The sequence below is a fragment of the Barbatula barbatula genome (genome assembly GCF_947034865.1).
Source record: "Barbatula barbatula genome assembly, chromosome: 24".
Taxonomy (NCBI): domain Eukaryota; kingdom Metazoa; phylum Chordata; class Actinopteri; order Cypriniformes; family Nemacheilidae; genus Barbatula; species Barbatula barbatula.
In genome coordinates, this window is record NC_136787.1 from 11,346,956 (window position 1) to 11,550,532 (window position 203,577).

General features: G+C 39.0%; 11 protein-coding genes across 16 annotated transcripts; 5 read left to right on the plus strand and 6 right to left on the minus strand.

Annotated features, from left to right (window-relative positions):
- Window positions 1-34,755: 34,755 nt before the first annotated feature.
- Window positions 34,756-36,925, minus strand: LOC306889299 (uncharacterized protein). Of its 2 annotated transcripts, none has more exons than XM_079448094.1 (5): window positions 36,645-36,925; window positions 36,166-36,516; window positions 35,741-35,868; window positions 35,520-35,626; window positions 34,756-35,414 (listed from the first exon to the last, which is right to left on the minus strand). In XM_079448094.1, exons 1-5 carry the CDS (start codon window positions 36,802-36,804, stop codon window positions 35,261-35,263), a joined length of 900 nt encoding a protein of 299 aa, XP_079304220.1. In that variant the 5' UTR covers window positions 36,805-36,925; the 3' UTR covers window positions 34,756-35,260. The 2 variants fall into 2 exon arrangements, with proteins under 2 accessions (XP_079304220.1, XP_079304219.1); XM_079448093.1 differs by having other exon boundaries at window positions 36,145-36,516; window positions 36,645-36,922.
- A 22,494-nt stretch (window positions 36,926-59,419) lies between these two features.
- On the minus strand, window positions 59,420-77,012 carry mtnr1bb (melatonin receptor 1Bb). Its single transcript, XM_079447917.1, has 3 exons — window positions 76,699-77,012; window positions 76,393-76,617; window positions 59,420-61,413 (listed from the first exon to the last, which is right to left on the minus strand). The coding sequence occupies exons 2-3, from the start codon at window positions 76,586-76,588 to the stop codon at window positions 60,566-60,568; spliced, it is 1,044 nt and encodes a 347-aa protein (XP_079304043.1). The 5' UTR covers window positions 76,589-76,617; window positions 76,699-77,012; the 3' UTR covers window positions 59,420-60,565.
- Window positions 77,013-84,528: 7,516 nt separating this feature from the next.
- fat3b (FAT atypical cadherin 3b) lies at window positions 84,529-129,902 on the minus strand (the record flags this gene model as incomplete). The annotated part of the gene is made up of 30 exons (XM_079447892.1): window positions 84,529-85,121; window positions 85,748-85,813; window positions 86,262-86,300; window positions 86,489-86,548; window positions 88,210-88,311; window positions 89,415-90,172; window positions 92,367-92,520; window positions 93,007-93,472; window positions 94,194-94,351; window positions 95,403-95,534; window positions 95,663-96,204; window positions 97,102-97,379; window positions 97,509-97,706; window positions 98,177-98,320; window positions 98,635-98,772; window positions 99,031-99,245; window positions 100,801-101,193; window positions 101,824-102,057; window positions 102,685-102,838; window positions 103,009-103,205; window positions 103,723-107,817; window positions 108,033-108,243; window positions 109,890-110,165; window positions 110,541-110,677; window positions 111,194-111,265; window positions 111,933-112,143; window positions 112,767-113,081; window positions 115,325-115,386; window positions 119,841-120,158; window positions 126,617-129,902. 30 exons carry the CDS (start codon window positions 129,900-129,902, stop codon window positions 84,529-84,531), a joined length of 14,004 nt encoding a protein of 4,667 aa, XP_079304018.1.
- A 722-nt stretch (window positions 129,903-130,624) lies between these two features.
- Window positions 130,625-137,030, plus strand: chordc1b (cysteine and histidine-rich domain (CHORD) containing 1b). The gene is made up of 12 exons (XM_079448102.1): window positions 130,625-130,798; window positions 130,954-131,261; window positions 131,678-131,727; window positions 131,835-131,891; window positions 132,282-132,439; window positions 132,537-132,640; window positions 132,732-132,790; window positions 133,426-133,496; window positions 133,618-133,723; window positions 134,393-134,512; window positions 135,337-135,399; window positions 135,734-137,030. The coding sequence occupies exons 2-12, from the start codon at window positions 131,198-131,200 to the stop codon at window positions 135,899-135,901; spliced, it is 1,020 nt and encodes a 339-aa protein (XP_079304228.1). The 5' UTR covers window positions 130,625-130,798; window positions 130,954-131,197; the 3' UTR covers window positions 135,902-137,030.
- Window positions 137,031-137,669: 639 nt separating this feature from the next.
- On the minus strand, window positions 137,670-141,609 carry kpna7 (karyopherin alpha 7 (importin alpha 8)). The gene is made up of 10 exons (XM_079449458.1): window positions 141,216-141,609; window positions 141,002-141,142; window positions 140,848-140,933; window positions 140,424-140,692; window positions 139,679-139,761; window positions 139,336-139,599; window positions 138,894-139,127; window positions 138,454-138,636; window positions 138,211-138,357; window positions 137,670-138,060 (listed from the first exon to the last, which is right to left on the minus strand). Exons 1-10 carry the CDS (start codon window positions 141,279-141,281, stop codon window positions 137,971-137,973), a joined length of 1,563 nt encoding a protein of 520 aa, XP_079305584.1. The 5' UTR covers window positions 141,282-141,609; the 3' UTR covers window positions 137,670-137,970.
- A 2,428-nt stretch (window positions 141,610-144,037) lies between these two features.
- Window positions 144,038-160,424, plus strand: grm5a (glutamate receptor, metabotropic 5a; the record flags this gene model as incomplete). The annotated part of the gene is made up of 8 exons (XM_079448638.1): window positions 144,038-144,713; window positions 147,991-148,240; window positions 152,957-153,192; window positions 153,389-153,635; window positions 153,781-153,949; window positions 154,378-154,504; window positions 157,041-157,980; window positions 159,551-160,424. The coding sequence occupies 8 exons, from the start codon at window positions 144,038-144,040 to the stop codon at window positions 160,422-160,424; spliced, it is 3,519 nt and encodes a 1,172-aa protein (XP_079304764.1).
- Window positions 160,425-162,806: 2,382 nt separating this feature from the next.
- Window positions 162,807-168,815, plus strand: rab38b (RAB38b, member of RAS oncogene family). Its single transcript, XM_079448639.1, has 3 exons — window positions 162,807-163,390; window positions 165,509-165,789; window positions 167,184-168,815. The coding sequence occupies exons 1-3, from the start codon at window positions 163,105-163,107 to the stop codon at window positions 167,334-167,336; spliced, it is 720 nt and encodes a 239-aa protein (XP_079304765.1). The 5' UTR covers window positions 162,807-163,104; the 3' UTR covers window positions 167,337-168,815.
- A 7,944-nt stretch (window positions 168,816-176,759) lies between these two features.
- On the minus strand, window positions 176,760-183,930 carry tmem135 (transmembrane protein 135). The gene is made up of 15 exons (XM_079447864.1): window positions 183,714-183,930; window positions 182,094-182,221; window positions 181,645-181,737; window positions 181,393-181,426; window positions 181,153-181,218; window positions 180,950-180,996; window positions 180,808-180,849; window positions 180,483-180,650; window positions 180,315-180,384; window positions 179,986-180,153; window positions 179,824-179,887; window positions 179,668-179,744; window positions 179,397-179,495; window positions 178,275-178,342; window positions 176,760-178,185 (listed from the first exon to the last, which is right to left on the minus strand). Exons 1-15 carry the CDS (start codon window positions 183,852-183,854, stop codon window positions 178,062-178,064), a joined length of 1,389 nt encoding a protein of 462 aa, XP_079303990.1. The 5' UTR covers window positions 183,855-183,930; the 3' UTR covers window positions 176,760-178,061.
- A 583-nt stretch (window positions 183,931-184,513) lies between these two features.
- cct8 (chaperonin containing TCP1, subunit 8 (theta)) lies at window positions 184,514-189,313 on the minus strand. Of its 2 annotated transcripts, XM_079448272.1 has the most exons (16): window positions 189,078-189,313; window positions 188,365-188,455; window positions 188,201-188,280; window positions 187,932-188,081; window positions 187,581-187,761; window positions 187,353-187,414; window positions 187,135-187,272; window positions 186,738-186,916; window positions 186,358-186,424; window positions 186,179-186,266; window positions 185,969-186,084; window positions 185,792-185,863; window positions 185,547-185,711; window positions 185,346-185,465; window positions 185,112-185,239; window positions 184,514-184,758 (listed from the first exon to the last, which is right to left on the minus strand). In XM_079448272.1, the coding sequence occupies exons 1-15, from the start codon at window positions 189,135-189,137 to the stop codon at window positions 185,132-185,134; spliced, it is 1,677 nt and encodes a 558-aa protein (XP_079304398.1). In that variant the 5' UTR covers window positions 189,138-189,313; the 3' UTR covers window positions 184,514-184,758; window positions 185,112-185,131. The 2 variants fall into 2 exon arrangements, with proteins under 2 accessions (XP_079304398.1, XP_079304399.1); XM_079448273.1 differs by lacking the exon at window positions 185,112-185,239 and having other exon boundaries at window positions 189,078-189,226.
- A 564-nt stretch (window positions 189,314-189,877) lies between these two features.
- On the plus strand, window positions 189,878-195,778 carry map3k7cl (map3k7 C-terminal like). Its single transcript, XM_079448069.1, has 5 exons — window positions 189,878-190,150; window positions 190,545-190,626; window positions 192,006-192,064; window positions 193,790-193,905; window positions 194,711-195,778. The coding sequence occupies exons 2-5, from the start codon at window positions 190,551-190,553 to the stop codon at window positions 194,868-194,870; spliced, it is 411 nt and encodes a 136-aa protein (XP_079304195.1). The 5' UTR covers window positions 189,878-190,150; window positions 190,545-190,550; the 3' UTR covers window positions 194,871-195,778.
- A 119-nt stretch (window positions 195,779-195,897) lies between these two features.
- On the plus strand, window positions 195,898-201,721 carry bach1b (BTB and CNC homology 1, basic leucine zipper transcription factor 1 b). Of its 4 annotated transcripts, none has more exons than XM_079449468.1 (6): window positions 195,909-195,992; window positions 196,396-196,487; window positions 197,592-197,845; window positions 197,976-198,974; window positions 199,244-199,450; window positions 200,576-201,721. In XM_079449468.1, exons 3-6 carry the CDS (start codon window positions 197,603-197,605, stop codon window positions 201,011-201,013), a joined length of 1,887 nt encoding a protein of 628 aa, XP_079305594.1. In that variant the 5' UTR covers window positions 195,909-195,992; window positions 196,396-196,487; window positions 197,592-197,602; the 3' UTR covers window positions 201,014-201,721. The 4 variants fall into 4 exon arrangements, with proteins under 4 accessions (XP_079305592.1, XP_079305594.1, XP_079305593.1 ...); XM_079449467.1 differs by having other exon boundaries at window positions 195,917-195,992; window positions 196,387-196,487; XM_079449466.1 differs by lacking the exon at window positions 196,396-196,487 and having other exon boundaries at window positions 195,898-195,992.
- The last annotated feature ends 1,856 nt before the right edge of the window (window positions 201,722-203,577 follow it).

Here is a 203,577-nt window from a genome sequence, read left to right on the forward strand (position 1 = left end):
ACAGTTTCCTCTTCCTGTTGGTGACATTTAAAGAATTGTGCCCGGAGCTGGGCTACTGGTGTTATACGCCCATACAGCCTCTTTAACTCTCTTAACATGTCTATACTTGTTAATTGTCTGGTTGGATTCAGTAGCCACATCTCTTTTTGCGTCACCCTCAAGTGCCCCATATATGAAGTCAATTTTCTGTTCCTCATTTAACCCTTGTGCCCTCAGCATAGCCTCTACCTGCCCGCTCCATTCAGAAATAAATTTTGCTTGAGTCACCACTAAACCTTGGGATCCATGGGACCCCCATGAACCAAGGCATCATCATTGCATTTATCACAGGCTGACTACGTGGAACATTTTCCGGCCTGGCCCCAGTACCTTGCGACACACTACACTCTGGGCGTTCAGGCTGTCCTTCATTTTCATCTGCCATTCTACACTGTGGTGTGGAAAAGGAAATGACCCTGCCGACTACGCCACTTATGTAACAGATTAAAAGGCCTGTTAAATATAAATAAAATTTAGATTTCCGGCCACACCAACACAGCGAGAACGACACAAGAAATATATATAAAAATAGTGTTTTATTATTTCTATAAATTAACTTTAAAATGACAATATTAAAATGACATCTCTTCAAAGACCCAGGGATGTAGTAAAATCAGGGTTTGTCCAATGTTCTGTCCGAGGGTGAACAATGAGCTAAATCCAGACGGGACTGGATTTGGGTAGAGTTTCTTCTGTCAGCAGGACTTTGAGTAGATAACGTGTTGTTGCGCTGCTTCCTTGCACTTCACGTGGGTCCATCAACAATACTGCCGTATCTGCTGCTCCACCGCTGACCACCGGACCTGGCACCTTCACAAAAATAAGCAATAACTTGAACGGGTCTTCAGCTCAATACTAAACCAACACACGCATCAGTGTGGAAGAAAAGGACCACTTCCCTTTAGTCTGAGGTTTTGTGAGCGTTGACACAGATCTGTGCGTCAGCTCCACCAAAGCACAGGGTTTCCAGTCAGCCACAACGCTGAGGGAGAATAAAATTATCAAGCCAGTCCACAGCAGCACTCAGCATATCCGTCCATCCAGAGCCTTTTTTTTCTTTCTGGTAAGAGATCTTGCCTCCTATTTATTTGGGATGGTCTGATCAGCTGGCCAATGAAATAGTTGATTTGATCAGGGTGTGTCAATCAGTGTTTTTACAGGTGTGTCAATCAGTGTTTCTCATTACAGTTTGTGAAAGAGGGAAACCGTGCTATTAAGTGTCCAGCAATATCACAGCAAACAATATAATAAACCAATCCACCACAAACCAAAGAAAAACACAGCAAACTAATATAAAATCAGAGGAAAATCGCTATATATATATAAATCAGTAAAAATTTCCAAAATAAAGTAAGGTTACCCATCAATCACACTGCTCCACTTGTTGTATCACATGACATACACACACACACACACACACACACACACACGCACACTTTGAACCTTAGATCATGGGGTCAGACAGCGCTGATTCATAGGATCATTTGATATGCATGAGGAAGTTGATGCAGATAGAAAAATGCTGAAGTCAAAGTACTTTGGAAGGTCAAGAGCCAATCACAGTAATTTGTAATTGTCATACATCTAAAATGTGTATTTTGCCAGAGGATTAAAATAACCTCTTTCATTATAAAACTCAGTGAGCAAAGCATTTGAATAAATGTCTCTGATGTAATCCATAATATTTATAACCACATAAAAAGAAATGCTTGTGCCTATGAGGCAAAGACTTCACAGACGCTTAATATTATATTATTGCAGTCTGAACCGTTTTGATGAATAATTTGATGAAGAAATCAGGTAATCATGCAGTCATGCACAAAATATTCCTGCTTGTTGTTATCTGCAATAACTAAAAGACAGAATGTTTCTGAGCTTTTCAACAAACAGAAAATGTGTGCAGACAAAAAAAAGTTTTGACGGTACAGTGTATGAAACTTAGCGACATCTAGGGGTGAGGTTGCTAATTGCAACCAATGGCTCAATCCGCCCCCTCCCTTCCGAAGCACTACGACGGCTGACACAGAACGAGTCACATCGTCACATCGTCACATTTTCGCTTCTTTGCCGAAGGAGTTTACTTATTTATGAAGTGTGCTCTGTAGAACATTTTGTCAGTTTAGGGGTCCTGTAGAAACAACATGGTGAATTCCATGTAAGGGGTCCTGGGGTGTGTGTAGATAGAAATAGCTCATTCTAACGATATAAAAACATAAGGCTTCATTATGTAAGGTCATTCATTATGTAAGGTTTGTATACACCTCTGAAGACATTGTTATGTATATTATATTTCATTTCTTTCAGTAGATCCTCATAAATAGTACACACAGCACTTTTAGTTTATTCAATGTATATTTTTAGTAGTGTGTGTGTTCTTTGGAAATGTAAACCATAACCCTGAAGTCATCACTCTACAATTTGAGCAACATTAAGAGATGTTAAACACAATATTTCATTGCATACACTACAACACTATAGTATTTTATGTAATCATATTTTCAAACCTTGCAAGCTTGCCAAACACTGCAAGCTTGCTTTTTATTTGCATCAAGCCGTTTTTTTTTCGCTTTATGTAAAAATACAGCAAAAAATATTAAACCAGTTATAATGTACAATTTGTTACTTTTTATTTAGAGAAATGCTGTTATGCAACATGTTAATAGTATATGTAACATTGGCCGTAAGGCAAGACTTTGCATAAGAACTAATTTAATAACATCTGAATGGTTTGACTCATAATGTGATTCTTTCAGCACCTGAAGCAAATCTGTCAAAGGCACATAAGATTATCTTGTTTTTCAGAATAGATGGAGCAGTTATGCAGCATTCCTGTGTTTTTACAAAAAGGGACCCTGTTATAAAACTGTAGGAACAGTAGATTTATAATGACAACCCATACGTGACTCATGCCTGACATTTCAAGCTACATTACGTCTATTTTCCATAGTCTTTGTTGACTTCATTGTCAGTCTGTAATTTTTTAACCCGGCACACAATCAATAAACAAAGAACGTCAAATTCACATTTACATTTGGCAGACGCTTTTAACCAAAGCGACTTACATAGCATTATCCTATACATTTTACATAGGTGCAAACCCCTGGGATTGAACCCAAAACCTTACGTTGTTAACACAATGATCTTACCTCTGAGCTACAGGAAAGCTAATAATGACAGACGCGTGAAACGTGTTTTGGGACAGCTGAACTCACGTTGGTTAGTAACAGCACAGCAATTATAGAATAACGATACCGAAGACATACAACCACAAGTGGATAATATCTAGGCCAAAAATGCAGTCGTCTTGTTAACAGGACGTTGTGGTTTCTTTGGTGATCTTATCAAAGACGGAATGTATTTGCACATTTTGTCTGTGTTGTTTAGCACAGAATTTTGGAAATCACACAAAAATTGCGCAAACACACCTACAAATTAAACCTAAACCACATGCCACAGTTCTTCCTCAAAGTTTGTACTTTACCTCCTTAAACTGCATTTAAAGTGTTTAGTGAATGAGATCTGCATTAAAAGGACAACAGCTGTATCCCCTGTAGCAGAAACGTTTAAGCGAGTGGAGGACAAAAGGGATGTCGAGGAGATGTCACAGAACTAGCGTGCAGACAGCAGTGACCTTCCACACGACGGCCTCCTTCTTACTGCTCTTCCAAAGCGGGCTGACATTATCAAGCCAATACTCAGCAGAGAGCGGTGAAGTTTGGATGCCTCTTCAGATCTTCACACGCACTTTGATCACTACAGGTCATTCAGTAGAGTTATGAAGAGAGGCGAGGGACGTTTCCTCTCTTTGACTTTTCCGATCCCACCATCGGTGCTGACGCCACGATCTTCTTTGTGTCTTCTGAATTTCGCTCGAGATAAGAAATATTTCTCAACAATGAACAATGAAACGCAACAATGAAAATGCATATTTCTTTTTTAGTTGAAATGAAGAGTAATCTTTCTTTAATTTGACATATCTTTTAATTTCGAATACAATAAAGGTCAACAGTGTTCCACACCCAAAATTTAACAAATACGCGTTATGCTGGCTTCACACCAAAAGCTAGTTGATCGATTTGCGTGAGTAAATTACATACAAAGTCAATGCAAAGACGTGAATAGATGCCAACTCGAGTGAATTGCGTCTTCCGCACAAGTAAAAAAAATTTCAACTCGAGTAAGAAATTCGCGCGAGAGGTCGTTGACTCCTACTGCTTGATGGTTCGGACGCGTCAAGACACTTCCTGTCACGTGATGTTTTACACGTCACTCACGAAACAACTTTTCCCAGAAGTAATAAGGAGCGTGGAACGCAGTTATTGGTGTTTGATGTGAACGCAGCATTACATTCTTGGTTCGCACCAAACGTGAAGTTCATTGTGTCATTCGCGTCTTTGCATTGACTTTGCATGTTATTTCCTCGTGCAAATAATTGAATTCAATCTTGGTGTGAACACAGCATAAATCTTCCAAAGCCAAAAGGAACATTTATTTTTGCTAAAAATCAGTTAAATCTTGACATGAGGGTAAGTAATAAATGACAGAAGTTTCATTTGGGGGAACTACTCATTCAGTGCAGTTATCTGAAGGGCACTTTTTTACCTAAGGAGTTTTTTGTTACGTCATGTTCACATTTTGTTGATATAAAAGCTTTTTGTTGATATACAAGCATTTCAGTCTCAATACTGTTTTTCTCACATAGACAACTTTCAGGTGATGAGCTAAGCCGTGACCTACTTTCAGAAAGCCTTTTACTTTGACCTTCTAATTGCAACTGAATTACACTCTTGAATTGCCCACCGAGCTGTTATATTGTAATACCTTTGAGGTAAATAAACCCTGATAGATAACATGGTCACGTCTGTTAAGCCGTGACTCATCAAATACTCCCACATGGGTGTCTGTTAAGGACCTTTTCATAAGGTGGTATGAAGGGCTCTATTCAGTTTCTTAGACATCGCATGAACACTTTGCCTGACCTCTTGAAAGCATGATTTGATACAAGCTCAGAAAAATAAGAATAAAGATTTTTTTTTATGTAAGCCATATAAGTCATTCTGCTTTTTACAGTGTGCCCTTTCTGTTTTCTTCAAAAGGGTTTGTCTCTAGGGGGCACTAGCACCTCTCTGCTGTGATGGATTGCTGGGCTGTCAGAGACTCACCGGGTGCACACTCTGTCGGATCAAACATACAGCATCATGTGCAGATATCAGAGGTCCTTTCTTTAAACCACTTACCCTAAAAAATGGCCCCCTCATTCTGCTGCAAAAGCATCTCTGTTTAGATTCAAAGGGTTCAAACAACTCTGTGAAAACGCTGGTTTAATAGCTTAACGGTCAACATTTATTTATTGATTTTATGCTTGGGAAGTTTGTATATAAATATTGCCAATATGTGTTAGATGTGGCAATCCGAGTACCCCCGAAAAATAGAAAATTCTTGCACTCAACAATTGGATTGTATAAAAGCAGCTTTAAATACAGTAGAGGGAAGTTAAGCCATAAATAAATAATTAAATAAACCAAAGTGTTGGAAAAAAGCTGAATTTTCGGATGATGTAAACAACACTGTTCAACGCTTCATACTACACACACATTTGCACAAAATACAGCCAACATTACATACATAACCAAATCAAAATGTTAACATTTAAGATGTATTCGTTTAAGGTGTGTAAGATTTTAAAATAAAATAAATACAAATGAAACCGGAAGTGCCTCTGGACCTGTGTTACATTTTGCAAAGTGATCGGATAGGATATATAGTATCATTACAAAATAATAAAAAGAGTAGCCTACATTAGCTCTACCAAGCATGGAAAAAGTCAAAATATAAAATTAAGATATGAAATATAATAAATATATGCTAATAAGGTGTTATATTATAATTGCAAAATTTTCGAATGTCAAAAATGTTTCTGAACTATAAAGGATATATGACATAATTCAAAATACAAGTACATTGGTTGTACCACCACCGAAACATTTTAAATATCAAATCAAAATATAAATGATGTCGCATAAAAATATATATAATTTTACTCTCCTTCGTGATGTTTCTCAAACCTGTTACTTTTGATTAGAAGTTATTTTGTTTGAGTAAAGATTTTTCTGTAAATTTTGACGTTATGGAAACTTTTTCTACACAAAGGGTGAATATGGAATATCAAACTCTTTAAAAAACCAAACACGCATAACAAAGTTAATCACAATGACTTACGCTGCCATGTTTTAAAGGGACAGTTCACCCAAAAGGTAAATTCGGTCATTATTTAGGCCTACTCACCCTTAAATTGTTCCAAACCTCTGTAAATGTCTTTGTTTGGCTAAACACAAACAAAGACATTTGGAATGTATGAAACTTTTTGTTTATGCTAATATTAGGCTAAACATTATATTTATGTAAAATAAGTAAATGTGCCTGATGGAAATATATATCCTATTGTCCAGGTTAACGTACAGCTGAACTGAAGTCAGGCCTGTCTCGCAGCCATCTGTAGTTGGCAGACTAGGTGTGCAACAGTCAGAGGCAGATAGGACAAGCTGGTCTCCGGGGTGTCGGTGTGGCTTAGAACTCCCTTCTAACTGGCGTGTAAAGGAAGGATTCATTTAGCGCCCCTGTCTCTTTAGCAGCTGACAGCAGAGCTCAGGGGAGGATCAGAGTGAAGCGCTTGCTCTGCTTAGCGTCTTAATCACATCCGTAACTATAAAGGTCTGAACACGCATACACACACTTTTATCTGGAGCCAAGAACACTCGGCCACTCTTGAACATGGCCACGTCCACATGGGGTTCGTCCACAGTTTTACAGTGAAGTATTTGTTAGACACAGAGAGCGGGGCATGTTGTCACAAGGGGTTGGATGTCCAAATTTGATGTTTTTCAGGAAATGGAAAAAACTGGCCTTTTAAATGTAATACTATATTGTCAACCTTGACGATGACTTTTAATACCTTCCATTTGAAATAAAATAATCTTGTTTTTTATTATGTTATCATGTTTTTATTGTGTTAGTTAGCTGTATTGTTTTGAGTTATTATGGCTTAAATCAAAACAAATCAATTCACTGCAGTTTGATGTATATTAAATGGAATGCAGAATAAAAAAACATCTCAAAATATGAGGAGTGCTGGAATTTGCTAACATCTCCTTTGAGTTCTATGGAAAGTAAATATTACAGAGGTACATGATGAGGGAGCATAAATAATGACAGCGAGTCTTATGTTTGTATGAACTCTTGTTTTAATTGTATGAAACAAAAATTGCATTATAGAACATGATTTCATAGGTTATTGAGTTTGCCATGCCTCGTTCTCCCTTATAATTGGGTCATTTATATGCAGGATTTGTCATGGTTAAATCAGCAGAAGTTTGGAAATGAATTTCATTCTTAATTAAACCCCTGATGCCGCCTCCTGCTTGCTTTTGAGATTAAATGCACCCTCCCAGATGTGTAATTCTACCTTTGATGGACTTTTGGAAGGAGTATTGTTTACAATGTGGTTTCTGTAATTGAAAGTTAATGTGGGAGACCGTGACGCTTACTAACACGGCTTTCAGTCTTCTTAACAACTGGAGTGTGTAAATGTTCCCTATTCTTGGTTTTGTGAGCGGAAGGCGGGAAAGTTATGAACAAACACTGACTCAGGCCCCAAATGTTGTCAAATCAATACCAATACAGCTTTTTTTCTGTATATATCAGAGATGACGTAGAACGTACTGATTATATTTACATAATCTGCACACATAAACTGTACATTATCAGCTGGTATGCAGATTAAAGGTCCAGTGTACGAAATGTAGCAGCATCTACTGGTGAGGTTGGAAATTGCAACCAACAGCACACTTCACCCCTCCCTTTCGAAGAACTACATTGACTGACACATGACTAAGATGACGTCACGTTTTCTATTCTTTGCCTAAGAAGCTAGCGTATTTACGAAGCTAGCTATGTAGAGCAGTTTGTCTGTTTAGGGCTACTGTAGAACAGTATGGCCAATTCCATGGAAGAGGCAGTGTAGATATTAAATATATATACTGCATATATAATACAAATATTAGGGCTGAAAAAAAACAATTATTCGCGATTAATTGCATCCAGAATAAAAGTTTTTGTGTTTACTTAATACACTATATGTCTATGCACTGTGCATATTCAGTTTTTATTAATAAACACAAAAACATACACATGTATTTAGATATATTTGCCATTAAATAAAATAATAAATGTTTATTCGTTTTTATATTTTTCTTAAATATATGCATGCATGCATGTGTATGTGTTTATAAATACAAAATAAATATGCACAGGACACAGACATATATTATGAAAGCACAAACTTTTATTCTGGATGTGATTAATGACGATTAATCTTATGAGCGCCCTAAATGTAGGTAATTATAACACAATGCTTCCTTGTGTAAGATCTTTATACACCTCTGAACACATACAGTAGTTATGTATATAATATTGCATATCAATAGATCCTTCAAAAAAATCACACAATGCACCTTTATAAGCTTGAACTGTCATGATCCTGCCTCTCCTTGTCTTGGTTTTCGAGTCTTGTGGCAGGATCATGTCAGTCCCATGTGTTTTGTGTGGAGAAAGAGCATTGTTTTGGTTTGAGAAGCCATGCTCTCTCTCCGGTGTCACGTCCTTTAGCCCCGCCCCCTTGTTTCCCTGTTAGCAGTCCGTTAGTGTTAGTCTTGTCTCCAGCCCTGATCCATCCTTCCCTTAGTGTTTCAGTCCCCTCACCTGCCTCGTGCAATCCTCCTGTTAGCTTTCCCTTAGTGTTTCATCCTTGTCACCTGTGGCCACTCTCCCTGTGTCATCAGTCCTTGTTAGTGTTTTCCCTTTATTAAGCCCCAGTTTTCCCTCTGTCCCTTGTCGGTTCATTGTCATTTTGTCATCATCGTACCTCCTCACGTCACCTTGTTGGATTATTCCTGTCTATGGATTATCGTGTTTGTTCCTGTTCTAAGTTTGTGGATTTTGTTGATTTATTATTTCAAAGGACTTTGTTTGTTTTGTTCCCCTTGTGGAAAGTTTTAGTTTACATTTTTGTCTTGTTTTAGATCATGTTCTCCCCATCGAGGGTCTTTTGTTTAAATAAAGTTTTTGTTATCTAACTCTGCTGCCTGCGTTTGGGTTCTGTCCACACTCCGTAACAGAATGAACCGACCACAGAGAACCCAGCAGGCAGCCAGGGACCGTGAGCAGTCCTCTGCCAGCCAGGACCACCAGCATTGGTGGCAGTCGACTGCTGACTTAATTCAGCGGGGCGATGGTCCTTTCCAGCCTCAGGGAGATAGATCCCTTAGTGAGTATGCTCAAGCGTCTGTGGCAAGACGGGGTTTTCTGCCAGAGACGCTCATGAATGCCTACTTCCTGGCGGGCCTCGTTAAGCCTCCACCGTTGGAGGAACGGGAGAGGCTGATCCGGGGGTCCTTTCAGCAACTGGTCAGCAGTCTTGCCTCCAGCTGCCCCTCGGCTGCACGCTCTCTCCTGCCTTCGATCCCAGAGAGTCGTTCCCTGAGGATTGGGGTTTTGGGCGTCACCACACACTCTGCTCCACCACCAGCTAGCCTCCGTGGTAGGCGTGGACGGCGGGAGTCGTGGGACTCCCCGTCCGACTCATCCAGCACGGAGATAGTGGGGTCCCCCACCGCTACTCTGCAGCCGGCCACACGTCCTGTGAGCCGGTCAAAGAGGAAGAAGCAGAGGAGAGCTGCACCATCCTGCCCTGCCCAGCACCCGGTATCCAGCCCTGCCCAGCCGTCAAGTCCGGTGGTCCCAAGTCCGGTGGTCCCGGTGGTCCCAAGTCCGGTGGTCCCGGTGGTCCCAAGTCCGGTGGTCCCGGTGGTCCCAAGTCCGGTGGTCCCGGTGGTCCCAAGTCCGGTGGTCCCGGTGGTCCCAAGTCCGGTGGTCCCGGTGGTCCCAAGTCCGGTGGTCCCGGTGGTCCCAAGTCCGGTGGTCCCGGTGGTCCCAAGTCCGGTGGTCCCGGTGGTCCCAAGTCCGGTGGTCCCGGTGGTCCCAAGTCCGGTGGTCCCGGTGGTCCCAAGTCCGGTGGTCCCACCTGCACCGCCGGCCTTCCAGCCGGCGTCAAGTCCTGCCCAGCCGGCCCTCCAACCTACAACCCAGTCAGCCTTGCCCCAGCCGTTCCCTACTACGGCCGTCCTGTCATGCCCTACCCCTTCTAGTTCCTCCCACTCCGTGAAAGGTATCCCTACCATGCCCAGGCCTTCCTATCCCATCCCTCCGCCCAGCTCTAGGAAGCAGTGTCCTGTCCCTCCTATGTCCCCACCCAGTTATGTTCCCAAGTTTTTCCCACCTATTCCGCCTCCCCCCTTCCCATTGATGTTTATTTTATTGTCCAACCCCTTTCTAGTCATGTCAGCCCTGCCCCTAGTGTGTTCTGTTCTGTGTTTATGGTGTCTGTCCTCCTGTCTGTCAGTCTTGTCATGTTTAGTGTGATCTTGAAGAACTCCTGGAGGAGTTCTTTAAGGCGGGCGCTCTGTCATGATCCTGCCTCTCCTTGTCTTGGTTTTCGAGTCTTGTGGCAGGATCATGTCAGTCCCATGTGTTTTGTGTGGAGAAAGAGCATTGTTTTGGTTTGAGAAGCCATGCTCTCTCTCCGGTGTCACGTCCTTTAGCCCCGCCCCCTTGTTTCCCTGTTAGCAGTCCGTTAGTGTTAGTCTTGTCTCCAGCCCTGATCCATCCTTCCCTTAGTGTTTCAGTCCCCTCACCTGCCTCGTGCAATCCTCCTGTTAGCTTTCCCTTAGTGTTTCATCCTTGTCACCTGTGGCCACTCTCCCTGTGTCATCAGTCCTTGTTAGTGTTTTCCCTTTATTAAGCCCCAGTTTTCCCTCTGTCCCTTGTCGGTTCATTGTCATTTTGTCATCATCGTACCTCCTCACGTCACCTTGTTGGATTATTCCTGTCTATGGATTATCGTGTTTGTTCCTGTTCTAAGTTTGTGGATTTTGTTGATTTATTATTTCAAAGGACTTTGTTTGTTTTGTTCCCCTTGTGGAAAGTTTTAGTTTACATTTTTGTCTTGTTTTAGATCATGTTCTCCCCATCGAGGGTCTTTTGTTTAAATAAAGTTTTTGTTATCTAACTCTGCTGCCTGCGTTTGGGTTCTGTCCACACTCCGTGACATGAACTATAAAAGTTACTTTTTGAACTATATGAATATTTCATTAACTTAATCAAGACTAATGTCTATCCTTCTTGTTTCAACGACTACAATTCAAATAGGAGTCTCTGAAGCCACGAATCGGGTATCAGAATTGTTTGTGAAGAAGAAATCGTTCATTGAACCGGTTTGGTACATAAATAGTCATAGCATATCATTTACTAAGATTCATCCGGTTCTCGAGATAACATGTCACAGAGGGAATAACTCTCTATATTTCAATCTATTCCTCTCAAAACAATTATATGAATTTATAAGACTGAATACAACACATGGACTACAGATGTGCAGACTAAACTGTGAATGCATGCCTGAAGATCCTTTAAGATTTCTTTCAGTACCAGAATTTTTTGTCAACTGTTCCTTTAACACCAAATTGCATTGGTCATTTCAGGATATAAATAACTGCACAAATATGATTTGTCCATTATGGAGGAACAAATGTGCACAAGGGGCCTCTTACGCCATGTCAACAACACTGCTCGAGGACGAACAGACCACATCATAAAGAAGTGCCTGTTTTGATATCTTAGCTTGGCATGAAGGATCTCCAGGGATGTTCTCATTAATCTAATGACTGATACTGAGCCTCTAAATGTTTGAGGCGATCCAAGGTTACATAATCAGACTCCACGGAGGCACGGAGACAGTGCCTTTGGTCTGTAAAGACATTTGGTTAGAAAAGATGGGAGACATATTATATTATAAATTAAATAGTATATTAATTATTGGCTAAACTCAGATTTGCCAATTAATGAAGATTTTAAAATTAATGATTTCACCGAATCCAAAACAAGATTACATACAATCTACATCACTTTTATATTTCTATACTACAGTATGTACTTAAACAGTTGACTCATTTGTTTCAATAAAATAAACTAGAAGAACATGACGTGAGCAAATCACAGAATTTTTACTTTCGGGTGAACTATTGCTTTAATGCAAGACAGATCACAGACTTGGTAACTATGATTTTAAACTATTCCGACAGGATGAACAGTAGGCTACATTTCAGTCATTCATTTATTAATCTCTCCTGCTTCAAGCGTTTGTTTACAGATTCTTCCCAAGCTGCTTTACCTTCAGAAGTCTTCGCATCTAAGGATTCTGTATTGGCTGCTCTGCAGGTTGTCTCTGAACAGCAGTGCTCAAAGAAAGCCCAGGAGGAAGACCAAGGAAGACTGATCAAATCTCTGGACCACTTACTGTAGAGAAGTGCCAAAAGCTATTAGCCATGTCCTGACAGAGACGGACTGAGACACGGGGCCCTGCCATCACAAAGATGTCAATTAGTATCAAGAATGACAGGTGCCTGTAGCCTATGCAGCGTTTATCTTGATACGCTGTGTGTGGTGTTGAGAAAGAAAAAAACGAGATCTGTAGTGAACAGGTTACAGGTTTAGTGAACTTGTTAAAAATGACTACATTTTGTATAAATTTTGTACAAATAATATTAAATATCTATAAATCCAATTACAAAATTGTATTTGAAGTCACCGTGAAATTTAGATTGATTTAAATTTACTTCTTATTTTTGATTAAATATTGTTGTGTTTTGTTTTTATAAATGACTTATCTGTGCACTTCATTATTTTCTTTACAGTTAAAGGCGGGGTGTTTCTCTTAGCCGTTGTTGATATTCATTCACCAAAACAAAACCACCTCTACCCCATCTTTTACTTTCTTAGGCGCTCGGCTCGACTAATGTCTGTCATGTGCACTGTGCACCTTGCTGCCGATTGGCTACAAGGTTGTTTTGGTACTCGGTCCGACTTTGTCTAAAGAAGCGTAATTCAGAAATCGGGCATCCCGCCTTTAAGGTGTCATCATAATCCTCCAACATCAATTTATACAATTTATAGGTATGTGTTTAAGTAAAATGATCCTATCTCTGTGAACTACTGACAACATTTTTCAAAACAAACACATTTCAATAAACGCATTATCTGTATTTGCAGAAAAAATTTATGAGACAAACCGGGTCAAAAAAAAGGTGCAATGTTTTCAGATCTAGAATACTGCAACAAAGCACGTTCATATTCATTTTTCAACAGCACAATACTTATGTTTTACATGTATTTTAGGAATAGGTTATTTCAGTTCACTAAACTTAAAACTTTTAAAACGTTTCTGTTTGTTGAAATCAATTAAAATATTGGCCTAAAAATGATTGAAACTTAAACTGAATGAAAAACTGTAAATGCTGCATTAGAAATGAACTAAAATATGTTTAAGGCACAAACAATGTAAACTAAAATAAAAACAAATGAATCTTATATAGCAACATGAAAAATAAACAACTGAATAGTGGAATGACAAAAGCATATCACAAAACTGCTAAAAATGTAACTAATATAAAAAACGAAAGATCTAAAATAATAATTGTAATAAAACTAAAAACGAAACTATAATATAACTCAAAAATATATATATTTGATTGAATAACCTTGATTTATATGTTTCATGCAAATGTACAGTTTTTTACATTGCTGTAGGGTGTCATGTGAGTTTTTTGTTGAAATTCAACCGACTTGAAAAAAATTGAAAAAAATTCTAAGCCCTATACACACACTCACACATATACTGTATATAATCAAATATGAAAAACATTTTCACCAGAGGTCTCATTGGGCTATTGTGTGTGTTATTAATATATTTTATGCTTGGGTGTGAATGTGCAAATATAACATGGTAATAATGTTCTCATGCTCAGTCCCAAGTGGTAAAAGCACTCTTCTAGATAAGTATTTGGTGCAGCTTTCTCAGTAAACATCCAATCCCACAGAGCAAGCTAAAAAAAACCATAATAATAAAGCTCAAACAGCCTCTTGCAGCAGTGTGTGCTTTGGGAATCAATCCATGACTAATGAATAATGACTAATAATTTCCCAACTGAGGGACAGCTAGAATCCTGTCAGGAAAAAAACAAGAAACATGTTTGTATTTGGGCTTCACATCCATAACTTCTGCCGTCACGCAAATCCCAACCCACGGTTAAGCAGGCCGAGTCGACTGTCTCTCAAGCAGCAACAAGGCTAATACCCAGCACAACTGATCCTCAACTCAGGCTTTTCACACGACTGAACAGTGCTGTCAGAACTGTAAGATTGGAAACGGGGCCTCCGCTCAGATTTTTCCTCTGCTGGGTCATTTATTTCAGCGCGTTTAGCTGATGTCAGATCAGTATTAACAAAATTCAGAGCAGTGATGCATTACTAAAGCACCTCATGCAAATACTCCCACACCTAAAGAGATGGATCAAAAGCCTCTTTTGTCTGATTATTCGTTTATCAGGTATTGCTAATGCGGTTTCACCCAAGCAGCGATGAATGGTAATGTGGCATAATTGATCGATATAAGGGCATTGTAACTTGCACACGATGAGACGCATTGCGTTGAGTCATTAGGCAGGATAGACGAAATCAGGTGGAATGTTTTTATTTTCATTAGTCAGTTTTTATTCTTTGCACATCCCCTAGCATTGCATCTATTATTCAACCTCACATGAATATTCAGAATGCATCTTATTAAGATTCAGAACTTAGCGGTTTACACACAACCTCATGAGCTCAGTGATAAAGATTTATGTTGACTTATTTGATGCTTGGGAAATTGCTGACCACATTTCATCAGCAAACTCTGTCCTAGAGAATAAAGCGGACACATTTAATGAAGAACAAAGATAAATATAGACGGTTTCAGCGGCAACAACATAAATATAATGTGGCTCAAACGTAGCTTTTGGTTGACCTATGCAAATCTATAACTGTTGGGTAGTTTTAATTTAATATAGTGATAAAAAATAAAATATTAATATTCAATTAAATTTTTATATTATAACCAAACACAAACCGGAAGTTAACTCGGGCCAGGTGCGTTCGTCCGATGAAACCGGCTATAGCCCTATTCGGACAGGATTAGTTTTACAGGGGTAGATGGAGTAATATAATTTTACCACAGGACGTCAGTAATATTAATGGCCAATTCGCACAGGATTAGAAAAGTGGGAGGAGAAACTCTGTTAACGCACCGCCGTCACCTCCATGTTGTCACGTGTGAATAACATTGTATGTATATACAGTATATATAAATATAAACAAACACTTATGTCCGGTATTAGACACTTACCTACTACAAACGGAAGTTTGGTGCTGCTGACAAGTGCATTCGACCTTCTTTTCGATGATATGCATTGTCGTATTCGGGAAGCACTTGAGGTTTGGCACTGACTTGTCCCACAGAACCCAACTGAATACTTCTTCAAGGGCGTCCACATTTGAAAACAATGTATTCACGTATGTATTTTCACCTGGTCTATTAGCAAGGGATTAGTATTACATTTACATTAGTATTTTACATTTTTAGTAAAAGTCGATGTAATCTTTACTGACATTGTCTGTAATGATTACTGACATGGCGCATACGGACGGGACTAAAATCCCCAAGGAGCTCTGTTAATAATTACTTTACCCCATACCCCTGTAAAACTAATCCCGTCTGAATAGGGTTTATGACAGATGGTCTATTGGACAACTATAAAGTTAGATGTCAATTTCCTAACTCAAAGTCAACATTTCTGTTGTAGCTCAGTCCTTCCATCCTGAAAGTCAGATATGATGAGAATTATATTTTTTGTCAGTTAATGTTTAAAGATACTTTAAAGTTTAAAGCTTATTTTTTTGCATGTGAAATGAGCCCAGAGCGTCAGAGATGTCTCCATCTTGTTTTGTGCATGAAATCTACTTTCTTACTCCAGTAACTCAATTATAGTTGCTAAGTGCTTTCTGGCTTTGTCTCAGGCCAAAGGCCACACTACTAAACGTGACTTATGCAAGCGCAAGACAAGTTCATCGAGGAAAACATGAAGCTTTAAACTGGAGCATTTTCTAGACAACAAAACAGCCCAACCCTGTGAACTTTTGGATTTACATGTGATTTGACATTGTACGAATCGCAGGCATGTTTGTACTACATGCTTTTACATTTGCCAATGTATGTGTGTGCATGTACAGTGTTTTGGTGATGTAACATTTGAGAGAGAGGTTCTGCATTTTTTTGGATTGAATTCACGTCGTGTGCGAGAACAGAACAGGTTAATTTTCATTTGACCTGCTCTTCAATAAGTCATAATTTTCTGCATTTTACTTATTGAATCGCAAAAACAGTGGGAAAGCGGACACAACAGACATACAACAGGCTCCGGAAAAAAATATGCCTCCAAATCTCGAAGCAATGTCAGGAGAATAAACTTGTAGAGTATGACCATCGGTCTGTATTGGTTGCCCATCAGTAATAAAACTTCTGTGTACTTACGTGTGCTTCTGGCTTTCGGGTCAGTTTAAATGTTTTGAATACATTTTTCAGTATCTCTGTGTCTTTATCTTTGCTAATCAGAGACAGATTATAAGAAAGCATTCCATTTTGAATGGCCGGCACTCTTTGAATTGAGATCTTGTATGAACCATGCTTGATGATGACATCCAGTCAATAAAGTCGCTCAAACTGATCATCCCTCTTTATGTAAGGCCAAGTTATCTGTTGAACGCTTCTTGCAAGTGAAGTTGAGGAGCATCTGCAAAAGGTTCAAAGGGTGGAAGAGGGGAAAGTGATTCTATGCGTTTTTTACTCTGTCTCATCAAAGAGCTAATTTTTTCTTTAGGGAATGATCTGAATACATGAAATTTTAAATAAAGCCCATTGCAAATCCCCTTAGTTTGCATGGCCCCAGGTCAATGAACTACTGAGGTGAAGTAGCGTAAATGCTGCCAACCTTTATATTGAAGTATCCTCAGCTGTTCAAATGAATTCTATTATGTCATAATATGTAGTGTTGAAAAGTCTTGGATGGTCACAAAGTAAAACCCAAAGGTTTCTTTGGGACGGAACTACAGCCCGAGCACACAACAGCACGAGCAAACAAGTATGCATGTATGTGGATTGCCAACAAAACACAGACATATGACTCCGTTTAACTTACCGCGTGCAGTTCATGTCCGGCATCTTTTAGCACTGGGATCCCGCCATCTATCAGTTTCAAACGATCTCTAAATCCAGCATCCATGACTGAAATGCCGTGAACAAACAGAAACACCAAAACTTCACCTTCGCAAGGGTAACAAGCTGCATTGCAGCGCAGACAATCTTGATGGCAAGCGGGTCTGGATCGTCGCTTGCCTCGTGGGCGGGCTCTTTCTTTCGCCTTGCAGTGCTTTTCCCGGAGAATTGCTCAATAAAAGGAATAGGATCCCTGTTACAAAACCAAACTTTCCAAAAAGGGGGAGTGTAACAAGCACAAAAATACTACGTCATATGTCCAACTTTTAACAAGTTAAGCATGAGAAGCTAGCACGTTCAACAGTGTAAAGAAGTCATATTGCATTACAGTACCTCCACATTAATAGCTAAAAATAAATCCCTTCTACTCTCAGAATAAAAGAGCACAGAAAAACATCCCGTGAAGGTGATGTCGTATTTTTCTATCTTGGTTGCCCATCAAGATGCTGCAGGCCCCTTGATTTCACATATTAGTATAAATGAAAGGAATAGCACTGGGTGAGTTGTTAATAATCTACCAAAAAATCAATAAAAAGACAATTCCAAATGTTCATTTAACCAGCATTTCTAGATGTATTGTGTCCATTCCAGTCCAGTGTCTCTTGAATTTAAACATCCTGACAAGACAGGTGAAAAGTGTGAGAAAATTGAGGTCATCCCATTTTTTTACATTTTATAAATACATGTACCAATTTTACTGTTGAATGGCTTCAAAGGACTGCAATTTGAAGTCTGAAAAAATACAGCATCTTTTCTGTTATTTTGACCTGTTTCTCCAGTTTTCATTTTTTCAAGTGTTAGAAATTTGGAAATTTGGAAGAAATATTATTAATAATTCACAAAATTAAACAAAAACGATAATTTTACCTATAGTATAAACAGGAAATACAGAAAAACTGAAAATGGTCTTTGAAATGGTCTCTTAATATTTTTGGTGGCTGCTGCAAAAATAAACAGAAATTCAACTCAAATATCTCTCTTAAATCACATTTTCTTATAGCCTAATGCAAATTGTGCCTGGGAAAAAAACAAGAATATGGGGGAAGAATATGCAAGAATATGCCATCGGAGATATTGTTGAAGACATTTACAGAATATCCAGTCATTGTAGCTTCATCATTAATATCCAAATTACTAACCCATAAAAGTTTTTCACTAAACCAAGAATGATTGCAGTCATCGGATGAATTTAAGTGTCAAGTCAAGTCAGCTTTATTAAATAAGACTATCAAATTCTAGCAGCCCCCCGGCCAGGCAAACAGTGCAAAACAGTATGCAAACGATGGCGAGGAACCAGGGGCGATTCTAGGATTTTTTCAACAGAGGGGCACAAGAGGGGCCACAATTAATACAGAGGGGCCAATCTTGTGTTGTGTGAACTGTATATCAAAATCATTTTAAGAGTTTAGGAACCTTTAAATTCAGTAATAAACAGTGATACCCTATTATATTTTCATAGCAGTTATTCACTGCTCTAAATCAAAACAAAACAATTTGTGTTAACTTTTCACATTACAAAAGTGAAAGAAAAACTGTAATAAATAAACTTATGTGAAAACACAGTACACACTAAATTTGAGACTAATTGTATTTACTTTGACACAAAATTCAAGAAAACTACAATAAATTGTATAGCAAGATGGCAAGAAAAGTAAACATCAAGTTATAGAAATTAGATACAATTCATTTTAGCCAAACAACTGTAAATACTGACCAAACAAATAAACAAAGACTTAGTTCATAAATTGAAAAAGGTGGCTTATAATAGGTTTATGTATCTGGTTAATTTAAAAAAAGTGCAATTCAGCTTCTGAAGGTGGGGAAGTATCCAGCTCTTCCACATCACTTTCACTCTCATCTGTTTCATCCCTAGAGACAGCTATAACACAAAGGCATATTAGTAAAATACAAGGATTTTAACCACATAACTTTATGCATTAATAGAATAACACTCTTATTCTATTAGTGCACTTTTTCTGTATGATCCTGAAATGACCAATATACTAAAGTACCAATATATAAATATAGGGACTTATGTGATTTAAGCTAAATGTGCAGCCCTGATTATACCATACCACAACAACAATAACAATACAAACCAACTAAAACACTTTAAAACTTATAACTCGGCATTTATGGCCTTAAACTGAACAGAAAAACAGTCAAAAACACTGTGGAAATGTCAGAGCATGTCAAGTGATGCGTCTGAACGAATCACGTTGTCGGAAATTGGCATCAGCTATGAGATTCGCTTTTAGAGTTAAATGCCCCATTTTACTTTCACGATTGGTTGCTGATGAAAAGGAGAGGGAGAGAGAGAAAGAGAAAGAGCGAGATCCAACGGTTTATGATGACGAAATGACACAGTGCAGAAAGCGATGCAGCACCATGGTGGTGATTTAGAACGCCAACTTTTGTTGAATTTAGGAAAAATCTACAGACGCAAATAGCTTAAAGGTATAGCAAAATAAAGACGTGTGTATTGTGGACTTTTCTTTTCACCACAAGTCTGAAAGAAGACATGTTATTGAAGACAAATAACGTTAGCCCCAAATCTCAAAATTGACAAGTAAAAAATAATAGAAAACTGTGTTTTTTTCTGCCGTGTCTCACCTTAAAGTGTGTAGCGTTAGATAAACATCATAGATCATACGATTTGTTTCGTCACCTCGCTTGCAATATCACTTACGTTGTTGCGGCCAAAAAATAAGTAAATCCCATGTTACATTCAGCATCAGGTCAGGTGCATAGTAAATATAATGATTAGCATTATCTTAGTCTGCTCTAGGAGATAACATCGTCATCGAACCTGGTCTGTCCTAACACCGAAAGACGGTAGCTGCTAACGTTAGTAGTACCAAACCCTTCTTGCACTGCAACAACTCGCTAATCGAAAAAACATAAGCAATATAAAATAGTTCAACTTACCGTCTGGTTTTTTTTGTTGTTGTTGGAAAACAGCAGCTTCCTATTCTTGGTCCTCGTTGAGAAGCATCGCGACGCAATCATGAATTACTACAAACTAAACGATAATAATTTGAATTTGTGAGTGACAGACAAGTAGAAGGGTGGGGGCACAAAGGGGGGCCAATCAGTTTTCAAGAGGGCCCAGTGCCCCCATGGCCCCTCCCCTGGCTACGCCACTGCGAGGAACCCAAAACTCCATTGGAGGAGAAAAAAACCTCAGAGGGAAACCAGGCCTAACAAGGGGATTCCAGTTCCCCTACTGCCTCTGCACAAGCTCGACAGTGCTTGCACAACAAGACAAAATAAAAAAAGTTAGATTTAAAATTATCATTAATAATCTAATAGCGACTGAAGTTTTGTAGAGTTGCCACGTCCTTCGTCCAGCATTTGTCAGGTCTGGGAATGGATTGCGCCCTGCCCGCTCCAGTAACCTTGGACTGCATCCTGCCCACTCTGGTAACCTTGGAACAATTAGACAAGACTGGCTGAGAGTAGAGTACTGCTCTGCACTCTTTTTTGTTGCAACAAATGCATCAGTTGTTATTGGAAGTGTCCCTGGTTCCGGTTGATCTAACTAGTGGAGCCTAGATCTTTGAAATACATATATTATGATAGTGTAGTGTATGCAAGATTAAAAAGATGCGTCTTTAGTCTAGATTTAAACTGACAGAGTGTGTCTGCCTCCCGGACAGTGCAGGGAAAACTGTTCCAAAGTTTAGGCGCTAGATAGGAAAAGGATCTGCCGCCTGCACTTGATTTTGAAATTCTAGGTATTACCAACTGACCTGACACCTGAGAGCGTAGTGCACGTGATGGACTATAATACGTTAGAAGTTCTCTCAAGTAGTGAGGAGCTAAACCATGCAAGGCTTTATAGGTAATAAGCAAGATTTTAAAGTTTATGCAATGCTTTATAGGTAACCAGTGCAAGGTTGACAGAACCGGGATATATGCTCATACTTTTTTGTACGCGTAAGAACTCGAGCTGACGCATTTTGGACCAGTTGGAGTTTTTGTAATAGGCATGCAGGGCAACCACCTAATAGTGCATTACAGTAATCTAGTCTTGATGTCATAATGGCATGTATAAGCTTCTCTGCATCTGATTGTGACAGCATATGACGTAGTTTAGCTATATTTTTAAGATGGAAAAACGTAATTTTACAGGTGTTGGCGACCTGGTTCTCAAATGACAGAGTACTATCGAATATAAAGCCAAGATTCTTAGCTGAAGATGAGGGTTTTATGGAAGATCCATCAATAGTTAAGCAGTATTCTTGGTTGTTACGTAGGGCGGTTTTCGGTCCGATAAGTAACACTCAAGTTTTGTCCGAGTTCAGTAATAAAAAATTGCTACTCATCCACTTTTTTATATCGACTATGCATTCCACTATTTGATGGAATTGCTGTGTTTCATGAGGCTTCGAGGAAATATAGTTGCGTATCATCAGCATAACAGTGAAAGCTTACTCCGTGTCGCTTTATTATATCTCCTAGAGGTAGCATGCATAATGCGAAGAGCATAGGCCCTAAGACTGAGCCCTGTGGTACACCGTACTGGACTTGCGATTTGCGTGATACCTCATTGTTTATTGCTACATATTGAAAACGGTCGCATAAATAAGATCTAAGCCATTTCAAAGCTATTTCCTTAATACCAACATCATTTTCGAGTCTATGTAGGAGCATGCTGTGGTCAATGGTGTCGAATGCAGCACTAAGATCTAGCAGCACCAATAAGGAGATACAACCTCGGTCGGACGCCATAAATAGATCATTTGTAACTCTAATCAGAGCAGTCTCTGTACTGTGATGTGCTCTAAATCCAGACTGGAAATCTTCATTAATCTCATTCCTTTGGAGGAAGGAGCATATTTGAATTGAGACTACTTTTTCCAGAACTTTAGATAAGAAAGGTAGATTCGAAATAGGTGTAATACGGTCCAGGTGGCAATGGATTGCTCATCTGACTCCTCAATTCAGGTCAGGTTCACGTTGCAATACCATGCCTTCTAATTCAAGATAATCACATCTGTACAATAACAGCCTTTCTTCATTCCAACAAATCCCTTTGAGGCAGCTTGGTTTTATCATTTAATTATATTGAAAATACAGACAGCATGACGCATGTGGCAAGACAACTGACGCACTGTTGCTCGGGTGAATCATTAATGTGAAGCTGGGAATTCGCAAGGGTTCGGTGGTGTATCACAGCATTCTCGAACTCAGTGGGGTGAAATACGATTTTACTGAATATTGTTATCAACATTTGACTTTAAAACCACTTTGACTTTAAAGTTTTGTCTCATAAGTGCATATACTAGAAAGCACGAAGTTGGCTATGATCTGGTGCTTTTAGCAGAGTAACTGTAAAACATCAAAGGGTGACAAGGTCCAGTTTTATAGAGTGTGCTTGTCTTCACTCACACTCACGGTTGCTTTTCGCTTCTGTTTGTCAGAAATGTAACGCACTGCATTTATCACAACCTCTGGAGTGGTAGGTGAAATCATTTTGCATCAAAATAATGATACAAAAGGATCTTGCTGTGGTTAGATCAACCTGTATAATAGGGGAAAAAAATCATTAGGTAGTTTCAGAGCTTTCACATTTGTAAACCTTTTCAAGTGAGTTGCTGGGAAAACTTTCTCTCATGTGTGTGTGTGTTCAGATAGAACTACTGTGGCCATAAGTCAGTTTATTCACATTATATCAGACTCATTGGGGTGATATGTGTTTTTTTGGTGTTCTCCTGCACAGAGAAGCAGCGCAAAAGATCCCCACACATAAGTTACCCGGAGGGCAGACATGAAGAACGTTTACACTCTTTCTTTCTCTTCTCTTGCCCGTCCTTTCCTGGAATGTTCCACAGGGAATAGTGGGTATTCATCAGATGCGCTCTCCTAAAAGTGAAACATGATAGCAATAGATTTGGATATTGATCATGTGTTTAATACATCATACTATCATTAAATAAATGAAAAGTCAGTGCTTTAAAATATTTCTGATCACTAATCCAGCAACTTCTTGAGTCACCAGTGATTCCCATAGTAGCCTTTAAGACACGAATAATTTCACAATCCCTCAATATTTGGCTTCAAATATTCTACATTTTAAAGTCTCTCTTAACCTTTTTCTTTTGTTTATTTATATTTCTCACCAGCGGTGCTAACCTCACGCAAGCCTCCTGATGTGCAATACTGAAAGCTATTTGTTTTAAAAGGTTACCTCTGATTATGAATTGGTATTTATTTATTCCCTTTTGCCATTTCAGACACATTTTTGCAAGAAAATAATTACATTACTTCATATGCATATTCATTCAAATTGGTCAATTCAGACCTCAGAGGAGAGTTAAGGCTGTTGGCCTCTGGAAATTAGCATTTTTAAATATGCATTTTATGTACATCCATAGGAATTTGTATTAAAAAACCTTATTGCTATAGCTAGGTATTTAAACTTACTTTTCAAGGAGAGAGATTTTTACAAATTGACTTCAAATAAAACGTCCAAACATCTAATCGCCGAATCCCATGCATTTCTTGAACTCCTTTATATGAGAGAGTTCAACACAGCTAGAAACAAAGTGCATGGTCCTGACATTTGTCTTTCAGACCATTTTTAACTTGACTGTCAAAACATCTCTCTTAGAACACTGGCTGTAGCCAGTGCTTTAAAGTGGATGAATTTGACCCATCCATACTTCATTTAGACTGAATTCTCAATGCTCAGGTTCCCGTAGCTCCTCTAACTGACCCCACTGCACAGCTGAGTGAAAATAAAGAACTCTGTATTTATCTCTTCTATCATATTTCAAACATTGATATATTTTCCCTTTTCGTCTCCACCCTCTCTTTTTCGTTTCATCTTCTCTTTTCCCATCATATTCGTCTTCTCACTTAAGTAACCACTCTGTTGAAGAGAGTTGAGCTGAAGCTCTTCTGAAGGACAGGTGGAGAGGAGGAACATCTCCTTTGGGTTCAGAGCTCTGCAGGCATGGCTGGTTTGTTGGCTGGCTGAAGGGGTTTGAGATTGGCACTTCCAGGTCTTTGTTCAGGAACGCTACAATGGCACATTCAGACATTTAGTAGAGTTAGTCTCAATAGCATTGCAGCTCAGACTTACTATACATATATCTATATGTTTTGAACAGACACTGTCTTGCTAAAGCAACTTTTCATTTTCTCTCTCTGAAGAAATGTTTACTTAACTACAGTATCTAAAAGAGGACAGTTGACTTGTATTGTTCTCATATACAGATTTACCCTATATGGAAGAATGCCCAAAGCACACTACAAAAATGAATTTTGTAATGGTTTTGATAAAAAAGCTAATGATTCATTATGGTATTATAATGGAAACCTGTAATGGTTGTTAAAATAATTTGTATAATTTCAAATACAGCAAAAAATGCATTTAGCTCAATTGGAATCAGCAAAAAACTCCAACATTTGCTCTCTCCAAACAACTACCGAATGACACACTGCTTTTGGATCAATGCCCCTACTATCTAAGAGGCAATATTGATGCTTCTGGAGAATATGGGAGCCTTTCTGTGGGCTCTGACCCATTGGCCATTCTGGATGGACATGCTTTATAAATTGTAAGACCATATTTCTGACCATTGTCGAAACTGGGCTTTTCTTCTTTCTTCTCTCTTCTCCCTTTTTCTGTAATTCTGTAATTTTTGTATTTTTTCGTCTCTCTTTAATGCAGCACTATGACTGCTACTATTATTCCACTTTTCACTAACTGTATCTGTTTATCTGATTTAAAAAAAACTCCTTTATTTTATTTATACATTTTCTATACTGTATAATATATTGAAATTAAAAAATAATACAAATATAATAGAAAAAACAATTCTAAGTGTTACCATTTTTTCTTTTACATCTTTTACATGGCAAGTGTGTTACTTTGACATTTCTGTTCCTATCCCTTCTGAAATGATTGCTTAACGCTACTGGATCAAAAACAAACTATTTTCCTTACATTTTTAACCTTGTTATTGTTGGATGTGGATATGATGTCTATAGTTGTTGTGAATAGTTTTTTGAGCCTACATCAGTTGCTAAAGTAAATATTGGCTTGTACATCAAAGTGTTGGAGATTGAGGTGGCAGGTCAGAAAAGAACCCAGTGGAGCATCTGCCCAGCTCTGTTGATGCCCTTTAGAAGGCAAAACGCCATGTGCTAGGCAGTCCAACAAGAGATATCCCGGCAGACTCTTAAGATGCTTTTTTATAGAACAGTTTTATAGCACACACACTACTTGTGCTTACAACTATCCTTAGCCATCAAGTCTCACCACAGTTCAAAAGCTTCTTCTGCCAATGGAGGATTTTATTTGTTCTGGGTGCGTCTCCATTCTCCTCTACACCTCAAACTATAGCTACTCCTAATGGAACTTTTCAAGAAACAACAACTTGAAACGGCACTTTGATGTAGTGGATAAATGAAATGGTTGATAACTTCTGTATGCACAGAGGTAACTTGGGGAATTTGTGTAGCAGACCGGATGATGGAAACAAGCGAGTATAGTTGCTAAGTCAATTAAATGTAATATTCCGTCTGAAAGAGAGGCATGCTATTATGTGATAATGCACAATTTGTCATTATTGTGTCAGTATGGTCAATCCTCTATCCAGGCTGGTATTTTTGGATTATTACTGTCTGAGAGAGAGAATGGTTAAGGCTTTCATGACCTCAGTTTGACTCATCCTTCAAACGTTTTTCTTAGCAATCTGGCTGACAATAGGAAAATTGCTTTTGATGGTTACAGCATTTTTAGAGTCCTTTAAATTAAACCTTTAAATAGAAATTATGATTACATGCAAATGTTGTCTATTCTTAGACAATTACATACAGGAACAAAACAGTAAATAACAGACACACTTGCATGGATGAGTATTGCAGTTGGAAGATGTTACTGTAAAATCTTAAAGGAATATAGTTCACCCAAAAATGTAAATTTAGTCATAATTTGTTTATAAGCCTGTAAACGTTCCTTTGTTGTACTGAAAACATATGAAGATATCTTAATAAAAGTTATAATATAATATAAGCAAGTCGTTATGGATCAATATTGAAAAAAAATATTTTGCAAGTTTAATTTGAGATGTTCACACTGCTTTTGTATTAAGTTTAAAGTTGTACAGAGACAAAAAATAAGTACAAATTTCAACCACAAAATAAAGTGAAGTAACCTTCACTTTAAACAGCAATTTTTTTACAAGAGTGGGCTGAAATTGGATACCTTACTGATATAAATTGTACAACTAGACATATATCGGATCTGGGATGACGCAGAAAACAGATTAGCAAAATTATCCAGCAGATGAGCGGCTGTGTGGTAAATTCAATGGACTTGATCGCAGTGTTTGTGCCTTTGATTTCTTTCCCACCTACATTTCCCAGAGTTGCCGAATTTGATAAAATATTCCAACCCTAATCTTGTTTCAGTGTATGGTCCATCTGTGTTTTTTTTAAATGTTAGATAAAAATATGGGAAAAAGTATGATCTGATAAAATAGACGAGATCCAGAGATTTGGAGAAGGTGTGCATGGAGTGGAGATTGTTTAATGGAAATGACAAGACAGGTTTCGGCACCACTGGGCACGTCAAAGACTATCTGGATTTTAAACTGACAAAATGCAAAGGAGGAAAAACAACCCTGAATCCTTTGTGGTTGAACGATGTGACAAATATTAGCCTGTGATAACGTTTCACATCTCTGATGGGCAGGATTATAAAGTATACCAAAGACACAACTACGAAATCAGCAGTCAAAGCTAAAAGTTCACATGCTTGTATATCTGCGTCCAACCGCTGGATTTGAAAGATAAATCTTCCTTTTCTGAGTATTAATTTTCTATTTCACTGACTAATCGTTTACATCACACGTTGAGTTCAAGTCCATGACAGCAGACAACAGAAGGCCATAAAACACAGGGGACTGATATCGAAGTTTTTGCATCACTGTAATTCGACTGTACAACAAACATTTTTGACTGAAATAAATGCGATGTCCTTTAGACAATTGTCATAGAAAGGAAGAGATTTTCTTCTCAGTTGTAGCAAATTAGTGCTGCCACCTATATGTTATTTGTTGAAATACAGTACACTCCTTACAGCACTGGATTATATGCTGTCTGCAATCGTACATGCTTTTCATAAATGCATACATTTTCATTGATTTTTATATCATAAAAAAAGACGTGGCGGAAGGAAATTGTGAGTGTCTTGAAGTAAAGTAAAAAATCTGCAGATTTTTTGCGTTCAAGGCCATAGGAATTTAACAAAATTAATAACAGAAACAAACTATTACAAAGAACACAGCTGGGTCTGTCAAAACAGTGCTGGAAAAGTTTTTCTTACAGTGTGTGGAATTATTGAAAAGCAAAGTGGGCAGCAGGAGACATTGAAGAGGAGACTGAGAAGGGCGCTACAGGCAGAATCAGTGTGAGACTGGGAGAAGAAGATGGCTTTGGGCATGTGACTCTAAAGGACCGTCCTGTACAATGTCCAACTCTCTCTGTCTTCGCTGTTTTCATCTGTCTCTTGTTATAGGCCTCAGAGAAGAGTGCTAGGCTATTTTGGGCGAAGCTGGTTTTGTGATTCTAGTGACGTACAGAACCCTACCCTTCTTGTTTAGCCCGATCACATTTGATGAGCCTTTAGCACTTTCTGGATACACTGAACTTTCTGGCTCTGCAAGTTTCATGGACAAATCCTGCTCTGAAATAAATGTGCATGCGGAGAGAGAAGCATGAGGCTAAATACACAACTTATATTTTGTGGCTTGCCAAGTACAGTAGGGTTCAAAAGCATAAACAGATTCAAATGCAGAATATTTCTGCAATTTTTTTAATATTTCTTGCTTGGTCTCTTTGTCTTACATTTCTCACAATGTTTTTATATAATCCGATAATACATAACAACGTTTGAGGACTTTAAATCAGACTGGATTGCATATACCTCTCAGATTAAGCTCTTTAATGGCAAAGGATAGATTTAAAACAGCATCAAAATGAGTAATATATCTCTTTTGATAGCGACATATACCTTTTTAGATTTTTTGAGAAATCCTTGTTAACATGCAATGCTAAAGGGTCTATAAGATTAACAAGTGTGCATCACATCTAATCTTACACAGGATTTTTGTATTAATTATTATTAGTATTAGGAAATATTCATGTTAATAGAGGGCAAATAAAAGATTTTTGGGTTAACTTCGCTGCCTTTGTTCAATTTAAAAATATTAGTTAACTGATAAATTTCATGCAAACTCGTTGTGTAAGCTAATATTAATTAATAATTAATTTAAAATTTTACATTTTTAAATTGAACCAATATTATTTTTTACAGTAAATGAGCTCATTGACTCATGGCTGACACTAATCGATTTCTCTTGCTGTATACCACGGCATGCGTATTACTTTAGATTGAGTGTAGTTTCAGGCTATGCATATTTAATCGTCTGTCTTTTTGATCGCAGTAAAATTCACCGCAGTTGCATCTGTTGACATTTCAAGGTTGAATTCTTGTGCTTGACAAGCACTACGCTTGTTAATCGGCTTGCTGATTTCCATGCAAACGGCAGAGCATCTCTGACCTAACATCCACATCCGCAGGCTCTATGTGTCCTACTCTTCTATGTAAAGCATACATACTGCATACTGTCCTTGCTGTCACTGCATTGTGTTCATATTTTCTAATGGCTTTTAATATTCCTCAAAATAATGACACACAACCAACGCGTATTTTCCAACTTTTTCAGCCCATTTCACTGGTTCTCAAACTGGAGGTTGTTGTGGCAACAGAGCATATTTCTCTATACAAGAGATGGGAGTAGGAAAGTTGTCATGTTGTCAGAATAAAAACATCATCAATCCTACACTAAAATTAAGAATTATAGCTCATTTTAGTAATAAGTGGCTACAAGCTGCAAGTAGGCCTGCTTCAAAATGTGTAACAGACAAAATTATGGAGATACATTCTTGCCAAAAATATATTTATATATTGTGTGATTTGGACTTGCTTTTAAAATACTTATTTTATAAATTTTGTTCGTGCAAAATTGCAAACAAATGTACTGATGACACATTTTACCACTAATATCCTTGTGGTAGCAGCAAAAGCAACTCCATTTGAATATACATAGCACTGACACAAAAACATGATCACTAAGGTCGGGTAAATGCAAAACACACAAAAAGATAAAGAAGCTATTGCTTGTTTCTAGATTGAAAGTGTTGAATTTCTTTTAAATGCTAGTTATCATTCAATGCTCAGCCGGCCTGAGTGCTTGGCACTGCTGGAAAATAGTGTTAGGTGAATCAATAAACATACTCAAGTTTGTATCATCAAGGCAAGGCAAGGCAAGGCAAGTTTATTTGTATAGCACATTTCATACACAATGGCAATTCAAAGTGCTTTACATAGAAGAGTTTTACATAACAGTTAAGAAATAAGAAAAATAAAAGTAACCAGTTAAGAATAAAAAATAAAATAACATAGTTTAGAAGAAATAAGAAAAATAAAAATTAACCAGTTAAGAATAAAAATAAAATAAAATATAGTTTCTATTTCAAGGACAAAAATAGTGACCTTAAATGAAGAGAGCAAGACACTGACATAAAGAACTGCGCAAATACTTGTGAATCTTTAGTAGCATTAATGTTTAAGTGTATGTTTATCTCAAGTAAATTTTGAGCTTATATCAATAATTACAATATATCGGTATATTGCAAATAAACAAACACTGAACAAATTTTTAAAAATATTTTCCAATTTTTACTTTCATTGTTATGCCAGTACCTTGTTATTTCTGCGGACGAGTAATAGGCCTTATACAGAAATGTATAAATGTGTGAAAATATTTTTTTGTTTTTTTTGTGAGTAGTACCGGCGATGGTAAAATAATTATGTGATTTTTGTATTCAGCATGTCAAACTTCACAAAGAAGTAGTAAAAATTTAAGCGAAACACCACTTAAAAAAAGGAGAGTTATGTGGTGTGATCATTCTGTTTAAGGTTTAAACAGAAAGTGCCAAGCAACAAGTGAGAAACCAAAAGCTGAGAAAGAAAACAAAGTACACTAACAAATGGGTTTAAGTAATAAGATGAACAACGAACTGAAGCACTTTACATTTAGTGTGACCATAGCTGCCTGTCAGTTGTAGGAAACACAGAGAACTGGCGAATGTAAGTGTTCCGGGTCAAATGTGTCACCTTAACCAGTATTAATATTAACACAGAAAAACATAACTCCCTGAAATATCTCTCCTGAATCAGCCTCTCTTCAGTGGGCATCTTGGCTTCAAACAAAACCCAAAATAGTGATAGGATTTAGGCATTTAACCGTTTAGAATAAAATAATTAATGTGATAGATTGTTTCCATCATTAATTCTTCTTGCTAAAATGAAATGTGAGACACTAACTATCAGCAGACATGTAGCTTAGTTTGCCTAATGCCTACCTACCAAACAAATAGTAGCCTAGGCTGCTTGTCTGCAAGCTATCTGTCTTATTATGTAGGCTAAACGTGGCAAACTCAGCCTGGATTTATGAAGATTTGAATACATTTCATAAAACTTGATGATGATTATCATTTGTTTGGTATACATCACAAAATCACCTTTTCTGACAACGTAATAGTGGCCATTTCCATAACACAAAAAAAGGAGGACACTTTGCAGCATTAAGTGAGGCAAGAATAATAGCATAGGTGTACTCACAACTACAATACAATTGTGTGCATCATATCGATGGTCTCATGATACAGTGATTCTGAAACAGCCTACTCTGTTTTTTCAAAAATTGTCTGGCAATGTATATTTGACCTAAGCTTAAGGGAAGATGTACCTGCAGATCGTCGGTTACTTCTGTTTTTCTATGCTGGCATGTCGCATGTCCCTTGACTACTAACGTCCACTTCACAGCGACATTCATGAAAAGTGTCTCTACTGCCTTTTTATATAAAGTTGTGCTCTTTTGTCCATTCCGGACTAAATGATGTCTGACGTTTCAGCACATTACCGTTATGATGTGACGAATCCAGCACGTGGACTCCACTTCCACGTCGTGGAGGCTTGTTTACGTTTTTAACCAATGATATATCAGATATTTATTTGACACCTCTTTCAGCCAATCATTTGTTTGACCGGAGATCTTACGTCGTCAGACGCTATGCTGCTGCGTCCCAATAAATGTTCTAAAGCAGGTTTTGTTTAGGCCGATTCAGCACAAAAGAAGGACAAATGAGTGTCCGGTTTGAGGCTGCCGCGGACGCATGACAGGGGGCTTAAAATCCGGACTGTCCGGCCGAAATCCAGACGTATGTCGTTGAGTCGTATCACCCGATAACCGCGACAATCTCCTTCTAGGGCCGCTCATGCAGGCTCAGCTCAGGTGCCGGTCACGTGCAGCGCTGCAGCCATGTAAGCAGAGTTTGCCCTTCCCCTTCTGACTTTCACTTTCGTTGCCCGAATACGGAGGTGAATGAGGATTTTCGCGTGTTTTTATCGAGACGTATGTGAAATTCTGCATCCATTGTATGATTTATTTATTTATTTTCCACCTCGGGAGGGCAACGTGAGTCGAGAAGGGCATATGGGCAGTTGCCCGGGCAACCTGAGCAACCCCCCTGTGCACGTCCCTGTTTGCTGCACAAAGATATATGCAGGATGGTTAGAGAAGAAGTGGCTAAATTAAGGAAGCATGTACAAAGTGCACCACAATCTTCTCAAATGAGTTTAAGATATGCCAGCAAAGTGTCAACACAGCCGTTAATGCATTTTACTGCTGAAACTTGGGAGCTGTCAGTACAAGATGTCTTAAGCTTTTATATGATTATTATTATTATTACTTGTATATATTTGTGTTATTGTCCTCAGCCTATAGATTTATGATCGCAAAATCCTACTTCAATATTACTTGCTTTATTGCTACATTGTTTGTGTGGTCCCTACAGTGTGCAAAGATATTTTCAGTAATAATCTAAATGATGTGATTTGAAAATGTCAAAATGCTGAAGGCTTTCTGTGCTGATTAGGTTAAGGGGTTTACATTTAGTCATTTAGCAGACGCTTTTATCCAAAGCAAATTACAAATGAGGTAAACAACAGAAGCAAGTACAACACAAGGACAACAATCCATAAGTGCAATAAAATTGGTCTCAGTATGCCTATCAAAATTATGCAAAGCAAAGTACCAACATTGTTTAGGAAAGAAAAAGTATAAAAGAAATAGAAGTCTGTATTATTGGGACTGGTGATGGCTTCAGAATCCGCTGCTCTTGTGGCAACAGGCAGATCATTCCGTAATTGTGGAACAGACACAGAGGTGGTACGTGAAAGTGGTTTATACCCTTTTGGGGATGGCACCACAAGACCTTGTTCGTTAGCAGAGCGCAGAGATTAACTTTAAACTTGCTACTGAGGAGGGTTAAATAAATGAATAAAAAAACACATATCTATAATAGAATGTGTGGGAAATTGATCAGAAACAGACACAATGTCACAGGTGCGAATAAAGACTCAAGTGCAGGAGATGAGGTAACAAAGGGTTTATTCAATCACTGGTGAATAGTCCAGAAAACAGTGATACAGGGTACTCCTGGCTCGAAAGCACAATAAAAAAGAAAACAATAATCCAGAGAGGGCGAGTGAGCGCTGAGTCCGTCTGGTTCAAGCTGAATGGGAGAGAAAGATGATGCGTGGCGATGCGTGGCGATGCGTGGCGATGCGTGGCGATGCGTGGCGATGCGTGGCGATGCGTGGCGATGCGTGGCGATGCGTGGCGATGCGTGGCGATGCGTGGCGATGCGTGGCGATGCGTGGCGATGCGTGGCGATGCGTGGCGATGCGATGCCCGTAATCGACTGGGTGACACAAGCAAAGAATACAACACCGCAACCATTGAGGGAAACACTGTGGTATAAATAGGGAGATTGTTTATGGGGAACAGGTGTGAGTAATGAATGATAATTGGGAAAAACAGCGACCAGGCGGGAGAAGAGTTGGAAAAAAGAAAAGTAAACAATATATAAATAATAAAACAATAGAAAGAAAAGAGAAAAGAGTGCAACAAACATAACAAATAATGCGTCATGTCATGCTTCAGTTATGTGTTCATTTTAAATAAAAACGAACAAAACACCTCAGCACGAGCATGTGGTTTGATAAACTGTGTGGAAAAAGACAGACATCCTGAGGAGAGTTATTTCACCAGTGACCTTGGACACCGCTATTGTGAGCGCCCTGTCAAAAAGTGTGCCTTTCTCGGCATTACACGAGTCCGGTCCCGAGTCCGGAACCTCCGGCGGTGCTGCCGCAAACAGCCCCACAACATGACTGTCTGTGGACAATCCGGCGGTATCACAATCACCAACCGGGGTATTACGTGGCGGCGGCGTAGACGGTAGAGGTCCACCCGCGCATTATTCTTGTATTGTGCTCTTTTCTCATATGTCTGCTCAAGTCGCAAGCTGCAGGAGGACAATAATGTTTTGTTTGTATAATAATGTTGTGATGGGCCTATTAATTGATCACATATGCCGGTTTAATACAGTTTAAAGTTTTAATCCACGATTTGTTCATCTCTGTTTAAGATTAAGTGGTGCAACGCAATTTGAATGAAAATAAAACTAGGATCAACAAATACTAGATTAGCTCTAAACTCTGTTTACTTGACAATCCTTGTTGGTTCAACCCACCCTATAGGTCTAAGTGTTGTGAGGGTAATTTGCGCCATATGTGCATTTTTTATCAATTTCCCACACATTTTATACAAATACAGGACAAATTAGTCATTAAAAACTCTCTTTACTATCACTATCATAAGCATTTTTATATATATTTTTAAACCACAAAACTTTCAAAAATGAAAGTTGTTTATATTATAAGGGTTGACTTTGCATGGCAATCTTTAGACATTACAGATCCATTTGTAAGCTGTATTACATAGATAATCATACCACACTGATGTATAAGAAAGAATACTTCTCTGCTTTATGGCCATTGGGTCTGATAAAGCTAAGTGGTGTTTCAGTGTAGATCTGCATAAAGAGGGTCTTCTATTTGCAGTTTTCATAGAACTAAGCCACAAACAAGAAGTGTTTGGCCTGAGGTGTGAACTTGTGCCAGCTGTGTAGTTTAGCTCAAGTTAGCAAAGTTCACAGCTGTTTTTAAAGACAAGTGTTGCATTTAGTCATTTAGTCTGCTAAATGACTAAATGCAAATGTAAATGTTAATGTCCAGAAACCGTTATTAACATCAATGTTTTAGTAAATCCTCTTTAACTCCCATTTAAAATCTCAGAGACATCAAATATATTTCATGAGACTTCATATACAGTATAGAGACACAGATTTTTAGATATATCAATACTGTGATTGTTTACTGTGAATTTAATTATCATTAAAGCTTAACAAGTGAAATATCATCCATGCAAAACACCTTAATAGAAATACCAACAACAGGACGAATCCATAAAATGCATAAATAATTGCTTTATTATTACATATATTTAAGTTTAGGATTCATATTTGCATTACCTGTGTTTTTAATTCAGATAAAAAATGCTTGACAAGCCATAAACCATTCTAACTATCTTGCGTCTACAGTGGAAACTATGTGTGAGCATAACATTGACATGAAATGCAGACATTTAAACACAGGATAAAATAATAATTAAACACTAAAAATCATTTAAAAACATACTGTGTAAGAAACATATATGGCGCATAAGTATTTCCTCAATTAAATAAGGATTTAGAAAATACTTAAAATACATTTACATTTATTCATTTGGCAGACGCTTGTATCCAAAGCGACTTACAAGTAGTTTTTTTACAGTGGCACATTACTGCAGAGCAATCAGGGGTAAGGTGCCTTGCTCAAGGGCCCTTCAGCCATGACCTGCTGGCACTGAGATTAGAACCTTCTGATCAGAAGCCCAACACTCTAACCACTAGGCCACAGGTGAGTATATGACTTTACTGTATAAACAAATCGATAAAACATGTTAATGCCTTCTTTTCACAGACCCATTTGAAAGCTCTATTACATGGATAATCATACCACTCTGATGTATAAGAAATTACACAGTTCTCTGTGCTACGGCCGTTGGGTTCTCCAGACCTCCAGAAGCTGAAACAACAGATCATCATTAGATCTTCAGTGGTGTATTTTGTGTGATATGAAACGGACTGTGAGAATCATTTATTGATAATAATCAATTGAGTGATTTCTCACCCAGAGGTCAGTGTGCTGCCATCAACCCATTTCCATCTGCCCTCCTCATCACTGTCAATCAAACCAATCCAGCGAGATGAACCCCAAGACATATTCCGAATAAAACCCTGACAAAATGAAATAATCACACATATACAGTATAAAATAAAATGATCATTTTAATTGCTGTCCTTGTTTTGTAATCCCCAACCACACATGTACTGTACATGTTCTTTACTCACTTGTTCCTCTTTGTTGTTAATGATGATCAGATCTGCCCCTCTCTCTCTATAGTATCTTCTGCCCTCATCCCAGGTCTTCCTCTCAGAAGAAATGTAATAAAAACTGGATTTATAGTAAGTCCATCCATCTGTTTACACAAACAGTTCAGCTATTAGCTCTTTATCAATACATAGAATACTTTTAATAATGGATTTCAATGTCACAGACAAGATACATGTGCACAGTCTCTGATTGGTCAGAACGTTCATCTTAAATATTACAGAGTAACTTGTTTATAATTACTGTATTTTTAGTTAATTATTATATGTCATACTTCAGAATAGGCTGTAATATACAAACAAAATAATCAAAAACAAGATGTTCCTGTGAGACAGCAGTGTCTCTACTACTGATATTAAGTTACCGTGTAACTTGCTCTCTTTACCAAGATACATCTGAAGATTCTTCATTTTTAATTTCAGCTGGTGTTTATCAGAGGTCAAATTTATAATACTGAGTATTAATTCATGTATCTCTTCTGTGCGGTTGGTATCATTGGTTAATAGCTGGTCTCTCTCCACTGTGAGGTTGGTATCATTGGTTAGTCGACGATCTTCCTCTTCTGTAAGAGTGGTTTCCTTGCTTAATTGCTGGTCTCTGAGGTTTTTGTTGTGATACTGGTGATTGTTTGCATTGATCAGGACAAGCAGCGCTATGGTTGCTGCCATCAGAATACACAGAAGCCCCAAACACACTACAACTGATCTGTAGACTCTGATCCTCATAGACTCACTTCCTGAAGATGACAGACGTGTCATAATTTTATATTCCACCATTACGTTTATAAATATAACAGCACAGATGTACAATTTTCTTCTACTCTTGTTGTGCTTTGTATTAGAACACAGAAATGAACATCATTACCTTTACGCTGCACTGGCTGTTGTGGGTTTGTATCTGTCCAGAAGTCTTGATCTCTAACATAATCTCCACTGTCATAGATTTCCACAATCCTCTCCACTCTGTCTCTTTTCATTACCTCAGACTGAGTACACGGTACATCATTGTCATATATTACCTCCATCTTTTACACTAAAAAACGATGCAGATGCTAGATGCACCTCTGTGTGGTTTGCTTTAGTTTTTTCTTTTTGGTCTTCTCTGCTTTTTGACACTGAATGCAACTGGTCACATGATTGAGTGACAAAGAGGAAGCAAGAGATCAATGTGTGAGGTCCATGATCATGTGACAGTCAACGCTGTCTGTGTTGATTCTTTTTAAGGCTGCAAAGAATCACTATCAAAACTGTTGGTTCCATTGCCAAATAATAGACTTAAATATCTTTAATATAAGATACAAATATCAAAGATACAAAGCCGAGCTGTCTGCAGAACAACAAACGTTGTATGGTTGGGGGAAGACCTTCATAGGGGTCTTCTCACACATTTCAAACTGAGTTATTGGGGGGCATATTACCATTATAACTTGAAAACAGATGTTCTTCCTCGCCATGCCTAGTGAACCCCCAATGATAAAGACTATACTATGTACAATTAGAGAAAAACTTACAATGAGATGAAATTAAAAAATAACGTCAACATGATTCCTTTATATTTTGGTTGATAAAATCTTCAACATCTGCAAGCAAGAATTTAGGATGCTGTTTTAAAGCATAAAGCATTTCGAAAACGGTTGGTATCATTAAAAAAATTGGTATGGGCTAATGGGATGATGTCTTTGGATTGTGATCTTGGACTCTTTGCAAAAGTTTGCAACTTTTTGCATTGCCACAAAGGTACTTAAAGCTAATGACAGGGAGCTAATAATGTTTTATCATCCAGAATCGAGTACTGTCATGAGTCTACATGACTACTTTTACTTTAACTTAGTCTTGCTTTTTATATTTATATACTTCCTCCTATTTGACCAAGTTCCTTTCCATTACAGTATTACCAGTTTGCAAAGACACCCTTCACCTTCAGGCCATCTTGCTTAAAGTGCACACAGAGAAACCAAAGCTCTTGAGCTCCCTGAAAATTACATCATGGTAACTTTTACATTAAAGATTTTATGTACATGAAATAAGTAATAAACATTACCATAAACACACAATAGACAATTGTGTATAGACTGTTTGCCAAAAAGTAACCTAACCTTGTACTGTGCTCACAATATTTAGGTCTTCCTTACTATTTGTGTCATGAATAGTATGTGCAAAACCTCATGCAATAAACAAAAGGTAAGAAATAGCCGGATGGGCTACTTTTTTCGCAGAGATTTGTCTGTATGCATTGGATGGACACTATTCTAGCCCAAATGTAAATACCAAGAAACTTGCATGTATTTATGCTTCACTCACACATAGGCCTATGAAAATATAGACAATGTACTGTTTTAAAGGTCCAGTGTGTGACATTTTGCGGTGTGTAGTAGCGGTGGGGTTGCAAAATTGAAGCCAACGGCTCACTCCACACCTCTCTTTCGAAGCACTATGGTGGCTGACACAGGACTGAGTCAAAATAAATAAATAAATAAAATAAGTACAGTCAAGCCAATGGTGAGACTTTCTCAGAAAGTACACAGGACGTCACCTTAATTAAAAGTTCCATCTGCATCTGGATACTTTAAATGCAGTAACTCAGTGTGTCTATACAGAGTAATTACCCTTGTGCGCTGTGACTAAGATGAAATGTTTTGTTTGGAAACGGGAAGGGTTGAGTTTGTATTGCCTCTGATAATCGGTGTCATTTAAAATGCAGTCCACACTTCTAACAAGGTCTTGAAAGCAAGGTCTTTGGAGCCTTATAGAATTCTAATGTTATGAATCTCTCAAGGAGTGACCTATTTAGACTGTTTTAGAGAGTTTAATGTCCGCAAGATACACACACATTTTAGACTGCCTACTGTGAAACTCTGGTACCAAGCTGTGCTTAGACATGAATTACTGGCATTAATGACTATAGTGTACTTAAAACAAACAGCATAAATCTGTGTCATCAGTACTTCTCTTCTGGCCCTGGTATTCTAGTCCGTGGGAGATATAGGCCAATCATTGTTATTGATGAGTGTATGGTCGTGGTAAACCCTAACAAATTTCTCCACAAGATGGTAATATTATTTAAAAAAATTCTCTGAGAGTTGAATAATGGCGGATAGGGTGGGGGCTAGAGATACAATATACGGTTAGTGCTGTCACGATTATGAAATTTGGCGATTTAATTGTCTATTAAATCACTGCGAGAATGTTTTGGGGCTTTGACACATGGGCGTATATCACGATTGAGGGGAAGGAGGTAAGGAGGAACACGTCCCTCCCATCCGAGGGTGGTTCCCCCCAAAATCATAAAAAATTGCGTATATTTATGTATACCTTAAATAATTGTGTAAGTAGAAAAAAATACAAACTGACAAAATCAGTTTTAAGTTTAGAAACAGTTGAGTTCCCCCTCCCCTGCCTCACAGTGGTTTGGCCCAGCACCTGCTTTCCCTGTATATCTCACCTACGCTACATACATATGTCAGGTATGTGGCTCAGTTCATCAGTGGTTGTTGAACATTGCAAATAATCGTGACAGCCCTTTTACAGTTTGTACAGAATTAAAGTCCCTATAAAACATGGAAACCCATCATGGTGTGTGTGTGTATGTGTAGGGGAGAGAGCGGGAACTTAAAGTATACAACCCTTGTGCCCTTTATAGGTATAGTTCACCCAAAAACTCTCTACGGCTTTGTTTCTTCTGCAGAACTCTAAAGAAGATATTTAGAAGAATGTTGGTAACCAAACAACGGCGGTAACGATTGACTTGTATTGGTTTTGTGTCCATACAATAGAAGTGAATGGATGTCGACGTTGTTCGGTTAACAACACTCTTTAAAATGTCATCTTTTGAGTAATTTAAGTTTGAAACCAATGATCCTAAAGCTCAGCTTATGGAGTGAGGTGGAATGCCGTTGTTTTAAGTAGACATCAGATATCAAAATTAACTATATAGTATGTTTAAAAGTCATAAAATTTGATTGATATGTTTTCACATATATGTCTATGTTATATGATTGATCTTATGAGTTGTCTTTGCGTTCCATTCTATGAGAAGTAGATATGTGTATTTATTAGCACTACTGATTAAACACACACTACAAATAATCGGATAGAAATTTACATTTCACGTGAGTTACATGACATTTGAGAGATATCAAACACTGTCAACAGTCTTACTATATTGTATATATTCTTGAGAAACTAATAAATAGCAGAATTTTTTTTTTTTACATTTTTCTAAGATCAGGGATGACAATGGATGTATTACTTTTCTGCAACATCAGACTAAAGACTGCAATAAGCCGCATTCAGAACATCCAAGCAACCCCCAAGAAACACCATAGAAACCGCCAAAAAACCCCTAGCAACAAGTAGCAATGTTCTGAAAACACTCAGAATAGCTTTTGCACTATTCTACAACCCCTCAGCATCACATTTTACACTAAATTTTACTCTTCTTCAAAAAAATTATTGTGAATCAAGACTTTTTGTATTGTGGGATGTAAAACTTTCGGTTATAAGAACTTTCACATTTAGAATCGACCTTCTGCAGCTCTCACATTTCTTTCAGAGAAGGAAAGGGCCAAAAATAGAGTGTGACAGGCACGTTCTGATCAAGCTTTACTTCAAACTAGCTTGTAAGGGCAGGTAAGGTACAAAGTAAGGAAAATATAAAGGAGAAAAAGTATCAGGGGCCCTGGAGGGAAGAGGTAAAGGAGAGAACAACAACAGCTTATTTGCGCTGTTTAATGGATTTGGGGGAGCGGAATCAAAGAGACGAGGAACAGGCTAAACTTTTTTAGAGGGAGATAGAGTGCTTGTGAGAATAGCTGAATATACATCCCTTTTATTTCTTTTAGGACAATCAGCTGTATTATGCCGCTGGGTCCCAAGGACATTTAGCCTGAAAAATTCAACAACGTGTCATTAAATGAAGAATAAGACGCACACATCAGCGAAAGGCTTTAAAATGCATAAGTCATGAGAGGACTTGTTTCACAAGCAGGGCGCAACTAGACGCACTTAACTGCTGTATTCATCTCGCTGTAGTCCCCTTAACTATATTAGATGCAGGATTTGGTCCTCAGCATTGCTATTGATTTTGTTCGGCTCTTTCTGGGTATTACAAAGCAAGGAACATCACAGCAGCAGCATGTCGGCCTCATGAGGGAGTTACATCATTTTGATTCATGTTCTTTATCTTTTCTTTGGACTTGTCCAATCCTTTTTCCAATTTTTGGTTAAGCATGTTTTCTGGCTTTGTACATCCGAGCCGTGATAATCTGGGAGGTCATCGTTTTGTTAAAGTAGATTCTCTTTGATTGTTTGAACCTAGCATTAACATTTGCTTCACTTGTGTCAACACGGTCCAACGTGTTTCAGGATAAAATAACTTAAACCAGATTTGGAGGTCTTTAAAAACAGACTATATGCAAGGACTGTAGGGAATTGGACAGGAAGGCAGCTTTAAAAGTTCTCTTTTTAAAAGGATACTTCACTAAAATGTTAAAAAATCCTGTGTATTCAAAACCTGTATGACTCATATTTCTAAACACAAAAGAAGATATTTTGGGAAATGTGTCAGCCCTTTTGTGTCCATACAATGGACGTCAATGGGGGTCAAGGTTGTTTGATTACCAACCTTCTTCAATCTTCTTTTGTGTTCTGCAGAAGAAAGAAAAGCATACATGTTTGGCATGAGAGTAAATAAAATGTTTATTTTTGGATGACCAATCCCTTTAAATAAACACAGCAGGCTTGTACTTGTGTTCTTGAGTATTGGAACCAGACGGTTAATGATGACGTAGAGCGAAAACACGAGGACGCAAGATCGCTGGAGACGGGAGGCTCAGAGATGATATTTTTTTGTATGCAAGACCCGGAAGCGGGTTAGCATTTAAGGACTTCCGGTTCCATCGCTCAAACTCTATGGGTTTTTTGAATGGGTTATGTCACAGATAGCCTGTGACTTATGGCTAAAAGGACTTTTCTCAAGGCTTAATGTTTGTTGTGTTATATGATTTAACATTTACAGAAACCACACCAAACTCTTTTACAAATGTTAAGTTTATTTTCCCTGTAACAAACCAACATACATATACACATATACAATACTATTGTACTCACATTGTGGGTTACCTCTCTACTGGCAAACCCATGTGCAGCAACGGCTGCCATTTTGAAAGCTTCTAATTGCCCAGTAGGAAGGGCACTTTCATTGTCAGTGACATCACAGGGGTAAATCAGGGAAACTAACATTTTTCAGACATTTCTCTTTGCAATGTTTAGACATCCTGTTGTAATTAATAGTGTGATGCATAGGTTGCATATTAATAACATTTGATTAAACTATTTGGGTAATGTGATCCTTCTTTAAAATGATCAATTACTGCTACATGGTATGTTCCAGAAATGGGAGGAGCTTACTCCTATAAAAGAGCTCCTGGTAGCCATTTTAAAGGGGGGATTTTCCTAGTATGTTTAGGCCTGAATATTGGCATAGCCAGAATACACAAGTGAACCTCGTATAGACTGGTAATAATATTTATTTCGCTTTAATTTTTGTCTTTTTGCTTGGGAATCACTTTTTGTACCAAAATAAACTAAACCCTGGTTGTGAATTCTTCTCCATCGTCATTTTTTTTACACCTTCACCGACGGTACACCCTAACAAGTGGTGTCAGAAGTGGGATGTGCCGCACAAGTGACGTGTGGGGAGATTGCCTTTTCTGACATGCCTCCCAAACTAAGGAGCCAGCCTGTGGAAGGCACAGTTCAGGATGAGGACCAAGGTGCCAAGGTGCCATAGGAGGTGACCCAGAGGCAAGTGAGCAACCTGCTGAGGTTGCGTCTGCTGGAGGGGAGTCTGCAGTGACTTCTCTTTCAAGGATGTTTGAGTCCTTCATGCAGTATCAGCGAGATCGGGATGAAAGGCAGGAACGAGAAACAGCAAGACGAGACCAACACTATAAAGTTCTCAGTCATCAAGTCGCCCAAATGCAGCTGGATATGGAGCGTTCCCGAGTTCTGGGTACAGACAGAGATGGAGCAGCTGCCAGGGTTAAAAGCCAGGAGCCAAGACTGGCCAGGCTTGAGGACACGGAGGACATAGAACACTTTTTGACCACTTTTGAGAGACTGGCAGAAGTTTACCAGTGGCCAAGAGGAGACTGGGCCATACGCCTAATACCCCTGCTTACAGGCAAGGCCAGGAGTGCTTTTTGTGGCCATGAACTCTTCCCAGACACAGGATTATGACCAGCTGAAAGAAGCCATACTGAAAAAGTATGAGATCAGCACTGAGACCTATCGGCTAAGGTTCCGTTCTCTAAATATAACTATGCATGAGTCAGCCCAAGAACTCTACACTCGTATTAAAGATCTGTTTTGCAAGTGGGTCCAGTTCAACAAAAGCAGCAAAGACAACATTATGGAGACTATAGTGCTTGAACAGTTCCTTCGAGTATTACATCCAGAGGTGAGGACCTGGGTCAAGGAACGGAATCCAACTACGGCTGGCCAGGCTGCTAGCCTGGTGGAGGCTTATATTGCTGCAAGGAGGGGTCCATGAAACTTCCACTATGCTGGTGTCTTGCAAGCCTCCACTGGTAAGTCTGAGGGTTTGGGGGTGTGGTCAAGCTCTAAAAGCCAAGCTAAGATTCTGAAACCTACAACATCCGTTCCCCTACCTCAAACTGGAGTCAAAAATGAAGTTGTGTGTTTTAATTGTGGTGGGCCAGGGCATACTAGACCGCATTGCCCCTTGAAAAAACCTAAGACAGCTAGTCTCTGTTATGTTCCACGGCTAGCGCAGTATGCAACCCCTAAACATGACTTAGAGCCAGTTGTCACTGTTTTGTTGAATGGGAAACCACTGCCAGCTTTGGTTGATACAGGTTGTGCCCACACACTGGTAGAGGCCAAATATGTACCCCGAGATAGTTGGAGTGAGGAGACTGTGACCGTGTATTGTGTTCATGGGGACAGTACTAAGTTGCCACAAGCTGATGTCTACATTGAGGTACATAAACAGCCATATCTTATGAAAGTTGGAGTAGCTCAGAGGTTGCCATACCCCATTTTGCTAGGCACAGATTTGCCAGTGTTGATTGATTTGGTACAGGAGACGGCATGGTGTGGAATAGTAACAAGGGCTCAGGCTAAGAAGCAAGAACAAAATGCACCATTACCAAGTAAGGAGGAGGCACTGCAAGCCCTGCCTTTTTTTTCAGAGGTTATTGCCACAGAACCAAAACCAACAGTAGAGGACAGGCTGCAGGTACGTAGACAGTGTGTGGAAGGCTTAATGGAGACTGCAGAGGAAGCAGAAGTAGAGACAGAGGAACCTGACTTAAGTGATACAGACATTGTCATTTCAAATAATCTAGCTAAACTCCAGAATGAAGATTCAACTTTAGCTGACTGTTTTAAGCAGGTACAGGACAAAGAAGTGAATGATTGTTTGAGTGAGAGGTTTGTGTTGAATAATGGACTCTTGTACAGAGAAAGTAAGGAGGACGGCATGCAGTTGGTTGTACCCCAGACACAGAGAAGGGAGGTATTAGGTATAGGACACTCCATTCCATGGGCGGGTCACTTGGGATTTATGAAAACCTTAATGCGAATTGCGAAGAGGTTTTATTGGCCCAGAATGTACAGCGATGTGAAGGACTTCTGTAAGACATGCCCTGAGTGTCAGCTTGCTGTTGGTCGTACCCCCGCTTATGCCCCGCTTATTCCATTACCTGTTATTGATACGCCCTTTGAAAGAATAGGAGTGGATATAGTTGGCCCTCTGGAAAGAAGTCAGGCAGGGAACAGATTCGTTTTAGTTATTTGTGACTATGCTACAAGGTACCCTGAGGCTTATCCCCTTAGAGAGGTCACTGCCAAGCAGATATCCACAACACTTTTGAGATTCTTTTCACAAGTGGGCATACCACGAGAGGTTCTCACAGACCAAGGACCCAACTTCATGAGCCATACCCTACTCCATGTCTATCAACTGCTAGGGATTAAGAGAGTGCGAACCACCCCGTATCACCCTCAGACTGATGGGCTGGTTGAACGTTTCAACCAGACCCTAAAAGCTATGCTCAAAAAGTTTGTCTCCGAAACGGGCAAAGACTGGGACAAGTGGCTACCTTACCTTCTTTTTGCCTATCGTGAAGTACCCCAGGCCTCAACAGGATTTTCCCCTTTTGAGCTCCTCTATGCCCATCCTGTAAGAGGACCCTTGGATGTGCTGAAAGAAAGCTGGGAAGACACACACAAGTCCAGTAAGCAAAACATTCTGACTTATGTCCTCAAGATGAGAGAGCAACTCCAAAAGACCACAGCTCAAGCCCGGAAAAACCTGCTCCAGTCTCAAGCCCAGCAGAAAGAGTGGTATGACAAAGCAGCCCGAACGCGCAGTTTCAATCCTGGTGATAAGGTTCTCTTGCTGTTGCCAACATTGGAAAACAAGTTATTAGCGAAGTGGCAAGGTCCCTATGAAGTACAGCGGAAAGTGGGTCCAGTGACCTACGAAATCAAAATTCCTTCCAGAAGCCAGTCTCTACAGGTATTTCACATCAACATGCTAAAGAAATGGCATTCCCGTATACCAGATATGACCGAAAGCATAGCAGCCCCTGGGATGGATAACGCTATGTTTGTGAAAGCAGTAGCAGAGGAGGAGGAGGTTGAAGAGCAATACATCCCTGGACATCCAAGCAAGAGTGAGCTAAATCTCAATCACTTGACTGAGGAGCAGAAACAGCAGCTGATGGGATGCTTACCTGGCCAACTTTTCATGGAGTCACCTGGTAGGACAGACCTGATCAGTCACTCAATCATTCTGAACGACCCCAAACCCATCCGACAGCCTGTCTATCGTGTACCTGAAAGGCTGCTGCCAGTGATGAAAGAGGAGTTAAAGACCATGCAGAGTCTGGGGGTGATAGAACCATCCACCAGTGAGTGGAGCAGCCCTATTGTGCTGGTACCTAAGAAGGATGGTACTCTCCGGTTCTGCCTGGACTTCCGTAAACTGAATAGTGTCAGTAAATTTGACCCTTACCCCATGCCAAGAGTGGATGAACTGGTTGAAAGACTTGGAAGAGCAAAATACCTCAGTACGTTAGATCTCTGCAAGGGGTACTGGCAAGTTCCATTGAAGCCAGAATGCAGGGAGCTTACGGCATTTAAGACCCCCTTTGGACACTTTCATTTCCAGGTTCTTCCATTTGGGCTTCATGGGGCTCCAGCGACATTTCAGAGAATGATGGACCAGATTCTCCAAGGAACAGAAATGTTTGCTGCTGCCTACTTGGACGATATTATCATCTTTAGCCAGAGCTGGGAGGAACATCTAGGGCATCTCCAGGAGGTGCTAAAGAGGATAAAGACGGCTGGATTAACCATCCGCCCAGACAAGTGTGGCCTGGCCAAGGTTGAGACCCAATACCTGGGGTATGTGCTTGGACACGGGGTAGTTCGACCACAAGTTGGTAAAATTGAAGCCATTAAGAATGCTGAGAGGCCTATGACCAAAAAGCAGGTACGGTCCTTTTTGGGACTGGTTGGCTGGTACCGAAGGTTTATACCAAACTTTTCAGCAAGGGCAGTTGCACTGATTAACCTCACCAAAAAGTGCCAGCCAAATAAAGTGAATTGGACTAAGGACAGTGAAAAGGCCTTCCAGGATTTGAAGGACTCATTATGTAAAGAACCACTGCTTCAGAGTCCTGACTTTGAAGAGCTGTTTACCGTGCAGACTGATGCTTCAGAGCATGGCCTAGGAGCTGTGCTGTTGCAGGGCGAACAAGGACATCTAAAACCCATTGCCTATATTAGCAGGAAGCTCCTTCCCCGGGAGACTAAGTACTCAACGGTGGAGAAGGAATGCCTGGCAATTAAATGGGCATTAGACTCTCTGCGGTACTATTTGCTGGGACGCAAGTTTCGACTAGAGACTGACCATCATGCACTGGCCTGGTTGGGCAAAATGAGGGACACTAATGCCCGGATAACTAGGTGGTTTCTAGCCATTCAGCCCTTTGATTTTGAGGTGCTGTACAGGAAAGGAACACAGAACTGTACCGCTGATTTTCTCTCAAGGACACCTCAAGAGGTGTCAGGAGAGGGAGGGGGAAATGTCACAGATAGCCTGTGACTTATGGCTAAAAGGACTTTTCTCAAGGCTTAATGTTTGTTGTGTTAAATGATTTAACATTTACAGAAACCACACCAAACTCTTTTACAAATGTTAAGTTTATTTTCCCTGTAACAAACCAACATACATATACACATATACAATACTATTGTACTCACATTGTGGGTTACCTCTCTACTGGCAAACCCATGTGCAGCAACGGCTGCCATTTTGAAAGCTTCTAATTGCCCAGTAGGAAGGGCACTTTCATTGTCAGTGACATCACAGGGGTAAATCAGGGAAACTAACATTTTTCAGACATTTCTCTTTGCAATGTTTAGACATCCTGTTGTAATTAATAGTGTGATGCATAGGTTGCATATTAATAACATTTGATTAAACTATTTGGGTAATGTGATCCTTCTTTAAAATGATCAATTACTGCTACATGGTATGTTCCAGAAATGGGAGGAGCTTACTCCTATAAAAGAGCTCCTGGTAGCCATTTTAAAGGGGGGATTTTCCTAGTATGTTTGGGCCTGAATATTGGCATAGCCAGAATACACAAGTGAACCTCGTATAGACTGGTAATAATATTTATTTCGCTTTAATTTTTGTCTTTTTGCTTGGGAATCACTTTTTGTACCAAAATAAACACCCTGGTTGTGAATTCTTCTCCATCGTCATTTTTTTACACCTTCACCGACGGTACACCCTAACAGGTTAAATCGCCTGAAATAAGGTCTGAGCTAAATAAACCTCTAAATATTTTCATGTTTTATTCTATGACACAAAATAGTGTATTTGAAGGCAAGGTCGTCTCTCTCAATGAAGGGTACGTACATCAATGAACCTCTGAAACACATTTACAGTTCTGTCTTATGACTCTTACAAAGTGAATTTATTTTATGTTCCAGGAAAGCCAAGTGTTCAAAGGTTACACCTTATAGAAGGAATTCTTTCATCATTGCCGCATAGTGAGCTGCTTACCCTCTGGGTAACTCAATTATACTAAAATTATATTAAAGCCTGAAGAGACTTTTGTTGCTGAATTGCATTGTTTTTGTAAAAGGATGTTTTTGTTAATTCAATTCAATCTTGTTTGCAGGTCCAACGTATGCAGTGTGATTTTCTTCTAAAATAAGCCAATTTATACATTTTATTATATTAAATTGTATTATTATGCTGAATCATTTATACTGGATATTAAACTCAAATGATCAGTAATGAACTACACATATGTAAAGAGCTCCCGCTCCATCCTCTGTGGATACTTAATTTGCATAGCTAATAAAAAAATGACAGTAAATGAAAATACATACTTTGTTGTTAATAAATTCACTTCCTCACATAAATCCCTTTGCAAAAAAACTTTTACTCCCTATGAACATTGGCTTTCTGCAGTATTTTGGAAAACATGAAAAAACAGACATCAATTCCACACTGTTTAGTGCCTTGCAATAAACAAAAAAATAAATAAAACATCACGTATGCAACATCTACTAAAACATGACTACTTTTCCTTTTTGTTACTTGCAGAAAAGCATATTTTAACTGCTTCACCTGTCGCCAAAATAGAAACATGGTTTTTAACTTCCTGCTTCATATTTACAAAATTCATACGTTAAATTACACACCCCAAGAAAGAAATTGTGGACCAATCATCAAACATAAGCGTTTCAAAGTTTGATGCATAGACTGGTGTCTAAACTGTATGCTAAACATATCGCTGCATTAAACTATCTGTCACTGAGGAACAATGCAATGGGGAGCAGTGTTTGACAATTGCCCGAGTAAGATGACTAAATTATGACAATTAACAACGTAACTCAAGCATTCTAGCAAGATGAAATGGCTCAAAACCACACGGCACATTCGCAATGGGATTAAGGAGGGCACACCATATGTGCAAAATGGAAAGAAAAAATATATTTTGAATTATGTAAGAATAGGAAAGAGTGCAAGTTTTCCGCTGATGTTTCCAATTCTTCGTTATTATGCAACTCTCTGCAACTCTCTTAACTAATCTTAACGTTTTTTCGGGGGGATAAGGAACATTAAATGACAGCAAAATTCAGATAAGACATACATTTATATCAATGTGCAAAGTCAGTAGTTCAGCTTAGGATGAACATTGGGAATCTTACTACTCAGAAAAGTGCATTAGAATGGGTGAATAATAATCATGAGAGCTTTTGAAGTTGCCTTTGATTTTAAAGCTTGTACGGTTTTTACTCTAGAACCTCTTTCTATCTACACACAAGCTGCATACTAATTCACATATACAACTCACAAGTGCATCCTTCGCTGTAGATCTAGTATGTGCCCGAGCAACCAGGGTGGCTGATTAGCATTCAGCTCGGCGGCACCTGTTGTGCTTTTCCGCCTATATCTGCCCTGCAAATCTCCATACTCATTGTCAGATCGTTGTTCACTCATGGTTATCGTCATGCTAGTTTCTTGTCAGAGCTGGGCAGGAGTTGTCTAGGATTCTTATCTTGTGGAGGAATACCAAGTTGCCGTTTGGATCTATCTTTGGTGGTTGGACTGGTTCACTTTACCATTGGATCTCTGCATCTGGCATCTACTCACCTTAACAACATCCATCCATTGTCTTGCATTTGCTCACTTTATTATAATAAACTTTGTTACACTTGCTATTGGGTTTGTGTTCTCTTTGCTGTGAACGTAATCTGGTCAATTTGTTTATTTGAATATTTAATAAGTTTCATATTCTTAAAGGGACAGTTCACCCAAAAATGAAAATGTTGTCATTGACTCATCCTTAAAATGTTTCAAACCTGTATACGTTTCTAATATGAAAAAACAAATATTTAGTGTTTGTGACCAAACAGTCTGGGGCACCATTGACTACCATTGTAGGAAAAATATTTTCCTTTTATAATTGTTTTTCTTCTGTTGAACAAAGCAAACAGTTCAATGGTGACCCAGATTCTTCCAAAAATCTGTGTCTTCGGGAAACCAAGACATTTATACAGATGTGGAACAACTTGAGAATGAGTAAATGACAGAATCTTAAATTTTTTTAAGTTTTAATGTAACTTCGTAGTTTTAGATACTATGTTCTCATTATAATGAAAGACAATGGGCATGAAGGTTACAGTTACGGTGGAATGCCAAAGTCTGTTGTATCTGGTGTATGATCATTGCCATATGTCAAAAAGACCCAATCTGAGGATCCACAGTACTCAGGAGGAATCGCTGTATGAGAAGATAATGAGAGATAGATCAATCTCTCTCTTCATCTGCACGTCTCTTTTCTGCACACACGTACACACAGGTCACCCGTGCGTTCCGGCATCTGCTTGACCATTGACAAGCGCACTAAAGGTTGCGTTATGCATTCAGGCCCTGCCAGTGTCCATTTGTCAGCCGATGTAAGTAATGAGTTTAATCTCTCCCGGGACTGAGCATTAATATATCGTGATTAGACCCATGCCAAGTCAGCTACAGGATCCGTATCTGAAATTGGCCTTTAATGTTTAAACTAATTTATGGAACAGCATGGAGTGGGTTCCCATGCTATCCTCTCCTTTTTCTGTCTGCAGAGCGAGGATTTTATTAATTTAATAAATACATTTTCTCAATGCAAGTGGCTGGATAAGACAGAAAAAGACCATCTGAGGTGCACTATGGGTAATGTGTCAGCCAAAAAGCACCTGAAAGCTGGTTTTATGGATGTGTGTCGGGTCGATGATGTGTTGAGAAGTGTATACTGTACATACATAAACACACTTCTGTATCTGATTATCCTCCATCCATCCGGCTCAAAAGGAGAAACTTTACTAAGTAATGTTGCCAGTATCTTATCAGACTATTTCTAAGCTATTCCAACTTTCTAATTAAGCTTAGCTCTAAGATTCTTTTTCCAGAGTACAATCAGACGAGCGGTTATGCTTCTCATGAGCAACTGCAAGTGAGATAAATGTAAATTCTAATAGATAAATCCACATACTGCAGACTGGACAGAAATTGAGATGTAGTTGAACATTTGAATTATCCCTGAATTGCACACTATTATGGTGGTGTATCTGTGTTCAGCAAAGCTTCTGACATGCATAACACGGAGATCTTAGAACAAAAATAATGTCACTCAAATTAGCATAATAACCTTTGATTTTCTCCTTAAAATGATTGCAAATGCTCAGATTCCAGATGATGTAAGATCAAAGTATTATGTACTGTATCAAGGTTTCATATCTGTCCAAAAGTGAAAGAAAGACAAAAGAGAGACGGAAAGAGAGAGAGAACAACGTTTTCGGATTGAAGTCAAATTATAGTTTGATGATAACCATGTTAGGCTTGGAATGAATTGTTATTAATTCATGTAATTAAAACGGAAGAGACGCTGTCTCATTTCATTTCTTAGACGTTATTTCCAAGTAGGAGATGGAAAAAATTCAAATTCAGATTTGTGTCGGAAGCAACAGTATTCCAGTAGGATTAATGGTGTTCTACTGGTATTCATCAACCAGATACTGTCATAGGCCTATCTACTCATCAACAGAACACACATTACCTCTTGACATGATACACTAGATGATAGTTTTTATCAAATTCCCATTATTCCTATAATCATTACATCCATTAGAATTTCTGTGATGTTTCTGTTGTTTTTAACAGGGTGACGCATACTGCACAATGATGGTGGCAAATGGAAATATGACAGACCATGCATAGGTTATAGCTAAACATTCTTCAGAAAAATACCATGGACCTAACAAAATGATAAAGCCATGGTAGGCCTACGTTTTGACATTTGGGTAACACTTCACATTCAGGTACCCTTTATAAAGCATTTATAAATGTGTTCATTAATGATAAACAAGTCATTTAAAAATGCATTATGAAGCAGTTATAGCTGCATGAATAAAAAGAGGGATTCTAATGAAAAACCTGCCAAATAGTAAGCCATTTTAACTCATGTCTTATAAATGCTTAATAAATGTCTTTATTCATTATTTATTTGTCTCAAAAGCAAAATCATTATTATCTTGATGTTGTTTGCAATATAGGCTGTTTGACTGGACACTGTAGGGTGTTTTTCTTATAACTGCTCACTATTTGGCAGGTATTTCATTAGAATACCACTTTTTATTTATGCAGTTATAACTGCTTTATGATGCATTTGTAAATTACTTATTAATCATTAATGAACACATTTATAAATGCTTCAACTTGCGTGCCAACATATGAATGCTAAAATGTATGGTCAGATATATTTATGACACTACAACTCAAATAAAATTGCTCCACAACTGAAAAGTATACTCTGTAACTCTTGATTTTTTGTATTGATTTTTACATTTTGGCATCTGCTATTCAATACAGGACAGATGTAAAACAATTTAAATAACAAATGGATAATTCCTTAATAAACCTAGTAGCCTACTTTCCCATAACTTCATAGAAGGTACAAACAGGATCACAGCACTTGAACTCTGCTTTAAATTGAATCAACAAACTTTTAAACTGGAATTATCGCTGGTCCTCTTTGATTTGAGCAAATTTGCATTTAACAGTTTTTTGTATGAATTAAAAACCCACACTTGCTCAAGTTTTTTTATTACCCAGAACAATAGGTCTACACGAAAAGTAATTTGTTTGACTTTAGTTTAAACTATGTCCTACAAATTTTTTAGATACCTAAGTCCTTTCTTTCCCTCACCACAGAGCCTTTTCACCGTTTTTTGACACAAAGGACACACACAGACATGCACAGGGTTTGACAGAATGGTTCAGCTCAGGTGGAAGCATCATTTAGTATTTATAAAACGAGTCTGTCAGAATGTGTTTGTGTCTGCCTGGGCACACATTACATTTAAATGCATTGCAATGAGGGCAAGTGGCCCTTTGTTAGCAAGACATCAGCCCTGGACAGGAACAGAGAATAAGCTTCATTGGTGTGTAAATGACCCTCGTGACTTTCCAGCTGGTCATATTCTGGCAGAACGACAACAAACTCTCCATCTGGACACAGATCACCCCGAGCTTCACTGACTGAACTTTAACAACGATATAATTTAGATAATATTTAGAAATTAACACTTTTCCAAACAACGGTGGTGCCCATTGATGTGCATTTGATTTGGTCTGTACAATAGAAGTGAATGGGTGCTGCTGTTGTTCGGTTACCAATATTCTTTGATAACCGTCTTCTTTTGTATTCTGCAGAAGAAAGAAAGTCATGCAGGTTTAAAATGACAAGAGTGTGAGTAAATGATGACAGAATTATTATTTTGTGGAGAACTATCCCTTTAAGGCTCCTAACCATATCAACAGCAAAATATAAAAGTTACATAAAGTTTACAATATAAAGGGAACTTGCCTCTTGAAAAATTGTATTTCAAACTTTTGCTTTTAAAACATTGATATGAAGAGAATTTGCAATACAGAGAATTTATTCTAAAACAAAATTGAAATAAATGAGAGAAAACAGGCAAATTCATTTTTAGCAGCTTGCATTTTTTCTTTATTTTTCACGGCCAAAAGAGGTGTAACGTATAATGTGTGATGAATGATGCAATTCTCAAAAATGTATTCCTGCAATGCTCTAATGGCAGAAACACTGGAGAAGAAAATGAGGTGCGTGAATAATTATCATGTGGGCAACAATCTGCAGGGGCTTGTCACAACACTTCATCAGACATCAGACTCTATTGATTATAATAAATACAAATTGCAAGTATAATTGTGGTTACACAAGGCTTAAGGATAGCAGTAGCGAATTGAAAGATAAACCTCATTAAGAATGCTGAACTGAACCTTGCCCACTCCTTTACAGCATTGTCAAGACAAACTTTTTTGCTTAAAGGAACACAAGATTAAGACAGGAACCTTGGCCTACAGTTCATTTCTAAAGAAAAAAGTATCGGCTTTTTGTTGCAGTAGTTTAAAATGAACCCACTCATAAATAATGCAATCAAACCAAATAGCATTTTGAGGTCAGAACCTGCAATGTCAACTTTTGTTATTAATTCTTGTCAATGTGGACAGTTTTTGCTCAAATTAAAATCATCTGCACAGTGAACCACTTCACTTTCCGTGACTATGGAGTGCTCATAAGCGCTTATTAGTCTCACCCTCAGCACTGCCATGTAAAGCTCACTCTGTGCCACGCTGTCAAACCTCTGCATGACAAAGAGGATTTTGATGACAGAACAGGTGCTAAAAAACACAGGTAACACCAGAGAGTGTTTTATAATCTTGCAGCCGCTCTCTCTATCTTTAAACTGACAGCAGATTACTCTGAGCTGCCAGAAGCCTCTGGGGAATTCAAGTATGAGGAAGGAGAACAGGACCATCATCTCTCCAGTTTCAATTCCGCTGCGGTCTCCGCCTGGACCTTAATCGCCGCCCATTGCAGATTAACCTGCTTTAAAGAAGTGGTCCGGGTTCCAAGGTCTCTGTGTCTTATAATCGTTTGCCACTTCCACGTCGTGTGAAGTGTTTTGGAAATGTGCGGTGGGTAGAAAGTGACAAAGAGAAATATGCGTCCATTACAGTTTGTCATGAGGCCTGGCCGGAGTGTGTGACAGGGCGATTGCAGTTTGCAGGCGTCAGCGAGACCTTTCTATTGTGCTGCTCATGGGAAGAACACGGACGTGAATCTATTTTTTCAGATTTAACCAAGATTGACAAACCTGAGGTAACTTTCAGAACAAAAGAGGCCACTTTACTTCTACTGTAGACAGTCAATAGTGTATATGAAGTATCATAGCATCATGTAACTATTTCTTTCTCTTCAGTACTTTCTTTGAATGTGAGGAAAATGTACGGCCAGGATTATATATAACATTGTATTGTTGTGTTTGTGTGTACATGTAAATGAATGTGCGATCTCATTTATGCCTCGAGAATAGACACATTTATCTCGTTGTCACTCTCTCCATCTCTTGCACGGTTTAATTCCTCACATCTTGATTGTTACTGCTTTCGGTTTCCCCCGTGTCCTTTGTGCAATTACTCAAGCCAGTCAAAGGACAAACAATTGTGTTCCAAGGTCAACGTCAACTAGCTGACAGTTGCCAGCTCGCACAGATACACAGTAATTTACTCTTCAGAAGATTTGCCTTTCATGAACCTGCTATGCCATCAGAACAAATGCTCTGTCATTACAAGCAAAAGATCCCGGCTGAGTTCAGAAGTGTGTGCTTATTATTTTATAACAATTTTACAATCGTTTTAAAGCGTGCTTATAGGGGCTCTGACATGTTGGAGCTCCGGTCTTAAGTGATCTAAGGTCACTGGAGGAAAAGAGGTTTGTGAGAGTTCTCAGTGAGGTCGGTTTTATATGTTTGCTTATTGATGCTAATGTGTGCGTCTGCTTAGGTTTTGGGTTGGAGAAGTGGACTATGTTGCTCAAAGTTGGAAGGATTTGTGGGTTCATGTCTCGCAGTATTTTTTTTGCAGGTGCTACATAGAAGAGACGTTGTGAAAACTACAACACACTGGCAGACACCTGCACACACTTGAGTGTATTATGAGTATGTAGTGGTCATTTAGATGTTTATCCAAAGCAGATTATAAAACAGCTAAAACAGGTACAATGCCCTGGGCTATAAGGTGCCCAACTGAAGCACACACTTAAAAATAAACTGTACATTTATAAAATTGCACTGTTTTATTTGACAGAATTAACACATTTTCAAGTTTATTTATGGTATTTTTCTGGCTCCCAAGCTGCCGGAACATTGCAGGTTTCATATGGGTTTGTTTCAGTCTAGTACAAAACTGGATACAAATTTTACTGTTCTATTTACTATATTTTCGCATAGTTTGAAACTCAGTAAAAAAAGAAAATTACATTTAATCATTTAGCAGACACTTTTATCCAAAGCAAAATAAGGAATACACACCATGGCAAGAGAATAAAAATGTCAAGTGCATCCCAGCTGAGCAGAGTTTTCTAAAACACATTATACGTAGCTAGAATTATTTTTAATGGAGAGGATATAACAGAAAGTACTAGAGTTATTGTGTCAGATGTTGACGAAAATAAACCATAGACTGTTGTTATAAAATAACACGAAAAACATTTATTTTACGTTTGTAATTTTTCAGAAAGCTCCTTGCAGGTGTCATTGCAGGTTTCTCATGGGTATTTGTTACAGTGTAGTAAAAAAGTGAATGTTACGTCATTTTACTGTTTTATTTGACAGAATTTTCACATATCTTTTAAATTCAGTTAAAATAAATTAAATTACAGAAATAAATTGCTAATTTACACGTTTGGTGTAAAATAACATGAAAAACATTTACTTGTGTTATTTTCTGTATTTTTCTGGCACCCTAGCTGCCAGAACATTGCAGTTTACTTTTTTTTACCTATTACCGTTTTTGATGGATAGTTAGATAATAGTTGATGGTGTTTTAACCTTAGCCTTTTGGTTAGGAGACTGTTTCACTACCAAGCCACATCCATGTACCTGCAATAAGCTCCTCAAGACACTACAGAGGAAAACGACATTTTTGTCCTCTGAAATGAACGTGTACTACAGACAAGGAGGAAGCTTTTATTATGTCACACAAGATTCAGCATTTGATGGTGCTGGACCCAAAGCAATGTTGTGCATACTTGAGTGTTTTGCTTATTCATGCATGCATGTGACATTTTCACGAGACATCATTGCCCATCCAGCCCCACAAAGGATTTGCACACATCTGAGAGAGATCGAAGCAGCCTTTTCTGACTGCGGGTTGCCGATTTTATATCACAGCAAGATTTGGAAAAAGATGTGTTCATAAATTGTGATATCATAGCTCTGAGAGAGAAAGAGAGAGAGCACAAATGAATGTCATGATGTGTCATAATCACTTGCAGAACCATGTCACCATCACCACACACCCTCCTGAGAGCTGTGTGCAGCACAACATGTCCGTTTGTGTTTGTTTAACCCTGCACGGCATAGCATTGCCATGGGGCATCCCAACTGAGTGTTTTTTTTTCATTCTTGCACATCAACACAGAATATGAAAGGTTGTGCTCTAGAAAAAGTTTAAGCAGAATTAGAAAGTTAGCAGAATCAGAATGTTAGAAAGCATGTGTGGTAACATTATGGGATAACTTAACATGCTTTACGGTAAAAACTGTCCATGGAATTCAATGGGTGCTAGTGTTGGTTTGTTACCAATGGCAATGTTCTTAACGATGAATAATCCAGGCAAGAAGCGGATCCATGTGCAGTAAAGATTGTTTTAGTGAAATAAAACAAAGTAACATAACAACAGGGTAATACACAAAAGACACGACGCCAACACAAAAAACACAATGCCTCACAACCTGACTCGACCCTTCACAACCTGACATGTTGTCTAACAACATTCAACTGAAACACAAGGGCTTAAATACAGAGAACTTAAAAAGATAAAAGGACACATCTGGGGAAGTCTAATAAACCAGAAAAACTACAAAGGACTATGACACATGGAAGAACAGGAAATAACAAGTCCAAAAAGAAATTGGAAGACAAATGGTGAGTAAATGATGAAAGAACTTTTGGGTGAACTATCCCTTTAACAAAGTTTTCAAATGAGGACAAAGTGTGTATGTGTTCACATGTTATAGGCAGAATTGAAAAGTGCACTTGTCATTCTAAAGGGTTGAGTGTTGTAATATGTCGATTTTCTGTTTACCGGTAAGTGTCTCTCTCTCATTTTTTATGTGCATGTTTGTTTATTTATTGAAAAAGTTAGATTTTCCTTCAATTAGTATTGAGTTTTACAGATAAACATTATTTACAATACTATACTAAGCAATATTAAAAGTGTATGGGGTACAATATACTTTACACACACACTGTTACCATACCTGTGTCCGTATTTAAACTCCTTCATAAAGTATTCACTTAATTCAATTTAATCTAGGTTAAGTGTTTTCCTCAAAGGTCTTCAGTGATTTGTTCAGACAAGGGTCAGCAGACTTAAATGATTAAATACATTTTACGCGTGTTTTATTAAGTGGCCATGTCCATAAATTAAATGCAAGTGATCTAATAAAACTATGTGAAGTGTTTTTAAAGCAAATCAATGTGTCCCAGTTTCAAGTGACTGTTTCAGGTACTGGATGCTCATAAATGTTTTTGAATGAGATTTTTTCGGAATGCAGGTGGGTTGAACGTAAGTTGGTGTGTGTGTGTGTGTGTGTGTGTTTGAGAGATGAAAGAAAGAGGGAAATTAAAAGGGTTTTCTGAAAGATCGTTTTCCCAGAGGGGAGTTTCATCTACTGCTGGAACCTTTCAGCCCTCTAACTTCACACTGCACGTCACTGTTTAATTTTTTAAGTTAAGAAATAATAACTTGCTACAATATTTACTTTCATTATGAACATTTGCATTGGCGGAATAGCTTTCTGGATATGAGGCTAATTTTGGAAATTGGATGTTAAATTCCTTTCGGCACTTTAAACAAATCGGTTACAGAACAGGATCTGGAACTCTTCAAATGAAAGTTTCTTAACAATTGATGTGTGAGGCGCTTCCTGTAACCTTCAGAAGTTACCTGTAAACTGTAACATTCAGAAGGTCAAACGAAACATTCTGAGCTGTTCCTATGTTTTTCAAAAAAAAATTATTGTTGTCAACTCTGTTACTACAAAATATATGTAGCCTATGTCTCAATACAGTACATCATAAAACCCTGATTTGTCTTTTTGAGAAATACAAAAATAAACACAAACGCAAAGAAATATATTTGGAAAAAGGTTTGCAACTGACCTTTCTGGGACACCATTGACTACCATAGTAGGATCATTTCAAATGGCTGTCAAAGGTGCCCTAAAACTGTTTGCTGTCCTACATTTTTCGAAATATCTTCTTTTGTGTTCAACAGAACAAAATAATCCCTATGATTGTAGTCAATGATGTCCCAGAAATGTCAGTTGCAAACAAAAATCTTTGTAAGTTCTGACTTACATGAAAGCATAAACCATTTTCATATCAAACACTATATTCATGAAAAACATTCTTTATCTGAGACGTGTAAGATCTGCAGTATTTGTAAATGTATAATGTAGATCTATAATGTAAGACACCCATGAAAGCACCAGAATCCCGTGAGCTCTAACAAAGTGTTTCTGCTTTGCTGTAATGCAAGACTGTGGTCATGCGTTATGAAGTGAGCTTAGAATCTGTCAGCACGCACGCGACACTGCCGCCCAACCTAAATTGTCATCTGCTCCAAACATCCCTCTGCCTGAGAGGTGAATCTCACAGGTGCATCATTTTTGTTCAGTTTCCATGTGCTTATGTCTCCCTTTACCTTTATTTCCAGTATACCCGCCCTCCTCTTCCTCCGACAGCAAACTGATTTTAAGATCACTCTGAGCTCGTCCAAGTATTTGTGTTATCGTCCACCACAATCCGCACCATCTGCTGGGACTCCTGCCACACATCCCCCATAATTCCCCCTGCAGATGTGGCCGTAAGGAGCGGGCTCGCCGCAATCTCTCCATTTAATCCCTCCGCAGTCCATTCATACCACAGAGACGCTGTGCAGTCGCCAATAAACATCATACATTTGTTTATCTTTTTTATTGAGGTCAATGGAAAACATGTTCTCACACAGCACAATTTCACTGCGCGGAACGTTTTATGTCGGGCAGATTAAACAGCGCGCTGTCAAATCTAGTGAAAACAATCACAGATAACAATAATACATTCAAATCAGGTGCTAATAATGGCAAATACTAATACGTTCCCCTTGGCAGTAACCTTTATCTTAATCTGAATGGCTGATGCACTTTGCTCAAAACATGTTAAAGTATGATTTCAGAGCAAATATTTCTTTTCTCCAGGGAAAGTAATAAAGCTCAAATGAATGACATTTCATGTTTGAAAGATAAGAGGGGAATGCAGATTAAAACCGATCACTGACTGACCGCACACTGTCACTTTCAAAAGGCTACATTTGTCTTGGCAGAATCCGCGTGACGTGACTTTTTTAATCTTGCTGTGCTGCTCTTGACGAAAGCTCTTTGCTTATTAGAGTGCATCTGTTTTCAAAGTGTTGGTTTTAGAATTGCATCCGGTTTGACACGACAAACTGCATTCAGTGTTATAGACGTGGGAATGTTGGCACCTTAGTGTTTTTACCAAATGAAAACGTTTAAAGGCATAGTTCACCCCCAAAAAAGAAAATTGTAATTTGTCATTGATTCACCCTCATGTCATTCTGTGGATCACAAAAGAAGATATTTTGAGAAGTGTCTCAGTGCTTTGTGTTCATACAAAGGAAGACGATGGAAGTTGGTGTTGTTCGGTTACCAACATTCTTCAAAATATCTACTGTTGTGTTCTGCAGAAGAAAGTCACCCGGATTTGGAATTACATGAAGGAATTCAATTTTGGAGTGAACTGTCACTTTAAGTGAAAGGCAGGATTTCTGAGTTTGTAATGACTTACATATGCAAATAGATTTCACATATATGGATTAAAAAGGAACTTAATTTATATTTCACTACAAATGTTAAAGATAAATATTTGGTAATAAATATGCTTTGAAATGGACCACAACAGCAAGATAAAACAAACACCCTGAGTTGTGTGTCATGATATTATAGAGGTACAAAATGACACTTTACGTCAAATTTAAGTTCAGTATAAAGCTTCCCATAACTCCTCTCTGTGTCAGTGAACAGTTTTTGCTGACGGTCACTCGTTGTTATTAATGGCAGGTGACGGTTTGCTCTTCATTCCGTCTGTGGCTGCCCTGGAGGTCTCAGTCACAAATCTTCGGGGAATCCATACTGACGTCACAATCCGCTTATATTCCTTTCGAAAGTTTCTGTTCAGGAGTCCGTAAATAATGGCGTTGAGGCAACTGTTGAAATAGGCCATAAAGTAGCTTACCACAAATAGCCACTCGGGTACACGTGGAGCCATGACCTCTGGGTTGATGGCCACCACGAGACCGATCAGATTCAACGGAGCCCAGCATATGGCGAACAATACAAACACAACAAACATGGTGATGAAGTTGCGCATGTCATTCGGCCTTAGCCTCGAACGTTCCTCGCTCTTCACCTTTCGCCTCACTTGTATCACCAGAACGAAAATCCTCAGGTAGCAGAAGGTTACCACGGCAATGGGCACCAGGAAGTGAACCACCACCACAACCACAGTGTAAGAACTACTGACGGTCTGAGTAAAGGTGCAGGAGTAAACCCGCGGATCATAACTCAACGACCCCACAAAGAAGTTGGGAAGGATGGCCAGGATGGTGAGGGTCCAGATGAGGGCTACCAGCAGCAGCGTGTTACGGTAGCTGTAGAGTTGTCCGTAGGCGAAACTGTGACAGATGTAGCAGTAGCGGTTGATGGCGATCCCGGTGATGTTGAAAACGGAGCCGATGACGCTCAGACCCATCAGGAAGCCGCTGATCTTGCATTGAGTGTCTCCAAGAGACCAGCCATCGTGGAAGATGGCGTATAAAACCAGAGGGTAGGGATAGAAAGCCACCACTAGGTCAGCGAAGGCCAAGCTTACCACAAAAACATTGCCTGTGTAGTAGAAGATAAAAGAGAGATATTTAATTAAGATGATTAAAATAATTGAAGATTATTACATCAATATTAAAAAATACTACTAAATAAAATAATTGAAGATATGATTCCTTAAAACAAAAATTTGCTAACATCTCTATCACTTTTTACATTTTGACAACACACTTGTTTTTTGTAGTATGCACTACGGTATACAATATAGTGCATGGTATATATACCCCTTAAAGTTCCACTGCATTCGATCATTTTACCACTTAAAACTCATCTTTAAGAATTAAAATAACATATGTTATACTGTATGTATTAGCATTTGTTTTTTCCTGGGATGATCATTTCTCCATGCCTCAAAATGACTTATGAAGAGTAACTCTACATCCTTTCTTCATACAGTATACGTGGAATAATGAATATGCAAATGAGTGCATCTTGGTGCCATCCTGGCATACTATATCTAAGGCTCAAATCTGTTAACGTGATTGGTTACAGGGTAATGATGTCATAAACAGAGCCGGTTTCAAACTGCATTAATTTGGTACGCTGCAATGATGAATTTGCACATGGTTTATCTTAAATCATATTCAAAACACCATAAAGACATATAAAAAACACTAAAAACATTTTCACCACAGGAGAACTGTACATTTCTATTGTGTAATGAATGCAATTTATTGTAGCAAACTAGTAAACAAATTTGAAATAATATTTTGAGAACTAGAAAAAAAACTGGAAAAAAACGAGAATGAAAACACAACACAGAGACTAGGCAAGACTTGGAAGGATTCTGACTGACTTCAAACGCAGTGAAAAGCCTTAAATTACACTGTGACAGAAGAAAACACATAGCTCTATAAAACAATTCAAGACTTTGCCTTTTCAGATGAATGTCACACACAGTCTACTGCATTTAAAGTTTGCTTATGTCAGACAAATCCATTTTCTCACATTAAATAGTCAACATAGCTCCCTGTGTAGATCTGATGTGGAATCAGGCAACTGAATAATGCAATTTGCATGGATTTTCTTTCATTTGTAGCTCCTGGTTCTATATTTCTGCATAAAGGCATGGCTGCTTTGGAGGATGCATGATGCTAAAATGTAAAATAAATATATTTTTGTGATTTACTTTTTGTGATTTTACATCATCCTATGTAATACTAAGAATGTAAAGAAAATATAACCTTGATATATTAAATATTAAATATTGACTAAGACCATGTCCAAGATAGAAATCCTAGTGAAATAATGTTTCAAATCAAACTTTGATGCTCCTTTTCTCAAAATGTTCTTATGATCCTTTAGCCTGGTTTTCACAGACTGGGTCACTCATTTTATACACACTAACATTACGAAAAAGAAAATATTTTCTGCAAAATGGTAACATGAAAATCTGCATAGTGTATTTGTCATGAAATAAATCTTGTTAGAATATAGAGCTCTTCCGACCCAATGATTATGGATGAAATGTGAGTACTGTAGGACCCCTATTAATCCGATTTATCTGCTGAAAGTGATGAAAAACATTTCTTCTCATTTTCTGTCAGCACACAGATAAAAACATGCTCTCACTAAAAACACAAAGTAAGACAGAAAATAGCACATGTTTCCTTCCAATTTCAATATATCCATTCTCTCCATCATGTAATATTAGAGAGATCATTACCAAATTTGCTCTTCTGTTCTATACCGTGGCCTTCAACAACGATCCAATGTATCGTCTTTAACCTGACATGTTGAAATGACACTGACTTGATTTCCTTTTCTTACTCTAAGAGTCTGTGAAATGATAAACACAATTACCCTGACTTCCATGAACCTAACATTTCTTCTCCTGGCTTTCTTCTTTTTCTCTGGACTTTTATTCCAAGCGCCTATAATTCAACCTGAGATGTAGCATACAGTACTCACGTTGGAAAATGGTTTACATGGGACTCATGCTCAGCTGCAATTTGTTTTTGCTCACATATTTGAACAATCCAGTAAATAACATTAAAGCAAATTGATATGTAAAGTTCATAGATTTCCTATATAATCTTCTTACAGAGAATATTTTTGTATATTTGTTTTGTAGCTGATTAATAATACCGTTGGCCGTTCTATCAGCTTCTGTTAAAAACGTCTCGGTTACGTATGTAACCTCTGTTCCCTGATGGAGGGAACGAGATGTTGTGTCGAACCGACAGATGGGGTTCGCCCTTGAGAACCAATCATCTTCTGACTATTTTGAAAAGGCCAATGAAATTGGCGAATAAAATTTGCATGCCGGGCTCCGCCCCCGGATATCCGGGTATAAAAGGGGAGCCGGCGTGCTCATTCATTCACCTTTTGTGCTGAGGAGCCTGAGAGCATCTCGTGACTGCTGCAGCGGACGGCTATTGTTGTGGCATGAAGGACACAACGTCTCGTTCCCTCCATCAGGGAATAGAGGTTACATACGTAACCGAGACGTTCCCTTTCTGTCGGTCTCTCGACGTTGTGTCGAACCGACAGATGGGGTTCCTATTGAAAACGCCACAGCACTAGCCGCGTCACAATCTATCGCGAAGCGACGTTGACCGGCCTAGGCGAGTCAGACGTAAGCGCTGTCGCGAGATTGTAACCTTCCAGTAGGTAGGCAGGGGTCCCAGAGCTTTAGAAAAGATGAGTAGCCCCTGCCCTCGGCCACCTCAGACGGCTCCATTGGCGAGAGCCGTCCGGTACCGTAGGACCCCTGGGTAAGCGCTATTCCCTCAATGGGGAGGTGCGCTATGGAGACCACTTCCCACCCTCGGGGGGAATACAGTGGAAACATCAACATGGTCTTACCGGCAGGGAAGAGCTCATGGGAGGTATGTGCGGGATGCCGCAAGGTGGATGTCCACCTGGGGAAGGTCATGGGTTCCAGGAGGGGAACTAACTCATGACGGAATCTCAGACGGAACCACCCTGCTGGGGGGGTTACTACGTCTGGAGCACTAAGGTCGGTTAGAGCTACATGAGGGTAACTCAGCTTGGGCCCGCCAAAGGTGGCAGGCTGCTCTGCTCAGCCCGTTGCCTTGAGTGCTTAGGGATGGATGGAATGCCTATTCTTCGCCCGAGGGGAAAAAAGGGAGGCAGATGATAGCGCACTGACCCACCTAAAGAGGGGGATGGCGCTCTTCGCAGGCGTACACCCTACCGGCCGCCGGTCTCACCTGGTGTTACCCTGTAAGACTCGAGCTGACACCGGTTCCACGCGGAGGTTGTAGAACCTCGCAAAGGTATTGGGCGCAGCCCAACCCGCAGCTCTGCATATGTCTGCCAGAGAGGCACCCTGAGCCAGTGCCCACGAGGAGGCAACACCCCTAGTGGAGTGTGCCCTCACTGCCAGTCCTGAGATCGGTACGCCGTCGTGACTTTGGGCACGTAGCCGGGCCGGGGTCTCAGGATCACGTGAGAATCACAGGGCCCGAATTTGAGGCAATCCGTGGACACGGAAAATGCTTGCAGATCCCCCACCCTCTTGATGGATGCAAGCGCCACTGGGAGAGCCGTCTTCATCGTAAGATGAGAAAGAGCGGTCTCTCCAAGGGGCTCGAAGGGAGGCCTCTGAAGGCCCGCCAGGACCACATTGAGGTCCCAAGAGGGTATGGAGCGCGGAAGAGGTGGGTTAAGCCTCCTCACGCCCCTGAGGAACATGATGATCAGGTCACGCTGCCCTAGAGGTTTTCCAGCAACTGGCTCGTGATGAGCGGCGATAGCGGCTACATACACTTTCAGTGTGGAAGGGGAGAGATTACTCTCCAACCTCTCCTGCAGGAAGGACAGCACGTGCCTGACCGGGCAATTCCGTGGGTTTTCTCTGCGAGAAGAACACCAAGACGAGAAGAGGTGCCACTTAAAGGCATACAGCCGCCTTGTGGCAGGTGCACTTGCCTGAGTGACGGTCTCCACCACCGCGGGGGGTAGACCACTCAGGATCTCCTCGTCCCATCCAGGAGCTAGACATGGAGGTTCCAGAGTTCTGGTCTCGGGTGCCACAACGTGCCCTTCCCCTGCGAGAGAAGGTCCTTCATCAGGGGAACTGGCCAGGGGGAAGTTGTCATCAGAGCATTAGCTCTGAGGACCAAGTCCGGTTGGGCCAGTAAGGCGCAACTAGTATCACTTGATGCTCCTCTTCCCTGATCTTGCACAGGACCTGTGCAATGAGGCTCACTGGGGGGAAGGCGTACTTCCGCTTGTCCCGTGGCCAGCTGTGCGCTAGAGCATTCGTGCCGAGGGGGCCCTCGGACAGGGAGTACCATAGCGGGCAATGGGTGTTGTCCAGGGAGGCCAACAGGTCAACCTGTGCCCGCCCGAACTGCACCAAAATAAGCTGGACTGCACGGGGGTGGAGTCGCCACTCTCCACGGGGCGTCAACTGTCGAGCGAGCGCGTCGGCTGTCTGGTTCATTTTGCCCGGTATGTAAGTGGCATGCAGAGACTTCGTCACCTGCTGACTCCACAAGAGGAGGCGTCGAGCAAGTTGCGTTAACTGCCGTGAGCGAATGCCACCCTGATGGTTGATATACGCTATGGCAGTTGTGCTGCCTGATCGGACCAGTACGTGGTGGCCCTGCACGAGGGACCGTAGTCCCTTCAGTGCAAGCAGAACAGCTTGCAACTCCAGACAGTTGATATGCCGGCACAGGTGGGCCCCCGTCCAGCGGCCCGACACTGCGTGCCCTTTGCACACCGCACCCCAACCCTGTAGGGAGGCGTCGGTCGTTACCACGAAGCGCCTCGGGACCTGTCCCAGGGGGACGCCAGTCCGTAAGAAGGTCATTGATGACCACGGGGTTAGGATACGACGGCAGAGAGGCGTAATGACGATCCGCCGCCTGCCTGTGTGCCACGCTCTCCAGGGAACTCGTCTCTGTAGCCAGTGCTGAAGCGGTCTCATGTGCATCAACCCGAGGGGAATTACCCCAACTGAGGACGCCATGTGTCCCAGGAGCCTCTGAAAAAGTTTCAGGGGGACCGCTGGTTGCCGCCTGAAGAGGTTCAGGCAGTTCAGCACTGACTGTGCGCGCTCTTAAGTGAGCCGCGCCGTCATGGAGACAGAGTCGAGTTCCATACAGTTGACCCGTAACCCCAAACAGTCTAGGTGCTGGAGCACCATATCCCTGTGCGTATACAACAGATCTCGCCGAGATAGTTGAGTACCCGCACACCTCTCTCCCTGAGGGGAGTGAGGGCGGCTTCCACAACCTTCGTAAAGGCCCGTGGGGACAGGGACAGACCGAATGGGAGGACCCTGTACTGATATGCCCATCCCTTGAAAGCGAACCGTAGGTACGGTCGGTGACGAGGGAGAATCGAGACATGAAAGTACGCGTCCTTCAGGCCGATAGCCACGAACCAAACCTGACGGATGTCAAGATGCGCCTCTGCGTGAGCATCCTGAAAGGCAGCTTTTGAAGGTGCTTGTTCAGGGTACGCAGATCCAGAATGGGGCGCAACCCTCCACCTTTCTTGGGGACGATGAAGTACAGGCTGTAAAACCCGCTGGACATCTCGGCTGAGGGGACGGGCTCGATCGCCCTTCGCCAGAACTAGTATCACTTTGTACTTGCCATGTTTCACCAAGGCATCCGCCTCTGACTGAGGTGAAGAGGATACCTCGAAACTTGGGTGGAGGTCTGGCAAATTGGACCGAGTAGCCCAGACGGATCGTATTCTCCAGATACCTTGATGGTCTCGTGAGTGCTAACCAGGCACTCAAGACTGCGACAGGGGTACTAGAGGAACGATCTGCTTCACCGACCCTGTGGAGGGTGGTTCGCTGGCTAGCGGTGCCGGCTGCACCTCGGGGGTGGGCTGGCTCCGCTGACTTACCTGCGTGGCGGTGGCGCAGCTCAACGCACCGTCGAGGTGAGGGTGCTGAGGGCTGCGCAATTTTATACTCGGCTTTGCGTGTCGCCACGACGCAACGTCGAGTTGCCGAACACCGTCCTGTGGAGGAAGAAAGAAAAGACCCAGAGAGAGACTGCTGTTTTTGTGAGGAAGTGGGTGCTAGGCCCCAAAAGGGGCCCAGCAGATCTTGGGACGGGGCAGGGACCTTCCCTTTCCGACCGGCCAGCGATGGAATGGCTGGGATCGGGCCCGATCTCTTCTGCTTCCGGGGTGGCTGCTGACGAGACGGTGGTTGCTTCCTCGCTGTCTTCTTCCGGGGGGGCGCCTGGGAAGGGGGCACCGTAGCCGGAGTTGACGATGAGGAAGGCCGGGGCTGCTGGGAGGCAGACGTTCCCCGGGACCACAACGGCCGAAAGACGGCCGGGTCGCGGCGGGGCAGGATATGCCTGATGGCCTCCGTCTGCTTCTGCACTGCCGAAAACTGCTGAGAGAAGTCCTCGACAGCGTCACCAAACAGCCCTCCTTGCGAGAGGGGAGCATCAAGAAAGCGAACCTTCTCGGCTTCCCGCATCTGCGCAAGGTTTAGCCAGAGGTGCCTCTCGTGGACCACTAGTGTGGACATCGTCCGACCCAAAGCCTGCGCCGTCACCTTAGCCGCCCGGAGGGCGAGGTCGGTGGCAGTGCGGAGCTCCTGCATGACCTTTGGGTCGGTCTTACCCTCGTGGAGCTCTTTCAGTGCTTTGGCCTGATGGACCTGCAGGATGGCCATGGCATGAAGAGCTTGTCCAGTGGCGTTGTAGGATTTGTTGTCCAGCGGCGTTGTAGGATTTGTAGGACCGCGACTGCACGTTCCACCTGGGGGACATCGACATAGCCTCTAGCTGCCCCATCATCGAGGGAAGAGAGGCCGACAGAGTCAGCTAGACGGGAGCGAGCCGAAAAGGGGGCGCTCCAGGTCTTGCTGATCTCCTCATGGACCTCGGGAAAAAGTGCACCCTGCAGCCCGATGCTCGCGGCGGCCCGAGAGAGCATGGGTGACATCTCAACGTCTGCCTTTACCTGAGCTCTATCTCCCGGAGGAGACGGCTTGAAGGAATCGTCAGGGTCGGATACCAGTAGGTCGCCCTCCGATGCTGCGAGGGACATCTCATCGTCGTCACGCATCGTGTCCGATTGCGTGACGGAGGAGTAAGACGGTGTGGTACCACCTTCCCGGGAACGGCCAGACGAGCGAGATGGGGCGTGAGCCATCGGCTGACGGATTGACGCTCACGGTAATCCCCATGCCAGTCCTTTGTGTTTTGTTGTGTTATGTGTCGAGACCGGTTGCCTTTGTTGTTACTTGGCACCACGTGTCCTCCTGTCATGTCTCTCAGCCCTGCCCTTGTTTCTCCATTAGTTATGCCATTAGTGTTTAGTCTTGTCACCATCCCCGGTCAATCTTCCCTTTAGTGTTTCATTCCCCTCCCCTGCTCCGTTAAATTCTCCTGTTAGTTTTCCCTTAGTGTTCCATCCTTGTCACCTGCTACCCCTCTCCCTATGTAATCAGACTTCATTAGTGTCTCCCTTTTATATTGCTCCAGTTTCCCTCGGTCCTTTGTCGGGTCATTGTCTAAGGTTGTCTGAGATTTGTTCGTGACTGTGGATTACCCTGCTTCAAGTTTGTGGACTTATTTTTTTTCCTAAGGGCTTTGTTTCGTTTTGTCCCCCTCGTGGGAAGTGTTTGTTTGCTAGTGTTTTGTTCATGTTGTCCCCATTGTGGGTTTTTTCATTTAATAAAGTTTTCTAAGTTAACCCTTCGTTTGCCTGCATCTGGGTTCTGTCCTAACCATTTTCTGACAAATGGGATGTAAATGCTATTCAGGGATATATAAAGCTAGAATCAGAGAGTAGTAAAGAAACCCAGTCAAAGTGTGAAAACCTTGAGAACTGGGCATAAACATGTACTGAAAGGCCAAAGGTTAATATTTAATTTCCAAGTCTTATTATAGATAAATAAATAAAACGGGCATTCCCTGGTCACCGGTCAAACTCTATATGCTTAGAAAAAAGGAATACATCTGTAAAAGAAACAAACACTGCTGGTTCAAAATGACCACGTGACACGCAGCCTTTTGTCTTCCTTGTGGACAACATTCTCAAAAATACCCTCAAAGCTATGGCAGACACAATACACACTGACCCTATGGTTGAGGAAAATCTTTCATTGTGTCCACGCAGTTCATGATCCAGAGAATGTTTGGAATGGATAACCACACAAATCAATAAAATATAAGTCAGCAATGTATAGTGCATAGCCTTATACAAGAGACTATTTGAGCTTTTCTTCGCCAAAAGAGAAATCAATAGTGTGATTAATTCTTAATATTAAAAAATAGAAGTGTGGGGTTTTAACAAGTTATAAATAAATGGGGGAACCGGAAAGTCAGTAGGTATAAGCTACAACAGAGAAAAGTGAAGCGAAATAAACATCAGAAATTCATACAGTCCTTTCAGAGCGTCTCTACTGTGCAAATCCAGCTTGGTTTTTTTTTCAGAATGCTGCCCGAGTCTTTAGGCATTAATTCTAATGTGCCGCTCTCCATGGTGCTGAAATCAAATAGCAGTCATGTTACAATGTAAATGACTAAAATTCACATCCACAGAGCGGATGCCTTGGTGAAACATGGCAAGTACAAAATTGAAAATGGATTAATAAGATGTGTCAGTTATTGAATGGTATCCAGTGTGATTAAATTAAAGAATAAATGTTATTTCATGAGCACGGTTGGTGTTCCTGTACTCAACTGCTAGAGCAATGCATTAGAATTGCATAGGCAACATGGTTTGATTCCCATTGAAGACACAAATTAATACAAATTGTATACCGATAAGTGTATGATATTCGGCGGCATTTATCGGTGAGGTTGCGAATTGCATCCAAAGGATTACTTCACCTCTCGCTTTCAAAGCACTACGGGGGCTGACACAGAACTAAGATGTCGTCACGCTTTTGCTTCTTTACCGAAGGAGATAACGTGTTTATAAATCGCTTTCTGTAAAGCAGTTTGTTCGGCTATACTGTAGAAACAACATGATGAATTCCATGTATGTAGTTAGAAATAGCCGATTCTAAAGTACTAAAAACATAATGCTTAGTTATGTGAGGTCTTTATACACCTCTGAAGATGTTTATTATATTGCATTTCTGTCAATAGATCCTCCTAAAATTACACATTGGACATTTTACTTTTGGTGCTGGCCAAATGCATAAATGTCTGTTCCCGCATGTGGCAACGACTGCACCATGACAAATATTTATAAAAATCTGAAATGAGAGAAAATAAAACCCTGAATTTTCTTGCTCAAAGTAAACTTTTTTAAAGAGTGAAAGGTGATTCAAGTGTAATTGGCCTAAAATGTACTTTTGATGGACGCTTATAACCTCGCAGAGCTTGTCTTGCGGTTCACCTGGAGCTTGTTTCCGCAGTCTGAGAAGTATAATTACTAATGGAGGAGGATGACCTTGTGAAACTTCAAAGCCAAAAATACAGTATGTGCTCATTAGCACAGCATCTTCACTTCTAATCATAAGTGATAAAAGCTGATACTTCATGGAGACCCCTCTGCTACATGTGATTAAAAAAACCAAGAGAGAAAAATCTCGAATTCGGAAAATGAAGAAGTTTAAATGGAATCATGCTGAGGACTTGATTCATTATTTCACCAGTTCATTAGAAGGACAGCACACTTCTGTAATAAAAATTAGATTTATATGTGAATTCCAAATTTTATACAAAAAGAAAATTGAAGGGAAATTGATGGGGTGAAATTCAAAGGACAAGATAAAAACACGACGGAGTGACAGGAACACGAACTAAACTACACTGGACAAGACTAAAGATGAATATAGACATTAGGTACAAATTACTGGCCTAAACTACACAGAACATAAACAGGACCGCACCACATGAAACGAAATGAACCAGCAAAAGACAGAAGACACAGGGGCATCAAGAGGGACAGCTGGGGGGCATGAAATAACCAATGAGGAGACGAGAGGGCGGGAACAGAGACAAGACCGGAGAGAGTGTATGGCAAGCCATAAGGCCCATAAATGCCTCTCTCCACATTAAAGATTATGTCATGTTTATGCCTCTTCATATCATGTCTTTCTTGGTCTGGTGGCAAAACCACGACAGAGAAAATTGCGACAAGGCTCAGACAGTTTTTCTTCATTATATAATCATTTGGTTGTGCAAATCTGCATGTTAAAAAGGAGTTTGTAATGTAATTTTGTTAGGAAAAAAGTCTAACAAAACATATGGCAACAATTTCTAGCCTTGTCTCAAATCGTCCACACTAGGTTAAATTTTTAAGGTTGAATTATTAAAATAGATGAGGCTTACAATTATTGTATGTAACATAAACATAAACAAGCCATGTAAAGAACTGTTGCCCAAAACTCTTTTTTTTGCCACCGCTAAACAAATATACTTCACCTCAAACTACCACAATGTAAAACTAAGAATGAAGTTTTCTAGAAAGGCACACAGCATTTGCAAGAAGCTCTTCAATTATTAAAACAACTGATGAGGAAGAAAAGATAAGTCCAACTCAATGTAGGACAGATTCCAAGAGGCTCACTCTACATGTATAAACACATGAATACTTTAGGTTCATCTCAAACCACTGACACAAACAGAAGAATTTCAACCTTCAAACCACATTGCCATCTGTGCAGCCCACCCTTACCATCAGCCAACCCACTATGAGCCCGGTGTCCCTTCTAGCCAAAGACTATTACATCATTCTGTGCTCTGTGCAAAATGTCAACATTTCATTCCCAGAATGTAACTCAGAAAAGTCACGTAGAAATGTAAATAAACAATGGAAAACAACACGAACGATGCATCAAAAACGTTCAGCTCTGGCTGTGAAGTCATTCTTTACGGGACATACTGTGTAAGTTCCACAAAGCTGAGTTTGACCTGAAAAACTGTCATTTTTTTCTTCGCCTGATGAAAATGCTTTAGGCAGTCAATCTTTGATCAGATCAAAATTTTGCTTCATGAAATGCAAATTGTGCATCTCAGCCGGCAACTCCCAATGATCAAATGATTTTAGTCTGGAGCTTTACATTCTTCACTGGTTAAGACTGTAAAATGCTGGATTTCATTAAACAGAAGTGATCAAATCCTGCCCGTGTAAGCATGCATAAATGGATCTAGAAAATCTTGACATTCAGCAACTTTTTTGCCGGTTCTCTGGATTGTGAAATTAGGAGGGATGAGTATGAAGATCGTGGTGATGCCTCACACTTGCTGTCCGGGGTTTAGCCGTTTTATCTTCAGCCAAGGATATGTCAGCGCACAGAATTTAAAGAAGAACATTTGCCTAGATAGCAAAGTAAACTTTGCAAAGTAGAGCAACCGCTCGGCATGAAACAAAGATTCTGCAGTTCAATGATAGGGTTTGAAACACACAGGTTGCAGGTTCTCCTCTCAGTAAATGCACAACTGATAAACTTTTGTAAAAATGGGATCTGTCAAGTGCATAGACGTAAACCCTAATCCAAGACCTTTGGTTAAAAGTGTCTTCAATACGCTAAGTTCTGAGATGGTCCACTGGGAATCAGGGATGCTACTGTTAAACTGGACAGAAATAGAAAAGCTTGGACAATTTTTTTTTTTTATGCATTTCAAGCCAAGCATCTTTCAAAGACCTTAAAAGCGATAGCGCTCGCAGAGAACAGACAGTCTGAGACAAACAGTTACTGCTGTGAAACTATCATCAAGAAAACCTGAAAGTGACGCCAAACTATTTGAACCTGCGGCGGAGTAAAACTAGAACTGAATATGAAAGGACTTTTACATTTTCTTTCTCCATTTCAATTTCTTCCTGGGCGATGACATGTGCTGGCACATCAGTGAGGGCAAAACTAGTAAGAAAGTGTCAAATGAAATAAAAGATGCCAACAAAGTTCCATTACATTACTTGTGATAGACTTTCAGTGTGGAAATTTCACCCACTACCACTTTATGGTATGAAGGGACCGAACAGAACGAAATGATCTGTCTTTCCAAAACGAACCAAAATTCAACGAGGAAGATTCAAGAAGTGTTTTCCATAGGAAGCAGATAGGACAAGATCACATCAACGATTAACATTTACAATTGACAAGAGTTACATTTATCTGAGACCAGAGGTCTCTTAGTTATTGCTCTCAGGAATACACGAACAGACATACAGGCCTTGTATTCCAAATCCCTTGCATCAGACATCTTACATTAAGTAAAACACCTTGCCACTGATGTCTTGAAATGTGCCTCAAATCTGTTCGTCCCTTCAGAGCAGACTCAAGTGACGGTAAACTTTGATGTTTACCAAAACTACCCAAAGAGGATGTTTTTCAGGCGCTATAAAACAGCAGGTGGGCTGCTTGCTCCCTCTCAATATTCAGTGTGGCATAAATCCAGAGCTCTGTAACCCAAACCTTTCTCAAACTGCTTTTCTTCATTTAAATGATCACTGACGTTCATCACAAATATAAAAGGAATTAATATTCTATCGCTCAAGTGGGTCAGACGCATGTAATGAGGGAAATTATGAACTTGAAGTTTGTCTCTGGGATCTCTGGATAGATTGTGCTGTTGGCAATGTTTCTTTGATGGCTCAGCTCCGCCTCTATTTCCTCCTTCCTCGTGAGTTTCTAAGTCTCAGAGCCACCCATCCTCTATGCCGCTGATGTTAAGGTGTTCCACACTCCTGCGTAACATCCACACCCGGCTCTGTTTCAGAGACAGGTACTGAGGACGGAGTACAGATAGTTATACCACACCTCAAACCTCAAAAGATGAGACCGAAAATGAGAGCAAGACGCACACGGTCATTGAAAGGGAGAGAGAGAGAAACAGAAAACAGACGCACGCATTTAATTCGGAAAGGACTAAAGACGCTGAAAGGCTTTGACGGCTCTGCGAATGGACACTGACCTGATTTAAGTTAAGTCATGTACAGCCCTGTGGCCGACGACAAAGCAAAATGCACAAAATTTGCCTAATCACAAATGGAACAGAAATAAAACCACATCATTCTCGCCAACTTTCTTAAAGAGACAGTCCACTCATAAATGAATAACACTGACTGACCCTTGTCGTTCCAAAATTGCTTTAGTTTTTTTCTGCAGAAAACAGACAATGATTTTAGAGATGTTTCCCCCAAAAATGATTACATCATTTATTTATGTCATTCAAAACCTCTATGACTTTCTTCTTCAGAATAAAAAAGAATGCTGGGAAACTGTCAAAATATCAGATTTTTACTTGAAGGTAATTGTGGCCAAAATAATTAATTTTAACGGTACTATCACAATACCAATTTTTGTAAATTCATATTGCTATCGGTCAAATGTATCCTTCTCTTTCTTTAATTTTCTGTTTTCTCTTTTTTGGCCAATGCAGCATATACGGATACAAATGTAGTAAGGCAGAGAAAGTGAGTCTGTAACCATTTCGGGTGATCAGGGGAATCTGCACAAAGGAATATGGGAACATAAAATGTATATTCGTGTTTGAAGGAATCATCCTTTAGTTGATCTCATTCCCTCCCTGCTCCACTTTTCTGTACTTTAATGCCTCTCTGTGTCTTAGTGACATTGTTATTGCTGGCGCTAGTTGTCTGATTGGCTCCAGTAATGATAGAGCACTGACAGATGAAGGAATAAATTCTCCTCCTTCAGAAAGAAGATCCGCTCAGGCGAGATACGAGAAGAAAGCATCAGTTGCCACAGCTGTCACGGGGAAACCACGCACAAAATCTGACAGCATACCTGCTCGATCTAATGAGCCATTGATGCCCCCCAAAACCCTTCCCAACTGTTCGAATAGCTCTGGAAGGGGAGGCACAGAGTCAGGAGTGTCTATCAGATGGAGGATGATATGAGATTGTGTAGACATGCCTTTGAAGCAGACAGGTCCGGCTCTTGCTCGGTGTGAAAAAGCACTAGCTTTGAAGTCTCTTGTGTAGGCTTTCCACACACTTCGTCCCCCGCAGATGCACAAACTGTCAAGGGGGTCTAACTACAGCCCCCTCCCGGTCCACAGCATCAGCAGTTTGTGAAGCATAAACAAACACTAAGAAATGTGTATGAGACAGGTGCTACTTGAAGTGCCGAAATCTCTCATCTTCCCCTTCTTTCTCTTCTAAGTCACTCAATATTGAATATTTTAAGTTCAATAGTAGTTGGATTGTGACAGTAACGAAAGAAGGGAACATCACTCGGTTTTAAAACATGCAATTTGTTAATGAAGCAGGAGATCATTTGAGACCTCAGTTCAATTAAAGGTCAATTTAAAGATGGAAAATACATCCAATGCGTCCATTTTCAATTTAAGAAAGTCTCTAAAAAGGCTCAGGAGGGTGCCCAATTTTCACTGAAATCCAGGTCCAAATACTGCATCCCTAACCATGGCGGAAAGTCTTTGAAGCCGCACTGCTGAGACTGATAAGCTGCTGTAAATTTTTGATGACATGGTCAAGCCAAAGTGAATCTTTTCCTAACATTGGTCAAAGCTCTGACTACAAAATTCAGCAGTTTCTGCACAAAATCGAGCATGGAGTTGCCAAAGAATAGTTTACAGTTGACATGGTTGCTGAAATCATTCCTCCAAGTTTATAATGAGCTTTAACTCAAAAAAGTATACAGTAGAAAAGAAACATTCACGGATAACTTAATTTGTCTAAAATGCTTCATATGTTCAGAGGGTTTTGGTGGACTGGATGCATAAACTACGTTTTAGAAGATTTTGTTATTGCTGTGATGCTCAATGTCGGAATATTGTAAGCATTTTTAAGACTTTAGAAAATAATGTATTTATAAGTGTAAACGTTTACATTTACTGTAACTTCGTGGTCATGCACTCTTGAGAGTTAGTTGACTGAAGCTGAGTATGTAAGAGCACAGAGACATGCTTTTTTACCATGTATTATTTACACCTAAGGTAGCATGTCAAAGCAGATTATTCAAAGCAAAAAAACAGTTAGTTTATACAGTATTTATTCACCTGACTTTATCCCCATTCAACACCGGTTTCTAAACGAATTTTTTCTATACAGGGCATAAACCACAGAGAAATGACATCTCACCAGCATTCCTCAGTTTCCGATTCCTGAACACCGAAATGATGACTAACAAGTTCCCCAAAACATCCACCACTGTTGTGAAGATCAGCACGCTGGCCAGCACCGCGATCGCCCAAGCGGGACGCCCACTCGAACCCAACGCGCGACCAACGTGCCCCAATCCTGTGCTGTTATTCAGAAAGGCGATATTGTCTGGCATCCCGGTTTCTTTTAACGTATTTACACGACCTGTGGGGGAAAAGAGCACATCGGCTTTAGTCTTCAAATTTTAGAAATGATGCAAAATTATGTGTTAGGTTTGTTGCCTACTAGAAGCGGGTAATTCCGTCTGTCTTCAGCAGAAGTTGGAAACAGTTGGTGAACCACGATTCATTGTCATCTCCGCGCGCGCGGCATCACTACTCTGTCCAAAAACACGAGGTTGTATCTCAACATGTTATCAAACTCATTTCTGTGCGAATAGTTCATCCAACGCATCAATGTTCGCCTCGCCTCCTCTTCACCGTCAAACTACGGAACAGGAACAACCTGGCGCCGTGTCACCCCATGGCAACACTGTGGAAGTTATTTCTTTACGCAGATGCTCTGAATTGTAAATCCAGCGTGCTGTCGCAAGGGAATCTGGGAATGTGATTGGCTCGAGCTTCTAAGTGAGACAAATGACGGCGGGAGTCCACAACGGTGTGCGCCAAGAACGCGCGCTGGCGGGTGCGCAGAGGATAAATCAGGGTTAAACATTAACAAGGAATAATATTATGTTTTGAGGAAGCATCTTAGTTGGCCGTGCGTAAAAGTGCAAACCTGATGGTTTAGGTTGTTAAATTGTGACAAATGAATTTCCATTTACAAATGTAATGGTTACACTTTGATTACTGTAGTTAGTTTGTGGTTACTTTGGTTTTACTACAAATACCATTAAAACTGCGGTTGCTGTAGTAAAACCATGGTTAATTTAAGTAACAACACCGCAACATGCAAGTATAGCCTACTCTCCTTTACTTGTCCGTGCCGCTATCCAAACTCGGTCTCGTTAAAGGTAACCCGCGCGCAGCGTCAGTTTCCAATTGATCCCACGAGCTGCATCAACAACAGACCGAACACTATTTAAAGCAGCGGGGTTCCAACCGCAAGCTGGGCTTATCATCACGGAGCAACTCTGTTTGTTTCCCTTTTCCATCGATTTTACAATATTACTCAACTTTCCACACACTGTTAACATCCAGCGCAACCCGGGAAGCCAGAAGAAATTAATGGTGGTGCAGTAGTAACCAGTATGTGTTTTAACATTAAAATACGTTTTTTCCCCACTGGGTAGGAACCCACTGAAATGGAAATTGCGTTATATAAGATAAAGCCCACAGAACGCACTGCATCTCATTTGTTTAAAAAGTCTAAAAGGACTTGCTGAAAGTTGGATCTAAACGTTTAAAACCTCTACTTAAAACCGCACGATTAAGACAGAAAAACATAAAGGAAGAAATGACGACTAAACGACTAAAGTCTTTTGAACTGGGTGTTAATTTCGAATAAAAAACTTTCATTCATTGGCTATTTGATCATTTTGAATGAAAGATTGTACTACATTTAACACTGTAAATGAAAAAGCACCACTGCATGTATGGTCGAGTCACTTCATTTCCCAATGTGAGCACGTGTTTAAACCGTTTACACATTGACTGACAAGCACAACCGTCTGGCACCACAATGACTGTTATTTACCTCCACCTCCAGTTAAAGAGACTTCACCCAAAAAATGACAATTCTGTCATCATTTACTCTCCTTAGAGTTTTTCAAAAATCTGTGTACATTTCTTTGTTCTCGTGAACACAGAGAAATTTATTTGGAAGAATGCTTATAACCAGACAGATTTCCATTGACTAACATAGGAGGAATAAATACAATGCTCTAGTGCCCCAAAACGGATTTCATTTTTGAAATATTCTTCAAAAAGAACAAAAAAAATTATAAAGTAATTTTTCGTACTATAGGAGTCAATGGGGCCAAAATCTGTCTGGGTATAAGCAAATATCTTTCTCTTTTTCATCAGAACAACTAGAAGGTGAGAAAATGATGACAGAATTTTCCTTTTTGGGTGAAGTATCCCTTTAAATAATATTGGAGGGAAAAGTATGTAATTACTTCACGCTGATTTGAACCTTTCGCTCCAACTTAGGCCTGTTAAAAACATCCTCAGGGTATTTTTTTCATTCTCTACAAAACACTACAAAGCACCATAAACACTTCCAAATGTGACAGCTTGCCAAAGGGTAAATGCAAAGAAAATGTGGGAAGACGGAAAGAAACTGTATGTGATAGACCTCTGTTCAATCTATATCAGTATAAAAATATAAAAATCAGGCAGCCTCAATGCAACACTTCATGTAAGCTATATTTTTGAGGTTGCAGTTTCATGTCTTATTAATCTCACCACATATATCAATGTGAGTGTGTGTCATATATTGTATCCTTTGTATTCAAGAAGCATTTATGCCATACAGTTAGTTTATTCCAAAGGGAAGACTGCATTACATGAGAATAATTAGTTTGTCTAAGCACAACTAAAGAGACAGAGGGGCTTCATTGGATAATGTTAATGAATAGACTCTGTTCTTAACATGTTCATGCTGTTTTCCGTGTTTCTGTGTTTTCTCCAGTAGATCAGAGTAATGAGAGAAGACTGCTGTGGTGAACTAATACACAGGAACAGAAAACATGGATTGCAAATTCCATTTACTTTAATCAAAAAGGATCTTTTACAAAAAGGCATATTTTATTTTCAAGGCTTAAAGCCTATTTTAAAAGATACCTTGTTGAGACCAAATTAAAAAGCAACCCTTTGTGTCCTTGTGGAGAAGACAATCCCGTAATGCACTGCAAAAGCTTGGTGAAAAATGATTGTTGCGAATAAATATTGTTTCGTGAATTTAAAGAATTACTTTAAATGAGTTTCTTTTGTTTTGTGTTCGTAATGACCAAACTAACCAAAAAATGAAAATTCTGTCATTACTCGCTCTCTTGTCATTTTAAACCCTCATGACTTACTTTCTTCCGCAGAGCACAAAAGAAGATATTTTGAGGAAAGTTGGTAACCGAACAGCACTGGCACCCATTCACTTCTATTGTATGGACACTAAACCAATTCAAGTAAACGGCGTCAACAATCCATGTTGACAAAGTTCTTCAAAATATCTTCTTCTGTGTTCTGTGGATCTTAATCTGCAGCAGAAGAAAGAAAGTCATACACGTTTGAAATGAGAAGAGGGTGAGTAAACAGAATTTCTTCTTTTGGGTGAACTATCACTTTAAGACTGGAACATAAGGACCATTTTATGAGACCACCAACATTAAGACCTTTTTAACTGATTTCTAATATTATAATCTGTAGAATGCACACACTAGACCGTATGACCAGACGCCTTCTCACTGTAGTATGCCCGAGAAATTTGTGTGATCAAACGTTTAGAAGAAACACATGGAGGGCGATCAACATTACATATTATAAACATTGTGTTAATAGACACTTGGTACTGTTGCCATTGATGATCCTATTTTTCAATACTTTTTTGATATTCCCTCATCCTTCAAAATGCATCACAAGAACTTTTAATACAAGATCGCGAATGGAAGTCCCTTCCTTGAGGTGATTATCTTAATGTATGTGGAAGGGCTTTTTGTGACGGGACTTCATTTGGAAAAGCCCTACAAATGGCCTCTTCCCAAAGTGCCCTTCAAGGGTAAATTATTACTTATTAAATATAATCTATACAATTACTTTTTAAGCTTTATGTTATATAATATATAATATAATGCAATTGGTCAGCAACATGATATTGTCAAACCAATTATGTATTGAGTCTCTTGTTCTCTTCACATTAGGAGCTCAATCTGTATGACAGGTGAGCTGTAGGCTATGAGGAGCGATCCAAATTGGTCACTTAAGAGGTTTAATTTCATTTAGCGTGTTGGCAGGAGACAGTATTAAGCAACTCAGTGTGCTTTGGAGCAGAGTCAAAGAATTACAATACAATTTTGATCTTGACCCTCATGTTACGTGTGCTCAGAGTCGAGGTGCCTTTGATGCTAACTGCAGAATGCAAATTTATGAGTGACACTAATAACCTGCTTCAATAACTTTAAAAATAATAAATCATTTACAGATATGCTGACTGAATTTTAGTCTTTGATATGAAGTTGTATTTTCTTATGTGGTTCTGGAAACCCAAGCATCAAGACAGGAAAATTAAATTGAGAAAATTGTGAAAAAATTAATTTGTTATTTGGTTTTGCTCCACGAACTATCAAACGGAGGCTCTCAATACTTCATTTTTATGTCAACAAGCGAGTAAACGTGTGCATCTTGTCATAGAAAACAAAACACGTCTTGCTATTTTAGATTTGTGCACTGCTGGTACACGCACCAGTTCGACAAATGGAAACAAGCATTTCTTTACAATAAAAACATGTTTATTTAAAGAAATATAAGTACGCAAATTCCATGTAGTCTCTTTATAGCATTGTATTATTGAGTCTTTATAGCTTATTGAGTGGATTCATCTAGACAGTTATTTTCGAGCTAGAATACAGCTCTGAGCTAAAGCCTATAAGACAAGTTAAATTTCAACAGACAGCATTCAGCGCAGAACAACAACATCTAAGATAGCTTCAGGCGTGAGTTAATCCAGTTTACGTGTTATTTAAACCAGGTGCACTCACTCTTTTCAGCTTGTCTAGTTCTTTGTCTGTGTTCAAAGTATAATCAGATCATGAATAATTTTGCAGATGCACAAAGGGAAATTATATAACAGTGTTTATAGGTACCTCAAGAATTGATTGGACGATGAGAAGTGAAATAAAGAATGTAGCCAACGGGGGCTAGAAGGCAAGGATGGAGGGTTTGTGATGCTTTGGAGATTTTGCAGACTAAGTTACTAAATTCTTCTTCTTCTGAATGATCATGTAGAATAAGGATGAAATAGAGGGTCTCTTTTGATTCATATTTAACAATACAGTTGGCCAACAACGGTCTGCAGTTTTACATTAGTGTTCTGGAATTGTTTGGAAATTGTATCTAATTACCAAATTTCTCAAACTCGTCGTAAAACCTAGTTGTACTTCTTGAATTGAGAAGTCATGTCTATCTCAGCTTCACCTACCTGTAAAGAAAACAGGTAAAATAAAGGGAATTTGGTTCAACTGTTTCCGATTGGAGTGCCGTTTGTCTTTAAATGCGCCTGTTATTCAAAAGTTTCCACGTCTGTTTCATGGTATTATAACCCCCCCCCCCTTATATAACCAGCCATCTCTCTGTCAGACCGCTGGGTTGTCTCATTTGTTTTGAAAGTCACAGAAACTGGTGTGGAATCCCTTCAGCGACTGTATAGCCTTTAACATGTCACACCATTCGAATGAGTATTCATTTAAAGGGATTGCGAGTGGTTTCATTTCTGTTTAAATGATCCTCATTGCATTCAGGGCTGCACGTTTGATTCGCGGACTGCAAGATGACAGATTGACCCCACTGATCCAGTTCTGTTTTTTTCTTCTGGGCTTAGTCATCTATCAATCTTGCGAGGCGGAATGTGCATAAACGTGGGAGGAAATGAAACATTTTTACAAAGTAATGTCAATAGAAATTTTCAATACAAAATCATTTGAGACCAAATTTAAATTAAATAATTTAAGTTTTTTAAAATAAACGATGAGTTTAGGCGATTTTGGAGAAGATAACAACATGGCAACTTACATTGAGCATAAGATGCCACCTTTCCTTGAGAGCTCTTGGTGTGATGTCATATTACTGTATGTCCTGTATTAGAGTCAAAGCTGTAACTTTCTTTATAGGTTGAGTCATCTTCCCCAAAGCATCTGACAAACTTTACCAACAACAGGGAAGATCAGCATCTCCCCTTCAATCCCCTTTTTATTGAATGACTCACAGCAAAGACTGAACCTTCAAACCACTGATTTAGAAAAAAATATCTATAATACACACTTTCACATGAAACGTTAAAAAGGACAAGACGGCCATGCTTGTTGAAATATTGTACATTCACTGGATAAAAGCATATAAAGATATGACATTTACAAGAGCCTTCTTAGATATGGGCACCGAGAAAAGCGCAGAAATAAAAGCATCATTATGTTTCGATCACATACGCCGGATTTCTGTATCTTTTCCTGTAAACAAGATTTGGATTGCTAAATGGGATTGCGCCGTCTTGTGTATTGTTGTTTCAGCAGAGCACGGCAGAGTGATGTTTTCAGAATTGTACAATGTCTTAAATTGATTGTGTTTAACAGCGACGTCATTCGTGCATGGGAAGACAAACAATCTTGTAACTACTGTATAAAGACGTGGAACATTATGTATAATACAGACAAACTCCTGTGGTTTTATTTGAGTTCCTTCACGAGGGATCAGTCTGTGTGGGTTTGAGCAATGTTTAACAGTTGATGCGTAATAGTGTCTAGTTAATTTGCACTTTATTATTATAATACACTATACAATGTATTTTATTTATACACACAGTGAGTACACATTAAATGGACAACATCAACATTTGCTGTATAAGCATTAATGCAAGCCATCATTATCACCCCCCCCCCCCCCACCAAAGAATATGATTTATTGCTTTAATAAAATATATTCCATCAGACTTCTTTTAAGACATAAATACCTGCACACAAAACTAAGCTAAAACACCTAAACTTTTCATCTTAATTTACACAACAAAAATAAATAGCAGACGTTCACATACAGATGTCCTGTGACTTAAGAAACAATGTTTCTTCTAAACATGAAAACATATTTAAAACGGCAGATGTACAATGTGTTACTAACGTGATCTTGTCATGTAGACCACTTATTACTGACAGAACATAAACCAAGACCATGAATACATAAACAGGCCTTCATTTACATGTGTGATGCTCCTGTGTGTTTTCTATCACTGGAAACATTTTCATTATGTGTGCTTACTGTCGGTTACCGTGTTTTTTACCAAACCTTAAAGATTCATATTAAAGCAAATTCAATAGACATATTGTCATAATGCTTCAAACATGTGTATGTTTGTTTGACTCTTAGAAAGGAGATTTGGATGTGTTCCTCGCTGTAGAGGTCTTCACGGGTCCACGCTAACACCGAGGACCAGGTTTGTAGTTGACAAATGTCCAGAAACGTGTCCTATAGTGTGACAGAAAAATCTAACAATAAATCTCTCTCATGCGATTTTATAATATAGATATAAGTAATATATTATTGGTTTCACACCAAAAACCATTCAGGTTTATATTTAGTATCTTCAGCTCTTCAGTATTTTGCATACCCACATACAATGGATAAAATAGATAAAAATTGTCTAATTGATCAAAAAACCCTCTATTTGACAATATGAGATTATTCCATGTCATAAAGTGTTGGAATGGTGAAATGTATGTTCTTGGGAGTGAGAGGTTTATTTGATTAATGACTTATCCTTAGTTAGTGTGAAATAAACTGAATATTACTTGTACGATTACCGCTTCTGCAATAAAAACGGAGGTCTGGGTTCAACTTTAAAATAAAAGATGGGTCCGATTAGCACATTTCGAGGTCTTTGGGTTAGGGCACACATATTTGGACCCTATTTGGACCAAACCTCAGTGTGAATACATTTCTGTCCCTGACAATGAAGAACGCTAAAACTCCTCGATCAAAAGACGAGAGTGAGTGCTCAAACTACTCAAAAACACAGAGTAAAAATGTACATTATTTTCATAAAAAGAAGCAATAAGCCTTCTTGTGCATCTTCTTCACGCTTCAACGTTTTTGTCCTGCTGTTTTCCATGCATGAGGCACCCTGTAGGACTAACTGTGCGTTCACACCGCTGCCGTTGAGAGTGTCAAAAATCTCTCTGGCCGCCCTGCCAACAAGCTGTAGAAAGATTTGTGGACGCTCTGATGTAGACCAAAGTTTACAGGGCTGCGTTCTCTGGAATCCTCTCAAGCTGTGGACTCAACTCTCCTCGATGGCCTCAATGTCCAAGATGCACTCGCTGCCAGCTCACATTGAAAATGAATTGCTTCCGGCCACTTTGACGCTGTTGACGACGGTGGTGTGAATGCACAGTTAGGACTGAAACTGTCCAGTTATCGGTCAGTTACACTCTCTCATGCCAGACAAAGTTGACTTTGGGCTCTGTCCACGCGAACGTCGCGCCCGGAGCGAAATCCTGCCAAATCTGTTGATCTCCTGCTGGCTTCCGAAAGGATGATTGTCCACCAAAATGCGCGGACGTTCCTCCCAGGCTAGCAGAGGAGGTCGAGAGAGCAGGTACTGGCTGGAGTGAATGTACTCGGGTCTGGATTGTCCCTCGCTAAAGCGGACGACCGGTGGGTGAACGGTAGAGAGGGTGTCGTAATGAAAGTGATCACGGTACTCCTCGTAAACAGGTGAGTTGCTGTCATCCTGTGTTAAAGAGGAAGAGAAATTTCTTCGGCCCTGGTATCTTCGTAAAGGAAAGCTGTTCTGCAAGGAGAGAGTGCTTCCATCCATCCGAACACTGCCGCCCAGGCGGGTAGGGGTGCCGCCGAAGCGAGCAGGGGTGCCACCCTTTCGGGTAGGGGAAAAGGGTGGAGGGGGAGCAGGCAGGGGTGGAGGGGGTGGTGTGGGAGTCTGGTCTCGTGGTGGTGACTCCAAGCCCGGCAGACATGTGTCATGAAGCCACTCTGATGCCCTCCATTGGTAGGCTGAAACACAAACACGCAGGCCATTAAAAACAGCTGAGCATAAACTGTCATCTTACATTATTTATTAACATGAAGACAATAAAATATAACATGATATAACAATGCATTCAGTACATAAAAACTAAAACCACCCTATAGGTTACATAAAGCAATGTTTCTCCAAAACATTACAGGTGCTGTTTTGTAAGCCTGTTTCTGTATTACATTTCTAAATGATAAAAATAACTAAATGAATTAGCTAACTCTTTTAAAAACTAATTTAGATGATTTTAGATTAAGTGATTAATCTGAAGTGACCTTTGAACTCAAATGCAAATATTCTGAGACCTTAATAATGAATTAGATAAAATATGAATAGTTTGGGAACGGCTTATCAATTAATTTCTAAGTTTAGTACACTTAAAGGAATAGTTATAGGAAAACGAAACTTCTCGCATAATTTCCTCGCCCTAATGACATCCCAAATGCATATGACTTTCTTTCTTCAGCTAAGCACAAACAAACAAAATGTATACTTTTTTAAAATGCTGTCATGTTATCTACATGGCAAAGCAAGTGAAGTCTTATACATCTGAGATGGGGTAATCATGAGCATATTTAGGAAGTTTCATTTTCTGAGGTCTTACAATTCATGAAATATTCCTTGACGAATTCCACACAAATCTCATCATCACAGCGAAGGTGTTGGCTTGCTGTAAAAAGCAGGGGAAGCAAATTATTGTCTTATGACATGAAAAAAATTAAAAGCTCAAATAAATTGCGAAAATCACCGTCCAAACTACACATTTATGTAAACTTGCTGAAATACGCAATGTTAATCCATTACGAGACAATATCTATAATTTCTTCATATTTTTAATTAAATATTTTTTAAATTTTCATAATAAATGCATGTGCACACCAACGACAATAACTACTGCATGAATGAATTATATCATGTCATTGTTTCAATTTTCAGCACAAATACCGTGATCGTATTGTTATTATGAATTATTTTGACCAGGATAACCAAGTGACTGCTATTCTCTTCTCTTTAGAACAAGTTTTAAAAATGAGTTATCTGTATCGTCTTCGGTGTGAACCCTGACACAAGCACAGATGAAAAGTAACCATATAACAAAAGGTAAAATCTGGACTCACATGTGGCATGGTGAGGCTGTACGTCACCAAGCTCTGCAACTGTTCGAAAAGGACAAAAATAATGTTATGTATCACTGCACTGTTTATCTGACCTGACTCTTCTTAGTGCAAGATTCAAACGAATCAAACCATTTAGACAGTACAGACATCAAAATTGGATACAAACCGTATAAATGTAGGTCAGCAACATGGAAAGGATTAAAAACTAAGAACCATTCATTTTTTACCTTCATTCTCAATAGTGTCCACGGTGTTGTTTACCAGTCGAATCACAGTCACTATGGAGTCTGGTTACAAAAAGGAACATAGAATGGATGATAACCCCTATTACCATAACAAACACCATGTCAACCTTATATAAGATTTATATAAACCACTTTTCTTTGTATGTTATCCTATTGTCATAATATTGGGCACACAAAATCATGCAGACTTTTGATGTATCAATGTGATTCTGTTTTGCTATTATACTACACTATTGAGTCATAGGAGCGATTGTGTTTGGAGAGGACATCAAAGACAGATAGACTGTAATTACTGCTCTGACCTATTCAGACTGTCACTTGGTCGAAGCTGAGTAGGGTTATTATTACTAATCCTCATGATATACTTTTAGAAAGATCAGGCAAGACATCTTTATTGTGTGAAGTATCAGCTTCCGCTGTGTCAGATTAAAGTTATATTGCAGGTCGATGCCAGATTATGTTCATGTTTGTATGTGTGCATAATTCCTAAGGAAGTGTTTTTTCCACAATATACAGTCCATTCCAAATTCCAAATATTCATTTATTCAGCCTTTGTAGATGTATTGTGACCATTCTAGTCCAGTGTCTGTTAAACTTCGGCAAAATCAAACCTCAGGAGTGACAGTCATCCAACAGCAATGTGAATGACTTCCTCGCTTTTTTATTACTTTTGGTAAATACATGAACAAAAATGACTGCTGTATTGCTTAAAAGTGAATATGAACTTGTTTTCTTTGCAGTATTTCAGGTCTGAAGAAATACAGAGCACCTTTTCTGATATTTTGACCTGTTTCTCCAGTTTTCGTGTTCTGCAATTATATCCAAATAGAAACAATGTATTTCTTTATTTGGGAGTAATATTGTCAGTAGTTCACAAATGGTCTCTTAATTTGTAAAAGCATTAGTGTGAAAGCATTTACACATAATGCATTAACAAAGCTTAAGTCTTTATGATTAAAATAAATAGCAAATAGGTTGAAAAACTACACTCTTAAAAAGAAAGGTGCTTAAGAGGTTCTTTGTAGGGATGCCATAGAAGAACTATTTTCACATTCAGTCAAGGGTTCTTTAAAGAACTGTCTCTCTCCAACCTTTTTATAATCGTAATAACTTTTTTTCGCCACATAGAATCTTTGAAATGGTAAAGGTTCTTTATGGAACCATTTACACAAAAAAGGTTCTTCTATTTTATTTAAGAGTGTGTCGCTATCAAAACACTGCACTGTGTAATTGTGCATCCTGCCATACTGTGGCAAAAACTATCCAACCATGAGAATGAGTCCTGGGTAGAATTATTCCTTCAGCTGGCCAAAGGGTTGTAAAAATGTTTGTTGCGTAAAAAATCTGCCTAAAAAACTTCAGTCGTGCAGAAATTACACTCATCAAGCGTTTATCTACAAAGGGTCAGTTAGTTCAGAGAGGCTACGCTTATATAACCAGAAACGACATTTCTGCTGAAACAGAAGGAAGAAGCATAACAAAAAAAACATTAATGCAATAAGCTCCTACAGGGTATGTTGTTTATCAAAGTTGCAGCCTTTTCCCTAGTGAGGGAATTTTTACAGGACCATGAGAAGTTTGGATGTGAACCGCATCTTCCACTTTCATGTGTGAGGTTTATCGAAACTTTTTTGAGAAGTGGGTTTAAGTTTTTCTTGTAGGTTGTTTAGGGGGCATGTTGGACACACGTTGCTTTATCTCACCGTTGTCGTCGCAGGAATCTGACTGGACGGACCCGAGGGAGCGTCCCTCACTGGCGCTGCTGTCAGAGAAACAGGTGACCTCCTCTTCTGCTTTTTCATCTTCTGCAGAAGAGTAACAGCAGATATGTTTCGAAACAAACACGTGTGTGTGTGTGCCACTTCATGCATTCACCAACAATGAACACAAATACAAATCGACAAGTTGTTTGTTAATATTAGTAAATGCATTAGCTAAAATTAACTTTTAGATTTTAACAAGAATTGAAACAATTCTTAAAAACTAAATCTTCGCAAGAAAAAAGCAACAATATTCACACAAAGGTTCTCTATTTTAGAATTCAAGTGGAGGTAAAATGCTTCCACAACTACTGTAGGTGTAATCTACATATAAATATACATTGCTGTCTAACTGTACATGGCCAGACTCATGAAGTAGTTTCAGAGAAAATGTCTGTTGGCCTATTTCTAGAGCTATACACCATACATATGGCTGTGATTACTCTACTTTGTTATGAAACAATTTATTAGTCCCAAGTCAATTTTCTATTGGAGCCAATTTTCATGCCGGGAAAAACTGTGCAGAAAAACTTATTTGTAAAATGTATATGTACCACTTTTTTATTAATGATACTGATGTGTATTTTGCACAAATGCATAATTGTTTTAAAACATATTGGTAAAAATGTACAATAAGATGTATGTACAGTAACATGAACTAACAAAAGGGATAGTTCACCCAAAAATGAAACTTCTTCCATTGGTTCACCCTCTTGTCATTTCAAACCTGTATGACTTTCTTTCTTCTGCAGAACACAGAAGAAGATATTTTAAAGTCTGTTACTAAATTAAAATGAATTAAGATGATTAAATGCTGCAGAAGTATTGTTCATTGTTAGTGCAGCTAACGCATTAACTAACGTTAACAAATACAACCTCATTGTAAAGATTTACATATTTATCATTATGTGAATGGTTTTTAATAATTGGATGGTTTTAAAGTAATTACACCCCTTTATACATTATTGTACAACAGACTCTGCAAATTAAGACCAGGGTGCATTTACAGTATACGATCCCCTCCAAACGAAGGCTGATGTTTAATTGGAGAGTTTAAGAGGTCTGTGAGTAATGCAAAATCCCTCTAACTGCATTTTTAATCTGATATGGGGAAGAACGTGTGCGTGTCTACTGTATGACATGGTTACCCTCTGTTCTGTACACCTCCTCTTCATAACCTCCATGGACTCCATGCTCTGCACCCTCTTCCCGTTCTTCTTCCCATGGAGGTTTGCGGACAGGACTGCGTTCAGAGGGGTTGGGCGACATTGAGGTGGGAAGATTGGGGGCCACGCTGCAGACGGCCACACCTCTCCGCGGCATCCCCAGAATATGTGGCGGATCCGTCTGGAAGGTGCTCATCTGCAGAGGGCAGGATAGGGAACCCAAACCCCCCTCCATCTCCATCTTTTCCATCTCCCCGTGAGGGATTCCCAGGCAGTGAGGGAGGGTGAAAGCCGTAGGCCGCACCAGGACCTGAGGCGGCCCTCCCGAGCTGTCGTTTCTGTACAGGCTGGTGCGACGGTCGCTGCAAACACGAACGGCTTTGAACTCGATGCCCTCAGCTCCCATGCCTGTCTTCTGCAGCATGTAGTTGGTTTCCGTTGAAATTCCCACAGCCTCCCCTCGGTTCCAGTCCTTCCGGAGGACTTTTTTACGGAACGCAGCGAGTAGGGTCAGTAGGACCAACACCACGAAAAGCAACACACCAATGCCAATGATCTCTACTGGTCCAATGTAGGACAACGCCTCGGCTTGAGTGTCAGGACCATCTAGAGACGGCTGCCCACAGAACTGTCCTTCGAATCCCGGGGTGCAGTTGCAGTATAAGAAACCGAACATGTTCACACACTCTCCTCCGTTTTCACACTCTTCCCTTTCACACTCGTTTACATCTTGATCGCATCTGTGGATGAAAGGATTTGTTTGCATTCACAGTGTTTCAACAAGACTGTAAACAATTGATTAACATTACAATACATAGAAAAAAATAAATGTTATGTAATATACTAACAATAATATTAGTGTCCCTTTATTTTAATATATTAATGTATTCTTAATATATATATATTATTAACGTTAGTATACAATGTATTCATTTTTTTCATATTTTCTTTTTTTATACTTTTATATATTTAATATTTTACAGTTACATATATACATATATATACATTTCCCTATACATTACTTTAAATTCAACTTAAAGACCCATTAAACACATGTGTTTCAACTGCCTAAATAATTTAATCTGACATACGAATTTATACAAAACTACTGTATATACTGCAGGAACATTTTTATTATTTAGAATATTTGACTATACATTTATACTATTAGAAGTTAATAATAATTTTACCATATAGTATTATATTATTTGAATATATTTATATATTTTATTAATACATACATTATTAATGTTATTAGAAATTGTATACATTTTTTTATTTTTTATTTTGCATTTACATTACATACACCTTGTATTTTTTACAAGATATATATATATATATATATATATATATATATTTCTTTATACATTCATATACAATTCTATCTAAAAACACATTACCTAGTGTGTCAATTGCCCACACAAAGAAATCTAACATACTATATCCTGCAGGAATAGTAAGACTACTAAGAGATTAGTACATATTCTATAAGCAGCGCTGTATAACTGTGTATCTGTGCCGTATAGCAAATATATAGCCCTTCTTTAAAATGAAATGCTAATTGAAAATGTAAGAATTGTTTGTATCTTACTGAGTGCAAAGAAAGTTCAATGGGTCCCTCAAGTGTAAAAGCACATATTAAGAAATTTGTGTTTAATGACTCTGTTGGCAATGCAACTAGTTACATTAAGCAATTAGATGATCATTACTGACCCCCATTTTATAAAAAATAGTCACTTGTTTTCATGCTTCTCATGAGTACACGTCCCAATCGACCCATAAGAGTAACAACACCACCCTCTAGTGAAACATTTGCTCCAGTTCATCTCATATTGTGAGACTTACAGTACTTATCAAACACAACCAAGAGAACCTTTCGTTAAATGCTCCAAAACCTGCAATTTATCTAACAGACAATTATAGACATTAGAAATTTTGGTGAAATAACACAGACATGTCTCACGTATGTATTAAAGCAGTGGTTCAGACAGTTAAGGACTTTGATGGAAAACAGCAGGCACACACTTAATGACTCTCAGGATAGAGTGCTATATTTATAATGAAGCTGCTGGCTTCTTACTTGCTCTTGGCAACAAAATTCAGTTTAAAGAGTAAATGACAAAATGAGTAAAAGACCTCCCCACATGGTTTTTAAAGCAAAAACGCAAGACTTTTTTCTCTGGATTAATAAAAAATAGCAAACACAGTCCAGCTGCTACTAGTCGACACTGAAAACAATAGTAGATTCAACCAAACCCATACACAGATTGCGTCTTTCGTTTTAATGTAACAATTATTTGTAACATGTATTTTATTTTGTTTTAAATAAAATGTTTGAAAAAATAATGCATTATTGTTTGTGTATCTGAAGCGGGAATAAAACATTTATCTACTTAACAATAAATATTTATACATGTTTAGTTCTTGCATGTATTTTGTGTGTAAAATAACCAGTATATAGTGTAAATCTTTTCTGTTTCTTCTGTGTCATGTCAAACTAACATGCAATAATTCTCTAGCAGTGTGTAAACAAACTTAGTACAGCACATCCTCAAAATGTGTATTGTTCTTAAAGTGATGGATGTATTATTACAGTATTTTACATCTTGTCTGCGATAAAGAAGTTAAGAACACATGTTAAGAAACCATCCAAAATGATTGTAAGTCAGCTTGGAATGAATACCAATATATAGTGTTGGTAAATGTCTAAGCAATTCAAAATCTCACAGTAAAGAAAAAACAAGCCAAACTGTTTTTATTATCCTAACTTATATCTGATTACTTGTTTTGAAGTGCATTTAGGCACATGCATTCAAACAGTTTTGGGCACATATTACATACAACGCCATGGTTTCATGTGATTTGTAACACTTAGCATAGAATAACCCATATCCAAATACTACCTGCTGTTAGCAAGTGAAAGATTTGTCTTACATGAGACCCGTGAAGCCCTTGAGGCAGCCACAAAGGAAGCCGTTGCCCACTGCTTTACAGTCACCGCCGTTCTGGCACGGTGAGGGCATACAGGAGGTCACTTCCATCTCACAGCGAGAGCCTGTGAACTGTGGCAGGCAGCTGCACGAAAAGTCTGCGGTGAACACAACAGAGCAGAGACTTGTGAGAGACTGAGAAGCAGGGTTATTGTTAACTAAAACTATTAAAACATTTTTGAAATAAAAATATATCAGGCTAAATATTATTTATAAAACATTTTGCCTAAGCAATAAACTCAAGTTTAAGTTGAGGCACTAAAATGATTAAACACATTAAAACAAACTAAAACTAATTAAAAATATATTATATAAATGAAACCTAAAAATAAACAATAAAAGGACAAAAGTGGATAGGAAAATCTTTGCTTTAAATTAAAGTAAAATTTGCATGAAACCTATAAATATGTGCAAAAACTGATTTAAGATATTAATAAAACTACAATAACTCTGTTGGGAAGATGATGAAGAGAACATTAGATTTAGACACACTGTTAATAATCCTAAAAATCACTGTTTCTGATTTTTTTAGGTAATTTCAGGACCATATAGCTGACTGTTGGCATGCACAATTCATTACTCACCACCTGATGGCAGCTTTGTACAAGCGGCTCCGTTCTGACATGGTCCTCCGAGACACGGATCGGGATATAAAACGCATCCCAGCTTCACATGACTCAGCCCAGCCACCTCAGCATACTGACTCCTCTTATTCTGAAGAGGAAGTTCATTTCCATTGAGCACCACAGCATCCAGGCACCCCTGGAAGCCTTCTCGTGGTCTCTGGCCTCCTCCGCCTGCTGGCCTGTGCAGCACTTGAGCACCGAAGAACAGCAATCCATCCGCAGCCAGGGGCCAAAGGCGGACGGGGGCCCGAGCCGAGCGTCGGCGCTCTACATAGCTGTCGTCCAGGGAAAGGAGGGTGTAGTTACGGGTGAGCTCTAGGGTCACAGTATGCCAGGAACCGTCATTGATCGGACGACCCGAGATGCCAAGGACGTCCAGTCTGTTATCACAGTCCATCTGGAACCACAGACGCCCCTCCTCTATCTAAACAAACACAAAACCATTTATTATGGCAAACACAAATACACATCTTCATGATAAAACAATGAGAGATAACATAACCATAACAGCAAATATAAACACACAAGCAATGGAACAGGTCAGGAAATGAATGCCAATATACAACAGTATCAACACAGTACAGAAAATCTTCTGTGTATTCTTCTTATTTTTTTTAATACATATTTGCATTGTTACAAAGAGCTTTACTATTAGTATCATTATTATTATTATTATTGTACCTAACATTATGATTATTGTTGTTTATTACAAATTGTTACATTATTATTAATATGTAATAACAATTATAAATTAATGGGTTCTTTGCAATTATTAATACTTATTATCATTTTCATTATGAAAAGTTTATTTGGATATAATAACATTAGAAAATATTACTATACTATATTATAATACACTGTGTTATTGAAAAAAGCAATACTGAAAACAAATTTTAAACCGGTTTTACCTTCCGGTTTGTAAACCGACTATTATATTTTCGGATATTTCTTTTTAAATATGTAAAATTGTATGTAAGATTAAATAGGTTTAAAAATAGAAAGATTTTAATTAACAGCCCCATCCCCACCAAAAATACATTTTAGCATATTATTCTTTTTTTTGAGGATTGTCCTCATCCCATAATGCAGAAACATGTTTATATACAAACAGAATACTGTTGAATGTGTTGCTGTTTGCTCCTAACCTTCAGCATCGTGCAGGGATCAGCACGCGTGTGCATCATGACTCCTTGGCTCTGCATGGTTCTGATTCTCAAGCTCAGCTTCATGTCTCCGCTCTTGTTACCGCCAGTCACTCTGTATTTGATGTAACTGTTTCCTGCGAAGCTCAGAGACGTTTGACCTGCCAGCACAGGAACACGAGTTTTCACATTTTACATGTGCTATTTATACAAACTCTTGCAACACGACTTTTGTGTAAGTGTTTATCCTTTGACTCTGTAGTGTCATTTAAACATACAGCATTTCTGACACACCCTCAGGGTGTTCCACAACAGGGAAGACAGTTGAAAAGATGTTTTCTGAAGGAAAAGGATGTCTCTGTGGCTTTTCGCACGTAGAAGGAAACATGTATTCCAAAATAACCATGGACTGTATTTGCATATTGTATGTAATATACCTGTTTAAAACAGCCCGAGGGACATACATTATATTTCTGTAAGGTATCACTTATACATGGTATTTGAGCAAACCATCTAAAGTGAAAGGAATAGTTCACCCAAAATGTCAATGGGGGCCAGTGTTGTATGGTACCAACATTCTTCAAAATATCTTCTTTTGTGTTCTGCAGAAGAAAGTGAGTCATACAGGTTTGGAACGACATGAGGGTGAATAAATAATGATAGAATTCTATTTATGGGTGAACTTAAACCATACTGACAACACAAGTTTTTTAAACAATGACAATCAATATTTAAAATATTTAGTATAAGTATTTAAGTAGTATTTAATCCTGGGTTTTCAGTTTTAAAGTTTCTGTATGTTTGCAAACACTGGGTTAATATCTTCCTCGTCTGCTAGCACACAACAGAATGGTCCATCAGATAGAGAATTTCAGAGGTCAGCACTTTTAAGATTAGTTGACTGTTGCTAAACACCCCACTTTAACATTCTAGTACCCTGTATAGGTTAGCAGTGGTTCATAACCAACCCCTTTTAAAATTTAATCCTAGGTAAAGCAAAATGCCTAAATGAAAATTCTCATTATTTATTCACCCTCATGTCATTTCTTTCCTTCTGCAGGACCCAAAAGAAGATATTTTGAAGAATATCTTTGTATTACAAAGAATAATGTTTAACAGGTTTAGAATGAGTAAACAATGAACAAAATCTATCCCTTTAACCAAGAGTTTCTAAGGATGTAAACTCAGGAAAAAGCCCATTTAGAGTTTTACCTGCACACTGGTCCAGTGCGTCAGGCAGACACTGGCAAAGCGAGGGTGCTGTGGGGCCGCTACGCACACACTGCATGTCTGATGGGCATGTTTGACCGTCACAAAGCACCAGAGAAGATGGACATATTCCACCTGTGAGGGTACAAAAAGTCAGAAAGGAAAATTGAAATACCAAGCAACTGTTTGAATTGAATCATCCTGGATAAATAATGTATAGCACGCAATGCGTATTTATACCAGCTATATTGCACAGCGCTAACCTGGACAGATGCAGCTTTCTTTCCGGCTGAACAGTGGAGACACGAAGCTCACTCTGGATGTAGTGTAGGTCACCAGGCCGACGGTGTCCAGGCTCAGGGTGAGCTCGCAGACCCGTTCCCCACACTCGAGCTCACCTGAGCAGCTCTGATCCTGAATGTCGACCACCCGTAACATCCCTTCCAGGACACCTCTTAGCTCATCAAGTTTAAGAGCCAGCTCCCCTGGACCGATGAAGCCTCCTTCGGGAGCTTCAACGGCGAGGAGGACCTCTAGCTGACCGGATAGGCTCAGAGGCTGAACTCCAAGAATGTGGAGAGCATCAGGGCCTACAGTGACCCCTTCCGTATCTCCAATCAGCCTGTCGCGGAGCACCTTCTTGAGATCTTTCATGTACAAACCCACAAAGTCCTCAGGAGACAGATCTTGGAAACGCAGGGTTACCGTATTCTGCACCATCTCATCTGTGGCCTGTTCTACCTGAACGGTCACGCCTACCGCCATGGAAAATCGCCCGTCACTGACCGTAGCATTGAGAGTGTAACTAAAAAAGATGGGAGATAACATTTATTGAAAAGCATTATGAATGATGTATAAACATGCAGCATTATGTCAAAAGCAAATGTAAGCACGAAAGCATACAAAGATAGTAATTACACACCGACACAAAGAGATTTCGGAGAGAAGTACATATAGCAAAAAGGCACAGCTAACAGTTTTTTGCTATTATTAATAGTTGCTTTAATTCAGCAAAAGACTCACGAATCACAGCATGTCATGTGAAAGTCACAGAGACGCACCTGTAGTTTAACCCAGCTGAGCGCTTACTAAAAGACCAGCTCACTTACACATAATTTCAAATTCATTTCCACTCTGACTGGCCTAAAAGCCGTGATGCCCGAGTGGGTTACTATGTAATTAGTTCATCCATTTTCACCAATTTGATCCATTCAGTCTGATTTGACCAGTTGGGAACATGATAGGTGGGCTATCCACTTCAGATAGCCCACCTATCAGAAGCCTCCTTCTAAAATGTCAATGTTGAACTCTTACTTACTTAACATGACACAACTATTTACACACTATTTACTGAATATTGTCTGTTCATTTATGCATATTTTTGATGTTAAAATGTAAAGTTTGATACGTCTTTTTTTAAAGACGTTTTCATTGGACGCCTGCCCGGGAAAGAAAACTTTCGGTCTGTGTTTGTTGATCGGTCTGGCTTATTTCATTTATAATAATATTCATTTATACTAGGGGCTTATTTCCCGAAAACAGCCGGCTGCTTGTACATTATCCCTCTTATTACAAAACATGTTTTTGTTTTCCGACTAATATATTGCAATAACAAAAATTTACGAAGTAGGCATGTGATTTATTCTTATAAGCAAAACATTAATAATTTACTTAAGAATAATTACGAATGTATATGGTTTACCTTCCAGGTTCCAGGCCATTCAAAGCAACGATCTTCCCATCCTGCCTGTTAATCTTGAAAAGACTCTTTGTTTGCGGCCTCTGACTAAAAGACAGAACATCATTCTCGTCTCTGTCCGTGGCATAGATCTTCCCGATAATCCCACCAGGAAACACATCTGCCGCCATTACAATGTTGATTTCCAGAGGGAAGACCACGGGTTTAAAGAGGCTGTCTCCAATGACACGTACAAAGACGAAGGACGTGGATGACAGGGGAGGTGTGCCGGAGTCACGTGCCTTTTTGAGAAGAGCGAGAACATACAGATCTAACAATTCCTAAATTCAATGAAATGTCTATAAAATGAGAGTTCTTAAAAGTAAACGTTCATTGTTTCAAAACTTTTCTTATTTTTATGTTTTATTTACCTGTATCTCAAGCATATACTCCCGTGTTGCGTCTGGACCAAAGACTCTGTTGGATCTTAATTCTCCATTCTGATCCAAACTGAAGACATTGTCCTCATTTCCAGACACAATGCGGAACTCAAACGGCGCACCGTTTCTAGAAGAATCCTTATCTGAGACTGAAAGTGTGAGGATGAGGCATCCCGCCTCCTTGTTCAACTTCAATGAAAAACAGAAAAAGTATTGTATTATAATAAGTTTTTCATAAGAAAATGTGTCTTAGTTATGGTATGCACCTGACGGTGATATGTTTTCGTATTGTGGGTGAGTTTGCGGTTGCTAAGATGTTTCACGTTGCAATGTGGAGATGCCAGCTGGCCCTAACCAAAAAAGCCCACCCTCAAGTCTTAATGATATTTAAGTCCTTTGAAATGTATAATATAAGTCTACATCATATAAGCCTATTCAACATTCATCATCCACCAGGTGAAAATCACATTAGCAATCACTTAAAATGAATACCACACAAATCCTTTCAACAAGCTGCATGATTTGAGGTATCGTTCAGATCTGTGACGGAATAAGCCACATTGCCTTTAATACGCAGGGTTACAGAATTGACTTCATAAATCACATGTAGCACAGATTAATGTGACAGCCCCATTGAAGAAAATAATGAAGTCACATACCTGAATGACAGCGGAGGCATTAACAGGAGAGAAGATGGGCGGATTGTCATTCACGTCGGCAATCTCGATATTGACATTCACAGTGGTCGACTTGGCAGGTGAGCCGCAGTCAAACGCTTGCACAGACAATGAGTAGCGCGAGACCTTAAACAAGCGAGACGGTAGAATAAATGTCAACTAAAACAGTTCAGTGAGACTCTACACTTGATAAACATCTCTAAAAAAAGAATGAGATTCTGTGATCCACTGCGAAAAGCAAACCCTCGACCATCTGCTCGCTTGCAAGCGCTAAGAACCCATAGACAGAGTCGCTAAATCCCCTAATTGAGGCTTTTATGGCCGATTTGAAAATAATTGAGCAGAATCATGCAATGTCCCGGGAGAGCGTCAGTGGGAGGCGAGAGCAGAGGTGTCAAGATTCATTAGCCGAAGGAATCAGGCTCATTTCGGAGACTTACCATCTCTCTGTCCAGAGCCTTGTTAACCTTCAGGAGGCCGTTGATGGGGTCAATCCAAAACTGGTTTTCACGGTCGCCCTTTAGGATGGAATAAGTGATCCGGCCGTTCGCAGGACTGTCCAGGTCTTCCGCGAACAGCTGGGAATAAACACACATAACAAGTTGAATACGCCGAACGGGGAATGTAATTCCAGAGCAAAATTGCCTGAATTGATATGAATTACAAAGCAAATTGCAAGCAATTATATTACAGCTGATGTACGCGGTGGAAACGAAAAACCATTGTAAGCTCATTAAGAGGATTTATGTGAACAGTAAACTTAATTATTGCAAGCTGTGAAATTGAAGCTAATTCAAAGCCAATGATGCTGCCCCGCTAATGAAAGAGAACCCCACCCTCAGGACGGTTTCCCCCACGGAGGCGTCTTCACTGATCAGGACGTTGTAGATGTTCTCGCTGAACGATGGCGAGTTGTCGTTGACATCCAGGAGTTCGACAGTCACTACGGCGTTGGCTCTCAGGGGAGGCGTGCCGCCGTCGAAGGCCTCGACGTTAAGGTAGAAATCCTTGCAGAGCTCATAGTCGAGATCATCTGCCACAGAGATGACGCCTGGAATGATATGAGATGCAAAGCCAATTAATTTGTAATAATTAGACACTGCCATACATGATTAGACATACAAAGGCTCCTTGTAATATTTCGATCACGTATAACAAGTACTGCGGTAGTAATAATAAGAATGGTGTCTCGCACAAGACGTCGAAAGGCTTATAGGATTATTTCACTGAAAAATTATAAAACGTTGACTCGCTGAAATGAAATTGTGAACCTGTGAGTGATAGTCTTTTTTCCACAGAACACAATTGCGATGTTTAGCACAAAGTCCAGAAGGAAATGTCTCTTGATTTGTGTTCATAGAATGAAACTCAATGGGGGCCAGGGTTGTTCGGTAACCAACATTCTTCAACATATCTTCATTTGTGTTCTGTAGAAGAAAGAAAGTCATACCAGTGGAGCGAGATGGGGGTAAGGAAATTAATGATTTTTCGTCTTTGTGTAAACTGTCATTTAAAGGGATAGTTCACCCCAAAAATATATTGATAACTTGCCCCCATTCACTTTGGTTTTGTGTCCACACAATAGAAGAGAATGGGGGCCAGTGCTGTTCAGTTACCAACTTTCATCAAAATATTTTGTGTTCTGCCCGAAGAAAAAAGTCATAAAGGTTTGAAATGACATGAGGGTGAGTTAATGATGACAGAATTTTTTTTGGGGTGACCTATCCCTTCAAGTCATTCTATATTTCAAGTATTCTGAAGCCACCAGCATTTCATAGAGAAATATAGATATTTAATTTGCAATTTATTCAGAATCTCCACTATAGCTGTCGTCACACAAATCTAATACTTGTGCTTTACAACACTTTAGACATAATGTATTGCTTGAGTCATATACTTGAATTATGTTTTTGTCATTTTAACCTTGACAGCTCCAAGTTATCATTCACATCCACTGTAAGATAAAAGCAGCATGGATATAATAGTGTCAAGTATCTCAATTTGTATGAAAAAAATCCTTACAAAAAAAGAAGATTTCGCGTTTGGGTGCACTATCCCTTTAATTATTTCAAGTAGAGGATTAAACTAAAGCACTTAATCTTTTGTCAAGACGGAATCCGAGGGAAGGGATAAAACAAAAATGAAATGTTGAAATAAAAAGAAATGTTCAGATGCTTAATAGTGTTTCCATTGACTGGGCACATCTTTTTAAGACAAAGGTCTCTCTGACGTTCAATAATCTCACTCATGTGTTCTGTGTGTGAGCACCGTCATTAGTGTTATGGAGCATTCATAACTACATTTTACCGATCGCTGCACTTGTTTTATGCGGCTTCAACTTGCACAATTTGTCAAATTATACCATCCTGTCAGCATTCAATAGAGTTCTAACTTTTTTAATGATTCATGATGTAATGAAATAAAGAATGACCTGAAAATAAGCCTTGGTCTGTTTCATTTCCAAGTAATCTCTTGAAGAAGTTTTCGGTTCTGTGACAACCAAATATTTCATTTCAAATCCAATATGGAGTGTGCAAAACTATCACACCAGAACCCAACTCCAAAATTATTATTTAATAAACAGAAAACAAGTCCCACGACCATACCTGTAGAGTCATTAATAGAAAACTTCCCCAGTTCATTTCCAGACAAGAATCTATAGTAGATTTCTGCATTCGCTCCAATGTCTTGACTTGTGGCAAAGACACGCAGAACTTCTGTTCCTACAGCAACATCTTCAGGCACCGTGACAGCGTAATCTTGTTTCTGAAACACTGGTGGGTTGTCGTTCACATCCAGCACCATGATGGCGAGGTCCACTTGGGTAGAGAGCGAGCCAGAGGCTCCTGCTAGGTCAGTCGCATTGATTCTAATCTGATACGAGTCTTGCACCTCTCTGTCCAGAGACCTTTCCAGGATCACAACACCAGAGGACGGGTCAATGGAGAACATGCCACCGGCAGAGTCCACAAGCGAGTACACAATCTTCCTGTTAAGACCTAAAAGAGGACAAAAAGTGCTTAATAAATATTGAGGAATTGCAGTAGCCTCAAAAAGTATCTGAACACTTAAGTCTCTTGCTTTAAGAGAAATTTACACGCACTCATGTTATTCCAAAACTGTATGACTTTCTTTCTAATGCTTAACACAAAATCTGATATTTTGAAGAATGTTGGTATACAAACAACACTGGCCCCCATTGACTTCCATTGTATGGACAAAAACATTTTACAAAATATCTTCTTTTGTGTTTCACAGTCATATACAGGTTTTGAGTAACATGAGGGTGAATAAATGAGTTTTATCTATCTATTATTGGCATCTGGCAGAGCATGATATAAAAGTCTACAAATGTATTTATACAAAATGATTATCTTGACGTGCGTGTCATTGCTCTTAAAAATAAATTCATATTTGTCATCTGATGAAATTAAATTTAGACATTCTTATGTAAGGTTTGGGTGTACACATATTTTTAATGCCCTTTGCAAAATATAAAAACATAACAGTCTTTCATCATACAATGACAACCGTGAAAAAATCTAAAAACAAGAATTTCTTTGATCTTGTAAGATATTCAAGGACTTCATTCAGATTGGAAAAAGTGTATGAACTATTGTCTGAAATACCTTCATCTTGATCATTAGCTTGAAGGCGGGTGAGTAAGGCCTTGGGTGCCGCACTCTCAAATACACTCGCCATGAAGCGTATGAAGGCAAATGATGGTGCATTATCATTAACATCCAGAATGGTCAGAGAGATTTCAGAGCGACAGAATAGCCCTCCTCCATCCGTAGCCTGGGCAATCAGCTTATAACCTGCAATTCTTTCACGGTCCAGTAGAGAGGCGGTCTTCAGTTCACCTTTAACAAACAGAGACAAAGAAATGCAAAAACCACACATGCTGGATATCAAAACCTTGGTTCAGAGATTTGAAAGGACAATTTTCAGTGATATAAATAAATGACGATGCTAAATATTTTTGTTTAATAAATGTTTTATTCAATGAACCCAATCAAGGTATTCCACCCAAAAATTAAAATGCTTGCATCATTTACTCACGTTCATGTCATTCTAAACATGTACGAACTACTTTCTTTTGCAGAACACAGAAGAAGATATTTTAAAGAACGATGTAAACCAAATAACATTGGCCCCATATTGACTTCCATTGTATGGAAACATAACCACTGAGACATTTCTCAAAATTTCTTCTTTTGAGTAACACTGAAGAAAAAAACTGATTTTAACATGAGGTTGAAAGAATGATGACAAAATAAAAATAATTTGGTGAACTATCCCCTAAAACGTTCATGAAAATGCCAGATCACCAAGTCATTTATCAAAAGATACACTTCTCAAGTCATTCTGGGATAATATTAAAATTATATTTGAATTCCTGTAAATCAATGAAGGCAGACAGAATGCATTTAAAAAAGTGTCAAGCCTGTTTAAAATGCCAAAGAAATTTAACATTTATGTAAAAATACCTGTATTTGCATCCATGTAAAAGTCTTCCACACCAATGCCAAACAGAGAGTACTGAATTTCTGCATTGACACCAGTATCCAGATCTCTCGCTCCCACCACCAAAATCGCTGTATTAACAGCCACATCCTCCGGAAATGAAGCTTCATACCGAGCCTGCAACACACACATGACAAACATTCATTGCAATTATATAAAAACAACTGAATTCTTAATAAAAAGTTTTTGGCTTTCCTATCAGCATGCAAAGTGTGAAACATTGTAGCTATTAATTTAGTTAAGTTTTACGAGATGACAAATGCCAGCCTGAAATCAATCGCACAGACCTGATTGCAGATGGGGCTGTTGTCATTGGCATCCATGACAGTGACCTCAACGCCTATGCGGGTTACAAACAGGCCGTCATTTGCTGTGATATTGAGCAGATATCGATCCTGCTCCTCTCTGTCCAAGGGCCGCTTGACGAAGACCTTCCACTCCCCCTGAACGGGAGCAAGACCAAACACTCCCTTGGGGTTTCCTCCTGAGTTAAAATGATTGCCACAAAACTCAGATAAATGAGAGAACAATTTTTTTATCCCGCTGTGATCCCTGGCAAAGAGACCAAAAACTCTCAGAATGCATTGCTGTGCTAAGTAATAGTTATTTAAAATGTTGTTGTGCTGTGCTTTGAGTCAAACAAACATCGAACATTTTACAAACCGGTTCAAATAGAACATAAATTAAGATGTATGGTAACACGCTTAAAAATATCGCAGAGACGAAGTGTGCTTATTGAACTAGCCTACACTCAGGGACAAAAAAGTATGCCAAGTTACTGGCACTTGAAACTGAGTTTAATTCGAACAATGTGCTCAATCTGCTCGCATCCCTAGATGGCCTTTTAACAAAGTAATGTGACACATAAAGCAGATGGCTCCTTACTCATATAGCTTTTGCACGCTTAGTTCATTAAATTAAACCCTTTCAATGTGATTATCTTTCCCAGAGCGCCTCCACAAGCCATAAATCATCCTCCAGTGGCCCACTTTAATACATACCTGTTATATGGAAGCTGACAAGCCGATTCTGATCGGAACTGTCCCCATCACGGGTACTTAACACCGACACCACCTCTCCCAGCGGATCGCTCTCTCTCACAGCACCCCTGTAGTGTTCCCTCTCGAAGGTGGGGGGGTTGTCGTTGACGTCTGCTATTGCAACAGTTACCACAGCTGTGGAGGAAAGCGAAATACTCTCACCTAGATCCGAGGCCACAACGCTGAATGTGTAAGATGGACACATTTCATGGTCCAGATCACCAAGAGTGGTGATCCAACCCGTTTTGCTGTCAATAACAAACATGGCACCAGAGACAGATTGAGATGCACTAGTTTTTTCCAGCTCTTGGTTTAGGGTTGGGCCGAGCCTGTACATAACCTGTCCATTGGCACCCCAATCGGGATCAAGCGCCCGCACCTGGATAACCCGAGTCCCCCTTGGCATGCCCTCCATTACCATGGCGACATAAGAACTGGTTTCAAATGCTGGTTTGTTGTCATTTACATCAAGAACTTTTACTTCAACGTCTACTACAGACATGGACTCAACCAGCGCTTGCCTCATGGTGGCTGAAACTTTGAAGCGGTAGATGTTGATGAGTTCATAGTCCAAGGGGTGGACAAGTCGTAGTAGCCCACTTTCACTCTCCACCAAAAATGTTCCACCCTGGTTACTCTCGCCGGTTTCTCCACTGACCACAGAAAAAAAGCCAGTCTGACCAGGACTTAGGTACACCGATCCCAAGGCTGTTCCTACAGGTGTGTCTTCCGGGACTGTGTAAGAGTACTGGGGCTGGCTGAAGATGGGCACAGTAGCATCAGGTGGTAGCACATGGATAAAAGCAGACACAAGGGAATGTTTGGCCGGGGTCCCTCCATCAGTAGCTTTGACAAAAAAAGATAGCATCGTTCCTCGTAGATGAGCCATGCTTCCCTTCGTGACCATCCAGCCGCTGTCAGGTTCAATCTCCAACACATCCACTAAAGGTAGTCTTGCCTCACTGTACAAAGAGTAGCTGACTCTACCATTGTCACCGGCGTCTGGGTCCTGAGCCTGGATTTGAGTTAGCAATGATCCCATAGGCACATTAGCCTTGATGCTAACTCTGTACTCCACAGCCCTAAAACGTGGTGCATTATCATTTTCATCAGTCAAAATTACTCGAACAGTGCAGAAGGACACTCTTCCTCCTCCATCAAGTGCCATTATTGTTAGCACAATGTCTTTGTTTATGGGATTCTCCCTGTCTAGTTTCTGAGCCGTGGTGATGAGGCCATCAGCCCCAATGTTAAACTGAGTCTTTCCAAGGTCGTTAATAAACGAGTACACGATCTGGCCAAAAATCCCAGAGTCCTCATCTGTGGCACAAACCTGTATGACTTTGGTCCCTGCAGGGGCATTCTCATGGACCTCTGCCAAATAAAACCGTTGGCTAAAGACAGGGCTGTAAAGGTTGGTCCCCAAGACTCTAACGTTCACTTGTGCGGTGCTGGTAAACACCCCATCAGATACAGACACGTTAAGGGTGTACGCTGATCGCATGCCCTGTCTGCGCTGGATTGACAAGGAGATGATGCCTGTCTGGGAGTCCATGATGAAGTTCATTTTCTCATCCCCGGAGAGTATGCTATACCTCAACCTCTCAGCGTCAGAACTATCTGGATCGGAAGCTTGGACACATGTCACGATGTGCCCTTTGGGGGCTAGTTCACTAACAAAAGCTTCGTACAGAGGTTGACTGAAGGACGGTGGATTGTCATTGACGTCATTCAACAAGACAGTAACTGTGACCTCAGCGCTCTGGGGTGGCAAACCGTTATCTGTGGCCCTAACTTTAAAGCTGTGGCACTGAAAAAGTTCATAGTCTAAAAGACGAGCTGTTGACACTAGTCCACTAATGCTGTCAATTTGAAAGTAGTCTGTGCTGTTAGAAGCATCCGATAGGATCTGATATGTAATCACATTGTTATTTTCAGAGTCTAGATCCGTCGCCAAGATCTGTGTGACTGTGGTCCCAAGCATTGAGTTTTCTGCCAAAGTTGCTGTGTATGAGGCCTTTCGAAATACAGGGGCGTTGTCATTTACGTCCACCACCATTATGTCCACATCTACTTCAGATCTGGCTCCTGTGAGAGTGTCTACGGATCTGACAGTAAACCTGTAGTACTGTGTGGTCTCATAGTCTAAATTATAAATAACACTAATCACACCGCTGTCAAAACCAATGTCAAACTGAACGGAGGTGTCTCCGTCCAGAATTGTGTATATGATATTTTGACCCTGTGGGCTGGTGGCATTGATATTTAAAATGGGAGTGGGCACTGCAATATCCTCTCTTACTGATATCCCATAAAACAGTTTATCAAACACAGGCATGGCCTTGTTCACAACTCTAACAGGAAGCTCAACAGCTGTGAAGAGGGAGGAATAACCTCTGTCACGTGCAAAGACGACCAACGGGTATTCAACATTGGACACATTTCCATCAAATCCTCTTTTAAGTGTGAGCTCTCCGGTGAGCATGTTCACTTCAAAGTGCGGGTGTTCCTCCCTTAGCTCATAATACAGGGCTCCATTTATTCCTTTGTCCAAATCTGTCGCAGAAACTCTGAAAATGGATGACCCGGGCTCGGCATCAATCTGCACGGCGGCATAATACGGCAGGCCTACAAAATCAGGGGCGTTGTCATTTACGTCCTCAATCTCTACAGTCACGGTTACTCTGGCAACTCGCAGCTGATCATATTCTCTGCTTGCCTCCACCACCAGCTCATACAATTCCTGTTGCTCTCGATCAAAAGGGACCCCTGTCGTTTGAATGACCCCTGAGGTAGGCTGTATTGTAAAGCGTGTCCCTGCATTCAAAAGAGTGTACTTTACAGGCTCATTTAGCCGGTTTCCTACAGCATTTATGATACTAACCGTAGTAATATTCACACTATTCTCCCATACAGAAGAATAGTACAAAGACGGACTAAAAAGGAGACCGCTGTCCATAGCCTCCTTGACCAACACTGTAACAAGCGCTGTGCAGAAATAACGGCCATCTGATACTTTAATATTGAAACGATAGCGATCTTTAGACAATTTATTGTTCTTGACTGTAACAACGCCTGAAGAAGGATCCATTGCAAAGAGCTCCAGGTTGCCATCAGCTAAGGAATATATCAGATTAGTGGTCATGTCTGGATCGATGGCCTCTACTCTCAAAGCCTCAACCCCAATGTATGTTGGAAGAAGCACGATAGTTTCATAAGCTTCTTGTGAGAACTGTGGGGGAGAGTCATTGATGTTCACAATCTTGATTAAGACTTTGGCTGGCTTCTGTGCTGTTAGCTGAGGTTTACCGCTGTCCCTGACGTTAACAGAAAAATAAAAAACACTACATTTTTCATAGTCTAGATTAGCAATGGTTCTGACAGAACCCGTTCCTGAATCCACAGTAAATATGAATCTAGACGTGTCTTCCACAATCTGGAAAACCAGAAGGGCGTTTTGATTCTTATCAGCATCAGTTGCTTTAATTACCAACGGCTTGCCATCTTCACTCATAACCACACTATTAATGGGCGCTGCTTCACTAATAGTCCCTGTATATGTAAGCATCTGCAAAACCGGAGGATTATCGTTTTCATCCATCACCTGAATGCTAACATTGACACTGGATGAAACCCCAGCCATATTGACAGCCTGAACGTCCAGCATGTAGGAAGAGGTCATCTCAAAGTCAAAATCTCTTTGTGTCGTGATGACACCAGTGTAACGATTCACTTTAAACCTCTTCTCATCATTCCCTCGTGCAATGTCATAAATTAGCATGGATCGGCTAATCGCGCAAATCATTATGACGAAAGTTCCGACAGGCACGTTTTCTCTGATCTCAGCCTGGTACTCCCGCTGGGCAAACTTTGGGCTGGAGAAATCCGACATTGAGATGGAGATCCTCGCAGAGGTGGTGCTACTTAACGATGGAGTACCTCCATCTGTGGCTCTTACAGTGAGGGTATAGAAGCCGACAGTTGTGAGGTCAAGCTCTCTGGCCACGGAGATGATGCCGGATAGTGGATCTATTCCAAAAAAGCCTCCTGTGTTGCCTAGACACAGAAAATAAATTACATCAGTTTCTCAGTTTGTGAATAAAAAGGGCATTTAAGGTAACAAATAAATAAATCTTAAGATGGATGACATTTAAAGAGAATAAACTAATGCATTGTACTCTGAAGCAAAAACAAGATTTATTGAAAAAAGCTGAGTGATGGAAATGTTAGTACATTGGACTGTAATACACTTAAAAGCATACAATGTTTACCTGCATCAACTGAGTAAACAATCTCTCTGTTTCTGCCCGAGTCTCGGTCTAATGCCATCACCTGTAAAGCTGTTGTTCCAAGAGATGCCGATTCAAACACTGTACCATCATAAACGGTGCGAGTGAAGACGGGAGACTGGTCATTGGCATCCTCCAAAACCACAATAATTCGTGTCAAGTCTCTGTAATAGGGATATTCCTGATCTTTCACCTACAAAATAGGAGAAGAGAGAAAGCGACAGGCCTGAAGAAAAAAGTAAAAGCATGGCAAGTCTCGGGATGGAAAAGATCTGCTAGGAATCAAGCAAATTGTGAAAAAAGATTGAAAAAAGGAGGAAAGTAGGCATATATAAAGAAACAGTTAAACAAATTTAAAAAATCTGTAAGACTTCACAATAAGTTTCAATTTGTTAACATTTATTAAAGAATGTTAGCAACTGACAGTTCTGGGGCACCACTGACTAACAAAGTAGTATTTTCTTTCCCTTTCTGTTAAACACAAAAGGAGATATTTGGAAGGATTTAGAAAAGCAAACAGCTCAAGGGCACCTTTGACTACCAGGTAATGATGCCCCAGAACTATCAGTTGCTAACATTCTTCCAAATATCTCTCCTTGTTTTCAACCATACAAAGAAATCTATACAGGTTTGGGACAACTAGAGGGTGAGTAATTCATGACAGAATTTTCATTTTTGGGTGGAATATCCCTTTAACTACATTAGTTATGGTGCATTACAGTTTTCAAATCTGTCAACATTAGTAAATTAGTTATAGTTAATTACCTATAAACAATAAAGAACTTTGTTTACATCTTACACAAAATTATTTTCTATAGTGTTAACACAGTTGCGCTAACGACAATCTTATTTGTCTCACTCATGAAACTGTCCAGAGGTATGTTTATTGCTTCTGGGAGTTTGCTCTTTCACAGCTGAAGTGACTTACTGAGTTTCTTAATTCAAGTTTTATTTCAAGCCAACATAAAACAAAAAATGACCTTATTTACTTTATGCATGTGCCCGATCTTTTCGTGCATGATTCATAGGTGCATGTAATATCAAAAATTATGTTTGTCTTGGCAATCTTTAATCAAAAGTATTATCTCGCTCCGCCTCCGAACGACTTTTCTTTTTTTAGCTGACGTTTGCCAATTCATCTCAATTTTCGACCCCTCCCCTTTCAACCCTTCCCGGCTTCATATTGACATGCAAGACCCATTTTTCACAATCCAATTAATTCTCTTGGCAGAGTTTGTAACATTGTTGCGATCTTCTTAAACTCCAGAGGAGACATGTGAGATTACTGGGGTCTTTCTCTCAGGAGGCCAAAATTAGGAAGCATAAAACTTGCTCTTCATTTCATCTTATTGATGCAGTCAGGGAGAAACGTCAGAGATGAAGAGATCTCATTTCCATCCCTTCCATTTTACTAATCTATCAACGTATTACACCCTGAGTACAGATGCATGAAACAAACGTACTTATATTCACGTTGCTCTTTCTCTTTAAACTGACAGAAATATTTTTCATAATTTGCTCAGAGGATATTTTGATGGGTCAATCTGTGTATCTTATCTGTACTGTATCAACATCGACACAACGTTGCATCATACGCAAAATCACCTATCCTTGCGCATAATTAGGAATTTTACATTATTAGTCTATATATTTTTGTATATATTGTTTCTCAAACACACACTATATCACCCGCGTCTATTACTAAATGACTTTTTAACTTTTGTTTCTATACATCTTGTAAAACATTATGTATTATAAATCTTCCTGCACTTAACTTCAGTACACACACTGGAATGACACTGAAACCACTAGACTTGATAAATGTGTGCCGTTTCTCACCATGACGGTGAGGATGTGCTGAGCGTGTGTCTCATAGTCCAGTCGATCTGCGGTGTACAAAATGCCAGTGCCCGGATTGATCCTAAACATCCGCATGCTTGCCGGATCCACGCTGCTATGGATAGAGTAGCTCAGCTTTGCTCGTTCATCCGTGTCTTTTGCACGGACTCGCATGACCTCAGTGTCGGCAGGCGTATCCTCAGACACGGAGACTTGATATAGACGCTCGGAGAACACGGGAGCGTTGTCATTGCTGTCCAAAACCTTTATATAAATCTGGAGATAAGGGGAGTTTAGTTTTGCACAGTCAGATTAAGTATTTTATGTGTGAGAAATACAATGTGTCAGCATGCACTGTCAAAACGCTAGTATTGGTCGAAGCGACAATACAATGTGGGTTTCTAGGACAATTAATTAATAAGGACTCGAAGACACATTTAGTGCTAGATTATACAGATATCCAGTTTGTATAACAAACATATGTTGGTAAAATTAGATAAGGGTTGGCAGACTGCTTCAAATCCAGAGATATGCCATTTCCCCCTTGGATATTTCAGGCACAGCTGCCAAGAATATTCAAGAGAGAAAAGGCTCCTGCACACTCTGCAGTCTTATAACATCTGTTAGGGAAAGAGCTTCAACTGATGATACCTGTGTGGTTGCTGTGTTTGTCCCATCTGAAACCTGTACTGTCATGTTGTATAGGGACTGCGTCTCGGCATCCAAAGGTCTGGCTATTACAATAGCCCCCATCCCTCTCTGAATATCAAAAGGGCTATCATAGTGACCTATAACACCAAAAAAGATAGTTAGCATGAATTTGGCCTGTCAAGCGATTTGGCCTTTCTACAAGAGAATATTTCACGTTCTACTGTGATTCATCAAAGTTTCACAGCTTTAGAGACATCAACAGTTTATGTTGGGATCTTTCCCATCAGCCTCGGGTCTCTTATCTTTGACTCCCACAAACATCTGTGTCAGGTTTGAGCCTCTTCACGGCAGATTCGCAAATCATTAATTCAGGTCCATTCTGAAGGATAAGGGCAAACTTGCAGAGCATTTTTAGTATTCATTGCATGCATCTGTTCCAATTCCACCCAATTTCCACCGCACTTAGTCGAGATCAGAAGACCCACACTCCTGAAGGTATCTCAGCGCTCAAAAGCGTTTGCAGGATTGAGGATTTCACGTTTGCCCTGCAGCAAATGGGGTTCTTAAAACGAGTATATAGAAGTATCTGATAAAAAAGCCGACTCTTCGCGTTGCCACAAAAAATACAAAATACTGACAGACAGTGAACTTACCAGTGTCAGACGAACAGTTTCCAACACAGGAGCTCTGTGGGATATAAAACATCTCGCGCGACGTTCTTCCACCTTTATGGAGAACGATCCGGATGAACGTAGAGGAAAAAGGAAACAATTACATAATGAAATTTAAGAGCTCATATTGAGCCCAAGGAATAGACACATTCAAAGAAAACAAAAACTTGTGTTTATTCATTTTAGATTTTTGGGAAATATTCAATTAGGGATGCACAGATACCAAAGAACGATACCTCATGTGACATAACTGACAGAAATTTATTGTAAATGGATTCATAATGTGTTTGAAGTGGAGTATAGATAGCACAAAGAAAAGCACAAGTTTGTTTATAAAACTGATGTGAAAAATCTGCACATTTATTTGACTCATAAATCATCTGCTGCATAACTTGAATAGGCGAGTATTGGAGTAAATCAGTTGTCAGAACATCTTAGAAAATACGATCACTGGATATTACATTTATATTTATTTACTGTATCAGGTGCATTTCAACCCTACACCCATAGTGTCCAATAAAACAATGCATTTTAATTGAAAGAGAAATATGATATTAAATTATAGTAATATTGATAGATTTGGTGATAGATTAGTCAGAGAATGGCAAGCTCATGGGTCCATATCAACATGCAAACCGAATTAAAAAGTATACCCAGAATGCAATGTGAGATTCTTCGGGGTAAAAGTATCCAATGGAAATAACATTTTATTGATGCTCACCAATGATATCAAACCACAAAGGAGTTTCTGTTTGCCGAACGGGAACCACTCCAACTGACTCGTACACTTTGCCGTTTTCCGGCACTGTGAAGTTGTAAACTGGGGCAGTGAATCTCAGAGCCCGTGGCGAAGGCAAGGGCTTTCGAATCCATTCAACATGCAAACGTGCTGTCGACCACTTCTGGGGGGTGCCATTGTCAACTGCTTTTATCTGGGCAGGAAAGAGAGCATATGAAAAAATATATGTTATGTTGCTAACATTGTACATGAAAATAACCTTAGTGTGTAGTAAGGCAGGGGTTTCCAATCCAGCTCCTCGAGGGTCAATGTCACAAAGTTTAGCTACAACAAAAAGTCCAACTTCAAAAGGTTCTCCGAATTAAGACAATAAAGTAACTCGAACAAATACGCTTTGGTAGGAGTAAATTAATAATTTTGTGCATACTGAATAATATTAGCCTACACAAGAATATTTGGTTGACTAGACTCAGATACTTAAAGGGATACATTCAAACCTGTATGACTTTCTTTCTTCTCCAGAACACAAAAAAATATATTTCGAAAAATGTTGTGTGCCGTCACCCATTCACTTGCATTGGTTTTGTGTCCATATAAAAGAAGTGAATGGCTGCCGGCACCATGCAATTACCAACGTACTTCAAAATATCTTCTTTTGTGTCAAATAGGTTTGAAATTACGACAGAACTTTCATTTTTTAATGAAAATAAAAGTCATGTCAAACATGTTTTACAGTGTGCAGGACAGTTGCCCTCCACAAGCTGTTCTTAAGACCCCAAGTGATTAGTTTTTTGCATCTATTGGACAGTCTGTTACCATAAGAATATCATAACCGCCAGCGGTGACCATCTTCCTGGACGACACCATGCCTGTCTTGGCATCAATAAAGAATTTGCCATCATCATTTCCATCCACAATGCTGTAAGCGAGATCCGCATTGGACCCTTCATCGCGATCGTAGGCAAACACTCTGTATACAGGGTCGCCGCGTTTGTTCCGGTCCCGCTCCGGAAGGCTGATCCGGTATACGGAGTCTGAGAATTCAGGTTTATTGTCATTCTCGTCTTGGACGTGAACAATCACCCAAACAGTGGACTGCCTGAAGATACCACCTCCGTCCATAACAGTAACCTAGAAACGCACACATACATATAGACAACGATTATGAAGTATAAGACTTTTGTGTGTGACTGGCACAGTTTACGCTTCTTGCATGAATGATACCTCAGATCACGCAGCTTATTCAAAGACAGGCTTTTAGTGATCACACTTACATTACATTAACATTGAGTCATTTATCAGGCGCTGGATTCCAAGCAACGCACAAATGAGAAACATAACGTAAAGTAAGCACTTTCTTGAATAAGAACTACAGTGTATGTGTAGTACATCACACTGCCAAGTTTTAAGAGTAAATCAGAAGCAAAAGATTTCTGAGGAATGCTTAAACTAGATGAAAAGGGACAGTTGGAATGGATGAAATAGGAAGCGCTTTTATTTATTGCGATCTGGTTAAGTGCACGTAGACGTGATGAGTCTCAGTTGTTCCGTGAATGATGTAATAGTCTCGGCGGATGAGTCTGAGGTATGTAGCTCAGTGTAAACGAGAAACTAAATTATCTGAACAGCGCCTTTTATGTGACTCTCTGCAACCCTGTGAAAAAACATTTCACATAATATAAAATGTTGTCGCTTCTTTAAAATAAATGAACAAACAAATACATCAATACGCCTATTCGACCAAAAAGAAGCCCATGAGCAAACTCATCTGACTACCAAAAATGATGTCCGGTGAGAGCAGATGTCACTGATCAGAGAGTGACCACAAAAAGGGACCAGGGGCCATTAAACCACTGCACAGTCACAGGCAGCGGATCTTGAAAGCCTCAACGGACTAAATCTTTAATAGGGCGCTCGACCGTCACCGTGCTGGTGCACTGGAGGACTCTGATGTTGGGGCCGCTCTCAAAGGACGCTCCTCGAGGCAGTAGTTTGTAAGATGTGAACTTTGATACTGGAAGCTCTCTGTAAAGTGAATCATCACTTAGTGAGCACAAAATCAATGGCTTTCATTCCAACATGTGCATGTAGGGCAGTCAGGGGGAGGCACACCCATGTTATTGATCAGCTCTACTGTACCGCTGTCATCGACCAATCGGTCATTTAAGGGCTGCTCATCAGGCTATGTGAAAATTTGCGCATCTGCACGTGTTGTGAAGTTAAAGAGCGCTTTGCTATGGCTTTATCATTTTTGTCTCTTTTAATGCGCATACTGATGTACGACAGCTATTTTGACATTAATGCATTTGGCAGACGGTTTTACCCAAAGTGACTTACAGTGCATTGTGCAAAAATGTATTGGCAGTATATGTTAAAAAACAAACCAATGACATTAACACAATTTAGCTATACTTGCTATAGACCAATTTGCTACATATAGACACTGGTCCAGAAGAACTTCCAGTTTCAGGTTCAGTTTCAGTTTTTTTATTTGTATTTTTTATCTTACATACAGCCGCTTTAAAATTTACCATTTCAAAATGATTTTCAATTTTTGTAAATATTGTGTTGTATATATTTTGTTTAAACGTTTATGTAACTAGAACAGGTAGTTCTTCTAGACCGGCATTGAACTAGAATTTTTTATGTCACCTGAGTAGGTCTATGCATTATTTATATTCAACGTTAGAAATATTGTTCAATATAAAAAATATTATAATGATAAAAATAATAAAATGCACATTGGAACCTCTGACAAGTAAGGATTCTGTAGTTATTCATTTTATTTGTTATCGATAGACGAAGAAGTAGAAGCTTATTAAATATGATGTGATCAAAAAAATGCTTCGGGCTGTTGAAGTGTAGTCATTCCCATTTCAGTATTTCATAACATCAGCACTTGTCACCGTTACATAATTTTTTAACTTTTTGCTGTGGAAAGCACAAAGAAAAAAATGTAATAGTGCTTACATTGTCCCAAAAACAACTCACACTGACTAAGCTCTAAAAAGGACACAATAAACACACCACACTTGAATGCTGCCACTGTTTTTTGTGTGTGGTGTATTTAAACCAGGCACAGATTTTGTAGAAAAGCATTACAAAGGGGAATATTTTCAAAAACAAAAGATCTACATATCAGTTTGGTCATCATACAAAGTTAAAGTGAGGCTTCAGAAGACACAGTGGTTTGACCAACTTTTATAAAAACACATCTATAGCTGCGTTTAATGCAGCTTCTCCTTCCGTATTCCACAGAACAAACCAAAACATACCGGCTCAAAACGTCACAAGGCTGAATAATAACAAAATTATTAAAAATATGTTATTTTGGGGTGAACTAATATCAATCACTCAGATAAAAATGCAAGTACCTCAAGGAAGTGCTCAGCTTGTTGCTCTCTGTCCAGCTTCCTAGACGTGGTGGTGATAAGCCCTACAAAGACAAATAACAAAATGCAATAAGGAGTCAACTCACATGACAAAAATCTAGCGATGCTCAGATCCACCATTTTTGCTTCCGATACTGATTCCGATACCTGAGCAGCATTTGCCGAAACCGAGTACCAATCCGATACTATGGTCAAATTGCTGAATTACTTAAAAAACTGTATGCAACTGTATGCACTGTGCAAGGAATCAGGCTCAATTTAAACAATTATTTCCTAACCCTGTAAAACAAAATAACAAAATAATTATTTACAAGTTTAGTGAATTATTTCGAAAAACCGCAACAATTCCAAAACACAAGTTCACTAGTTTAAACTTGACATCCAAAAGAAAGTTAGCTAAATAAAAACAATTTCACAAGCTTGGTATACGTGTCCAAATAAATTAGGGATGTGCACTACGACAAATTTGACAGTCGTTTAAATGAAAGTTTTGTAACCGTGTAGTGGACTAGTCTAAAACTAAGAACGGCCCAGAAGGTGGTCCAAAAACCTTGTATAGGGCATATGAAATAGCCTATTATGTATTAGTCAAACTGTCAAATCCAATATTTAACGTAGCTAAAACAGGCATGTGTGTTCCACGTTCCTTACGTTATGATCAGTAATATTTCTGTATTTGCTGATGCGGCAACCCTGACATGATTGTTTAGCGGCTGCAAGAAGTGACTTGATTAATATTTGTTTGCTTCGGCGGTTCTCTGCCTGGGCTTAAAATACGAAGCCTATACGACCTTAAAAACTCCTAATAAAATCGTCCTAAAACAGAATTAAAGAAAAAGTATTTTTAATCATTTTAATAATACAAATTTAAACCCAAATCCCTTGAACTGTATGAATCGGGTGGAATAATCTATCGGTACGAAGAGACACAGATGGTATGTAGTGAAAGAACAGGGTTGTTTTTCAAGCTCCCGGTGGCTGTAAATAGTCTTTAAAAAAGCACTACTATGCAAAGAAGCTGTGAGCGCAGGAAGCTGTTCTACAATATAATTCTTTCCTTAAGGCCAAAGACATCTGGATCCTGCAAAGTGTGGATAAAGAAGTTTAAGTGGGTCTTGGTTTGACAACTATTTCAGCTGTGGACAAACTGCAGAAATGCTGTAGAAAATAAAAGTTTCAACAGATGTTGTGACTCCAGTTCATTTTATTTCCATATGTGCCCATTCAATTATTTATTTAAAGGGATAGTTCACCCAAAAATTAAAATGATGTTGTACCTAACGGTTTTTATTTTTGGTTTAAGGATATATGAACTAGTCTTATGCAAATCACTGTCAAAACTCACATTTATAAGACATAAGCTTTCAAAACGTACAGTCTCTCACTTCAACCAATATGATTTTTTTGACATCATTCTGCACTTTAGCTTCTCATCAAATTATTTTGACCAATCAAAATCTCTGGAGAATCTAGTGCCCTCCCCATGCTATTAGCCATTTTAAAAGGGCATGTGCCACTCAATAAGTCCCGCCCTAGGAAATTATGACAATGTATCAAACAAAGCTGCAGGTTTCACAGTATTTCAGTGGGTCTTGGGCGTTTACTGGTAAAAAACAACAAATTAAAGTCTTAGCCCAAATTTTAAATGTTTAAATACAGTTTAAGGGATTGTTTCAAAAAGCAACCCACCGGAGAATAAATCAAATAATTTATTCTGCTTAACCTCCTCAAGTACGTTGACCATTTCTTAAGCTGAGAAAAAAAGAGCTTCTGGACCCATTTTGCAGCCCCTTTGCGGAAATTGCCATTAACCTAATAGAAATGTATTTCATGCTTTCTGAGCCAATGATTGTCTGTGAGTACGAACCATAACCATGGCAACAAAGGACTCCTGATGCTTGAATTTGAACAGCACTGCTGGAATCCACAGCATTCCCCAATGCGTGTCATTTTCAGTCAGAGACTCAATTACAGAAATTAGAGGCGCTACAAGCTCACGGAGCTGACACACGACACAAACAAAATGTTTGTGAGGAAAGTGAGAGCACAGGATTACTACCCAAACAATGTGGAAGCCAATCAATAGCCTACAGAATAAAGATATTCTTGGGAAGGTGTGACTAAAGAAATTACTTTACAGGAGGGAGAATTGCAGCTGACGATGAAGTTCTCGAACCAGATTGTGTTTTCCAAGTATTTGCTATGCGTTATTAAGATTTAAAAAACCGCTAAAGGGTGTGCTGTGTGGTCGCTAAGATGTTCTGGATGGTTGCTAGGGTGTTACCACAAATTTGTCAATTGGATTATTTTAAATTGTTTTCTCACTCAAATAAGCAACACCATATTCACAGCACAAATAATCAAACATGCACTCTCTTTTTATCAGTTTAGTAATGCTTGCCTTCACAAACAGCTAATTTCGTTACATAAAACAGCTCAGGCACAATTTTGGAGACAACCACAAAAACAGATCTTAACTATTGGAGAGTGATTGCAATTTGTGCCTTTTCCCCAGCAGCGGTTAGAGCAAAAACACTGCAGTGTGATGTAATGACAGCCTAACAATACTGTTTATTTGTAGTCTAAGTAGTCTTCAAAGTAGTCTTAAAAAACAGTTTTTTATTGTATGCAAATTTTCACAAAAGTGCAAAAGCTAAAGACTAACATTTGCTTGTATTGGTTTAACCCAACGGATGTTCTGGATCTTTCCACTGGGTAGAGTTTTACTCAATTGCAATTTGTGCCTTTTTCCCAGCAGCGGTTAGAGCAAAACAAAGAATCTATAACTGCAGTGTGATGTAATTTCAGCCTAAAACTACATTTAATTCCTTTAGATTTTCATTCCCTTTCAGTGATGGTTGTTCATCTGTGCAACCCATTCACCAAAGGTTTTCACCATACTTATAGCTCAGATGTCAATATTTGGTAGTTTAAATGACATGTGAGGTCTCTCCTGAAGTTTTTAAAGCTTTTTGTTTTAAAATCATAGTTTTCCCTAGTACCATAGTTTTCCTTCTGGATTGTACTTCTGTTTTGTTGCTTGTTTGGGTCATTTTAGGTCTGACAAAAAGTGACAATAACTAAAATACAGTAATATAGATGCATATAGATTGCACATTTTAATTCTCAAAAAAATCTAACAAAGTATGTTGTCTTTCAAATTCATGCATCCTATATTGTTTTTGTGACATCCATGTATTTCTCCCTCCTTTGAAATAGAAAACTTGAGCTTAGACTGATATGATGTCTGTGGCCTGTATCACGAAGCGAGGTGAACAAACATTGAGTTGCAGAGTAAGTTTGGAGTTGACAAAACCAGACAAACCCAACCTGGTTTAGATCAGGTTCAATTGTAGCACATTGCTTGGAATAAAGGTTCTCTGTCAACTCCGGTTTAGATCCATAGCAAACAGCCAATCACATGGAACATGGAAAGCATCATCAGTTTGATTGACTTTCGCGAGTATTAGCGCAATTCACTTTGTTTATGTTGAAGATGAAGAGATCATCATTAAAAAAATGTCAAGAATTGCAACACATTTTGGTTTGCGGTCTCTAAACCAGAATAAAACTTGCTCTGGGGGAGGTTAGCCACGTAGCCTAAATTACCATGGCGACAAAACCCGCTCAAAACTAGTCCACCTTTTTGAGCCCGAAAACTGGGGGTGTGCTCACACTATATGCAAACTTACCCAGTTAAAACAAACTAAACCTGCTTTGTGATACAGGCCACTGGACTCCAACTTTAGGGGTTTAGTAAAATATAAACAGATGATTCAATTTATTCATAATAAATCTTTTCTCTAAGAATCTATGTTTCAAGTTTTGACTGAAAATGTTACATCCATAACGCTAGAATTGTACATCGGCAAGGACTTGCGTTTAAAACCTTTTTTCATCTTTGGGCTTCCTTGGGCTTTGGGCCATTCTAGAAATTATGTTAAGGAGTTTTCACTCGCTGGCGTTTTCAGCGTAACAGACTTTAAACCTACACACTCTCTTACTCCAATCTCATATATATTGAGATAGATTTATTGAGCATATACCTCTGTATTCCAGTGTAAATATGTAGCGGCACATGCTGCCTTTGAGGGATTTGCCAATAGTTGAATGAAAAGCTTTCCTGCTGGCACCAAAAACCTTTAATTCATTCACAGACTATAGCTGCATACACAAGCTCCCATGACTCACTTAAGTGACAGTGAAGCACGCTGGAGTAATCAGCAGTGCAGCATGCACCCAGCATGCTACGGGATCAGAGCTCGGCATGTGTGTTGACTCTTCACACGGACGAATATCCGGACGTGATGCGGATTACAGCCTGTATGGCTCAATTTATCAATAGCGCTTGTTATTCTCTGTAAGTATTCATGAAGTACAAGGATGGTGGACACTGGAGGACATCGGCCTTGACTTTGAAAGGAATAGGCTATACATGTAAAACAAAATGATGATTCCTTGAGAAATGCATGAACAACCAATATGTGATGTCTTTTACCTGTGTTGTAATCAATGGCAAAGAAGTTCTGAGGATTCCCGGCAGTGATGCGATATGTAAGACGGCTATCCGAGGCGGTGACGTCAGGATCTTGTGCTTGGATACGGACCACAGATACGTCTCTGGGCGAGTTCTCCATGATGTACGGGTGGTAGACGGGTTCAGAGGTCAACGGGGCATTATCGTTCACGTCCTCCACCTGGATAAACACCTCAACGGAAGCGGAAAGCGGCACCACGCCTCGGTCCGTCGCATATACTGTTAGCCAATAGGTATCTTGAGTCTCACAGTCCAGGGCGCCTGCCGTGTAAATTATCCCTGTAAGATAAAACAAAACTGAACTCCATATTGATTATGAATCTGATTAATAACCACTACTTTTCACAGCTTGTGGGTTAAAATGACACATTTATCTGAGAATTATCAAGCCCTATCAATACTTTGGTCAGACTCATTTTTCAAACTTTTCATTTCATAGCATGGTTGTGAATCAACTACATGTCAAAAGTGTCGAACTCTACCATTATTCAAACTAAATTAAATGTAAGGTGCACAACATTTTGAGAAGATAAGCGTCAGACAGAAAGATTAATGTTTATAGACACACATTCTCAGAAACCAAAGGCGGTTCAGCAGCTTTAATCCCTGGGTTGGTCTCGCTTGTGTTAAAGTGTCTTTGCTTCTGATTGTCTCTGGGGAATATTTTTAGCTTTCAATTGAATACCTGAGAAACACCTAAGCTATTGAGGAAGACAATTCCCCCTAACACAGTTTTGTTCTCATACAGAAGTCTATTACCTATAACTATGGAAGGAATTATAGGTACATAAATGTATCAGCAATCAATCATTTAATCAGATGGAGACACATAATTACAATAATAACATTAATAAGTGTGTTTGGGTCAATGACAATCTCAGATATATAATAGATATCCCACCTTTTTGTTCCAAATAACACTTAATTTTTATATTAACACTTGTATATCAATATTTTGACATTTGTGAATTGACTCGGAATTGTTTTGAATATGATTTGAATATCCCCCACCCCTAAATAACATTAAGTAAAAATAATTTAAGTGAAAAGTATTTTTTTTTCGTACACATCGAGTATTTTATTTTCATCACAATGTTTTTTTTTTAAACTAATAAAACATTTTTACTTTTCATCCATTTTTTATTAAATAACACTACAAACGTAGAAATGAACAAGTGTAGCCACAACATCCTGACAGGTGCAACCTCTATTCTTACAGTTACAAAACTAAAAATATTGAATCAGGTGAAGGTGAACAGAGTTCTTTCTTTCCTTTCACGCTTCTCTGGCTTTTTAAATAACCCCTGGAGCTCTTTTTGATTTGGGTCTCAGTCAACTATTGTTTTTTAAACCTTATTTCAACTTTGCTGTAAAACATAAAATACCCAGTTAAACATAACAGTTTTTACAAGCTATTATGTACTCTGGGCTGCCCAACGCACCTGGCTGCAACCATTCAAGTGTGAGGGAATACATTTGTCTGACAACTAGAAATATTTATACTAGTGCAAACCTAATGCGTTTTCGTGTTTCTAATGAACACGGACCTACGTTCACTTGCAGTTCATTAATATTTCAACGAAGAAATTTGTAAACGTTATTAACAGTATTTTACACAAAACTTATGTTAAATTCATCCATACCAAAAGAATTATGTTCCATCATTGACCCGTTTACACTTTAGGTGTATTGTGGTGACACTTTACAGGCGACATGTTTGCTGAGCAGACACATTTTTGGCTGTTGCTGCCCAATCCAACCTGACATCCAACCAACTTTAGATGGACCGGGCGTCTCACCGCAGGGCACGACGACAACCGCTCTGCTCAGAAAATGTATGACCTTCAGGTCTTCAGCAAAGCACATCTAATCATTCCTGACCAAAATGCTGCCTCTGCCATTCTGGGATTAAATCTGAATCGCGGGCACATGTAAATACGATCAGTGATGGAAAGAGGAGTCACCGACAGAATGACCCATTTCGGCAGCGCTATGCGATGTGGCGAGTCGATTGGCCAAGCGTGGTGAATGCATTCAGCCGAGGGGACTCTACGGCCACCAGAAGCAGAAAAAGGCTGCACACAGGATTTAGATTGCTACAAAACCTTAAAAGCACAGAGAAGTAGGAAGACAGCTGCAGGGACAAAGACAAGGGATGGTTATAAACTGAACAGGGACGTCGATCTAAACAAAGTGTGATAGGTAGCACTTTGTTGTGCAATGTCAGGTTGCAAGAGGAAAATCTAGTATATTCACCATAAAACCTCTGATACATTCACCATAATACCTCGAAAGACAATATAGAAAATCTGATTTATCACCTAAATGAACAGAGTAGTTGACAAAAAGGGCAATAAAAACATGATACAGATGGAGTTGAGAAGTATTGAATGAATAGCTTATGTGGTTCAAGTGCTCAAATGAAAAGAGTGCAGTTGATGGATGAAAAGAAAGTTCACTAATGCGTTTTCTCTTGTTTTTAAGCACGCTAGATTTTATATACTGCAGTAGGAGGAAACGCAGGTGTAATTCATCCTGAAAATTAATAATGTCATTTTATTACATGCGTCTTGTAACTCAGGGAGCCCGAAAACTTGACTTGCCAAGCTATCTGGCGTAAACAACCATAGAAGACATAAAACATTTATGCAATTGGCATTTTAGGAAGCATAAAACTTGAGAACTACATGTATTATATAATCTGCGGTGTTACAGGCAGTTAATTTATGTCACAGTTTAAGGCACGTCGCATTACACACTTGCATCGTATTCAACAACCTCCAAGCCAAACTGCTGTAAATTATTAGGTCAGGCAAGTTATTACGGCTCACACTGAGAGGTATGCAGTCTGCTTCTATACGTCCGTCACACATTGACCAGTCGAGTGTTAGCGTAAGCATCAAAAGTATGACAGATGCATAAAAACGGCATGCGGCTTCAACGTGGACTCTGTGGACTAGATTACGTTTTGATTCTAGGGATTCTGGCTTTGATGCTGAGGTTGTTTTGATGAAGGGATGAGCTTGGAATCCCTCAGGTATTGATGCTGAGACATTCTTCAAAACACGTGGCCTGTCCCAGCTTTAATGAAAGAGACTCAGATTCGTGCTAAGTGCCTGGTTTTGTCGAGCATTTGAACATGAAAAAACAAATTTAATGGGGCAATAAAGACTAAAGCAATGCAAATGACTGATACTTTTTGACATGCCGCATTTGCTTTCACTTAATTGTGAATCTTAAACCATTGATTGTGTCATTGAATTCAGAACGGGAAATGCATTTGCCACTTTGGTCTTTACAAGCCATTGGTTTACAGCATTATTCATGAATGTCAACCAACAGGTGTACTACAAACATCAAGGACCCCTTTTGATGCTAGAAAGCAGGAGATTGGTGTTGTGTCCTTTGCGATAAACTTAAAAGGAGGATTATGTGTTTTGTGGTAAGCAGGTCACAAGTATACTCTGAGAAAAAAACACAAATTGTTAAAATGATCCATTTCAAATGTAAGTTTCTTTCCATGTTTCTGGTTGTTTTGATGCAAATACAAACATAAGCCACCGTGTAATTTCATAGCATTCATATTTCATGCCTTTTCATAATATTCATAATTTCTCATACCCTACAAAATATAGTTCATATTTTAAGATAAACACTCAAATATTCATAGTTGGGCTGAATTTAGAACATAAACAGGCAACGTTAAAAAACATCATCCTTCATGTCTACCCAGACTATGAAGGGCAGTTCTTTTCATGCCAAGCTTCTTGAATTACCAGGATGAGTTCACAAGCTTTAGGCCAAAATATGCTGAAAAAGCATTTCTCCTCGACATAAATCTTTCCCCCGTCCCTTTCATACTGCCGCAAATCGACATCTGTGTTACAGCGACAGAGAGAACATTCCTTTGTATTCCGAGCAGGTGTCACAAGGAAAACCCTTGATATTTCCCCTGAATTACAATTTCAAGTTCAAGAAGCCTTTAGATGGAAGATCCTTTACTTCCATATCCTCCAAAAATATGTTATCTTTCAAAGCGCTAAAAGAAACACATCGATCTGTTACAGCGCGTGAGGGTGCGTTACACGAATTCCGTTTCTCCCAGGTGTCTGAGATGCACAGACATAAAGGACTTAACCTGACTCTGGAGAGAAAGAGGCCAAATCTCAGAGGCAAATTAGTGCTGAACTTGTTTCTCGACAGGCGTCTGAGTGAGAGTGCTCTCTGATTTATTTCCCAAAGTGTGAGCAGGAATACCAATGCCTGCTCGAAGCAGCAAAGCGCTCTGCCGATAAGGCCTTCATAAAACCCACAAGCTTTTTTAGTTCACTCTTGCATGTGAGCAAAGCGACTTCAGATATTCCGAAATTACTCAGCATACACCGATCTCCAACCCAACACGTCTCATCTGAGGCCTCGGATCAAGGGGCTTTGATTTCTGCTTGGATGAGAATAGTACATGAACTGCCCATATTTCAATCATCTCAAAAGTCCAGTTACAATGACAAGGACTCGACTTGGCAGCTAAATGGATGTTGGTAGATGAATACATCGTGGGCGTATAAAGCCACTGTCCTTAACTGTCCCAGAGATTTACTTTGAAGATGAAAGACAACTCTCATTCTCATTTCTGTTCCCCTATAACTTGTCTGTTAATGCTGGTAGTACATTCAAATCTCTAGAGAAAATCTCTACTCGCTTATTTCACAGGACTTCCATGAAAAGACTTGGTCTAATTAGCTGACATGTGAATGAAAAAGCACAGTTAAATCTCACTGCCTGTTGTAGTTCTCTAATCAATAGTCATTAGCTGTGACTAATTGTAAAGTTGGCACATGGCAACAAGTCGTGTAACCAAGCACTTTGTTTCACTGCGTTCCTGTTCGCTGAGCCCAAAGATCAGATCTCAAAAAAATCTAAACAGAGTGTGAAAATCCCAGAATGACTTCAAAGAAAACTGCTTCAGACCTCATAGAGGTTAAGTCCTGCTTTTCTAGGTCAGTGGTCTGCTCTGGTGGTGGCACATTCGGAGGCAATTGTGGACCCAGAGCACAAACTCATCGCCAAGACAAATAATGTCACGGTGACCTTTTAACGCCATTCAATCAGCACACTGCAGCAAAAATGTTGGGGCATAAACTCACATCAATTTCTGAATTTTTGTCTTACTGTGTGGGCATCAACTTGAGACTGGTTGTTTTTCAAAAGGAAAAGACACAACTTGGGGTGTGTTACAAAATATCAATTCATCAGGCAGCATCACAACCCACAATTTTATCACAATCTTTCTTGTTTTCACTTCAACTTTCCTTTCAAATTCAAATATTGCGCAGCTTTCTTTAAATTACTTTACATCACATCTCTTTCAGCTTTACATTTACGTGTTTCATCTTAATAAAGAGGCTATAACTCAGACAGTTTCTGCATATCTTATGTTAATCTTGAGTACTTGCAGCATAGTTTCGCTGTCTTAGTTTGATCACATTTATAAAAGACAGATACAGCTGTACAATTATTTCCCGAAATATATGACGAGTGCGCAGAACTAAAGCACATGCGCACCCATTGCCAACAAAACACAGACATATGACTCAGTTTCAGTTACTGCGTCCAGTTTATGTCCGGCATCTTTTAGCACTGGGACTGCTCCATCTATCAGTTTCATACAATCTTCCAAATTCACCCTTTATATAACATCCAACACTAAAATGCCGTGAAGAAACAAACACACCTCAACTTCTCTCACTATCTTAAGAAGCCCACAGGGCAGCCAATCTTGATAAGATTGGTAAGCGGGTCTTCCTATTTCTCATTGGTTGATGCGTTGGTGGGCTATTTCTTTCGCCTTGCCATGGGAGTACTTTTCAGGGAGAATTGTCCAATATGGGACTAAGAAAAGTTGTTTCGAAACAGATTTTCATGTTCAAAAAAACCTATACGAATGCTGGGGGAGTGTATCGAGCACAGAAATACTATGTAATACGTCCAACAAATTTTTTGGCAAGTTGTCAAGCAAGAGAAGACAGCACGTTTAACATTGTAAAGAAGTCAGAATGCACGAAACACCTTTGCACATCCCTTTTAAGCTTTTAAGTTGTCAAAAACATACACAGTAAACATAAATACATTTGTTTATGTCTTATCCAATTGTTCACATTTACTTGTGTATCAGTTTATAGGATCTGTGCATGCCATAATGTGACAGTACCCTATTCCATAAACTATTCCTTTAAATTGCTAGATGACACGTGGCTAAAATTCTCTGATTGAGAGTTTGTGTCATTTACAGTCTTAAAATAACACAGACAACAGCAATTTAATAGGGTACTGTCACTTTAAGACATGCACAGATCCAATATAGGGATACACAAGTAAATATAACAAACTATTAAACACATAAGCCAATGTATTTATGTGGACATTGAATGTTTTTTTACATACTGCCATACCGTTGTTGACAGTTTAAACTTAAAGGTATAGTCCACCCAAAATATTTAATTCTGTCATCATTTATTCACCCACAAAATATGTATACATTTATTTGTAATGTATAACACAAAAGAATGTTTTAAAGAACGTCTTACAGACATTTTCTTACAGAAAACTAAACCGTTTGGGGGCACCATTGACTACCATAGTAGAAATGTTCCTACTATAGACATCAATAGTGCACCAGAACTGTTTGGTTAAAAACATTCTTCCAAATATGTGCTCATAGACAACTACATAAACTTTACCTGTTTCTTCATCAATGGAGAATCTTCCAAGCCCGCTTCCAGCTTTAAGTGAGTATCTGATCACTCCATCTCTCCCTTTGTCATCATCTTTGGCAGTCACTTGGAGTACATTCGTTCCATGGCGGGAGTTTTCCTTGACCGTGCCCCTCAGAGCGAATTCTGTAAAATACGGCTCATTGAGGTTCTCATTAACGTCAACAACTTCCACTTCTAGATAGGACTCGGAGCAAAGATTTACTGGAAAACCAAGATCTTCTGCAACCACAGAGACATTGTAGAAATGTTGCTTCTCATAATCTAAGCCTTTAGCCAACTTGATGGCGCCGCTTTCTGGGTGGACCTTGAATGTTCCATTGAAGTCATTGGGAAGCGAGTATCTCGCCAATCCCCCAGATCCGATATCATTATCTTGTGTTTGCAGCCAGGCTATGATGGTGCCTACAGGTAGGTCCTCGAACACACGACAACTGTATGACCTGGGAATAAACATAGGAGCACAGTCATTTACATCTTCCAAGTAGACTCTTAGCGTCATCTCTGAAAACAGTTGATTCCCGCTTGCAGCTTTATCTCTTGCCTCAATTATGAGAGCAAAATCTGAGACGGACTCTCTGTCCAATTGGCCAGAAACATAAACAAAGCCGGTTTCACTGTTAATGGCAAATTGAGGGGTGTTTGTTAACAAGCTGTATGAGACTTCACCATTTTGACCAATATCATCATCTGAGGCTGTGACCCGGATTACTTCATTGCCAATGGCTGCGTTCTCCAGTACAACAGCTGTGTAGCTCTCCAGGGAAAATGTTGGGCTGTTATCATTTACATCCTCTACGTTAACAGTCAACAACCTCCAGCTAGATTTCTGTACAAGACCCTGGTCATACACAGTTATGTTAAGGAGGTACCGGTCTGTTTTCTCGCGGTCCAACGGCTGGTAGATGTAAATTAATCCGCTTTCCATTTCAATATTGAAACAGCTGTCAATATTCCCATTTGATATTGCATGCAGGACACGACCATTGAAGCCTGTGTCACCATCATTTGCGTTCACCTGAAGCACGCTGGCTCCCACGGGCATGTCTTCACGGACCGTGATATCAGACGGAAAGGAGTCAAACTGAGGTCTTTGTTTGTTGACTGAGAACAGATCCGTGTAGCCCTCCTTCACTTTGGATTTACTAATGACGGTGGCTTTTTTCAGAAGTTTCTCTGCTAATCTCTCTGCGACTTTTGTGTCTTGACAACTAAAGCTCTGCGATGGCATTCTACCACTCACTAGTGATATATTTACAAAGGTGGTTTCAGAGAGCAACTCACCATCCGACGCAACGATTTTCAAGTTATGTTCGTTCTTTACACTCATCCCAACCAGGGGTCTTCTCAAAGTCAACATCCCAGAGTCGGGGTGGAGATTAAAGACATCTAGTTCATTTCCAGACTGAATGGTATATTTAACCAAACCAAGCTCATCTATATCAATCGCAGACATAGTGATAATAGTCTGCCCCACAGGAAAATCTCGTCCTATCGTACCTCTACAGGACACGCGCTCGAAAAGTGGTCGGTTGTCATTGATGTTCATCACTTGCACTGTGACATTGACTTCGCTTTCTCGCCTATAAGGAGAACCCCAGTCGGAGGCCCGGACAGCGAACGTGTACGTCTCCAAAGATGTTTCAAAATCAAGTTCTTCGGATACCCTCAGCTCTCCGGTGTTTTGGTCGATGGTAAACGGGAGTGACTGAAGGCTGGCTATGCTGTATGTTATGCACCCGTTGTCACCTTTATCCTTATCCTCGGCAGATACGACGAGAATGACAGTGCCGATAGGAACGCTCTCATTGAAAAACACTTCGAATGATGAGCTGGTAAACACAGGCGCGTTGTCATTTGCATCCTCGGTGGTGATTTGCACCTTCGCTGTAATGCCAGTAACAGTCTCCATCACCTCTAATTCGAACAGCTCTTGTCTCAATGTGGTAAACGGTTGTATTGTTGAAATGACACCAGTTAGTGTATTAATATTAAAATAAACAGAATGTAAAGTCAGGGCTAGGCTGTAGCTGACGACAGGTGGATTTGGAGAGATCCTCACAGTCTCGATTATAGTCCCTGGTGGTGCGATTTCATTAACTGTGGTCTTGTAAATCTCCTTTTCAAAGCTCATTACCACAGGCTTTGTCTTTTTTACCAAGAGCTGCACCATCTGAGAGTTGGAGAGCCTTGGTGGTGTTCCTCTGTCTATTGCTTGAAATGTAAGATTACAGCCATATGGAAATGTATCCCAGTTGACCGGGTCAGACATCTTTAGCTTGTACTCATTTCCGAGCAGAGCTCTGTCAAGGACAAACTGCTCCTGTGGGTCACCTGCAATAATGGCAACCCAGTCAATCTCTCCATTAGCTCCCTCATCCAGATCCTCGACTGTGACAATGGCGTAAATCGGCTCTTTGTCAGATAATGAAGGAAAAAGCGCAACCGCAGTCAGCGTTGGTGCATATGCATTGATACGCACAATGTTGATCACAAGTTTGGCAGTACTGCTTAAGCCAGTGTTTCCATAAATTTGAATTTCACGATCAACTGCTAAAACCTCAATGTCATATCTGCTTTGCTTATCTGCATTGGGTCTGGCTATAACAGATACCACCCCGATGGTTGGGTGGACGGTAAATTCCTCCACATCTTCTCTGAAGAAATAGTAAAACTTGCCATTGGAGCCGATGTCTGCATCGGTGGCGGACACCTCAACAACGCTTGTTCCCAACGGAGTACTTTCTGGAACATCAATATAATAAGAAGTGGGAGAGAAAAGAGGTCTGAGGTCATTCATATCCATAATTTGCACATTGACCGTCACATAAGCCTCCAGCCCATCTTTACCAACAGCCTTCACTGATAATGTATAATTATCCAGCACTTCCCGGTTCAGGGTGGCTCCGCCGCCCCCATTAGTCCGTATGCGGAGAAAGCAAAAATCTCCCAGAGTGAATTCCTCAGCCTGAAACAGCCCCTCATCATCTCCAAATTCAATGAAATACTTTATATCCCAGGAATTCAACTTGGACAAAGCAATGCCCATTTTAACCTCGCTCCTAATGTATATCCGAGTTGCAGCGTTCTCATAAATGGTGGCATTATAGATGGAGCTGGTAAATTGAAAGAAGGAGGAACCCGGCACTGGCTCCTGGGGTTGCCCCCAACAATGAAGCAAGTGGAGGAGCAATAAGGAGAAACTGGTCAGATGGATCCTCATGCTCCCCTCAGGGCAGTTGTTTATAGCCATGCCATCATCCAGTCAGCCTGAAAATGAGAGAAATATGCAGTAAACCCATGCATGGGAGGGCATTCATCTTACAAAGATCAATCTCTCAAATAAACGGGATGGCATCTATTTATTCAGGAGCCCTTGGTTGGGATTTATTTAACCGGAAGCCCTTGGTTTGGATTAAATTGTCAAAAATAAATAAATACCTGACCCTGTGCTCAGTGGGCTCATGCCCATTCACAAAACAATGCGATTATAATTCTTTCACTGCAAGACTAAAAACAGCTTGAGGAGCACAAATACGGGTTAATAACCAAAGATTTTACCTTTTTTTAATATTGCAAAACACATTTAATACAAGTCACCTGTTACAAACAATAGTATTCAAATAGTCTTAAAAGTCAGCAACAAGCACAATGTTACTTCTACCGTTCACGAGTCATTGAGCTTGTTATAACGAAATCCTTTGATAATACTTTGATAAAAAAACTACTCTTTAACATATATACATGTGCATGAGTCCCGATTTATAATGCGATCTGAATTAAATCAAACTTTCAATGTCGCAATGATACTGTGGACTATGTTACGGACAACTAACAACCATTCGTTCTCCTACTATACATCAAACAGATAAAATTGAATGAGCTCTTACCTCTGGCTCAGAGAGAAATAAATCTCTGCTCTGTGTAGATCTAGGAACCCGCACTATGAAACTACATCCTTCACTTTGCAAACGGGACTACGCTGCCACTCACAGATGACTGTAATCAATGCAGCTCGCGCCGCCTACAGCGCGCACACGAGAGAACATGATCCCGTGAATGCGCAAACGAAACCGGTGTCACTACAGCGGTTATCGCTGTCCCATAACAACAGGCTCTGACGATTCAGATCTCAAATTCATGAGATAAGTATACAGCCTAAAACAAACACTGATGGAATTCCTAATATTGTTCATCGTGTGCTTATATTTACTTTAACGCTGAAAGGAATTAATTGTAACTAATGTGTGTTATCATATCAAATATTCAGCCTTTTGTGTGACGTGTTGCTACAATGTTTCAAGCCTTTCTGTTAAGAAGCTTGCGTTGCGTTATGTGGCGTCCAACTATTCCCGAGCACTGCCCGAGACATTGCGAAAAGACCCGATGAGAGCCGAGGCGGCGCACGACAACGCACGGAAATGAACGAACGATTGCGGAAGGGACCTCGCTACGGGAAGCACCGTTGAGCGGCTAGTGGAGTCTTCGTCAAATTCCCGAATCCTATTGTGCACGTTTGAGAATACTTTTGTATATTTGTCTGATATCATGTCTGTGTTGTGTTATAACAAAGGATGTGGACAACGTTTTGATCCCGAGAACAATGCAGATGGTAAGGCTATAGATAACACACGTGAGCCGGTTTGCTCTAGATAGCAGGGCGACGTTAACGTTACATTTAAACAAGCAAAACAGTTAACTATTTAAAATACATTGAGTGATGTACTATTATTAATAAAGAAACATTACCCGCATCTCATAAGACTACATTTATGTTATTGAAACGTTTGCATCTATCATGTTGGGGTAATGCATGTGTGATGACATCTATGTATCTCTGATTTTGAAACTTTTGGGTGTTTAGATGCCAGAGACACGCAATTTAAATAAAGTTCCTCTTGTTGACAAATTAATTATATTGTAAATGGCTGTTTATCTCAAATCTTACGCTTAATGTTGTTCGGATGTCTAAATCTAGTGCTGTACTATTTTGAAATGACATTGACTTCAGTTTCGTCTCATTCACAGATGCATGTCAGTACCACCCTGGAGTGCCAGTGTTTCATGATGCATTGAAGGTATAAAGATGTGGGAAGATTTCTTTACGTTATAATGTGAAATATAACCAATGTATTGTTACCTGTTAAATAAAATGTCCTATGAAGTGTTCTGTACGCTCTTTCAGGGATGGTCTTGCTGCAAACGACGAACAACTGACTTTTCTGATTTCCTCAGTATTGCTGTGAGTACTCATTTGTAATGGGACAGTTTGGATGTTGTCATTGGCCCTTTCACAAATGCAACCCATAATCAGTACACAGTTTCTAGTTAATGTATCCGGTCATCTATGCCTTAACACAATAGGTTTCCAAACCATCTCACATCACCGCCGAAATGCCATTAATCCTTGTGATGTCATTTGCTGAAAATTACCTTCGAAACCTATTAGTAGTACAAAGGATGTATGTGAACACATGCTGCCACAATGAACTTGAATGTTCAGAATCACTTCTAAAAAAATGCCTAATCAAAATGTTACCGTAACATTTCCAGAACGGATAGCACTACACAATACAATCTTGCATCATTTTAATGAAATTTGTCTACCACCGTAAATGCTCCTGTCTTTTAGGGTTGCACGAAAGGCCCTCATAATCAAGAGAAGCCCGTTGAGCCTGTCAAACCAGACGTGAAGTCCTCTGCAGACAAGACCACAAACAATCTGAAACCAAAGTTTGATGAATGCATCATCCAAGCACCAAAACCTCTGGAGTCAATCCAAAGACCAAGGTACACATTTGATGGGACCTGCCCCGTACAGAGCAATGCGTCCTTCTGACCAAAACCCTGAAAGACATCACAGCAGCTGTTGTTATTGTCTTTGTAGTCCAGACGAGCCTTTCTCGACACTTCAGCAGAAGATCTCCCCTTCACTTAAGCAGGCGTTGGAAAAGCTCAAATTAACAGAGGAAAACACCCATGATGTAATAGGTTAGGAGACACCATCACAACCTATTTGCTTCTTTCATGTTCTCTTCTTGTCTCTATATACACTGATCATTCTCTTTTTTTTTTATTCTAGAAGAGGAAAGTGATGAAGTTAAGATAGGGACATCTTGTAAGAATGGAGGCTGCAGTAAGGTAGTGTACTCTGGTGCCTTTCTGATTAGAAGCCATGGTTTGTCGAGTTAGGTCTCTTTAATCCATCATAAACAAATGGATTCTCATCAACAACTTTATAACACTCAAAATGACTGATTTTGCGTAATACAATCACATATTTGGATGTGTTGGTCTGTGTGTCATGCATCATGGGCCAGACAAGGACACACAATTTATTTGAGAATTTTTATTTTATTTATGAGCCAGTATCTAGCAGCTCTATCGCTTCTGAGGGAAATGCGAAAACAAATACTAGTTCATTTTTAATTGTGTTGATTGTCACAAATTGTTCGTGCACATCTCGCAAACACGATTGTGAACGGAGTGTGCGATCGTTTTGGATTTGGACTGTCACGCTCATCTGGATTCCCCGCCGCCACAGACCGTGTGCGAGATAATGTGCGTGCGCCATCAAACAAGAGCTGTTTACTGGCACAATATCATCTGTCAATGTTTAGCCTACATTAAAGGAGAATAAATCTGCATAATTTCCACTGCGTGCTGCTTTGTCTTCATGTCGAAGATGCCGATGTTAACGTAACAATTTCACTTCATATTTCCATGTTTACTCTATTGGTTGACATTTATGCACATCTGATTCTGTTGTTTTGCAGACGTTCAGCGGGCCAGCCAGTGATGATGAGACATGCTTGTATCATGCCGGTGTACCTATCTTCCATGAAGGGTAAACTAGCTACCGATCAAAAGTCAATACTTGTTGAAAAGTGTTGCTAGGGGAATCTCTGATAAATCATGTCTGTGGACTCTGCAATTAATAGCTTCTTTTGATCTTTTCCCAATCAAAGAATGAAATATTGGAGCTGCTGTAAGAAGAAAACTTCAGACTTCAACACTTTTCTGTCTCAGGAGGGCTGTACTCATGGAAAGCATCAATGGAAAAAGAAAGATACAGTGAGTGCTTTTTTCTCTCAGCTGTGATGTGAATTACTACAGTATGTTTACTATGGTAAATCCCCTTAGGCACTGCATTTAAATTAAATAAACAGTTTAACGGTGTAAAGGTCCGGTGTATAAAATTCGGCGGCATCTAGGGGTGAGGTTGTGAATTGCAACCAACCGCTCACTCCACCACCTTTCTAAGCACTACGGCTGACACGGGGGTAAGATAATGGACTCCAAACGGTTGAAGGTCAAAATTACAGTTTCAGCGCAAAGGGCTTTAAACGATACCAGACAATAAATAAGGGTCTTATCTAGCGTAACGATCTGTCATTTTCTAAAAAAAAGGTTTATGCTTTATAAACACAAATGCTGGCCTTGCTATACATTTTTTTTTAGAAAATGTACTGAAACTGTAATTTTGACCTTCAACCGTTTGGAGTCCATTGGAGTCCACTATATGGAGTATAATCCTGGAGTGTTTTCATCAAAATATCTTACTTTTTGACTAAAGAACAAAATACATATACATCCTGGATGACAACAGGGGTGAGTAAATTATCATGAAAATGTGTGTCGGAAGTGAACAATTCCTTTAAAGGCTTATATTACTATACAAGTCAATAAATAGTCTAATTAGTTTGTTTGTTAATTTTGGGTTGTTTTTATATGTCTGTACAGGGAAAGAAGGTTGTGCCTTGCAGGTTTGATTGGCACCAAACAGGAAGTCAGGTCATCATTTCCATTTATGCCAAAAATTCAGTACCAGAACTGAGCTTGGTGGAGGGGAACAGCACTTTGGTGAGTAGATGTTGATTAGATAAAATAGTGAGTTTCATATTTTTTGTTTTCTTTATTTTTGCTGTGGTGCATTTAAATGGATACAATTCTTAAGTACCTAAAACAAACAGTTGTATGCATCAATGCATGAAACATTAAAGTACGATTTTTTATGTATTTGTCAGACTTTTTCTGTTTTGAGCAATGTTTCCATCAGCATGAAGAATCCACAGGTTTATTCCTGCTGTGCTGTGGAATTAACCTAAAGGACTGTGCTTTTGCTGAAGCCTGTTGCTTATTCTTTGGCTCTTGATGTATGTAGAAAAAAAGCTTGGCGAACTGTTTGATGTCATGAGCTCAATGTTGCACGCACACAGTATTTCTTATCTAGCGCACAGTGAGGAGGATAACCCCATGAGCCCAGGTGCTCCGGTTACTTTGAAGCTTATCATTCTCCATCCAGGATGTGCTAGGTTTTATGTGGTTCGTATCAAATCTGTACTGTGCAATAATTGATTTTACTGCCCATTTAAATGTTAAATCTTTGTCAGTTCCCCCATTGAACGGCTGTGCTTGCTATTTATCTCTTGAGAAACGCAGTCTGATTAGCGGGTGGTGGACAATGAAATATAGGCTTTCATTGACGCGCATAAATGAAGAATCTTTTAAACTACCTACCAACTAGTCAATTATAAAAATGGGTGGTTTCGTAAGACAATAGTTATGTTTTTATTGTTCACTGCTGCCTTTGTGATATCATGTATACAGTCTCATTGGTTGGTGTTAATTTCTCCTGAACTTATTTAAGGTGTACTGTTCAAATATGTGTCTTTTTCTTGTTTCAGCTCAAAATCCACATTATTTTCGAAGGAGAAAAAGAATTTGAACAGCAGATAAGTTTATGGGGGGTGAGTATTTAGCTTAAAACTGGAAAAAACAACTATCAAACTTACAAAAAAAAAATTTACATTAAAGGTTAAGTAATTTCTTTGTCAAAAAACAGAATGATCGGTTTCATTTTTTTGTGAACACTTCTGCCATTGGTCAGACAAAAACAGATGGTCCTGCCTCCAAACTAATAATGCTCAGGGTTTTTTTGCCAGAGGAAGTAACCTATAAATGGTTTACTCGGTCTCCGTATATTGGGCTGGAATAGGAGAAAAGTATTTCAACATGACAAAATTACACACTTCAGCTTTTAATACACTTCTCAAAATGTGTCATTTGCTTTCCACTTTTTAGGTCATTGACACCAGCAAAAGTTTGGTCAGCATGATGGCTAACAAAATTGAGGTTGTGTTGAAAAAAGCAGAACCAATGTCTTGGGCCCGATTGGATCTTCCACCTGTTGCTCCTCCGAAGGAGGAGAAAAAGAAAGATGTTGACAGTGAAGATGAGTGTGATGATTAAAATAAGAGACTGTATGAAGACCACTATGTAGTATTGTGTGAGATTATTATAGCTCTGTATTGGATTGGGAATTTCATATTATCTCTGGTCTTAAAAACACTTCACAAGTAGACGCATGAATGCATTATGTATGTTTGAAAGCTGTTCATGTATGTCTAGATATTGAAATATATTTATTATACAGAGCGTGTTTGATGGTTTAAATAAATCCTCCTTTTACATGCAGTACACACAATAGGCTATTTTATTGACTAAAATGTTTCTTTTAACTGGAGCTTTTCACATTTCTGGGTTTTAGTCATTAGTCATAGTAATTTAGTCATCCCTTCTAAATATGGTTTTATTTTATTTAAAGCAACAACAATCCCACTGCAACAGAAATGTTTTGTTCAGTGCAGCTTATAAAGAAAAAAGCATTCAAACAATATTTCAACAGGAATGGATGCTTTGGAAAAAGATTGTTCTGCAAAAGAACATGAAATGCATGCCGCTCAGACAGTGATATCCTATGTATTTGCATACTGAATTGTGTTTTACCTCATGTATAGCTGTCATTACACTGAAAAGGTGACAATGAACCAGTAATTTAGTGCCATGCGTTAAGATGCTGGCCATGTCTTGTTTTCCTTCAGCTGTACACGAGTCTCATGACAATAGCAAAACTGAAGCAGACAATTACCAGCTTAAGTTTTTGATTCATTGTAAAATGAGGTTGAGACATAACCTTACTACATTATTTTTGCGTAGCTTTTACAGGATTGTTTATTTTGTATCTTAAATTACGTGTTACTCAGAGACTGAGATGCTTGCCTTGTCAAAAATATTACGTGTAGACTTGTAATATTCAAGTTCACTTTAACCAGGAGAGGAGTGGTTTTGCACAAGTTGTTTGTCTTAAAATCGTATATTCAATTTATGAACACATACACAGAATGCATGTTTGAATTGAATGTTTTCCCATTGGGTGAATTTCTGAAATTAATGACAAACTAAATGCAAACCATTGTGTTTTTAGAAAGATCGATACTGCCCCCTGCAGACCACATTTGATGGTCAAAGTGAGGTTTACTGTAATGCAAAGATGGTGACAAATGTTTAGTAAGCACTGCACAACAATAAACAGACATTCAAACATATATACGGATTAAAGACCATTTATGGATATGCAGTATTATAAATACTGTTGTATAATTGTTACACTGCAACAATAGATTTTTTCTTGAGGTTGACTACCAAAACAGTGATTAGATTTTTATATAGTTTCACTTTTTCTTTAAAGCAATATAGCTACTGTACAATAATGAAAGAATCAGTTGATGTTCTTGTACTAAAAGCAGACAATTAGTTAACGTTACCAAACTTAAGGGTGTGTGGACGGTTTCAGCATAAGTTGTGTGGCCCAATCTCCGGTAGACGTCCACAAAGTAAAACAAGTTTATATTATTCATGAATGCACATATTTATTAGTACGACTTTGAAGTACTAATATGTTAATATTCACTTTTGAGTGTTTGAACCTCGACACTATGCAGACAAGATCATGCAGATGATACAAGATGCAGTAGCACATCTTTAGTCACCCAAAAAAGCTCACTAATTGTTGGGCTCTATAGACGCTTGTTGCTAGGGTCTATAGGCCGGTTTCTAGGTCTAGCTGCCTTTCATCTGGGAGCTAGGCGTTGTTAGGCTTTGAGCTGGTTGCGAAAAATCTTTAACCACTTCAATCTCAAATGTTTAGAATAAAGTTAGTGGAATAAGAGAACATATGAAAAGCAGTGCAATCAAATAGTATTCATGACAAGCCAAGAAAGGCTGTACAATATAGACTCAATATTGTCCCTTTTACACATGGAAACCATAAAGTACGGTTAATCCCATACAACAATAATTTATAACCTTTTTCCTATCGTTTCACATTCACATAAATACTTCACTTTTTAACTATGGCTATAGATGTAGGCATTAAAGCCAGAATAGCATTGGCTCTTTTAACCTTAGACATTAAAAACAAGACTAGAACATACTGCAAAAATAGATTTTATTTACTTCATTTAATCATTTTAAAACGGTCAAAAATCAAATCTCTTCTGAACATCAGAGGCTCCAAAGACAAAGTTTGTGTCAGTGGCCTCAGTGGTCAAGCATTGATCCTCACCATCCTTAGTGCACAAAACAGACAAAAAAGGTGGTTCAAATGTAATTGCAGACAATCCTTAAACATTAAGAGGAAAGTGCATCACTTAGGTATAGAATATATTAGTATGCATGAATGTCGTAGTTATACAACCCAAAAACTAGGCAATACCAACCTCACTGAAATACTTGTCAATAAGAGCCTGAGCTGCTCTGTATACGGCGTTGTTCTCGTGGTTCTGGAGAAACTCGATTCGGTCCAACCCGCCCACTTCCTCCACCAGCAAACAGAGTTTTTCCACCTCCCCAAGTTTCTCAGCAGCCTGTGGAAGGCAAAGTTATTGCTTGCAAATTCCTCAATACGACGTACTTGCAACATGGTTGTCTTTCAAACCCACACAAACAAGCAGGTGACTCACCAAGAAGATATTATTAATGGCATCCAGGATCACCAGGATCGTCTTTGTGTCTTTAACTTGAAGTAAACCCAAGATGGCCTCTAGAGCACCACATTTGACCAGATGAACCACTTGGTCAATGGTTCCACCGCTTGTGTAGTTTGTCACCGCCCAGATGGCCTCTCGCTGTGTTTTAAAGTCACCCTGCAAACATTACAGACCAAAGGATCACGGTTGTTCGGTTACTAACACTTTCAAATATCTTCTCCAGAACAATGTCATACCGGTTTGAAATTACGAGTAAGTGACAGAATGTTCATGTTTGGGTGAACTGTCCCATAAAACTCCCATGCTACCCTCAGATTTACAAAGACTAGCATTTCATTTAAATGGAAGCATAAACGTATGAGAAATTATGCGGGGGCATAAGATTTACAACTTAGCAAGGGTTTAGCACTTACATTCCTTAAAAGATCCACTAGAGGCGGCAACAATCCACATGTGATAAGTTGTTGAATCTGTTGGCAGGGTCCAGCGGCGATGTTGGACACCGCCCAAGCAGCTTCCTTCTGAACACTGGATTTGGGATGTCGCATTAGTTGAGGCAGGGCGCTCAGTACACCTGCATCAATCGCGGATTGTGTCTGCAGGTCTGAGCCGCTCACAATGTTCCCGATCGAGCGCAGGGCTGGGGTCTGAAGTGTATCGTATGAGACAGGTGAGATTAACTTCAATCCTGACTTCCAAAGCATTAATCTCTAAAAATGGCTGGACTCCTTATGTAATTGTAAGTTAAACAAAGTAAAAAAAAATGCAATTTCAAATTATATAGGCAATCAATAACTCAAATTTGGCTGTGATCCGCAATCCAGCACAATGATCATAACATTAAAACTTATTTACCACCACAGCAAGTTCCTCAAAGCACATGAGCTCAATCAGTCGTGCAAGGATCCCGGTCTTAATCACAACATCAATACGCTCATTGGGTCCGTCGGTGAGGTAAGAGATTGCCCAGCATGCATCAGACAAGATGGATTTGTCACCGTGATGGAGCAGTTGAATGATGGATGGGAGCATTTGCTGGACGGCACTAAAACGAGGGAAGGGATTTTTATTCCTGCACAGGTTGGAAAGGGTCCACGTCAGGTTGCGGAGGTATCCCACCTGCAAAAGAGGTCCGCGTGAGATATTCTGTACGTTTATGTATAGGCCCATGTGCAAGGGATCTTTAGAAGGAACTCACTGGAGCATCTGGCGTGAGTCGGCCTAACAACGCAGGAATGACTCCACAATCAATCAGGGCGTCACGATATGACGGACCATCACCTATAAGGTGGGAGAAAAATGACTAGAAATACTTTCAATACTTCAAAAAGTTTAAAACGTCCTTTCTATTTGCTTTGAGATTGCCTTCAGTTTTTCCTGCTGAAATTCTTAAGGATTTACTGGTTATTGTCAATTTATTACTTTAAAAACAATATCTCCCAACATATTACCAGAGACCATTATCAGGTGAATTAAAACCAAGAAAAAAAACATTGAAAAGTCCCAAAACAATGCACAAAGTAATTTAGTAGCATTTAACAGTAACCATAATGGTATTTGTGGTGGAGACAATTAGAATGTAAATAGCAAATATATATTTGACATGGATTTAACAAATGTCTGCTATTGTCCCCCACAAATATTTTCTTTATTCATCATCGTCATACAAAACCTATATAAGACTTCTGTAGAGCACAAAATATTTTGAGAAACGTCTCTGTGGATTGCATCTATAAAATAGAAGTAAATGGGGGCCATTTTTTTGGTTACTGCCATTCTTCAAAATATCTTGTTGTGCAGAAGACTCCAAGCTTTAGAGAAGCTCTAGGGTAAGTGATCATCTTCATTTTTGTGTACACTATCCCTACTAGGGTTTTTTCTCTGATAAAGACGAACAAAAGTTTTGATGTGGATTCCCTCTCAAAAGCACAAAGTAATCTCACCAGCAATGTTTCCTAAAGCCCACACAGCCTGTTCACTGATGTTCAGCATTGGTGAAGCCAGCAGGGCGATGAAGGCTGGCACCGCCCCGTGCTCAACCACCTGCTGTGTGTGCCAGGAGGTGCCAGATGCCACATTAGTGAGAGACCAGGCAGCCTCGAACTGCAGTGTAGGGTCATCGTGCCTCCCCAAAAACTCCACAAAACGAGTCAGCAGTCCTGCTTCCACGATCTCTTTCAGAGGAGGATTCCTCTCCCGAGAGAGGAGCTTCCTGCAGAGATGACATGGCGTTAATGCATATCTTATGGCAGATGGTACTCCAAAGTGGTACAGGGCATTTATGCTTTCCCCTATTTTGATGCCCTGGGTTTGGATTGCAGTTATAAAAAAGTGGAGCTTGATAAACGTTTTGATTGGTTGCTGTACCTTGCTGCTTGACAACCCTGTCTTTGTTTCTCAGGACAATCACTGCTTACATTTGCAACGATGTCTTGAATCGTCGCAGAAATGACCTGAATGGATTTTAAAGAGTGAGTTGCAACAATTGCGAAAAATAAAGTTGTAAAAAAAAGTTAAACACCTGCTCGTTGTCAGTGTTGAACTCGGGGGAGAGAGGTTCCTCATCTCCGTGGCACGAAATGTTCCTCTTCTTCAAAATACTTTCAACCCTTTGAGCTTTTCGGAGCTCGACGCACTCCGCGATTCTGCGGTCGCGCATTTTCTGCAAACACAGACAATTCGTGGAGGAGCTCGAGACTTCAAAGTGAAAAGAGGAACAGAACGGAGGTACATACCGTTGGCTCCTTGCCCTTGTTCTTAAATTTACTCATGCGTTTATCAGACACATTTTCTGTCGGCATTATGATAACACTTTACGTTATAAATATAAACAAGCTTTACAAGACGCTTCGACAACAAACGATAAAGCGCACAATCGTTATCGGCAGATGTGTCTACTACGCCGTACGCGTGTGTTCTCAGACTCAACAATGAGATACACTTGCAAAGAGCGTTAAATAGATGAGCACAATTATAAACAGGTGATATTCATTTGGAGGCCCAAACGCCTCCGTTCAGGGTTCACTTATTAAGATGATGGTCCATGTTTTGGTTCATAAGTGAGAATAACATAAAACCAAGTGCTATCATTAAAACGTTGTTCTGAACAACTTGTTCACTAATGTTGCAAAATACGAATACAAAAATTGAATTCTTTAAATGTTGTGTTCTTGTGTCATAGAGGCCATCGATGGTCTTGCACGAGACGGATATGTATTTGCTATGCTTGAGCGACTTAGTTTAAGATATTTGGAAGAATGCTTGTAACTAAACAATTCTTGCCCATATAGAGAATGTGAAGCTGACGTCACGCCCTATGTTTCATGTTGCAGTGGCGCCGCCATCTTGGGAGGTTAATACGCAACTGCTATTATTGTTCTGATATGTACCGTTAATTGTTTTGTTTCACATATGGAGAAATCGAAAGTGAAAGAACCGGCTTTTCGTGAACTCTTTTTTGCTGGATTTTGCATAATGCCATTACAGTTATTAACACAGCAAGCTCGACCTATCATAGTTATATTTCCTAATCAAACAAGAAAAACAACACAATGTATTGAACGCACTAACAGCCATCCTCTCAAGATGGCGCAACATTCAACGCAGCGTGTCGTCGATAAGCTCTATTGACTACAATTGTGGGGAAAAATACAGTGGCGGTCAAAAGTGACCCAGAACTGTTTGTGTTCCCTTCTTCAAAATATCTTCGACAGAACAAAGAAGTTTATAAAGCATTTCTCCTACTATGGTTTGGAGGAATAGAGGGACCCGTGAAATATTCTCGATATTGTTTAATTGCCATTCTTGACTATTTCACATTATTACTGAAAACTGGTAAGTCAGTCAAATCTAGCGGCAAGGTTGCGAATTGCAACCAACCGTTCACTGTTGAACCAATATAGGACAGCTGACAGAACATTCGTGCAAGGGGACCCGCTTATGTAGATAGAAATAGCTTATTCTACGGTTATAAAATACTCTTTATACACATCTGAAGACATAGCTATGTATTGTCAATTGCCTTTCTGTCAATAGATCATTCCAAAAATTACACACTGGACCTTTAAAAAGTTCCTAAAATCATGTCTGAAAATCAAGTCTCACATCCCCTCGAAATATCTCTAAACATATGATTGGTTTGATGACTATTTGTTAAGCACAGATAACTTGTGTACAGAAACCTGAAATTATTGCAGAATACACTAAACCTCCAACCCTAACCTGACTGAAAGAGAAGTCTCTGTTGCATTTCAACCAGAGTATTCTGTTGTATTCTGTTGCATTTCAACCAGATGGCGCTATACCCGTACAATTGAGAAAAAGGCAAGCATTTTAATCAGACTTCCCCCATAAAACTTAAAGCAGTTAACACGAGAATACAGTATATTGTGTTCTTGAGATGTCCTTGAGTTTACTACATTTAATCTACAGTTAAATCATCTTGTTATGTTTGCGTGTATGTTTGAGTATAAACGTTTACACAATAACCTGATTTGACTGTGTCTAGATTTTAAACAGGAAAGACAAAATACCTTTAAACGTCAATATAAAACCCCTTTGAACACAAATTTTAAAAGCACGTTTCAGTTGAATAAATCATTGATGGCTTAACGTTTGATGTGAGTCTTATCCATGTTACTTTATTTGTTGTTGTTTTTAATTCAATTTTAAAATTGGTTTATTTTGCATAGCGTTTAACCTTCAGAGATAATAGGTGGGCCCGTGTTGGAGATTTTTTGTCCCTCGTGTTTGGTGAGACCGAGATGTAAATATAAGCATGAAGTCACGTGACGCCCACGCTGAAGTGAACGGGCTCATCTCACTGTTCTCATACACCCAGAGACAGCTTGTACTGTACGAACACGGGAAAATGGCCCAACATGGTGACCAAACGGTAAGTTTAATTATTATGTCTATGCTATTTTACAATTATCGATCGCGATAACCGTTTTGCAGAATGGATGAATAAAGCATGCGCTGAATTTACTTTCACACTTTTTCAATAGAGATCTTATGCACCACGTTCACTCTGAATCACGTCTAGTTTCTGTTCATTTGAAAGGTTATGTAGTTTATTCGCCAATATGAAGTGATATTTGAGTTTTTATTGCTATTCGTTGATTCAGATGGACTCGTTTTAGTCTTTAATATCATACTTCGCGGTCTGTATTTCAGCACCACGGACAGCTCCAGATCAGAAGAGGCGTCACGTATGCATTCCTGTAACGTCGTCGCAATGTTTTTGATATCAATTATATTAAAGTTGTGTTAACATTTACTTTATTCATTTTATACTAACAGCTATGAAAAAAATAGTTTTTATCCATTGAGAGAGGAAGCAAAATTCCCACACTTTAAAATAAGACGTTGCCCTGGCGACAGCTCATCCTTCTCACGACTCCCAACAAATATGCACCTCTGTGATTCAGTGGGAGGTTGATGATCTCCAGGGATAATGCTCTGAATGTTTTTCTGAAATATCTTTTTCTTGTTCTTTTAGATACCCTCAGGGACCAACTGCATTCTACACTGCGTCTGATCTGAGACGGGTTAGGAAATGGGGATTTTTCATTTATTTTTGTTTGTACTGCTGGGAGTACCTACAAGATTGGACGTTTCAGTGAAGGCCCAGGCCAGCGAGCGGCGTGTCCTGGCCTATATTCCCGGTGACATCATCATCGGGGCGCTCTTTTCTGTCCACCATCAACCTCCAGCCGACAAGGTCCACGAGCGCAAATGCGGAGCCGTACGAGAGCAATACGGTATCCAGCGGGTGGAGGCCATGATGCACACCCTGGACCGCATCAATGCCGACCCGCACATCCTACCCAATATCACGCTGGGTTGCGAGATCAGAGACTCCTGTTGGCATTCAGCCGTGGCTCTGGAGCAGAGCATCGAGTTCATCCGTGATACCCTGGTGTCTGCAGAGGAAGAGGAGGGCATGTCAAAGTGCTCCTCTGAAGATGGAAGTACACCCATGAAAGGGAAGAAGCCCATTGTGGGACTCATCGGACCTGGGTCCAGCTCTGTGGCCATCCAGGTTCAAAATCTCCTCCAGTTATTTAACATTCCACAGATTGCATATTCAGCTACCAGTATGGATCTCAGTGATAAATCTTTGTACAAGTACTTCATGAGGGTGGTGCCCTCCGATGCCCAGCAGGCCAGAGCTATGGTGGACATTGTCAAAAAATACAACTGGACCTACGTATCAGCCATTCACACTGAAGGTAAAGATATTTTGATGAAGAAATAACTTTGGACTTCTTTTGATGGTTTTCTAGGTAGAGTGGTTTTGGTAAATGCTTTATTCAGTTCTTTTGAAAGAAAATCTTTGAATTCATTTGAGCTGTTCCCTGCACTCATGCTTACCAAAGGTCTTCCAGTATAAAATGTAGTTCTCCACCAGAAGGTAACACAATTATGTAAAAAGCCACAAATACAAGTTCCCTTTTATCTGACAATTATTGTAATTTCACGCCTTACATCTCTTTACTGTTCAGAGGGAAATGGCACATCTTGTAAGAAACTCTGGCACTTCATATCTCTGATGTGTCACATGTAGTTGAGATTTTTGCACCATCCAAAGATTTCATGAACAGTTAATTCAATGAGAAACAAAGCCTTAGCAACATTTAAATGTAGTCTATGAATCTCTGATATACATGTAAGCTCTCACCAGCGTATCTGAATCATTTACCATATATTGCTGTTTGGCTAGAGGATCGATGGCCTCACAGACAGGTGTTAATTGCCAGCGTGTAGTTATATATGGAACCCATCCTAGTTTTCACCCACTTGCAGAACAAAAAACTGTGAAATGCTCTGCAATGTTGATTCAGTTGCTTGAAAATACCCTCAGATAGATTTCTGGATCTGCAGCTCTATCTGGATTATAGCATTCTTTGACATTTTTAAATGAACAGCTTGTCAGTCAAACTATCAGAACATTACTTTAGGAAAAGGTTTGTCATCTTGTTTATAAATTTATAGATTCAAATAAATGCAATGGGTTCATTTAAAGTGTGGGCATTCACACATTTGGCAGACACTTTTATCCAAAGACACTCACAGTATTTTTTAGGCACACGTGTGCCATCCCTGAGATTCAAACCTTTGCCTTGCTAGCTTCCTGTTGCACCAAAAAAGTGTTATTTTGACTCAACTAAATGACTGAATGACTTTGGGAAGCCAAAAAGGGTTCTTCTGTGGCATTGCTGTAAATCACTTTTTGTAGCACCTTTATTTGCGTATTATGTATTATGAGTGTTTCATGAGTGTCTCCCTGTCTTTAGGTGCTAGTGAACAATTTTATTTTTCATTTGCTTTAGCGTTTAAAAAGATTCACTGTTAAATGAATTGGATATTGAATAATGCACCTCAGGACTTCTGGAAGCATTAAAATGCAAAATTTTCTTTTCAGACATCGTGTTAAGCATTTTCCTTCTGGTCGATTTGTCTATCTATTGTTTCATGGTGTTCGAGAGTGTCTTTGATGTTTGAAAACACCCACTCAATGATGCTCTGCATACAGCACACACTGCAAGGGAATAATAAATAGACACACTCAGGTACTGTATTGTGTTGCTACACTTTTGTTTTGGCCTGTTTTTGGCCTCATGAACAAACTGAAATCATTACGTGAAAGGCGATCATGATGGTAATTTACATATTTTGCTCTGTTTTTACCACATGTGGGCATTTAATGAATATTCCTGGTTGAGTAAACACAGAGTTGAAAGACTTTTAAGCATCTGTCTCTCTGAAAGAGAGGTGAGGTCTTCAAATATCTTCATTTGTTTAGTGTTTTAACAGTGTTAAGCACACTTATTATTGCTTTTTGCTATCAAAATGTGCCTTGTTTTCCACTCTTCCACTTCAAAATGTCTGGAGAATATAATACTTTTTTTAATTACATATCCAATATTAGTGAACCAGCATGGTGGAATGGAGTGCAAGATTTTGAGGCATGCATTTTTAGAAAGTGCATCTTTAGATTTCTTCACAGAGAAGAGAAATTAGAATTGTTTGATGGTAAACTGTACAACTTTTTGGCAAAAGTCTTCTTTACTGTTGTGAACACACATTGTGTTGAAAAGGTTCTTTGACAAAGTATCTTTTAAGATTACAAATCACCTTTTGCCAAATTTGAACCTGCATTCTTTAGATACTAGCTCAGTTGCATAATACTTTGTAGAAAATGGTTTTGTGAGATGTGTTCTGGTAAAAATGAAGCTTTATGTTTGCTTCTTATCAATACATCTCTGTCAATGTATCAAATTCGCATCTCTGAAAATGTGTGAAGACCGGGAAAATTCCTCACACTAAAGTAGGTGACCTGATTTTTATGTAAATTGGGGACTTTACCCCTGATGCCTTGTGAAACAGGGCATCAAAGTCTGTTTTCCATAAAATGGTCTAAGGATTAAAAAAATGATATATTTACATACCTTGCTGAATGTATTTTAGAAAACAAAGAACAGAACATTGATGCATTTTAAAGAAATAAATTGTATTATTTATTTTATTTAATATTTAATATATTTAAAACTTGATAATTGCTGGATTGTTTTGAAACAGAATTATGGGTTGTTGCAACTCATGGTTTGATAACAACCTATCGTTATAAGTTAATTTATAACCCCAGTGATTTTGGTTTTGTCCATTTTACCCAACCATGGGTTGAATATAAACATGCATTTTATAGTGTAGCAGTTGAGAAAAATGAATTGCTTAAAAGCAGGGTGTCCGATTTTGCTTATTCCTTGTTGATGTTCAAATCACCAAAAACAAACACACCTCTAGCCCATCTTTCGTCAGTGCTCGGCTCGACTAATATCCGTCCTGTTCACTGTGCACCTTACTGCTGATTGGCTACAAGGTTGCTTTGGTACTCGGCCGACTTTGTCTAAAGAAGCGTAATTCAGAAATCGGACATCCCGACACCCCAAAAATTTAAAATCTCTTATCATTGCCAGTTTCGCCATCTTTTTATGCTTGCTTTCTAAACTTGAATAATTCCCTTTCTTTTAGTGCATCATAAAAGATATACTGTATTTTCCCAAAAATATCATGTCCATCATATCCCTCAGAATGTAAATTGGTCTGGCAAAATTACAAAAAAAATTGCATAAAAGTAGCTCAAATGGCATTTTATGTATTTTATTTCATGCTTATAAACTTGGTCATGGGGACCCACGGCATATTTAGTTATTTTCCCTCATCGAACACACGTGATCCAAATCATCAGCCTATTCGCCAAGAGTTCCCTGAACTGAACTTAGTTTGTCAGATAAGGGAGAGATACGGTGACCAGGATCAGGTTAAAGACTGATTTCTCTATTTACATTTTAAAAGCTAGAATTATGCTTTTTTATGTCATTTAGACCAGGGATCTACAATCCTCCGGCTGCAAGGCAGAGTTTAACTCCAAACCTCAAATATTACTTTAATGAAAAAACTTGAATGTTACTTTAATGAGAAAATCTTCAATCTCTTAATCCTCAGGAAACTATGGTGAGAGCGGGATGGAGGCCTTCAAAGACATGGCTGCCAAGGAGGGCATCTGCATCGCCCACTCTGACAAGATCTACAGCAATGCCGGAGAGCAGAGTTTTGACAGACTTCTTGATAAGCTCAGAAGCCACCTGCCTAAAGCCCGCGTGGTGGCCTGCTTCTGTGAGGGCATGACCGTCCGCGGCATCCTCATGGCCATGAGACGGCGACGCCTAGTCGGGGAGTTCCTTTTGGTTGGCAGGTGAGCAACTTAAAACGTGCATTATAGGATTTATATCTGGATTTTCTTGGCAGAAACTTTCTCACGAAAGTAAATGCAGTGATGCCTGTGAGCTGTGGCAAGCTCTCTTTGGAAAGTAAATCTTGACATGTGGGTGGTATTAAAAAAGCTAGAAGCTATTGTACATGTATAAAACTCTTCGCTGCAGAAATAACTCGACAGCATACTTGAAGAGATAGTGTGGGAGAACAGGGTCTGGTTGCCACATATTTGACTCCAGTGAATTTTTCTTGTGAAATCTAGTACATTTAGTACATTTAAAACTGTTCATGTGATACACGCATGCTATTTATATGGGGTAGGTTGAATGTTATATTCTTGGATTAAATAGCCTATGAGAGGCTTTAATGCAAATGTAAACGATTATAATGGACAGTATTATTTATGAAGCAGCATCAATTTACATGTAATATACATACACTACTATGATTTTGTACAACCGATATTGTGGGTTTATGAAACAAACCCTGGACCTGAGAACACAGTTCCACCTTTCATTTAATATTATACAGCATTTCACTTAAAGGGACAGTTTACCTTGATTGAAAATTCTGTGTTTCATTTACTCACCCTTTTGTCATCTCAAACCTTTAGGACTTTCTTACTTCTGCAAAACACAAAAGAAGATATTTAGAAAAATGTTGGTAACCGAACAACAGCGGTACCTATTGACTTCTATTGTATGGACACAAAACCAGTGCAAGTCAATGGGTACTGCCGTCGTTTGGTTACCAATATTCTTTAAAATTTCTACTTTTGGTTTCTGCAGAAAAGTCATACAGGTTTGAAATGACAAGAGGGTGATGACAGAATATTCATTTTGGGAAGAACTATCCCTTTAATTCACGAAGGGTTGGTTACAATTTACCTATGTGACAACTAGCCCCGGTCTCCCACGTCTTTGAATCTGATTAACTTACCCATGTCCAGTTAATGCATTTTCCACTGATATGTTTGTCATACAGGTCGAAGAGCTTCAAGCGGTTCTGTATATACAGTCAGTATCTTAAAGAAATCATCATGTTTACCTTTAAAAGTTCATCCGCATCTGTTGCTGAACATCATCTGTAACTCTCTGCATCAGTGTGTGTGTGTGTGCTTGTGTGAAAGTTAAGATGGTCCAAAACACCAAGACAAGGCTCATCTGTTGTTCACCAGATGTTGTCATCTTCATCATCATCATCATCATCATTATAATGCTGTCATCCCATATTGAAGGTATGTGCCATCTGATTCACTAAAAGCAGTTTTATCAATGCTATGCTAATGTCTCTTCTGTAGATTGATCTAGTTGAGAGATGTTATGACACAATGTTACGGTAATGCTGTGATGTTGGAGCTGTCATTTAAACATGCGAGCTTTGCATAACAGGCATCTCCTCCCAGATGACAAACAGAATCAGAGTCATTTTGTGCTATATTACAAACGTAATGTAGCAGTTACAGAAGAGTAACAGTTTAAGACTCTAACACAACCAAGATTCTTTACAATTTGGCTTCGACATCTTGAAAAATTGCTATATGCTATTCATAGTGTCAAGTGAAGTAAGAAATTGTTCTTCCCATTTTAGTCTCCTGGAATGTGACATCCGAATGACCTATTTTTATCTCAATTCATCGTTCAATTATCTCACTGTTTCATTAATAAAATGCTTATGGATATTAAGGATGAAATAATGATATATGCCTAACTAAGAATAATTCCTCCAATTTCTATATCTGCTCAGAGGTTTCTTAGGTTGATAATTAAACATACACTCATTGTCAAATATTGGTGTTAGACATAATTCCTTTTTTTATACTACACAGTATCTACCATCTCTTAGATCAGCTTTTCATCTCCGGGGAGATGATGCACCGGACAGCGCTGGGAGAGTTAAATAAGTGACTCGCACTATACTGCTCAGTTGATAGTAGAAAGGTCGTCCCATATTTGTACATTAATCATTGGTACAAAACAATATCTCTTTAGTTGTTAGGGTAAGGCCGAGTTAGAATATAACCATGTACGGTACTAATTTGGATAAGAATGTGCATCATCGGTTCAACCAAAATTATGACACAAGGACTATGCACAAAAGCAGGTATCCTCCACACAGTGATCTGGTCTCCCCATCATAGAGTCTTTCTATTATTACATAAAGAAAGAGAAAAAACGGAGACAGACTAAATCCAGAAGAACTGTGGCGGCGTGAATAATTCGTTTCATTCTCATGAGGATCTTTTTGTGAGGCTTTGAATTTGTATCTAGTTTGTTCCTAACAGTGCTGCTTCATAAAATGCAGTAAATAACGGAATAGTACACACAAAAATGAAAAAAACTGCTGTATTTCTCATTTCATTTCTTTCTCCCATAAATACAATACATTGTCCAAGTTTCGATGCAACAAAAATGATTGTACTGTTTACTGTATGTTTAGATATCATCACTTGATCATACCTGGAAATTCTTCCTGTGTGGCGAGGGCCTGTGTTTTCTTTATTTGTGACATTTGTGAATATTTGAAGAGGATCTATTTCAGAAATGGTGTCACGCTCCTGATTCTGAGTCTCTGGGTTCTCCGCCTGCTTGGGCTAAAAGATGATGCCGTGTGTCAGTGAGTGTGTGTGTTTATTTGTTTGATGAAGTGTCAGACACTCGCTCCAGGGCGTTTTTTCTCCTTTGGTTCAGTGAGAATGTGGCCATTGTGTCTGTCTGTTCCAATTCCTTCATTTCTGTGTGGCTGCAAAAGTGATGAGTTGTCTTATTTATAAAAACAAGGGCTTAAAATCATCATGGTTTTTGTTCATTTCGTTACACCATAATGCCATTTGTCTCTTTTATACTCTTATGTTTACATTGTTGTATAGTCAAGTTCATCTTTAATGGTATACAGTACAAGAACGACCATGTATATAAGAAAAGAATAAGTGATAAAGTCCAACATTGACAAACAATGAAAGGATTTTCAGTTTTTACTATTCCCATGAGAGGAGACTATTTCGTGTTACATTTTACTTATTGCTATGTTATTTGTTTGGATGTTTATAAGAGAAGTGTGCTTTTGCAGGTCCAATACTGATTTGATGGATAAAAATGAATCCTAATGTAATCACTTTGCTGGTGTAATGTGATATTATTTTCTGTGTGTCAATCCTTTGTAGGATAATTGTTAAAAATCAGATTAAAACTGGGATTTGTGTAGAATAGGTTGAATCCAAAACATTATAAACATCCACAAAATATATTATAAAACATCAAACATATAATTGTTTTATAAAAAAACGTTACATTATCCGAAATGATACAGTAGGCTTTATAATGTAATCAGATAGTGGTTGGTTAAAAAATTCTTATTTAGAATGGTTACATACATTTTCTAAAAGGTTATATCATCTGTTTGGTAACACTTTACAATAAGGCTCAATGTGTAAATACATGTTAATGTTAACTAAAGCTAAGTCATTTTAGTTAATGCTCATTGAAAACTAACATGAACTTTTGTACAAAATCCTGAACAATAACATAAAAAAACGTTTTATTACCTAACATTCATGTTAGCTAACGTATTAAATAATGTCAAATGAATGAGCCAAATATTTGATTGAATAAATAAATGACATTTATCTGCACCTTTAGTTGCCTGTTAGGCTAAATGGTATAGTGAAAATTGTCAATATTTTATAAATTTTATCATTTCTGCATTCGCTCTGAAATGCCTCAAAGGGTTTTCAGAGAAACCGTCATTTTAACCAACCAGACACTGAAGATATCAGTGAACATTTTTTAATTGATTCAAATAAACCATTGAATTAATGTTTTGAACCTTTGAATTGTTTGAGACTCATGCAAACCAATAACCCTTCCGAGCGTTATTTTTACCACGGAAGATTAAATCATACATGCTATTTCAAAAAGCTCTTCTATGAATCCTAAAATTGTTTATATAATCGTAAAAACATATATTTTCTAACCCCACTTGCGCAATAGAAACAGATTCTTTTATGTGCTCTTTAAGCTGTGATCCATCTCTGAAAAGACTTTTACTTTGGCATTTTTGTTGTGTTTTTAAGTTTTGCTGTATAGCAGCAGTGGGTAGAGGGAAGTTGACCGCTGGGGTCATTGTGTGGGTTTACTGAGCTGTTTGGTTCCATTGCATGAGATGATTCAGGCTTTGGCTAACATGCCCCTCTCTGCTTTCCCTCCCATTGCTTTTGCCTCCAAGGACAAGTTATGAAAGGATCTCCTTACCTACCATGAGAACAAAAGTGATACCTCCCACACACCGCTGAGTTGTGTAACGTTTAGCGCTGTTAGTTTGGGAAATGATCGAACAGCAGATCGAGCTGTGTTTGCAAGAGGAAGAAGTTGACATTCAACCTGATAGGAAATCCAGATAAAACTGGTTCCTAGCTGGTTCCAGACCATCATGGTCTAGCAGTAATAAAACATCTGCCAATCATTTTTGGTTGTGGCTAGCACATTCATCTCATGGAGAAGTTTATATTGTGCCACCTTCTTTCACAGTACTTTCTGGCTGTGTCCCGAAGACCCAATTCCTAGAGTTACCTAGCGGGCTTAGTTTTATGTGGGTCAGTTTGGACTGGGAGTCTCCCTGTCTCATGATTTCTAGGTCATCTCAATAGAATTTATTAAGTAGAAAAAGGCATTTTCTCACTTGCTTTCTACTTTTGCAGTGATGGATGGGCCGATCGCTATGATGTCACAGACGGCTATCAGAGAGAGGCAGCGGGTGGAATCACAATCAAGCTACAGTCTGCGTACGTCACATGGTTTGACGACTACTATTTGAACCTGCAGCCAGATACCAACTACCGGAACCCCTGGTTCCCTGAATTCTGGCAGCATCGCTTTCAATGTCGACTAAAGGGGCATCCGCAAGAGGCCATCAAATATAACAAGACCTGCACCAGTGAGTTTCAAAATCTCACAGAAATTTTGTTAAGATTATTCCAAATGTTCATGTACCAAATATATACTGGTTTTATCAATGCTGGGGCATGTAAACCTACAAATAGCTAACATTTGTCTCTGCATATTAACTTGGTATAGGACATCATATTTAAATGAAGAAAACGTATAATTTGTTGATCCTCATAAACTCACAGAAAAAGAGTTGCTGCGACACCAGTACGCTCAGGACACAAAGATGGGCTTTGTGATCAACGCCATCTACTCCATGGCGTACGGTCTTCACGCCATGCAGAAATCTCTGTGTCCCGGCTACGTGGGTCTTTGTGAAGCCATGCGGCCGATCGATGGAGGTAAACTCTTAGAATTCCTCATGAGGACAAACTTCAGCGGAGTTTCGGGAGAAGTGGTGCTGTTTGATGAGAACGGAGACTCTCCTGGGAGGTAGGGCTCTTTTTATTTTTGCTTACAAACAAAAGTCAGAATGTGCTTCAAAAACACAATATCTTTGTATGGATGTATGAGTAAATCATGCTGATAGCTGAGTAGATTTATAATGGTGCTGTTGTTTGTGTGTTGTTGTGACTAGATATGAGATCATGAACTTCAAGCAGATGAGTGTGGAAGACTATAGCTACATCCACGTGGGCAGCTGGGACAACAGCGGGCTGAAGATGGATGATGAGGAGATTTGGGCCAATAGCAGTGCCATCATCAGATCAGTGTGCAGCGATCCTTGTGAGAAAGCTCAGATTAAGGTGAGAATCCGGAGTTAGTATATTGTCAGTGTACAGTATATACAGTATAAGGCTGTTTTAATGGTATTATAATAGTTGTTCATGAACAGGCAGATTCAGTATATCTTTACCTTAAGTGCTTGGTTAGTTTGTTTTTATGTTCTGGTCTGTGGGATCCATTTGGTTTATCAACCTCAGACATTTTATTTATTCAAGATAATAAATAATTTATACTTTTGTGTAACAAAAAACAAATAGCACCTTTTTTCATAAATGTGTTTTAATAGGTAAATGACAACTATTAACCATATACATTTTATAACCGAGTATGTTTTTGGTTTAATTAAAATTCTTTCTTTGGGGGAGCCGCAAAGTACAAAAACGGGGCCTTACCACGAAAAGGTTTGAGAACATCTGGCTTAATAACTTCACCTTTTTGACTTCCAAAGGTGATACGAAAGGGTGAAGTGAGCTGCTGCTGGACCTGCACTCCCTGTAAAGAGAACGAGTTTGTGTTTGACGAATACACCTGTCGTGCATGCGAGCTCGGATCGTGGCCTACCGATGACCTGACAGGTGACTGCGGCACCTTCAAAAACACAATGTTCTTCCTGTTCTCATTCATCTAGAAGTCTCTGTGCTTGACCATAATAACGTCACGGAATAACATAGGAGACCCATTTATCTTTTAGAGTGTCATTTGAGAATCTGGACCATAGCTATTGAATGCCAAAAACAGAGATTTGGACTTGGCAGGGGGTCCCTTCAGAATGTTCCAGAACGGCTGTTAAGCCCAAGCCCTAAAGCAGTAGTCTTACAGCATGAAGCTCTGGTCTCTCAGCTGTTCAGACCCTTAATGTCTATTTAATAGCAGGCTAGTTTACTAGTTTTTACATTATATATTTTACAAAGATCTTGTCAGTCATCTAGTTGGTTTAAGAGTCAATGAAGGCCACCCCTCCCAGAGGAAAATGCTATTGTTCAGAGCCTCAGATGTTTCTAATAAATTGCTAAAAGTAAAAAAAATAAATGCATAAAGTGTGGTTCTGAAAAGTAAATGTAGGGTGTACAGGTAAAATAATTTGGATTATTAAAATAAATGTGAACCTGTAAATCTTAGGCTAAAATCTAATTCTGAGATGTTAAGCATCAAAAGTGTTCATTGCCAAAAAATGACAAAAGTAGGTCATTTGTGATCCTGGACTGCAAAACCAGTCATAAGTAGCACGAGTACATTTGTAGCAACAAATCATGCAATGGGTCAAAATTATCTATTTTCATTTATGCCAAACATTAATTAGGACATTAAGGAAAGATTCTGTTCCATGAAGATATTTTGTAAAACTTAGACCATAAATATATCAAAACATTATTTTTGCTGCTGCCCGCTCTTTGGGAATTACCCACTCAAGTTTGGTATCAATGTAAATCTTAGAATTCACGATTTCGGGTTCATCTACTCTCTTCAACTGCATTACAGCAATTACATTAAGCCAATAGAGAGTCTTAAAATAAACATGTTTCTTCTTAGCAACGGTCTGCTACAGCGCCTCTGCTTGACAACTTTAAAGGTGATTTGCTCAATATTTTTTTGCAACCTCAGATATTCAAATAGTTGAATCTTGGCCAAATAAAAGCTTATTTATTTAGCTTGCAGATTATGTTTAAATATCAATTATAAAAATGACCCTTATGACTTTTTTTGTGGTCCAGAGTCACAATTGTGTTTATTGTTGCAAATGATTATGATAAATTGTAATAATAAATGAATTAATTTACATAATACATATTTTTTATTTACATTTCATTTTGCACAATAAAATTAAAAAGTTGGCTTCCTAAACATTTATTTCAATCTTTGACATCGGCTTTTTTCATATAAAAATATATATACTAATGAATATTCTATACATTATTATAGATTGATAGATTGATTATATGGAAAACAGTAAATCACAACAACAATACTTTAGCTTGGTTTTGGTGAGAAATGTTTTTATTGAAATCTTCAATTATATTGACTTTTAAACTAATGGACACATTTGTGAGATTTCTGGGTCAGTTTCTTAATGCAAATATTTGGGATGCAAAAGTTTCCATTTGCACTCTATTTAATCTTAATGAATTCTTGGAGAAACTGTTGATAATATAAAAAGATCGTATATGTGATTTTACTTTCCTACTGGAATTAATCTGAATGTCCTTGTTGCAAGGCATAAAATATTTCCTTTTTTAAGAAGATAATGAGAAGTTGATTTCTCATCCAAACTTATTTATTTGATCCAGAGCTTACTAGGACAGCCAGAAGCATCTAAACCTCATTAAAGGTTATCCATAGCAGGACTCAAGTTCAGCCCTTATTTACTGTCTGTTTATGCTAATTACACATGCTAAATATATCGGCGCTTGTTGATGCCAGTATCTGATGCATAATGTATGATGCCCGGTTGAACTGGTGGTTTTGTTTGCTACTTGTCAGGATAGGTGACCAGAGAACCCAAGTGCAGACAACAAGGGGTTCATTGAACAAAAAACACTTTATGCACAAACAAAAACAGGGGAACATAATGACACCGACTAAACAGGAACACTAAACTAAATGAACTAAACACTTGACAAAGATTACACTGACTAGACTTACTGTGGTGCCAAAACTTTCCAGGACAAGTGAAATACGCTACATCTTATACATCTTACAAGGCATAGAAACACAACGAACTGCAACTAGACAGAAAACACAAGGACATTAAGAAGGGAACCAGTCAAGAGGGGAACAGGTGCGGGGCATCAAATCAAACAATCAATAATAAGGAAACGAGAGGGCGGGAACAAAAACGAGACCCAACAATGCCATGTCTCTCTCTACACTACACTTGTGGGTCTGTCGTGTTCCTGCCAGTAGACTAGAAAATCATGATCAAGGAGGCAGAATCATGACACTACTTTCACTCTGTTTTGAATCAAGTTGTAATTCTGCCGGCAGTTTTACTGGAATGTGCATAATGATGGATGTCAGTGTACCGGCTAGGTTAGTTATAATAAATAATTTGCTCTGCTTATAAATATTTCAGTTGTAAGCCTTGAAGTGAATTGCATTAAACTGTTTTCACAGGGTGTGAACCCATCCCAGTGCAGTATCTTCTGTGGGGGGATCCAGAGCCCATTGCCGCTGTGGTCTTTGCCTGCCTCGGCCTTCTTGCCACCATCTTCGTCACCTTAGTTTTCATCAGGTTCCACGACACGCCGGTGGTGAAGTCCTCCAGCAGGGAGCTGTGCTTCATCATCCTGGCTGGCATCTGCATTGGGTACCTGTGTACGTTTTGCCTGATTGCCAAGCCACACGTGATCTACTGTTACCTGCAGAGGCTGGGCATCGGACTCTCACCCGCTATGAGCTACTCCGCCCTGGTCACCAAGACCAACCGCATCGCTCGCATCCTCGCGGGAAGCAAGAAGAAGATCTGCACCAAGAAGCCCCGCTTCATGAGCGCTTGCGCCCAGCTGGTGATTGCCTTCATCCTCATTTTCATTCAGCTGGGCATTATTGTGGCTCTCTTCATCATGGAACCTCCTCAAGTCATCTACGATTACCCATCCATAAAGGAGGTGCACCTCATCTGCAATACCACCACGCTCGGGGTGGTGGCGCCGTTGGGTTACAATGGCCTGCTCATCCTCAGCTGCACCTTCTACGCCTTTAAGACCCGAAATGTCCCCGCCAATTTCAACGAGGCCAAATACATCGCATTCACAATGTACACCACCTGCATTATCTGGCTTGCTTTCGTGCCAATTTATTTCGGCTCGAACTACAAGATAATCACAATGTGTTTCTCTGTGAGCCTCAGCGCCACCACTGCGCTGTGCTGCATGTTCGTACCCAAAGTCTATATAATGCTGGCTAAACCTGAGAGGAACGTGCGCAGCGCGTTTACCACGTCGACGGTCGTGAGGATGCACGTGGGTGACGGGAAATCTGCCTCGGCGGCTAGCCGCTCCAGCAGCATGGCTAACTTGTTTAGACGGCGAACGTCTGCCTCTGAGACTGTCAGGTAAGTAGTATGAGAAGCTATATTTAGAATTGCATACAAGCTTACTACTTTAATGTTGTGTAGTATATTTGTATAGTAGATTTTTTTTTATTGAATAAAATAGATTTTTGCAGTGAGATCAAATTGTAAAGAAATGTTCAAAATAAGGTTAATATTGTTTACTAAAACTTCAAATAATATATTCCAATAATATATTAGTCTAAATATTACTTAAAAAAACTAAACTAATTGATTAGATTAGAATGATTAGAAATGAATGAATAAATGTAATAAAAATGGAAATGGAAACAAAAAAAACATATATAGCAAATAAATAACAAAAGCACATAACAATATTGCTAAACAAAATGACAAAAAAATGAAAATACTAATACCAAAATATAAATGACACTACAAAAAGCACTACGATTAATAATTTACAACTATTAAATGAACTTACTAAACTAAATTAAAACTAAAATGAAATAAATAAAAAATTCATAAAAACAAATTATGACAAAACTGCCAAAAAATGTGACTGAAATTGATGGGAAAACAAAAAAAGCTCATTCCAAATATTAATAAAACTACAATATGCACTAAAATGAATAACTAAAAACAAATAACTGAAATACAATATAAAAGTATACAAATATTGATAAATCTACAATAAAACTAAAGAAAACTATAATAATAACTGGTTCAAAATTGCATGTGATATTAATTCCAGATTGGCTACATTGGGAACGGAATGTCATGTATAGCACATTGCATTGAATGTGTTGAGAAACTATTTTGTATACTGATCATTTATTTTATATTAAGAAAGTTATTTTATGCATACTGCATGTGTTTTAATGTAGCAGCAGGTATAGTACATTAGTATGCTATTACAGACACAAGCAGAAACTACAAAACATCATGTACACCCTAAAAGCCTTAATTTACCATAAATTCGAAACTGGCAAAAATATTTATGAACAAAAATACTTTTGCTGTTTATGCTTTTTTATGTTACATTAAATAGGAATAACAATGAATTCATTACGGGATACTTTTTCTGTGAGAGTCCTGAAAATCCTTATTTAGCATCTTTATAATAAAATGATGTGCAGTGATTGCTGATGAATGCAGAAGAAGCTAGTCCTGATGAAGAAAAAAATAAAGCTGACATTAAAAATGTTTATCTCGCAGTAGCACCTGCTAAAAGTTTGCTTTTGAGGATGTTAATGAGTTTAGACTGAAAATGAACCAACTCCCAAATTGAGCGTATTTTAGAGCACACTTTAAAAAAGGCAATATTCCCCTCGAAAGCAGAAAAAAAGCCCCAACCAATTACCCTGCCTGTGAATAATTCCTGGAACAACTCTTAAGGTTTCATGCATTTGGGTCGATGGGTCTCAGGGGCATTGAGAGTTAGAGATTTTCTGTTTGACGTCGAGTGCTGAATGAGGGAGGTAATTGCAGTCGTAATGGCTGGGCTGAGATGGCTAATGTGGGGTCACTGTGGTCAGGTCCCTTTCCCCCCAGGCTGTGATGTCACAAACTGGCATATATTCAAACTAAACCATGTTTCATTTCCTTTCCGCAGTTCGAATGGCAAAACTGTGACCTGGGCACAGAACGAAAGAGGCTACCGGCCAAACTTGTGGAAACGGATCTCCATTCACATTAAGAAGAAGGAAGAAACCAACCAGACGGCCATTATTAAACCCTTCTCCAAAGGCTGCGACCGACCCCCAGACTCCGGGTTGAAGCTGGTATATGAGGGACCTCAGAAAAACCAACGCTACCCTGTAACCTACGGCCCCGGTGCACCTTCTCCTCTCCCGACCGTGTGCCAGCCTACGCAGAGGCACGTGGAAGGAGACCGCGATGAAGAGCGTGCGCCTATCGTGCCCGTACCCTCTTACCTGACAGAGCGCCTGCATCACGGCGGCCCTCCCCAGACCTCTATCATGGATCAGATAAGCTGCGTCGTCAGTCGTTTCACAGCCAACATAAGCGAGCTAAACAGCATGATGCTGCCCGGTTCGCCACCTGGGTCTGCGGTAAACTCCGCCCCGCCAGTCCCCAGACCCTGTTCACCTGCATACAGGCTTCACCCACAGGAAAGGTCGCACCCCACCACTGTCACCACCTACGCTGATGTGGTTGCTTCAGCGAACACCAGTCATCGGTCGGCAGTGGGCATCGCCGGGGGCATTATAGCCGGTGGCAGCAGCAGGGCATCACCCGCCAGTCTTTACGACAGCACTTACGACTCCTCGTGTGCGGTGAGGAACACCGATCTGGATGACCTAGGCGCTCTGACACCCCCTTCCCCATTCAGAGACTCCTCAGTCGACTCGATTAGCCAGTCTCCTACATCTCCGGCTTCAGAGGTGCCGCTGTGCGAGCCCTGCTCCCCGATATACGACCAGCTGGTGCTTCGGCACTACAGCCAAAGCTCTTCTTCTCTCTGAGAGATGAAAGAAGCAGACAGCCAAGAGGCAGCTACTTAAAGCAAGCATCTGCTTAGATTGCATTACTGATCTGTAAATGTCAAGAAATGTACACTATTAATGTAGAAGAACTCAAGGAGGACATTTAATGGTGCTTGGAATCCGGCCCGTCCTCAAAATAAGGATAGTGAGAGATTTGGCACGCCACTTAACTGCTTTTCAGATTATTAAGGATATACTGGATATGCTTTCGGGTATAAGAGCACTCTGAGGACCTCCAGGAAAAGTTTACAGTCACTCTTGATGTTCATCAGTCTGCGGACTGAAAGCTTTAACATTCCTATGACGTCAGTCCACACAGGTGTGTAAAATAACATCAGTGTGCACCAGGTGATGTAAAGTTTGTTTTACATTTGAATCTAGCCTGTTGCCTGTCAGCAAGTAAACCTCTTGCACAGTTGTTCACTTATGAAATGTGTTTGATTGTAGGACCAAACAGACAGTAGAGTCTTTAGTTAAAATATATAGTTTTAATATTGCTCATTTTCTTCATTACATTAGGTCAGAGGTTGCATGTTATGCCACTTTCATATCTCATGAAATTAAATATATATTTTTCTTAGCAAATCAGATAAAATGAATATAAGGGCAAGTTTATTTATATACATAGGACAAGATTGTCACTTTAGACAATGTCTCTTTCAAAAACAATATTTATCAGCGGGACAGTGTCTAATCTTATACCCAGCAAACACAGAACGTTCCCAGAATGTTCGTTTTTGGTTCCCAAACCAAAAGTTTGTTCGTCTTAACAATATAAACAAACGTTACTGCACATGCACACTTTTGTAACCCCAACTTAACTTCCGGTACACATTCACAAACAACAGTGCCTGTAGATTATTTCACATAACAATCAAAAGAAACCGAGAAGAACCGTTACTTGACTAAACTTGTCTGTACAATTTTTTGAATTTAGACTCAACCGCTAGATATCAACATACCATGTTTGTTGCCAACAGTTTTTAAATGCCACCGAACTACAGGACCAATACATAGTTTAGTTAATAAAATAAACATTCAACACAATTCAACAAATCGTTTATTTAATACAATTATTATACAATAAAATAATAATATAAATTAAATTAAATATAATAGCAATATCATTAGACACTAGCCAAACACAAACCGGAAGTTACCTGGGGGTCAGGCAAGCGCGTGTTTGATGAAACGGTCTATACCTATAAGGTAACGTTCTGGGAACCATGAAACTAATGTTCTATTTCCATAAGGAAAACTTTCCTGGATAACAATAAAAGCACCTTAAAAACAACGTTATGGGAACCAAAAACTTAATTTCTCCTAATTTTCTGTGAACCAAAAATTGTTAGCTAGGTACAGACTGTCCTAGCATTACTTAGTATTTAGTGAAGACTCACTCTAATCTGACATATAAAGAGAAAACAAAATAAATGCCTCCTGCAGACTATATAAATAAGAAAAGATTTTTTAAGTATTTTTAAAGCAATATATATGAATGCATGGCATGAGAACATGCAAATAATTCCCTTGTATTAAACCATTTAGACATGAGACAAAAAGCAAATAATTCCTGTCAGCTTTACACTGTGGACATAATTTATGATTCTTATACACCAGGCATTACAGTTTTGACTCTCTTAGCTGATTTAACCTGAAATGTTCCCATTAAAGATTAGATTTCGTATTTTGTATTTAAGTTTAGGCGCTCAGACTTACATTAGAAGCGCATGTTGTAACTCCCAACAAAATGTTTTCTTTAAATCAATGTGCAATATTCTTGAATTGGTGTACTGTAAGGTCACACGTTTGCATGCGGAACAGTGCCATTAGCTGAATTAAGTGCTTAATGTTCTTTGGAGAACTTTTGTACATTTTCTAAAAGGTTTTTGCATTTTGCGCTCTTTTGCCTTTTCTGAAGACGTTCATAGAATGTAGATTTCGGCCATGTGTGTTATGTATTTTTCTACTAACCATTTGTGCTCATTCGATATGATGGTTATAGTGGATAAAGCTTTGTGAAATGTGGAAGAATGTAGCCTGCAATATTTCTGTTAGTTTGGGCTTTAACTTTTTTTATTTCTCATAAGTGTGTAAAATATCAGTTTTACCTGAGTGTTATTAAAAGGGAATTCAATTACAATGTTTTTCTATTCTTTTTTATTCTTTTAACATAATTTATTTTGAATACATTGAGATAATGAAAAAAATGGATGGAACATTTTAAATGTAGCCTACTACAGTAGTTTTCTAAGGCCAGAGTTTGCGTGGCTGTGTCATTTTCAGAGATTCCATGATTGTGGAATGCAGTTCAACCACCCCCTCTTTACTTTTCTTCTTTCCCCTCTTGCACTATTCATGAGAGAGAGAGAGAGAGAGAGAGAGAGAGAGAGAGAGAGAGAGAGAGAGAGAGAGAGAGAGAGAGAGAGAGAGAGAGAGATCGATAGATCGATAGATCGAAGATGGTTGGTAGGTAGAGATAGATAGATAGATAGATAGATAGATAGATAGATAGATAGATAGATAGATAGATAGATAGATAGATAGATAGATAGATAGATAGATAGATAGATAGATAGATAGATAGATAGATAGATAGATATTATTTGTTTTATTCGTTAAAAAGACATCTGTCCCGCACGAGCGAGTCCGTCTGGTAATGAATCACAAGTTTCTCCACGCCCTGGGCGGCGCCAGTTTAAGTTCAATGACAGCTGACTCTAGGTATGATCCACAGTTCCCTACGATGCATAACAAACAAAAAGAACATCTATACAAAATCCTGGTCATCGGTGACTTGGGAGTGGGTAAAACCAGCATCATCAAACGCTATGTTAATCAGACATACTCCACAAACTACAAAGCGACTATTGGTGTGGATTTTGCGCTCAAGGTTCTGAACTGGGACTCGGAGACGGTCCGGCTGCAGCTGTGGGACATCGCAGGTAAGAGAGACCTGTCTCGGCGTTTATTAGCAGTTTGTGGGATATGCTGTTGAGTTATTGTTTGTTTTATATACACGTAAACATTACTGTTATACACGTGTTACTGTATTCTTTTGTTAATAATCCAAATGTTTTAACAGCCGCTGTTTACGACACGATACAACCGTTACAACTTCCCACAGGTTGTACTGTAACAGTTTGTCCAAAAAATGGTAATCAAGCCCTAAACAATATATTAAAGGTTACCTCAGTTTCAATATCGAGTCCATTATTTCTTGACACACTGTTTACATGAATAACAGAATAACGTTTAGGCTAAATGCAGACGTACCCTATCCTTAGCTCGTACCCTTAGCTCGTACCCTATCCTTAGCTCGTACCCTTAGCTCGTACCCTATCCTTAGCTCGTACCCTTAGCTCGTACCCTATCCTTAGCTCGTACCCTATCCTTAGCTCGTACCCTATCCTTTGCTCGTACCCTACCCTTTGCTCGTCCTCGTCAATCGTTCTTCTCACGTGGCAAGCACGCGCCGCTCAATCTCAGTCCCAAGTGTAGAGGTCTTGTGAGAGAGACTAGAATGACATTGTTGGAATGTCTGTGTAAATACGCCACATTTAGCTTAGGGTACATCATGGCTCTCTTCGATATAGGTCTACATTTAAGATGTAGTAGCCCTACTTAGCAACGGTTTAGATAAAAAGTTTGCTTAACATTTATTTGTATGTCTATGAACTTTTTAAGTGAGAGTGGTGGCTTATGCCCCGTTACCAAAGCTTCCCTTACGAAAGTTGAACCATGGTTCATTTTCCTAGACGTTTATTGTAGGCAAGAATGTTTAAACAAACTCTTTTTATTTAATAGGCTACATTAGAATATTTTAGCAAATATTCAATTGCTCAATTGATCGGTGGATGGAATCCAATAAAACGATTTAATCTGGAATAGGGTCTAAAACACACCACAAAATACATTTTGTAATGGGTTTTATGGTAAACAGTTGAAATCGTATTGGTGTTTGTAACACAAACCATAATTCAAAAGCAAACCAATCCATTAATAGGACATCATGAAATGAAACCTGCAATGAAAACTGACTTTTAATTTAGAAAACATACATTGATTATACTAATATTCATGAAACCCACACATTTCAGACTGGACTGAACCCTCGTGGATTTGTTCTTCATTACAATATTGACATCATTGAGGGTTTGTCTTCGGTATGCTGAACTCTCTTCCAGACATGACTCAGTAGTTGTAAATCTGTCATAAACTCCTCGTGCTTCCCAGGAAATCATCTGACAAAATTTCATGAACTGAAAAATGCTGAGTTCATCTTGGTGTATTAATATTACATCACACATTTATCTTATTTCTCCTTTCCGAAGCAAACACTTTTTTGCAGAGTTGTCAAATTGGTTTTAGTAAAAGATTTAAAATATTCTGAATATGGTCATTGGTGGCTTTTTAGAATTGGAAGGCAGTCACACATCTTGCTGGTTATACCTGTGTAACATCTCCCTTTGTGTACTTTTTTAAAAATAAATATATTTTTCCTGTGGGCAACCAAGTGTGAAGGAGACTGCTGTTAGCTCCATGGAGATCAAGAAATACCTCCTGATTCCAATTTCGAACAAATAACAACAAACTGACGACAGAAACAGCTGTTCTAGAGACAATGTGCCATGTTGCCAGCCCAGAAGAGTGGCTGCATTCAGAATGAGACAAGAGAGAAACAGAGAGAGACGTTGCAGTAATAAGCGTATTCTACTCAATAAGAACCAAGGGAATGTTTGCTGTGGATACAGCTCAGAAATATGCACAGTGTATAAAAGTGCACACGGTGCATTTTTAATAGTTCATTGTATAGAGTCATGCAATCCCATAGTCCCACGGGAATAAAAAAACACAGATTTTTCCCAGGTGATTCTCCTAGACAGTAATGAGACAGTTGCTTCTCGTGAGAAAAAACCCAAACCGTGCTCAGAATTGCCATGCAATTGAAAGTCTTGAATAATAATCAATACTTCTAAAATTGTAACTCATTCAAGTGATCTGTTTTATTTACCCTGTGTTTTACATTTCGTACTATTTTTACCTTGTTCCTCTATCTGTAGGTCAGGAGCGCTTCGGGAACATGACCCGGGTTTATTACAGGGAGGCCATTGGGGCGATCATTGTTTTCGACGTAACCAGGCCCACAACATTTGAGGCCGTCTCAAAATGGAAGGAGGATCTGGACTCTAAATTAATACTTTCCAATGGCCAGGGTATTGCCACAGTGCTCCTGGCCAATAAGTGTGACCAAAATAGAGACTTTCTGACTAACAACAGCCTGAAAATGGACCAATACTGCAAAGAGAATGACTTTGTGGGCTGGTATGAGACGTCAGCTAAGGTAAAGTATATAACATACCTTTATGTTTTTAGATGTTTCAACTAATAACAGTCTATCATTATGTATATGATTTAAACAAGTACTCTGGTGTTATCATGGATCAGTGATCACTATTATTAGTAATGCTGTATACTTTATTATATGTCATTATTTGCGAAGACATTTGGATTTATGCATTTTGACTGTAAAATTCACCCAAAAATGAAAATTCAATCATTAACTCACTTTCATGTCATTTGAAACCTGTATGACTTTCTTCTGCAGAACATAAAAGAAGATATTTTTAAGAATGTTGATAACCAAACAACCATGGTACCTATTGACTTGCATTGGTTTTGTGCCCGTACAATAGAAGTGAATGGTGAAAGGTACCGCCATTCGGTTACCAACATTCATTCTTCTACAGAACACAAAAGAAGATAAGTCATACAGGTTTGAAATTACACGAGGGTGCATTAATGAAAGAATTTTTTAATTTTTGGTTGAACTTTAACTTACACAATATGAACCTTCAAGCTCATAAACCTAAACATGCACCGGTTATTGAAGCGTTTACCAAGGTTGCCACATCATGTGACCAGATTACATTTTAAAAGTGCCAAAGGCCACTGTAAAAGGGCAAGGGATGTTTTACAATGGGACCTAATGCACTTTTGTGTCTGTGGATAGGCACATCATGTACATAAGAACCAATTGACACAACTTATGTTACAACTTGCATAACTTATTGACCCGCTAGTGCCTGGGTGATCTTAAAGGGATAGTTCACCCAAACAAATTCTTTCATCATTGACACATCCTCATGTCATTTTAAACCTGTATGATTTCTTTCTTTTGCGAAACAGAAAAGCAGGTATTTTGAAGAATGTTGGTAACCAAACAACATTGACCTAGATTGATTTCCATTGTGGACATAAACCCCTAGACATTTCTCAAAATATATTTTGTGTTTTATGGAAGATAGTCATGAACAGCTCTTGAACGACATGAGGGTGAATAAATGATGGCAGAATTTTTATTTTGGGTGTACTTTATGTAAATAACAATTGTCTTTTGTTTGCTCCTGATGAAAGCTTGTTATTTAAGCTCATTAATCCTTGCATCCTAATTACACCTGCCAGTCACATGCAAAGCCGTTGCCGATGGAAACCGAATGGACACAGTCTCATTAAATCCAATAGGGACGTATTAGAGAGAAAAAAAATGTCATTTATTTTAGCACCTTTTCCATTCATCCTTACACCATTTTCATGAGTTTTAATAATTCATTACTGTTCTCGAGTAAGGTTCAAGGGGGGGTGAGATCAAATGCAGTCTTCTTCAAATCAACGATCAAACTGAAAGCTATTCCTCATGTTTCATGCCTTGTCCTCTCTCTCTTCCCCCAAATTTAGGAAAACGTCAACATTAACGAAGCTGCCAACTTCCTGGTGAAACACATCATGGCTAGTGAGAATGACATCCTTAAGTCAGTAGTTCCTGACACCATCTCGCCTCAGCTGAACTCTAATAAAGAACTGCCATGTTCTGCCTGTTTCAAACCTTAAATCACTATCCATGAAAGCGGCAGGGATGGGATGAAAGTCATATCGGAATACCTCTGATTCCTGCATTATGGTCAGTCATTGATAATCCAAAATCAACAGCAGCCTGTCTGTAGAGCATTAAACTAAACATTTACATTTAGTCTATTAGCAGACACTTTTATCCAAAGAGTTCATGGAGCAATAAGCGATATGTCATACAGGAGCAATAATACAATAGGTGCTAATACAATATTCAAGTATTCAAGGAAGAACTGGGTTTTAAATCGTTTTTTGAAGGTTGTGAGAGATGTGCTTGACCGGTCCGGAAAGCGATTTATTGCCCTATGAGAAGGCAAGACAAGACCCTACCCATTTGCTGAACACAGGACTCTTGATGGGGTGAAGGAGTGAAGGAGGGTGTGAAAGTATGCCGGTGCAGATCCAGTGATAGTCCTGTAGGCAAACATCAGTGACTTGAATCTGATACGGGCTTCAACCAGTAGTCAGTGGAGAGAGATGAAGAGGGGACTTTTATTTTTGTATGACGATGCACTTTTTATGTCTAACAAGTTGCATGCTTGAATGCACTAGAGATTAAACCTTCCTTATGTCAGACGCATATGAAAAGATGATGATGATTTTATTATACAGCTAGCTCAACCGAAAATAAAAATGAATCATATATTGTCCCTTGTTCAAAACTTGTATACAACTCTTTCTTCCGTGAAACACAAAAGAAGTATCAAAACAATGGAAGTCAATGGGGGTGAATGTTGTCGGTTATCAACATTCTTCAAAATATTTATTTTGTGTTCTGCAGAAGAAAGAAAGTCAACCGGTTTGAAATGACAACAGGGTAAAAAATGAGGAAAGAATATTAATTTGTGGGTGAGCTATCCCTAAAATGAACTAAAGTAGTTTATCAATCAATGGACCAAGTTTCAATAACCTCAATGTCAAAAGATACATCAACTGTTTTTTTCTTAAACTGCATTCAAGGTATCAATTTCAGTTTCATCGATTTCCCACCCATGACATTGGCATTGCTGGCACCAGGCTTTACCAGCTGAGCTACAGGAACAGTTTAGTATCAAACTAAACAAAGCCTTCATACTTGAACACCTGTCTTATCTCTCACAATCCTTTCTCGCTCTTCTTTCTTCACTCTGCATTTTAAATCTCTTCACTGTTCGCAGTGATTCAGTGTATGACTCATTGACGTTATATAAATCTTTCATGATTTCTGAATTCAAACGCTTTAATGTGTGTATCGATTTGCTGCCGTTCCATATCCAGCTGTACCTGCGGCAAACGCTTAGCTTTCATTCTCTGATATTATTTGTGTGTGTGGGAGGTGTTGAATAATTCTTGTGTTGTATTGTAAAGTTTTCTTGAGCCACTTTAGTGAGAATGTTTTTCAGGGCATACAGATAACTACAAATGCTATCTGTATAAATAAAAATGTTTTGTTTTACAATAAATGTAATGTGACAAACCCTGACTGTTTTAGCGAGAATAATATTTCATGTAATAGCATAAAAATCGCTGTATGAATCTGCTGTCAAACTCACACATATTCCATTGAATGAAAGAAAATCTCTGGGTATCTGTTGTCGGTTCATTCATACAATGTTAGCATTATTAACATAAGTGCTATTATCACCAATTATGTTCAAGTGCTTGTATAACAACATAAACAAGATCTCTCAAGTGGAATAACTAGGGCTGCGGGACAGATAGACAAATTACAGCCTTACAGTTCTTATTTCACACCTGTCCAACGAAATAACCCATTATGCCTTGTGTATGCGCTTAGGGCTAATGCTTAAGACTTCCGGTCCGCCGCTTGATCCCCTTAGTTCATTACAAAGTTACCTTCAAAGCTTTTAAACGGACTTTATAATACTTTTGACATTTAAAACAGCATAAGGTCAAAGACCAGTGTATAAATTATTATTTTACAGGTGCCGCACAGGAATGAGTTTTTAACCTAGACCGTAAAAAGCAACTTTGTTTCTCACCGCAGGAGTTTAGACAGCGACATCTACTGGGATGATGACATTAAACTCCAGCCAGCAGGCACATTTGATATATCATCTTTTGTATGTAGACGGCCAAGAGCTTTACATTTATAAAAACACTTTAGACAGCGTTAACATTGGTCGAATTCTTTCCATAACCATCAACAGTTCACATTTCTAAAGCGGAAGTTGTTGAGTCCAGTGTTCTTAACAGGGCAGTCACAATCTAACGGGAAGATTATGATACCCACATCAGATATAAATGGACCTGATCACATCGCGTTGGATCTTTTATAAAATAACGCCGTTTTGGAGACATCTGGATGCTTCAGTGTGACTGGTTCTGGCATGTTTTGTAGCGATACAGCTGCTGTTGTTAAACATGCCTTTATTTACAGAGCAACAAGGCTGACTTGGCCAAACATACACTTAAATACATACATTACATACAAAATACTTTTAAATAGTGTGTATTTCATATGTCATCCAATGTGAATACATTTGTTTGAATACTGAGCAACGGTAATATTCAACTAAATAGCCTAATTCATAAATTATTATAATGTCCCTTGGCCATGAGTGTATGCTTCATGTGTAGTGATGTACTGTGCAATAACAATATGTTGTGATGTTTTTGACAGTGCAGAATACAGTCAGAGCTCGAGCTGTCACACTCGTTCATAAGGTTTTCTGAGCTTTCTGTGGCTGTTGTGACAGCCTTTTACCGCAAAAAATATCTGAGGAAACGTTATTTTTAACCATTAACAAAAACGTGCTCTAGCATGGTAACGAATTCAAAGCGGAAGTGCGGAGCATCAAACAGGAAGTTACTCGCGGTAATGGCGCCCTCCATGGAGACAAGAAAAAGGTGGATTTTCAACTGTGTTATCACCATGACAACTGCATGCTTTCCTTTTTTTAGGGTTTTAGCCTAAGCAGAGTACACTGCTTTGTTTTTTAGTTGTATTTTTATAGAGCATGTAGAAGCCTACTTTTCAACAGGATCCTGGTCCATAGGCTACTGTCATTTGGGGAATTAAGAGATTCAATGAATGTTTCGAAATTATCGTTCCAGAATAAGTACATTCATTTAAGACCTGCTCATGAGACATGCATCATGAGGACATGCTCTGAGAACCCGTCTGAATGACTGCATCTGTTTATCTCAAAGAAATTGAATTTGATTTCCCAAGTTCACCACGAGGCACGTAAACTCATTGTCAGTCATATGCTTACTATTACCCAGAATATTATGCGAGTACGTGCGTATGGGAGGGAGTAAGCTTGAGATATTCTAAACATGTCGTTTTTCAAAGTCTTTCCAAGCTCGTGGGTTATTACTTTTCTATTATTTGGATGATAACGCAGTTATTCCAATGACTGATTCTTAAAAAAGAAGTTCTGAAACAAGGTCACCCTGACACAGCAGAGCATTTTTTATGGAAATTTGTGGGAGTGAGCCAACACGAATTAAACTAGAAATGCTTTTTAACACTGCAGAATAGAAGAACGTTACAAGTTGGCTCATAATGAGAAAATCACGTCAAAAGTTTTGGGTTCCAGTGAATGAGCCAGACTAGTAGATGTGAAGGAGAAAGTGAGATGCGCAGACATTGCAAAAGCGACGGTCAAATAGCTGCGTCAATAGGAACATGTTCATCCTAAAAAAAGATGAAAAGAATCGAATTAAACAGTCTAATTCAATCTCCGAAGCACCCCTTGTCACTTTCTGCAACTCTTACAGATATGTGGTGATAAAGACGAACGCATTACAACGAATTGGAAGGATAAAAGAGTACCGGGTTACGTAGCAGGACGCCAAGGGGACGTTTTTGGATTAAATGAGACTCTAAATGGCATAATTGCCATTTCAGTGGTGGCGATGAAATCGAATACCAGGAGATTTAATGTGGGAGTGGACATTTGCATGGCTACCTGTGTTTATTAAAAGCTCTGTGCAATTCTCCCGAGCTCTTCGAACACTTCACATTAGCTTTACCGGAGAGAGCAACCCACACATGGACACCCACACAGCCTGACACACAGAGACACGGCAACGGATTCTTTCTCTCATATAGACGAACATGCACTCACGCAAACCTATCGTTTAGAGATGAGCATATAAACACATCCACCTACTCGCATACTTTGCATTGTTCAGAGATACAGTGAATAAAATCTTCCCTTCTTTCTTCCTTGCTTTCTCTTTTCCCCTCTTCCATTTTGTAATGTTACAGTGATGATACCATTGTACAGTTACAAATGTACAATGGTACTTTGTTTATGATTGATTACCATATGGGATATATTGTTACTATACCAGGTGCACCAAGGTACTTAAAAAGGTCTAAAATATGGTATTTTAAATAAATATGGTAAATATGGTGCAATGCTTAAAAGCCATAGTAGCATTACAGTGGTACACAATTTTTGAAGTCACTTTTTACTTCATTCTCCCTTAAAAATGTGTTAGTGATAATAAAGTAAAATAGCCTACATCAATGAAAATCATTTCATACGGTGGTATTGTGTCTATTATATCTATGCACGATGATATTTCTGTGCGACTCCAAAGAGTATCATAATACCACATGTTGCCATATATTTACAAAACTATGGTATTACTACGGTAGTACCATACTGTAAAATGTAAAGACATTTTTTTAAATTACACTACCTGACTTGTAATAAGATTTTAATGTGCTTATATCACATAAGGAACAGCTTGGATTAAAGGAGATTACTGGATCTTAGATCAGACCATCTATCAGACGTAGAAAATCATCACGTTTAGCCCTTTTTGATGCACGAGATGTACCATAGAGATGCAGAATCGCACATATAAAAAATGACAATATGTTCAGGGGCAGTTTCTAAAATGTGGTTCTCACTTGAAATACATTTATATCTGCAGTACCATCCATCTGGTAGTTAGTGCGCGCAATACAAACCCTGTAGGCACCCAGGCAGACTCATACGAGGAGAGAAAAATGTGTGACAGATAGAGCGAGAAAAAGAGAGATAATGAACGAACGAATGGAAAAAGAACAAATGCGCAAGCCACTGAGTAACTCCAACACTGCAGTTTATCTTGTGTCCTGAGTTATCAGTCAGTGTCATACCAAATGTAAGAAAGTTGCCAGTTTCACTGACACTTTCTATTTGAGAATTGTAAAACAATAAATCTTTATCGGTTAGGTTCAGATTTGCTACCACAGCAAATTTTCTGTATGCAGAGAACTATTGGATACATTGAGCATTTGCTAAAATGTGCATAGGATGCACATGTAATGCTGTATCCCACAATGCAGTGTGGTTTACTTCCAGTATGATAAATAAAGGTAATTTACTGTGCAGTATTCTGTAGTACGCTTCCATTCCAAAAAGGCGAAGTCTCTTGCATTGCTGTTACAATTATATCTGATCAATGGACACGAGAAGTCATTCATTCCAATTGGACCCTTTGAAAATAGACTAAATGAAATAGACCTTAAAGAAATTCAGGTCGTTTTAAATGAGCCACATACAGTATTCCCCATTATGGTGCAAATTTCTTTCTTTTTAACTATTTCGCATGTCTTTAGCTTATAAAGTGAATCACCTCGTCTGGTTTTACAAAGGAGAATCGTTGACCCAGTTAGTGGGTGGATGTAATCATGCGAAGAGATCTAAAACGCTTCCTCAAAGAAATTCATTCATTAAATTTGCTAATGAGAAAAGCATCTCTTAAATTCTTGAACCTTAGTCATTAGACATATAAGCATCAAGCCATTATTTATTTCGTGATATAACTATGTTTACAAATTCATTAGTAAATTGTGGTGGTGTGATGAAGGTGATCTTTTAAAAAGTGTGTCATACCTTTAGACGACAACATTTGTCTGTGGTTGGGTAGATTTTTATAATTCGATTATTTTACTATTATAACCATAAATATTCTATTTTACCCAGTTATATATCCAAAACTAATACTTAACCTCTGTAATCCAAAGGACACTCTGCTTGGGTCCATTTTAATATGCTAATGGTTGGCAAGTCTCGTCTGTCACAGACTTAAAGTTTAATTTAACTTTAACCTGAATATCCAGGTTGTGGCTGTTTTTAGATCAACTCCCGAGAGTGTTTCAGGAAACAATGAACACATTTTGTGTCTGCGTCCCGTCTGTGTGAAGTGGCAGCCGTTTGACAGCCTTCTAAATGTATGTCACTCAAAATATACCACAGACGCGGAGACATCAGTCGATTCTGAAATAGAAGACTTGAAAGAAGAATTAACCTTTGATTTGATGGGTGTTTGACACAGTTGGCTTTTCCTTTCTTAAAGGCATAGTTCACCCAATAATAAGTGAAAGATATTTGCAGTCCTTTGCCACCATTCACTACCATAGTAGGTGAGAAGTGACAATAGTAATGGTAATGCCCCAGAACTGTTTGCTTTCCTACTTTACAAAAAAAGTGTTCAAGAGAACAAAGAAAGGTGTAAAGCAATTTGGTAACTATGGTAGTCAATGGTGGTCAAAAACTGTTTGGTTACAACCATTCTTCCAAATCTCTATCTCTGTGTTCATCATAACAAAGGAATGTATACAGATTTGGAACTCGGCGGTGAGTAATAAGCATTGTTTGATCCAATTCAAAAGAAATCCATTTAATTTGGTCTAATGGCACATCTTTCCTTTCCTTACTGCAAGGCACTTGCACAACTCACCCATTATCTTACAAAACCATAAACCATTCTTAACTATTTTCAGTCGACTAAGAAAAGAGTGTTTTTCAACAAAACACAACAACAGCGCGACGACTGGATATAATGTCTTATACTGATGCCACTCTGGTGACTCACTGGCACCAATAACATCATTCCTGTCCCTCTTGGCCTCTTCATCCACTCTTCTATGGCACCAGACAAAGTCACCAGGGGTGAAATTCTGTTTCAGATTTTACGATTATTTTGCACACAGGAATAATGCATAATGTTCAACACTGCTAAGTGCTAGGACAGCTGGCTCCATCCGAACCGTAATGAGAGATACAAGAACTGTCAGCAGCAGAGTTTAGCTCGTCCATAATAGCAAAAGGTGCCGTAATCGCTCTTTCCTGTAATTAAAATGAGCCTTCATTCTCAGACGAATTTAAGAGGGAATGTGAGGACCAAATCGGTCCTGTCCTGTTCTGTTCGGCACTCCTGGGCCCTGCCCTCCAGACATGTCTAATAAGATGAGAGTTTAATTAAAATAGAGGAAGAATACATTTGCATGCCGCCAATGAACGACCGGCTGAGGGTTTATTGAATATTTAGCAATGATAAAGGTAAACAAAGTCTGAAAGAGTTTGGCTTTTAGTGTTTGGTGATATTTTACTCCTGTAGGGAAAACGTTGGCAGGTTTCAGTGGGATAGTAAAAGCTAAGAGGGTTTTTATAAGGGCTACCATTAGGAAACGGACATAGAATGGTATACTCCACACACACACACACACACACACACACAGACAGAACACACATAAAATATCAAGTCAAATCTTTTACTCACCTTCATCTGGTGTTTTCTGATGGAATATGATTGATCCGACTGGACGGGGGCACGCACACACACACACACAGATAAATATAATAAAATATCTTAAAAAGTTGAATCTTTTGCTCACCTTCATCAGGTGTTTTCTGGTGGAATCTGATTGATCCGACAAGATGAGGGCTCAAAACACACTAGCCTACCTGTTGCATGGCTTAACTGACATCAATACAACAGCAACCAGACATGCCCGCTTTGATCGCAGTGTTTGTGTGTCTGAGTTTGGCCTCATTCTGCCATGGATTCTGACAACCTGGCGAAGGCATAAAGGACACGATTCGTTGTGCTTCTGAACCACATATCCACACACACATATGCACTCTCGTCGCTTCCTTACAAACATGACAGCTTGACATTGCACCTGGGTTCGATTACTCTGGATCCGGTCCAGGACAAGTGTGAAGAAGATGAGAGACGCTGCGAGTTCACAATGTCTCCGGTATAACCTTGTGGGGTGAAACGTTGCAGTTTTGGCACAGCGTGCTTGCATTTCACATGTTTTTATCCAAAGCGATTTTTTATTAGCATGCGTGTTCCCTGGGGGTCGAACTCATAACACCGACGTTGCTTACGCAAAACAGAAACACGGTTTTCTGCTGCTGATGTGATGTCGTCGGCCACATTCACGCTCTCATCCTCGAAGGTACTCCAGACAGTTTGATGAGATGCTGTTGCCATGGATACAGCTGAAAGTGATTGATTGGCCGGTACCTGAAAAGTGCTCACCGAGACTTCTGGATCAACCCGTTATTTTTAAAACCCCTATGGGAAATCTTAGCACGAGGAATGTGGATCTGTGAAAAAGTTTGCCCTCTCTAAGGCACGTCACGTGCGCTCAAGGTCATTGCCTCTCTAAGGCACGTCACGTGCGCTCAAGGTCATTGCAAAAAACACCACGATTAAAGACGGATCTCTCCCATTAGATGACACGCGCGTTTGCTTCACACATTCGGGCGTCCATTTGGGCTAATAATGGCGTTGGCAGGATTTTGAGACTGTGGGTGGATATCTGTCCTTCGGGTGAAATGCGTCCCCACTGGCTATTTAAAAAAAAAGATTGTTATTATGGGAATCATGAAAGCAGCTCAGACAGAGATCGAATTAATATCTCAAGGACGCAGGCTCAGCATCTTACATCATATCCATCCCTTTAAATTAAATCATATCCAAAACAGACGAATGTCCAATCGTTGACGTATTACTGGATGACATCCATCAAAAAAATATTCTCGTTCGTCTGCACTTGTACACAGTGACATGAACAGATTCTCTCTGTCACAGGATAAACAACACCATGGGTTCGCAGACAGCTGGAGTCTGAATATACTATTCGAGACAACATTTCAGTTTTGTGTCGCCGGATCACGCGAACAGAATACAGAAAGCAACATTCATCATTACTTTTCTTCAGAAAATAATTATTATGTATATGAAATGATAATGAATCAGTATGCCAACAATGCACGTGCCATTGTTTTGGTTAAAAATGATCCTAAGGAAGGTACGAAGACGCACACGATCTACTAGATACAGGTAGCCTATCACTATGTTTGTAAACTCATCTTACATACAAACAATTACATTAGTATAGCAAACTCTTAAAAGCACCCACACGCTTTCACATTCTGTTGACCAGCGATATATGGTCTTACATCGCCCTCCAGTGGTCAGTTACTCAAAGACTGACGGCCTGCCATGCTTCACACAATATTGAGTTTTAACTTCACTTATAACTAGTTAAAGCTAACAATCACAAAATCGATGCAATATGAATAGAAAATACTTTTTTTCTTATCTATATTGGTGTCAAACGATTTAAAACCTCTTTAAGGAATACCCCACAAAAATATCCACTTCAAATGCATACTGATATATTTCAAAATCTAAAAACAAATAAAATAAGATAAAATAGATAATATTCTAAATAGTTTTTTTCTGAAATGCAAATATTCATTGGATTTCTTTGGCTGTTGACTTTTATTTTAATTAAACTTTAATTTGGCATGAATTCATGAATCACCAGACACGTGACACATATTCGTCTAATTGTTTTAATATAAAGCTTTTGCCTTTATATAAACAAAGACACACAGCTTTTTCTTTTGACATAAATTAAATTTTCAAATACACAGCAATACTCCGATTATATTTTCAGATTTTACACTATTATTATTATTGCTAATTTAAAAAATAAGCTCTGCTACTGAGAACAACGGCCATTCAAATGAGTGTCAATCTGCTTTCTGCCTCAAAAAGAATTTCTGAAGATTAAGTCTACATTAAAAGGTGGATAACAAGAGTTAAGTTTTATTCCAATAACTTTTCATTTTCCTACAACTATACTCGTAGGTTTCACAGACAAGGCTTGAGGCTAGTCCCAGACTAAAATGAATGCGTGATCTGATTTAACTGAACATAACTTGCCCAGAAATATCAGAAGTATCAGCACCATTGTTTTGTCTCAAGATGCAGACCAGTAATGTATTCTTCTGCATAAATATCTCAATTAAACTAAGGCATAGTCCAGGCTTAAGCTAGGCCGTGTCTGTGAAACCAGGCTTAAGAGTATACTTTAATATAGTGCTACTGCATACTGAGTGAGATCCCTTCACTTGGCTTAACCTGCATACTTTGACTATGGCAGATATAGAAATTAATACATTTTGAGTTTTTTGGTAACCAAATATAAGGGTTTGAAGTGAATACGAACAGAAATCATACAGCGTCCCAGTCTTCTGAGGTATAAGACAGCTGTCTGAATATTTCCAAATTCAACAAAATAAAAATTTTTTGTAGTTTTGGAAGCCTAATGGTTAAATTCTCTTAAAGGGGAGATCTCGTCTAGAGTATATTAAGTAAGCAAAAGCCTATTTTTTCCCATGAAGGTCAAATCATCTTGGGTTAAACTGATGCTGTGCACACACAGATGTCACATCCTGCCTGGGAAAAATCACATTACAAATTGTCAGAGATTTACATCATTAAAGTAAACATATAATCGCCTTTACACTTATACTTCACATTTAATAACATTCGTGATGCGAGAGAATGCAGTAAAGGGGGATCTTTTGCAAGATCGAGAAAGAGAGCTTTCTGTGTTTCTGTGTAAATCTTGGTCTATGGAAAGACATCTCATCTTGTCTGTCAGCCCAGCTATACATCCATGTCCACGGGACACAGCACATATCTGGGATCAAGTTTAGGGGTGAAGTCACGGAAGTTTCTGGAAGCTTGGGTCCCGAAAGTATCGAGCACTTTTCTGTTCATCAGAGCAAACCTAAAGATAGAAATCAATGTCTCGCTTGAAATCAAGAATTCACACACATACACTGAGACTACTATTCATGTTTTGCCGCTTATACACACCTGCCCTTTGTCAACCTCAGTAGAAACTTCCAGTATGATGGTCTCAGATTTTGCACTTCCATAACAGCCTGAGATGATTACATTACCAGCCAAAAGTTATTTTAAAGATGAGATAAATAAGAATACAAATAACACTTATTGCAGTTCCACAAATACTGAAGACAAACTTTAATTGTATCAATGACACAACATTAAAAAACTAATATCAAGCCAAGTGGCAACTGCAAACCAGTTTTGAAAAAAAGTTATTTTTATTTCAACACTTTGTTTTCTTTTTTGCTGCATGTAGTTCTTTTACTATATGACAGATCACTTATTGCTATGGATAAAAGCGTCTGCTAAATGACTAAATGTTTAACTATACAGCTCAGAGAGTGCGTATATACTTTGTTTACCTATTGTTTAAAATAGAGTGGTTGTATTAATAAAGTACTTTTTGTGGAATGTCTTGCTCAAGTTAAATTTCTTGAACTTCCGCGCCAGCGTTTTTAGATTCAGACGCATTTTCATCCGTATATGCGTTACTGTTTTAAAAAGTGGGTAACAGCGCCACCTACAGCATATTAGCGGAAACACGGTTTGCTTTAAAATCTTTGGCATTGAAGCGCTGTTCCCTGTTGACCAGGTCACTTGACATTGACAGGGAAAGAGTTAAAATGTTGCCAACTGGCAATGTTCTCATTCAGTAACATCATTATGTTACGGGGGTTTTCAAACTGAGGAGGATATAAGGGGTCCCCAGAAAAATTCATAGAAATAAAAAGCCTTACTTTGCTACATGGATACATGTTTATATATCCAACATTACGTATAGCCAATTATTATATATATTGTCTTTATAATATCACACTAACTATTTATCTAACAAAGTTGAAACATTTCTTTTAGACCAAAAAATATAGATGGATATGTAGGCTATTTAAGGAAGTTAAAGAAGTCCTCAAAAAAGTTTTTTAATATTTGGGGTTCCCTGGCGTCAGAAAGTATGAAAAGCCCTGATGTAACAGAATAAGTCACAAGCAACACTGGCTTGAAACAAATGTAATCTTTTGTACTTTGGTCTGAAGTGTCCTTGGCATCCAAACAGTGTTTTTGGATACATTTCGAACATATTTTACATACCGCTTGGAAACAGATGGCGGTGGAGATGGCATAGATTATCGTGTCCGCCTCAGGGAAGTAGGGAAATTTGCCTGCCTCGATCCCTTTGAAATACAATGTCTGAAAATACATAGTGAAGAGATATATACAAACATATTTTAATTGTTCCAGGTACTACATTACAGGTTATGGGCCGGCCATTTTGGGGTAAACTTTATTAAGTCTTTGGGGGATGATACATCACATCAATAGTGTTTATATGCTGCAACTTGTACTAAACGTTAATGGTTACCTCCACAAGTTTGGAGAAGAGGTACATGGAGATAGAGGTGCTTTTGTAAAAGAACATCGATGTGCCGGCGAGAAAACCTCAAAAGGGAAAAAGAGGAACTCAAAAACCTTAAACGGCTGTGAAAAATCAATGAGTAAGAGTCCAAACTCAATTTACCTGCAATGAGAGCGTGGAGCTCATCGTCCAGGTTACGCATCCATCTGAGTAAACAGCTTGTGCCCTGTCAATAAATGAAAGTGAAACAGCTTTCAAACAAAGTTTCGAAAACAAATCCTCCTAAAGGTTCAGGAGAAAACTGTCATAATGCAGGTAAGGTACCTTGTATATACTGACGAAAGATCCCAGGAAAGCTCCTAGCTGGAAGTTCTCTTTGTTGTATAGCAGCGAGAGCAGGCGAGAAGGTTTCGTGAAGACGTCTCTGAATGTCGACGGAACCTTCAAACAGCATTGAATGAGATAGCCCACGCTGAACATCCTGATGAAACCCTTTAAAGCACAAACCAACAAAAACTTAGAAGAGTCTCAAAGGCTGCCTTCCAGAAAACAGCAACAGCTAGAAAGTGATCAAAGGGCACCGGGGTCCCCTTTAACCTAGATGAAACTATCACGCTTACTCTTACTCAGGGTAGAAGGTATCAAACTCTTACTTTAACACAGTAGGAGATGCAGTTGTCCTGATAGTGTTTGCAACATCTATGCCTCGGTCCATGTTTGCATCTATAGGGGAACATAACATATGTGTGTTTGCATTCATTGTATATGTGGCAGGGAAACATACAAGTGTGACAACAACAAATATTGTATATCACACTTACACAGAGTCTAGCAGTTTGCGTGTAAGTGCTCTAATGCAGCTCCCTCTAGAGGCAGATGTGGGTTCTCGTCTCTCATCCAGCGGCATTGTCAGTCTCTCTGAGCCTTGTGGGTATGTGTGCTCAGGCAGGCAAGAGTGTGTAGGAATCTCCTCCTTGCCAACTATAAATCTGCCAGACACATAATCTTCTTTAACAGAGGAAGCTTTAATACACTGAACAGGACGTCTGCCGTGGTGCTTTGAGATTAACAGTAAACCCTCTTGAAATAAAACATAGCGACAAGACACACGTATTAGACGCTATAAAATTTATAAAAATCACTTACTTTAAGGCAGAGAAAGCAAAGCCATTCAGACCATCCTTACATCTGAAGATAACAAGACTTAAAAATGTTACTACAGATACAAGCTTTTTCGTTTAATGTTTTAATATCCTATTTATTTTAGACAATAACTTGACCGACTAACCTGAAGAAAAACATGTAGAGAGATGCGGTCATGCAGAAGAGAAGAATCTAAAAAACAAGAGGTCATCATCAAGATCATCCAAATCTAGAAATCACCTGTCGGTAAAGTGCCATGACATCAATAGTACTAACAGATGTATTTGTATCAGCATAATATCCACCTAAACAGAACCCTAAGCTCCAGAAAAACTGGAAAGAAACTACCTCTCCATGCTTCATGGGCTTAACAAGACCTCGTGTAACAGCCATCCGAAAAATAGTCTCCGTTGCCTGGAAATGACAGAGTACTTACTATCAAAATCAGCCTTGCTTTGCTCAAAACGGACAGTATGAGTGACAGATAACAGATGTTATGTTGACTGCTGACAGGAAATGGTCATGAAAGTATGAAAGAACTGTCAAGATGACTTGACCAAAATGTTAGAAAATGCTAAATTGCCTTACCAGGTTTGCCATATAAATTGTAAGAAGTCCTCTCCTGTATAAAAGCACAGTAATACATTAATAAGAGCAGTAATAAACTAGTTATATAAAGAAAAATAAAATGAGTCTAAGCTTTAGGTTTTTGTTAGGCTCTATTCAAATTATAACAGAGCACCTAATAGTGAAACCAGGACTTATTTTCACTTTGTAAATGTGGATACGCTTTGTTTTTTTTAAAGGCGGCAGAAGAAGTAATGGAAGGAAAGGGCTGACCTGCTTTTACGCTCTATTAGTATTGCGATGTATGAGGCAGGCAACGCCGCCCCAAAACCAGCTGACCAGGAGTAAAAACGTCCCAAAAGCCTCCTGAATAGGAGAAGACAGAGATAAGAGAGACGGTCATTAATAAACAAAATACCTTTATGAATAAGATTTACAATGGCAGATTGGAGCTAACAGCGATGCTTTCATCTGAACATAATATTGCTGTCTGATATTTAAATCCAATGACAAATTAAAGTGAACTATATTCCGTTGCCTCAACCGGTCATGCGGATTACCAGTCATAAATCTAAACTTTATCCGTGTAATCTAAAAACAATTCTTTATAGATCGCAATGTTCTTGTGTGCAGACTTTAAACGCTTGATAATGACAAGGATCCAAAGGTTGCTGCAATTCATGTTTGAACAGAACAAACATTTCTCTGAATCGTAGGTTTACCGAAGAATGCAAAAGAATGCGATGTATAGGCCTCCATTTGCGGTCAGGAAAGATGTGGACTGAAGGATCTCAGGAACCAGCCTTTTCTTGTAATAATCCTTCTTTCGTCTTCTTAAAATGGCTGCGATCTGAAACACAAATGAAACTTCGAAGTTAAAGAAATTTACAAATATTCCCCCAGACAAACTCTTAACTCCAAAGTTGATTTTGGTATATGTACTGAAATGAAACTTATTTTGTACCAGATTGCTTTGCGAAACATGCACATTGGAAAAACATGCTACAGAAATAAAATTTGAAATCGAATGCGTATATATATATATATATATATATATATATATATATATAGTTCACAAATACTACAGCTGCAACTCTGGCTGTCGCATTATATCAACTCCAGATAAAAGATCACCCTCCCTGGTACAACAGATCAATGCCATCAAAGCCTTGAGAGACCATGATCCCATATTAAATTTTTGCAAGAACCATGCCATTATTAACTGCTAATAATGCAAGAACTGCAACAATTCAGACATTGCTCCACTAAAACCACAGTTTGAAAAACAGCAGCAATGAAAACTAATAAATAAGTTGACAATGATGCAACACTCCGTGTCTGACCTATGAACACGTACAGTCAGTTGTGCCAAAACAGTTGGACCATAGATTTGGGTTACAACAAAAGAAACAATTTGTCATTTAGTTTCTGGTTTTTACCTAAATTTACAAAGACAGCGCCCCTGTAAAACCTTGCAGTTACACCTGTGCATTATCATCATTACGGCCTTAACGATTATGAAGGCATAAACAATTGACTATTCCACAACCACTTACTAAGTGTTAACTAAAGCAACCATAGTTTATATAGCAAGTTATAAAATGCGTTTCACCACAATAACCAAAGTTTAGAACCATGACATTTGTAAAACTATGTTAATATACTCATACTAGAATAAAGTAGGTTCTACAATTTTTACTACAATAAAACCATTTGTCTAGGGAGGTCCAAAGCCGAATAAGTTAAATATAATAAGAGCTCAAATAAACACAAAACTGAAAGTAACCGATTAGATCCGATAAATAGGACACGGTCTGTTTTATGAGAATGATCGTGCAAAACCAACAAGGCAGTCTATGAATCACATTATATATATATCTGTTCATCGACCTTTCGTGACGTTTAACCTCTTAATACGATACATGTGTTTCGATGCTGGAAGAAGCGTGAAGGGAGATGTTTTGAGTCACTTGACAGCTGTATAATTTGATTCCAACATGATTTAAAAGAGCATTGTATCGGTGCTCCATGTCACCTTAAAACGGACAAACGTAAAACGTAACGGGATAAGAACAGGTAAATAATAAATACACAAACACAATAGGCGTATTCGCCTTCGTGCGGCGCTGCGCAGACGGAGCATAATATGACATAACGTTACCGCGAGATCGTTTGAAAACAATGCTGTTGTTAGATCCACACTCGCGAGCCTTCGTGTCATAAACGAATCGGTCTGCACAGCGCCGCATGCGGGCCCTTACGCCGTGTTGCAAGACTCATAGCTGTCTGGCTAACTCAGACCTTGCGCTAAACAACGAACATTTGAACGACATCACGCTTACCAAATACAGAGGTGCATATATCTTGAAGGAGACCTCCAGAGCTCCGGCTGTCACCTGCAGGGTGGACCTCGTACATGAGGAACTCCATGTGTGTCCGATCTCATAGCAGCTGTGCGGTATGGACTTGCTGAGAGCGGCCATGTTTATCGTTGCCCGGTCGCGGGACCGCGCGTCCAGAGATCACGCATCGAGGAGCGATCCAGATTGACGCGCGCTCCCGGTGAGGGCGCATAACGGGATTTTTGTAAAATATTACAAATAATTAATCAACAATAATAGTAATATATTTAATATGATTTTGACTTTGATATGTGCATTAAGGTGTCTCGGGAAAGTTCTCCGTTTTATATCAAGTCCAAAAAACCAGCAAATACGCTGAAAAACGCCTCTGATGGCTTTTGTTGACGTTGACAATATTTTACTCTCATTCCTATTGGTTGAAATAACTGATTAAATATAAGTATTTGAAGATCATATATAAAAGACAATGCATATGTAATGCTTTACCTTAGAAAAGTGCTGGATGCATTTAATTATTCATAAATTCTCCTGTATTAATGCTCTTTTATCAGATTTACCATTTAGTTTGTGCTGGTCAATTTAAACAATAGTAAAACTGAACAGCTAGAAATTTCCTTCCAAAGTTTTTAAAAAACTTGAGCCCTGGTTACTCTTATGGTACAACGTTACTGTCTTTACTGACTGGAAATACTATTTTTTTGTCTGGTGACACAATTTAGCTTAACATTAATATTAGAGTAAAAATGATTGCTTAAAAGATAAAAAAAAAAAGAGTCAGCTGACAGCTCAAGTGCCTTTTATTGGGACCAGAAACAAACAGCTCAAAGCCACTCATTGTTAACATGGATGGCTTCTAAAAAAATACAAAAGAATGGGGCTTGAAATTAAATACACAACACTTGAAAAGCTAAGACTGTGAGGAAAAGATGGAAGATCACACAGGTTAATGACATCATTCATCTTCATCCCAGTCCTTCTTTCCTTGTGGAGCTTTGGGTCCTCCAGCTGGCTTGGCCATGATGATCTGTGGATAAATATGTGGAGAGACATATTCAGACACTTATAGCATATGAGACAGTTAAAACTGTGATTTGGTGCAATGTTAGCAGTGCTCCGAGACAAAAAAGTGCTTTTAGGGCATGCTTGCATGCAAGTGAACCGTGCCAAAATTTCCGAGCAGTGTTAATGCTTTAGTATCTCTTTTAGTTATGATACAACTGTCAAAATACAACAAAATACAAACAAACTCAATAATCTCATCTTATCACTATCTAAACAAATGGTCAATATTACTAGTAAACTTTCCACAGTGTTCATGCAACACCCTTCATCACTCCAGTGGTTAAGCACTCCAAACCGCGGCATGTTTTAAGGCACCTTTGCTATGTTTTTATTTATCAACGATGCGTATCAAATTTGTCTGGCTCCTCTGCATAATCATCCTTGTCCCAGTGTCCTTGCTGCTTGGGGGCTTTGGGTCCCCCTGCTGCCTTTGCCATAATGATCTGGCATACACATATCAGATCATAATCCAGAAAACATCTTGAAGCAGCGCCTAAATTTGATACAATAAGGACAACTACACAAATAAATGTACAATAAATGGCTAACCTGATCCACACGGAGGACTGTAATGGCAGCGTTTGTGGCCAATTTGATGGCCCAGTTTTTGACCAGATAAGGATCGAAGACACCAGCCTCCATCATGTCCTTCACAGCAGGTCCCTCTCCCTTAACACAATTTAATGTTCATCAATCATTTGATATCTCATGTCAACGGTCTACTGTAAAAATGTACTTTACAGGCCTCACCTCAATGTCAAAGCCTGCATTCTTGTTGCCATCGTGGTGAGCAGCGTACAGTTTGGAGATCAGCTCGTTGCCCTTCACACCAGAATTCTCAGCCAAAGCACGGGGAAACACTTCAAACGCCTCGGCGTACTTCTTGATGGCGTACTGCTCCAGGCCTGGGCGTGACTTTAGACGAAATCAGATCATCAACTGGGGTGCAAGTTTAGCTGAGCGACAAAATAAAATAAAGTTGGTCACTTTCTTACCTCTCCATAGGAGGTTATGTGTTTAGCCAGCTCGATTTCTGTGGCACCTGCACCTGGACAAAGACGCTTGTCCTGAGAAGGAAATAATACAGTTAACATTATATTCTAACATTTTTTTGTAATCGTGTGCAGGTGGTTTTGGAACGAGGGAATAGTTTTAAATAAGCCTGGACTCACCCTGACAAGGACTTTAAAGGTGTTGACTCCATCGTCAATGGCCCGCTCAATATCATCCATCATGTTGTCTGTGGACCCACGTATCACCAAAGTAGCAATGGCCCCATCCTCTTTATCTAAAAATTAGAAGGTCTGTGTAAGCTATGTGGATCTTAAAGGATTACATAATTATTTGTTTAGGAATTTTTATATAAAAAAAAAAAGTCTCACCATGTTTAAAGACCACAACCTGCGTGTCTCCAACCTCTGACAGGTACACACTATCACAGTGGCCCATCTCCTCTGGGGTTGGGGAAGTCTGTTTATTCAGAATAAAAACAATATTGAGACTGACATCATGCGATTCTACACCAGGACTAGTCTGAAATGGTGAAAAAAGATAAACTTACTAGTCTGGGCAATGCAGTGGCTCCTACAGTTTTGCATAGTCGTCTAAGGTCCCATTTTGAGTTTAGCCTTAGTAAAAAAAAAAATATATAAAGCACCTATAAACATCATACCTTTTCCCAGATTCACAGATCAGGCTTAAGACTAGTACCAAACTAAAAGGAAAGTTTGAGATGCATTAAGTGAAAATAAATTGCCCTGACATATCATAAAATATGTAATTGTCATTGTTTTGTCTAAAGATGCACACCAGGAACGTTTTCAATGGCATTTTAATAAAAGATAATTAAATACACTAATTTAACAAAAGGCATAAATAAGGCCATTATGTTCTGATTTTCAACTTGGAGAAGGAGTGCAAAAAGAAAGTGATGTCACTCACCTGACTACCATAAGATTGTACTTGTTGGCGTAATGAAGGGCCATGTCAGCAACTTTGCCCCCAGTAACAACAACATTGGCCCCAGAATCAGCGATAGACTTGACCTGGGCCTCCATCTGGTCCTCCTCCCCTTTACTGAAATTCATCAGCTCCGCTGCATTCTTGATAAGTACTGTGCCCTGTGACACATCGGATAGAAACAACTTTTAAGAAAACCAAATGATATATGCCAAGTAAAAACTATGAATTTTTTGGCTGCAGTGTGCAACCTATTGTCATATGTCTCAATTACAAAAGATCTGCTAGTAATTTAAGCAAATATTAACGCAAATGTAATACAGATACATTATATAGTATGAAGTATGTTTACATAGTTTTTAACAGAGCATTTTCCTACCTTTGTTTCAGTAACCGTGCAGTCAAACGGACAGGAGAACACAGCAATCTTTGCAACTTTGACAGATGTGACGTCTCCCTCCGTCTCCTTCTTAAATACCATCCCATGAAGCATTGTAGAAGAGTTCAGACCACAACCCTACACCGAAAAGGAAAATATCTGTACCGGCTCCAGTCTACTACAAACATATTCAGGCAATTTACTATTTTTATACGTACCAAAATCTTGCACACTCTGACATTATCAACGTTGAAACTGCCAGACTCAGGGAAGATGGAGACTACAAAAATAAATACAATTCATCCTGTTAAAAAGGCCAGTAACATACAACAGGCCTAAGAATATCATAACTACAAACCAAAGAAAGCCATGTTAATATTTCAAGTATTTGACTGAGCACGTTATCATTGTGAGAGAAAACAAAATAATTTAAATTCAGATTTTACCACAAGCTTGTGCAATAAGGTTGGCCAGGAAATCCTCGTTGCCATACTGTTTGCTCATGACAGCTGAGAGGATCATCGCCTTTGCCTCATCCGAATTGTGCAGGTTTTTAGCAGAGGAGCAAACGCAATCAGGCAGAATCTCAAGAGTTTTCTTACATGCCATCTCATATCCCTCAATCACCTGCATAAACAATCATCAAATCATACATTTTTAACACAGGAAACAGTTAACAATTTTAAGAGAATGCAAAAGATAATGAAGCACTACTTGGGAATACATATAAAAACGTTATGAATTAGTCATGCATACATTTCATACAAACATCTACGTCCAAGCTGCTGTTCACTGACCTCTGACACAGACAGGCCCATCCTCAGCAGTTCTTCTGCCAGCTCCAAGAGAGCACCAGCAAACACCAGCACAAAGTTTGTCCCATCACCAACCTCCTGCTCCTGCATGTGTGATGCCATCACAATCATTCTTGCGGCTGGGTGCTGAACCTGTCCAACAACAGAAACACACTTTCAGTGGAAACGCTAATTGAAAATGATGTAAGGCTATTCATGTCATCATGGATGTGAAGCCAACAATACTAGATTTCTATAATTATGGTGATTACCTCCAGCTCTCTGAGAATGGTGGCAGCATCGTTCGTGACAAAGAGTTTCTCCAGATGGTTAATGACCATTTTGTTCATACCTGTGAAAATGTATACATTTTAGCATCAACCGTTGTCACCAAATATATTTGCCTATTTTAGTTGGGAGAAAGTGTTTGACTTGCCATTGGGCCCATATGCAGTTCTTGTGGTCTGTGCTAGTTCTTTGCAAGCTTGGATATTTCTGTAAACGGCCTCTTCAAGACCAGAATAGTGCTGCATGAAGAGAAGGATTTGGAGATGTTAGATCGACAAGTAAATATCACATCGGCGAAACAAAAGCATTCAAAGAGCAATTCAGCTCTCTTTAAATAAAATAAATTCATATTATGAAATATACGGCCCATACAAACAAATATCAACATGCATTCAGATTGGGGAACTGCCCATCCCAGTGGCACAGCTTGCATCTTTCATTCAAGTAAATTTCTCATCTCCGTCAAAGTATTTTTTTAAAGATATGTAACTGCGATTTAACACAAATAGAAAGACGAGTTCTCAATTCAGTGGGACGTCAGATGAACAATATCTGTCTGTCAGTAACGGCGCTGTGCCGGTAGGCGCACATGTCTTCAGCTAACATGCTAACTTTATACACCCATCCTTTTACGCCGAAAATCACTTACTTCCAAAAGCCGATGCGGGCTATCTATAAATACGCAATAACAATTGCGATCTTTCTAAAACTATTGTTTCTCAGTTCATTACAAAAGCACAATGGGTTTAACCGCCATCTAAATGGACGGGAAGGCCCATGTTCTAGAAATCTCTATATGAACTTACTGGGTGTTCCGTGAAATAACGCAGCAGAATCAATACATTTATTCAACAGCCGTACCTTCGCACCATCCTTTAACATCTGGGCAAAGCCCGGGGCTTTGGGGACGTGAAGAGCCATTTTGAGCAGATATTGTGGATATTAGATTGAGGCTGCGATGACGCTGCTGCGATCAGCAAGCATGCAGCTAAGAAAGAACAGGCGTGACTGCGGAGAGCACAGATACACGGATGAGTGGAGACAGGGGAAAAGAGTCGAGCGCCGAATGATCGATCGACCCCAACCCATGAGAAAAGATGTTTCATGTGTTTGGATAGTGTTTTTAAAATATTTTTTATTATTCAAAAATAAGGGGTGTGTACATATATATTTGACATTTTTTTAAATAATTGAGTGACTGGAAAACATATGCGTATTTTTGGAGCAATGCGTTTTTATCGTGTACTTAGCCATTTAAAAGAAATAGTATCGAACAAAAAGTCTGGAAAGTAAAATAAATCATTATATAGTGTCATCATATTATTTTATATGTATGTATGTAGGCTATGTATGTATGTCAAAATATATTATAATAAAATCTAATATAATTGGTAAACTGCTTTATTCTTGTTTAAATTGACATGTTTGTTATGTAATCTACTTTATTGTTTATATATAAATTAATTAATGTGTGACTGCCAAATTCTATTCAGCAATTTCATTGTTCAATGACGTCAAAACAATGTTTCATTCTACAAACAAAACCCCTTTCCATGGCTCAAGCCAGTGAGGACAAAATTATTATCAATGTAAAACCTATGTATTGTTCAAGTTAATGTCTGGGTCACTCAAAGCTGATTGGAGAGATGCACATTGTTCTCATGCAAAGTCATGTCATCTGGGCCATTTAATTGGCGTCCGGCTGGCACACAGGGAAACAGTGTTCCTCTTGAGTTGAAGAGCTGGGGTTTCTTTAGCTTTGTTGCGTAAATCTGCTTTTGGCTTCTCGGTGTACACTACGAGGATTAATATCGAGACTTTTTACAGTATAAACGTGGTGCAGAAGATCTACACGAGTGTCAATGGGGCGCCTGTAGCGACTCCTTTCGTGCGCGTGATTTGAAACTTTTCTATAAATACGTTTCGATTGGCAGGTAAAGTGTTTCTCTCATATAATCATATGCAACTATGATGTTTTTTATTTATTTTTAATCTCGACATTGCACATGTTACAAGTGTCTCCTTATGTTTGGGACATGATACAATGACATTCATGTTTAGACTCGTGTGGGCAGTTTGTATTTGAGGTATTAGTCATATTTTATACAAATAAAAACATCTTTATTTTTGTTGTTGTTTTTTTACATATTGCTAAGTTGCATGTTTATTTAGGCTACTTAAAGTAATTTTATAAACAACAATGAGATTATGCAGACACTGCAGCCCCTGTATAAGTGTGGGCACATGATGAAACCTATAACATTTGAAATGCTGGTGAATGTATATATATTTATACTAAATGCTTTTTGATCTGTATTTCCTCCTCAGGAATAAATGATCACCTCAACAAGACGAGTCTCTGCAGATAAACCTGAAGTACAAATCGCATTCAGCCTCAAAGAAACCCCAGGTAACGTATCTACTCTGACAGGAGGGATGATCTAGATTTTCAGTTTACACAGTTGTGACAGAGACTGTGATTGAGAGACTAAAATAGGGTAGGAAGATGCATGACTTCTACTAAAATGGCAACCAACAAAAGCCACCCAAAGCCTCTCGTGTGGGATCAATTCAACTTCTGCCATCCTTTTCAGAGAAGCAGGTGCCCCCTCTATTTTCGTTCATCTCTGGCATCTTAAAAACAAGATATCTACCTAGCCACAAAGTCAACAGCGCTGTCAAAGTGTTTTACAGCTATTCATGCAAATGCTTTGATGGCAGCTGCTGCCGGGACATTGCAGCATCGGGTTTCCTTTTTAATACCTCATTGCAGCATGATTCACTCATTTGCTTTTAGAACACAAGCCTATATTTAAAAGCATTTCATACTTCACGCTTTGTTGCTGATTTGCCCTGTCTTCTCTTGTATGTTTTCTGAGTCTTGAATGCAGATGCAACCAAATATATATCAATGCACAGTTTTTTGGTCCATACTTGTGTAGCCCCATCTATGATAAACAGCCACTGGCAGGCCCTCAAAAGATGAATGAATGTCTTAAAGTATGGTTTTACCACAATTTTACCCTAGAAATATCACGCTCAACAATGCTAAATTTATGGTTATTATGGTTTTACATCAAATACCATAGTTAATTATTATACAACTAATGTTATTCAAATATTATCATACAACCTTGGGGCCCCATCTTCTGACATGACACAAAACTGTCACGTTCACCCCCACCGGCCACATACTGCAGGAATTACGTGTGATTCCTGATTTGAGTAATGGGCCTATCAGGTTTAAGATGTGCAAATTTCGTGTGTGTATATATACATATCGTTTAATTGGCCTTCTGGCTGAAGCATGACTGTAAACAGTCCTGTTTTAGCTGATTGCATCAGAGGATTCCCAGGATGATTGGAGCGAGCCCCACTTGGACATAGCTGGCATGGCGGGAACCAGTGCAGACAAGCTGTCTGTCAGAGCACTCATTAAAGTCAAGCCATTATGAAGAATCTGTCCGATAGTTACTTTCAATCTGTCCATTTAGGATTATGGAGTCCATGGCCGAACAGGTGGTGTTTGAATTAGGCTTTTTGACCTGATCTGGGATCAGTTTTTTAGGTCTCTTGTGTGATGCCCACGGTTTGTTTATGCCAGAGAGGCTGGACCTAAATCGGTATAGACATCTAACATGATAACAGACAGTAGATGTGGTGTCATTGTGGTGCAATTTGAGATGGTGTATGGCTGGGTTGATTAGATGGATGTATATGTCATCATGAAGACCTCAAACATTAGTATTCACATACCAGACATGTTGAACTTGCTTTCTTTCCTCTCAGAGTTGAAAGATGCAGAAGATCCCCTTCCATCTTTCCCTGACCTTGAGCAACGTCTGCAGGTAAAGGTTATTAATATTCTCTTAAAAGAATACTTTAGTCCTCCTGGAGTACACTTTGCAAGTATGCTGGGCGACTGATGTTTAACATGATTTTAGCTATAGTCTATAGTGATTTAAGTCTACAAGCTGGTGGCACAACATCCAGGAAGGTTAAAATTATTGTTAAGTTTGGCTTATGGCCTTGAAAGTGACCCATGAGCTTTTGTGCGTATTGAAGCCATTGATCTGTCCCAAACGTTACCCACATACTGTACTCGGACACCAGTTGTTGTCCATGAATTTTGTAAGTATATACGAAAATGATTTGAATGCAGAAACAGTTTACCTTTAATATGTTCTATTCTTTATTGTTATTATATATTGGAAATACATTTACATTTAGTCATTTAGCAGACGCTTTTATCCAAAGCGACTTACAGATGAGGAAACATTGGAAGCAATTATAACAACAAAATACATAAGTGCATCAAAAACTAGTTCATTAAAGCCTAGCACAGTATACAAAGCTAAGAATAGTGAGGTTATTTTTTTATTTTTTTTTTTGAATTAGAAAAAAGAATTAGGTTAAATCAATCAGCGAGGTGTTGACGGAAGAGATGCGTTTTCAGGCATTTTTTAAAGATGGCAACAGAGTCTGCTGATAGTTACATATAGATAAATAGATAAATACATATTAGTAGAGACCGTAGAAACATAAGGAAAAAATAATAATATAATAGAAATAAAATATATTGAATGCTTGGCACTGTTGCACATCGAATGTAAATACCAAGATAAACCCACTGTACTAATGTTAGAAATGAACGCCAGAAATAACTAACGTTTTACATGCAAGTGTAATGTTGTTAATTATACATTTTATGCAATCTCAGAAAAATTGTCAACATTATAAACCACTTTTCTGTTTTATACTGTTTTTGTTGTCCTTAGTTTGTAACGCATCGTAATATTGAAATTAATCCATCACATTGTGAAAATATGTCACGTTTCTTGCTGAAATAAATATTCAGTTGTAATGCTGCAGTAAGACCACAAGAAGTCAGTAGTCAGAACATTGGAGTTGTTTCGAGGGAAGTTTGTGGCATCAACAGAGAGACTCTCAGACAGAGTAATTTTGGGGCAAAGGCAGCAAAGAGATTACATAAAATGGTAATGTTCCTTTGCGACGTCAGAAAGATTCTTGTTCTAACCAGGATAAAGCTTAAAGTAAAACTGCTGGTGAAATAATTGATCAATATATTGATATGATACAAATATTACTATAGTTGTTGCTTGGGTAGGCTCAACACCCACACTTTGGGGATTTGAAGGGGAAATCTGGGAGAAGCAGAAGTGCTTTGTTTTGTAGATTATATTCTATTGAACTGTGATGTGAGTCACTACGAAAGCAGAAGTTCACAAAGGGAATAAAAACGTCAAGTGTCTCGACAACTCTTTCCATACATTGTGTTTATTAAAACCTTCTGATGTGGCTAAACAATAACATTGTGTATATTTTAAAATGTGTGCTTTAGTCAAACAATAATTAGTAAAAAATGTAATTGCCTTTATTGTAACAAATATGTGTACAAACAATAACATGCAGTATATTTGCAAACTGAGTTATTGATAATAACAACTGTGGTTTGTTGTGAATTATTATATTAAGGTAAAATTACACACTAAAACTAGTTTTACTACAATGTGAATTATAATGTGATGATCTGTTCTCCTCACTCATAACAGCCAGTCCTGCCATGTCAGTCACTAAAGGAGTCTGTAGATGTATATAAAGACCACTGCAAGATGGCCAATGAATTTAACCAGGTCAAACATGAGATCGCCTGGCTGGAAGACAGAAAGTAAGCTTTCAAAATAACTACTCTCAACAAACTAAAACCATTTAAATTTTGTATGATGTTATTTAAAATATTGCTATTCATTTCTAAATCGAATAGGCCTGTGTAATGATGACATTACTGTTTTGTTTTCTGCATTTTCTTAACAGCATTGCAAAACCACGATAAAAGAAAACGAAAGTCCATTTAAAGTGACATTTAAAAGTTCACCCTTTCATGTACTTTGGAAATTTGACAATTCTTTTATAGAAGGAATTGTTTTGTGTTGTAATATAACACCGTATTTACACCTACAGAAATTAACTTTTATATACACTGAAAATTGTGCTCAATGAAATGTTTCACACAAGTGTAAAATGTAATGGCAGATACATGTTATCCTGATATCATCCTTGTCCAATTATAAACTATATTAAAGCTTTGTGTTCCAAATATTAAACCTTGCTCAGATGGCTAACATGGTTTAAAGGCCACGTGTAGGCTAGAGGAGATTAATCGTTGATTCTGTGCCATTTTGGATCAAAGCCCACTGCTTTGTTGATTTGATCTTGAGTTAGTGGGATGCGACCAATGTGTGAGTATAGGTACGGCGATAATAAAATAATGTCAACCAAAGTTTCAGATTTAAGATCAAACCGAAAGTGGTTGACAGTTTTGTATTCTAAAAGTTAGTCAATGCAAACCTGTTGTCACCTGGAAGACACCCAAGACACATGTCATGTGTTATTTTGGCAAACTTCCTTGTAAAGATTATGAAGCGTGTAAGTTGATCTACCATGTTTAAGCTTTTATCTGTGTGTGTGCACAGGAAAGAAATCATTGCAGAGCTGTTAGAAGATGAAAAGGTGACGATGGAGTTTGCACGGCTGGAGGAGGAACACAGAATACTTACCGAAGAGAATCGCAATCTGATCACGGTTCACAGTGAGCGGGCCAAACAGCTCGAGACTCTTCGAGTCCTCAGTTAGAAGAGGCAGGGCTCCTCATGACCTCACTAGGTCACTTACAAACATTTAAGTGTTCTTTCCATGTTTATATAATAATGTACTGATGGAAAAAACTGGTCCCGAACCAATGTTCGGAGACACTTAATTCATGTATGTAATACATGTTGAGCTAAAATGGCTCGATGATTTTGACATTGTGGCCCAGGCTTGTGTTTTATTTTAATTTGTTGACCTGAAGGGTCGCATTATTCATGTCTGACACAGTTTTCAGAATACTGTAGACTATACTACGTTTACCTCTGTTTGTGTTAATAGGGCATGTGTTGTTGACAGATGTGCTTCACTGCCTATTGTACAGAAATTGTGTCGGTGTTACATCATTCAAAATGCTGTGCTGTGAAAGAGTAAATGTTACTCTTAAAGCGTTTACTGCTGTCACTTGGTTGCATAGATAGGAATGAAGGAATTACGTTTCGGTTAAACTAGTCAAGTTCAAGCAAGGTGACAACAGACATATGACTGCACACCATTGTTTAGTCACTGGGTAATAGGGAACTTGGGTTTTGAAATGTGATCTGCTCATTTTTGGTTTGTGAAACTCTAAAAAAAAATCAATGGCTGACACCTCCCACACAGCATTTATGAGGTTCTTATTGTATTTCCTCAAATGAGTTTTGCATCACGAAAGCTGACATTTTAAATGTTAAGAAAACATAAATGTTTATTAATTGTGTAGTGTGCCACTACATAAGGATTATGCTTAAATACTTGACGTTTTGGTAATACATTTTTGGTAACAACATAATTAATTTTATCGTAAAATGTTGGAAAATTGTTATAATAATAATAAATGCAAATGTGCACCCAAACAGATAGTGTAAATAATTTCGATTAATATTAAGTGTCAACTAAACTCTGCACTGCTGTTGAAAAATACGGAAGTCGTGACGTTCGTGATTGACAGGACCGAAAACCAATGAACGCGAGGAAGTGTCTTAGAAGGCGGGACGTAAACATTGGTATGTCACATGACGTCGGAGTAAATTACAAGCGCCTCCTATTTTCATAGTTACAAGTGAACGTTTAAGCCGAGTTAGTTGTAACAAAATCAACTTGAACTTTCGCTCTTCAGAGATATGAGAGGTGAGTATTACAGCTCGTGTATTTTTATAGCGTTATATGTCGACGAAGGCAAACAGACACTAAGATCTTAGCAATTTATAGAAAAGATTTAAAATGTAAGTTTCGTTACTATTTGATAGATTAGCCTTCTTGACTTCTTGATAGACAAGTCTTCTTGATAGATAAGTCTTCTTGTTCATACACATGTGATTTTAAATCTATTGAAAATCGCTTACAGGACCTAGGCTGTCACTATCTAGGCTGTCACTAGCCATCTACTTAGATAACACGTTTGATGTCATATTCGATATAAAGGTTCGATGATGTCAACATAGCCTAGGCTATTTTAAAACATCTCCGGAATGTTTTGTTTAAACCACACGAAAAGTGCGTCTGCTATTTAACGTTACTTTAGACATTTTAGGGATGTGGGTTCATGGCTTTCCGTAAAGTGGAGCTCGTTGGAAGAGCGACAGACGAAGAAAATGCCTACTCATCCTTTATCAGCAAAACCCAGTGAGTCAGCGGAGAGCGAGCACACGCTCCGTGCATGACTCGGACATACTGTGCACACGGGTGCAATAATCAGATTCCGTGTTTAGAGACACGTAGACCCCCTATTTTATAATTGATGGACTTTTGCGTAGATTTTCTCCCCTAGGGGCTTTTGTGTTGTCTGATCGTTCCTGTAGCATGTCAGACTGATAACCAATAAGTTACCAGTTTTACCTATAAATATGAGTTAAATTATCATGTTTTGATTGTGCATACTACGTAATATCAATAAAAGCGCAGTTGGGTTATTTTGATGTTGTAATAATAACTTATAAAGAAAAGAAAAAACAGCGAACACAATAAAATAATAAAAACATGACAACATAATAAAATATTATTTGGAGAAAATTGTGAAGCAATTGTGTTGGACCATACGCAAAATACTGTAGTATATTATTATGTTTACAAAAATAAATTGTAGTTTATTGATTATATTATAGTGATAATTGTTTGTTTATAAACTGTAGTAAATACTGTAGTGTACTTTAAAGAATTGTGCTAAGTATCTAGGTATTTTACTACGGTTTACTATAGTACTGTAAACTAAAGTATTTTTTCCAGTTGTAAAAATATTATGGTAAGGACCCTCATGAAAATTAACCACAGTTTTACTACATTAACTGTGGTATTTGTAGTAAAATCACGGTAACCTCAAATATAGCCATATACCACAGTATACACTGTTTAACCATGACTTGTGTCTGCCAAAAAACATTATTACACTTACCAAAGTGAAAGCATTATTAAACTTTCAGTAGGAATAAGAAAAAAATTATTTAACGAAAGACAATTAGACTTTTAAACTTTTACTCTGTTTGAGGTGTGATAATATTCCAGTAGTAATAAATATCTGTAGTTTCCTCCATTTACTGTTGTATAGGTCTGGCTTCCATGTTAGAATGACATGATCATTGGCTTGTGTCTTTACAAAGTTTGATATTCCTGCTCTATTTGCCTTTCCAATGAATTGCATAACCAGATTTATGACATGAACACTGCATTTGTCTGCATGTTGAAATCTATATCACAGACCTCTTGAATTGAGCAGGGGTATTTATGTTACAGATTAACTCAGCATGTCAATGGAAAGCTCAAAATCCTCTAAGTTTACCTTCCAGTCATCTGTGCACAGTTCCCACGTTCTGCAATGTCTAAATGAGCAGAGGAAGAAAGATCTTCTGTGCGACGTGACTGTTGTGGTGGAGAACCAGAGTTTCCGAGCCCACCGAGCCGTCCTGGCCTCCTGCAGTGATTTCTTCAGCACTCGTGTGTCTAGTCTTGTCACACGCGAAGGACTTGTCATCAACCTTCCGGATGAGGTAACCACTAAAATGACAGGTTTGAGATGATCAAAGTGGAAAGATAATGGAGTCTCTTTATCCAAACGTGTCATTTTTATAACACTGTAAAGTAAAATGTTCATGCATCTGAATAACTTTCTTTCTGCAGGTGACTTCTGAAGGATTTGAGCCCTTACTGGAGTTTGCCTACACCTCAAAGCTCACCTTCACCAAAGAGAACGTGCTTGAACTAAGCAACTGTGCATCTGTCCTTGGTTTCAAGAACTTGGACAAATCGTGCATTGATTTTCTTCTCCCCAAGTTCTTTGACAGCAGCAGAAATGCGTCAAAAATCCAGAGGAAACAATGCTGCAAGACCAAATGCTGCAAAGCGCGTGACATTTTTTCTACCGGTGATGATGTCACTGACGAAAATAAAACGTTACCTCAGCCCCCACAGTCTCAGCTTCAAGAAAAGGAACAATCTTTGCTCTCCTCTACGCCCACTGAGGATGCTACAGGAAGTCAGAATGTTCAAAGCAACAAACACACAGACTACTCCTCCTTATGTCCCAAATACAGAAAGTTTCAGATAGCTTGTGGGAAGGAGCGAAACTGTTTGGATGCCTGCGGCATTGAAAAGATCCCCGTGCCCCTCGCTAGACCAAAAGACAGTTGCCCCCTAAACAGCCTTCCTCGCTCAAGCAATGAAGACTGTAGTAAGTCATCTATTTGGGACTTCGCTAGCGAAGAAATGTCCCATGTCTCAGGTACAGATGATGTTGGGACAGCCTTTAGCTGCTATAGTAACAACAAAACTTGCCCTGCTGAACAAAGCAACTCACTCAGGAGCAAAGAAGAGATAGAAGTGGCCAAACAGCTTACAGTCATGCCGGATATTTTTCCCACCCAGGCGTCTCCTTCCGACCTGGGCTTGGCGGAGAAAGGATTAAACCTCAAGTGTCCGAACTGGCAACTGGATCCTATGGCATTGGAGTGTCCATTTTTCAAGAGCTTTGGTGCAGTGGACGCTCAACTTCATGATGTTGAGGGCGGAGACACATCACAGGGTAGTCTATATGTACCCTCCAACCAATCAGGGGAGGACTCTGATAGTGTTGACACGGAGGGGGACAGTGAATCCTACAGCAGTGAACGACTTTGTGAGGTGAGAGCTGGTTATGTGCTAAGCATCATATTTTTGTAACCGGGTGCATCTGCGCTGCTATAGGTTACTTACTGGGTCTAGATTGGTTATTGTTTCTCTGGGTGTATGTACAAATCAGACTTATTGAAGTGAATTAGGCAAGATAATAATTTCCAAAATAAGAGCCTTAAATACAAATTTTTGTAGCTCAACTTTATACAGTATCTTCAGAACTGGAACATGATCTGTGAAGGTTTTCATAACATAACCTTTTAGTTTTTCTCCTCCAGATGGCCCTGCCGCTCTCTGTGGACCAGATCGTGTCACTGAGCAGGAATGACTTCCAGCAGATGCTGAAGCAACAGTGCTTGTCTCAGGAGCAGCTCGATGCTGTGCACGATATCCGCAGACGGAGCAAGAACCGTATCGCAGCCCGTCGCTGCCGCAAGAGAAAGCTTGACTGCATCTACAGCTTAGAGTGGGAAATCCAGAAACTGGTGGGTATTTGAATTTGTCTTTGATGTCTCAGTCACTCCAATTTAATTAACCTGTTAAAGGGATAGTTCACCCAAAAATTATAATTCTCATGAATTACTCTCTCTGTGGTTGTTCCAAAGCTGTATAAATCACTTTGTTCGGTTGAACACAAAGAAAGATATTTGGAAGAATGTTAGCAACCGTCAGTTCTGAGACACCATTGACTACCATAGTAGGAAAAATGACAATGGAAGTCGAAGGTGCCCCAGAACTAAATTCCTAAAAATATATTTTTAAGTTCCTACTATGATAGTCAATGGTACCTCAGAACTGTTGGTTGCTAACATTCTTCCAAATATCTTTCTCTGTGTTCAACCGAACATAAATGTATACAGCTTTGGAACAACTAGAGGGTGAGTAATTCATGACAGAGTTTTCATTTTTGGTTGAGCTATTCCTTTAACTATCCCATCCAGACGTTGGGATGTTCGCTGGTTGAATCTGAAAATGATCGTATTTTGGTTAGAGAAAACTGAGCCTGTTTTTGATCCATTCATTCTTTTGCATTCATTATTTTCTGACACATACTGTAAGCCCGTCCCCTGATTGTCATTACCATTATGTGTCCAGATGTTTAACTCATTATTCTCAATGATGATTCTCATTAAATTCTCATTATTATATCACAACATTGTTTTAGATTTACCGCAACATAATTTGAAGACTGTACAATTAATATTATATGTATACAGTGTATATATATATATATATATATATATATATATATATATATGTAAATAGTCCTTCTTTACACTTTTAATATTTATTTCATTACAGTGATAAGAAATATAGGGATGGTCTTTATATCAGTGTCATAAAAAACTTGTTACAATACAAAAAACAGTTTTGCAGAAAAATTATTGTTGTGATTAATATACATGTCTATAAATATATATTAAAATGACGATCTTTATTTCTTATTCTTCATGGGTAAAACAATTATCCTTCATGTTTTTGTACAGTTTGTGACATTTACCTTTATTGTATGGATAAAATATTGTGCACTAAGCTTTAAAAGAAAGACATCTGTTTCCCACTGTTCCTATCTGACCTGTATTTTGTTTCTGTATATGTTTGCTGTGCAGAGGAGTGAACACGAGAAGCTGACAGCCGAAAGGATTCAGCTGAATCAGTTGAAGATAAAAACCTGGCAGAGTTACTCTGGTCTGTATGAGAGGGTCTGCACTGAAGCCGCCCTCAAACCAGAACAGCTTCAGGTGCTGGCCAAATACAGCTCACCAGACTGCCCACTGTCAGCATTCCTTTGGCCCTCTTCAGACCTCCCTCCACACCATGAGCTCCGACCTCAAGCTGCAGCCTCCTCCCCATGTTTCTCCTCACGCACCTGCTGCTCCAGAGCCAAAGCACCGCTTGCTTCCTTAATAGAAAACGCATCTGGTGATGATCAATCAAGCTCACAGAACCTGTTGCCTACAAGGCTCGTAGATGCTCAGTCTGATGCCTGTCCAGCTGATGCCTCGCCTTGCGAGAAAAGTGTGTACTGTTCGATCCTGAAATTCTGAATTCTCATTAGTCACCAGGAAAGAGACTAATAACAAAACAGTACATTTGTTGCTTAAAGGACCACTGAAACTCACTGTAAGAGTTTTTCAGTTTTTTCAGAAGACTCACCAAATGTGCATTTAACAAATATGACATCATTACTGTTTTCGTCTAATCTCTTTTTACACTTATTTTTGTGATTGATGATGTCATTGTTACGCACACCTCTACCTAAATCAAGACTGTATAGTTTTACACATCCACAGAACATCCACACTACTGACTTTTAATCCGCCTCAGTTCATGGTAAATATTTCCAGACTCATATACAACACACCTCAATAACTTCTTCTCAGGGGACACACTGCCGTTTACTATATATAGTGTATTATAGTAGCTCTAGCACTGAACCACCTTAAGCTGTGACTTTAGAACCAAATCAAAGTTTATAAGATCTGAAAGTGAATCTATTAAACTCTCAGGTGTGCACAACTGCACGTGTTTCTCTGTTGTAATTGTTTGAAATCGTAAACTAAAAGTTTTTCATAAGTTCTTTACAGCAGTCATTTATAAGCAAACACGCTTGCATTGTATTATGTCACCTGGAAATAAAAAAGCTGATGATCTTTTTGGAATTTGTGATATTTGTTACTCCTTGGGTCCTAATGAGCACTGTAAAGAAGCGGGAAGCAAGTTAATAAATGAATAGCGAGATATTGGTGAATTTGAAAGACCTTTCTATTGTTTGCTTTAATGTGTAATTTCAATTTAATTTGCATATTAAAGTAGCAGGACATTATATAGCATATAACTACAAGACGGTTTCATCGGACGGACACGGCTACCCTGGAGTTAACTTCTGGTCTGTGTTCCGGTCTAACTTTATATTTAATTTTATATTAATATTTGATTGTGCATTGATTGTATTAAATACAATACAAGTAATACATTAATACAAACAATACATTTCAATACAAATTAATCTATTTTGTTGCCTCTGACACGTCTTAATTAACATTATATTACATAATTCCACATAACTATTTGCATTCACACAGTTGTACCAACAGATGGCAGAGCTGACCCAGTTCATTTGCTACATTTGTCAATAAGACAACAATGTCACCTGTAGTATTACATCGCTACACTTTGTACTTTATCTACGCAAGAATATCCTGTAGACCAGTTTGCATGATAACGTCACATTACAAGTTTTTTTTTTTCCACACGATTATGAACGGCTGCTGGAGCAATTGTGGGCTATGAGGCATATTTCATCATTTAAATCATTTTGATGGATATATGCTGTCTGATTGTCAGTATGTTCATTGTGTTTCGGTCCCTTGGGTTAATCACGCTCATCGGTTCTATCTGCGTTTAGACAGCTAACCGATATCATTCATCTTCACATGACAAACCAGATGCCATTGCCCATCAGAAAACAGATACTTTTTAACAAATACTGTTTTCATGGTAGAGTAAAGGTTCAACCTTAAGTTCAACCTTAAAATGAAATTCTGTCATTACTCTCCCTTCTTTGTTCTACTGAACACAAAAGAAGATATTTTGAAGAATGTGGAAATCTAAACAGTTCTGGGGCACCATTGACTACCATAGTAGTAGGTTTTCTACTCTTGCAGTCAATAGTGCCCCAGAACCGTTTGGCTTTAAACATTATTCTTTTTAACACATAGATATTTGGAAGAATGACATGTAGACAGGTTTAGAATATCTTTAGGGTGAGTACATTTTGACGCAATATTCATTTTTGGGTGAACTATCCCTTTAAATAAACAGTCAATGAAATTTTCATTGTGACAGTTGCCACATCATTGGTTTAATCATTTTATTATCAAACCTGTAGAAAATGTGCTGAGGAATTATTAAGATTTATTTGTGGGTGTGAAATTACTGTTGAAAATGCACACATGAAACATACAAACACAAATCCCTTTGAAGCCAAGAGACTATCACTTGATTTAAATCTGATTCTAAAAGGGATAGCGCTTTCCAAATTTCTCATCTTCGTGTTCTGAAGCTGTATGAATTTATTTCCTGAATGAAACACGAATTGGACTCAAGGTCCTTTTCTTAATAAAATTTAAGTTCATGGGGACCAATCTATGTATCAAGCATGTACTTGTTATTTCGATCCTTTTCATATATTCATGGAAATACGTAAATCTGGTGCAAATCTATAAGAGCACTGATGCTTTGCGCCAGTGGTCATGAAGCAAGACGACTGAGTAAGGAATCAATGTCTCCCGAGAAGACAAAAACAACAAAGGTTAGTGGAAAGACCACAGGTGCATCCCTCGGTTGACAAATTGATTTCCTTGTGGCTCCTTCAGCTTCCCTCTGTGCCATGGCTGTATTTTAGGAGACCGCACATGTCCATCGTTGTCCTGAGAGAAGATTCTAGAAAGGACTTTCAGGTAAAATCATCTGAAAAGAGAGGATGGGAAGAATATCACAAGATCCTAATCTGTGACCTGATTTAAGATTATAGAAGGACAAAAAGAAAAAAACTGCTCGGGTTTGATTAAGAGTTATGAGGTTAGCAGATTAAGGACAGGGAAAACGG

Bases quoted from the DNA above. Each gene is read 5' to 3' on its own strand.
- LOC306889299 (XM_079448093.1), bottom strand. From the start codon at position 36,804: ATGGAGGTAATATATGACAATGATGTACCGTGTACTCAGTCTGAGGTA. The intron at 36,517-36,644 runs GTAATGATGTTC...TGTCATCTTCAG, and splicing joins ACAGCCAGTGCAGCGTAAAG to GAAGTGAGTCTATGAGGATC. The intron at 35,415-35,519 runs GTGAGAAATCAC...CTGTTGTTTCAG, and splicing joins GGCAGCACACTGACCTCTGG to CTTCTGGAGGTCTGGAGAAC.
- mtnr1bb (XM_079447917.1), bottom strand. From the start codon at position 76,588: ATGCCAGACAATATCGCCTTTCTGAATAACAGCACAGGATTGGGGCAC. The intron at 61,414-76,392 runs GTGAGATGTCAT...TCTACTACACAG, and splicing joins TCGGAAACTGAGGAATGCTG to GCAATGTTTTTGTGGTAAGC.
- chordc1b (XM_079448102.1), top strand. From the start codon at position 131,198: ATGTCTGTGTTGTGTTATAACAAAGGATGTGGACAACGTTTTGATCCC. The intron at 132,791-133,425 runs GTAGTGTACTCT...GTTGTTTTGCAG, and splicing joins AGAATGGAGGCTGCAGTAAG to ACGTTCAGCGGGCCAGCCAG. The intron at 134,513-135,336 runs GTGAGTAGATGT...TTCTTGTTTCAG, and splicing joins TGGAGGGGAACAGCACTTTG to CTCAAAATCCACATTATTTT.
- kpna7 (XM_079449458.1), bottom strand. From the start codon at position 141,281: ATGCCGACAGAAAATGTGTCTGATAAACGCATGAGTAAATTTAAGAAC. The intron at 140,693-140,847 runs GTACAGCAACCA...TCATCTCTGCAG, and splicing joins CAGGGTTGTCAAGCAGCAAG to GAAGCTCCTCTCTCGGGAGA. The intron at 138,637-138,893 runs GTAAGTGCTAAA...TAATGTTTGCAG, and splicing joins TAGTGGATCTTTTAAGGAAT to GGTGACTTTAAAACACAGCG.
- rab38b (XM_079448639.1), top strand. From the start codon at position 163,105: ATGAATCACAAGTTTCTCCACGCCCTGGGCGGCGCCAGTTTAAGTTCA. The intron at 163,391-165,508 runs GTAAGAGAGACC...CTCTATCTGTAG, and splicing joins GCAGCTGTGGGACATCGCAG to GTCAGGAGCGCTTCGGGAAC. The intron at 165,790-167,183 runs GTAAAGTATATA...CCCCAAATTTAG, and splicing joins GGTATGAGACGTCAGCTAAG to GAAAACGTCAACATTAACGA.
- tmem135 (XM_079447864.1), bottom strand. From the start codon at position 183,854: ATGGCCGCTCTCAGCAAGTCCATACCGCACAGCTGCTATGAGATCGGA. The intron at 181,219-181,392 runs GTAAGGCAATTT...TGTCATTTCCAG, and splicing joins CAATTTATATGGCAAACCTG to GCAACGGAGACTATTTTTCG. The intron at 180,385-180,482 runs GTAAGTGTGATA...GTTCCCCTATAG, and splicing joins CGCAAACTGCTAGACTCTGT to ATGCAAACATGGACCGAGGC.
- cct8 (XM_079448272.1), bottom strand. From the start codon at position 189,137: ATGGCTCTTCACGTCCCCAAAGCCCCGGGCTTTGCCCAGATGTTAAAG. The intron at 185,466-185,546 runs GTGAGGCCTGTA...AATTGTGTTAAG, and splicing joins ATGCAGGCTTTGACATTGAG to GGAGAGGGACCTGCTGTGAA. The intron at 185,240-185,345 runs GTTAGCCATTTA...TGTGTATGCCAG, and splicing joins CAGTCCTCCGTGTGGATCAG to ATCATTATGGCAAAGGCAGC.
- map3k7cl (XM_079448069.1), top strand. From the start codon at position 190,551: ATGATCACCTCAACAAGACGAGTCTCTGCAGATAAACCTGAAGTACAA. The intron at 192,065-193,789 runs GTAAAGGTTATT...CACTCATAACAG, and splicing joins ACCTTGAGCAACGTCTGCAG to CCAGTCCTGCCATGTCAGTC. The intron at 193,906-194,710 runs GTAAGCTTTCAA...GTGTGTGCACAG, and splicing joins GCCTGGCTGGAAGACAGAAA to GAAAGAAATCATTGCAGAGC.
- bach1b (XM_079449466.1), top strand. From the start codon at position 197,603: ATGTCAATGGAAAGCTCAAAATCCTCTAAGTTTACCTTCCAGTCATCT. The intron at 197,846-197,975 runs GTAACCACTAAA...TTCTTTCTGCAG, and splicing joins TCATCAACCTTCCGGATGAG to GTGACTTCTGAAGGATTTGA. The intron at 198,975-199,243 runs GTGAGAGCTGGT...TTTCTCCTCCAG, and splicing joins GCAGTGAACGACTTTGTGAG to ATGGCCCTGCCGCTCTCTGT.